We start from the raw sequence: 234307 nt of genomic DNA on the forward strand, positions 1-234307 counted from the left end.
AGTGTTCGACAACAAAATGCACTTTTGGACTCCGTTAAGGCTAAAACGTCTTTTCGGAGCATAAAAGTTGGAAATGCAACTTAAAGCAGTAAAACGTGATGAGAGCATCAGGTACTCTTAGAATATAGTACAACTTGAATGTCTGGTATTCTATGATGCACTAAATGCAGGAAATCATAGAATCTAAGTGTTCGACAACAAAATGCACTTTTAGACTCTGTTGAGTCTGAAACGTCTTTTTTGAGCATAAAAGTTGGAAATGCAACTTAAAGCAGTAAAACGTGATGAGAGCATCAGGTACTCTAATATTATAATGAAAAATGAATGTCTGATATTCTATGATGCATTAAATGCAGGAAATCATAGAATCTAAGTGTTCGACAACAAAATGCACTTTTGGACTCCGTTAAGGCTAAAACGTCTTTTCGGAGCATAAAAGTTGGAAATGCAACTTAAAGCAGTAAAACGTGATGAGAGCATCAGGTACTCTTACAATATAGTACAACTTGAATGTCTGGTATTCTATGATGCACTAAATGCAGGAAATCATAGAATCTAAGTGTTCGACAACAAAATGCACTTTTGGACTCCGTTAAGGCTGAAACGTCTTTTTTGAGCATAAAAGTTGGAAATGCAACTTAAAGCAGTAAAACGTGATGAGAGCATCAGGTACTCTAATGTTATAATGAAAAATGAATGTCTGATATTCTATGATGCATTAAATGCAGGAAATCATAGAATCTAAGTGTTCGACAACAAAATGCACTTTTGGACTCCGTTAAGGCTAAAACGTCTTTTCGGAGCATAAAAGTTGGAAATGCAACTTAAAGCAGTAAAACGTGATGAGAGCATCAGGTACTCTTACAATATAGTACAACTTGAATGTCTGGTATTCTATGATGCACTAAATGCAGGAAATCATAGAATCTAAGTGTTCGACAACAAAATGCACTTTTGGACTCCGTTAAGGCTGAAACGTCTTTTTTGAGCATAAAAGTTGGAAATGCAACTTAAAGCAGTAAAACGTGATGAGAGCATCAGGTACTCTTATATTATAATGAAAAATGAATGTCTGATATTCTATGATGCATTAAATGCAGGAAATCATAGAATCTAAGTGTTCGACAACAAAATGCACTTTTGGACTCCGTTAAGGCTAAAACGTCTTTTCGGAGCATAAAAGTTGGAAATGCAACTTAAAGCAGTAAAACGTGATGAGAGCATCAGGTACTCTTAGAATATAGTACAACTTGAATGTCTGGTATTCTATGATGCACTAAATGCAGGAAATCATAGAATCTAAGTGTTCGACAACAAAATGCACTTTTAGACTCTGTTGAGTCTGAAACGTCTTTTTTGAGCATAAAAGTTGGAAATGCAACTTAAAGCAGTAAAACGTGATGAGAGCATCAGGTACTCTAATATTATAATGAAAAATGAATGTCTGATATTCTATGATGCATTAAATGCAGGAAATCATAGAATCTAAGTGTTCGACAACAAAATGCACTTTTGGACTCCGTTAAGGCTAAAACGTCTTTTCGGAGCATAAAAGTTGGAAATGCAACTTAAAGCAGTAAAACGTGATGAGAGCATCAGGTACTCTTACAATATAGTACAACTTGAATGTCTGGTATTCTATGATGCACTAAATGCAGGAAATCATAGAATCTAAGTGTTCGACAACAAAATGCACTTTTGGACTCCGTTAAGGCTGAAACGTCTTTTTTGAGCATAAAAGTTGGAAATGCAACTTAAAGCAGTAAAACGTGATGAGAGCATCAGGTACTCTTACAATATAGTACAACTTGAATGTCTGGTATTCTATGATGCACTAAATGCAGGAAATCATAGAATCTAAGTGTTCGACAACAAAATGCACTTTTGGACTCCGTTAAGGCTAAAACGTCTTTTCGGAGCATAAAAGTTGGAAATGCAACTTAAAGCAGTAAAACGTGATGAGAGCATCAGGTACTCTTACAATATAGTACAACTTGAATGTCTGGTATTCTATGATGCACTAAATGCAGGAAATCATAGAATCTAAGTGTTCGACAACAAAATGCACTTTTGGACTCCGTTAAGGCTAAAACGTCTTTTCGGAGCATAAAAGTTGGAAATGCAACTTAAAGCAGTAAAACGTGATGAGAGCATCAGGTACTCTTACAATATAGTACAACTTGAATGTCTGGTATTCTATGATGCACTAAATGCAGGAAATCATAGAATCTAAGTGTTCGACAGCAAAATGCACTTTTAGACTCTGTTGAGGCTGAAACGTCTTTTTTGAGCATAAAAGTTGGAAATGCAACTTAAAGCAGTAAAACGTGATGAGAGCATCAGGTACTCTTATATTATAATGAAAAATGAATGTCTGATATTCTATGATGCATTAAATGCAGGAAATCATAGAATCTAAGTGTTCGACAACAAAATGCACTTTTGGACTCCGTTAAGGCTAAAACGTCTTTTCGGAGCATAAAAGTTGGAAATGCAACTTAAAGCAGTGAAACGTGATGAGAGCATCAGGTACTCTTACAATATAGTACAACTTGAATGTCTGGTATTCTATGATGCACTAAATGCACGAAAACATAGAATCTAAGTGTTCGACAACAAAATGCACTTTTGGACTCCGTTAAGGCTAAAACGTCTTTTCGAGCATAAAAGTTGGAAATGCAACTTAAAGCAGTAAAACGTGATGAGAGCATCAGGTACTCTTACAATATAGTACAACTTAAATGTCTGGTATTCTATGATGCATTAAATGCAGGAAATCATAGAATCTAAGTGTTCGACAACAAAATGCACTTTTGGACTCCGTTAAGGCTAAAACGTCTTTTCGGAGCATAAAAGTTGGAAATGCAACTTAAAGCAGTAAAACGTGATGAGAGCATCAGGTACTCTTACAATATAGTACAACTTGAATGTCTGGTATTCTATGATGCACTAAATGCAGGAAATCATAGGATCTAAGTGTTCGACAACAAAATGCACTTTTAGACTCTGTTGAGGCTGAAACGTCTTTTTTGAACATAAAAGTTGGAAATGCAACTTAAAGCAGTAAAATGTGATGAGAGTATCAGGTACTCTTACAATATAGTACAACTTAAATGTCTGGTATTCTATGATGCATTAAATGCAGGAAATCATAGAATCTAAGTGTTCGACAACAAAATGCACTTTTGGACTCCGTTAAGGCTAAAACGTCTTTTCGGAGCATAAAAGTTGGAAATGCAACTTAAAGCAGTAAAATGTGATGAGAGCATCAGGTACTCTTACAATATAGTACAACTTAAATGTCTGGTATTCTATGATGCATTAAATGCAGGAAATCATAGAATCTAAGTGTTCGACAACAAAATGCACTTTTAGACTCTGTTGAGGCTGAAACGTCTTTTTTGAGCATAAAAGTTGGAAATGCAACTTAAAGCAGTAAAACGTGATGAGAGCATCAGGTACTCTTATATTATAATGAAAAATGAATGTCTGATATTCTATGATGCATTAAATGCAGGAAATCATAGAATCTAAGTGTTCGACAACAAAATGCACTTTTGGACTCCGTTAAGGCTAAAACGTCTTTTCGGAGCATAAAAGTTGGAAATGCAACTTAAAGCAGTGAAACGTGATGAGAGCATCAGGTACTCTTACAATGTAGTACAACTTGAATGTCTGGTATTCTATGATGCACTAAATGCACGAAAACATAGAATCTAAGTGTTCGACAACAAAATGCACTTTTGGACTCCGTTAAGGCTAAAACGTCTTTTCGAGCATAAAAGTTGGAAATGCAACTTAAAGCAGTAAAACGTGATGAGAGCATCAGGTACTCTTACAATATAGTACAACTTAAATGTCTGGTATTCTATGATGCATTAAATGCAGGAAATCATAGAATCTAAGTGTTCGACAACAAAATGCACTTTTGGACTCCGTTAAGGCTAAAACGTCTTTTCGGAGCATAAAAGTTGGAAATGCAACTTAAAGCAGTAAAACGTGATGAGAGCATCAGGTACTCTTACAATATAGTACAACTTGAATGTCTGGTATTCTATGATGCACTAAATGCAGGAAATCATAGGATCTAAGTGTTCGACAACAAAATGCACTTTTAGACTCTGTTGAGGCTGAAACGTCTTTTTTGAACATAAAAGTTGGAAATGCAACTTAAAGCAGTAAAATGTGATGAGAGTATCAGGTACTCTTACAATATAGTACAACTTAAATGTCTGGTATTCTATGATGCATTAAATGCAGGAAATCATAGAATCTAAGTGTTCGACAACAAAATGCACTTTTGGACTCCGTTAAGGCTAAAACGTCTTTTCGGAGCATAAAAGTTGGAAATGCAACTTAAAGCAGTAAAATGTGATGAGAGCATCAGGTACTCTTACAATATAGTACAACTTAAATGTCTGGTATTCTATGATGCATTAAATGCAGGAAATCATAGAATCTAAGTGTTCGACAACAAAATGCACTTTTAGACTCTGTTGAGGCTGAAACGTCTTTTTTGAGCATAAAAGTTGGAAATGCAACTTAAAGCAGTAAAACGTGATGAGAGCATCAGGTACTCTTATATTATAATGAAAAATGAATGTCTGATATTCTATGATGCATTAAATGCAGGAAATCATAGAATCTAAGTGTTCGACAACAAAATGCACTTTTGGACTCCGTTAAGGCTAAAACGTCTTTTCGGAGCATAAAAGTTGGAAATGCAACTTAAAGCAGTAAAACGTGATGAGAGCATCAGGTACTCTGATATTATAATGAAAAATGAATGTCTGATATTCTATGATGCATTAAATGCAGGAAATCATAGAATCTAAGTGTTCGACAACAAAATGCACTTTTGGACTCTGTTGAGGCTGAAACGTCTTTTTTGAACATAAAAGTTGGAAATGCAACTTAAAGCAGTAAAACGTGATGAGAGCTCTCATCTATACTCTTACAATATAGTACAACAATATAGTACAACTTGAATGTCTGGTATTCTATGATGCACTAAATGCAGGAAATCATAGAATCTAAGTGTTCGACAACAAAATGCACTTTTGGACTCCGTTAATGCTAAAACGTCTTTTCGGAGCATAAAAGTTGGAAATGCAACTTAAAGCAGTAAAACGTGATGAGAGCATCAGGTACTCTTACAATATAGTACAACTTAAATGTCTGGTATTCTATGATGCACTAAATGCAGGAAATCATAGAATCTAAGTGACATGGTTGGGCCCCATTTTGAAGTGGCTACAGCGTGAAAAAGAAAGCTAAGCTCTGACATGTGAAAAAAATGACCTTCAAACTGAGCAATATCAACCCCACGACCTCATTGTAGGCCCCTTGCAGAGTGTCTGTGCAAAATCTGGAGTCTTTAGAACTAATCTGTGATGTATTATGACCATTCTTAAAATTGACTGCCGTATGGGACCATTTCTGACGATTGAGCACATTTTGAGTAAGGAATCGAGAATCCTTGTAATTCAAAAATGACAATTCGACTACATTAACATGGGCAAAATAGTTAGTCTAATTGTCACATGCGCTAATGGTTTTAGCTAGCTAGCATGCTGCTACCGGAAGTTAGCTTTCTAGAGGGTCACAAAAATCACTTTTTTGCAAAAAACTAGAGTACGGTGGACAACAGAGGACGCTCTACTAGGGCCAGTTGGTTTTAAGTAGCTAGCATGCTGCTACCGGAAGTTAGCTTTCTAGAGGGTCTAGAGACTTGTGCTTTTAGAATCATATTCAGGGCTTCCAGGACAATGGACCCATCCAGTTTCAAGCACTTTCAATCTTTCTCTGAGGAGATATGAACCTTTGAAGGAGTGAAATTGGTGTTTTTCGGGGTTCTTTAAGCCACTCCCACGCAGCGTTGCTAAGGGTTACGGAGCCACATCTGGCATGGTTGGACTCCATTTGGGAGTGGCTACAACCTCAAAAAGAAAGCTAAGCTCTAGCACGTTCAGAACAAAAAAAGCCCCGATCGGCCCAGACTCTTCAGGTGGTCTCAGGTTCGTTAAGTCCAAGACCCTCTCCAAATCCTAAATTTTATGCTGCCAATTAAGACTTTTGCTTGTTTTTAAGGGGATTTCACCCCATGATCTCATTGTAGGCCCTCTCCTGAGTGTCTGTGAGAAAAATGGGAGCTTAGATATTAATATTTAGTGGATTATGGCCATTTTTGCACTTGTCAAAAAAGATCAAAGGGCAACGTTGTTAGGGTCGGGTTCGGGCCCTTAACTTGCAGCTTTTGGCCCCAGATTTGAGATTCTGTATGTTGAGCACATCTCTAAGTGGGTTTAAAGTAATTAATTTGAATTAAAAGACTTTTTCAAGATTTTGCCATTGACAATTGGCATAATTTTGGGAGTTTGGCACCCGGCCAATTCCTTCTTGTGAATGTTTTAGAGGAGATTTCACCTCATGGCCTCATTTTAGGCACTGTCCTGAGTGTCTGTGAGAAAAATGGGAGTTTAAAAATTAATATTTAGGAAATTATTGCAATTTTTACACTTGTCAAATATAAGGGAATTGGGGTCAAATTTCACACTTTGGGCCTGTATTAGGGGGTCTTGCCTTGTAGCGTTTTGCCCCAAATTTCAGGGGATGCATGTTGAGAAGCCCCTCTTAATTTAGGAAAAGAATGCACATCTCTAAGTTCATGTAAAGTATTTTTTCTGAATTAAAAGACTGGTCTCAAGATTTCTCAACTGACAATTGGAATAAATTTGAGTAAGGACTCAAGTATCCTTATAATTCAAAAATGACAATTCGACGACATTAACATGGGAAAAATAGTTAGTCTAATTGTCACATGCTCTACTGGTTTTAGCTAGCTAGCATGCTGCTACCGGAAGTTAGCTTTCTAGAGGGTCTGCAGACTTGTGCTTTTAGTATGTCATTTAAGGCTTCCAGAGCAATGTTCCCACCAAGTTTCAAGCAGTTTGGACCTTTTTCTAAGGGAGTTTTTCACCTTTGAAAGTGTGAATTTGGGTGTTTTGGGGTTTTTTAAACCACTCCCACGCAGCGTAGCTAAGGGCTAGAGTGGTATAAAGTACATGGTTGGAACCCATTTGATAGTGGCCACACCTTTAAAAAGAAAGCTAAGCTCTGACATGCTTAGAAAAAATGACCTTCAAGCTGAACAATATTAACCCAATGACCTCATTGTAGGCACTGTCCTGAGTGTCTGTGAGAAAAATGGGAGTTTAAAAATTAATATTTAGGAAATTATTGCAATTTTTACACTTGTCAAAAAACAGAAGGAATTGGGGTCAAAGGTCACACGTTGTGACTGTTTTGGAGGCCATCCACATCTCTAAGTGGTTTTAAAGTAATTAATTTGAATTAAAAGACTGTTGAATTGTCTTTTTTACGAATTATGAAGATTACTGATTCCTTACAAAATGACAATTCGACTACATTAACATGGGCCGAATACTTAGTCTAATTGTCACTGACTGACAAAGAGACTAACTATTTTGCCCATGTTAATGTCGTCGAATTGTCATTTTTTGATTTATAAGGATCATTGACTGTGACAATTAGACTAACTATTTTGCCCATGTTAATGTAGTCGAATTGTCATTTTTTGAATTATAAGGATCATCGATTCCTTTCAAAATGACATGTAGACAACATTAACATGGGCCGAATACTTAGTCTAATTGTCAATGGCCACTGACAATTAGACTAAGTATTTGGCCCATGTTAATGTAGTCGAATTGTCATTTTTTGAATTATAAGGATCATTGATTTGAAAATTCGGTCCAAGTGTGTGTTTTTTAAATTGTTCCTGAGATATTGGGTCCAAAAGGTTCGCCATTAAACGCTGATTCGAGATATCTATGTCTCATTGTGTAGCTTTTCCAGATGTCAACTGGTCCTGGTCCCACCAAAGTGATAAGGACCCCCGTGCAGGTCCAGACCTGTACCCAGACCAAGTCCTCCTTGGCTGGGTGCAGCTGAGTCATCAGGAGCCCCTGTAGGTCCAAGACCTTTATAACGGACTTAGCAGACCTGGTCTGGGTCCCACCAAAGTGAACAGGACTCCCGTGCAGGTCTCAGACCTGTACCCAGACATAGTGCTCCTTGTCTGGGTACAGCTGAGTCATCAGGAGCCCCTGTAGGACCAAGACCTTTATGAGGTACTTGGCAGACCTGGTCCGGGGTCCCACCAAAGTGATCAGGACCCCCGTGCAGGTCCAGACCTGTACCCAGACCAAGTCCTCCTTGGCTGGGTGCAGCTGAGTCATCAGGAGCCCCTGTAGGACCAAGACCTTTATGAGGTACTTGGTAGACCTGGTCCGGGGTCCCACCAAAGTGATCAGGACCCCTGTGCAGGTCCAGACCTGTACCCAGACCAAGTCCTCCTTGGCTGGGTACAGCTGAGTCATCAGGAGCCCCTGTAAGACCAAGACCTTTATGAGGTACTTGGCAGACCTGGTCCGGGGTCCCACCAAAGTGAACAGGACTCCCATGCAGGTCTCAGACCTGTACCCAGACATAGTGCTCCTTGTCTGGGTACAGCTGAGTCATCAGGAGCCCCTGTAGGACCAAGACCTTTATGAGGTACTTGACAGACCTGGTCCGGGGTCCCACCAAAGTGATCAGGACCCCCGTGCAGGTCCAGACCTGTACCCAGACCAAGTCCTCCTTGGCTGGGTGCAGCTGAGTCATCAGGAGCCCCTGTAGGACCAAGACCTGTATAACGGACTTAGCAGACCTGGTCCTGGGTCCCACCAAAGTTCAAGGACCCCATGCAGGTCTCAGACCTGTACCCAGACAAAGTCCTCCTTGGCTGGGTGCAGCTGAGTCATCAGGAGCCCCTGTAGGACCAAGACCTTTATGAGGTACTTGGCAGACCTGGTCCGGGGTCCCACCAAAGTGAACAGGACTCCCATGCAGGTCTCAGACCTGTACCTAGACCAAGTCCTCCTTGGCTGGGTGCAGCTGAGTCATCAGGAGCCCCTGTAGGACCAGACTTAGCAGACCTGGTCTGGGTCTTAGATAACCAGGGCTCTGAGGGACTTAGATCACCAGGGCTCTGAGGGTCATAGATAACCAGGGGCCTGAGACTTAGATTACCAGGGCTCTGGGCACTTAGAAAAAAAACAGGGGCTTGGGACTTAGATCACCAGGGCTCTGAGGTTAATAGATAACCAGGGGCCTGGGACTTAGATCAGCAGGGCTCTGAGTGTCTTAGATAACCAAAAAAAGCACAAATATATGGTTATTTTCGTCACTTTTTACACATTGGACTTTCAACCCTTTAACTTGCAGCTTTTGGCCCCAGATTTGAGGGTATGTATGTTGAGAAGCCCCTCTTAATTTAGGAAAAGAATCCACATCTCTAAGTGGTTTTAAAGTAATTAATTTTAATTAAAAGACTGTTGAATTGTCATTTTTAATTATAAGGATCATTGATTCCTTACAAAATGACAATTCGACAACATTAACATGGGCCGAATACTTAGTCTAATTGTCAATGTCCACTGACAATTAGACTAACTATTTTGCCCATGTTAATGTAGTCGAATTGTCATTTTTTTAATTATAAGGATCATCGATTCCTTACAAAATGACAATCAGACAACATTAACATGGGCCGAATACTTAGTCTAATTGTCAATGGCCACTGACAATTAGACTAAGTATTCGGCCCATGTTAATGTAGTCGAATTGTCATTTTTTGAATTATAAGGATCATCGATTCCTTACAAAATAACAATCAGACAACATTAACATGGGCCGAATACTTAGTCTAATTGTCAATGGCCACTGACAATTAGACTAATTATTTTGCCCATGTTAATGTAGTCGAATTGTCATTTTTTGAATTATAAGGATCATCGATTCCTTACAAAATGACAATTCGACAACATTAACATGGGCCGAATACTTAGTCTAATTGTCAATGGCCACTGACAATTAGACTAACTATTTTGCCCATGTTAATGTAGTCGAATTGTCATTTTTTGAATTATAAGGATCATCGATTCCTTACAAAATGACAATTCGACAACATTAACATGGGCCGAATACTTAGTCTAATTGTCAATGGCCACTGACAATTAGACTAACTATTTTTCCCATGTTAATATAGTCGAATTGTCATTTTTTGAATTATAAGGATCATCGATTCCTTACAAAATTACAATTCGACTACATTAACATGGGCCAAATACTTAGTCTAATTGTCAATTGCCACTGACAATTAGACTAAGTATTCGGCCCATGTTAATGTAGTCGATTGTCATTTTTTGAATCATCAGGATCATTGATTCCGTGAAAATTCGGCCACACGTGGCAAAGTCCAAGTGTATGTTTTTTAGATGGTTCCTGAGGTTTTGGGTCCAAAATGGTCGCCATTTAACGCTGATTCGAGATATCTATGTCTCATTGTGTAACTTTTCCAGATGTCAACTACAGCTATCGGTCCCAGATTGGATGCTATCTAAGTTGAGAAGCCCCTCTTAATTTAGGAAAAGAATCCACATCTCTAAGTGGTTTTAAAGTAATTAATTTGAATTAAAATACTGTTGAATTTTTTTTCACGAATTATAAAGATTACTGATTCCTTACAAAATGACAATTCGACTACATTAACATGGGCCGAATACTTAGTCTAATTGTCAATTGCCACTGACAATTAGACTAAGTATTTTGCCCATGTTAATGTAGTCGAATTGTCATTTTTTGAATTACAAAGAGCATCGATTCCTTACAAAATGACAATTAGACTACATTAACATGGGCCGAATACTTAGTCTAATTATCACTGACTGACAATTAGACTAACTATTTTGCCCATGTTAATGTAGTCGAATTGTCATTTTTTGAATTACAAGGAGCATCGATTCCTTACAAAATGACAATTAGACAACATGAACATAGGCCGAATACTTAGTCTAATTGTCACTGACTGTGACAATTAGACTAACTATTTTGCCCATGTTAATGTGGTCGAATTGTCATTTTTTGAATTATAAGGAGCATCGATTCCTTACAAAATGACATTTAGACTAAATTAATGTGGGCCGAATTTTATTCTAATTGTCTATTACATTTTTTTTATCCATTTTTTACAATTTAACGCTGGTCCGAGATATCTACGTCTCGACGCTGTACGAGGAACGGCGGAGGAGATGCGGCGCTTTAAAATGTTTGCACGCGACCCGCCGGCCATTGCCATCGATTGTCACTTTTGTGCCCATTTGTCAGTCCCATTTGTCATTTTTGTTCCCATTTGTCACATGGCAATTGGGAACAAAACTGACAATTGAGGGCAGGCTACCCCGAATGACAGTTTTGTTCCCAATTGCCAAATCCCATTTGTCATTTTTGTTCCCATTTGTCACGTGGCAATTGGGAACAAAACTGACAATTAAGGGCAGGCTACCCCGAGTGTCATTTTTGTTGCCAACTGTCACGGCCCGAGTGTCAGTTTTGTTCCCAATTGACTTTTAGCCCCCTGGTGGCGGGGAGCGAGATTGCAATTTTCCGACCGCACTTTGAAAAATCGCCACGCGCTCTCCGTCGGTCCGATTTGCCCGGCATTTGACCGTCCCGAAGTCGAAGGGTCGAACTGGCCCTCTGCGAAACCCGCTTATTTTTAAAGGGTTCCTACACGTCCGTTAGGAAGCCCCGAAACGGGGCCGCTTTTTCCAGTCGTACGTAATGTTAATGTGTGCCAAGTGTCACGGAGGAGCCTAGGGGATGTAAAACCCTCGGAGGCAATTTACTTTTAATTTGTTTTTCTGGGCTATACAAAATGAACTGAATTGATTCAAATCATGCGTAATCCCCGTAGTCAGCCTCGTCGGTGTGCTCGCGCTAATCGAAGGCTCCTTAGCAAAGACAATTTGACCCCGCAGGACACGGGGTGTGTACAGGATGATCAAGGACAACAAGTTAGATGGTGTTCTGATATCATACAACCTATAGAGCTGTATGTTCACCAGTGTTCTGATACTTATACAAAACTGATAATATAGTTAGCTGGTGTTATCATATTCATACAAACCAAGGCTATAAGTCAGCAGATGTTTTGATAGTCATAAAAATTGAGGCCATGTAAAAGCAAGCTTGTTAGCCACAATTCTGATATTTATACAAACATCCATCTCTAAGTTAGCCAAGCTTCTGACGTTTAATACAAGCCAAGACTGTAAGTTAGCGGGTTTTCTGATATATTAGCTGGTGTTCTGATATTAACACAGACCATGGCTGTAAGTTAGAGGGTGTACTGATATCATACAACCTATAGAGCTGTATGTTCACCAGTGTTCTGATACTTATACAAAACTGATAATATAGTTAGCTGGTCTTATGATATTCATACAAACGCTGGTGTTCTGATATTGACTCAGGCCATGGTTGTAAGTTAGATGGTGTTCTGATATCATACAACCTATAGAGCTTTATGTTAGCCAATGTTCGGCTACTTATCCAAAACTGATAATATAGTTAGCTGGTGTTTTGATATTCATACAAACCAAAGCTATAAGTCAGCAGATGTTTTGATAGTCATAAAAACTGAGGCCAAGTAAAAGCAAGCTTGTTAGCAGCAATTCTGATATTTATACAAACATCCATCTCTAAGTTAGCCAAGCTTCTGATGTTTAATACAAACCAAGACTGTAAGTTAGCGGGGTTTTCTGATATTAAAACAAACCATGGCTATATGTTAGCTGGTGTTCTGATATTAACACAGGCCATAGCTATATGTTAGCTGGTGTTCTGATATTAACTCAGGCCATGGCTGTAAGTTAGATGGTGTTCTGATAGCATACAACTTATAGAGCTGTATGTTAGCCAGTGTTCTGATACTTATACAAAATTGATTATATAGTTAGATGGTGTTCTGATATTCATACAAACCAAGGCTATAAGTCAGAAGATGTTTTGATAGTCATAAAAACTGAGGCCAGGTAAAAGCAAGCGTGTTAGCCGCAATTCTGGTATTTATACAAATATCCATCTCCAAGTTAGCCAGGCTTCTGACATTTAATACAAACCAAGACTGTAAGTTAGAGGGGGTTTCTGATATTAAAACAAACCATGGCTATATGCTAGCTGGTGTCCTGATATTGACTCAGGCCATGGCTGTAAGTTAGATGGTGTTCTGATATCATACAACCTGTAGAGCTGTATGTTAGCCAATGTTCGGCTTCTTATCCAAAACTGATAATATAGTTAGCTGGTGTTTTGATATTCATACAAACCAAGGCTATAAGTCAGCAGATGTTTTTGAGTCATAAAAACTGAGGTCATGTAAAAGCAAGAGTGTAAGCCACAATTCTGATAACACAAATTTTTACCTAGAAGGAATTGCTATTCAGTTCTATATATGTTACAGGTGATGAGAATTTGTATTAAAGTCACCGTCACTTTTCCTCCAGAAACAATATCCAAAACAACAGCTCACTATATTCTCAGTTTTTATAAGTATCAGAACACTGGCTAACATACAGCTCTATAGTTTGTATGATATCAGAACACAGGCTAATTTACAGCCCTATAGTTTTTTATTTCTATTAATGTCATCCTCAGTTTTTATGAATATCTGCTTACTTGTAGCTATTTGTATGAATATCATAACACCAGCAAACCTATAGTCTCAGTTAAAGTACTGGGGAACTGTTGTATATCTTGCTGGGTTCTGTGTACTATTGCTGTCCTCTTTCAGGCCCTTTTTTCCGACTCAGAAGTCTCAAGTTGAAACACTTGGAGCTCCTTACATATACATATTTAACTATCAATTATAATAAAATAGAAAACTAATCTTGTCAATAAGCCTGTTCATGATTTGTTGATAGTTTATACATGTAAGCGACGTCGGTGTATCAGCAGGAATAAATCAGTCCAGTGTATATATACAAATATTCAAACCACCCCAATGTTATGACACACCTCTAAAATACATCAGAATCAGAATCAGAAACCGTTTATTGCCAGGAATGTTTGCGCAAATGAGGAATTTAGTTAGGCGGAAGGTGCATGCAATAGACATTAGACATTAGACGAGACAAACAACAATCAGCGACAGCAACATTGGAATGATGTCTAAATCAGATACGGATAAAGTGCTCAGACAACAGATAACATTAATATAAGTGTATGATAAAGTGACGTGTGTGTTTAAGATAAAGTTAAAATTAAGTGTATGTGGCATGAGTGTTTAAATATGAATTGTGCAGTGGAGTGACCGGTAAGAGGAGAGAAAGGAATAAAAATAAATGGTCCGAAAGAATGGTCCGAGAATAGTCCTGTCAGTCAGTGGGGAACCCGGGCTCTGTTGATGAGCCCGACTGCCAACGGGAAGAAACTGTTAGTGTGGCGTGAGGTCTTAGTACTGATGGACCTCAACCTCCTGCCAGAGGGGAGGGACACGAACAGGTTGTGTCCAGGGTGAGAGGGGTCAGCTGCGATCTTTCTTGCCCGCTTCAGTGTGCTGGAAGTGGACAAGACCTGGAGGGATGGCAAATTGCAGCCAATCACCCTCTCCGCAGAGCGGATGATGCGCTGCAGCCTGGCCTTGTCCTTGGCAGTGGCTGCAGCATGCCAGACAGTCATGGAGGAGCAGAGGATGGACTCAACGATGGCAGTGTAGAACTGCACCATCATTTTCTTTGGCAGGTTGAATTTCCTCAGCTGCCTCAGGAAGAACATCCTCTGCTGGGCACGAGGGTGTTGTGCGCATAACTATACATTATACACTACTCACCAGGTACCTGTACTCCTCCTCCACCATGTGATGAGACACCAGGCACCTGTACTCCTCCTCCATGTGATGGAGACACCAGGTACCTGTACTCCTCCACCATGTGATGGAGACACCAGGTACCTGTACTCCTCCACCATGTCCACATCCTCTCCCAGAACTCTCAGCGGTGGTGGAGCCGTCGCCTTTCTCCTAAAGTCCACCACCATCTCTCTGGTCTTGGCCACGTTCAGAAGCAGGTGATTCTCACCGGCCCACTTCACAAAGTCACTCACCACTGACCTGTACTCCTCCTCCCGTTCATCCCTAATACACCCGACCACTGCAGAGTCACCAGAGAACTTCTGCAGATGGCATGACTCTATGTTGTATTAGAAGTCAGTGGTATACAGGGTGAACAGGAAGGGAGACAGAACAGTTCCCTGTGGGGCTCCAACATCACTGACCACCGTCCCAGACAGCACACGGCCCATTCTGACAAACTGTGGTCTACCTGTGAGGTAGTCAGTGATCCAGGAGATGGTGGACAAGTCTACCCCCACCACCCGCAGCTTCTCACCCAGTAGCAGTGGTTGGATGGTGTTAAATGCACTGGAGAAGTCAAAGAAAGTGACTCTCACAGAGACACCGGTACCATCCAGGTGCGACTGAGCTCGTTGCAGCAGGTAGATGATGGCGTTGTCCACTCCCACATGAGTGATGATTTCACCTACGGTCGGAGGTGGGCCAAGACCAGCCTCTCCAGCACTTTCATCACATGGGAGGTGAGGGCAACCGGTCGGTAGTCATTGAGGCCAGATGGTGTCATGTTGAATTTTTTACGTGGAGATATTGACCGTATTATCTGGCCAGCTAATTAGGGCCCGAGTACTGACGTAGTCAGATCGAGGACCTATTGAAATGCTAAGTATTATTATTCCCGACCTATGTGCAGGGAAAAGAGGTGCTTGGGATAAACCTACATTCTTCAAACTTTGCACACCCATCAGACTCGGCGAAAATTTTAATATAATTTGGGTGTCGACCAAAAGTCTGAGAAAATGTCTCTATAGCGCCCCCTTTAGGCAGAAAGGCTACGCTTTTTGCCAACTATGGCCGATTGACTTGAAATTTTACACACATGTCCGGGTGGGACTGCTCTCCAAAAAACTCATCTGTGAAATTAAAATGCACCTAATTAGATTTTCCGCCATTTTGAATTTTGTAAAAAACACATTTTTGCCCATTCCTCCTAAACGCTGGGTCCGTTTCTTACGAAATTTTCTGTGGATCATCATTGGCTCAATGTGATCAAATGATATCTCCCACTTTGTTGATATCTCATTGCGTTCAGAAGTTATTAACCAATTAACCTCTTAGGGGCGTGGCTCAATATGTCAATACACATAACTTCCTAATTACTTGGCCTATCTTCACAAACTTTGTAGCATATGTCAACATCGTGTCCCTTAACGTACCCCTTAACTCAATTTTGGCCTTTTCCTTGTTTTCAGGCGTTGTATTCTGACGAACTCCTCCTACAGATTAGACACGATTGATTTCACATTCGGGCAATATGATGTTGAGACCTTTGCAGGGAAAAGTTATCAAAGTTTGATATTTTGAAAATCCTATGTGAGCGCAGAGCAGCGGCAAAGAGACACCATTTTCCATGAAAATGGAAGTTGCTTTAACTCGGTCGTACATAATGTAACCTGCTCCAGATTTCTCAGATGTCATGACCTCTTGACCCTGAAGACATCCATATGATCAATTTTCATCCTAGTCATAGCGCCACCTAGAGGCAACAGGAAGTTACATGTTTTCTACTTGTACACCGTGCTCCTCACAGATTATTCAGATCCCTCTCAAAATACGTCGGAAGAGACTTAAGACATTGGTAATGCATCACCTTGAAGATTTTAAGGATCCGTTGAACGGCGTAGCGTCGGTCCATCGCAGAAGTTCGATCCTTCGCCATGACCGAATAAACCGATGTAACTCGACTCCACATGATAAGATCCTTTCCAGGTTTCACATGTTTGATCAGCCTCCAGGCCTGAAGACATGTGAAGTCTAATTTTTAATTTGAGTCATAGCGCCACCAAATGGCAACATGAAGTAAATATTTCTATACTTTGGCTTGCTTCTCTTAGTCGGTCAATCAGATCAACTTCCAATTACTTCTAGACAAACATAAGACTTTCATGATGTCAGCCCCTAAAGCTTTTGATTTTTTGTGTAACGCTGTTGCCGTGGCGCCCCATCCTTCGCGGTCAACAACGAAGGTACTTTTGAGGGACTAAGCATGCTCGAAACGTAACTAAACTTGGCAAACACATTTAAAGGCAAAGATGTAGTTGCCTGATATGACTTGAATGACTCAAAACTGGAACTTCGGCTCGATAGCGCCCCCTACAAATATTCAATTAGCAGCCCCAGCGCTACGGTTGACCTACATGTATGAAACTTGCTAGGAATATGTAACACATGTAAACTTAGAAATAACTCTCTTGGGACCATGCTCTAAACCGTACAGGAAGTCAGATAGCGCCCCCTAAAAAAACGTGTTTTTTTTGACAACCTGTGAGTTGTGAAAGCCCACCGTTTTTGCCCCCTATCACCAATTGACCTGAAATTTGGCACACATGTCCGGTTGTGTCTGCTCTACAAAAAAGTACGTGGTCGCACTAAAGTCCGCCTACTTAGAATTTCCACCATTTTGAATTTTGATAAAAACAATTTTTTCCTCAAATCTTTCTAAACGCTGGCTTCGATTTTTACGAAATTCTCTGTGGATCATTAAAAGTTCAATTTCATCACAATACATCAAAAGCTTGTTTGTATCTCTTTGTGTTCAAAAGAAAAGGATCCATTAACTTCGTAGGGGTAAATTCAACTAAATTCAACAAAGCAGCCCTCGCAGTACGTTCAACATAGATATACAATATTTGATAGGCGTATGTACCACATATACACTTAACAATAACTCTCTTGGGACCATGCTCTAAACCGTACCAGAAGTCGGCCAATTTCATTTTCGTCCTTCATTTCCAGTTCAAATTGCCATAGTTTCCCAGTAGGTGGCGCTCTGACTATGAGTTCATATTGGCATGCAGAAGTCTTCCAGCCATGCCTCTCATAAAGCATGATCACGAACCATATGCAATAGTCGTCACACCACTTCCACGCCGTTCCATGAAACCTCAAGCTTTTGATCACTTTTAATACATATTTTTATCTTTTATATATATATTTACATGTACAAAATATATATACATATATTCCATTTTCCAGAGGTCAACCTTTCTGCGAAAAAGAGGAAATATGTGTCTGTCATCACATCAAATGACAGAACTCAGTCTGCGCTTTCCAGATCTTTCTGCCATTGAGAACGAATTCAAGCTGTTCTCGACTCCCTTCTTGGTGATGCAGAAGAAGTGAAGAGAGTCTGAACTAGAACTGATGGAGATGCAGTGATGAATATCTGAAGAACCAGCTTCAGTTTCTCTCCCTACCGACTTCTACTGGAGCTTGGAAAAGGTCAAATTTCCTCTGATGTGATTTATATATATATATATATATATATATATATATATATATATATATATATATATATATATATACATATATATATATATATATATATATATATATATATATATATATATACATAATTGACCTCATTTGATTCATTTGGCCATATACCTTACCTGAGTAGCCCAGACTTTCATATATTTTTCTGTTTGTGGCCCTCGGTGAAAAACGCTTTGACACCCCTGATATATATATATATATATATATATATATATATATATATGTGTGTGTATGTATATATATATATATATATATATATATATATATATATATATATATATATATATATATATATATATATATATATAATCTTCCTCTAAATTAAAGCTGCTCGCAGCTGTGACTGGGCCCTCGCTTCAAGCACGTCGGGGTCCACTGGGCTCATTGTGTAATGTTGTGTAAAGTAACAAAAACAATTAAAGCTGCTCGCAGCTGTGACTGGGCCCTCGCTTCCAGCACGTCGGAGAACTATTTACTTCATGTTGCCAATAGGTGGCGCTATGCACATGTCTTCAGGCCTGGAGTCTCATCAAACATGTGAAACCTGGAAAGGATCTTATCATGTGGAGTCGAGTTACATCGGTTTATTCGGTCATGGCGAAGGATCGAACTTCTGCGATGCTCCCACGCGATGCCGTTCAACGGATCCTTACAATCTTCAAGGTGATGCATTACCAATGTCTTAAGTCTCTTCCGACGCATTTTAAAGAGGGATCTGAATAATCTTTGAGGAGCACGGTGTACAAGCAGAAAACATGTAACTTCCTGTTGCCTTTAGGTGGCGCTATGACTAGGATTAAAAATGATCATATGGATGTCTTCAGGGTCAAGAGGTCATGGAATATGAGAAATATGGAGTAGATTCCATCATGTACGGCTGAGTTAAAACAACTTCCATTTTCATGGAAAATGGTGTCTCTTTGGCGCTGCTCTGCGCTCACATAGTTCGATATTTTGAAAATCCTGAAATAACTTTTCCCTGCAAAGGTCTCAACATCATATTGCCCGAATGTGAAATCAATCGTGTCTAATCTGTAGGAGGAGTTTGTCAGAATACAACGCCTGAAAACAAGGAAAAGGCCAAAATTGAGCGGTTCACTGCAGTGCCCTCTAGTGTTTGAATATTATGACACAATTTGGGCACATTAAGGGACACGATGTTGACATATGCTACAAAGTTTGTGAAGATAGGCCAAGCAATTTGGAAGTTATGTGTATTGACATATTGAGCCACGCCCCTAAGAGGTTAATGGGTTAATAACTTCTAAACGCAATGAGATATCAACAAAGTTGAAAATATCATTTGACCACATTGAACCAATGATGATCCACAGGAAGTTTCGTAAGAAACGGACCTATCGTTTAGGAGGAGTAGGCAAAAATGTGTTTTTTACAAAATTCAAAATGGCGGAAAATCTAATTAGGCGCATTTTAATTTCACGGATGAGTTTCTTGTAGAGCAGTCCCACCCGGACATGTGTGTAAAATTTCAAGTCAATCGGTCAAAGTTCGCAAAAACGGTAGGCTTTCACAACTAAAGGGGGCGCTATAGAGACATTTTCTCAGACTTTTGGTCGACACCCAAATTATATTAAATTTTTCGCCGAGTCGGATGGGTATACAAATTTTGAAAATTTTTGCCAATTTTGAAGAATGTAGGTTTATCCCAAGCACCTCTTTTCCCTGTGCATAGGTCGACAATAACAAACAAACATTCGAATAACAATAGGTCCTCGACTCTGACTACGTCAGTGCTCGGGCCCTAAAAATATGTCAAAAGCTTGTTTGTATCTCTTTGTGTTCAAAAGAAAAGGACACATTATAACTTCTTAGGGGTAAATTCAACTAAATTCAACAAAGCAGCCCTCGCAGTACGTTCAACATAGACATACACTATTTGGTAGGCGTATGTACCACATATAAACTTAAAAATAACTCTCTTGGGACCATGCTCTAAACCGTACCAGAAGTCGGCCAATTTCGTTTTCGTCCTTCATTTCTAGTTCAAATTGCCATAGTTTCCCAGTAGGTGGCGCTCTGACTATGAGTTAATATTGGCATGCAGAAGTCTTCAAGCCATGCCTCTCATAAAGCATGTTAACTTTGGAACAGTTTTGACAAAGTACAGTTGAGTTACCACAGCTTGCTGCATGATCACGAACCATATGCAATAGTCGTCACACCACTTCCATGCCGTTCCATGAAACCTTAAGCTTTTGATCACTTTTAATACTTATTTTTTTATCTTTTATATATATTTATATACATATTTACATGTATAAAATATATATACATATATTCCATTTTCCAGAGGTCAACCTTTCTGCGAAAAAGAGGAAATATGTGTCTGTCATCACATCAAATGACAGATCTCAGTCTGCGCTTCCCAGATCTTTCTGCCATTGAGAAAGAATTCAAGTTGTTCTCGACTCCCTTCCTGATGATGCAGAAGAAGTGAAGAGAGTCTGAACTAGAACTGATGGAGGATGCAGTGATGAATCTCTGAAGAACCAGCTTCAGTTTCTCTCCCTACCGACTTCTACTGGAGCTTGGGAAAGGCCAAATTTCCTCTGATGTGATTCTTTTATATATATATATATATATAAATAATTGACCTCATTTGATTCATTTGGCCATATACCTCACCTGAGTAGCCCAGACTTTCATATATTTTTCTGTTTGTAGCCCTCGGTGAAAAAAGCTTTGACACCCCTGACATATATGTGTATATATATATACATATATATATATGTATATATATATATATATATATATATATATATGTGTGTATATGTCTCCCTCTAAATTAAAGCTGCTCGCAGCTGTGCCCTCGCTTCAAGCACGTCGGGGTAAGCCGAAGGGTCGCCGGCTCGTCCGTCCGAAAACGTTCGCCTGCCAGGCGGATGTTCGAGGCCGGGAGAGCCGGCGACCCGCCGCCGTCTCCGACGTCCTGGAAGCGAGGGCCCAGTCACAGCTGCGAGCAGCTTTAATTTGTGTAAACATTCCGGGCAAATAAACGGTTTCTGATTCAGATTCTGAAATGTTCATCAGCTTCTGCACTTGCTGTATGAAGTGGTTTTAGAAATGTGGGTGGACCAGGGAGGACTCAGGAGTCAGAAATGTGCGCCGGAAATAGAAAGAAAAAGACTCCGGCCGTTTTGTGACTTTACAGGTAGGGGGTTTATAAGGATATGGATTGCTTTGTTAGACTCCCACAGACTCGTATGGTTACGGAGATGTGTGTTTTTGTTGAAATCCGATTTTGTAAGGGATACTTAACGTTACGATCGCCGCGGCAAGTTACGGCGTTTACGTAATTAATTCAACTTAACGGTTACTTTAAAAAAACATTTTAATAATAGGTCTCTTCTCACAAGGGTTACGGTATTGCAGTAATTTAAATGAAGTTAAACAACTCTTTGGTTGCGGAGATAGTTAAGGAAACGTTTAAAACAACTGTTGTCCCAGAATAGGTGCTTTGAGTTCTCTGCAGAGAAGGAATAGTAACTCAAACAGGTCAGATTTATACTAAAAAGGCTGTAACTTTGGAAGATGGCCGCTTGATTTGGCTAAATCAGTACCACTGATACCTACACAGAATGAGGATTGTATTTTCTCCACCACAATGGAAGCCCATATAGGAAATTATATATTCCTTGTCAGTAGGCATATGGTTAGGAGTAACTGTGAAAAATATGAATTTATTCTTTAAATGATGCTAATCAGAGGACCTAACGGTCCCAATGGTGTTACAGGAGGAGTGACGGTCGTAAATAAACCCAAACCAACAGCATGATGCTACAGTGGATTCTACAGGACACTGGCAGACTGATGGGCACTGTGTTATGAATTAGCAAAACCAGGCTAGACGGCTGCTGCCACCACAACAACCTATATTCATAGAAGAATAGAAATGATGAATTGACCCACACATTTGGCCTCACATTTGTTGACAATTTAAATCAACCAATTCACAGCTACTGTACAATAGTTCAGAAAGACAGACATCCAAACATGGTTAAACATTACATTACATTATCATTTCCTCATCTAGCATCATTAAAATGATATAGCCAAAGAAATACAAAGAAGTGAGGAGGAAGTATAGAATTTGAGCAGGGCAGTGAGCGAGTCAGACAGAGCGCATGTTCGCCCTGATCCCTGCACTCATCACGCTGTCCCCCTTGTGACGGTTTCATTATCAGAGCTGGTATGCAACACAGGAGTCATTTCCCCTAATGATCTCAGCCTTCCACACCTCAGGACAAGTGAGTGTGGCTGACATGAGTGGACAGGGGAGGGAGAGGGAGCACAAGGGAAAGATAATATAGGAAGGAAAGAACAAAACAAAAAAGCAGTTCATCTGGCATATAAAACATCATGATATGTCAAATGAACTATAGTAGAGCAAGTAAACCAGCATGTGTAAAATATTTAATTAAAAAATTATTATGAGACCAGTACAACCGACCCATGAACAAGACATTTTTAATGTTACAATTCACTTTCATAAACTGAAAAGTGTAGGGACCGTAACGCCGCCGTTGCCTATGCTGCGGACAGTGTTTAAGATGTGATGTGAGGAAGGTACCAAGGAGAACACACACTTTTATTGGATGTAATTATTGTTGGGCTGTGGATGCTGGGAGGCATGTGCAGTTGTTTCTCTCTTTCTCCCTGGGAACAAACTCATTTAAATAAATTATGTGTGGATAATTTACTCTATTTATAGAGATTGTAAATATTTGTAAAGTTTGATTGATATCTTTGGGTTGGGGAAATCATGTAAATATGTATTGTACATAAATGGTTACTTTACTTATAATGCAAAAAATATAAATGTATTTATTGAACTATATAGACTCACTGCAGGCTTTTCATAGTTTTGAGAACAACTGTTCTACTCCTGAATTGGACATGTGAAGGGGACAGGACTGACGCAGCTGACAATGTGATGACGGTTTCAGGAGCAGGAAGTGGAACGAGGGAGGAGATGAGATGTTGTGAGGAGGTGAGGCTCAAGGTGCCATACCAAGTTCATTCCATCAGATCTGACGTAGGCACCATCATCCATTAGGTCTCTTTGGTGTGTAATTATAACACATGGAAATAATATTGCTGGCTTCATATTTCTTCTCTCACTGCAACTTGTTTACAGTTATTTGTCGTCACTGCTAACAGCTTGTCTACAATTACACACAAGTGTTCTACTATTATCTTTCTAATCCAGTATAATGACCAGCTTTTCACCTCTACTCACCCATTATGCAGAACAGTTCAATTAGCCCACAGTGTAGAGGTGGAGCTCTGTTACTGGCTGGATGAGATAGAGGTAAATGACAGCAAGGTCATCCATCAGCCCAGGTGGTACGATAAGAGCCTCTTGTAAATATCATAATCTCTCATCGTGATGTTTGAGTGTTCAGGGTCAGTTACAGCAGTGCCATGGATGTGTGTTTCTGAGATGCTCACTTCTGTTGATGAGATGAATCCTTTGGTTAAAACAAAGTTTAGTTTAAAGTGACAGTACATTTCGACATTAGGATTCAGGTAGAATTTACTTTAGCATGCACTTTCCCTCCACCCAGTATAAAGACATATGCATCTCCTGCTGCCTTTTGGGATATATTACACATAACCAATAACAAATGTAATATTTAGCTGTTGTATTTATGCACTGAGAATTAGAAATAAGCCACTTGCGTTTGTATGTACCCCAAGAGCATCATTTCCACACAGAAATTCCAAATGCTGAAGGTCCACATCCATGTCAGTGCTGTAATGTTCACTGCAAAGTTAAGACATCGATAAAAGTTCAACTGTACAGTTAGTTTCTTCCCTGTTACTGAGACATCTAGGACTCATTACTTTTCTTTACACCTCTGCATTGGTTGTGTCGGAACTGGTTAACACTGATCTGCACATGAGCTCTTAGAGGCACCTGTTGGTCTCAATGGCCACTTAAGCACCTGTCCATGTATAATGAGATGCACAGGGCTGTCGTACATCATTGTCTGGGTCCACAGAGCTAATGCTTTTGAAGAAGAATGTCAACCGTGTCTTTAAACCCTTTTTTTGGTCATATTATGGTAAAACTGTACTTTGAGTCAATGTTACTGTCATGGTAGTGGTAACGACCTGGGCTTCTTGATAGCTACTCACCCTCTAAGTGAAAAAACTTCAGATATCCAATTTTGTGTGTGCATTTTCCTATCTACAAAGCACAAAAGGGTCAACAATATCAACGCTGAGACCAAACGAAGTATTAATATAAGGCTTTGTTATTTCCTGGCGTATTTACTTACCGTGTCAGACTACTGACAGCTCTCGTACTGCAAGTCAAGATTCACAGAGTGTTTCTGACTCGCTTCTTCAGCCAATTAAATTACATCTTGTCTCGCAGGCTCAAAGGCGTATTGGAAAACATGGAAATGTATTTTTAATTTTTCTGGGCGACGAACATAGTATAGATAATAATAAGAATGAGTTTTCAAATATATTGTGCAAAATATTTGTTACAATGGATTGGTGGGGACAATTGTGTCTTTCCCAAACTTTGGACCATATGCAAACCTACGTCCTTGAAACTACACATACATGTATATTTAAGATTACTCATTTCTGCCATTCAAATATATTTTCATTTTTAACCGTTTTGTTCATTTGCTTTGTGGGAGAATAATGTCCATCAATAGCACACATACAAAACAATCAGATTTCATGTTTAGTTGTCCCTTTCCAGTGTGAACACCGAGTGAACTTAGTAGTTATAGTTGCAGAGAACGCTGTAACCAACAATAATTGTCGTTATTGATTATTTTGCTGATTAATTGATCAATTAATCCATTGACAAAAAAGTTGATTATTAATCTGTCGATCAACAATTCATGCAGTGGGCCGTCTAATCAATTCCAGCAAACATCCCAGTATGATTCAATGCAACAAAAAAAGTATCAAACATGCATTAGTACTTTGCAGTTAAATATTTAACATTTATTCCAACACTTTGACATAATAAGGACATCTTATTAATACAATTCAGTATTTTAATATATATATATATATATATATATATATCATGTAGCATACAGATAAGTGGTCCTGCAATTGACTGATGATTTCAAATGTAATAATAAATTCCCAAAACCAACGTTAATAAAACGATAATTATGTTAGCTTACTCCTCGTTTGCAATAACAGCACACACATAGAGCCAACACTTACGCTAATTTCCTTAAAACATACATATGTATTACAACTTTAACTAACCTTGTGCCTCTTCGGGGGAGTGCTAATACCGTTACTGTTTCTAATTTGTATACAAAACTGACCATATTTTCCGTAGCTTTTGACATTAAATCCGCACACAATGTGACTTCCTTTTTAACTCCGCAAGACGCCTTCAAAATAAAAGCATCTCATCTTAACGAGCACGAGAGACGAGAACGCGCACGTTTGGGCCAAATGAGTGACCCCACATTGAGTCTTTTTTAGGGGGCTGATTGGACAAATTGAATGTCACTCATTTATATTTTTAAATCAGTGATTGGCTGGACTGCTTATTAGACCCGACTTTCTTGGGCCAAATGGACCTGGCCCCATGACGTGCACTAGCAGCAGAGACGTGCACTAGCAGTAGAGACGTGCACTAGCAGCAGAGACGTGCACTAGCAGCAGAGACGTGCACAGGGGCAGCTGAGAGGCGCACTAGCCGAGAGGACAAGCAGGAAAAGCATATATTTTGCACAGATATCCTATTTTACAAATATTACTGGGTATATTCCATAGCTCAAAAACACAAATATTGACAATTTGTATAATTTATTGATATTATTATAATTTGTATAATTAATAATATTATAAATATATTTATTTTTTTGGTGGCTCAAGATGGGTGGGGCCAGGCCCCATGGCCATCTATTGGCCAGCCGCCACTGAAGTCAGGTAATCATCTAATCCCTTCAGGACACACTGCATAATCAAAACCTACATGGCATTAGTATGTGCAGCCTTATCCATAGAGTTTTTTAAATAAAAAACAGACACTTATTGAGTTTGACCAAACTGAAGGAGCTTTATTTGAACAATAAAAAAGGCACAAGACAGAGGTCTGCTTTTTGTTCCATTGTTGCAGTTGTTTGCCATGTGAAGGTTCTCGCCGTCTAATACCTCCACAGAAGTCATATGGAACCGAAAGAATTTGGCAAACAGTCCCTCGGGTCTGGCTTCACAGTGGGACATGTACTGTCCACTGTTTCTCTTAATCTCATATTCTGCTCGCCACCTGCCATGCCATATGTAGTATTTAGTATGCACAACATAAAAAGACGCATTTTAAAATAACAAGTGAGCAATGCCTAGACTATAAACAATATTACCCAGGACAGCATTGGTCCATTTAGAAATGCAAGTACATTACCCAGAATCATTCACAGCACGGGCAACAAATCATAAACTTGTATAAAAAAATAATCTCTTAAATAAAACATTAAGCAGAAACAAATAAGGAATGTTTGAAGGAATGTGCCATTGTGGTCGCTAATAATCCATTGCTGCCAATCACGTGTTTAGTCCCTTTTAGGGCAACCAAACAATTGACCAGGACTAACGTGTCATATATTCGACACAATACCTTTATTACTACGGGGGCTACCGTTACATAACACAACCGTGGTCAACTTAACCAAGACTGTCACTAATCCGACTGAAGGACAGTGAAAATATTACTACTGCATGTCACAAGTGCAAAACAGTGCTAATGTATTTACGGTGGTGACTCATGATTCTGTGTGTCTGGCAGCTGAAGCGCTCGCTGAGCAAACTCTTACCAGAGTCTACTTCAGCCGCGGGCCGTGGGGGACATCGGACAGTTTCTTACACAGTAAATCAAAATGTACAGACAACAGTCAAACGTAAAAGTGCAACAGTGATAACGACAATAACGCATGAACAAAAGGTCAAAAGAAAGATTCTGTCATGAGTAGGGATGGGTATCGTTTGGGTTTTTTCCGATACCGGAGCTAAACTGATACTTTTAAAACAATACCGGTGCCTAAACGATGCCTGAACCGATCCTTTTTTATTGCCAAGGCAATTTTTTTTCTTTCTTCAAATTGAACAATATTATGAACTGTTTAAAGTATACTATAGATATAAATAAATAAGTACATACAAAACACTTGACTTCAAACCACAGCTTCAAACCTTTTAACTTCAAACTATAAACAATGTATATATATATATATATATATATATATATATATATATATATATATATATATATATATATATATATATATATATATATATATATAAATAAATAAAAGAACAGACACAAGCATCAGGTGGCCTGATTGGACCGTGTGCAACAGAACTCAGAAACCGTTGGATTCTACAAACTGCTGCTTTACTGGACTACACGTCATCATTAATATCAACTGGAGAGATTTGTTCCAGTAAGCCGAGGACGGACGTTCAAAAGCTCGTGCTCATGTCTGCAGCGATCTCTGTGTGCGCGCGCTGTGTGTGAGCGTTGGAAGCCCCGCCCCCTCGAGCGGAGCTTGCAGGCGGACAGAGAGCAGAACAGCGAGTGTGCTCTGATCCGCGCTATTTTAATAATCGTTTTTAGCGTGCGGGTACCGCGCTACCTTTTTAGTATCTATATACCGTGCAACTTTACAGAGTAGTGTAAAAAAAAAAGTATTTAAAATCGGCTCAGGCACCGGAAGGAAGCACCGAAATCTGAGTTGCTTTTCGGTCCGGTAGGTACCGGACGTGTTGGAACCGGTGCCATACTGGAACCGGTTCTCGGTACCCAACCCTAGTCATGAGGGTAGCGAGGAATGTGATGTTTCCGGCGAGTAGCACGATCAAGCTACTGGAGCTTTCGCTCAAGTTCAATGTAATTCACGCTAACATGTAGGCAGCAGGCTAGCTAGCTATACTGGGCTCTGACCTCTTTATTTCAAGCTCCGCCTGAAAGCTGATTTGTCTATTGTGTCTCCAACCAGCAGAAACAGTGGGCAATGAGCAACACTTAGCTTTACTCAATGCCTTTCCAGTTCTGTGTGGATGTTAAATGCATAAGATTCATGTAGGGAAGTGTGCTGCTGCTAGCAAGGCTATCTAGCCCAGCTGGTTTTTAAAAAGAAGAAGAAATAAATCTGTAACAATTGATAAAAACTAAATGAGTTGTGTGGGTGGAGGACTCATGCACTTTTGTTGGATTAAGACAGGAAAAAGGGTTTGAGAACCCTGAGTGACGATAACACTGAAGTGCGGAGCTGGCTAATGTTTGAAGCTTAATGCTATCATCTGGGGTTGTATCAGAGGAGAGCCCGTCCTCATAGCAAGTGCTCATGAATTATCATATGGATCGTTTTGGGATATCTGGTAAAACCTTTTCTATACAGTCAAAACAAATATGCTTCTATTAAAGTGTCCCCAGTGTATGAATCCAGTCCTGCCACTAAAGCCAGGCTGCTCAACTGTGACAATGTAAGACCTTTGTGAAATACAACAGAACAGTTTCACTTACAGGAGAACTGTGTTCCCTGTTGTACTGCAGAGAATGTGTGCAAGCTTTTACTTGGTCCAGGACCAAGATCAGGTCCTGGACCGGCTGAACAGTCTGGGTTGGAAGGGCGGCAGATTGTCCAGCTGGGTCAAATAGTGATGCTGTGCTGCCGCAGTTTGGCTGCAAGGAACTCGTGGGTTAAATTATGTCTCGTGATTATTCCAACAATCTGAAAGAAATGGCAGACAATAAAGAACCAGACACCACATTATTCACTGTATGCTGGACTGAGACATAACAATGTTCTTAATTGGGGTTTCTCGCTTGTGTCTCATGATCAAAACAAGGACTTAAAAAACGTCACCCTTTAAAATCCCGCTGGAGGAACATCAACTCTTTTGGAGGACTACTTACTTCTCCGACAGCGTTAACCACCGGGAGGTGTCGCAGCCCCATGGTCCTGAACAGGTTGAACACCTGGGAGATGTGGGTGTTGGGCGACACCGTGTAGGGACTTGGGTTTATGTATGGGGTGACATCCTGGGAACACAGGGAACATTGTTTTTTTATTGACTCATATTTCCATTTTTATTGAAATATCAAAAGAATCGGAGTATTTCGACTGGTTGTACCACTATCATGCGGGGGTTGAGCAGGGACAGGTCCAGGTCATGGATGTCAGGGTAACGTGGGTAGTCTTCAGTCATCTCTGCATAGGACAACCTGGGCTGAGTGGCGCTCTGGAGGGACATAAAAGATCTGTCAAGAAAAAGACTGTGTGTGTGTGTGTGTGTGTGTGTGTGTGTGTGTGTGTGTGTGTGTTTGCACTGCTATCAAAGTGAGGACCCGTTTTTAACCCGCGAGTGAGGACCAAAATGCAAAGTGAGGACATTTAGGCCGGCCCTCACTTTGTTTTCACTGATATGGCCTGTAGAGGTTGTTAAAATGTGTCTCTCAATGTTTCAGAAAGGACCTCAGAAACATAGTAAACTGAGAAAAGGTAGAAGTGTTTGTAGTGTGTGTACACACACACACACACACACACACACACACACACACACACACACACCTCTGCTCACTATCGCCCCTAGTGGATTTTCCTATTTATAGCCAAGAGCAACATTTAGAGAAAAGGACAGTTACTAGATTGTTACAAGGTTGTTTTATCCATCCATCCATTATCAGCCGCTTATCCGGGGTCGGGTCGCGGTGGCAGCAGGTTCAGCAGGCCGACCCAGGCTTCTCTCTCACCCGCAACACTTTCCAGCTCATTCTGGGGGATCCCGAGGCGTTCCAAGGCCAGCCGGGAGATATAATCCCTCCAGCGTGTCCTCGGTCTTCCCAGGGGTCTCCTACCAGTTGGACGTGCCTGGAAAACCTCTAATGGGAGGCGTCCAGGAGGCATCCTGACTAGATGCCCGAACCACCTCAGCTGACTCCTTTCGACACGAAGGAGCAGCGACTCGACTCCAAGCTCCCTCCTGATGTCCGAGCTCCTTACCCTATCTCTAAGGGTGAGCCCGGCCACCCTGCGGAGGAAGCTCATTTCGGCCGCTTGTATTCGAGATCTCGTTCTTTCGGTCACGACCCAGAGTTCGTGACCATAGGTGAGGGTTGGAACATAGACCGACCAGTAAATGGAGAGCTTCGCCTTCCGGCTCAGCTCCCTCTTCACCAGGACAGACCGGTACAGCGCCTGTTTTATTGCTGCAGCCGCACCGATCCGTCTGTCGATCTCCCGCTCCACCTTACCCTCACTCATGAACAAGACCGCGAGATACTTGAACTCCTTCGCTTGGGGTAGGCAGTTTGTCCCCACCTGGAGGGAGCAATCCACCGGTTTCCGGCAGAGCACCATGGCCTCAGATTTGGAGGCGCTAACTCTCATCCCTGCCGCTTCACACTCGGCTGCAAAACGCCCCAGTGAATGCTGGAGGTCACAATCCGAGGAGGCAAACAGGACCACATCATCCGCGAACAGCAGAGAGGCGATCCCGAGACTCCCGAACCGGATCCTCTCCGCCCCCTGGCTGCGCCTAGATATCCTGTCCATGAAGGTCACGAACAGGACCGGTGATAAAGGGCAGCCCTGGCGGAGGCCAACACCCACCGGGAACGTTTCTGACTTACTACCGAGGATACGAACACAGCTCCTACTGCAGGCGTACAAAGACCGGATAGCCCGTGCCAACGGGTCCGGCACCCCATACTCCCGCAGCACCCCCCACAAAAACCCCCGAGGGACCCGGTCGAAAGCCTTCTCCAAGTCCACAAAGCACATGTAGACTGGTTGGGCAAACTCCCAGGACCCCTCCAGTAGTCTTGCAAGGGTAAAGAGCTGGTCCACTGTTCCACGACGGAATCCGCACTGCTCGTCTTGAATCTGAGGTTCGACAAGCGGTCGGAGCCTCCCTTCCAGCACCCTGGCATAAGCTTTTCCCGGGAGGCTGAGCAGTGTGATGCCACGATAGTTTGAGCACACTCTCCGGTCCCCCTTCTTGAAGATGGGAACCACCACCCCGGTCTTCCAGTCCATGGGCACTGTTCCCGACCCCCATGCGACACTGAAAAGGCATGTCAACCAAGACAGCCCAACAATGTCCAGCGCTTTCAGCATCTCAGGGCGGATCTCATCCACCCCCGGCGCCTTGCCACCAAGGAGCTTTTTGACTACCTTAGCGACCTCTGCCAGGGATATGGGAGAAACCACCCCAAAGTCTTCCGGCGCTGCCCCCTCTCCGGGGGACATGTTAGCCGGGTTTAGGAGTTCCTCAAAGTGCTCTTTCCACCGCCCGACGATGTCCCCAGTCCGGGTCAGCAGTTCCCCCCCCCTGCTGAGAACAGCCTGGGGTAGGCCCTGCTTTCCCTTCCTGAGCCGTCGGATGGTTTGCCAGAACTTCCTTGAGGCCAACCGAAAGTCCTTCTCCATGGCCTCCCCGAACTCCTCCCATGCCCGAGTTTTAGCATCCGCGACCATCGCAGCTGCAGCCCTTCTGGCCTTCCGGTACCCGTCAGCTGCTTCAGGAGACCCCTGGGCCAGCCAGGCCCGAAAGGCCTCCTTCTTCAGTTTGACGGCTTCCCTCACCCCCGGTGTCCACCACCGGGTTCTCGGGTTGCCGCCACGACAGGCACCGATGACCTTCTGGCCACAGCTCCGAGCAGCCGCGTCCACAATAGAGGCTTTGAACATGGTCCACTCGGGTTCCATGTCCCCAGCCTCCCTCGGGATTTGTGAGAAGTTCTTCCGGAGGTGGGAGTTGAAGACCTCCCGGACAGGGTCCTCCGCCAGACGTTCCCAGTTCACCCTCACTACACGTTTGGGCTTGCCAGGTCTTTCTAGCCGACTCCCCCGCCATCTGATCCAACTCACCACCAGGTGGTGATCAGTTGACAGCTCTGCTCCTCTCTTCACCCGAGTGTCCAAGACATACGGCCGCAGATCAGATGATACGACTACAAAGTCGATCATTGATCTCCGGCCTAAGGTGTTCTGGTACCAGGTACACTTATGAGCCACCTTATGCTCGAACATGGTGTTCGTTATGGACAAACTGTGGCTAGCACAGAAGTCCAACAACAAACTCCTCCAATGAATCGCCACCTTAACGTGGTGGAGGAGTTTGAGTGGCTCAGTGATCCTGGGAGCTATGTTGTCCGGGGCGTCAGCCCCTGGTAGGGTCTCCCAAGGCAAACAGGTCTCGGGGGAGAGCCCAGACTAAGAGCGGTTCAAAAAAACCCTGATGATGTACGGCCCACGGAATGAAGCTACCTCGCCCGGACAAGGGAAACCGGGGCACCCTCCCGGAGCCAGACCCGGGAGGGGAGCTCGACAGCGAGCGTCTGGTGGCCGGGCTTTCACCCATGGGGCCCGGTCGGACTCAGCCCGAAAAAAGATCATGGACCAGCAACCCTGTGGACTCACCACCCGCGGGGGGAAGCATTGGGGTCGGGTGCTATGCAGACCGGGCGGCGGGCCAGGCAGGAGACCTGGGCGAGCCGATCGCCGGCAGCATAGACTAGCTTTAGGGACGTGGAATGTCACCTCGCTAGCGGGGAAAGAGCCGGAGCTGGTGCGGGAGGTGGAGCGGTACCAGCTAGATTTAGTTGGGCTCACCTCCACGCACAGCATGGGCTCTGGAACCAAGCTCCTGGAGAAGGGTTGGACTTTGTCCTTTTCTGGAGTTGCCCAGGGTGAGAGGCGCCGGGCGGGAGTGGGGATACTCACGAGCCCCCGGCTGAGCGCCGCTATGTTGGAGTTTTCCCCGGAGAACGAGAGGGTCGCCTCCCTGCGCCTACGGGTTGCAGGGAGTAAAGCTCTGACTGTTGTTTGTGCTTATGCACCGAACAGCAATTCGGAGTATCCGGCCTTCTTGGAGTCGGTGGGAGGGGTCCTGGAAAGGGTGCCGCCTGCCGACTCCATAGTTCTCCTGGGAGACTTCAACGCTCACGTGGGCAATGACAGAGAAACCTGGCGGGGCGTGATTGGGAGGAACGGCTTGCCCGATCTGAAGGTTGTTTTAGTTAAATTAAATATATTATATAACATTGTATTTTAGTAAATTAAATGTAGCTCTATTAATATATATATCTGTTTAATAATTTTTCTGTTTGACACCTAAAAATTGGTTTACATTTGAAACTATTTAAACACCTTCCTGATATCTACGTTGAGGTTGTGACTAGGTTGTTTTAGTTAAATTAAATATATTATATAACATTTTATTTTAGTCAATTAAATGTAGCTCTTTAAATTATTATTATTTTTAAATAATTTGTCTGTTTGACATGTACAAATTGGTTTACATTTGAAGCTATTTTAATACCTTCCGTTTAGAGAAAATGACAGTTACTATTGTGTGTGTGTTTGTGTTTGTGTTTGTGTGTGTGTGTGTGTGTGTGTGTGTGTGTGTGTGTGTGTGTGTGACAGACCGACTGGTTTTCAGCGTAGCAGACCCCTCTGATGAGCAGGTTGACCAGCTGGGAGCGCAGGATGAGGCCGTGGAAGGTGAGTGGTCTGAAGCGCTCCTCCATGGTCCACTCCTCACTGGGAGACTGGTCTGGGTACAGGTTGGGGTAGGGGGCATGTCTGCATGTGGACAGCAACAATACAGGGTTGTGTAAGCTCAGCTGTACTCTTCACTCTTTATACTGACAGTTGTCGTACTGAAGAATGTCTGTCTGAGGGTAGGAGCAAAGGACCAGATCAGTACATTCTAAAGTACTCTGACGACACAGTTTTAATTTCTCTCTTAAATAGTTTCAGTGACCCTGGACTGCACCAGCAGAGAGTAAATAAGGTGGTTGAATGGAGTGATAACAACGCTCTCATAATAAACACAAAAAAGACAGAAGAGATTGTTTTTGGTACACCACTGGAGATATGCAAATCTCCTATTACTATTCATAGTGAACAGATCGATCAGGTATGTTCATACACATACCTAGGAGTAGCAATAGACCATCTTCTTTCATGGAAAGATCAGATCGAATCAGTGTGTAAGAAAACAAAGCAAAGAATCTATTTCCTTCGCCGTTTAAGATCTTTTGGTGCCAGTAGAAGGATTCTTCTTTTGTTTTTCACTTCTGTCATTCTGAGTGTTCTTCAGTACTGCAGTACCACCTGGTATGGATGTCTGTCTGTAGCCCTAAAGTCACAAATGTTATAACAACTAAACATTTGTTCAAAGATTGTTGGACAACCACTTCAGGAGCTGTATGCTTCCACGTATGACAACAGCATGCTGAGGTTGGCAAAAAACATCACCTCAAACACTAATCATGTTTTGTATAGTGAATACAGGTTATTGCCCTCAGGAAGGAGATACAAGGTACCACTTTTCAAGAAGGTTAGACTAAAAAAGTCTTTTGTCCATCAATCGACTTTGATGCTAAACCGGAGATAGACAGGAAACCGGAGATAGGCGGAGTGGTGGACAATGTGTGTACACATGTATGTAAATTTGTTGTGTTTCAATGTGTCATGTCAATGTGTGTAATTCATGTTTTCTGCTTAAACATGCAACGGCTGCTGGGTCGCAAGACAAATTTCAGCACCAGCTGACGAATAAAGTTCATATCATATCATATCATACAACAATTACGGGGGGGGGCTGTCTCATTACTAAGACACTCACAGAAATGAGGGCCATATTCAGCTTGATATAGTAATAACTTTTATATTATCATATTTTATATTACCACATATTTTAATTATTCTACTTGTGTTGAAGAATGGAAGCTTCAAAATGCCTAATAAAAAGCAATCTAACTAAGAAATGAAGTGAAATACAATGCAAATGCTTTCCTTATTATGGACATATTGATGTATCATATGTTTACACCTGTCTCCCTTTAATAATTAACTGAATTAATTTGTTTTTAGAAGTCTATGCTGCTCTCTGCTGGACAACATTAAAACACTGTTTTCTGTGATTTGATTTGAATGACGCATGGAAAATAATGTTAATATGAAAAACAACCCAACCAGTTATGAAAGACAAAAGGCTAAATCATTTCCTTTTAAATAAATCATTTCATTTAATTATGACTGAATTCCTATTCAGGATGCCTCCTGGGCCTGCTGCCCCGGATAAGCGGCTGATAATGGTTGGACGGATGGATGAATTCCTAGATAAAACGCGTGTCACACATTTCCAGCATTGCATCCTGCAAGGTGGCCTACCTCCTCTCTAACATCTGCTGCAGCAGGTCCTCGCCCTCCTCCGCTGGCTCGACCACCACGTTCTGGTCGTCACACACGTTCCTCAGCTCGCTGGAGGGGTACGACTTCATGGACTGGCAGCGGCGCCGCTGCTCCCCCGCGCGGGACACAACACTGGACTTCTACATGCGCCAGTGGAGGATAAGTACACACAATCAGTGTGCACACTTCTCTTGATGTCCATTGGAACACCCACAAACACTGACTTCATCAAGATAATCTAAAGTGAACATCAGCACATTAAATGAGCCCTACATTCCAAGACAAACTTCATGGTATGAGTTATGAGAATAGCAAAAAGCTGTTTTCATAATTTACTGAAAAGGTGTATGAGCCAAACAGAAAGTATTAGTATTTTTGTCACCGATTGATTTAATTGTAAAATGTAATGGATTGTTTCAACATGTGCCGTTCCTTATTGAGGAGGCTAGTCACACGTTCAGATGCTGTTGAAACGCAGTGCTGCTCGGTGGAGGACATGCTAACGTTAATCTGAGGAGAGGACAGAGACAGCAGCGCCTTGTCTCTGAGGAAGAGAGAGAACAATAAACTGTGGTTTAATACCTGGTCCACACACCTCTGCCTCCACACACTGTTGCTAAGGTGACAGCATCATTAGAAAGAGGTTTCACATCCACAAGGTCATTGCTGCCGACCGCATGTCCTTGTGCGGGACAATCAATCTCTCTGCCCGACTCTCTGGAAATGAAGCTAAAGATGTAAAATAGCACAGGACATACCTTGAAGCGGATGTTGTTGCTGACCAGGATGTTGCCCTTCATGAAGTCCCGTTCGTTCTGCCGGTTTTCCGTGACCACAGGGAAGGCGTGGTAGACAGTGGTACGCAGGATGCTGACTAAAGACTGGACCCGGGTGTGGGGGTACACATAGGTCAAGTTGGGCTCCATGATATCGCTGGCTGTCAGCCTGGATCAGATGAGGAAACAGAAACGTTAGAATTCACCCAGTCTGGTCTGTAAAGAGGAAGCTCTGGTCCTGGAGCTGCTGAGAGCTGAAATGCCAAACCTGGAGAGGTGGGGAACTACAAAAGTAAAGACACAAACTCAGCACTGGGCCGCTCTAGCAAGGCCAACAAGGCGGGTCGGAAAGAGGACTTCACTATCGCCCCATTTCAAACATGAATACAGCAGCTCAAACCTTCTGCCCTTTCTAGACTTCAGACAGACTGGGAATCAAACTACTGCCGTAATCCTCCATCCTTCCTGTGCTACGTAAACACTAGTGCCATATCCATGCTGTCTATCATCCACACAAAAGTAAGTATGGATAACAAGCTCCATATTTACACTTTCTAAACATGATTCTACTTTCACAGCCTAAGTATTCCAGTATTGCAACAAAGAATGTAATAGTTTGGTAAACTTGGTAAAAAAGCAGATGGCATCCGGTCGTTGCCACGGTAACCTGCTGCTTTTGGATTGGCAGGATGGGGCGGTGCTGAGGGAGTCTTACTTGTCCATTTCCACCTCAGTCTCCCACTCCAGCAGCGGCACTCCTCTGAGCTGGATGTGGATGTCGTAGATGCCCTTGTTGAAGAAATCTCCAGTCCACTTGGCAACCTGATGGTCAACACAAAACCTTTACCACATGAACCCAACAGGAGGTACATGACTGCATCATACACACTTCTCAAGACTAATAGAGACAAACATGAATTCATTTCATATTGTTATTATAATAAAAACAGCAACGGTGGTTCATGGTAGAAAAAGCTGAAATACATAACACTGCAGTACCATTAGAGTGATCATGATGGGCAGCCCGTATGTGATTTCATTGGTAGATTCAATGAGGATGACAGTGAGACTGATAGTCATTCTGACCACGCCTCCGAGGAAGGCGGCCGCTCCAATGAGAGCAAAGGTCCCAGAGTAGATGTCCATTCCCAGTTCCCTAACAGAGGACAGACACACAGTCAGAAGCAGCATCGCTCTAGTGAGAGGCTGATGGGAAGAGGGTGGAATGTACAGGGAGATTATGTGTGGTGAAGACTAAACCAACCGGCTGTCTCCCAGAGGAAATGAAAATCCTCCAGTCAGCAGATTCCACCACGAGGCTAAGGACCTGTATGACCAGCAGAGAGGTTACCAGGCCCTCTGACCCATTACGGGTCTTTGTTTCGTCATTTGGGGTTTTCGTTTCCTTCATTAGGAGTGTTTGTGTCACCTGATGAACGTAAGTCACATATTCTCTCTCTACACTCTGTGTTTGGTCTCCACCAACTCTCTGTCTGCTGAATGCTCCATTGAGTTCACCGGCTATTCTCTGACCAATGACATAGGTCATTTGTGAGATCATTTGATATTTGTGATATTTCAGCCAACCCTTGGTCATTAGAACATGAGGAATACATGGTTCTTACACTTTGAGGATGTTGGCAACCAGACGTCCAAAAGCCGCCCCACAGAGCAGGGAAGGGACAAAGAGGCCGCTGGGTACAGACACACCATAGGTCCAGCAGGCCAACAGGAAGTACAGCAGGAAGAAGACGGACAGAGTCACAGGGCTGAAGGTACCTGATGGGAAGAGCAGCAGGCCGGCTGAAAGAGAGCTGCAGGAAGCCGACAGCATTCTGTTCTAATACACTCACAGACCAGGGAAGATACATGATGATTCATATTCAATTTGTTTTACAAAATAAAAAAAATACTAAAATGAAAATGAAACATATGTCTTATGTGCCAGGAAAGTCAATGGTAGCCTTTCAAAATGCTATGCTTAAACTAACAGCTGTTATACATGTGGGTTGCACTCATCGCACCATCCTGGTGGAACAGCTGGTGGATGGCCGCCTCCTGGGGGTTGAAGAACAGCGTGGCCATGTCATTGTAGGTCTGGTTGGTGCAGAAGAACTGTCGAATGGTTGAGTTGATGTCCTCACCGCTAGACAGCTGAAAACAGAACTCACAACTTAATATGAGAAACTAAACACTTTTTAAGATCAATTTTAATACCACATGGAAAAGAATTTCACAGTGAAACAGAATAGTTGAGACAAGCACAGTTTCAAGAGGGATTTAAATCAAATCCTTCAGATATGATTAGGGTTAAAAGGGCATTTTTCATTTCATCTGGACTACGGTGTGGAAACATGATGGAAAACCAGTAGGGCCACATAACCTAGACCCACATTGTTGTCAGTACTGCCCAGCAGTGTAAAACATACATAACAGAATTGCTTATGATATCATTGATTAAATTAAACCTTGACCCAGATAAGCAACAGAGAATGTATAGATGGTTTAACCAATGAAATCCTTGCCCTTGACACATGACAGCTGTGCTGAATAGTTCAATATTGATGAAGAAGAGTCACCCGAGTGCTCAGTCCTATGACGATGATACTCACTGTGGAGTTATGGGCTGTGGGGGAGGACAAGTCGCGACATTCGCCCAACAGTATGGAAGCAGAGAATATCACCACGGTGGTCACCATGGCAACCAGCAGACTCTCGAGAACTCTGTAAAAGTGCATCAGATCAACTTCCGTAATTACACGCTTGAACAAAAATGAGGGTCACGTTTCCAAATGTCTGCGGTCAAAATCACAGCTGATATTGAAGACAGTTACTATCTTTGATTGACAGGCGTGATGTTCTGGAAGCAGAAGAACCGTTTCCTGTGTGAACAGGTCACGTAGCACTCACCTGATGAACTTGGCCTTGGGGTGGATGTGCTTGATACGATACTTGGACAGGATCTTGTTCAAGCAGTTGAAGAGTGCCCCCAGTAGGCCACCCACCACCCCCATCAGGACAAAGAAGGCCAGGTCCACTGCTGTCCACAGGTGGCACTTCTTATCTCCATCTGAACACTGGAGATCAAGGAGGTTTGCAACAGGGTCAAACTAGTGCTTGTGAAGGAATTAGGTGAAATCACATTGATCACAGTTTGTGTGCATGTGTCCATCCTATCATTGCGGCAATCAGGGTAGAGTGAGTTGCAGTGACAATGGACTGAGTGGAGACCAGATGACTTGGATGTCTTCGACTTAGCAGTGGAAGGGGAGACTGTGCCATTGGAGGATGTTTCCAAGGGGAGCGTGTGAACACGTACAGGAACAAGCTGGTGTCCTTCACTTCACCTGGTTCACTTCCCCACAAGGCATCTCTACTGACGCTTTGTGTGTGTGTCTTTTTGTCTATGTATTTGTGTGTCTATGTCTATGTTTAGGGGCGGCTGTAGCTCAGGGGGATGAGTGGTCGTCCCGCAACCACAAGGTAGCCGGCTCGATCCCCAGTCCCCCCATAGCTCACACGTCGAAGTGTCCCTGAGCAAGACACCCAAACCCCAAGCGCCCCCCAGGGCTGCCCACCGCCCCCCATCCAGGGATGGGTCAAATGCAGAGAAGAATTTCCCCAAGGGGATTAATAAAGGATTCTTTCTTTCTTTCTTGATGTGTCTGTGTGTATATTTGTGTGTGTGTCTGTCTATGAATGTGTGCGTCTATGTATAGATGTGTCAATATCTGTGTGTGTTTTTGTCTATGTATTTGTGTGTACATATGTGTGTGTATGTGTCTATGTATCTGTGTATCTGTGTGTGTATGTCTATGTATAGATGTAATGGTAAATGGTCCTGTACTTGTATAGTGCTTTTTCTAGTCTTCTGACCACTCAAAGCGCTTTAACACTACATGACATTCACCCATTCACACACTGATGAGGAGCTACCATGAAGGTGCCACATCAGATTATCAACCATTCACACACCGTAGGCGCAGCTACAGGAGACATTTAGGGTTAAGTGTCTTGCTCAAGGACACAACGACATGGGCTAGCGAAGCCGGGGATCGAACAGTCGATCCTCTGATTGAAGGACGACCCTGCTCACCACTGAGCCACAGTCGCCCCGTGTCTAGGTCTGTGTGTTTTTGTCTATGTATTTGTGTGTCTATGTATAGATGTGTCTATCTATGTGTGTGTGTGTAGTTGGAGTAGCTCAGCCCGACAGAGAGAGCAGAGCAGATGTGCGCTGCAGCGTGATAATAAATGACACCAAAACATTAAAAAGTACTAATAAAAAGGCACCAGTACTGTGGGGAATTATCAATATCCCAATCGTTCCTAATTTAGCACCGGGGCCTGTCTAATACCTGGGCCTGGGTTTGGGAATGCATCCCGACCTTCAGATAACATAAAACCCAAAAGGCTCTGGGATGCTGTAGAAACACGGCGGTGCAAGACAGTGGACCGCGTGGAAGACGACCTGCTCCCTTTGTAGATATAAATGGTTCTTTCTAAGCTAAATAAAACTAAACAATCCTTAGTTTCAGATGATTATACACAGATTAAAACATGGTTGTGAATATTATATTCATATCTGCCAATAAACCCCCCTAAATGTGAAACACTGTCCATTTAATACATGACTCATTTAACAAAAAATGTACATACATGCACAGAAACACATCAAAATACACTCCCAATTCTCTACACAATTCAAATCGTAAGCTCAGTTTGTTATGTTTTACTGTTTTGTTACATCTACGCCTCTTCAAGCGCCTGTCTTATTAGTTACTTTATGTACTGTGTTGCACTGCACTAATGTGACGTTATGCAGCAGTGAGTGTGAGCATCGGAGATGGTGGGTTGTGATATAAAAGGAGACGACACGTTGCCGTATTGCAGAAAGAGAAGGTTAAAGTTAGGTTGACAATGGCTTTCTTATTAAAATATGAGTATATGTCATCAATAAAATATGAAATAGATATACAATTACTTGTATAATTAATTCAAGAATACATGAATACAAACCACACATTTAAACAATTGTTTTTTAACAGATGAAGAGATAACTGCAGCGATGAACTCTTTACCTTGAACTCTCCAAAGTTGAGCAGACCAGGCAGCTGGAAGGAGCCCCACTTGTTAAAGTTGATCCCAGAACGGAAGAAGTTGAGGGTGAAGGTGGCCGACATCGAACAGAAGAGCTGAAACAAAATGTAACAGAAGCTGAGGCAGGAAAACGTTAGGTTACTTGCGTAACCCCGGTTCTCTTAGTAGCATGAGTGAGAGAATAAAACATTGGGAACGCCTATGGCGTGACCTCATCATAAGCTCCTATTGCATTCTGCCTCATCCGTCAGGCTGGAAAAGGTCCGCTCTAGATAGATACAGGGATGTTTTCGGGTGGAGGGGAGTTGCCGCCACAGGCTTTACTGGGGGCATGTCGCAAAAGTCATGGCTCTCCATTCCTTACAGTCAAGCATGGATGCTTCTCTCTGTTAGGCTTATTGTGCCAAGAGACTTCGGGCTATCGGATGATAGCTGCGGTGCATTTGCACACGTCCTACAAGTCCAAGTCTAATGTCAGGTTTCTTCCCTTTTTTCCCTGTGAAATGGTTTTTACTATCTTTATGTGGGGGAGTTTTTCCTGATCCGATGTGAGGTCCCGAGACAGGGATGTTATGTGTACACATTGTAAAGCACTCCGAGATTTTGGGCTATATAGAATAAACTGAATTGAATTAAATTAATGTGGGGGAAGATGAGATCACTTGCCGGCACCCCATTGAGGGTTTGGGTGTTGCAATGTCAAGTTGACCCCCCACCCCCCAGCTCGGTCCAGCCTCAGCTTCAGGGGCCACCATCTCAGTTAGCTCCATCCGCTCTCTGCTGAGGTGGGAGCCATAATTGGGTCGCCGTCCTCCGAGGAATCATATGCAGCTTGGGCATGTTTTAGGCTAAGACACATCACACACAGCTGGTGAGTATCCCAGCTCGATAATGTATTCCTGCAAGGGCAATACAATACCTGCTCTCATCTGCTTTAATAAAGACATATGCGCTAGCTGTGGTGACTAGCAGGTATTATTAGCTGTAAAGCGAAAGTTACGCTAGTCTGGCGTGGCTAGGGGATAGCAGGAGCCGGCTAGGAGCGTTGCTACTTTCAGGCGGGTTATATAGCGGGAGTATTGCTACTCTGTGATGCGTTAGCACAGTGAAGCTAAGGGTAGTATGAGGAAAGGGTTTCTACTTTCGTGGGGTATTACGACCTCGAAGTGTTGCCACTTGGTTTGGCTAGCTGCTGAAACGATTGCTAATCTCCACAATTAGCAGCTCAGACTACTGGTTAAAGATTAGTATGAGCGATAACTCGCAGATCGTGAACAAAGTACGTGTTCTGTACGTGTGAACGAGTTTTCGCTCGTGACGATGGACTAGATCCCAGTCAGAAAGTTAGTTCGGAACTTCTGCTCGTAGCGAGAAGAGGTTTTTAAAGGACTGGCAGCGTAGCGTCAAGCCCTTTTATAGTCAAAATGCTAACGGAGCTTCTGATGAGGTCACACCGTAGTAGTTCCCAATGTGAGACACAAAATGAATGCTATGAAAGAGAACATTGAACCCTGGAGCTATGTAACTGTATAGTTGAGTTCAGAGAAAAACTCTGGCTGGAAAAATATCTGCTGATGGATGATCAGTTCTTGATCATCCATCAAGAACTTAGTACTTATTTAGTGACACTTGCACTGACCCATGCCACTAGTGTTACTAAAAACTAAAAGACAAAAACAACAAACAAAACGCTTAAACTTGTCTCTGGACATTCATTGGACAAGGTGACGTACAACTTTCCAAGTGAGAGCCTGGTTCCAGAAGGAGGAGCCCTCCTCCAGGCTGAAGAGCGTGCCACCTATAGGAGCACCAAAGGCAGCGGCTACTCCAGCAGCAGCACCCGCTGAAACAAAGTCTCGCTTGTCCCTGAAAAACAGTAAAGAAAACATGATGAGCTATGCCCGACAATATTTGCCCCATATTATGACTCCTGGGAAACAGTGTTTTGTTAATAATGGTGTAGCGGAGCCATCATACCGGTCACTGCGGAAGTAAGGGAAATCGAATTTGATCCTCTTGAAAGTGATGCTCTGAAACTGATAGAGGGAGAAAATATGTGATGAGCTCACTTCAGCCATAATATGAGCTATACCTGGTTATAGCAATGTGCTTTCCTACGCTGTGACATGAGTGTGTTGATGAAGAATTACATTGTTCAATATTTAATCATTTAGTTGGATGGTGACAAAAGCTGCCTCCAGGTCAGCCAATAGCAAAATGATATTGCAATAGCCATATTTAAAACAATAGAGGGCAGTTGCTATGCATATTTATAACACAATATCTAGAATCAAAATACTTTGTACTACAATCTGGTTCTGTATTTTCATATGTATTAGATCTCAGCTGAAAACAGTGGTTTGGGGTTTTAGTTATTCTTGAACAGTCATTGTTTTGACAATGAAAGTGCATTATGACGAGATTGTTGAATGGCCAGTATGAACAGGAGGAATAATCAAAATACTTCACAGCAAGTAAAACCTGTTTCAACGTTCATGTGGCCCCTGACTGTTTTAGGACAACCTAGAAAACTTGTGGATCCTTTAACATGCCAAAGTTGGACATTTTCAAATCTTGTGCATGGAAGCGTTATGTAGAAAAACTAGGTGCTCTTTTTAAATTGTATCTGAATTTAGCTGAATCCGTTGTACTCATCAGTGTTGAGGATGTGTGGCGCTGTACCTGAGGAAGGCCAGCTCCCACAATGGCTCCACTGTGTATCATCGGACCTTCTTTCCCCACAAACAGGCCTGAGAGGACACACACTGGGTCAGAGGCACTCCACCAGTACATAATGATGTCTCTGCCTCTGCATCTTTATTTCATCTGCAACATTATATCCAGATAAAAAGACACTTTGCTCCTGTGTTAGCGGACGGTGACCCTCTGTACATAATGCTTCAGTGTGTTTGAGTTTCACAAGATTGGCAGAATGTCTGCTGTCCGCCACTTCAGTCAAGTAACATTCTTCTTGTACACGTTACATATTGTACTTGTACTTTACCTCCAGCCACACTGAACAGGACTCCAGCAGCTTTGCAGAGAAAAGTTCTCAGCCGGACGATTCCTGGAATCTTCACTCCGTTCAAGTAACTTTTGATTTCTGGGATCCCCGAGCCTGCAGCTACTGGCTGGAACAGGACACAGACATAGAGAACGTTGTACCGGTTAGTGTACGACAAGATGACTCAACATATCACAACCTACCAGGTAGAAATGGGGTCAAACATTTTACATTAACACTTAGAAATAAAGTGATGACAATAAACTGCACATACTGTAGTGTATTATTGTGTTCGGCTCATATTTGTTATGTGAGGATGTTTCTCACCAGTGGCTAGTTATAATGCTAGTATTTAATTTCTAACAAAGATCAAGAAAGTCTTTTCTTTCTTTGACAGTTGTACCTGCAGATACGGGTTCGAGCTCATAACACATAACAAATATCAGCTGAACAGAACGAAAATTGGAATTTGAAAACCTTTTGTATCAGAGTTCTACCTCAATGAGGACGAGCATGCTGGCAATGAAGACGAAGGTCATGTTGAATGCCAGGAGCTCCAGCAGAGACAGGGGGAGGCAGCCTTTGTCGCTGCACTTCTCTACAGCTGGAGGCGTTCAAGCTAAGGTAGAACAAGCACTGAGGAGGATCCTGTCTCTTTAGAAATACAACTGAGACGACCTATCCATCTATTGTTGGCAGAGTTATGTTACTGTAGCAATACAACACATCATATATATATATATATATATATATATATATATATATATATAACATACAGTTCCATGTGACGCAAAAGGCGGGAGATAGTTCAAAACAGGCAAACCTGCGTGTATTTTACGCACAAGCCTTTATAAACTCATCCTAAACTCTAAAAATGCATGCTTGCATGCGTAGATTGTGAATTATTATAATATATATATATATATATATATATATATATATATATATATATATATATATATATATATATATATATATATATATCTCACACTCAAGCTTATCATGACGAGCTGCAGCTCTAACACTGTTGTAGACAGCCAGCACATCAAACAAACGATGTTTTGACAGAGGCATGTTAAAGGATACAATCACCAACAACAGTAAATTTGATCTTGCTGAAGAGGCGTACAAAGAAATCCACAAACAGGCCGACCTGAGGAGACATGAAGACATCGCTCCCTGAGCATCTGCAACATGTAGGAGCAAAGAGAGACAGCGGCATCCACCTACCAGACCCACTGTGACTCCGATAGCGAACATCATCAGCCACCGCACTGCTTCATACTTTTTGGCTTTCTATTGGCAGATGAAAAAACAAAATGTCATAAAAACATTTGACATATTATAAATCAAATTGAGAATTTTAATTGAAATGTAAAAATAGTTGTTTGTGATTTAAATCTATGGCTATTTTTTTCCTCAAACTTTTATCAAATACCTCTGCTTTTTTTTGGTCACATGACAGTATAAAGCAACAGAATACCAATATGCCCATTTTCTGGATATGTTTAATACATAAATTATTTCATATTTCTGAGGGATGCTTTTACTACTCCACAAAATCTTTCCCAATATCTATATAAACATTTTTTGTCTTTTTGCCTAAACTAAAATAATTAGTTTTTTAAAATGTAACTTAAGCTGTTATATGTAATTTAGTTAATTATTCATCTGGTTGTTACATTTTCTGTTAAAATAAATAACTATATAGAAGCCAGTTTACAAACCAAGACCATATTATGTGGCTTAAGAACAATAATAGCTCTAAAATAGACCCCTGTGGAACACCGCGTTTAATATTCAGAGAAGCTGATTTCATACATCATACACAATTAGGCATATTACAGAGCACATCTAGCCTCTGTAGCTGCTTCCAAAAAACAGATACGACTTCATTATCAGAATCCCTCAGAAGACACAACTCTAGAAACGTTGTCCACATCTGAGCACTGACTAAACAAGCACACATCTATCCCATCTCACCTTATTGTCCATCCCCTCCAGAATCTCCGCGTAGGGCTCACTGATGCAGCGGTCATAATCCAAGCTCTGTTAAGCCAAAACAAACACTGAGTCACGATACCAGACAACCATAAACTCTCATTTACTGGGACAGCATGAATCTGTCCACATTGTGTATAGATCTTTCTCTGACGTCTTTACAAGTTTCTCACCTCATAATCTTTTCTGGGAAGAATCTCATTTTCTTCATCTCGGAATTCCCCAAGGATTGTCTGAAGGAAAAAAAAGGAATATCCAAAGTAGAATATCTAGTATAGTGACACCTCCAGCAAGGACAGTTAACAGGAAAGTAAACCAACAAACTGAAGCTTTTAGCTGAATCTTTTGGGACTTCAGCTACACACATAGTGTACTGTCATATAAAGTTGATTTACTTTGCTAAACACCAAACAGAGAGTAAACTCGCCCAGCTTCAACACAGACGGTCTCCAGGTGCATTCAGCACAGCGATGAGCAGTCTCCCATGCATCACTATGGGATGGAAGATGACTAGAGGTAGTTATCATACTAAAAAGTTGAATGTGACATGCATGTAACTTTGCTTTGAAGCAGGGATTGTGATCAGCCAGAGAACGACTAATTGGTGTTGGGGAGGGTAAGGCAGCTTTACTGATAAGAAATTGAGTTTGGTCCGAGGGTTTTCTCTTGATTATCAAGAGGAAAACAGAGAACAATATCCGCATGAGACACAGTTACAGTGTAGGAGGACTAATGTCTGTTACAGCGCAGGTTGCACGCTGAATGGACTTACGGTCATTGTGCTTTGCAAAAGCTACAAACAGCAGAACCCCTCTCTGAGCAGCGGGGTAATATATGACTATAAAATAATCAACAGATCCTCGTTTTGATCAATTTTAATATATGCATTTACCAGTTCCTCAGGAGTCCGCGTCTCCCCTTCTCTGCAGCAACATTGGCAACAAAAACAGTTTCCACAACACGCCATCTTCGCTATTGTCATGCTGCGTTCATGGTGTATTGTAAAACCGCCAAGTTTGTCTAAGTTTGGAAGATCAAAATGGCTGGAAGAACCTGAAAACCCAATTTAGTGGGTCGTACATTGGACAGCTCGTTATATAACAAATACAAGGTCGCTGTGTCCGAACACTGGATTTTAAAATGCGTGTTCATAATATAGTGTCTAGGTTTAAGAGTTGTATTTTTCCCATGACATCTAAATGCATCATGAGCTCCGCGACAGTTCCATGTGACGCAAAAGGCGGAAGATTGTTCAAAAGAGTCAAACCTGCGTGTGATTTACGCACAAGCCTTTATTCTATCATAAACACATCATATACTCTTGACATGCATGCATTCTCGGTGGTGAAGTATTACCCCACTGATATTGCAAAGAAAAACATTGAATTAGTTCACGAGTTGGTTTTGTAATTGTGCATATCATATTGTAATTCCCCTAAGTACATGAATATTCTATGTTGCATTTGAGCCCGTGATGAAACCCGTTAAAACACTATTCTTTTGTAGCTTAACTAACTTTAACTTTAATGTTAAGATTCAACATTGGCAAGAATGTGTATAATTTCAATCAAACTCTCAACAAAGACGCACATACTGCGTGGGGTTTGTATCGGCCGATATCATTTTGTGAGACTCAAATGTGTTGTGTCCCCGATTGGGTCTTAGAGCCAGGTCCGTTTCATCAACTGATTTTCTTCCGGTAGTGCTCGAGAAGACGCGGCGCACGTGAACGCAGCACGCGCTCGTTGACGCCCACCACACGGCGCACTGCTTCAGGTTCTAGGGAGCTGTGTTTTGGGGGGTTCCCACACGGCTAATGCTCAGTCCAGGGAGAAAGACTGTCTTCATAGGTTGCATACTTTGACACAACACCGGCAACACACAGACAACCGGCAGGTGGAGGTGGGAGATGTTTCCTTTTCCCCTGCATGAACAGAACTTACCCGGGGTTAGCTCCGGGTCGGGCCGGGACCACGACTTACTTCTGCATGTCTCTTTGGCCATTGGGGTGACACCGCTCGTGGGGCACGTAGCTAACGTTAGCTGTACTCAGCCAAGGAGCTAGCAGGCTCCAAATAAGTTTACTACCATACTTGTAATGTGCATGTGATCGCGCATGTAGGATATAGGGCCGCGCACTAATACTGTTTAGGTTCATAACAGAGGAGCAGTGTTACATGGGGTTCAGGGTGTGTGATGCGTCGGGGAACGTACGTTGGCTGCTTGTATGTTCAACTCGAGCACGTAATAAACATGGACTACTGGAAGTAATCTCATTCGCATTATTCCAATCGCAAACGGTCATCACAAACTATTACAGCGCACGTGCGCTACACACGGGTATAAAAGGAGCGGCTCGTGGCACTTTGTGGGGCCTAAAGTTACCCTGACATCTCTCCCAGAGACCCGCGTGTACAGCTAATGCTGGCGGTAAAGGGACTGTGAGGTCTCCAGATGGTAGCATGTAGCTAGTTCACTTCATTTGCCCCTTATCTGTCAAGTATTACGAATTTATATGTAGAACTTTGTTTATCCCGTTGTAAGATTGTACTTTGTCAACAATATAGGACACGTGTTAAATATGAGGTCACCTGTAAAAACAACAGACCAAAGCGGTTCCTCATGTCCAATGACTGTGTGTGTGTGTGTGTGTGTGTGTGTGTGTGTGTGTGTGTCTGTGTGTGTCTGTGTGTGTCTGTCTTCTTGGCAGTATAAGGTGCCGTCATGGTGAACCAGGTTCCGCGAGGGGACGGAACTTTGCTGTCCGGCAAGAGCGACTCCAGCGCGGGCAGCAACAGCGGGGAGAGCTCCAAGGAGAGCTCCCGCTGCTCCACGCCGGTGCTGGACACGGACCGCTCCGACCGGCTGCGGGACAAGATGCGCAGGAGGACGGAGTCCGGGGACCGCTGGTTCTCGCTGGAGTTCTTCCCTCCCCGCACAGCCAGCGGAGCCGTCAACCTCATCTCAAGGCATGTGAAATAACTCTTTACTTGCGAAATCTACTCCTATCTCTTATGATGCAAATGATAAGCAACAGGAATTCTGATAAAGTACACTGTTTGTGTTTGTTTTGTTCGACATGTGTTTGTTGTGTTATGATGGGCTGTGTGTGCCTGTGTGGCACAATGACAATAAATGACCCATAACTCTTTGAAGTCCATTTGTACTTTCTCCAATACAAATAGTTTGATCTATCAGCGGTTCCCAAAGGGAATTGTCATGTTTGATCTTTATTTAAGTAACCTGATTGGGCCGGTGTGGCTTTTACTTCAAGCAGGCAATCCTCGTTGTTGAGCCCTGACTTGTTGAGCCCTGACTTGAATGGAAAATGTTTCTCCACTGAACACGTGGACGTTAGATTCAGCAAAACTCATACAAAGGCTGGACATGGTTAAAGAGTTTTGTGAAAAGTTGTCAGGCTATTTAAAAAATGACGTGGTATTGGTCCAAAGTCTGAGTACTCTGGTGGTCTAGTTCAACACTTGTAGACCAGTAGCTCCAAGAGGATTTTTGTAATTCTTGCAGCAACATTTTAGAGAGCTTAGTTTGCTTGTATGTTACAGTAGCCCATGGGTCTTTTAAATAAGCATTTAAAATCACCAGGTAAATTGTGTTGAGATTTTAAAATAATTCTCCCCCCACCCCCCCAAGAGATACACTGTTTTACACAAAACAAACATACAGTATCAATAAGACAATTACAATCATCAATCTCGTAGTTCATCAACATCGCATTAACTCTTACCACTCAAGAATTGTCTACAAGACATCTGGACTATTTTGTTTTGTCATTTTTTCTTCTTCAGATTCGACCGTATGGGCACCGGGGGACCCCTGTTCATTGACATCACCTGGCATCCAGCAGGAGACCCGGGCTCAGACAAGGAAACCTCCTCTATGATGATTGCCAGCACAGCAGTCAATTATTGTGGCCTGGAGAGCATCCTCCACTTGACCTGCAGCAACCAGACCAAAGAGAAGATCACTGGCTACCTGGCAAAAGCAAAGCACCTGGGCCTCAAGAACATCATGGCACTAAGGGGAGGTAGGAGCCATGGCGTGTGTTTGCATTCAGATTTAAAGGAGGACTTGTGCTATGAAGAAGGAATTGTTTGCTCCATGGTTTCTTCCAGTTGGCTCCCTTGCTTCTGCCTGCCATTGTCAGTGAAGAGGAGTTTAAACGAAGCGATGTGCTTCCAGTGTTTTAGCAGAGGTCAATAGGCTGTTTTTCACAGCTGGCATAGCCAAACAAAGTACTCGACATGGATTTGCCTGTATATTTCCCTGTCCTGCTGATGCGTTAGAGAGATGATGTCTTGGGCATCCTCCTAACATGTGGTTTTCTGAACTCTCCACAGACCCAGTGGGAGCAGACTGGGAGGAAGAGGAGGAAGGCTTCAACTACGCCACCGACCTTGTTAAACATATCCGATCAGAGTTCGAGGACTACTTTGATATCTGTGTTGCTGGTATGTTTTCAGCCTGCAGCTCAGTGGAGGGCAGTTTAAGTGGAACCCCGAAGCATCCGTCAATGATTTTGATCCGTCTGTACGTCCAGGCTACCCCACAGGCCACCCAGAGGCCGAGAGCTACGAGGAGGATCTCCGACACCTGAAGGAGAAGGTGGATGCTGGGGCAGACTTCATCATCACCCAGCTGTTCTTCAGGGCAGACACTTTCCTCAAGTTCGTGGACGACTGCAGGGCGATTGGTATCACTTGTCCCATCTTACCTGGAATCTTCCCCATCCAGGTCAGTCACTGCTGCTTCCAGGAACAGCAATACTGTGCTCATTGCTGATGATCATAATAGGACTGTGCGGTATACCGGTTCAACCGGTATACCGCACCGGTTCAACCGGTATACCGCACCGGTTCAACCGGTATACCGGTTTCAGTTTTCCATACAGTATGAATTTTTCACATACCGTCATACCAGTCTCCGCTGTTTGGCAGGCAACAACATTTAATGTTCACAGCTTGAAGCTGAAGGAGCAGCGGACCGAGCTACTTACGTCTCATGTTAACTCACTTGACTCATAGTGTGCAAGAAATGGCATCGCCAAAAGGCATGCTGGGTAAATGACACCGCTCACACAGGAAGACTTTTCTTGTGCAGGAAGAAGTCTTTTCCTGTGCAGCAAAGTGGGCGGGCTTTACCCATCATGCATTTTGGCGATGTCATTTCTTGCACAACATGAGTCAACTTCTATCCGTGAGACATAAGTAGCTCAGACCGCTGTACATGTATCTGTGACTGTAAACATTAAATGTTGCTGCCTGCTGAAGAATGACAATAGTCGTTACGGCCGTGCATGCGCCACTAGTATCAAGGGATTCCCCTGGGTCCTAAATCCCTCCCTGTTTAGCTCCCTATGTACCAATCAAAACAGCTGCTGGCCAGTTGCGTTGTTGTTTTGGTTGACACGCCTTTGCTTGTACAAGCAGAGTTTAGCTAATTATACTACATTTAAATTTGTGATGACACTGGTTAAACTTTTTTCTCATAACTCAAATTTCCTTTTAGTTATGTCTCACGCGTGCACACACACACACACACACATTTGTGTACTGTAAGGACATTGCTCAGCTTCAGTAATTAGGTGAAATAATAAAAATATATTGTGGTAGATGAACATTGGCAGACTAAATCTAGAAGATTGCACAGTTGCTCATACATTGTGTATCAGTTGGGTAAATAAGAAAAGGTAGATACATTTAAGCAGCTTTTCATGTGAACATGTTGTGATTGAGGACGGGCTGAACAGGGCTTTGTTTGAAAGAATGCAGGGGAACATTGTTAAAGTGTTGCCCATAGCCTCATTTTAAGGAGTTCCCTGTGCTGCCGCTGCTGTACAACTTAGTTTACAGTGGCTTGCAAAAGTATTCATACCCCTTGAATGTTTCCACATTTTGTCACATTACACGCCACAAACATAAATATGTTTTATTGGAATTTTATGTGAAAGACCAACACAAAGTGTCACACAATTGTGAAGCACAAAGAAAATTATACATGTTTTAAAAAAAAATTCACAAATAAAAAACTGAAAAGTGCAGTGTGCAAAATTATACAGCCCCCCTGAGTCAATATTTTGTGGAACCGCCTTTTGCTGCAATTACAGCTGCAAGTCTTTTGGGGTATGTCTCTACCAGCTTTGCACATCTAGAGACGGAGATCTTTGCCCATTCTTCTTTGCAAAACAGCTCAAGGTCAGTCAGATTAGATGGAGAGCGCTTGTGAACGGCGGTTTTCAGATCTTGCCACAGATTCTCGATGGGATTTAGGTCTGGACTTTGACTGGGCCGTTCTAACACATGAATATGTTTTGTTTTAAACCATTCCATTGTAGCCCTGGCTTTATATTTATGGTCGTTGTCCTGCTGGAAGGTGAACCTCCGCCCCAGTCTCAAGTCTTTTGCAGACTCCAACAGGTTTTCTTCCAAGTATTTGGCTCCATCCATCGTCCCATCAACTCTGACCAACTTGTAAGATTAGATTACACACAGGTGGACTCTATTTAGTCATTAGGTCAATATTCAATCATTCAGCAGTCATTAGGCAACTTCTGAAGGCAATTGGTTGCACTCAGAGAAAAGGGGGCTGATAATAATTTTGCACACTGCACTTTTCAGTTTTTTATTTGTGAATTTTTTTTTAAATCATGTATAATTGTCTTTGTACTTCACAATTGTGTGACACTTTGTGTTGGTCTTTCACATAAAATTCCAATAAAATATGTGGAAACGTTGAAAGGTATGAATTAGGGCTGCCACAACGAATCGATAAAAATCGATTATCAAAAGAGTTGGCCACGAATTTCATCATCGATTCGTTGTTCATTACGCCATTCAATAAGTCGCAGAGAAGTAAAAAAAAAAAGAGCGGAGCTTAGCTACTGGCCGGCCAGCGTTTCTGAGATTGGAGTGAGACACGGAAAAAAGCTGAGGTTGTGATCTTCAATAGAACATCTTTGATGTGTCGAGTCTTGGCCAATCAGCGTTAAGATGTCGACAGCGTCTTCATTTCCCTCAAACTTGTTTTTAATGGAAGCTAGTCAGCTTGCTATCACGTTAGCTAACGTGTTTGGGTTGTGTATTGTTCGTTTATTTATCGTTAAAGTTACTTTATGTTCCGTTACAGTTCAGTCTTGCTTGTAAAAAAACGTAACGTGGTGAAACATGCCGTAACCCCCGGATCTGATTCAGTTCATGCTGTCACTCGTTAACGTTAAACCGGCGGATCTGGCTAAAGGTTTTATTTTTTTATTTTTTACTCAAAGTAGAATGAACCAAATCACGTTGTTGGGCTTAGCCAACAACGTGCCATCGTGGTCATAAGAGGCCCAGATATTGATAAGATGATGTGAATGAAACAGATGTGAGAGGAGCAGTACAGCTTCCCACTGTCCCAGTGTTTCATACATATTGATAAAGCAGGGTATGTAAATGCAGCCTCTGCTCCAAGGAGATCAATTACAGTAAAAAGGGCTCACATTTGGCAGATGTAAAGCATATATGTGTATATTTTAGTGTTAGTCCATTTTACTTTTTTTTATTAACAGCTCAGGGACGTTCAAGGAGCAACCTGTTTGTGCACTTTCTTAACATGTTTTGCACTGTCAGTTCTGTTTTTGAATAAAGGGTTGGAAATTAATGCTTTTTTGCTTTTTTTTTATCCGATTCATCGATTAATCGAAAAAAATAATCAACCGATTAATCTATTATTAAATACTTTTGCAAGCCACTGTAGTTGCCCTCTACTTTGCCGTTCTGTTATTAGACTTGCCAGGGTTTGATTCGGAGTGGTCACCTGGGGAATTTGCTGGGTTGATATGAGCTTATCTCAAACACATTGTAATGTGAAGGTTTTACCCCAGAAGGCGGTGTCATGACTAGGGTTGGGTACCGAGAACCGGTGCCAGTATGGCTTGAGGGGGCGGGGCTTCCAGCGCTCACACACACACACAGCGCACGCACACAGAGATCACTGGAGACACGAGCACGAGCTTTTGAACGTCCGTGCTCAGCTTGATGGAACAAATCTCTCCAGTTGATATTAATGATGACGTGTAGTCCAGTAAAGCAGCAGTTTTAAGATCCAACAGAGTCTGAGTTCTGTTGCACACGGTCCCATCAGGCCACCTGATGCTTGTGTCTGTTCTTTTTTAAATATATATTGTTTATAGTTTGAAGTTAAAAGGTTTGAAGCTGTAGTTTGAAGTGTGTTTTGTATGTACTTATTTATTTATATCTATAGTACACTTTAAACAGTTAATAATATTGTTCAATTTGAAGAAAAGAAAATTGCCTTGGCAATAAAAAAGTATGGGTTCAGGCACCGTTTAGGCACCGGTATCGTTTTAAAAGTATCGGTTTAGCACCGGTATCGGAAAAAACCCAAACGATACCCATCCCTAGTCATGACCTCTGCCTCACCCCCAACTGTCAAAACAGGCCTCCTCGGTCATGAGAAGTACGGGAATGGACACATTTAGTACAATGAAGTAAACGACTAAAAGAAGTGCTCACCACTGTGTGTGTGTGTGTGTGTGTGTGTGTGTGTGTGTGTGTGTGTGTGTGTGTGTGTGTGTGTGTGTGTGTGTGTGTGTGTGTGTGTGTGAGAGACTTGTCAACTTTTTCTAAATGGTCACAAAAGCACTGGACTGGACTCGCACAACTCTGACACTCCAGTAAAAGCCATGAGAAGATCCTTTTTATTTCGGCTGGTTATTTTTTGCTTCTTGTGTGAACTGAACAAAACTGAACTGAACTAGAAAGAATATGATTTTGTGTAAACAAAATCATATCCTTTCTAGTTTTGGGGATTGTGTGAAAAGCTCACCATGTGTATTTTTTTGCCTGCACGTGAATTGTTAATACAACTGCATTTACATTTAGCAATATCTGTTGTGGTGTTTAATTGTTTGGTGGCAAATACTAAATGGTTTGCTTTTGGGAATGTACCTTGGAGTATTCAAGATATGAGTAGTGTGTTGGTGTTTATTGTACTCTATACTTGAGCCCTGTGTGCGGTTGACCAACATGAAAAACCTTGTTAGGCGCAGACCTAACTGGCCCCAAGCCACCAGTCTTACGTTACATGTGTACCCTTAAATAAACGCGTGGTTACTCTCCGTTACCAAATCATTACAAACAGACCTTCCCCTGGGATGAAGCCGGGCTCTAACCTGTTCCTCTGCAGGGTTACCAGTCTCTGCGGCAGCTTGTCAAGCTGTCAAAGCTGGAGATACCCGAGGAGATCACCAGAGTCATCGAGCCCATCAAAGACAACGACGCTGCTATCCGTAACTACGGAGTCCAGCAGGCGGTCGAGATGTGCCGTGTGCTGCTGGACAGCGGCAAGGTGCCGGGCCTCCACTTCTACACCCTGAATCGAGAGGTTGCCATCATGGAGGTTCTCCGACAGCTCGGCCTGTGGATAGAGGACCCCAGGTCAGTCGTCCTGCTTACATCACACTGGTGCTTTGAGCTAAAGTCAGAAGTAGTCATGGAGTTTTAAGAAGAAAGAAAGGCACAGAATCCCTTCCTATCAGCTGTTAACAGGTACAAAGCAGAAAAGGTGATCTGTTGCACTGGAGATGCAGTCATTGTTTACGGTTATGTCAGTGTTATATACTCTGGTTGTAAAACATGAGATCTACAGCAGCTGGATAATTAACACATTTTATAGTAGCCTCTGTATGCCAACAGTGTTAATCTTAAAGTCCAGATGAAATGAAAAGAAACGTTTTAACCCTTTTTAGATCACTGGTCATATTGTGCACATGTCTAACAATATTTGTGGGGGAAAAAAAAAAACTAAATATTTGTGTATATTCTCTTCCTGTAAAACACTATGAAGTGGCCTTATGTAAAATAGCACCACTTATTGTGTGTGTGTGTGTGTGTGTGTGTGTGTGTGTGTGTGTGTGTGTGTGTGTGTGTGTGTGTGTGTGTTGAGACACGGTACACTGTAACCCTGCTTATAGTGGTCTACTTCCATGCCACTGGGACTTTTATTATTATTAGTTGGAATGCTTCAGCAGTCCAACTATTGTTATCGTCTTCTTTATTCAACTTATTAATTAGTTGGAATGCTTCAGCAGTCCAACTATTGTTTTTGTCTTCTTTATTAGTTGGAATGCTTCAGCAGTCCAACTATTGTTATCGTCTTCTTTATTCAACTTATTAATTAGTTGGAATGCTTCAGCAGTCCAACTATTGTTATCGTCTTCTTTATTCTACTTATTAATTAGTTGGAATGCTTCAGCAGTCCAACTATTGTTTTTGTCTTCTTTATTAGTTGGAATGCTTCAGCAGTCCAACTATTGTTATCGTCTTCTTTATTCAACTTATTAATTAGTTGGAATGCTTCAGCAGTCCAACTATTGTTATCGTCTTCTTTATTCTACTTATTAATTAGTTGGAATGCTTCAGCAGTCCAACTATTGTTATCGTCTTCTTTATTCTACTTATTAATTAGTTGGAATGCTTCAGCAGTCCAACTATTGTTATTGTCTTCTTTATTCAACTTCTTTTTTTTATTAGTTGGAAGGCTTCAGCAGTCCAGCTATTGTTATTGTCTTCTTTATTCAACTTATTATTATTATTATTCTATTTCTTCCGTACGTATTTCAAACCTCATCTCCTCCTTCATATATACAGCTACAGAAACCGTTCAAACATTAAAATATTCAGCTACTTAAGGACACTCCTGATATGACCTTTCATATTTCTGACTTTTCAAATCTTTGAATTAAGCTTTTTATGAAAATTAAAATGAATAGGAGCGGATGGGGAAAATCTTCAAATCCTCTTCAACTTCAAACGCTGACAGGTTCTGCATACGTTCAGCTAAAGACACCATTTAAACTTGTAAAATGTTGACAGAACCTTCAGCTATTATTCTATATAATCAGATTTCTGATATCTGTTATAGTTTTTTAACTGTCAGCGTTTTCATTTCATGCTTTTTTCCGACCATTTCTGCCTTTTAACATGGATGTGTATTGCGCCGCTTAGAGCGCGTGATGTCACAGCTTGAGTGTAGTTCCCCTGGAGGATTAGTTAGATTTTATTTTTACTTTTTGCCATCTCCTCCACAATACTAAGTCTTTGGGCATAATTTATACATCAAAACGTAGGAAATCTTGTCTTACTTTGTAAACTTGGGTCGATTTGAATCCAACAGATTCAGACGTGTTGAAATCAGACGATATGTGAGAGGTGGTCTCCTTCTTCTTCCATTCCCTCCCATGTTAAATCTGCCTCAAAAATGTCTTTCTCTGACGACCGTACCTGATTTATAAATTGCGATTAGAGACACATCGTGTAGCCTAGAGACCCACAAACAACAACGCGTTCGCAAGAGTCTTATTTCTCAGAAAATATTATTATTTTGGCGTCTTGCCTTTGAAGTTCTTGAGATATGAAGCTTTTTATAAAAAAAAAAATGCACTGGAGTCTATGGAGATCATACAACTCAGTCTCTCCCTCATCACAGGTGTTTTCACTTTGAACTAATCACAGCTTCAGACTCATTGTTGTTTTAACGTCATTGTGGGGACACACACACAGAGCAGGCTGTTGCAGGAGAGTGAATTTGATCACTAGCATGAAGTTTGCTATGCTCACTGACTGTGTGTACGTGCGCGAACGTGAACCTCAGTGAAGCTGTTGCTCCCACATCTATTTAAACTCCAGAAAAATATCAAGGATATCAGTGTGATCGTCTCCTCCTCTCCTCTCTGTTGAATGTACTAATATGCACACAATCTGCACACACATTGGAGTGTGTGACTTGGAGATATTCATGCAGATATTCAGTCAAAGGCATTGTAAAGCCTCCTGTCTGTCTGTCTGTCTTCCCTTTCAAAATAAAAGCCCTATGAATTAACTTTATCATAACATGAAGCTCAAATGAGGATTTTTGTATTAAATACTTAATGCGCAGACTAATACTTTGACTACTGCTGCTAATATTTGGACTATTACTACTACTGCTACTCCTGCTACTAATACTACTACTGATATAACTATTACTAATTACTACTACAGATATTAATATGACTACTACTACTGCTACTACTATGAATACTACTACTACTACTACTACTTCTACTCATACTACTGTTATTTCAACTACTACTTCTACTACTGTTACTTCAACTACTACTTCTACTCATACTACTGTTATTTCAACTACTACTTCTACTGTTACTTCAACTACTTCTACTACTACTACTACTGTTACTTCAACTACTACTACTTCTACTCATACTACTGTTATTTCAACTACTACTTCTACTGTTACTTCAACTACTTCTACTACTACTACTACTGTTACTTCAACTACTACTACTTCTACTCATACTACTGTTATTTCAACTACTTCTACTACTACTACTGTTATTTCAACTACTACTACTACAACTACTACTGTTATTTCAACTACTTCTACTACTACTACTGTTACTTCAACTACTACTACTTCTACTCATACTAGTGTTATTTCAACTACTTCTACTCATACTACTGTTATTTCAACTACTACTACTGTTACTTCAACTACTACTACTCATACTACCGTTATTTTAACTACTACTACTGTAATTTCAAATACTACTACAACTTCTACTCATACTACTGTTATTTATACTACTATAACTACTACTTCTGCGACTACAACTACTGCTTTCACTCATGCTACTGTTATTTATACTAATACAACTACTACTTTTAATTTATCTCTTGGATTATTTAGATGTTGCAGTTTTGCTTCCAACTTTTCCATTTAAACATTAAGGATGTTCAGCAGTTCAGTTCAACGCTTTTGGGCTTCAACACTTTTCAGCTATTTTCAGCTATTTCCGCTATATTCAGCTATATTTTCAAATATTTAAGCTTTAAGCTTCAGCTTTTTGCATTCCAACGTATTTTCAGCAGGAAATGCAATTTCTAGTTTATTTTAATATTGTGTCTCGAAGAGAGAACACAAATATTAGTAACGTTACTTTTTCATTCAAGGCTAATTCATATATTTTCCGTTTTTTGTAACGTATAGCTTTTATTATTGTTTCATATTTCATCAGTTTGTATTTCTGTTTCTTTATATTGCCTTAAGTTCTTGGAACTTTTAACTGCTGCAGTAAATGAACTTGAAATCAATAATTCCCTCAGACATGCTGCTCTCTGTATCCTGAAGCCGCCTCTCATAGTTAGATTGGACAGTCATCCAGGATCAGCAGTGTTAGGATGATATCTCCTTGTTTGCCCTGATGCCATTCAGAATGGTCCAGTGTTTCAGAGCTTGTGTTCTCTGCCAGGCGGCCTCTTCCCTGGGCAGTGAGTGCTCATCCCAAACGGAAGGTAGAGGATGTCCGACCCATCTTCTGGGCATCCAGGCCCAAGAGCTACATCTACAGGACCCAGGACTGGGACGAGTTCCCCAACGGCAGATGGTACGAATACACATGAACTCAAAATATTGTAATGTACTTCAATGTCTATCTCCTTAATGTGGTTGATGTGCTAGTGAAGAATGATGAAGGCTACTGTCAAACGACTAAAAGGTGTCCTGTCGTTGATGTCTTCAGGGGAAACTCCTCGTCTCCAGCTTTTGGCGAGTTAAATGACTACTACCTGTTCTACTTAAAGAGCAAGTCATCCAAAGATGCTCTGCTGCAGATGTGGGGCGCTGAGCTGATGAACGAACAGAGCGTCTATGAGGTCTTCACCTGCTACATCACGGCCCAACCAAACCTCAATGGACACAAGGTAGCCCAGCTTTCTCTGCCCATGACTGATAACATTTCTCAGAGGGAACATGGATAACATGTGTTTTCCTGTGTCCTTGTAAGTTGGTCTAAGTTAGTCTGAAGGGGATTTTAGTGAGAGCTGAAGAGGAAGGAGAGCTTGTTGCGTGGAATGATAATAGAGATTGAGACATTGATATCCTGTTAATTCTCAGCCAACTAACTCTAACTCTACTAGCACAGCTTAAAGCATTAGAGGTGCTAAACCGAAAAAGTTCATCTGAGTGAAAGTATTCACCCTCTTTGGTATTTTTTTCCAATGTTCTTGCAATCTGGAATTAAACTAGATTTTTATGGAAAAAAGTCAATGGAAAAATGGACCTTCACCAAATAATCCAAATCGGTGTAAAAAGTTAATAAAAAAATCTTGTTTTATAAAATTCAAAATATTTAAAAACTAAAAAGAGGTGCATGCATTTGAACTCACCCCCTTTGTTGTGTCAGATGATCTAACAGAGCACCATTTCATTTATTATTATAAAAGCTGCCAAGACAGGACCACCCAGGCAGGCAAGAAGCAACAAAGAGACCAACGATAACCCTGAAGAGCTGCAAAGCTCCACTGTACCCGTCTACTCCACAGAGCTGGGCTTTGTGGTAGACTGCTGAAAGACAAAAAAAAAAACATGTTTAGAGGTCAAGTGGGAGTCTTGTTGGTCTTTTATCACAGGCTCAGCAGGTTTTAGCTTCTGTCTCTTAAGATGAACCAGACAGGGATCAGAGGACCAGAGCATTGGACATCCTAATGTTCTGTGGCACTGGTCCAGTGTGTTATCTGAGCTGAGTGAAGGGACCGGGATGTGCTCACCGAGCCACGTCTCGGTGAAGCACAGCTCATCCATCTTGTCAGATCTATTGACCAGAGTGCAGTTCCAAATCTCCCTCTGTTGCAGTTTAATGAGAACGTTTCCTTCGTCTGTCTCCTGCTGAACCCTGAAAGAGCCGCTCCTCCTCCAGCTTTCCGACTCAATGAAAAACGTTGAAAAGGTTTGACACGTTACTACATGTCTGATGTTCAAAAGTTCCTCCCTGATGAGAAGAGGAGCAGTAAAGTGATTAAAAACACTTTCTCGCAACACCTCTGAAACAACAATCTATGATTTTCGGGGCAGTTACATGCTGGAACTATTCCAGTGAACAGCAACTTATCCCTCCATTTGTGTTCAGTGTCTCCAGCGACGGCCCATGTAGCCGGTAGCAGTCTGTGGTTACCTGACGTCAGGAATCTGCTCACAGTCTCTGCACCAACTGCTGTTCACCTAGAAATAGTTTAGGCTCATAACTCCCTCCTATAACTACAAAAGCTGTTTACATTTCTGTCTGTTTACAGATGAAACCCACCGGTACAACATGTTAACCGGTGGGCTTTAAATGTGTTGGAAGGTGTTTATTCGGGGGGCAGACAAAGGCTCGCCGTTTCTCCCAGCTTCCAGACTGTAGACTACATGCTAATCTAAGCTAACCATGTCCTGACCCCAGATCTGTACTTAACACATCAGACGGATTTGCTGCTGAACATCTCACTCGCAAAAAGAGAGCAATGTTTTCCATAATGTCCTCCCATAGTTGTCTATGTCCAGACAGGACTTCATCACAGGCTACGGTTTGCTCTGCTGCTAGGTGATGTGTTTGCCATGGAACGATGAGCCTCTGGCCCCAGAGACCAACCTGCTAAAGGACGAGCTGGAGAAGGTGAACAAACGAGGAGTCCTCACCATCAACTCCCAGCCCAACATCAACGGCAAACCCTCTGCAGACCCCATGGCAGGCTGGGGACCTGCAGGAGGCTACGTCTTCCAGAAGGTAGGAGCACCTTTGGTCTTGTTTGTGCGTTCTGGATGGAGGAGGGTGAGGAGTTGTTGTTTGTTGATATGTTGTCTTATTTGTGCCTTCTGGATGGAGGAGGGGGAGGAGTTGTTGTATGTTGATATGCTGTCATGGTTGAAATCCAACAGGCCTATCTGGAGTTCTTCACCTCCAGTGAAAATGTGACCGCTCTACTCAAAGTACTTAAGAAGTATGAGCCCCGTGTCAACTACCACATTGTCAATGTGCACGTAAGTGTGACCAGAATGCGTGCAAGTGTGTGTGCGTGCATGTGCGTGCATGTGTGTGGTTGGTGTTATTGATATTTCCCAATGAATGTTTCGTGTGCAGGGACGAAACCTGACCAACGCACCCGACATGCAGCCCAACGCTGTGACGTGGGGGATCTTCCCCGGCAGGGAGATAGTTCAGCCGACTGTTGTGGACCCAGACAGCTTCATGTATTGGAAGGTAAGCAAAATAATGTCCTGCTGATGTGCAGGATTCAGGAATGTTCTGCAGCCTTTTCAGGAGAAAACATAGCTCCGAAAACAGACTGGTGGTGATTGTTTTCTCTACTGTTGATGGAAGTACCATCATCCATCAAGTGTTATGTGTCCTTCCTAATGAAGGTGTGCATTTTTTGTAATGAGTGGAACCACTTTGACTTGAAGGAAATAGTTGAACATTGTGAACTTCTTCAGGCACACTTGCAAGGATCTAGTTTAAATGGCTTATTTAGCTAAGTTATACACTCATATTTTAGTCTGTTAGTTTATCTAGTTAAAAAGTACCGCAGGAGAACGGCGACCGGTTTCGACCCACGCTGGGTCTTCCTCAGAGCGTGGCTGGAAAGAGTTGTACTCTCTCTGATATGCCCTGAACCTAGGGGGGGGGCAAATTACACAGATCATTTTAAATAATAATCTAGAATATGGCCTCAGCATTGCACATCATAGTTAAAACACTAGATGTCAACAACATTTAGTGAAATGATCTCTGTCCTAACCTCTTGACACATAAAAACATATTTTTTTTACCATTTCTGATGGTTATATCTTGGTTATATATCTTGGGTATGTCTTAATACTAGACAGATTTGCATTTTACAAGTACATTTGCATCGTAATCTTTTAGGACTATGAACAGAAACCAATATTTGGCAATTTCTGGCTGTTTTTACAGTTTAACTTATTTACAGATCTACACATGCTGTAACATCTCGTATTTCAGGAGTACTTTTTGTAAAATGTGGGCACATCGATAAACTACTGTAATGTCAAACTGCTGATGGAGGTGTGACCTCATCAGAAGCTCTTATGCCGTGTTCACACCGGACGCGGCACGAATTTGCGGCGCGACCAGATTACATGCAAAGTTAATCCACAGACAGATAGACGTGTTTGAGGCGGCGCGAACAGAATGTTTGACCCTGGGCGAACAAAGCGAAGGACGTGAAATTCAGGAAATCCCCAGGAATCAAAGATGAACAGAGACAGGTCGATGAAGTGTTCCACGTCTATTTATTCACAAACAGCAAGTTTATGAACAAACGGTTGGTTACGGCTGGCAACAGACAAAAAGGAGGTATAGGTCCCCCCCGTTCTGCAATGCCCCAACTGACTCGTGCTTTCAAAATCACGTAGTCATACTCACTCAATTGTGCGTCATCCGTCCCTCCTTGACCCTTGTGCCAGAACCAACTCCCTCCCTCCTAACAACCTAACTAATGCCTGATTACTTACTATCATTACTAACTAACGTTGTCGGCAACGTGAACCGCGGCCCCCATCGTCTACCCCTTTGTTTTATCGGAACCCGTTGTTATTGCGACCCCTTAACCTCTCATCCTGTTAATGACTATCTGCCGCCACTCAACTCTCAGATGCTAGTGCCTGACGTCATCGGAGGCCTGCATTCCTCCCCTCTTGGTTCCTTAACGGGAGCTAGACAGAGCCAGGTCACAGTGACTAGATAGGCTTAACTCCTGCCAAAACCCTGTTCTGTGTACAGAGGCAAACATAATGCTTACGTAAGTGGGCCTGAGTGTCATTACAGCTGTGGCTGTGGCTTCTCTGATTTTTAACCTTTCTTCTACACCCCTGTGGATAAAGCTGTGAATAATGGATCTTCCTATAATTAATGTATAGCTCTTTGATTACATAAACAATTTCCTCCAACATTCCCCTCTTTGAGTAATGAACAATAACTCAACACAACCACCACACGCGCTTCTCTTCGTCCGTTCTTCGGGGCTTTGATCACTTTTTGCGTGAGTAGACCCGCCCCTCCGTCGTGCGTTTGCTGGAGGCATGTTTGTGCTTTGTGAGGCCGGGACTACTAACATCTTGTCGAGCCCTATATTGCCCTTATTATAATTTATATTAATTTACAAGAATGGCAAGCATGATTACACACATGGATATATTCTTCGTTTATCCCTAATATCGAGCTTTACTATACTTTCCCTGATAAACTACTTCTCCCCTCTCATCCGGTGCCTTCATGCGCCAGCCCGTGGATCAGGTCCAAAGGTGTTGGCGATGGCCTCTGATGGCGTCTGTATCACGTGGGTCATGTTGGCTGTCAGATCCCCAGCCAGGGTATAGCACATCCCAGTCTCGTTGGCGTGCAGTGCGGCACATAGCCCTTCCTGCTTGGCAAGCAGAAAGTCCAGGGCTGCCGCATGCTGAAGCAGAGCCAGTCGGTGACTCTGGACAGCATCTGACAGATACTGGAACCCTTGAATGGTCTCATTTGCGAACTCCTGGAGCGTGTACATGATATTGTCAATGTGATCCGGTGCACCACAGGGGAAAGTGGGCTCTAGTACACGCCCTCGCTCCTCCATGGGATTAGTGCTGCTGAGCAAGTCACGGTGACTCACCATGTGAGAGCCATGAAGACGTGGGTTTAGCCTGAGGGAAGCCACCCAACGCTGCATTCACTTCATGTGCAAACGTCCCATCGGAACCACCACCAGGGCTGAGGCCATCAGCCCCAACAACCTTTGGCAAAGCCTGAGAGACAAATTGTCCCCTGTGAAAAAGAGCTAAACAGTCCCTGAGAGCCTTTAACCTTCAGCCTCACTCTAGCCTGAGCTGAGCGTATAAATAGGCCTACAAAGGAGATGGTCTGACAAGGAATAAGAACACTCTTTTCTTGTTTTATTTTGAAGCTTGGATTCACCAAATGGTTCCATGTGTAACTTTGTGTGTCCTGCTGCACCCTCGCGGGAGGATGGCGCAATAAGCCAGTGTTCGACGTACGTGGCTACTCAAACACCCCGCCTCCTGAGCGGTCTCACCGCTGCCTCGTGCATTTCACAAACACTCTTGGGCTCAGTGAGAGACCAAAGGGGAGGACTTACACTTTACTTGTCCCCCGGCGAATCTGAGATGCTTCCTGTGTGGTAGGTATATTGGGATTTGAAAATAAGCGTCCTTGAGGTTCATTGAAGTGAACCAATTCACCCGGGCGCAGAAAACATCGGAGAGACGCTTCGCTTCAGTTTTGTCTAACAGTGTGAGGTGCTTAACGTAGGACTGGCGATGGACTGGAGGGGACGGCCTCTTTGGCAGACAGAGCTTAAGTGCTTCACCCGCTCTCTTTCTTTCCTCGCTCTTCTTCTGCATCGATGTGACCGGCGTGCCGAAGTGACCCTGTGGTGTTATTGGGGTGTCGAGGAGGTCCTCCTTCTCTTTGGTTGTCAGGGTGGTGAGATTCAGCCAGCAGGCGCTCGCGCAAAACCATCAACCCCATGGCCTTGCGACTGGATCCCTACCTTGTGCAGGTGAAGCGGTGGTTGGTCCCCGAGCGGTCCCCGAGCAGGCCCCGGGGACGACAGGGATGTTTTCGGGTGGAGGTGAGACGCCACCACCACAGGCTCTCAAATATTAGATTTGACCTGTTGTAATTCAGTTTATATGTCCTGAGAGTGTGCAAATACATGTTTTAGTCAATTTTCATGGAGAACTCTTGAGTCATTCACAATATCAGAGGCTCCAAGAGTGATCACTCTATTTATTTATTCATTACTGCAGAAAGTTGTACGGTTGCAACGACCTTAACCTGTTAACGTTCATATTGATCCATAACATTCCAACAACAACGGCGTTGTTACATCGGAAAGGTCCAATAAAAAGAAATCCCATAAAAAATTTAGTCAAACACGTGATTACATCCATAAATATCCACCAACTGGCGTTGCATCATTTCATATCAGCTGGAAGATATGAACGAAAGCAGTTTTGTTTTTAGCAGAAAGTCAAGTTTGCATGAGAGCACAGCTACAAACCGAAATCTAAGCTTTCTATTGGATCCCCACTTGAACCAATAGGAGCTTCATGTCCTGACTGACAGGCTACATTACCCAACCAGAAGCTACGTTCAGGCTCAGGCTCTATTTTCTTACGTGGCTCAAGCCTGTCACGTCGTACAGCTCAGATGACAGGCGTTTCGGACAGCCAATGAAATTGCCTAAAAAACGGGACTAATCAAGAGTGGGTGGAGATGATCCCAACAGGCTTCAGCTTCACCAGACAGACTTCTGGTCATAGATCCTCAGTCTGTCATTAAAATAGCATAAAAATGCATTTATACTTAAAATGTAAAATATTCATCTCTGAGCTGTGAGCGCTGATGGGATGGTTTCCTAGGTTAAGACAGTAGATCATGTTTTACTCTGACTTGAGATACTCTGAAGCTCACACTGGTAAATATTGGCCCTGATCAGGAAATTAATACTTAACTAAATGTTCTCAGAAGCTCGATGTGTTTTAGGACTAGTCGTGTCCTCTGACCAGAGGTCCCCTTTGTCAAACCTGTTCCCATGTTTTCCTCAGGACGAGGCCTTCGCCTTGTGGATCGAGCAGTGGGCCAAGCTCTATGAAGATGAGTCTCCTTCAAGGATGATCATCAAGTACATCCACGACAACTACTTCCTGGTCAACCTGGTGGACAATGACTTCCCTCTGGAGAGCTGTCTGTGGCAGGTCATCGATGACATGTTCAAGATGCTCGACGCGCCTCCAGAGCCTGAAGATGGAGCGGTGTCTGAATAACATCTGTTTTTAGGGACAGAAAGAACACTATGGAATTGTTGATAATCTATGCATTAAAACAAAAAAAGCTGCTACTTACAATACAGAGCATAGCATAGAGTAAGAAGTGTACCTTGTGGTATTTTTTTAAGAGTTTTTATAAAGGTAACCTTGAGTGACTAGAAAATGAAAAGCGTACTGTCTCACTTAACCAAAATATGAAACCTTGAATGTCTCTGATCTCCTGATCAGACGCTTCATCCTGCAGCACTCCCCGCTAAACCACACCTGTGCTCAGTCTGGGTTGACCCAGTCCCTTAACTTTCCTTATGGACAGATATCGCTGAAGGACAACCAATTAGACGAAACAAAATGTGAACACAAAAGAGTTTTTCACTAAATGTTTTTATTTTCCTAATTTAAATGCTGTATTTGAGTAAGTTTTTGAATAATGTGGACTGTTTTGGTATAAACCTAGTGTAGAGGCACACTGGAGACATGATGAAATGAAAGTAAGAGTTACACCATCAGATGTGAGCTGTTGATGAATATTGTACCACGGATATAGTTACTTCTCTGCCCTCTGCCTTAACATGTTTTATATGTAAGACATATTTATTTGTTCTGCCTGCTCTAAAGCATTAAATCATTTTTCAATACTGTACAACTGTGTGTGTGTGTGAGTGAGTGAGAGAGACGTATCCCTGTATTTCATACAGATCCCATTTCATACAGATTATCCTATTTAGGGTCGCACATCCCAGCTGACATTGGGTGATGGTGAAGTCTATTTCCTTAACCAAAATAATAATACATGATTAGAAATGATGCTATTAGCTATCATCAATTATATACATTTCATATTGTATACAAGGCAATATTAGTTATGTCACGATGAGGCAGCTAAGGCTGATGGGAAAGTAGTTCTGCAGGTATTTGGTCACAAAGTATAGAACAAATGATGATTTTGACATGATGATGGCGCTAGAAGAAAAGTCAGAGAATAATTCAAGTGTAATGAATTCATCAGGGAAAAATAATAATTCAACAATCAATGCAAAAGGCCTTTTTCCAGGCTGGTTATGGAAGAAACAGCACGGCGTTATTAGCAAGAGCACAACATGTTTGTTCATGTCCGAGTGAGCATGCCACAGGCACTGAAACCAGCAGTTGAAGGAATGTCAAAAGTCATAGGGATCGCCAAAGTGATCGGAATAAATATGGAGCCCATACATTTCTGTATAAAGGTTCCCATCGACTAGGCTTTGAGATGTGCTCTCCCCATCTGGACTGTTCTTCAGGTGTCAGACAGAAATACCTGCAGTAAACTGCTGTTCACATTAATAACTCTGCTCCTTTTCTGGAGTCTTTCTACTTTCTCTCCTCACAGGTTTACATGGATCGGGGTTTTATCTGGACCCGGGTCCTGCCCGACACCGTCTGCTATTACTATTGTTATCATTATTAATATACTAAGGAGTTGTTCCTGTTCTGATGTAAGGATGAAAGGTCAGAGAATGTTGTACAGATTGTAAAGATAATTTGTGATTTTGGGCTATACAAAATAATTTGAATTCCATTGAATTTAATTATTGCTCCCATTAGAGGTTTTCCAGGCACGTCCAACTGGTAGGAGACCCCGGGGAAGACCCAGGACATGCTGGAGGGATTACATCTCCCGGCTGGCCTTGGAACGCCTCGGGGTCCCCCAGAATGAGCTGGAAAGTGTTGCGGGTGAGAGAGAAGCCTGGGTCGGCCTGCTGAAACTGCTGCCACCGCAACCCGACCCGGATAAGGGGCTGATGATGGATGGATTGTTGCAGCAGTCCTGAATAGAGTATCCTTAAACACATGTAGATGACATGTTATTAGTGTAGTAGCTTCATGTACTGTCTGTACTTAGCTGTGCGCTCCCTCTAGTGTCCATTCTGCAGTATGTCAGGATGCAGCACAGCTGCTGCTGGTTACCTAGTGTCTCATCACATGGTGGAGGAGGAATACAGGTACCTGGTGTCTCCATCACATGGTGGAGGAGTACAGGTACCTGGTGTCTCCATCACATGGTGGAGGAGGAGTACAGGTACCTGGTGTTTCCATCACATGGTGGAGGAGGAGTACAGGTACCTGGTGTCTCCATCACATGGTGGAGGAGGAGTACAGGTACCTGGTGTTTCCATCACATGGTGGAGGAGTACAAGTACCTGGTGTCTCATCACATGGTGGAGGAGTACAGGTACCTGGTGTCTCCTGGTGTAATTGATCATGACATCACAACTGATGAGCTTTACCCAATCCTTAAACTGCATTTTAAATCTTTATCCAACCCCCCTCACCCTCCAGTGTTCACTGAAATATTATAGGAGGTGGTTTCATCATTAGTGGAAAAAATATACAATGGAATTCATATTTGATACTTCCTTTATTTTCTAAAACACTGTTCAGAGTATCTGTAGAACATAAACATTTCATCACAGCACAGTTCATTCATTCAGTAAAAAAAAAGTCCTCCTGCTGTAATGTTACATTACAATTCATGTATATGAATGTACCATTCTTCCTATGGATTGCTATATGTTTATGATCTGTGAGAATAAATCATTGTATTGTGGCAGCAAACCTTTTGAACCCAGCTCAGGAAAATAGAATGTACACAGCATGACAGTGGTTTAATATACATTTGTTGAATGAATGAGATGTTACATAGAAATACAGTAAATATATAAATGTAACTGTGAAAATATGATGTAAATGAAAGAGGGATACTGAACTATACAGAACATATACAAAGGCTAAACTCTACTGTATGAAGTCATTTACTACAGAAAATGTTATCACTGATCATATTGAAAATAATAATGATAAAACAAAAACAATTGACATAGTAAAGTAAATAATTAAATTATAACTTTCTTTAGGTTTGTTGAGCTGAAGCAAAAGCAAGTGACAAAGAACCAAGTGATGCAACGATGTGTCAGCAGGAGGCTCCGCCCACCGGGCTGGTTCTGCTGCAGTACTCTGAGTACTACTCTCTCACTCCAGGTACTCTCTTTATTCATGTACTCTCACTTCAGGTACTCTCTCACTTCAGGTACTCTCTCCCTTCAGGTACTCTCACTTCAGGTACTCTCTCACTTCAGGTACTCTCTCACTTCCGGTACTCTCACTTCAGGTACTCTCTCACTTCAGGTACTCTCTCACTTCAGGTACTCTCACTTCTGGTACTCTCTCACACCAGGTACTCTCACTTCAGGTACTCTCTCACACCATGTACTCTCTATTCAGGTACTCTCTCCCTTCAGGTACTCTCACTTCAGGTACTCTCTCACTTCAGGTACTCTCACTTCTGGTACTCTCTCTATTCAGGTACTCTCTCACTTCAGGTACTTTCTCACTTCAGGTACTCTCTCACACCAGGTACTCTCACTTCAGGTACTCTCTCACTTCATGTGCTCTCTCACTTCATGTGCTCTCTCACTTCATGTACTCTCTCACTTCAGGTACTCTCCCTTCAGGTACTCTCTCACTTCAGGTACTCTCCCTTCAGGTACTCTCTCTATCCAGGTACTCTCTCTCTCTTCAGGTACTCTCTCACTTCAGGTACTCTCACTTCAGGTACTCTCTCACTTCAGGTACTCTCTCTATTCAGGTACTCTCTCACTTCAGGTACTCTCTCCCTTCGGGTACTCTCTCACTTCAGGTACTCTCTCACTTCATGTACTCTCTCACTTCAGGTGCTCTCTCACTTCAGGTACTCTCACTTCATGTACTCTCACTTCATGTACTCTCTCACTTCAGGTGCTCTCTCACTTCATGTACTCTCTCACTTCATGTACTCTCTCACTTCATGTACTTTCTCACTTCAGGTACTCTCTCACTTCATGTACTCTCTCACTTCATGTACTTTCTCACTTCAGGTACTCTCTCACTTCATGTACTCTCTCACTTCAAGTACTCTCTCACTTCAGGTACTCTCTCACTTCATGTACTCTCTCACTTCATGTACTTTCTCACTTCATGTACTTTCTCACTTCATGTACTCTCTCACTTCAAGTACTCTCTCACTTCAAGTACTCTCTCACTTCAGGTACTCTCTCAGGGGGCGAGCTGTAGCTCAGGGGGATGAGTGGTCGTCCCGCAACCACAAGGCAGCCGGCTCGATCCCCAGTTCCCTCATAGCTCACATGTCGAAGCGTCCCTGAGCAAGACACCCAACCCCCAGCTGCTCCCCGGGCACCCCCCAGGGCCGCCCACCGCCCCCCATCCAGGGATGGGCCAAATGCAGAGAAGAATCTCCCCAAGGGGATTAATAAAGGATACTTTCTTTCTTCTTCTTCTCTCACTTCAGGTACTCTCACTTCAGGTACTCTCTCACTTCATGTGCTCTCTCACTTCAGGTACTCTCTCCCTTCAGGTACTCTCCCTTCAGGTACTCTCTCTCTCTTCAGGTACTCTCTCACTTCAGGTACTCTCCCTTCAGGTACTCTCTCCCTTCAGGTACTCTCACTTCAGGTACTCTCTCCCTTCGGGTACTCTCTCACTTCAGGTACTCTCTCACTTCATGTACTCTCTCACTTCAGGTACTCTCACTTCATGTACTCTCTCACTTCATGTACTTTCTCACTTCAGGTACTCTCTCACTTTATGTACTCTCTCACTTCAGGTGCTCTCTCACTTCAGGTACTCTCTCACTTCATATACTCTCTCACTTCATGTACTTTCTCACTTCAGGTACTCTCTCACTTCATGTACTCTCTCACTTCATGTACTTTCTCACTTCAGGTACTCTCTCACTTCATGTACTCTCTCACTTCAAGTACTCTCTCACTTCAGGTACTCTCTCAGGGGGCGAGCTGTAGCTCAGGGGGATGAGTGGTCGTCCCGCAACCACAAGGCAGCCGGCTCGATCCCCAGTTCCCTCATAGCTCACATGTCGAAGCGTCCCTGAGCAAGACACCCAACCCCCAGCTGCTCCCCGGGCACCCCCCAGGGCCGCCCACCGCCCCCCATCCAGGGATGGGCCAAATGCAGAGAAGAATCTCCCCAAGGGGATTAATAAAGGATACTTTCTTTCTTCTTCTTCTCTCACTTCAGGTACTCTCTCCCTTTGGGTACTCTCTCATGTCAGGTACTCTCTCACTTCAGGTACTCTCTCTATTCATGTACTCTCTCACTTCATGTACTCTCTCACTTCAGGTACTCTCTCACTCCAGGTACTCTATTAATTTGAAATGGAGGCCATTCCTGTCAGCATGGCAAGTGTGTAATAATAATAATAATGTATTACCGTCGGTATGAAGACTAAAGCTCTAGTGTATGACCCTAACACTAGTGATGAGATATTGTAAACACGGTAGCGGTGTCCTAGTGTGCCTAAGTGTAACAATTAGCGCAGTGTGTGAGTGACCAGCAGCGCTCAGAGGTCGGGGTCCCCCCCCCTGAGGGTGTTGAACTCTTCAGGGGCCGAGTACTTGTCAGCACCCTGACCAGCTGACTGGCGGAATCCCGCCGCAATCTCATCGAAGCTCAGGCCTTTAGTCTCTGGAACCTTGAAGTAGGTGAAGATGAAGAAGCCGAGCAGCAGGACGGTGAAGATGATGAAGACGTACGGGCCGCAGACTTGCTGCGGGACATCAAAAGCAAACATAATTTCTTTTAAATTATGGGCACAAGCTCTATTTATGGACTGAAGATGAATGAAATATGGCAATATCACTTGAATAGAAGCTGTCTTACCTCAACATACGGGAAGCCCATCCCCACCAAGAAGTTGGCCGTCCAATTGGAGAAGCCAGCCACGGCAAAGGCAGCAGGCCGGGGCCCCTGGCTGAAGAGCTCAGCCACGATGAACCAGGGGATGGGGCCGGGGCCAATCTCAAAAAAGGCTACAAAACTGAAGATGGCCACAATGCTGATGTAGGACATCCATTTGAGCTGGTCCTGAGGAACACAGGACACCTCACAGTCTACCATTCACTTCCTTTTAAAAGCCTAATGGATTAAGTCAAGATGATGTCAAACACTTACCAACAGCGCCATGGCAACAGTTAGAAAAGCTGCTGAAACAGCCATTCCCATCAAACCAGTGAGCTGGAGGGGTCTCCTGCCCACACGCTCCACCACAAACAACTGCACATAAGGAAGGAATGTGACTTACTACTGAATGAAAGCATAAGGTTCTGGAGGTGAACACGTGAGGCTGTGTTGGTTCGGGGTTCATCACTTACAGAAACCCCAGTGAAGGCAGTGTTGACCACTCCTGCTCCAATGGTGGCATAGACAGGCTGGGACACACCGGCCCGCTCAAAGATCCCAGTGGAGTAGTAGAAGACCTGCACATGAGGACATTGCACAGCAACAGTTACTCTACATTTGCTACACAACCCTTCTCCCGATGCTCCTCAGCCGTTTCTTGCCTACTGTTTAACAGCTGCTCTACAATGAAGGAGCAGTAGTTCTACTCTGAGCTCCTCTCCTGACCCAGACGCCTACAAAGAAAACGCATTTTGGCCTTTTTATGCACCATCTCTTCATTCACCTTCAGCCTCAGCTCATGTTCAGGCCTTCATATTAAACCCATTAACATGTTGGACAAAATGGTTAAAATGTTAAAGTGATGGATTTCTGACATAATGCCACGCAGAGCCTCACCAAAGTAAAACAACTAATAATGATAAAATAAAATAAATATTTCTCTACTGATCTTTACTATAAATGTAATTTCCGTATGATTCCAATCATTCCAAGCATTTTTATAAACAAAATTGCAGAATTTGTGCATATCCTGTTCAAACAGAGAGGAGGCAGCGAGGAGCTGTGCCTCAGTACAGGTAGTATGTATCTGGTGGAGGGGCAGTGAAGCCCTGGGTTAAGTCTTCCTCCAGAGGAAGAAATGACTCTACATGACCCCTAAAACATATTCTTCTGTGTGATGTATACAGTCACTAACTGTTCCCGCATTAGATTGTAGCATTTGTGACTCACAGCGTTGATTCCAGACAGCTGCTGTGAGAGCTGCATCATGATGGCCACAAAGATAGGCTGGCGGTACATAGGGGAGCGGAACAGCTCCAGGATGGTCACGGTCTTCTCTCTCATCATCTTCTGGCTCTCCTCCTTCATCTCCTGCATGTCCTCAGTCACATCGTCAGTGCCCCGCAGCTTCACTAAGACTGGAAGACAACAGCTCAAGTTACAGTAAGTCAGCCTGAGAGGGATTCATGAAGCTGCCACACACATGCTGCAGGACGGGGTATCACCAAGTGTGTGTGTGTGTGTGTGCGTCTCACTGCTGCGGGCCTTGCTCTCCTCGTTGCAGTTGATGAGCAGGTACCGGGGGCTCTCGGGGCAGAGCGGCAGCAGGACACACTGCACCACGGCCGGCAGCAGAGTGAAGGCCAGCAGGAGAGGCCATAGGGAGGCATTCCCCAGGATGGATTCAATCCCGAAGATCTGCAAAGAAGTATTTCATCATTTATATTTGAATGACATTGTGTTACAATAAGCGCAAACATATGTATCATATATAGATGTGTTAAAAATTCCACATACAAAGAATAATGTTCACACGTGTGTGTATGATGTACACACAAATATTTATTGTTTTAAACCCACAAATATATGAAGTATTTGTAGTTTTCTTCAAAAGCACATTTGGATGAACCTGCATTTACAAAATGCTTTACATGTGTGAAGCTAAAGGGAATCAGAGATATGACTTAATGTGATCTCATCTGCCCTGGCTGGATTAGAACAGGAGAAGAGAAGGAGCGCTCCGAGGTTAACCTCAACCTGCCGTCTGGTCTCAGCTCTAAGAGGAGCAGAGAGGTGGGACTCACATGTGGAGATTAATGGATTAATGTGTTTACTCTGACTATCAGCATCATCACATTGGCACGATGACAATGTGGTGGCTCGGCCCTACTGACATTTATACCTTAATCCCATTATGGCTGGATTATTGTGTGTATGTCAACATCTAGTCAACATCCCTAAATTGACCAAGATGCTACTTCCTGTATTGTCGGGACCAGAGAAGCAGGTATTCATGTCTCCAACAGATTTAGATTAGAGACTCAAACTCAAAATGTCCTCCATTTCAATTGTGGATCAACTCTGTGTAATGCACCGTTCCCCAGAACTAACTGTAGCGAGTCAAAGTCCCCATTGTGCTGAAAACAATCTCTCTCTTTCTTTCACACTGGTGGTTCATGACTGTGATATGTACATTATACAGAAGATCATTCTTCTGCCCCTGCTGGTTTGTATTTGTCATGCTCCCAGTGTGTAGAGGCCTTAAACCTGCTGGAGGTGGGACATAAAGAGGCCAATCATAGTTCATGAGTTGCAGGAAGGATCTCACCTGTGCCATGAGAATACCGATCACTACACCCAGTTGATGCAGAGTTCCTAATGCTCCACGGAGAGATGTGGGGGATATTTCCTCAACATACATGGGCACAAAGCCGGTGCTGAGGCCGGAGTAGACACCCACTATGAAACGTCCAATGATGAGCATCTCAAAGGATGCGGCCAGCTTGGACAAGCCCATAAACGCAGCAGCAATAAAGGCGAGCACGTTGGCCATGAGCATGGAGTTCTTCCTTTAGAGATAATAAGAGTTGTTTGTTATTTCAAGGGCCAGGTGATATTGACAAAGTTGTACGGTCATAGGAGGAGTCGTACCTGCCGAAGCGGTTGACGAAGAGGCCGACAGAGAAGGAGCCGCACATTCCTCCCACAGAGAAGATGGCCACAGAGAGCGACCACAGACCTGTTAACGTGCTCTGAGAGATCGGCTCTGAGAACCTGCTGCTCCACGTCTCATTGTAGAAGCTCTCAATGATCTAAAACATAAAACAACACCCAATGAGTCAGATGAATAATACACCTGCTTGTCTCACCTTTTGTTAAATGGCTCTCAACAATGTGGATCAGTCACTTGGTCCATCACGTTAATATCTTTTGCTCAGATTGAAATGTCTCACGAACTATGGGATGGATTGCTGCGACATTTGGTACAGACATGGTCCCCAGAGGATGAACCCTTCTAACTTTGTAAATCCTTATACTTTTCCTCTAGCCCCACCTACAGGTCAGATTTATAACAGTCTCACAAGTTTGTTCAAGTAAAAGACTAAATACTTTCATAGCGCTAATTTGCAACTGCTTTCCAAACTAAGATGGTTAACATTATACCTGCTAAAAACTCCCATGTAAACATTGTCATTGTGAGCAAGTTAGCATAGCATTTAGCTCACTGTGCCAAAGCCTCACAGAGCCACTCATATCAGCTGTAGACTATTAGTCTTGTTCCTTGTCCAGATGGAGCACATACACATACAGATTGCGTGTGATTACATTATACTGTATGCTGTCATCCCTAACTTCACTAAACTCTCACATCACCCGATGCAACCATGCACTACTGAATCACATGGGGCCAACCACTTCCTGACCCATTAGCTAAACCCATTCCCCCCTTTAATGGTTAGGTCTTACTATAATACTGATGCTTTGTTCAGGGCAACTGTCCTAAGTCAATGTGCATCGTAGCGTAGATTAATAACAATAACATAAAGGCAGCATACATATTATTAAAAATAAAATGTACGAGTAAGAAAATAGGAAATTCGGTGGAGGAACATCAACCCACTATGCATCATTATACATTATTTGTTTCACAATGTTGTCATAATAACCTCTAGGGGTCACATGAGTTTAGATAGTCCACCTGCAAGCACGAGATAACCTGGTGCTTGCAGGTGGACTACCTAACCTTGAGCTCCTTAATCCTTCATGCTGCCAACAAACGTATACTTTATCTCATTAACCTGTTCCTTGTCTTTTCCGATATCTGTCAAACCACCTTCAGACAACAAGAACCACAAGTTCACCCTGTTTTCCTCTGTGTGTGAACTGGGCGACATAAAGTGTGCATTTCTCTTGCCTCAGTGGCACCACACAAAATAATAAAAAGTTAGAGATGGATCTTTTCAGTCAAGGTGAACTAAATGGAGACGGTCTACATAAGCATGTAATGCAAAGCTAAGCAATTTAACTCCCGTTTTGACAAAATCATGAACATGTAACCCTAAGCTAACTAAATGCTAAGTGCTCCATAAGTAATTTATACCAACTCCATCTTAAGAAAGCTAGATAGCTTCTGGCAAGCAAATCCATTGATGCTAATAAAGTAATATCATCCTCACATACAACATAACCATTGCCCAGTGTCATTACACATGAATACAGCTAATCCTCCTTTGTAGTCCTTATGATTAAGTACGGTACATGATCTCCTGACAAATGAGACAATAATTAGCATTAGCTAGCTAGCACACCCCGTCGCTGGCAGACTACTTCACCGGAGCTCCCGGCTAAGTAGTGTACAAGCGTTGGGAGTGAACAGTACGTGATAACTAACAGCCAGAACCCGCTGCGCATTGAGAAAGTAGAGAAGAAGTACGAGTTGCCGTTTCTTTTAGCCAATCAAAGCAGCCACGGCTGCAATCCAACTCTACTGGACCAAATGAGTTCTCTAAAAAAATGTGGAGATGGGGAAGGCAGTGAAGGTACCACATGAATTCTGCTTTTACCAAAACACCTGAGTATCATGAGTGCAGATGTTATTGTTTACACTGCACATTTCTTTATATTATTTTTATATTCTCATACATTCTTTATATATATTTCTATACTTTCTTTATATTTCTTGTCTAGTTTCCCTCCTATCTGACTCATCCCTCACACGACTACAGTAAATATGACTACAGTAAATACGACTACAGTAAATATGAGTACAGTAAATACGACTACAGTAAATATGAGTACAGTAAATATGACTACAGTAAATACAACTACAGTAAATATGACTACAGTAAATACTCACATTCTGAGGAGCGTTGATGACACCAGTGTTGTAGCCAAACTGGAGGGAGCCAATCACAGCTGTCCCCACAGCCATCATCAGCTGGGGTGTCACCTGTTGTTGTGACACAAAGACACAGGTAAAAGTCTGTGTTTCACAAGACAACTTGCACATGTACCACATGTCGTACATGTGGTACATGTGGTACATTTCTCCAAGTTTCAATGCTTCGGTTTAAACAAGACTGTTTCACTTTCTTACAGCACGGCCTGCAGAAGCAGAGGCTTGAGATCCCAGAAGAACTGCCCTGAGTGAAAGGCTGATATACTGGACTGTAAGAACACAGAGCATATATAAATAATTAGTATAACCTAAAAGTTGATTTTGAATTGTGTATTATGATTTAATAACCAAAAATCCAACGTGATTTAACAGGCTTGCTCTGAAAAATGTTAAATGTGATAAAGCCACACTATTTCTGTTCTACGTACTGTTCAATATGAAGATAGCAGAGAGCATAACATATATGTTATTAAGATGTGTTCCATTCATGCTCACATTAGGTTTTAGAAGTGTGTGAATTGGGAGGGGGGGCAATCTAATTATGTTTGAAAATGTAAATATGTTTGACTCTCTAGCTCTAAGTACATCTTCTGTGTATGATATCTGTGAAGAGGAGTGCCGGTGTAGAACAGGGAGATTTGAAAAGGAGTTTGAAAGCCTCTATTAATCTTCAGCAGGAACAACATACTGAAGTTAAGGTTTGTGATGAATCTGCAAAAAATCACTACGAAACTACCAGCACATTGTGGCCCTTCCCATGCATACAGTTCATTACATTACATTACATGCATACAGTTCATTACAATACATTACATTACATGCATACATGTAATGTAAAGACAGCGCTCAGAGTAGTTTACCACCAGCAGTAAATCTACAACTAAACTCAAATGATCAATTAGACCCATGCTGAGTGGATTGAGAGAGAGGTGAAAGCAGGTGAATGCCACACAGTTAGCTGTGTCGCATTACTGAAAACATGCACACAGATACTGTCTCCCAAATCTATCTATCTATCAAGTACACTACTCCACCGTAATGAACTACCAGTGTTACATTCTGATATCTCAGAAGAAGTAATGCAACCATACAACACTGACGGCTGCCATTGATCGCTTATCAAATTTGAAATCCAGAGCATTAATGTAGCAGCAGACATGCAAATACATAGAGTAGTACTACCTGAGCAGAGAATGAAGTAACTCTGTGTGTGTGTGTGTGTGTGTGTGTGTGTGTGTGTGTGTGTGTGTGTGTGTGTGTGTGTGTGTGTGTGTGTGTGTGTTTTCAGAGCTACCTGATTCCCTCACTATGACTTTATATATACTATATTGGTTACCTGCCACACACAACCTAAGAAAGTGGAGGACCTCCATTGTTAGCACTATTCATGCCTCTCTACACAACTAGTCAGTTTACAACACCAATGTAGCCCACTGATGACGCTGCAGTTACCTGGCCGCTGCACTCCATCCCGGCTGCTTGGATCACTCACAAAGCACTTAGAAATATCCGGATCGATAATCCGTCAGGTCAGTATATTCTATTTTCTACTAAAACAAGTCATCATGATGCTGTCTGCAAAATCATTTAGTCCAACATCGATGTAAACAAATCTTTGTCAGTTCTGCCTCCATTCACCTGCCGCCTTAAGTAGCTTAATGACGTCATCACTAAGTGGATTTTAATGAGCTGCCGTGCCTCCGGTGAACCACGGCTCTGATTGGCTGAGAGGAAATCACAGTAATAATATTAACAGATTCGTAATCCTAGTGTAAAAGAGAAAATTGAATTCAAAGTGTGCACAGTAGTATTTTAGTTTAGGTGTAAGAATATTTCAGCACGGCACTGCAGCAGGAGAGATTAGCTTTCTCAGTCAATATATCATATTCATATAAATAATTATATGTCATAATTATATTTCATATAATATATATATATATAGAGAGAGAGAAACAGACATACAGAGAGACAGAGAGATCAATAGATAGATAGATAGATAGATAGATAGATAGATAGATAGATAGATAGATAGATAGATAGATAGATAGACATGAACATAAATTCAGCCATTGTCTTACAGTATGTTCTACAAACTATAGTTTAACCCATAGTTCGTGTTGAAGTGTCCTTGAGCAAGACACTGAACCCTCAATTGCTCCTTAATTACTAAGGAAGGTTAGAGTGCAGAGAAATGTAAATTGTGGGACTAATAAAGGATTTTAAAAAAGAAACATCAAATGGATTACACTAGGTGAGTAGAGTCGCTCTGGGTGGTTTTATGCAAGTGGACACAAGCTCTTCCGCTGCTTACAGTGTCCCTAGCTAGTCTCTGAAAACCTAAACAATGGAGGAAAGAAGCTAAACATCTCTGTAGAGCTATGGGGAACCGCAGAGTCACGATAACAGACCCGTTTCACACATATCCATAAAATGCAAACCTTTTTTGTGTATTGTGTATTGGGTATCCTTAACAATTCTGCAATTGTATTCTTTTTGGTTTGTATTCTCCAAAAAGTGCAATTTTCAGATAGGAGGTTTTGCTCTTCGGCCATCAATAGTCATTTGATTAAGTAATACAATGTTGTGCTTGCTCTGATAAAAACAAACCTGCAACCTTGGAACAGAGAGGACCGATTAGTAATCAGAATCCATCATCTTCTTGAATGTAAACATTTAGAGAACATCATTCAGATATACAGGATATTTCATTTAGTTGTTTTCTTCAAGAAGAATGGAGTGTATTTGGCTTTGTTAGCAGAGGAAAATTAGGAGTGGAGGAATTTCAACAAGAGTCATTCAGGATTTGGGGCCTGTGTTTTTTTAAACAGTTAACATAGTGTGGTTATACTAGAGAATATTAAACGTTGCTGAAATATTTCATATTTTACCATGATTTATTCATTCCAGTGGTCACTCCGTGTGTGTGTGTGTGTGTGTGTGTGTGTGTGTGTGTGCGTGCGCGTGCATGAGTCCCTCATGCTGCACCAGGTGAGAGGCTAATCCTCTGAGCACGGTAGCTATAAATAGCTCCACTCAGTGGAGTCAGTGGAGACGGTCTCACTGATGCCAACATGCTTGACATTTGACCTAATGTTGTGCCACTTATGAACACAAGTTATGCAGCATGGTGTCTTTATCCTAAATATACTGGACCTTATAAAATAGTTTTTTTTACAATTGAATAATTACATTTGCATGTGAATCTGTTTGTTTCTGTGCCTGAAATATAACTAACGAGGTAAATAGAATGGAATATGTTATGACCCCTGCAGTACCTGCATGGACCATCAGAGGTCCACAGCCACCAGGTTGAGAAGCATGGCTGTAACCATAGAGAGACGCTGCATGTCAGCCAATGAAAGATATGCCACTTTAGTTGGTGATATCTCTTCCTTCCTTAGCCAGGTTATAGCTGCATGGATCCATGGCAATATTGGTCAGTTGGTCTACTACTCTGGTCAAGACGGAATATCTCAATAACTATGAGACATTCCTTTTCGACAGACATTCATGGTTCCCAGAGGAGGAATCCTTTTGGCTCTGACGAGCCCCTCACATTTCCTTTAACACCACCATGCGGTGACATTTGTGGCTTTAAGAGAACTATTGAATGGATTGCCAGAGGAGCTAAAACATTAGAAAAGTCTTCAGTACCGTTCTTGGTTCTTCTTTCAATGAAGACATACTTTTGTCTCCACTTCTGACGACAAACCAGCAAAACGTCTCAGCTCAATTCAGCAGCATGAGTTGAACCACAGGATGTCCTTATTAATCTCTTAATGTATGTCTGTCCATCAATCGGGAGAGGGATCCCTCCTCGCTTGCTTTTCCATTCTTTCTCTGTTCAAAGTGTTTTGGGGGGGACTTGAGGCTCTAAGATTGTTAGAGCAGCCAGAGCTCTACACACACACACACACACACACACACACACACACACACACACACACACAGACACAGACACACACACACACACACACACACACACACACACACACACAGACACACACACACACACACACACACACACACACACACACACACACACACACACACACACACACACACACACTCAGCCAAAAGTGTGTTCCTGTGTGGAAACAGTACCCCAAAATAACCACAGGAATGTGTGTGTCCTGGACCATGTGTTGTTAGAAGCAGCTCCGCTCACCTTGGACCCTTCATGGGAAGCAGCTTTATATATTCACCGTCATATATTGATCAAATAGAGCCTGCAGAGCGGGCCACCAGCAGCCAGGCTCTTATGTAACCCTGTGCTGATCACCTCACCATATGTCCACTGTTCCCACCACGCAGAGGCAGGGACTGGGAAGAGAGTTGGAACATGGAAACTATTCAATAGGCCCAGTGTGTATGAGACGGCCATATAGAAGCCAGGCGAACTCCCCGCAGAGCAATCCATCACCAGAGTAGAGGCCTAGTGCGAAAAGTCACAGTTAACTTGTTTTCTTTTTATGGAGAGTAAGAGGAGTGTCTCTGCATGTGACATCACACGAAACTTGAAACCGTCATTTTTAGCAGCCCTCCTACTCCCTGCCTGCTCCCACATTTGCTCCCCTCTCTCTAACCTCTCCCCGAGACACTCTTCTCTGTGGGGCTCCATAAACAGGTCAGTGTGACTATCCTCTCAGCCCAAACTACACCTCTCATCCCAGGATTCACCACACAAGCTCCCCCTCTGCTTCAGAGTCCCCCGGTCTGCTTCTGGAGGAACCGGTAAGTCCCTCACTCCATTCTTAGGTGGAGCTTCTCTGCTGCCACGTGGGTTGGCTGCTTGAGGCGGATCTGCTCAGGAACAGTGAGGACCCGAAGCAGAGGGGCAGAGCTCCGTTAAGCAGTGCTCAGAGGCTTTGCTTGTAAAAGTAGTTGTATACTCTGGTTCAACAGCTGTGCTCCAGATGAGGAACAATTCCAGTGAGATCATGGTAACCCTACTGAAAGAAATGAGCTTGAGAATGATTAAGAATGTTCTAATCTATTAACAATTTCAGTTTTAAGTAATATTCTCCAAATGAATTATTAATGTACCTCTGGTAACGAAGTCAGAGAGGGACTGCAGTATTAGCATACTTTGCGTTTCATGCCATTTAATGTTCTGACATTTTTGTTCAAGACTTTTAGTTATAAATGGTAAATGCCAGTTTCCATGAATAAATCCTTTTCAGATATTTGAAGAGTAAGATTTAAGTGAAGAAAACAAATGTGTATGTAAACTACACATAAATGTAAAAAAACAAAAACAAAACAGTACAACTCAGGAGAAACACCCGAACATGAGCCTCAGCTGATGCTTGATGTCATACTGTAGAACTCCAATAGAGCACATGTTTTAAATGGACACATGAAAAAGGTGACAGTATTATATAAGATACAGATCTACACAGCCCATGCTTGGAAAACAGGGCCGGGCTTAACTCTGGCACACACTGTACACTTTCTGGTCCCTCTCAGCTCGCTGTGAGGCAGACTCTATACGTCCCGTGAAACTATGTCTGTGCTGTGTTGATGAAGGCTTCATTCTGTTTCTGCATTGTTCCAAAGATTCCCAAAAATTGTCTTACATTTTTTTTATTTTATCAGAAAAGTGTGTTGAACAGAGAGAACCAAACATGTTCCTTAAAGGACTTCAGCATTTGAGGAAACACAAGCATTTACTTTCTCTCCAGATCTGTGATGTCCAGATGGATATCACACTCACGAACACAAATGACATTAAAACAATACATTTCTGGTTGTGTGCAGATTACACAAAGCTTTAAGCCAATGTATGAGTCATTTTTACTTTGGACAGAGCCAGGCTATGAAGTCCATTCTGAACATCTGACCCTCAAAAAGAAAGCAAGGGTACTTTAAAAATGTAAAACTATTTGTTTATGCTTACTCAACCTTTAGAATCTATTCAGCTCAGTGTAATCATGTTAGCTTGAATGTTGCGTGTGTTATAGCAGCTGGTTTCATGCTGGCTACATTGGGCTAAACCCTCGTGTGGACGGTGTTTAAGTTGTAAAGTTAGAATCCTACAAGGTTTGGCCTGTTTCTTTGTGGCATGAGTACGGTTGAACATTTAGTTCCCAATGACCCACTGAAAGCACATGCAACACCACCAAGTCTAAAACATAATTTTTTTTTGTTTACAACTGTAACTCTTTAATGTGATTGGTGCACAAGGTGGGTGTACCTGCATCACAATGAGGTGGATAGAATCAGGTCACTTATCTGCTTTACTGTTTACAAATTACCTTTAAGATGGGATGTTTCCCTACTATTAAACTGATTGACATCTTATAAAAAGCAGGTTTAAACAACTTTTTGATCATGTGTGAAATTTGCTGAGCTACAAAAATGCATCATTCATCCAAGTTCATGATGTTGTGATGTGGTCGCAGTTCAAAAGCAGTTCGATCAGTGTCTTTTCAACATGCTGGAACACATAGTGCAAAGTTTGAGATTACTGCTATTTTACAGTGTCAAATGTAAATCTTGAAAGTGATGCTTTTGAGCACACAAACCTCATTCCAGAGTGAAGGTATCTAGAGGAAGGTGTGTTCTGATTGCCTTGCCACCTAAACTGTGAAACAACAGCATAATAAGTGCAAGCATATGTCTTTGATATCTTTCTGTGAAACATGAATACAAACATAGTAATGCCAATAAAGTGCATGAAAATGTGTAGTGACAGAATTTACAAATAGAGTCCATATGTGACGACTACTGAACAAAATGTCAACGTCTGAGGAACCACCTCTGCAGTGTTTGAACAGGGAGGTCATTCTCAGCTGTTATCAGTGTGTCTGTCGTTCATTAGGCCGACAGGGACCAGATATCACAACTGGAACGTTCAGACTTGGCTTCACCCAGGACACTTATCTTTAGAGACACGTTGCTTTTCACTGGGTAAAGGAAATATTGTAGATTATTGTTATAGATTAATTTATAATGTTGACTTTATGTTTATATGACTTTTGTAAAATAATTGCAAAATCTATCACTGAATAGAAACCGCATTTTTATAATGCAGTTTCCAGAAGTAGATTCCATACCAACTTTAGATTGAATAAAATCTTGTCAAACGCCAGGGCCGGATTCATCCACATGGTGGATACACCACTGACACCACTAAAAGATTCAGGAACAGGAAACAGCAGCTGCCGGCCAAAACCCACATACATCAATCCATTACGATGGCATTCAGAGACTAGCTGGTGAAAATAGTGGAGCATTTAGCAGCTAGAGACAGATATTTCCTCAGGAATTGGTGGAGACCAAAATCAGAGCTAAACTAGAGAGATTATTGGATTTACATTCATCAGGTGACACAAACACAAATCCTAATGAATCATGGTGTAGCTTCATAATTGCCTTATGATGGCATTGAGACTATAAACATCATCAGCACTACCTACAGCTTTGTATGTAAGGGGGCACAACAACAATGCTTAAAAAAACAAACTAATAATAGTTCTACATTTGCTGGTCGAACAATAGACTGGTTTGGACCCCGAAGGAGAAGTGGATAACTTGCCCCGTACTCCGCCAACTTTAACCTGCAGAAGGAAGATTCACGGAACTCGCGGATTCTTCAGAGGAAGAGAGGTATAACGGCTACGCCCTGCGCTCCTATTCAAGTCGACAAGTTCTGCTGCCATACGGAAGATTTAAAAATAAAGAAATAAAGATAGAAATTCAAAGAAACACTCTGCCTGGGCCACCCCTCTTCAACAGGTTTCTAAAAAGCCTCGATCGCCAAGCTCTCCAAAAAGAGAAAAGTGGACAGCGAGACCAGAACCTTTAACGAAGAATATCTATTCTGTTTTATGTAACTCTTCACAAAGACAGTTTAAAACCAGTATGTCTCAAATGTATAGAGACCCGGGCAAATCCCAGTCTGGGTAGGCCAGGATGGGTGGAGTCTTTAGCATGTCAACAAGGCGCAACACCACAACACTGTGTTCTGGTCTCCACTGGACAGGTACTTTAAATGAAAGCTGACCACTATTTGTGGCCCTTGCCATGTCCTTGTTGGATTTAGCTGGGTTGGTTCTCTGGCTAGACTCTCTAGGAGTCTCTATTAGCTGAAACAGTGGCCTGGCTATCCTAGAAAAGTCCTGTATGAAGGTTCTATAATAACCGAGACACCCTAAGGGAGCTCTGACCTCTCCCACATTCGTTGGCTCGCTATCCTTTTGGTGCTGAATGGCCTTGAGGTCTTAAGGGTATATCTGGAGGCCTTCCCTGGTCATTAAGAAACCTGACCTGACTTTTTGGTGGCTAAGAACCCTCCTCTGGTCGTCAAAATGGTCATAAAAGGTCTTGGCAAAGCAGAGCATGTCATCGAAATATGGAGAGCCAAATGGAAGACAAATCCACTCATACAGCCCCTAACGCGTGCTGAAGGTAGTCAGGTGTCTGGAGCTCTCATCGACAGATGATGTTGGATGCATGGAAGGGGGTGGTGGTCAAGGACAGTTTTGTGGTTCAAGCCTCGAAATTCAACACACAGACTGGAGACGAGTAGGGTGACATGGATTTTCTCATCCAACCACAGCTGAACCACAGGTTCTGGACATATTCCCTGACTCTACATCTCACCTCACAAATCTGCCCTGCAGGACTAGTTGCTTCTCTCTTTCCTGTCCTCACACTGCACTCGGTCTCAGGAGCAGTTTCATCGGGGGTCAAAATCTGGAGAGTAGAAACAAGGGCTTTACTGACACTTAAAGCTTATTTAGCTCTCCTCTCTGTTCTTTGTTAGTTTTGATTATCTCACCTATGACATTACTGCCTAAAAGAGGAGAGTTCAGACAATTCTGGCTGATTAATACTGGCACTTGTATGGCGACATGGCCATAATTATCACAACAGACCTGATGTTCAAAATCTGGCCATCCATCAAAGGGAACATCTGTACCATTAGCTGCCGAAATCTCCACAGGCCGGTCGAAAAGGAGGGATTGGAGTTGCTGAATTGGAGTGCTTTTTCCATCCATGCTCTCCCTACCATAGAGATCCCCTGAGTCAAGCAACACTCCGTTGATAGCACAAAGACCATACATCGCGTTGTAGGAGTTGTACTGCTTTCCTGGTGTCGCCCAGCTTTAACCCTCTGGGCCAGATGTTTGGTCAGTGAGGAATCATGTGCAGTCAGTTCTTTAGTACCAGCACGATTAGCCTGTAACTCAGTGTCAATTGAGTGACTACTGTCAAGCTGAACTGTGTCACTGGTCGGGATTTAGCTACTGTGTCAGCCAAGGCGTCTTAGCTTTCTGCCTCCTCACTTAGTGATTTGATCTAAGAGAAAGTCGTCACTAACCTGCAGGTCTGTACGGAGGGCTTTGAGGTCATGTCGAACCTGGTTGTTTTTCTCATTTAACCCTTGGTAAAGCATGTGAAGAAAAGTACCTTGAACTTGCCTTTTGTCATAGCTACACTCTGCACCAGGCTGTTATGACTCAAATAACTTTAATCTCATGATTTCTTTTACAAAAACAGCTATGGGCTCTCTTTGGCTTGCTGTTTAGCATTATTTAACTCTTTAAAGTTCTATGCTATTGCTCACTTCTGATGTAGTCAACGATCAGCTCTATACTATTGTAAGATCCTAACGAGCTGATCGATCAGGTCCTACAGTTCTGGTTCACTCAGGTTATCAATGTTATAGTTGCACCGCCGTCATCAATTGAACTCGCAACTCTCAAGAGTTAATTTGCACTCAAATTGGACAATCTCTTCTGGATCTGGAAGACCGACATCCACCGCGGGGGGAGAGTGGCCATTATAACATTACACTGGAGGACTCCCTTCTCGGGATGACGCACTGGATTGCAGCCTTCTCGGAAGCTTTGGACACAGCGACACTAGATCATCCCGGACAAGCCCCCAATTGCTACCGGCACCAGACCATGGGGAGATCTGGACTGGTAGCAAAGGTTACTCAGGCTCGGACACACTGTGTAGCCAATAGATATAAGTTTGAATTGATAGAGAGAGGACCAACTTCATTGCCATGCGAAGGCCAGAACTGAGCCTGTAGCTACGCTCTCCATAATGGATCCATACCAGTACAAAGCCTCATCTACTGACGTCATAGTATATTACCTTGATATAAACTCTGTGAAAAGTGTTAGAATAGTTAAATTATTGACAAAAAATAAGGTGGGTGTCGGTTTTAATACAAACTGAACATGTAGCATTTCCAACTTCATTTATAGTCTGGCTATTGGTCCCTGATCTCAGGGATTATTATTAATATATGATAATAATCTTATTGATGTTTATACTTTTGTGCAAGGTGCCACCTGCCCATCTGGTCAATTGACTCATTGAGCAATCGTTTCAGCTCTAATTATATTTTCCTTAACATTTTGGGTCATTTTTAACTTTTGTTATATTATTCTATATCCAGATCTACAGGATAGATGGTGTAATATATTCTACAGATTGTAAAGACCATTTCTTTGATTTCAGGTTACATGAATAAAGTTGTCTTGACTTGAAATGGAAGCGTCAGCATACATTATAGTCAATAACTCATTGGGTGTCCAATGCTAGGTCTAGGTCTGGTTATACAAACACTAATATTATTTTTTCACTGTGGACCAAAACCAAAGTGGCTAAAAATACACAGTAGCAGTCCCCACCCAGTAATGTATCACAAGGTTTTCAACTGTAGTGGCTATACACGCACTAAATGTATTTTAGTTCCAGCTAAAGCAGTCGTTGAGCAGTTTACATGTTGATGAGGTCAGTGTTCTGCAGTCAATATTACACGATAAATGTGCAAACATTCTGCATGAGCTGCTTAATAAGACGCTTGCGTTTTGTTTCTTCTTTTGCAGATTTCCTCTTTCAATCCCCTTTCCTTCTTTAAAAACATGCCATCTATCTGACGGACTCAGTCCACCTCTATGTTCGTGTCATAAGTATGGAGCTGCAGAAGCTAACGAATGGAAATCACCATGACGCTGCTGGGCCTGTGGAGGGAGGGTATGCTTACTGACTCGCTGTAAATTCTTGCTCACTCAACTATGTTCATCATCTCAAGTTGTTTTTTGGTTTGTGATGGATATTATAGAATTGCTCCAGAGGAAGAAAAGTTCCTGCAGCAGGGTGATGGATCAAAGACGCCTCAGTTCACAGACGTGAGTATGAGACCGAGGCAGAGGCCGTGTTACAGCGCCATGTCTACTGCCGCTTCGTGTCTATGTTTGTGTTTCTTACCTGGAACGCATCCCTACCTTCAGAAAACATAACATGTGAAAGGCTCTCGCTAGAGCCAGTGTCCGTTCTGGGCTGCTGTAGATATAAATGGCTCTTTCCAAGCTAAGATAACGATTCTTAGTTTCACGTGATTATACTCTAATTAAAACATAGTTATGACTATTATACTCCATTTCTGCCAATTAATCAACCTAAATGTTACACAATGTTCCTTTAAGGGTAGTTATCTTTTTCAATGAATTCAACTTTATTCAACCTCGCTCATATTGCATGTGTTGTGTCATCAACATGTCAATTAGTACATTTTGTAGTATTCTATGATCACCATCTTTACCTAATATTGTGTGTTTAATTGTTAACATTGTGTGTTAAGTGTTTTTTTGTTTTTTTTACCATTCACATATTGCAGCAATAACTAACCTAAACTGTTGTTTACATAGTAATAATACAAATAATACAGACAGCACTGATTATTCCCCAAAATAGAACAATAATATACAAGATGTCGAAGAATGTTGTAGAGCAGAGATTTTTTAATTATAAAATTTCCCTTTGTAAGATTTAAATTTAAAAATAAAATCGTACAATTTAATAAATAGATGCACTTCCGGTCCGGTCGCCAGACTGTCTTTTACTACACACTAGCTAGCCTAGCTTGTGCACCTAACGTCATTTCATTCATTCAGCAACATCCATGAAAATATGTTAAACTGGCTGAAATCGGGGAAGCTGTCAGGTGGGACATCTGAAGCTATCAGTAATAAAAGAGGAGAGGGACAGAGAGAGAGGGAGGAACCGGAGGCGAGAGAAACGGAGAGGTGCGTTGGGGAGAGACCGGGAGAAGAAACCGACCGGGAGTCGGAGAAAGAGGAGACGAGAGTGAGCATCAGACTGGGAAAAAAAAAAGGAAATATGATGACAATTATCTGGGTCTGGGCTTCACTTGGATTGGCAATGCAGATTGCCCGAAGCCACAGTGCGTGTTGTGCAGTGAGTTTCTGGCTAACTGCTGTCTGAAGACTCTTATTTGCGCCGCCACCTGAACACCAAGCATGCCAGTGCAAGTCAGAAGCCCCTTACATTTTTTAGATCAAAATTGGAAGAGTTACAAAACAGTCAAAAACAATTGCAGTCTCATTCATGTGAGTCTCTCAAAGTGAGAGACTCACGTCTCTCACTTTCTCCCTCTCTATCTCTCTTGCTGCAGGCTGAGCCACCTGCGCTGCATGTGAAAATCTTCATATGGACTCCTCCTTTTTTATTTATATCTGTTTCTGAGCCTATGCATGTGCCACTCTTTGTTCTTTACGTGGCTTACTGTGTTTAAGTAAATACATGTGAAATGCAATCTGCCTCTGAGCCTGTGCGTGTGTCCTCGCCATCCTTATTGCTCTTTAAAACTGAAATGTATACAGCGGACTAAATCTTGTAACGAACGCCACGCGCGAGCAAACAGTTCTCGCATTGGCCTGATTTTATGCGGCTATAAATAGGCTATGTTGCGTTTTTTTTTAAGGTGTGGGGGATTGGGGGTGCGTGAACCCGGTCGGAATGTAGAAAGGGGTGCGTGGCCTAAAAAGTTTGGGAACCGCTGTTGTAGAGGACATAGTAGCAGGATTTATGAGTTGGCACTACACACTATACATGAATTGTGTTGTCATGTCACAAATTGCCTCGTTATTGTTTCTTAGAAGTCTTGCATGTTTTCCAGTTTGAGGGTAAAACCTCCATTGGGATGTCCGTCTTCAACTTGAGCAATGCCATCATGGGCAGCGGCATTCTGGGTCTGTCGTACGCCATGTCCAACACCGGCATCGTCCTTTTCCTGTAAGTACCGCAAAAATACACACTTTGGGACAGAGAGTTCAACTGAACATGGTGTGCACACCCACACACGGTATGTACCTCAGTGGTTCCCTGAAAACGTCTGTCAGTAGACAACCAGACACAAAAGGTGACATGGTCAATATTACATAACTGTCGTGGACATAAACCGAGAGCTCATAAAACCTAAATGTATATGACACAATCTGAACTAATAAACTTCTTTCAATAACTGCTCTCTCAACCTATCGGTCACTTCACTAACAAAGACCACGCTAATAGCGATGTGGGTTACAAATGGTTTATTGCGAGATAGAAGAAGAGGGTTGGATTTAAGAAGCAGAAAGGGGTTGAGGGATGAAGGGATGAAGGATGTAGGGGAGCAGGAACGAGAAGGGTGGAAAGAAGGTTGAAGGGGTGCAATGAGAGACCGCTGGCATCCGGCGGCTGGAGGGAACGACGGGGGCGGAGACTCGTGGGTGGGGGCCGTCTCTTCAGAAGCTCTGGTGGTGGTGTTTCTAAAAGACTACAAATATGATTGATAACTTTGAATCCTGCACGCCAGATCTCTCCCTCGTGGATCTGTCGATCTGTCTCTTCTCCGGCCTTGTGTTTCTGACCTGTCGACATGTGTCATCCCGTTTATTCCAGGAACTATTAAGAGCACTCTACTTTAGAGACTCTAAAAGAAAAGACTCTGAGATTAAAGACCGAGGACAAGGCCAAAAACATTTCAGTCACGTAATAAAATAGTCTTAAATAGAAATATCTTAGACCTAAGAATGTAAATTAAATTTAAATTAAAACGACTATAAATGTGCTTCACAATCTTCCCTGTGGCTTCTCAAACTCTCAGCTGCTGAATGGTGAATAAATGTGTTGAGCTAAATTTAATGTAAGCGTCAATCGGAGAATTGAATGAATCAGTTAATGATGCAAGTCATTGATTCTACCTGGTCACATGTAGTCCTTTTCATTTAGTTGTAGTTCATGTTATTCCTTGTATTTTTCTTCCTTTTCGTTATTCATTCATTCCTTTCATTTAGTTTATTTGATCATTTATTCATTTATTTTCTGTTTAGTAGTGAAGTAAATGTGTTATTAAAAAATAACTTGATCATTTGATTTGTGTGGATTTGAAATAATAGTCAACAGGAGAGATTTAAGAGACTTACCAGAGCAGCTTGAATATAAGGAGCTACAGTAATCCAGTCTAGAAGTAACAAATGAGTGAATCAACTTTCCTGAATCACTTTGAGACACGGTGTGCCTGATTTTTTAAATGTTACGTAGGTGAAAAAAGGCAGTCCTTGAGTTTAGTTTTACGTGGGAGTTAAAGGACAAGTCCTGATCAAAGATAACTCCGAAGCAAGGTCATCCAGGTTTTGATGAGACAGTTTAGCGACCTGGTTGGTTTCATCTGGCTTGATCGATAGATATAATTGAGTATCATCTGCATAACAAAGTTATGGAGTGTTTTCTGATAATATTGCCTAAAGGAAGTATACATAAGGTAAATAAAATTGTTCCAAGCACAGAACCTTGTGGAACTCCGTGACTTTGTTGGTCATCGAGGCCTCATCGTTTACAAATACAAACTGAGATCGATCTGATAAATACGACTTAAACCAGCTTTGTGCTGTACCTTTAATACCAATCGACTGGTCTAGTCTCTGTAATAGGATGTCATGGTCAATGGTGTCGAATGCAGCACTACGGTCTATCAGAAACTGCCTCACAGATATAAGGATCTGGATTCAAGCCAATTTCCTCAAACTCAACAGTGACAAATCAGAAATCCTCATCATCGGCCCCAAATCACTAAACAAATCGCATCACAACTTCTCCCTCTGCATCAATTGCACCACTGTTCCTGCCTCCACACACATCTGTAAACTTAGTGTCATCTTTGATCCAACCCTTTCCTTTGAATGTCAAGCACATCACAAGAACCGTCTTCTTTCATCTTAAAAACATCGCCCGTCACGCAGACGCCAGCCTTCTTGCCGATGTATTGTTATGAAGTTTAAAGTTATTGGAATGCTTATACAAGATTAGTTGTGGACAGACACATAATTGCATATTATCTCCTGGCAGAGATAACAAGCATGCGGCTGATTTCCAATGTTTGCTCCAGTTGAAATGGCACTATGTTGATGATTCAGGGCCGGTTCAGTCTTTGACTCGTAATGATGCAGCCTTCCAATTTGAGTGCAGAAAGAGAGAAACTAATGTATGAACTGTATTTGTGTTGGTTGGACTGCTGGAATGCCCTTTTCCCTTGGCTTCCTAAAAAAAGACATACCTCGAGTAAAAGCCCGACTGTAACATCAGTCTGCATCTTTTAGAATGTATTGCCAAGGCTTCAAAGAAGAATATGCTTTTTTTGTAAATTATAGCCCCAAAGCTGTGCAATACACAAAATACTGAAGTCAATCAACATGGAGGAATGAAATGAATGACTGTTTATGTTTTACAGGATCCTGCTGACATGTATCGCCTGTCTGTCCTGTTATTCCGTCCATCTGCTGCTACGCAGTGCTGGAGTTGTGGGTGAGGCTTCATAAATGTGGAAAATATTGTCAGAAATCTTAATTTTTTTGTCTCTTCACTTCCCCTCTCTTGCATCAGAGGCCAATTCTCCCTAGCAGTGCTGTACATAAGTCAGAATGTCCGCAGCCAGTCAGTTAACAGGGTTCCCCTGTTGCTCCCTTCAGGTATTCGTGCCTATGAGCAGCTTGGCCTGAGAGCTTTTGGTCATCCAGGGAAGATCATAGCAGCTGTCATTATCACGCTACATAACATTGGAGGTAAGACTCCTGTATATAGGTAGGTAACTGTCCTGTGAGTAGCTGGGGATCATATATCATAAGGGAAGTAGATGTAGTTTTATGGAGCATGTAAAGACATGTGGCCATGTACACTGATAAACACTCTTTCTTCAGGCTGTCTATGTTTTCCTCCCCTGCAGCCATGTCCAGCTACCTGTTCATAGTCAAGTCTGAGTTACCGCTGGTCATCCAAGCTTTTCTTGGCCAGACGTCCAGCTCTGGGTGAGTACAACTCAATTCTTTGAAATCAACAAATTAAATGACATTCAATATCAGCTTCATCTGCATGCGTCCATTCCAGAGATCGGTCCAAGAGAAAAGATGAAAGAGAAAAAACAACAATGTGTCCGTCTCTCTGTATGTTTTGACGACCATACTCACTCCCTCACACCTCACAAATATATAGTTTATAAAGTAAATTATGCATTTGTGGGGGACTATCTTTAGCAGCGGATCTCTCCACATTTGGTTGTATAATGATAAGTTCAGTCAGCCAACTCACATTTAATCATAGACTGTATATAAGAAGTATACGGAGTCAACGCTACATCACCCATTGGTTTGTGGACTATGGTTTGGAAGCCTTGAGTTTTGCCTTTTGGCTTTCACCATCTTTTTTTGCAACCAGAAGTGACAAAAGTACAACCAAACGCTGATTAAGAGATTTTTAGGCGACCAAAATGTTACAATAAACTTTCATCGAGTGAAAACACACAAAGAAAGGGTTAAAGATCTAAAAAACCCTCACTTCCTGCAGCAGGACGGTGTATGAAGGACTGAGTAGCATCTACATGCCCTTATGGTAGACTTGGCTCCTGTCACATGTATTTGGGGTGTACTCTGGAGCTATCATTCTGATATCTGTTAACTATTCTTCTTACCTGACTACAGACAAACATGTCTATTTCCCCAAACTTCCTTCCAAACAGCTCTGAAATAGATGTTTTTTCTTCAGCTTGCACTGTCCACTGTGCATTATATTGTCCTTCAGTGTTACAATATACAATATTACACTACCAGACTACCAGCCTCACTCTCATTGTTGACAGTTTGTGACTGCTCTGCTCAGTTTGAATGATTAGAACTGACCCGGGATCTGACTCTAGGGGACATTTTGCTGAACAGAAAGCTAATATGAACATTTTTACATGCTGATATACTTGCTTGTAGCTCACCTTGTTGGTATCTCAGAAACGTATCACAACATCACATGGCTGTACTTGACGTCCTGCCCCAGAGAGAAGTAAACACATTGTCATTTTACAAAGAACTGACCTCTAAATGCAGTTTGAGTCTTTTTCACATGTTTGTTTTTCTGTGTGTATGTGTGTGTGTGTGTGTGTGTGTGTGTGTGTCATCTTGTCTCCTGCCAGCGACTGGTTCATGAATGGAAACTACCTGATCATCATCGTCACTGTCTGCGTGATCCTCCCGCTGGCCTTGATGAAACATCTGGGTATGATCATACTCAATAACTCCTCTGTCCTCTGATGTAACCTGAACTTAATACATCCTTCACAACTGTGTCTTTGTATGAATGTGGGTTCTGTCTGTCGCTTTGTGACATGTTGCTGTGGCGTCTGGTGAACGAGACCCCGTGTACACGTGGGACCATACGAAAATCCATTATCCTAAAAGTTGTAATTCACGTTATTATCCCGATAACCGTCACAGTTTTTTTTTTGTAGTGAACATTATTTTAGTTACAAACAAATAAACAATCATAAATAAGGAAATCATAAATCATAGGGACCCCATTCATGAATTAACGCTACATAATATATCTATGCAAGTTTTCTTTCATACATGATCATTTCTGTATTTTTAGATCATGCTCAATTTTATACTTCTCTAGCATTGGCGCTGTCAAGATTATCACTGCACAATGATCGTGGCCAAAATCATTTAAAATCACACAGCACATACTTCAAATCTGTTTTTTTGTAACAGAGTGCCTATTCAATTCAATTCAATTTATTTAGTATAGCCCAAATTCACAAATTTGCCTCAGAGGGCCAAAAAAGGCCCTCAGAAAACCCTTTAACAGGGAGAAAAAGGGAAGAACCCTTCAGGAGAGCAACAGAGGAGGATCCTCTATCAGGATGGACAGAAGCAATATATGTCATGTGACCAGTGTGTGTATGTCTCGTGTGTGTGTCTGAGGTTGTCTTCTTGCGTCCTGCAGGGTATCTTGGTTATACCAGCGGCTTCTCTCTGTCCTGTATGGTCTTCTTCCTCTCTGCGGTGAGTCTATTACTTACTTTATGGCTGTTGTCACGGCACAGGTGGTTCTAGAGAAATGTTCCGGGACCACGGCATATACTGTGTGCTTGTTGCAACCATCGCCGTGACACTATACCATGTCTAACACTATATTTATCTTGTTATAGTTATACTTCAATTCAATTCAGAACATTTTATATAGCCCAAAATCACGAATTACAAATGATCCTCGGAGGGCTTTACAATCTGTACACATAACATCCACTAGGACATCCCAGGACCTCACATCGGACCAGGAACAACTCCCCAAATAAAGATAGAAAAAACCTTTCACAGGGAAAAAAGGAAGAACCCTTCAGGAGAGCAACAGAGGAGGATCCCTCTCAGGATGGACAGAAGAATAGATGTCATGTGACCAGAATGAACAACGTAACAGAGTTACAGCACATTACATGAATATGACAGAAATTATTATCTACAAGGAGTAGTAGGGGGGCAGAAGAATATGTTGGGGGAAAAAAGTTAAAACAAAATGATTAATTAATATATTATTATTAATTATTATTACTAAATTTAAGAACGTTTAAATGTGATTCTGTGTATTATAACAATATTCACAAGTAGCATTCTACCTGCTCAGCAGCCAACAGCAGACAGTTAACTGCTTTTAGTAGCTAAAGAAACTAATATTTCCCTCATGAGTTGGTCATCCGAATGAATTGTAATTGTGTGAGCTGAATGCATAAAAAGCCAATTGTTTGCTACAAAACAACAACTTCATGAAGGGAATAATATTTAAAACAGCTACTCAAATGCCTATATACCTGATGTCTCCTGAGGTCCTTATCCAGAAAATTCACAATCGATCATGCAAGTGATTCTGTTGGAATACATTGTGGTGTCAGCTGATTCTCCTGGTGGCTCCAGCTGATGGAGCGCTGCTGCAGTGGTGCCTTTAGGAAGGCAAACAGTAGCTGCTGGAGATAGACACAGAGACAATGCAGATAACTAAAGTAACTAAAGCAACATGTGTTTTGGGAAGATTCCAAATAGTACCAAAATAGATCTTGTTTCCTTCAGGAAGAGGTTTAACAAGCTTCAGGCTCTGGTGCTCCAGAACAGTGTCTGGTTTTGTTATGGAAGGAAGGAGAGGGAGCATTTGTTTTCCCTCCTCAAGCTCTCTTCCTCTGTTCCATCAGGTCATCTACAAGAAATTCAACATTGCTTGCCCTCTGGAGGTGTTTGGGAACTACTCTGTGAACACAGCCGTCTCAGAGGACACGTGCACTACCAAATTGTTCACCATCAACCAAGAGGTCAGAGATGAACTCCCTGAAGGCACACAAATTACCGTTTGCATTTAAAATGTTCATTTACGACGGTGTGCTCTGAACCAGGAACTCTTTCTGGGCGCATCATATTACTCATACACACCTAGTGAATTTACTCTGACTTGATTTGCAGACGGCGTACACCATCCCCATCCTGGCATTTGCTTTCGTATGTCATCCTGAAGTGCTTCCCATCTACACTGAACTGAGCAAGTAAGACGCACACATTGATGCATTCTACATTCTTCACAGACAGCACGCACTTCACAGCACTTTCTTGACTATAACATAAAGACAGAATGGAATTTTGGTGCGTACCCATGCTCGCTTTTATAGTTGCACTCAAATCCTTCAAATATTCCCCAAACTTGCCGCTAATGTAAATCACAGTTCACAGTTTAAGGATGATTGTGCTTTACTACAACTTGGGTCACTGGACATCACTTCAGTCGTATAATGAAAATATAATGAAATCTGGGGAAATGGCAACATTGCTAACAAGAAGTCAGATGGGTCCAGAAACACGAGCAGCAGTTCATCTAAACCAGTGAGAGCACCTCAAATGTCTAACTTGGGTGTTCTGTACCCTTTCTGCAGCAATAGCCCTGCTTCTCTCTCTTAAACGTGTGTACTGTATTGCTACAAACATCTGCCATCTTGTTCCCCAAAAGCCCAACAAAGAGAAGAATGCAGAATATTGGCAACGTGTCCATCCTGGGCATGTTCATCATGTACTCCTTCACCGCCACGTTTGGCTATCTGACCTTCTACGGTGAGAGAACGTCTGTAAGTCAGCTGTACGATAAAGCTCAGTCTAATGACAGTGAGGTCTCACAGGTTCTGTGTGTGTGTGTGTGTGTGTGTGTGTGTGTGTGTGTGTGTGTGTGTGTGTGTGTGTGTGTGTGTGTGTGTGTGTGTGTGCGCAGAGAACACTGAAGCAGAGCTCCTCCATACCTACAGTAAGGTGGACCCTCTGGACTCTCTGATCCTGTCTGTGCGTCTGGCCGTCCTGGTGGCCGTCACCCTGACTGTTCCCGTGGTCATGTTTCCTGTAAGCACACATCCAGCTGACTCTCTGACACCCATCTGAAAAGCCTGCGCCTTTTTGTTTTAAATTACATACAGAAGTAAAGTGTAATTCGCACTTCTCAAACATGTAAAGGCCAGACTCTAAGGGAGGCCATCATTTGGGGAATTCTATGGAAGCCCATTGCATTCAAACGTGCATTATCTTTACTAACCACCAGGGGGCGACTCCTCTGGTTGTATAGAAGTATATGCTTCATGTGTTAAAGCTGCATTCTCTCTCCTGACCACCAGGGGGTGACTCCTCTGGTTGTATAGAAATCTATATAAATGACTCTACTTCTCTCTTTATTTATTCCCTCAGTAAACATTGTAAACATGAGTTTATGTAATTTAGAGTCAAACAGACCATAAAGCAGGGGACGCTTTAGGGCGGGGCTACAAGGTGATTGACAGGTCCCTACCATACCAGAGTGTGCACGGTGTCTCTGTCACGCGTTTGACGCGGGGCGACTTCGCGCGAGTTGACATTTTCCAACTCTGGCGAAAAATTTGCGTTGAGAAGCTCCGCCCGTCATCACCGCCATCTTGCCGGTGCTGAATCCAACTGCTGTTGGTCCTGAAGTAGCGCTTGTAGCGGCTTCATTCAGACGCTGTTGTGGGACTATGGATAATATTATGAACCCAGACACCATGGAGTTTGATGTTCCAACGTATGTGGAAATTTCCACAACAAGTATAAAGCAGAACTAGTGGTTATTTCCATGGTAGATGGCGGAAACGGTAACTGTTTTTACAGAGATAAGCCACGGAGATAAGCGAAGGCGCGAGTAACATTCACAACGCTTTTGGTGTGAACGCAGCATTATTGTTAAGCGAGTAAACTGACGCGAGTAAACTGACGCGAGTAACGCGGCGCAAGTAACGCGGCGCAAGTAACGCGGCGCAAGTAACGCGGCGCGAATATTCGCAACGCTTTTGGTGTGAACACAGCATAATCCAAGATGGTGGCGGCCAAAACGCTAAACTCCAGCCTTCAAAACGGCATTCCACAAACCCATGGGTCACCATGACTACGTCCACTTCTTATATAGCCTATGTTTTTTACATGTTATAGTAGGAAAAGAACAGGTGTATTTAATAACATTAATGACAGCGGCATTCTACTTGGGCAGGTCCTGGTTTGTGCATGCTTGGTCACTGGGATAATTTACATATATATATATATATATATATATATATATATATATATATATATATATATATCCATCCATCCATCCATTATCAGCCGCTTATCCGGGGTCGGGTCGCGGTGGCAGCAGGTTCAGCAGGCCGACCCAGGCTTCCCTCTCACCCGCAACACTTTCCAGCTCATTCTGGGGGATCCCGAGGTGTTCCAAGGCCAGCCGGGAGATATAATCCCTCCAGCGTGTCCTCGGTCTTCCCCGGGGTCTCCTACCAGTTGGACGTGCCTGGAAAACCTCTAATGGGAGGCGTCCAGGAGGCATCCTGACTAGATGCCGAACCACCTCAGCTGACTCCTTTCGACACGAAGGAGCAGCGACTCGACTCCAAGCTCCCTCCTGATGTCCGAGCTCCTTACCCTATCTCTAAGGGTGAGCCCGGCCACCCTGCGGAGGAAGCTCATTTCAGCCGCTTGTATTCGAGATCTCGTTCTTTCGGTCACGACCCAGAGTTCGTGACCATAGGTGAGGGTTGGAACATAGACCGACCAGTAAATGGAGAGCTTCGCCTTCCGGCTCAGCTCCCTCTTCACCAGGACGGACCGGTACAGCGCCTGTTTTATTGCTGCAGCCGCACCGATCCGTCTGTCGATCTCCCGCTCCACCTTACCCTCACTCGTGAACAAGACCCCGAGATACTTGAACTCCTTCGCTTGGGGTAGGCAGTTTGTCCCCACCTGGAGGGAGCAATCCACCGGTTTCCGGCAGAGCACCATGGCCTCAGATTTGGAGGCGCTAACTCTCATCCCTGCCGCTTCACACTCGGCTGCAAAACGCCCCAGTGAATGCTGGAGGTCACAATCCGAGGAGGCAAACAGGACCACATCATCCGCGAACAGCAGAGAGGCGATCCCGAGACTCCCGAACCGGATCCTCTCCGCCCCCTGGCTGCGCCTAGATATCCTGTCCATGAAAGTCACGAACAGGACCGGTGATAAAGGGCAGCCCTGGCGGAGGCCAACACCCACCGGGAACGTGTCTGACTTACTACCGAGGATACGAACACAGCTCCTACTGCAGGCGTACAAAGACCGGATAGCCCGTGCCAACGGGTCCGGCACCCCATACTCCCGCAGCACCCCCCACAAAAACCCCCGAGGGACCCGGTCGAAAGCCTTCTCCAAGTCCACAAAGCACATGTAGACTGGTTGGGCAAACTCCCAGGACCCCTCCAGTAGTCTTGCAAGGGTAAAGAGCTGGTCCACTGTTCCACGACCGGGACAGAATCCGCACTGCTCGTCTTGAATCTGAGGTTCGACAAGCGGTCGGAGCCTCCCTTCCAGCACCCTGGCATAAGCTTTTCCCGGGAGGCTGAGCAGTGTGATGCCACGATAGTTTGAGCACACTCTCCGGTCCCCCTTCTTGTAGATGGGAACCACCACCCCGGTCTGCCAGTCCATGGGCACTGTTCCCGACCCCCATGCGACACTGAAAAGGCGTGTCAACCAAGACAGCCCAACAATGTCCAGCGCTTTCAGCATCTCAGGGCGGATCTCATCCACCCCTGGCGCCTATATATATATATATATATATATATATATATATATATATATATATATATATATATATATATATATATAGTTTACACTTATATATATAACTGAGACATCGTTAATATTCATTTCCACTGTGCTTTTAAGATGAGGTCTGTTGCTCGAAAATAGGGCATGCATTAAAGAAATATAAAATCATTTGCACTGAAATATAAGATTTAAAAAATCTTTTAAAATCTTTTGTTGAGATTTGCCATGATGAGATAAGTCATAATTATGAGATTTGGAAGTCATAATTCCAACACCCATATTTATTTATTTGGTGAATGCTATGCACTGGATTCTACTGGTTGTATACCAGCAGCATGTCTAATAATCCTGATGAATCATCATCGTGATATGAGATATCCCCTGGCTGCTCTGTTATGTGACACTCTGCTTGGTGCGTTCCCTTCAGATCCGGCGGGCCCTCCTGCAGCTGCTGTTTCCAGGGAGGCCCTTCCACTGGCTCCGTCACATCGCCATCGCCGTGTGTCTGCTCTTCATCGTCAACCTGCTCGTCATCCTCGTTCCAAACATTCGAGACATCTTCGGCATCACTGGTGGGGTCTTAGACTTTGAGGTCTTACGAGAGCCTGATCAGAAAGGGGCATTTGTAAAAAGAGACATAGCTCTTGTGAAGTCACATCACATTTAAAAATAATGAGGTGACTTGTTTTTCACCCATTAATCCATAATGCGCATATATTTCTCTTTTGGCCATTATGGAGTTCCATATGAATTGAGAGCAAGTGTACAGCAGCAGTATGTGCAGTATAGAGAGTTTTATTGAGAGTTGTTATTGTTATATGTTCTATATCCAGAAGGTATTCAGTTATTGTATGGCTTCTTTGGTTTGTAAATAACCATCTGCTACAGAGTTAACTTTAAAGTGAGGATACATAACTTTTGCTGATAGGCATAAATAATTCAGTAACATCAGCCACACAGCAATAACTATCTCAAACCTGCAAACAGCAGACATTAGCCTCCACAAGCTACTGTTCAGAACTGATCAAGTAAGACTAAAGTCTTACTTGATCAGTTCTGACCAGCAGAGTGTGTTTTATTTAATGTAAGCAGAGAATTGTGTTATTTCTTTTTTCAAAAGGGATATAGTATCACTGTAAGTTAAAAGCCCAAAAGGCCAACCCAAGAACAGATCCTTCCACGGTGGGCCAAAGCACAGATTCACTGTGGCTCACTCATTACAGTCAACAGCTTTCTCTGAGATGAATTCTGTTTTACAAGGAAAGGATGTACTGTGCTCCTCTGTGTCTAGGGGCAACCACTGCTCCCAGTCTGATCTTCATCCTTCCTGGACTCTTCTACATTCGCATCATCCCCACTGACCAGGAGCCCATGAACTCAAGACCGAAGATTCAGGTAGGTGTATCCTGTCCCTGAGGGGGAGGCGGGACCAGCAACAGTTAAGACAAAGGTTCTGGTTCCTGCTGAATTAGAGATGGTCATACATGCTTTTATATCTTCTCGTATTTATTACTGTTATGCACTTTTCTCCTCGCTCAGTAAGTCTGCGATTAACCGTAATCCAGAATGCTGACGAGGACAAATAGACGTCTCACATGACCCCATACTCAGGTCTCTTATAGACTGTCTCACATGACCCCCATACTCAGGTCTCTTATAGACTGTCTCACATGACCCCATACTCAGGGCTCTTATAGACGTCTCACATGACCCCCATACTCAGGTCTCTTATAAGACGTCTCACATGACCCCATACTCAGGTCTCTTAAAGACTGTCTCACATGACCCCATACTCAGGTCTCTTATAGACTGTCTCACATGACCCCATACTCAGGTCTCTTATAGACTGTCTCACATGACCCCCATACTCAGGTCTCTTATAGACTGTCTCACATGACCCCATACTCAGGTCTCTTATAGACTGTCTCACATGACCCCATACTCAGGTCTCCTATAGACTGTCTCACATGACCCCCATATTCAGGTCTCCTATAGACTGTCTCACATGACCCCATACTCAGGTCTCTTATAGACTGTGTCACATGACCCCCATACTCAGGTCTCCTATAGACTGTCTCACATGACCCCATACTCAGGTCTCTTATAGACTGTCTTACATGACCCCCATACTCAGGTCTCTTATAGACTGTCTCACATGACCCCCATACTCAGGTCTCTTATAGACGTCTCACATGACCCCATACTCAGGTCTCTTTTAGACGTCTCACATGACCCCATACTCAGGTCTCTTATAGACGTCTCACATGACCCCCATACTCAGGTCTCTTATAGACTGTCTCACATGACCCCATACTCAGGTCTCTTATAGACGTCTCACATGACCCCATACTCAGGTCTCTTATAGACGTCTCACATGACCCCATACTCAGGTCTCTTATAGACTGTCTCACATGACCCCATACTCAGGTCTCCTATAGACTGTGTCACATGACCCCCATACTCAGGTCTCCTATAGACTGTCTCACATGACCCCATACTCAGGTCTCTTATAGACTGTCTCACATGACCCCCATACTCAGGTCTCTTATAGACTGTCTCACATGACCCCCATACTCAGGTCTCTTATATACGTCTCACATGACCCCATACTCAGGTCTCCTATAGACTGTGTCACATGACCCCCATACTCAGGTCTCCTATAGACTGTCTCACATGACCCCATACTCAGGTCTCTTATAGACTGTCTCACATGACCCCCATACTCAGGTCTCTTATAGACTGTCTCACATGACCCCCATACTCAGGTCTCTTATATACGTCTCACATGACCCCATACTCAGGTCTCCCATAGACTGTCTCACATGACCCCCATACTCAGGTCTCTTATAGACGGTCTCACATGACCCCATACTCAGGTCTCCTATAGACTGTCTCACATCACCCCCATACTCAGGTCTCTTATAGACGTCTCACATGACCCCATACTCAGGTCTCATATAGACGGTCTCACATCACGCCATACTCAGGTCTCCTATAGACTGTCTCACATGACCCCCATACTTAGGTCTCTTATATATGTCTCACATGACCCCATACTCAGGTCTCCTATAGACTGTCTCACATGATCCCCATACTCAGGTCTCTTATAGACTGTCTCACATGACCCCCATACTCAGGTATCCTATAGACTGTCTCACATGACCCCATACTCAGGTCTCCTATAGACTGTCTCACATGACCCCCATACTCAGGTCTCTTATAGACTGTCTCACATGACCCCCATACTCAGGTATCCTATAGACTGTCTCACATGACCCCATACTCAGGTCTCCTATAGACTGTCTCACATGACTCCCATACTCAGGTCTCTTATAGACTGTCTCACATGACCCCCATACTCAGGTCTCTTATAGACTGTCTCACATGACCCCCATACTCAGGTCTCATAAACGGTCTCACATGACCCCATACTCAGGTCTCTTATAGACTGTCTCACATGACCCCCATACTCAGGTCTCATAAACGGTCTCACATGACCCCCATACTCAGGTCTCATAAACGGTCTCACATCACCCCATACTCAGGTCTCTTATAGACGTCTCACATGACCCCATACTCACGTCTCCTATAGACTGTCTCACATGACCCACATACTCAGGTCTCTTATAGACTGTCTCACATGACCCCCATACTCAGGTCTCTTATAGACTGTCTCACATGACCCCATACTCAGGTCTCTTATAGACGTCTCACATGACCCCATAGACTGTCTCACATGACCCCATACTCAGGTCTCTTATAGACGTCTCACATGACCCCATAATCAGGTCTCTTATAGACATCTCACATGACCCCATACTCAGGTCTCTTATAGACGTCTCACATGACCCCCATACTCAGGTCTCTTATAGACGTCTCACATGACCCCATAGACTGTCTCACATGACCCCCATACTCAGGTCTCTTATAGACATCTCACATGACCCCATACTCAGGTCTCTTATAGACGTCTCACATCACCCCATACTCAGGTCTCTTATAGACGTCTCACATCACCCCATACTCAGGTCTCTTATAGATGATGTTTGCTTTTAATCTGTTTGTATGCTGTATTTCACTATGCCTTTTTAACTACGTCTCTTGTGTTAAAAGCTTCTTATAATATTCATATTGTGTTATTTTTGTTTTTCTACTCCTGTCCAGCACTTTGTGACTTCTGTCTGTAAAAAGTTTGATATGAATACATTTCACTTGCTTCCTTAAGGAAAAGAAAGAAAGAAAGTGGGCCCACTTGATGATTCTATGTTGACGAATCTTCTTTGGGTTTTCAGGCTGCGTGTTTCACAGCGCTGGGTTTCATATTCATGACCATGAGCATGACGTTCATCGGACTTGACTGGATGAGTGGAGAAAAGCGAAATCTCGGCAGCCACTAAAGTGCACCCCAAACCCCAGCAGCCCGATGCTGCATCCCTTCTCCGGGTTCTTTGGCTGGGAGGCAATACCCAACCTCCTGCCAGAAGGCTCAGGGCTTCTGTTGGACTGCTTTTATACTTTATAAGGACCAGCCAGTCCTCCAGATTGACGAGAGGAGCCTGTCTCCGCCTATGACCTACCTGCAGCTTGACATGCACAGCATCCGTCACAGGTGGGGTTCTGCTGTTCTACATGAAGAGCTGACAACAATGTTAATCATGGAAGCCCTTTAATCATTAAAAGCTATCTACCATAACAGAGGCTAAATGTGGTTTGGAATAACACAAATATTAAAAACATATTGAATTTCAAATGAGAACATTTATTTGGTATGTGCTTGAGGAAATTGCTATTCTAAAATAGATCGTGCTAGATAGATCAGATAGTGTTATCATTGTAGTCCAATTATTTCTGCTCATCTCAGTATGAGTATGAGGTTATTAAACAAATGCACTTCAATTGATGCATTGTGAACTGTGATTCTGCAGAGCAGTATTTGGAAAATTGGTAAAATTATTTTGGTTTCCATTAGCCAGAGTCAGACATGATGTGTATGCAACTGTGAACCAATTCATTTTGTGATGAATTTGTGAATTTATTCTGGATAGCATATGTGGATATTGTTTAATAAAAATTCCCAAAGGATTTATTGTCTCATACTGTATATAGCTCCAATATCAGTATATTGTATTATATTGTTTGAACTGTGTGATGGTTTTGAATATACATGGAAAAAAAATACATTTTGTTTCACATGCGTTCAAATTTAGACTTTCATTTTGATCAGGTAGTGGGAAACACAATGCCATGTCCCAACTCTGCTGCATGTATCAGGGGGATATAAGATAAGATAATCCTGTATTAGTATGTATGAGGGAGCTACGTACATGGATCCTCAGGAGCCCTGCATGTGTGCCCTGATGGCGAGTGTGTTTGCAGAGGACTGATTTCACTTGTGTATGTCATTTCGGTGCGAGTTGCAGTGCAGTATTCAGTTGCATTGCCCATATAATGTGTACTTTCTGTGTGGGGCTGTCTAGATTGTTAAGTGCCTACAGCTGTTTTGGGCCCATGTGGGTGGACCTGAAGGGGAGGACAGGCTTTCTAAATGCTCACATCAGAGACCAGGTTTATTATAGTATCAATATATGCTTTTGGAGCGTGATAGCTCTGAATCATAGAAAACTATGTTCTTCAATACATTACAATCTAAATATTTGCCGACACCTGCCTACGTAATTGGCGTTAAAAGTGCAACTGAGCATTGCGGTGTAGATGATGTCAGTAGGAGTTGGTCCACTCACCATGACCAGCGTCTCAAGGCGGACAAGAGCTGCTCTTCAAGTTTGTAAGGCATCTTTATTCAAGCTGGTACCATATACACAACAATACTTTGCTGATGTGGCTGGACAACATTATTAATGGACTACATTCAAATGGCATTCACTCAACATATTCAGTTTAAATAGAATCATGACAACAAAGGAACTGCTAATGTATGAAAATGGTGGAATAATTGCCATATTAAAAATTCCTGAACAAAGATTTCAGTTTAATCAAGATATCTTATGAAAACATCTCAAACATCATATGAATGAATTTACATGAGAACAGAGTTCTGACAGCGCCCCCTTGTGGCCACTGAGGGGTTTCATTTGGGCGCAGAGCATCAGGCTAGTGCATAGACCCTCAGAGAGCAAGTCCAGCCGTAGAAATCAGTTTGAAATGAAACACTAGTTGTCATCTTCATCCGTTCATACAGGTTGTGCATTAAAATGCCAGGTTAGTTCCATGGTTCCAACATCAGCTGGCCTTTCTTCAGAAAAGCAGGTCTCCAATGGCAACAGAGGGCGGTGTTTATGAACAGCGGTCTCTTCAGTGTGAAAACTGAAGTGCTGTTTCCAAACCATTCAGGGCCGTAGGGATCCAGGTTCTTACCTACACCTTGCCTCAGCCTCTTCAGCCTTCTCTGACTTTGGCAGCGAGGGCTGAGTTCTCCTGTCGAATGGCCTTGTAGTCATCCAGGATCCTCTCCAGGTTAGCCACCGTTTTACTACCGTTTTCTGTCTCGATCTGTGCAACATTCAAGATGCCAATGAGAAACATACTTCCTTGTACAATAAATATCTGAATGTGCTGCTGCATAAATACAAACATTATTTGGGGAAATACACATAAATTCCATCTCTGCGTCCAGTCGAGAGACACGGCAAAAGATGTTCAACACATGTTTGGTCGAGCTTAGAACGAAGAACTTTGGTATGCAGTGGTTAAGAAATAGAATATGAAGAGGAAGGTGAAAGTTCACTGTTGAATGGCTGATGGTTCCAAATCCAGATCCTTAATCACTTGTTAAAACTATGAGCATGTGGGACTCTAACTGACAGGAGGGAAATCAAAGGGTTTAACCAAGACTTTTCTTTAGATATCTGCAAATCAGAGAATATTTTGGAAAAAGAGATGAAACCAGATTTCCCGCAGTGATTGTGTTAGTAGAGTCATTTCAGTGTTTATCTAATGTCCTTGAAATAAAGTCAGATTCTTCCTTACTGCTGATTTTCCTCCAAACAGGTATAGTGAGGCTAGAGTTTATGATGATGATGATGTATTGAAAAGTTAAAAGACATGTGTTGTGCTGACATAGGTGTAACCTGACATGAGACATTACACAATAGGACAGATATCTTCTTTAGCTCTTTTTTTGGCTTTTACATTTGGCTTTTACAGTTTTTAAAATTTTGTCTGTTAATAAATGGCATTAATGTTGGAAAGGGAGTTAGATTTATTTGATGTAGTGCATGAAAACAAATGTTAATACTAATCATTAGAATAACCCAGAATATACAACAAAATGTAGTAAATAATTAAACATTTGTGTTTTTTTATAACATGCATTGTGTAAACAAACAAGCATGTAAAGGGATAAGAATCTGGAAAATAATAAATATGTGGGAGTTATGGTCAAAAGATTTAATTCCATGAAAATGTTTTTTTTAGTTTTTAGCACAGACATCTTTGTCCTCCGAGGACATCATAGCAACTTGTTTTAGGAGGAAAAGGTTACGATCTCTTAGCAGCAGCAGAGATGAAAGCTACTCTCAGCCACTGGCTGGACGTTGTTGAAGAGAGATGTGCTATGGAACGACTCATGTGTTCATGAGTTGTATGAAAAGACACTCCCAACATCTTCATAACAAGACTGAGATACTGTGGTACGCTGGCGCTTACTTTGGTGTTTCTACTGCAACAACACGCAATTCATTTGTCTTTCTATATTCGTTCAATACACATGATATATGTCAACACGATGGCATTTGAAGGGCTGCTCCCAGTCTTTATGCTAAGCTAGGCTAACCACACGCTACTCTCATTACAGTGTACAGAGTGATGAACTGGAAATCCTACCTGCTCCTCTAGATCTCGGATCTCCCTCAAGATTGTCCCGGTGTCCTCGATGGTTTGGATCAACTGATTACAGTTCTATCGAAGAAGGGAAGACGGAGAGATGACATGTCACACATTCTGATAGGAGCGGCGGATAAGAAGAAATCTAAGAGTCAGACAAACATGATGACATACTTCATGCAGGGCAGCCAGGTACTTGTAAGATTTGCGGACGGATTCATCTTTTTTGGCGTCCTTCCAATGTCAAAAAAAGGAATGAATTAAAACAGGAACATTTCAAGAATCCTTAGGATTAAAGAGCTCAGATATTGGTTCTTTTGTAATGAAGGAAAATTGACTCTGCTACCTTGAAGACCAGCTCATCAGTGACAGCAAAGGTTCTGTCCAGTTTTCCTGTGAGGCTGTTGATCTCCTTCTGAAGCTCCTTCGTGTCTGACAAAATCTGCAAAGAAAGTGAGCACAGTGGTAAAGAGGGGCTGAACAGCTGATACTCAGCACACAGCCTCTCCCCATCCCACGCAGACCACGACAATAAACATGACATGTATGGTGCCCCAGCATTCAAGAAATCCTCATCTTTGCAAAGAAAACATTGATTTTCATTTTTCAAAGAGGAGCCTAAACACACACTGTTGAAAGTCTCAATAACCGCTGAAAGTTAGGTCTTGCAGCCTTTCAATGGCGAAGGTGACAGGATACACCTTACTCTACGAGTGGTTGTCCTAGCCGATGTTAGCACGGAGCTAGCGGCTTCAGAAAAGGGACAAGCTTTTACTTACAAACCTAGTTTTTTCCCGACAAAAGTCGTCAATCAATTTCACTTTTCATGTGTGGTTTTTTTCTGATGATTCATTCTGGTGTGTCTGTGTCTAAAAATGACTTTGCCAAACATGATATTGTTTTCAATATTGCACAAGGTTATCATCTGGCTCAGCGTTGTGCTCACTGACAGTAATGTCTTGAAGCAGGAGACGTCCCCTGGAAACGTGGATTTGCTCCGTTTTTGTTTGACTGCATTTCATTAGTAACAGTTAGCGACACGTCAGACTTGTCAATCCCTTCATTTGAGACAGGTGCTCACTGATAGTGTAGTTACAGCCCTATACTGTCCTTCACCTGTACAGATACAGACAGGTATTTATACTGAAAGATACTTTTTTATTTTAGGCGGAGAAAAATCTTCAAGGCGCACTGATCTGCTTCTGACACTTTCACAATAAACCTGAGGGGTCTTCTTTCTGGCAAGACCTCATCGATGCAAATAGTCACAGTGGTTCAGAAGATACAGACATTTTAATTTGGGTACGCCATTTTTGCTCCAAACAGGAAGGCTCTGTGGTCCAAACCAAGACAATAAACTCCTTTCAACCATGGACAGACAGGATCCACTCCTTCTGTTCTTACCTTTCACAATAAAAGCCCCAGACATGTACAATGTAACTATTTACCAGAGGGAACTAAAAACACTTCACATAGAAACTTAGTAATCTTACAGTAGTTGTGTGTGCGCTTTAGGCTAGGGCTGCAACTAACGATTATTTTAATAATCGTTAGTTGCAGCCCTAGTTTAGGCTCTACGACAGATTACCTCAGAAGACTGACAGACGCTTCTCTGGGTCAGTAGGATCCATGTAGTTTTTTTTGTTGCATGCATGAATCTATTCAAACCTTTTTTGAAAAGTGTTGCAACTGTTGCAAATTTGCATTGCGGCCAGTATAAATGGTTTTGATGTGAAACACAGAGTATTTTGTATATTTTAATGTTGATTATCCGCCACTCTCCCGGTGGAGAAGTCTTTATATCGCTGTGAAGAGGATTTGTGATTTTTTTCACTGACTGCATGCTTACAAAGAGGATCTATCCAAACCAACTAGCATTTGCTTGCTTACTTTATGCATTAGTTATTTCCAGTCTTGTAATTTGTTTATACCTTGGTAATTTCCTCCTTCTGCTTCTTGATGTTGAGGACGATCTCGAGGATCCTCTGAGTGTATGCTGACCGAGACGCATCCCGAGGAAGATTTTCTAACTCCGTTACCTACGTTGGAAGAGAACAGAAACGATACAAACGGTCACATTCAGCACACGACTGATAAATGCATGAATTAACGTTCAAACAAGCCTGTGTCAAAAATGGAAGAAATATACCTGTGCTCAAAAGATAAACTAAAAGTTCTTGGTTACCTTTCAAATGCATGTAAATTCAGTTCATTACCAGTTGTTTGTAGATTTCTTCCTTCTTCTTGGCCTCCTCTGTAGACACACGAATCTTATCATGCAGAGACTTGATTTCAGAGAGCTTTCTGGATGACTCCAGCTGAGGAAAAGGGAGACGAATGATCAGAAACAAAAAGGTGTTTTAACTGGAGCAAATGAAGACACACATCTGTTGAAAGGCACCACTTACATCATGGTTGCTGCAGATTTCTTTGAGTCTGCGGTGCTCGTCGATGAGTGGAGCGCGGTGCTTCTCCCACTGAGAGGCCAGGTTCACCACCCGCTTGGCACTGGTCTCCACCAGTGCCTGGAGGAAGAAACATACAGGTTTCCACTCCATCCGAGTACCCTGCTGGGTTTGATAACTGGTCTCCAGTCAGCAGATTTCAGAGGTCTCACTCAGCCCTCTTACCTGAAACTTCAGCAGGTTGTTGTCTGCGTCTGGCAGTAGGTCGATTGTTTTCTTCTTCACCTGCATCTTGTCCTCGTTTTCAGAGTTCCCTAGATCTCTCTGCTTCAGCTCATCTAACACCTGGACATCACACATATGAAACAATAATCAAATCAGTGCAAACTCCTTTCCCTTAAAAAAGGGACAGTGCACCCCAAAAATTGAAAATACACATGTCCCTCTTATCTGTAGTGCAATTTATCAATCTAGCTTGTTTTGGTGCGAGCAGCAGAGTGTTGCACATATGGGTCGTACAGAGGTCTGCCTTCTCTCCACTATAATGGAACTAGATGACACTCTTCTGGTGCTCAAAGCACCCAAAACCACAGCAAAGTCTCTCAGGAAATCCTGACCTGGTTACTCCAGATAACCCATAGACCTTGTTGGAGCAGTTTCACGGAGGAACTAGTTTCATGAATCAGAGTTTCTAGATGAAACAGTTTCAACCAATTTCTGACTGTGTGTTCAAGTGAATGCTCAGATTCACAGTTGGAAGCCAGAATCTGATCAAGACGTAAAACAAATAGCAGCATATCTAACATTTGCTGGGCCACATCACGTCTAGACTACGTCATTGGCTCTCTGTGTACATTACCTGTGCATTGGTGACACTCGTGTGCTTCAAGTCTGCTGCTAGCTGTTCAACGTCACTGCAGAGCTGCTGGAAGTGCTCCTGGAGGGAAAGCTGCTCCTCCTGCTGACGGAGCTGGATATCACTCTCTGACTGATGGCCGGCGGGGATGGAAGGGCTGGTTGCTGTTGCCGCCGCCTGCTGCTGCTGGACGGACGGACATTTTGACAATCAACACTGGAAATGATGAAGGCACTTGCAAATGACAAGGTAGTACAAAGTACAAACACACACACACACACCTGTGTGAAGGTGAACTTCTGTGTGTGAGTGAAGTGGGTGCCCTTGGTCAGGATGTGGTCAGAGGGGGCGGAGCCTCTGAAGGCCTGCAGTATCTCAGACAGGTCCGAGGTGGATCGAGGACCCCCAAAGGCACTTTCAGCGGGGGGCAGTGCAGCAGAACGCAGCTGCTCCTCGATGCGTTTACGCAGCCGGGTCAGTTTCCTGGAGCGATACTCCTGTTCAACAATAAGACAAACTAATTTAATGAGGTCTATAATAAACATGTTCATCAGCACTACAGCTTCTGCTAGTAGAGGATCCAACATGCCAACAACATGTGGCAAAAAAAGGCAAGGTTTTTTTCAGAGCGTCAGAAGCACAGCAGTAACAGACAGAACTGTGTGAAGTGTAAATGAGGATGTACCTGTGGTGTGAGACGAGACAAAAGTCCCTGACTGTTCCACTCGTTGTCCCACTCCTGAGCAGCAGTCAGCTCAGCCGTGTGCTGCTCCAGTATGGACGCTACCACAGAAGCATAATGGGAAGGCTGGGCGGTCACAGGGGAAAGAAAGTCTCGCTGGTAGTCATTCGCCTCTGAAAGCACACAAGCACTCATTAGTTTGTGGATGCCAGTTTGAAAGCCTCTAGTTTGGCATTTTGTCTGTCACATCTTGGCTTTTTTTTTACAAACAGTGAACAGAAGTGACCATATTTGAACAAAGGAAGAGTACCGCCCTGTACAGGGTAGCAACTTGTCAATCACCTTGTATCCCCGCCCTAAAGCATCCCCTGCTTTATGGTCTGTTTGACTCTAAAATGGAGCATACTTTACTTAATGAACATTAAGTACCCTGGTGGTCAAGAGAAATAATGCGGCTTTAACACATTAAGCATAGAACCAGAGGAGTCGCCCCCTGATTCTGATTCGACTCCTCTGGTTGATTGATCTGGCTGATGATTGATCTGGTTGATGATTGATCTGGCTGATGATTGATCTAGTTGATGATTGATCTAGTTGATGAGTTTAACATGGGACCTATGGGGATTGATTTGCTTTTGAAGCTAGTCTCAAGTGGCCATTTTAGAAACTGCAGTTTTTGGCACTTCCACCTTTGTTTCAATTTTCAACACCAGAGGTTGGTGCTTGGGTGAAACAGGGAACTTAACAGGTCAACTGGAATCAAGCAGCATGTGCTGATATGCAGTAGGAGGCCTACCTTTCAGCTGATTCTTCTCTGGACCTTCAGTGCGGTGTGGCAAACTGAGAGGCTGGACGTGGAAGCTGTGCAATGCTCTTGGACTCTAAACAAGAAAACAATCAATACCATGTCAGAAAGCAACAGACTCTCTCTGGTCAGGTTACACGTTATGATAAACAAGTTAATATCATGCATCCAGAGGCCGAGACGAAAGTCAAAATCAAGACACAATCATGGAACTATCAATAGGAACGTCCCGACCTCAACTCAAGACATTTCCTACTGATTATGTTCTGATAAGTTAAATCCAATGTTTAGTTTTACTTTATTTCTTACAGAGTTCGACTGCATTAAGCCTACAATCACCCAACATAAATAAGAGTAAAATGTAGAAAAGATATATATCGTGCTTCACAGCTTTCAATGGTTTGGTAACATATGTGTACTATAGAGTTAATAAATATAATAAATATGCAAAGTATTTTAACCGCTATAAATTTCCATAAAAAAACGTCAGGATAATTCTGTTACAGCGGAATTAGATTATAAAATGCCAGTTTGTATTTCAATAACATTTCTGAGAAATCTAATTTTTTCCATCAGTTTGGTATGGCAGATGACTATTATTACTACAATACTCCATGAACCTCGGCCCCTCTCTCAGTCCTGTTGCTGATAGACTTGACACATCCCTGTGTTTTATGTAATTGTTTGTGTTTTTATGCATGTAAAGCACTTTTCAGACATCAAAATGCAACTTTAAAGAGTTTACTTGTGTTTCACCGTGCAGTGGCAGTCTGCAGTTAGGAGGCAGCCAGGGAACGACCAACTGGGCTTTGATTGCAGTAGCGATGGCTCTCTGGAGGACCGCAGATTTACCTACAGGAAGAGACCACAGCCTTGGATGACTCTTCAGTAAGTGGCAAGTCGTGACAAAATGCTTCGTCATGCCAACATCTGTAGAGCGGACAACATTTCCTCATTTCTGAAGGACTCTGTTACTAATTCTTACTCTTTTCCTTCATGCGACAATGTTTTCTGTCAAACCTCCCAATATCAAACTGTGCTGCTGTGGATTTCGATGAATGATGTATTATATGATACTGACTGGTCGCACTCAAATCAACATATACATTACGTTCCTTCTTATCCGTTATAACATACTTACACAGGAACCCATATATAGATCAAGACGCCGTCTGGCAATATCTTGGTCCATGTCAACCATGTTTTGTTGACCCACCCAAAAAAGTGGTAGCTCAATTGTCTAGCCGCCATCTTTGTTTTGGTAAAGAGGGATGAAATTCTACTTGAGGCTTATGACTTATAGTCTAGTTGTTAAACAACTTACTGAAACAACCATTGAGCTTACGTGCAGTTATTCTTGATAAAGGGTGTTTTTTTCTGTGAATCAAATGTAATCATTAGTGAAAAAGTGTTATATTACATTGCTACAAACCAGGATTATAGTATGTATCTTAGGTTATGGCACAAATCACACCGCATGTAACAATACAGTAGTATATTTCTGTCTCTCTAAAGACAGGTGACGTGAAACTGTGTAGAGGACATAGACTGGTGCTCCCCGTACCTGTCGGCTGGTCTGAGGCCTCTGCACTTTCTCTGGGCAGCTTCTCCACCAGGAACATAAGCAGGGAGCGGATCTCTGGCTCGTTGCTGTATAGAAACGTCTGGTAGCCTATCTCTCCTTTATAACCAATGTCCTGCAAACCAATGGTTTGACGTATTAATAATACTGCTGAGGAACTACAGGCAGGGATTTGGTGATTCTATTGAGCTGATACTCATACAGACATATCTGAACTTTGCCCACAACCTGTATTTCTATTTAAGCGTCCTAAGGTGTCCTGGAAAGTGCTCACAAATCAAATGTATCATAAACGTTCCGGTCGATTAGTAGTCTCTCACTACAATGGACCGCATGGAAACAGTGCTGATAATGTCCACTTATGTTCTTGTTAAAGTGGATTCAAACAGCCAAAGCGAACCATGAAAAGGTTTTCATTGAACATACTTTTGAGGGGTACAGTTGTCATTTACAACTGAAAAAATTCCATCTAATGACAAAGACCATGAGATGTGGCTGAAAGCTACAGAACAACCTAGTAAGTGGACTTTGAGTTTTAAACTACAGTTTCCGAGGTCAGGAACCAACAAACATGCTTGCCTTAAGTGGCAGTCTTTCTTATTACAATCCCTCCTCAGGGCAATGAAAGACATCATGTCAGTCTACTTGCAAAGAACTATTTGTGTACACTGAAGCTTCTTATATCTGTTCACCACATATTGTACATTAAACTTCCAAGTGTTGGTATTGATTGTTATCTATTAATATGCCACGCTTACTAAAGGGTCCAATTAAGTCCTTTCATCCGGAATACATTTGGGCCATAACTCAGAGGGGTCTTACCTGACAGGCCTGTGCCAGGCTCATGCCCACCCGGAAGCGGGAAGACATGCCTGGAGGGAGGGATGTGGGCAGCGGGCTGCCCAGGCCTGGATCGATCACCCGGATACATCTGACCACAGCCTGCACGATAAGCTCACTGCTGAACTGTTTGACACTGTGCGTCTCCTCGGACACCTCTCTGTGGGTCACATGTTCAACATGAAGGCAGCATGAGCTCCGTTCCCCTCAGAGAGTCAGTCTCTCACCCTCTGCCTCCAACAGCCCGGTGTTACGGATTAACAGGCGACCAGATAACTGGCGACTTTCGGCCGAAAGCGTCTACTGTTGTCGTTGTTACAGCAGATGTTGAGAATAGCAAGAGAACACGTAGCTGTCCTCGTGAATGCCGCATTGTTTAATTCTGCAGTTCAATGTCTAACCTTCTCGTCTAAAGTCTCTGGCCAAAACATATCGGACTAGACGTTGTTAAATCTTTTCAGGGAAATAATCCACGTGTGTGGAAACATCGATTGTTGTTTATGTGTTGAAACAGGAAGTCAGCAAATTGCCTTTCCTTTGAAATAAAGTTGTTACAAATAACACATAATGACTGTGGAGTCTGTTTTGTGCAAATATCTGTCACGTAAATTAACTCTATAGTACACGAAAAAAGAAGAGACAAAAGATATTTAGAAAAAAAAAAATTAAAAGAAAAAAGAAAATTAAATTAAAGAAATTTAATTAACGGGATTCGAACTCATATCGTTGGGTGGAAAAAGATCAGAAGTCAGTGGCATTACCACTACACCAGGATAGACATAGTAGAGTTTCTTGTGGATTTACAATCAAATCATCTACAACACAGTCAGCAGTCACATTTAAACGGCAGAGAGCCACCAGATCAACTTACGACCAACTGCGACTCCATGGAGCATGTTGACGTGACCTGGAGCGCTTTACAATATCGCTGCTTTCTCAAACTAATAGACAGCTGTTTAATATCAGACCATTCAAAACGTCTTTGTAGAACTACAAATTAAATGAGGCAGATCTTTGTGGTGGTGTTATGAGGTGAAAATACACAATGTGGACAATAACGCAAAGGAGGGAACAAGAAAAGCAAAGCCATAAAATTAAGAATTCAACCAGCCAAGAACACAGATGTGAAACAGTTGAGTTCACTTGAATTTAATAAGGGAAATACATTATCACAACACAATATGTAAACATGGTGCACACTCAAGGTGAACGAATAATATTTGATACAAAGAGTTATTTTTTTTTTTCATTCTTGTTAGTTGTAAGGCTGTGATTTATACCTCTTAATATGTGAATATGACAAACTTAATATGGCCAATGCCCATCTTTGAACAGATGGTAAACGATCACATATGGGTGTAATGTTTGGGTATTCATACACCTATGACCATATATAATTTATGATACACATCATAATGTGTTTGACCACATTGACTTTGTCATATATTCACATGGTTTAGGTGTCCCTTATTAAATTCAACTGAACTCAACTCTTTTGTAGTTCTACAAAGACGTTTTGAATGGTCTGATATTAAACAGCTGTCTATTAGTTTGAGAAAGCAGCGATATTGTAAAGCGCTCCAGGTCACGTCAACATGCTCCATGGAGTCGCAGTTGGTCGCAAATTGATCTGGTGGCTCTCTGCCGTTTAAATGTGACTGCTGACTGTGTTGTAGATGATTTCATTGTAAATCCACAAAAAAAATCCACTATATTTATCCTGGTGTAGTGGTAATGCCACTGACCTGTGATCTTTTTCCACCCAATGATATAAGTTCGAATCCCGTTAATTAAACGTATATCTTTTTTCTCTTCTTTTTTCGTGTACTATAGAGTTCATTTACGTGACAGATATTTGCACAAAACAGACTCCACAGTCTTTATGTGTTATTTGTAACAACTGTATTTCAAAGGAAAGGCAATTTGCTGACTTCCTGTTTCAACACATAAACAACAAGCGACGCTTCCACTCGCGTGGATTATTTCCCTGAAAAGATTTAACAACGTCTAGTCCGGTATGTTTTGACCAGAGACTTTAGACGAGAAGGTTAGACATTGAACTGCAGAATTAAACAATGCGGCATTCACGAGGACAGCTATGTGTTCTCTTGCTATTCTCAACATCTGCTGCAACGACGACAACAGTAGTCGCCAGTTAACATGGTCGCCTGTTAACCGTAACACTGGTCATGTGACGGCTGTGTGACAGCGGGCTGTGACCAACACACTCAACAACACGGCAGTTCAACTATTCACGTTCAGGTGGCATTGTGCACAATTCATAAGACGCTGCTGATACTTACGTGCCGACTTGTTTGAGGGCATGAATCAAAATTGTGTCAACTTCTTCCATCGCTGAAGTTGTTATTTAGAGAGAGATATATCTATATCTATATGTATGTAGAAAGAAATATATATATACATACATATATATATGAATATATATATATATATACATATATATCCTATCTAGCAGACTGGATGACGGCAGAGCCTCGCAGGCTGTGCATTAAAGTCAAGTGAGCTAGTATTAGTGAGGGACTCCCATGGCTAGAAAACTAGCTTCCATCTTCTGTTAGCGAACTTAGCAACAAGCTGCTAGTTGTGCGCCAGGCTGCCACTCCTAACGGCCCTCACGGCGCATAGTAATGACGTAATTAACGGTTGTTTCGCGAGCCATACTAACCGACCCTGGCCGTGCCGAGATGCTACACACCTAACATATCTGACACTTGTGTAGCTTGTTCATTGTGGAAATGAAGTAATAAGGGAACTGAGCAGGGGGGTTCTGGGAAATAGAGTTCCATCTAGACAAGATCAAGTGGTTACGAGCCATCTAGAAATCCACTTCCCAGCATGCTCCAACAGAGGCAATCTCATGACCGGAAATGTGCTGCATAGCGGATGGATGCTGGGTTGCCAGGTTGGGATCAGGATGGCCTGTCAAACGTTTACGTCATCTTACTTTCTTCTATCGAAACACGGCTTTAAGTCACTACTATCACACCTATTGTATATTCTTTTTCCAATTTCTATTTTTCGTAATTAAAACTAGTTTATTGTCAACACTTGATGACATTTGTCTGAATTTGTAAGATTAATATCCTGTCATTTTGAATATGAAAGTTTAAACTATTTGTGACGTAGAGGGTTCATCCTCTGAAGTGAATTAGTATGTATTCATTCAAACAAACCATCTTTAAAGTGGTGTGTGTATGTGTGCGTGCGTGTGTGTGTGTGTGTGTGTGTGTGTGTGTGTGTGTGTGTGTGTGTGTGTGTGGTGTGTGTTATAAGAAAGTGACTAAATAGGCTACATTTACTCAAGTACTGTACTTAGCACCATTTTTAGGTACTTGAAATTTGAATATTTCCATTTTTATGCTACTAAACATTTACTCACACTTCAGAAAGAAATATTGTACGTTTCACTCCATTACATGATTTAGGAGATTTAGTTACTAGCTAGGCCACTTTTCAGATTGAGATTTCATATAGAAAACACATAATCCGGTTGGCTTTGATTAAACTACACAAGTATAGAAATTAGTCACAATTAGCAGAATCTTGACAAGCTTTAATTGAAAAAGTGTCCTAATATGCCTGCATATAAACAACACTTACAGGGGCCATTTTACTGCATTATTAAAACGTTTACTTTTTATTTTATTTAGGTAGTTATTCTGTACTTTATTTGAAATTTTTTGAATGCAGGACTTTAGATCGAAGTACTTCTCTTTGCATGGCTGTCTGCAGAGAGTTGTGATGATGTGAGGGTACTATTACAACCTTTCTGCACTAATATCCCAAATGCATTGTCCATTCATATGCTCATATATATTATTCGATATGTATTGTACATACTAGTTAAATGTTAATGTTGATGCTTAGTTTCTGTGTTCTTTAATGTCTTTTTTATATATTGCTCTTGTTTATTTGTATATAATATGTATATATGTACGACGAGAGCAATGTGTAACCGGCGTCAAATTCCATGTATGTGTACGTACACACACGGCCAATAAAGCTGATTGTGATTGTGAAATGTCCAACAGGGGGCGGTAATGCAGTAGTAAACCGTCTGTCAAATCAAAGCAGAAGAAGATCACGAAATAACAGCAACTCGGCTCGTGCTACCCGCTGCCCCCATCATGTTATTGATCACCATGTCGGCGTAGAAGGAAAACAACACCTACGACAACCACCCTGTCCCGAAACGGAGGCTTTAAGATGGCAGGCGAGGAGGAGAGGGGGGTGGTCCGTGTAAAAGTGAAGGTAGGAGGATTCAGTCTTAAGAACAAATACTCTGACACCGTCCGCTAGTTAGCTAGCAGCCCCTCGCGAGGCTGTTTATTGAATAGTCTGTCCAGTATTTGCTAACACACGTCGAAGTGCTAACCGTCGACATGAAGACAGCCAGGTGTGCAGAGCCGTGTGTGTGTGAGGACCCGCGCATGAATACATGTTGTTTACCGCCAGCATTTGTTGTCGCTCCATGCTGTGTATCACAGCTGGAATTGCGAATCTTTCTACTGAACACAACATCTATTTGTACCGTAATGTGACCCCAGCGGCTAGTTACAACTGACAATTATTTATTTAAACACCGCATCAAGAGCCAAGCTAAGGCTAGACCCAGTGAACCCATACAGATTTGGGCTGACGTCACCTGCCTGCTCAGCAAATACGTGCGTGTATGCGCGCGACAGCACTCCGTGACGTCACATGTTACCTGCAGAAGCAGCAGCATTGTGTTGCCTCTAATTCAGTAGACTCTTACTTGTTGTTTAATTGATTTACTGCATGTTGCAAAATGGTGAAGAATGATGTGAAATAAGATGAGGATTGTTATTGATTTCGTCAAAATTATATTGTGATTATATCTACATATCATTTAATCATCTACACATTTATATGGTCTAAATGAACAATTAAAGCCAAGCCAGTAATTCTAAACCAACAAAATGAGTGATGGTAGTTTTTGTGAAGGCTGTGTAATCAATGTGAAAGATCAATGTGAATGATTAATTAGATTGTGATGAGCAGCCTCTGTATCTATGTCAATGGATCATTGTTGTCATGTACTGTAAAGCTTTGAGTTGTCTGAAGACTAGAAAGGTGCTATATCAATGCAAGTCCATATACATTTCCTGTATATTGATATCTGAAAATATATTTGTATCATCATAATGTTTATTTCATCCACATCACCCAGCCCTACTATACACAGCCAGCATGTGTTAATAACATATACTTCAAATCTCAGCATGCGGATTAAAACGGCTCTATTTTGTTGGACACTGATGTCCAGTGCAGTACATCAATTATTCTCTTCTCACCACCAAAATAGAATATTTTGTTGCCACCTCCCAACAGTTTCTTCCACAGAATCATGATTTTTTTTTTGGGTGGGGCGGGGGGGATATTCTGCTTCTCAGAAATGTGATGGGGTGCTTCCTGTGGAGTTCCGCTCCTTTGCTGTGGATCCTCTGATAACATCCCTGGAGGTCCTGCAGCACATTCTCATTAGAGCCTTTGATTTGAACGGGTAAGAATCATCACCTTTAGTTACAAAATGTGTCTTTGCAACAGTTTGTGTCAGCATTTTCTTCTTCTTTGTCTTTCAAACTAGGAAGCGGAATTTTGGGATCAGCTACTTGTCTCGAGATCGGAGTGGTGCTGAAATGTTTCTGTCTCTGCTGTCCGACGGGGATTTGGAGGTTGCATTTGTCAGTGCTGCCAAACCATATCTGCAGCTCAAGATGGACCTAAAACCTTCAGAAGACAGTAAGAGCGCCAGTCTATCCTTGAAGCAAACTTAAAGGAAAATATGCCAAACTTTATTATATTTTACCAAATACAAATCAAAGACTTATGCTTTCTCTTCTTCTAAGGACATAACTTCTGCATTTTCTGATGGATATTTGAAGAGAATGACTATAACCCTTTTACTTTTATGAAAGCATATGTTACATTAAATTCATTTTGTATTGCCCAAAAGGGACAACTCTAGAGGGGTAATATGGTACTATGAGTTTTCCAGTGGGGTAATATGGTACTATGAGCTCTCTAGTGGGGTAATATGGTACTATGAGCTCTCTAGTGGGGTAATATGGTACTATGAGCTCTCTAGTGAGGTATTATGGTACTATGAGCTCTAGTGTATGGTACTATAATTTGTGCAATTCAGGTTCCCTCGTCTCAAAGTTAATGTGTTTATTGAATGTGTTTCCGTTAGATGCTTGAAATATGGTCTGTGGTTAACACAAGCTGAAGAGGTTTTAACATTTTGTTCTATAATATAAAATAGGTCAGTAAATACCCCTCTGGTGACCCCAGAAGCTTTGACATATTCTTAAAAAGGTGGTCGCTAACAAGTGTCTAAATGAGCCTACTAAATATCATCACACACACTAGTTTGCTTTCATAGCCTTGTTGTGTTTAGTTGCGCTCATGCTAGCTTTTTACTTCTGCAAATTGTATTCACCCTTCAAAAATCAAAAGTGGTGTTCATTTATGAAGATTATCTTGCTGAACAATATAAGTATCATAAGCATTTGTTTGCCAAAGAGTTTATTTTCTGTAATAACCCCAAATTCAATGGAAAAATCTCATTGGCTGTTTGAGGAGGGAACCAGTGTGATGCCAACTTCCTGTTGGACTACAAAAAGACATAATTCCTGCAGCTCTCTATAGCACTGGAGACCGGCTAACATCATTTCAAAACCAAGACATATGATTGGTTGAAGCTTCACCGTGTTCAGACCAGCTGAAGTTTGATTCATTGCGCGTCGCTCCTCTCACACAGCGACTAGTCAGTTAGTAGCAGCATGTCACCAGCCTCCATTGAAGTGACTGTGTGACTGGTAGTGTGAACACAGCATACGGCTGCAGCAGTCTGAGTCAATCATTACTCTACAGAAATAACAGACCAGGGAAACACAAAGCTGGATTTCATACTACACTTGGTGTAACTTTGGCAAATAGCCACTTAATTCTACTAGCTGACACTGCGGACGCCTCTTATAATACACAGATACACTTTGGATTACTTTTTTCCACAGAACAAGGACCATGGATTTCATCCTCTGTTATGTCAAATTGTCTTGAGAAATGTTGAACCTATCCTTTAATTAGAAATATACGATAGAGGTAGACCTGAATTAGAAGAATGAAGTCTGGTGTTTTTTCTTCAACTGCAGGTCCTGTTATGGAGGACTGGGACATCATAAGCCCCAAAGACGTGATTGGCTCGGAGCAGCTTCTTGCAGAGAGGACTCGGTCTTTGGCAAATGCAGCTCTTCCCTTCACCCAGTCTCTACTTTCCCAGGTTCCCTCAAATTCTTCAACCATCATTACACCATCTCTTTTACCTTCTATTCTCTGTTAGTCAGCCTTAGCTTACTGGCTTGTTTCACTTATTCAGGTGGGCCGCACCCTGTCCAAAGTCCAGCAAGCCTTCAGCTGGTCTTATGGGGAAGAGATCAAGCCATTCAAGCCCCCTCTGAGCGACGCAGAGTTTCACCATTACCTCAACGGACAAGGCCAGCTGACGCGCCCTGAGGAACTCAGACTGCGCATCTACCATGGTGGTGTGGATCCTTCACTACGCAAGGTAGAGTACCTGTGTTGTATCAGCCTACAAAGTACCAATCCCATGTTCTGCAGAGCCCATATACACAGGGTTGGCTGTTCAATTTAATTGATTGCCATTTTGATTCTGCTCATCAATTCTGGTTCTTATTGAATCCTAGTTGTGATTCCTAGCATAGCACTTCAGTAAGAAGAGAACCAAAATGTGTTGTAAGCAGAGAGCCCCTTAATTTTCAGTCGACTTCGCCTGCTATTAATATTGTTTGTCATAAATGATGATATAACCTGGAATTATTATTGACAGGGTTTTACCCTCTATACATCAAAGAAAGATAAGTGCCCTATTCTCCAACTGTGTTCATGCACACACTAAATGTGCCAATTGAACTTATATTTAAAAATCATACATTTATATATATATATATATATATATATATATATATATATATATATATATATATATATATATATATATATATATATATATATATATATATATATATATATATATATATATAACATTGCATAATGTGTATTTTACCCCCTGTTGTTGTGGTAGGTTGTTTGGCGGTACCTCCTGAACGTCTACCCTGACGGACTGACTGGACAGGAAAGAATGGACTACATGAAGAGGAAGACGAGGGAGTACGACCAACTGAAGAGAGAGTGGACGGCCCGGGTCAGCCGTGAGGATCTTGAATTTATTCGTGGCAATGTTCTTAAAGACGTCCTGAGGACAGACCGGGCTCATCCATACTATGCCGGGTCAGAAGACAGTCCACATTTGACCGCCCTCACAGACCTGCTCACCACTTTTGCCATCACACATCCACAGGTGTGTAGAGATGTTTTAGAGATTTTTTTTATTTGTTTTAGTTAATCTGAATCTGCTTATTAAATCGTCCATGTGTATCCTTAATGTAAAGGTTTTAAAAGAGGCACCTCACTAAGGGGAGGGGGACAGTTTGCATACAGAGGTTCTAAAAACATACGCATATTTTGAGATTCACTGTGGCTTACATTTTTTTCTGGATATAGGATGTTCATTGGAAATAAACTTCCATAAAACAGATTAAAAATCACAACAAAAGAGGCTCTTTATAAAGTAATCCATACGTACTAACAGGAACTACTAACAGCTAATTCAGCGTACCTTCAAAGGTACCATATAGCAGACAATTCAACAAATAAATAACAAATGTCAGCTAAAACGTCTGTGCTGTAGTTGTTGCCAATAGAGTGACTCACTGGCAACACTATGCTTCCTGATTACATCCCACAAAGCATTATGGATGCTGTAGTTAATTCATATACGGATATTTACTTCATATTGAAATCCTGTAAACATACCTAGAAAGACCACGACTGATCCATATCGTCTGATTCTGGCCTCCCTCCAGCTGACCACAGGAACCTCTATGCATTATGGGAGACCTATACTTATAGTACATTTATGCTTATTGTTGTGTTCTATTTTGGATTTTCATTGGTAAAAGTTACACCACAGACCACTAATTGGGCCAAGAGAATCTGCACGAGACATCCTGCACAGACCCGCCATCTTTAAGTGCCCAAGCTACTGACCAAGGACACTGCTCTGTTTGGTTGTGTACTAAGGATTCAGCGAGAGAACACTGTTTGTGTCACGCTGAAGGTGATGTCATGGCAGCTTCTCGTGGTGTTGCTATGACAATCGGCTAAGAATCCTGCAACATTAAGGGGGTACTATCTGCAGTGTAAAACGTAAAAAAAGTAGCAGGTACCGAAGGAGTGGAGTCGAGCACAGCCATACCATGCAGTGGAAGTTCTGCAAAAGAAGTTGATAAAAATATCACAAGAATACAAGTGCATATGAAATACAATTATTTGATATTATCATAACAAAAACACACCCACAAATATGGATACAGACAAAAGCATGCCGGAGATTAATGGCATTATTAATGACGAAAGACATGATTACCTTGTTTCCCAAATAAAAACAGAAACATAGGTTTTCAGGAGCAATAGTTCATCTGTCCATCTATTATGATTGACAGCTGATTGTACCTGTATGTTAACTCTTGGGTCAGATGGGTTTGTTGATCCTCATGTGCAAATGTGTGCACATTCCAAAGCAGAAGATGAGATTGATAAATCACATACTTTGCATAGAAATGAGCGTATGCATGATATATGATGTTTTTCTTTGTAAACTGTAGACTAATGTAACTGTGGACATGTTGTTTTTCAGATATCATACTGTCAAGGCATGAGTGATATTGCCTCCCCTATACTTGCAGTAATGGACAATGAGGCACATGCTTTCATTTGCTTCTGTGGCATCATGAAACGCCTGGAGGGGAACTTCCGGCCCGATGGCCAGCTCATGTCTGTTAAGTTCCAGCATCTGAAGCTGCTCCTGCAGTACTCGGATCCCGAATTCTACTCCTACCTGTTGTCCCGAGGAGCTGACGACCTCTTCTTCTGTTACCGCTGGCTGCTTCTGGAGCTCAAGCGGGAGTTTGCGTTTGACGATGCTCTGAGGATGCTCGAGGTAACTTGGAGCTCTCTGCCGCCGGACCCTCCTGAAACCGCAGTGGAGCTTCAGGGACCACCAGTCGAAACTGATGAAACCACGTCCCGCGGAGACGACGACAAGACAGTTGAGAATTGCCTCGGAGATGATAAGGAACAAAAAGAGAAGCAGCGTAGACGACATATGCTGAGGCCTTCAAAAGACGAACCAGATATGAACAGCAATGCTGTCCTTGAAGGAAAAGACAGAAGAAATGTAGGCGCTGAAAATGGGAGCGAGAGAGGTGAATATGCTAATCCTCAGGTGAGCAGGGAAAAGGCAGATATGCAGGCTCCTCCTTTTGAGAGGAAAACTAGTTTTGGGGAATTTAAATACTATACTGCCCGAAATGAAGACAGCTTTCATATGGAGGACGCTGAGCAGCCACAGGCTTTGATGTCTTCAAAGTCCGTAACAAGCAACCCACGGCGCCAGTCCACCGTTGAAAGTGAGGAGGACACAGAAGAGAGAACACCTCTCATAAAAAACTGTGACAGTGGTTTCTCTCCAATGTCATCGCCTCCTTTCTCTTCTAGTGGCCTACCAATCTGGAAAGCTGACCCCTCTGTGTCCCCTACATCTCCAGCTTCATCCTCCAGCTGGCCAGAAGCCTCTCCGGACTCTCCTCCAAAATCCACATGCCTGTCCACAACAAGAACTGTCCCAAAGGTATTTCCCACCTCTTCTGCCCAAATGCTCAGCAGCATAGGCATTAACTCGCCCACGACCCCCACTGTAAAAACATCAGTTGCGTCTCCAACCCACAATCAGTCCCTGCTCTCTTCGCCCATTTTGTCCTTCGGAAGAGGCCCGTCGCTGTCCGGCAGCAGGTCGACCCCCAGCACCACGGCTAACACTCCCAGTTCTTTGAAAGCTGAGACCACCAGCATCAAACCGTGTTCTCTGCCGCCTCCTCAAGAGTTCGGAAAAGGCAATCCCTTCATGCTGTTCCTGTGCCTGTCCATCCTGCTCGAGCACAGAGACCACATCATCAAGAACAGCTTGGACTACAATGAGCTGGCCATGCACTTTGATCGCCTCGTGCGGCGCCACAACCTGAGCAGGGTGCTGCAGCGAGCCAAGGCTTTATTTGCAGACTACTTGCAGAGTGAAGTGTGGGACTCAGAAGAAGGGGACGAGGTTAGCTCGGACTCCCCTACAACAGCTACCGCCGGTCAACACTCCCCGTCTTCAGCCATCTCTAGCAGGCCCGTGTACAGCCCCTTAGCATCGCCTCCACCATCGTCTCCCAACTCCACCTATAACCTGGCCACCACCATCCCCTCCCCAACAGCTCACATTCTCCTTTCTCCCACTTCCTGATTGCATCATACGTCATTGGTTTCCCATCCTCAGTAGACTGTGGCCCGTTGGAGGTGTAGACCTTTTATAGACCGCCCTCCACATTGAATTAGGCTGTTAAGGATCTTCTCATTCTGTGTATGCTTGAATACAAATGTATGTTCCTTATGTCTGTAATCCTAGTTATATTTCCTTTTTTTCATCGACCTTTCACGTTTAGCCATTTAGTTGTCTGTCCTCGAAGAGCTTAATTTCTCATCATATCTTGCTGATGCATGAAATGTTAGGCCCTGTGACAGTTTGACTGATTTGCCAGAACCGACAAATGTTTAGCCGCTTGGTGCATTTAGCCTTTTTTGTCCTTTTGATGAACTTTGTTTATAAGTTCCTGTTCTGTCCAATAAGCCACACACGTGTCTTAATTTAAGCACTCAAGTTACGTTAGTTCTATACATATGGTAATATCCAGATGTATTGTCAGTCTGTCACAAGGTAAACTGAAGACAAGGCCAGCACACACAGTGTACTAACCTTCCTGACCAGCCTGTCACCATGGACCTTAAGGCTGAACCAACACTACGTTCACATCGTGAGACATACATAGAGAGCTGAGGGCCTCTGCACACCTCTGCAGTGCGACCTGATAGCGGTATAGCTGTTGTACTGTCTAAAAGCTTCACAGGGATGAGGCAAGAGACCTGGTCAAATGAGGAACTCTATTGACATGATGCTCACTTACCAACTGCATTAAGGAAAACACCAAATATTTAAAGGGGAAGTCTACTGATGTCACACAGGAAGTCCTACCCACCTTTTGAAAAAAGAGTTTTGTCTAGTCGAAGGCATGCTTTCAGAGTCATCAGAAATTAGCCTTGAGCTGCATTAATTGTCTCAAGGACGATGTTTGAAACATTCTCACTGATCCCAGGGCTTATGAATCTACTTCATAGACGAGCAGGAAAACACTGAAAAAGCTGGACTTCCTGGGTTCAGCCAGAGACTCATTCCCACAGATGTGATCCATGCGTCCGTTGCTAGCTTACGTTTATGTTTCTAAATTGGCTGTTTGGCCCAGCACTCAAACTCCTTTGAAGGACACAAGGCAAAACAGGTGCTTCATTTTCTATCTGCACACATTGAGACAATAACCCTGATGATGCAAGGGTGTCGGTCTCTGAGTTCTCTCTTTTTGGATATAGACACAGATGTCTGAGGCCGCCCTTGTTACAATCTGGGGTTACACAGTTTACCATGCAGGGAGGGTTGAGTTATGGGAATTGGTGGATTCAATGTTGTTTTTTTTAGCTTAACCCAGTTACTAAACGTCTCTACTGTCTGCCTCTGCTGCTTCCATTTTAACAGTTCTTTTAAAATATGTCTCTCGCATGTCCCCTTATTTTATGGAAGTGCAATATAGATCTCATTCTACATGCATTGCCTCAAGCTGTTTGGAAACCGGGTGTCAGTTTGATTTTTCTTTTTACTCTACTGAATCTGGACTTGGTGGCATAATACCCAGACATATGGGTCAAAACAGAACAATGTTGCCGTGGCGCCTTTATTCCACCACTTCTACATTCATACTGTTTATGTGTTATGCTGGAGATGAGCCAAAATGAATCAATGTTTATCTTTACCCTACCATTGTGTTGCTATGAGCTTGATATTCTTGAATTTCTGCTATCGCCAAAACTCACCTTCTAAAGGTTTAATGTTGCTTGAATGCTTTTACTGCTTCGGTACAGAAGTGGTTCCTTGATTTCACGTGTTTTTCCTTAAGAGCACCATATTTAAGGAGAGGTAGAGAGGACATTATGGACGGGTCCTAAGCTAAGTTCACATCATCAGAGATTTGGGGTTAGTTTTCTAACTTTGAATGAGACTCGGCCAATCACAACTGAGAACTGCCAACATCTGTTTTGTGTAGCCGACCCAGGCTGTTGATGAAGGAAAGAAGCTGACATGTTACACTGAGAGGATGAGTGGATCTCCACTGTACACGGACCTTTCTGGTAGGATAGCGTATGTGCTGGACTCATACATTCAAACTACAGCAGTAGTAAAGTAAGTACTGTACAGTATTTAATGCTTTGTTGTGTCATTATTCAGAGATGTATCATCTTAGCACGTTGGTGGTTGCGGTTTTTCCAAAGACTCTTTTTGTTCTGTTTTCTGTGTCGTGACTCAAAGACTTCATGGACGTGTTTCTCTCAATGAGGCTGATGGTTTCACTAACTGGTGCTCTTTTTACTAGCTTTGCGTGGTTGCTGATGAGAAGGGAGTGTATAATTCATATCTTTACCAGCATTTTTTTGTGTGATGGAAATTATAAAGAGGAATATGATGTGATGCCACTTGGGGGGGAAAACATGCAACGTTTTGGCAGAAAAGTGCCTCACTTTAAAGCCTTGTTTCTGTTTCCGTTGGTGCTCATACCTCCGTCTGCATCTCGTCACCGTGGCTCACAGCCAGTTATCGGACTGACAGAAGTTACAGGTCAATGATTGGTCGACGGGCTGTGGCTTGGCTCCGGCTGGCGGGCTGTGGCTAACCTCTGGAGTTCAACAGGAGTGCGACTGGATTGTTTCACTGATTGTATGCTTGGTGTCCACTACAAAGGAAAGGCTATTTTTAACCAGCAGGAAATATCACTGCATACAATACTACATGAATCAACGTATTTGAAAAGCCGATGATTTTCTGCTAGCTGTGACAAAGTGGGCGTGTCTTCTTTTAAAAAAAAAAAAACTTTTCAATGTAAAAACACTTCAAAAGTATGATATACAAAGTCTAAAATAATTAAATGGATTGAGACCAAATTATGAGATACTAAATCTAAACGTTGACACAAATGTTAAGTGATGAACTAAATAGCTGAATTTGGAAATGAGTTTTGCTTTTATTGTTCTCTAGCATCTATAATGTGTGTCAACACCGGTGGATCTTTCATTTATTCCAAACAAAGCAGACGTCCATCCTGGCTTCTATCAAGATGTCATTTAATGTTCCACTGTTGTGGACATCATGCATCTGACGGGTTGATCCTGTGTTTCCATTTTGTCCAAAATAAACCAACGGGAACAATGATTTAACTTTTCATTTGTGTAATTGAAAGAGCTGAAGAGTTGTCTTCAAATGTAAAACATGCATACTAATTAAACTTGTAACACAAGAAAGTCGGCAAGTTGAACAATAATATTAGTTTTTGTTTGTTTGTCTGTTTCTTTTCAAGGTATGGAAACGTTGACAATGCTCAGCCAAGGGTGTAGTGTCGCAGAGAGGATGGAAACGCATTCATAATTATGAATTTTGTGTTAATACAGCTTGAATGCAGCTCCTGGTTTAGTGCTAGTCCCTGGATCTCCCAGCTCATTGTAACATGGTGCACCAGAACAAAGTTAGGGAATGTATGTTAATATTGTCAAATTGTATTATCTGCTTTCACAGCCTTGTTGACCTGTGAAGACTGTATTCATGGTTTTAAGCAGGAAGCGTGACGCTCCTCAAACTGGAAAACCCTCTGACAAGTGCTTCTGTTTGAAGCAGGAACTAAAGTACTAGTCATGTCTCTGGAAAGACCTGTATGATTATTGTGGTTATTACTCTTTCTTTTGGTTTGGCCTCCTTTTGTATATCAGTATTTAATAGCATATTTAACAAGAACTAAAGTATCTGGAATATATGCTAGCAACATGTGCATTTACAATACAATTTTTTTTTTTTTAAGATTTGTTTATCTCAAATGATATGTGCACAGAAGTTAAACTTTTTAATTATACAACACACAACAATGTTATGGATTGTATATTGGACACAAATAAATAATCAATGCAAGCCATTGGGTGAAGGATGATTGTGTTTTTCAATTGACTGAAAAATGCTATGAAATGCTGACTGGTGTATCATTTGGAGATCAGAGATGTGAGCTTCAGTCATTGGGACTTGGGAGTCCCTGTTTTGCAACTTGACATAAAATAAATGACTTGAGACATGATGACTTGTCTGTGTTCATTTCATGTTTTCAGTTTAAATATTAAATATAAAACATGCTGGGATTGGCGTCATCATGATTGGATAACTACCCTGTCAGTCAAGCTCCGCAGCGCCCCCTGCTGGTCTGGATCAGATCAGACTATAACGTAGAGGAGGAAGTCACCATCAATACAGCACTCTCATGGTGGCTAATGTCAGTGAAGATAGATAGTACTGCATAACTGATATTACGGAGTCAGTTCACAGTCTCTACGACTCTTCAGTACTTGTTCTACTGCTTCAGTTGGTTTTGACATTTCCCATAAGCTACTTCCAACTGTCCTCATCCAAGCCCCTCACAGCTTCCTAGAGGCAGCAATGTGCATTACTTCCTGCTGAACTCAACTCTGTCAAGGGGACATGTTGTCCTGACAGAACCATGTATAGTGTTATATATACTTGTACTGCAATTAGCCAGTTATTGGGCAGACCTGAGCAAGAGCATGCAACAGAAGTCAGTCTTCTGCCAAGCATAATGGATGCTACTGACTAAGGAGCAGTAGCCTTAGGAGCAGTAGCCTTTCATTATGTGTTTAGTATACTATGTTGACTCTGTTTCACCACACTACAACAAAATGGAATTGGCTTATCACATCTACATCAGATTCCTGAGGGTACATTACCGTCGACCACCGCATGGCGGCAGTAATACTCCCTTTAACTTTGAGTAAATTAAGAAGAAGAAGAAGAAGAAGAAGAAGAGGAGTTGAACTCCTGTTTCCGGTTCCGGGTCAGGACTATCCTTCACAAACAGGTGAAATGTTGACCCGACTTTCGCGGTTCGGGCCCGCTCTGCCCAGGTTACTTTCAAACCCACCGGCCCGGTTCGTCTCCCAGTCCAAACCGACCGGTGCCGCCGGTTCCGCTGCAGTGACGGAGCTGCACCCCGCCGCGGAGCCCGCTTCGCACAGCGAGGTCAGCCCGTATGTCAAGGTGAGTTCCTCTGCGGCACTATGGAGCCTCACTAAGCCTTTACTAACCGAGTCAGGTTTAGGTTTAGGTCATGTCATGTAGGACATGTATGTCATGGGACATGTAACGTTATGTCATGTCATGTACGTGTTCAGTAGTGTACAGTAGTGTACATCAGTGTACATCAGTGTTCAGTAGTGTACAGTAGTGTACAGTAGTGTACATCAGTGTTCAGTAGTGTACATCAGTGTTCAGTAGTGTACATCAGTGTTCAGTAGTGTACAGTAGTGTACAGTAGTGTACATCAGTGTACATCAGTGTACAGTAGTGTACAGTAGTGTTCAGTAGTGTACATCAGTGTTCAGTAGTGTACAGTAGTGTACATCAGTGTACAGTAGTGTACATCAGTGTACATCAGTGTACAGTAGTGTACAGTAGTGTACAGTAGTGTACATCAGTGTACATCAGTGTTCAGTAGTGTACATCAGTGTACATCAGTGTTCAGTAGTGTACATCAGTGTTCAGTAGTGTACATCAGTGTTCAGTAGTGTACAGTAGTGTACAGTAGTGTACATCAGTGTTCAGTAGTGTACATCAGTGTTCAGTAGTGTACAGTAGTGTACAGTAGTGTACATCAGTGTACATCAGTGTACAGTAGTGTACAGTAGTGTTCAGTAGTGTACATCAGTGTTCAGTAGTGTACATCAGTGTACATCAGTGTACAGTAGTGTACATCAGTGTACATCAGTGTTCAGTAGTGTACAGTAGTGTACATCAGTGTACAGTAGTGTACATCAGTGTTCAGTAGTGTACATCAGTGTACAGTAGTGTACAGTAGTGTACATCAGTGTACAGTAGTGTACATCAGTGTACAGTAGTGTACAGTAGTGTACATCAGTGTTCAGTAGTGTACATCAGTGTACATCAGTGTACAGTAGTGTACATCAGTGTACATCAGTGTACAGTAGTGTACATCAGTGTTCAGTAGTGTACATCAGTGTACATCAGTGTACAGTAGTGTACAGTAGTGTACATCAGTGTTCAGTAGTGTACAGTAGTGTACATCAGTGTTCAGTAGTGTACATCAGTGTTCAGTAGTGTACATCAGTGTTCAGTAGTGTACATCAGTGTACAGTAGTGTACATCAGTAACGGGCAGCAGAGTGCTGCTCCGGCTACGGACGCCGTCATTGTTGGTTGCTTGAGGCTTCAGTTGCTCTACGACCACCATAGTGGTTGTTTCTGTGCTTTTTGACACGTAAAAGAGTCGTACACATAATTACTAATTCATCTAGATTAAAGCCGACTATTCTTTATTTGTCCAGGTACTGAGCCAAACAAGCTGAGCCCAGTTTGTGATGCGTTTTATTGTGAACACATGAACCATGAAGCACACACACTAAATTAATTTAAAACACAACATGACTGCCCATATGTAGTGCAGCAGAACACAAAGAGAGACATGAACATGTTTGGTAAATGTATATATGACTGTTATGTGTTCATTATCAAGCCGCACAACATCTACACACATTTACATTGGAGATTTAATGACAGTTATGGTATTTGGACTCTTAAGATTATTGATCACAATGATGTGCAATGGATTATGTGTAATGTTCCTCATTGAACACGGCACTCAGTGTGCTTGAGCTGTCTGGAATGGACTCGTTTGAGCCAGAGTCTGTCCCTGCAGGCGGCGTCAGGCTTTCTCCTGAAGCCTTATGCTCACACACTGCATGCACCAGGCAGATCATCTTCAGAGGTATAGGGATTTTCCATGGATTTATGATTGACTTTCGTTAGTCTGTCAATATTCAGCCCCTTGGAAATGTTCTTGCCTCCTTCTCTAATAGTACTTGTCAATAACTTGTTTAGAATATTCCTTTGATGCTGTAATGACTTTTTGTCAGGAGGTTGACTAAGTATCAGTAGGGTCTTCTAGATACAGCCACGTTCAACCAAAAGCCACTTGTCCCACTTTGATAACACTCAAATCACCATCATGCAACTTATTAATAAGGCTCTTCTGGGAACAAGTGGCTGATTTTTTTCTTTGTTGGTGCATCAGAGTTGAAGAAGTGAAACACTTATGCAATCATTTATTATGAAGGTCTGTACTGTATCTGGGGACCCGGTTTTGAAAAATGACCAACCATTGAAACCCAATTCACAACAGGCCTTATTTATGAATCAGGGAAAAGGATTTGTGCATAAATGATTATTACTCATCACCTCATATTATCTAAATAAATCACAACTTTGTTTCAGCATGTGTTATTGAACATATATACACAAGTTAAATACTTTATAAATGAGACCAAATGAATGCATTAGGTAGAGTTTATTCCCTCTCACCAGTTCAACAAACAGAATGTACTTTAGTCTTTTGCATTTGATTCTAACTCTAGGAACGTTCATGCTCCCTCATGTGGCTGAAAGGTGTACTGCAGATAGCAATGTTGAATACAAGACCCAGTGTTTGATAGTGACTGCTGAAGCTGATGCCCCTCCTGTAATTGTCAGAATCCAGATTACCATGGCTTCTCCAGTGACCCCGTGGTGGATGAGTGGAATATGAGGGTGGGCTTCTTCTTCGGCATCTCAGTGGCTCTCGTTATTGGAGGAACATTTATCCACTATTTACCGGACCACGGGTGAGCTCTCAGTTCTTCTCCCATCTGCTATCATTATTGCTGTCAAATATGAGAAGCTGTCTCGGTTCTGCTGAGCCATGGTTTTCTGTTCAAGGACAGGGGGAAGTGTCATGCTCTTCTTTTTGATGTTTGTTTTGCTTTTCCTTGATACAGAAAATACTTGACCACATCCCCTGACTACATTTTTCAAAAGTGGACTCGGCACTAATCACATGTTCTTGATGAAGCAGATTACCTGTGTTTTTTTTTTTAACATTTTTAATCCATAGTAAATGTTTCTTTACATTTTTTTATTGTTGCTTATTTATGCATGCTTTTCAGCTTTTTGGGGTCTTCAGCCCCAAGTGGCCCCCCACCCACCAGTGAGGTTTATTATTATTGAGGTTTAGTATTCAAGGCTTCTCTCTCCGTCTGTGTCTTCTTGTGCTCGTGTTCCTTCCAGCATGCGGCAGTGGGCCAGAAGGGAGGCGGAGCGTGTGATCCAGCTGAAGGAGAAGGAGGGTCTTCCTCTCATCGACGAGAACTACTACGACCCAAACAAGATGGTTTTGACCACAGCTGGAGAGGAGTAGGATGTCCAACATATATGCACCTGCTCTATTTCATGATTAATGTATTTCACTCTGACAGAATAAATGATGTACTTGTGTAATTACTCTGTGTGGACAGTGACTTCTTTAAACAGCAGTTTGATTGTATCTGAATCTTTTCAGTGTGAACTAGATCCACGACTCCAGTCCATATGAAGGTGGGGTTAAAGAATGTTTTCACTTTCATTCATGTGTTCACACACATTTCCAAGTAACATTTGAACAGAAACAGAAGACTCATCTGGTCAACATCTTTATGAAATTAAATAAATAATTATGAAATGGATACATTATTGTTGGAAAATATTAAAAACCTTAGCAGACGCATCATAAACACCTTAAAGTAGGAGGTGAAGTAGAACCATTGTAGTTGTTCCTGCAGTGTTAGACCAGCTGACCTCAAATAATTAACGGGTTCCTAGCACAGGAAGTGTACTGTGTCTGTTTCTACCCCGTTATACTCCCAGTCACAGGTCGACCTCCAGCGGGTTGGAAAGCCTTCTGGGAGTCTACTTCAGCCTTCTCGGAGTCGGCCTATAGATGTGTCTGTATGTGCTTCTGAGTATTTGCTAATGGGGCTTTTTAGTTATTGGTGTTTTAATGTTTAAAAAACGAGTGGATAGATGTCGTAAACGATAGGATAACCTTTTCTTTTGTATTCACCTCTGGGACAAGTGGGTGAGATACATAAACCCTGTACGAACAGATTGTGTGTGTATAATGAATGAATGACCATCTTGCCCTAGCTGAGTGAGCCATATTGACCTCAACTACACTCAAGTCCCCCTCCCCGTCTGATGTGTTTTGTGTTTGTTTTTTACCTAAGTTACTGTCCAAAATAATAAAAACAGGCTAACGCACAAGTCTTTTTTTAAATATATGAAAATATGCATCGGATGTGTCGTAAATGTCATCTTAATCTTACAAGTCGCATACCGCCAGGCCTGCCGCGCGGCCGGCGGCAACACAGTGCTCATTATTCTGTGAGCATTTGAACGCAGCAGAGGTACGTAGTTAAAACGCGCATGAGCAGAACGGGACTGAACTCAGTAAGCTGGCGCCAAACTCAGGCATGTCCAGAGAGCCGAGCAGCACCGCGTCTCCTCTCCGAGTGTGTCCTCACGAAGGCCGTCTGCAGCGGATTTAAACTGGGCCGCTCGCGATGCCTTCACTCACCCTGAACGGAGTCACGGTGAACTTCCCCTTTCCTCCATATGACTGCCAGAAGGACTACATGGCCAAAGTGCTGGAGTGTCTTCAGAAGGTACCGTGGGGTTCGGGTTGGTCTGTGCTGCACGTGGACTCGGAGCTCCGTCTTCATTACAGGTGTAAGCCATTGTATTGAGCACTTAAACGGCTCTCTAGGAAGCAGTGTTCTGGTTTATGTTTATGGGGCTTTTATTGTGAAGGGGGGAAACGGAACAAAGTTCAATTGTGGCTACCGTTAGCTAACTAACTAAATAGCTCGCTTCGGCGAACTGCTTTCTATCTAGATTGTAGGTTCTCTTAGGGCGGAACATTATCCAACCAATGTAGCCGAGGGTTTATCTTGCGCCTATACTGTACAATAATAATAAAACGACACGATGCTCCGTTAGTTTGCACAAGACTGTAACGACTTTTATTCTCACTCTTCACTCGAACAGTTCCTCCTCTCCTTCCGTTTTCCCCTTCACAATAAAAGCCCCCAGAAACGTACACCAGAACACTGCTTCCTATAGAGCTGTTTAAGTACACAATGCAATAGCTTACACAGTCCTCTGAGTGATTGATGCCTTTTCCAATCAACACATGATCACTAGGGATCTGATCTGTGAGCTGTTGCTCCTCGTCCTGTCAGAGTTGACATCAGCTGATGAGCAGGAGCACATCCGAGTTTGGCAGAGCCTCTCTCCAAAGATGAACCTTCCTGTGTGCCTGTTTGTTTCAGAAGGCCAATGGGGTTCTGGAGAGTCCCACCGGTACTGGTAAGACTCTGTGCCTGCTGTGTGCCACCCTGGCCTGGAGAGAGCACTTCAAGGACACCATATCTGCCCGCAAGATATCCGAGAAGTTGAATGGGGAGGAGATGTTCCCGAACACAGCTGTGTCCTCCTGGGGCTCGGCTGCTACAGACGGTGCCACGCCAAGTATGTTCCCGTCATGCCACAGCTCAGTGCAGTCATACGTGTGTCTGAAGACTGATCCTCAGGACCCAGTGCTGGGTTATACACATGGAAACCACGTGCATCACCACTGCTGTCGTACTTGAATGAATGACTAGGACTCGCACATAGCTGAACCCTGGTTACACACCAATGGGCTGTAAGGTGTCCTAAAACATGCTGCGCTCAAACTCCAAAACAAGCAGCGACGTATGCAAGCAATACAACATGTCATACCATGTTACCAAGAACAGAATGAGACCGTGAACCTGGGTGCATCCTCTGTAATGTAGAACCACACAGAACCTCTGCTTCATATATGCCTTTTTATTGGGCATCAACCTCACATCTATGCACATCTTGACAAAAAATAGACTCGGCCTAAATAAAGGCTTTAGGTCGTGGTTACGGCCGTGAGACTGAGCGTAGGCACGCCTGCACAGAGCCAGGGAGGACATCTGTACAGATGTAATATGTAGTGCATCTGATGTCTAAGAAACAGTAGTTCATGGGTCTTCTTATTTTTGGTATTAGACAACATGCACAAATACTATCAACTACTTTTAGTGTGTACTTTTTTGAGTATTCTAATGGTCTGTACTGTATAGATCTTGTCTAGTCTTCTGACCACTCAAAGCTCTTTAACATGTCATCATTCACCCATTCATACACTGATGGGAGGAGCTACCATGAAGGTACCACCTGTCCATCAGGACTAACTAACATTCACACTGGTGGAGGAGCTACCATGAAGGTACCACCTGTCCATCAGGACTAACTAACATTCACACTGGTGGAGGAGCTACCATGAAGGCACCACCTGTCCATCAGGACTAACTAACATTCACACTGATGGGAGGAGCTACCATGAAGGTACCACCTGTCCATCAGGACTAACTAACATTCACACTGATGGGAGGAGCTACCATGAAGGTACCACCTGACCATCAGGACTAACTAACATTCACACTGGTGGAGGAGCTACCATTCTCAATGTGTACAGAAGTTCAGTTTTCAGAGATGTCCTGATCACAAATCAAATATATTTCATCCAATTTATTTTCTGGTGACCAGACTGCGGACAGCCAGGTGCATGCTGGGTAGTGAAGTAGCCTCAGGTCCTAGCTGGGTTACCTTAGCCTATTTTAGCAGTTTAGTGGCGTTCCGTTGTGGTGGTCTGTTGCACTTGATCCCCACGCTTCCTTTTCAGATGAGTGTATTCTGTATCCCATATGTGCTCCAGTAATAAACAATACTCTATATGGGGTTAGGGTTATCTATCCAATTAGACCTAATTTTATCTCCATATATCTATTTAATATATATTATATTAAATAGTGACATGTATCCCTACGCTAACATTTCCATTGCTAGTACCCTATGTATCTTTTAGGGAAACTCCAGAAGTAATAGGAAAAATTGGGGGGTGTTTACAGAATGGTTTGTAAAATATTAGTGAATTCATGAAAATACGTTTGTTTCCCAGCCTACTACACGGATATTCCCAAGATCATATACGCTTCCAGGACTCACTCTCAGCTGGCACAGGTCATCAGTGAGCTAAAGAACACCTCATACAGGTAAACCATGCCACTTCACCTCATGCAAGAGAAGCCTTTCGTTCAGTCACTACCTCTTTCTGATTTACAGCACAAATGAGCCCAGTTTGCTAATGTCTCTCTCTGCTGGTCCAGTCCAAAGGTGTGTGTGCTGGGGTCAAGAGAGCAGCTGTGTATCAACCCAGAAGTGATGCGACAGGAGAGCAACCAGGCCAAGGTGAGCCCTGGTTTGTTCACTGAGATGACGTGCAGAGAGCCATGTTTTCAGACTTAAAGAATCCTCCACATTTCTCCCAGCTCATTTTCTGTGTTTTCAAACTCGAGTGTTGTTCAGATTCCAAGCACGGTGAGCTGTGAGAATATTCTGGGACCTTGTGGGGTCTCTGAGAAGACATGAACGGTTGTGGTTCTGGCGTTGGACATAGACGGGGGTATTGAACCCATGTGTACAGATTGTAATATCTTGTTGTGATTCCATGCCATCACCTCTTTTTCAGGTCCATATGTGCAGAGGAAAGGTTTCCGCCAGGTCATGTAGCTTCTACAATAACGTGGAAGGTAATGTTATTACACTTTTAACCCGTTTGAACTACATACAGTCGCTATCAGAGCAACACTAAAGGGGTATCATTGTAACATTATCACAGTAATAGAAGTACACAACAGCTAGGGGTTTGTAAAAAGCTACTTGTATACAAGTCTTATTTTCCCTCTTTCCTCCTCAGAGAAGAGCACTGACAGAGAGCTGGTGAAGTCCATCCTCGACGTCGAAGACTTGGTCAAATTCGGCAACAAACAGAGGTGGTGTTATTTATATCTTCATGTTCTCCTACTAGTCTGTTTCACTAGAGCAACAAACATGTGTTCTTTATGTCTTCTACCCCGGTATACAATATCGTATACATACATACGTGCACGTGTATTTATGTATACGAAGCAGTGTATATTTATAATATCACTGCTTCATCTAGAGCACGATAGATCTGACTATAATTGCGTGTGTGTATTATATTAACTTTATGTCATATTCTTTCATCTGTAACCCTGGCGCTGTGAAACAGACTTGAGAGCAAATAAAAGAAAATGTGTGTCTGTCTGTCTGTCTGTCTGTGTTGGAGTCGAGTCTTACAGTTACAGACTGGATGAAGCGTTACTTTGTTCCAGTTCTAAGTTATGGAAGGAAACTTCTTACAATAAATTGTGTTTTTGTATTTATTATTTTATTAGCTGAAAGCTGGTTTTCTCTTCATTTGTAAAATATGCCTCTCTGCTGACGTTTGTTATTGGGCATTCACAGCCGGGTGGATTTACCCATTGATAACCAGCTGTTGGACTTAGTTCAGGTAGTCCAGGCCTCTGAGTGACATCAGAGGCCTGTGGCTCAGTGGTGTGCAGGGTTGATCGGTGGTTTGATCCCCGGCTCCGCTAGCCAATGTCGATGTGTCCATGAGCAAGACACTTAACCCTACATGTCCCCTGTAGCTGCGCTTACGGTGTATGACTGGTTGATAATCTGATGTGGCACCTTCATGGTAGCTCCTCTCATCAGGGTATGAATGGGTGAATGATGTCATGTAGCTTTAAAGCACTTTGAGTGGTCGGAAGACTAGAAAGGCGCTATACAAGTACGGGTCCATCAGCTGATCGGTTAATATGGTTTTTGTGCAAATTCTTTCCTTCTGATTTCTCTGTTCATTCTGTTTGAAATTGCCTCAATGTTAAGTCTTTATTTATTTCGACGTGACATTAGTTGGTTGTCAGGGTGACATTAATGATCTTATAGGCGATGGAGACTATGCTGTTGTAAATAGGCTGTGGCTGCTCTAGAAGCTTCTTTTAGTTGGTATGTCTTTGTGCTGCAGCTCATTCAGTAAGAAGACTGCTAGCTCTCCTAGCTTTGCACTTGGTACATTTCATCTGAAACTGATGTTCTCCTGCAGGGTCTGTCCTTACTACCTCTCCCGGACCTTGAAGCAGCAAGCAGACGTCATCTTCATGCCTTACAACTACCTGCTGGATCCAAAGGTGAGCCGAGGCTGTGAACGGAGAGCATCTCCTGGTAGTAATGACACATTCCTGAGCCGACACTGGATTTCAGTTTCTCCGCCTGTGTTGTAGGAATTGATTTGTAGTTCTTGTAGAAGTCCTGGTGGCTGTAGCAGGACCAGCACAACACTAAAGACCTCCTTATGCTTTCTTACCCAAAGTCTGGCCTTTCATTCCCTTGGTGGTTGATGGTGGAGGATTATCTGGTCTCACTACTGACGAGGCCCCACTTCCAGTGGTAAATTAGTTAGTTATTGCTATTTCATGTTTGTTTTTTTCCTCAATGGAAAGTTTAGTGCATAATTATTTAATTTCAGGAGGGCAGAGAAGTTAGTGTCCGTTAGATTAGCAGCAGCATTAGTGTTGTGAATATTCACTACGTCACCAAGCCTCCACCTTCCTCGTGGGGAGACTTGAAGCTTCACTTAAGTGTCCCGGGCTAGACTTTATCTATGAGCAGCTTTTACAAGTGTAGAAGGCATCATAACGTATATTAATACCAAGTGGCCTTCACACAACTTCCAAAGTGTTCAGATCTCTGTACTGTTCTTGCTGTCTTCTAATCGGGATCCCTGAGGTTGTTATGGTTCCACTCTTTGTGAATGCTGGTGTTTTGTTGTTTCCCTTTGTTCCACAGAGCCGCAGAGCTCACAATATCGAGCTGAACGGAGCCGTGGTCATCTTTGATGAAGCTCACAATGTGGTAAGAAGACTCTGTCCTGGACATGGTTGATCTGAATGGCCACACTGGGAGGTACACATGGATGTTGTTGAATGAAGCCTAATTTATGGTTCTCCGTCAGGACGCAGACCCCTACGCCGTAGCCTGACTCGCACCTCCAAAAAATCCTAACTACGCGTCGCGTTGACACGCGCTGTGATTGGTCCGCTCGGAATGTCATTTCCGGCAGTTGCTTTTTCCGGTCTGTCTTCCTACACCACCTCCGCAAATGTCTTCTCTGTCGCCTGCGCTTCAACATTTGCAATATAAGCATTTGCTCTTCAATATTGATGAGCTCCAACTCCAAATGCAGCCGCTCCAACTTGGTTGCCATTGTTTACTGTGACCGGAAGAAAAGGCAAGGATTCGGCTATAGCCCCTGAAACCACACAGACACACCCCCCTGGCGGTTAATTGCAGAGCAACGCGGTCCCTCGACGCAGAACTTCGAATGCTCAACGACGGCGTCACGTCGACGCCGTAGGTACGCCGTCGACGTGACGGAGAACCATAAACTAGGCTTTAGTCTCTCATAAAATCAAAGCCCAGAGGGAGCAGAAAAGCTCCTTGTGAGGAAGCATTTCTGGAGCCGCTCAGTTTCCTATGGTGTCAAGTGGACCTTTTAGGCTTGGGAGGTAGGAACGGAGTAGCTGTCGTAGAGTACAGTAGCTGATGTCTCCTCTCCAGCAGCGCACCAATGGTAATGACCACCATATACATGTGAAAATATAAGTCGCACACCCACAACAATAATGGCATATGCAACCTGGAGCTCCTGAGCCTGTATGGGAATAATAATAATAATAATAATAATAATAATAATAATAATAATAATAATAATAATAATAATAATGGTTGTCAAAGAGAGGCGAATATCCCACCAGATGTTTCTGTTGTTGCAGGAGAAGACTTGTGAAGAAGCCACATCCTTTGACCTCACTCCCTACGACGTGGCCTCAGCCATTAGCGCTGTGGACCGGCTGCTGGTGGAGCAGGCTAAAGACGCCTCCGTCACGGAGGACTTTAATGTCGAGGGCCTCAGCTCAGGTTGGCATGCTTATGAGGTTGCACAATGGATTTGTATTCTTACAGTATATTATATATGTATGTTAAAGCAGGTCATGTTTTTTTGTTTCAGGTTTAAAAGTAAATATAGAAACCATTGCTAAGGTCAAGCGTAAGTATTCTTGAAGCTATAAAGAAGCTTGATTTCAGCACTTGCATGATCATCTCATGAGCTGGATGAGTCATCGCTCTGGGCTTGTTTTCTGTGCGTTGACAGAGATACTGCTGGATCTGGAGGCTGTCGTTGATTCCTATGACGTGCCAAGTGAAAAAGGCATCACAAAACCTGGAATGTATGTGAGAGTGGTAGTAGATGGAGCAGAATGCTGCGCGCTCCATTAACGACTTCATGTGTCACTGGATCGTCCTTCTGTCGAACCAGTCTTTAAAAACGCATGTTAAGTCAAACACTGCTTCTTTGTACTCGGCAATTAAGAGACTCAGGGATTATGATGTAAAAGAAGTAAGACGGGCTCTATTTCACGTTTCTTGACTTGTATTGTAATTATATCTGTGTTTTTATCAACACTTTCATGGCGTCTGCCAGCTCATTCCATCTGCGGGATGTTGGACATTATTTTACACAATTTGTAGGAGACCTCTGCTTCTAAAACGAGCTCCTTAGAATCAACCCGAGTCAGACTCCAGTGGACATTTCCCTTGGGACTTGCCACACAAAGAGTTTCTGAAGACGTGTCTTCTGTCTGTCTCAGCTTTATCTACGAGCTGCTGGAGAGAGTCCACCTGACCTTCAACAGCAAGACAGCCGTCTGTGAAGCTCTGGACCAGATGATTGGACACCTAACAGGACGTCAGTATGGCTTCTTATTTGTCTTTATACAACATGTCACATGGTTCAGGCTTCTGCTGTCATAGCACACATACGTAGGAATGTAATCAGCAGACCCTGATATGTGTGGTAGTTTGTATGATGTGTGATGTGTTGCTCCTCAGAGCCAGGAATATTCCTGAACACGAGTGGACTGCAGAAGCTGTCTGACATCATACAGGTACGCTACAAGTTAAAGGAATAGTTTTTAGATGACACGTTCTCCACTCTTTATTACTGAGTCAGGCTCATGGATGTATAAGTACATTCAGGACCTGGTTAGCCTAGCGTAGCATAAAGACTGGAGGAAACTAGCCTGGTTCTGTGCCGATACGGATCAGCATCTCCAAAGCTCATGAACATGTTTGTTTAATGTTTACACAAAGAGGAATGTAACAATCTTGGTTTTAGGGGACATGCGGGGTGGACATTATGTTTAGGTGATCCTGCACCACAGCCAGAGACATTAGATTCATATTGATCTTCTCATTTCACTCTTTCTTTGCTGCTGGACTTTGCACCTGACACATTTGATCAAAATGGTAGAAGACACAGATCCATTCAGTTCACTGCAGCAGCAACACGTGTTCCTTTCCTTCCTTTCCTTGCAGCTGGTGTTCTGTGGTGAACCGCCAGAGAAGGAGAGTCAGCAGTGGATGCAGTCCAACACGGCTCAGTTTAAGGTGCATGTTGGTTAAAGTGTGAAGGTCCTTGTGCGTCTCTACACACTTGTGTTCAACAGTGACCTTATCTGTCTGTCTGGCTCAGGTTCATATCCATCGAGACAAAAACTATCACAAGAAACCACAGAGCACTGATGTGTGGGCTTCATCTTCCTCTTCGTCAAAGAAACAAGGTGATGAATCCCAGCCTGTCAGGAGTCCCACAGGGACGGCGCTTACTCTTCATCAAGTTAGATTTCAGAACGGATCGTTCCAATGTATCCCAAAACTAAACCCTAAACATTGAAGCCTCTATTTGACCTCCATGTTTTCAACTCTTTGACTTGTTTGAATGAATGAACCTGGTTAACGGGACCATATGTGTGTCTTTGCTCCTTGTAGGGAACGTGCTGAGTTACTGGTGCTTCTCCCCTGGCTTCAGCATGCAGGATCTGGTGGCTCAAGGTGTTCGCTGCATCATCCTGACCAGTGGGACCCTCTCTCCCCTCTCCTCATTTACCTGTGAGATGAGGATGTAAGTCACCTGTCGCTGCTCAAAGCTCGTTGGCCCTCCAGAGGTGCACTGTTGGATTTCCTCACCCCGGACTTTAGTGGTCTGAGTGGTGGAACACTACAGATGAACTGCTGCTGCTACTGTCGGCCGAACAGGAGTTCATCTGTTCATAAATCAGGTGGAGGTGGTATCTAGAAGAATTACACACAACTCCTCAGTGTTTTTATACGTCTTGATGTGTGGCCCAGAGCGGCATGAAGAGACCCACTAATAGAAGTAATAGTACAAGTGAATATAATGCAATGACAATAGCAGTAATAACAGACATACTACTACTACCAGCAATGGGTATAATAGCGGTAATCATAATGTAAATGATGTTTGCTGTTCTCCTGTCTGTGGGAAAGTAGGGTCATTTGAATGAGGCAGCACAGAGTGAGTTGTTGGTATTCTGGTGGACAATAGTTTAAGTGCATAGTCTTAAACTATGCACTTTAGTGATTCTATCAGCAAACTAAATACTTGGATAAAGTGTGCATACATAACAGAATATTGCTGAAGATGTAAATAAATAACAGCATTAACCAGAAGGTGTTAAAATCTGCATGTAGAAACAGCACTTTGTGTTGGAGCAGTAAATCAGCTGATTGATCTATGAATGAGTTTGAGTGACTCACAGCTGCTTTCCACCTCATGAAGTTTCTCCTTCGGTTCATTAAAGTCCTGCAGCCTCTGAAGGTGTCTGTAAGGCGTGCTGCCACATCACAGGAGCCACCTCTAGACGTCACAAGTTGTTGTTCTGCCTGTTTATGCTGCAGATGTTGCCTCCTCCAACTTTCATTTTGGCAAAGTGTGTGTTTCATGTTTATTGGTGAAATGCGTAACTCCGTGACACATTCAACGGCATGAAGTGACCATTTATGATGCAAGATACAGATGCAGCACCTGGGTCCTGACCCTCATGACCCAGGTGCCCCAGCAACACCTGGAGGGGATTTCTTTACAAACGTCCAGCTGGACTCAAAGATGAACTAACCAGTCAAAGGTTGAAGGACTTCACAATTGGACAATAAGGCTGGGTGATGTAGAGAAAATCAAATATCCCCTTTTCTTTTTTTCAATTACCTTATCAATATTGTAGAGTTGACCATTGGTGCTTTTACAAAACAGTTTCACAATGACAATTGTTATACCTAATGATTAGTAATGTTAATATAATGATGAAGTCAAATAATAGAAACAGTGTGGTTGGTTCAGAAAAGGACTTCACTTTACTGTAATGCAGCCTTCAAAAGCAGCATGCTCAGACTCACTGTGCCATATTCACATATCCAAGATCTCATATCAATATATTATTGATATAGGGCCCAGCCCTGCTACTTATTTCACACAAATATCTCGTAGGAGGATGACATTTTGTGCAATGAACCAATTGTATTAATATGTGTGTCAGTTATATTTATTTATACCCAAATGCAATTCCTTCTGGAGTCTTTATTGATTACAAAGAATCTTCACAACAGAGACAAGTTCCTCTCAGCTGAAGAGCTTCATTTACACAACCTTTCATCAAAGGAAATATCTCATTTCAGACTTTGTGAACTAGTCATGTTGTTGTTGTTGTTGTTGACCACAGGCAAGCCTTGATTGTGTACCAATGTGTTTCTCTGTCTGCTGCAGCCCGTTCTCAGTGAGTCTGGAGAACAGCCATGTGATTGAGCGGGACCAGATCTTTGTTGGCATCATAGAACGCGGCCCAGATGGCGTGCACTTGAGTTCAGCGTTTGATAGACGGTTGGTATTCCTTCTGCAGTACATCCTCTACAAACGAGGCACACGCACCGAGTTCAGTACATCGCGTCGGCTCAAACACAAGGGAAGTCACATGACTCCCGCGTGGCTAATTTATCAGGCAGTTACTTTCTTTTTGTATTCTGTCCTCTACTCTGAGCATGCAAAATAAATATGTATTATCCTCTTTTAATTTGTGTTGTGAACTTGGATTCCTGTCTTTCACATAGAACAATATCCATCTCAATCCAGTTCATCAGACTTTAGTAATAAACAACTGCTCTACATGCTTTACCGTCTTGAGACTATGTAATATAATAATGTGATCATCTTTCCCTCTGACAGGTTTCTTCCTGAAAACATGGCATCTTTAGGCAACACTGTTGGTAAGGTCAAACAACACAGACGTGTTTCTGAAGAGATGAACACTATACCCATAAACAGTACTTCTTATTTCACCTATTTCTGCCATTGTTTTGAATTGTGCCTCAGCCAACCTGAGCCGTGTGGTTCCTGATGGTCTTCTAGTGTTTTTCCCCTCCTTCCCTTTAATGGAAAAAACCCTGGACTTCTGGAGAGTAAGTGGAAAGTCTGCAGAATCGCATCTAGGAAACGGTCTGCAGAATCACATCTAGGAAACGTTATTCTCATATTATATCTTATATATATATATATATATATATATATATGTGTGTGTGTGTGTGTGTGTCCGTCCGTCCAGACTAACGGACAGGCAGCCCGCATTGACAGCGTAAAGCCCATATTTGTTGAACCCAAAGGAAAAGGCACCTTTAATGAAGTGAGTTTATTTAATATCTAGATGAATGACTTTGAAAACCTCTCATAGGAACATTTCTAGGTTTCTTTAAAGAAGCTGGAATAAGGAACCCCACTGGTGACATTTGCTTCAATAGATCTGGTCCCTCTGTCTGTTCTTAGGTTATTGACGGATATTACAACAAAGTCAAGGATCCAACCTCCAAGGGGGCGTCGTTCTGTGCTGTGTGTCGAGGCAAGGTGAGCTTTTGGGTGCCCTTCGAGATGGAATAGTCCTAAAACTGTTTTATCCAAAAGCTCAGATGGATAAATCATTTTAGATAAATAGACTAATTGCCATTAAATGCTTTATGGATAATTATGACAGTCTTTAGTAGCCCCATCATGCTAAAAAAATGTTTTTGCTTCATTGCTGGAAGAAGTTGTCTTCATGTTTACTCTCCATCCAACAATTGTAAATGAAGTAAGTAAATGAAGTATCTGAGTCGTGGAAATTTGTTTTTGGCTTCACCAAAAAGCATTAAAGGGTAAGTTTGGATGTTTAAAGTGTGGATGTATGAGCTTCTTCTCCATTCTCCGTGTGTTACTCAATAGTTGGAGTCTCCTGTAGTACACTGCGTATGGGATGAAGCTGTAAGGCTACTGGCGCTCACTTCTCTGGAGCTTTACTAATTCATAGTTCTCACTTGGTTGCGCTTGGAGCCGTCTTATCATTTAATCAGCCATATTTGTTTTGTTTGTATTTAAATGTATTAAATATAGAATATGTTTTAAACATTTGCAAGCTTGTCCTGTGTGTAGTTCTTTGTCTACGTCCATCTTATTGCCAGCATTGTAGTGTTATTAGTGTCCATCTCCTCTTCCCACAGTTCTAACTGTAGTGATCACTGTGGCAGTCACAGAGAACAATGTGATGAGTTTACACAGATGCCTTGTGTGTCTTCCTGTGCCAGGCTAGCGAGGGTCTGGATTTTGCAGACACCTTTGGTCGGGGCGTCATCATCACCGGCCTTCCGTTCCCTCCAAAGATGGACCCTCGAGTCATCCTGAAGATGCAGTTCTTGGATGAGATGAGTCGGAAGAAAGCTCCTGGGGTGAAGGTGAGTGGGAATCACTGGAAAGGCTGCTGTGCTTTAAGTGGCTCAATCTCTCTGTGTGTGTGTGTGTGTGTGTGTGTGCGTGTGCGTGCGCAGTACCTGTCTGGACAGGAGTGGTACAAGCAGCAGGCTTTCAGAGCGGTGAACCAGGCCATCGGCAGAGTCATTCGCCACAAGGAGGACTATGGAGCCATCTTGCTGTGTGACCAGAGGTCAGATATGGAGTTCATGATTACTGAAGTTAACTCTACAAGACGTTTAAGTTTACACAAGGAAATCACTTTAATCGTTAACTCATAATGTTTTCTTTAAAAAGGGCGTGGCAGAAAATGTAACTGAATGCTCACTTTAGACCAGGGTCTTCCTGCATTCAGAGGATCGGCGGTTCGATCCCCGGCTCCACTAGTCCATGTCCATGTGTCCTTGGCCAAGACACTTAACCCCAAGTTGCTCCCGTAGCTGTTGTGTGACATCATCTGGATGTTGATCATGAAGGAAAGAGGTGGTCTAATAACGAGTGTTCCCGCAGGTTCAAGGGGTCAGGGGCCACGGCTCAGCTCCCATCCTGGGTCCGGCCTTACGTGCGTCTGTATGAAAGCTTTGGGAACGTGATCCGGGACGTCGCTCAGTTCTTCAGGGTGGCACAGAAGATGGTAGGTTCTAGTCTGGTTGAGCTTGATGTGGTGAGTCTGGTGGATGTTTGCTGTAACACCAGCGCACTGTACTCAGGAGGTCACGTTGGGTTTTTGGTTATGAAAGCGTGAAAATTCATATTTTATAACATGTTTGGAAAGAATCAACGGCAACATCTTTTAGCAGAAAGTTGATGGACTGTCTTATCACCGTACACACTACTGCATGTCCAACGCAGGTCTCCAGTCCTTGTCTCAGGTCTACAGCACAACCTCAAGTCAAGGTTTAAGTCAGGTTTCTCATGCCGTTGCTATGGCTACCACAGTGTCAAAGCATGAACCCCATTGTTGGAGAGCAGAACAAATGTCCTTCTGAAGAATTAGAGACCACTGCAACAGGAAGGGTCTGTCCTACAGAAAAGTCTTACACTTAAACATGTATAGTACTTTCACTAAGTTAAATTCCACATAAGAAAACTTGTATTAATCGTGACAGTGTTCATTTTAGTATTAAACTATGACACAGACAACTCAAATGGCAACACCATAATGACATGTGAAGTGACTATCCAGCCCGTGTATCTGTGGCACACTGTTTGGAAATGCTTTGTGGAAGTTGATCCTGACTGTTTGTGCCAGAGGCCTGTGGTGGAGAAGAAGGCAGCAGCACAGAGCTGTGGGACCGTGTGCTCACCAGACACTCAGTCCTTCCCTTCCTGCTCATCCTCCCAAAGCGCCCACACACAGAAGGCCAAAAAGCTGGACGCCCACCTTCCCAGCCTGAAGAGGAGGAGGCTCGGTGAGTAGAAGGACCGAGGCAGGGTCTCCACGCCTCCCTTGAATCCACAGGGGAACGGTTATGCTGCGTTAGTCCTTCATTGACTGGTTTCCTGTTGTCTGGTCTTTGTGATCAGATGACCACTCTGGAGCCAATGGGATGGCCAGGATCTGCATTGAGTACGAGTGTGAGGTGCAGCAGAGCCAGAAGAGACCAGCCAACCTGCTGGATGCTCTGGAGCGAGGGGACCACTGTGAGGAAGAGGAGGATGACGCCGTCATGGGAGAAGAGAAGGTAGCTTGTTTCCTGTGAGAGACCGGGGTCGGTCCCACTAGTCTGTAGACGTGTGCTGGGTCATGCGTGTGGACGTGTGCTGGGTCATGCGTGTGGACGTGTGCTGTGTCATACATGTGCAAAAGAGCAGGCCTGTGTATACAACAACCAGTTTCCTGTGGTAACCGTATTGTACTGTATCTTCGGTGAGACTCCTCCTGTGTGTAATAATGTTTGTAGCACAGGTCCACTCTTATGACGTGTGTAATGCCATGAAGTCATTTCCAGAGGACTGTGCTTTAATCATTCAATTCGTTGTTCAATTTTTCTTTTGAAGGCCAACCAGTTGTCCACGCTCTCGCTTCAATGTGACAAGAGGATGGATGATGAAATGCGGGGAGGAAAACGTAAAATCAAATTGGTCCAAGAACAGGTACATGTCGCATTTATATACAGCAGCAGTTTTGAAATATGGTAGATTTCAAGGCAAAAATGCACTAGAAGAAGAGTCTGGATCTGTTGCAGTGAACTTGGAGCTCCACACCAACACAGTCACGTACATTGTGAGTGAAGTAGCTGGTACAGACGGGTGCGAGTAAAATGGAAACGTGTTTACCAAGTTAAAATGGCATCCTTCTAGGCAAGGGTGGAAGGATGTTGACCTGCGTCTTACTGACAATCAAGGCATCTCAACAACTATTAGACCATTTTTCTATCAGCAGGCCAACATCTGTCTTCATACAGAAGAAACCTTTAATTCTGAGTACATTCATACATGCTTTTTTTTTTTTTACATTTCCAGACATGTCAAAATACAAAGTTATTACAGTAATGATTTTGTAAGTTTGCCCACTGACAAATAAATGAACAGTCTATAATTCTAATGGTAGGTTTATTTGAACAGTTAGACAGAATGTAAAAAATCAAATGCAAAGACATTTGACTTTTTTTTTTTTTTGTGAGAAATAAGTATTTGATCCCCTCGCTTGACATGACTCGGTACTTGGTGGAGACACCATTGCTGGCAGCACAGACGTCAGAGGTCAGACGTTTCTTGTAGTTGCTCACCGGGTTCTCCGGAGGGATTATCGTCCACTCCTCTTCCAGATCCTTTCCAAAGCCTGACGGTTTCGAGACTGTCGCTTGGCAACTCGAGGCTTCAGCGCCCTCCACATTTGTTCTATGGGATTCAGGTCTGGAGACTGGCTCTGCCACTCCAGGACCTCCGTGTGCTTCTTCTGGAGCCACTCCAGGACCTCCGTGTGCTTCTTCTGGAGCCCCTTCTTTGTGGCCTTGGCCGTATGTTTTGGGTCATTGTCGTAATGGAAGACTCATCCACGACCCATCCCCAGTGTCCTGGCTGAGGAAAAGGGGTTGTCGGCCATGATTTCCTGGTCTATGACCTCGTCCATCCCCCCTCGATGCGGTGAAGTCGTCCTGTCCCCTCAGCAGAGAAACACCCCACAGCATAATGTCTCCTCCTCCATGCTTGGCGGTGGGGACGGGTTCTTGGGGTTATACTCAGCATTCCTCTTCCTCCAAACACGACGAGTCGAGTTGATGCCAAAGAGCTGGAGTTTGGTCTCATCTGACCACGCCCCCTTCTCCCAAGCCGTCAGGTGTTCACTGGCAGACTTCAGACGGGTGTACGTGGACCTTCTTGACCAGGGGGGCCTTGATGGAGCTGCAGGATTTGAATCCAAGACGGCGTAGTGTGTTACCAATGGTTTTCTTGGGGACTGTGGTCCTAGCTGTCTTGAGATCATTAACAAGTTCCTTCCGTGTAGTTCTGGGCTGACCCCTCATCTTTCTCATGATCATCGATACCCTACGAGGTGAGATCCTGTTTGTAGACAGGGTCATTTTGTGTTTCTTCCATTTCCTCCAAAAAAAAAAATATATATATATATATATATATATTAATTAATTAATTAATTAATTAATTAATTAATTAATTAATTAGTACTTGAGCGTATTCATATTGCACCAGCTGTGTACAAATGAAGTGATAGTGGTTTACTGAGAGCTCAGTGTGTTGTGCAGACTGACGGCAGCGGGGAGAAAGGACTTTCGGTTCCTCTCCCTCAGACACCGGGGATGAATCAGCCGGTGACTGAAGGAGCTGTGCAGCGCTGCAGAGTGTCCTGCATGGAGTGGGAGGCGTGGTTTAACATGGACGAGATCTTAGTCATCATCCTCCTGTCCCCCACCACCTCCACGGTATCCAGAGGATACGGTATAGTCGTCTCCTTCTCACTGAGCTGCTTGCCGATGGTCTTGTGGTCCATAACGGCCATGTGCAGGTCTACATCTGGTCCATAACAGCCTTAGACAGCTCTTTGGTCTTGCACATGGTCCATGATGGAGAGGTCGGAATCTGCTTGATTGATTCTGTTGATGCTGTGGACAGGTGTCTTTTCTACAGGTAACAGTTGAGACTTTGAGCACTTTCTTAAAGTGAGAGGATTAATCTAACCGGTCTGTAGGAGCCAGAGTTCTTGCTGGTTGCGAGAGGATCATATACTTATTTCACACACTCAAATGCAAAGAAATTTATAATTGTAATGGCTTTCATATGATCTGATTTTTCTGGATATATAATTTATTTCTCATTCTGTCTATCACTCTTCAAATAAACCTACCATTACAATTATAGACATGCATTTATTTGTCAGTGGGCAAACTTACAAAATCGGCAAGCGATCAACACGTATTTCCTCCACTGTACCTCCAGCTGGCACACTTCCTTTATAGGATAGAGAGAGGACTTAATGAAAGCATCACAGTATGGTGATTTTGGATTATACAAACTAAATTGAAATGACCAGAGTAATTATGAAGTTATACTATTTATTAGATTTTACATCTAATTTAATATATTCAATTATATCATAAAATTTTAATATTTGATGTAAAGCACAATCAAAAACCATTAACTATTGCGTCATCACCCAGCCACACACACAGGTAAAGGGAGGCCACACACACTACACAGGAACCAGTTGTGCTTGTTTTCATTGCGTTCTAAATAAATACATTTATATATTACATTTAGACGTTTGTTTCAGTGTCTTTAGTCTTTGCAGATGATTATTATATCAATGAAATTTGAAATCATATTTCTGGTGTTTCAGATATCAGATTGTTTTTTGTTTTTTTTCTATCAAGTTGTATTAATTTATTTTTAAATCATTGCAAATATCAGCAGTGTATTTTTCTCCCTCTTTGTTGAAGAAGTCCTGCAGGTCTGAGGATGTCTCTGGGGCCGGTTCCCCCAGCAGCAGGGCCAAGAGTTTCCTGGCAGAGATGAAGTCACTGAGCCGGATTAACTTTACCCGCATCATGCAGGCTCTGCAGAACTACAAGAAGGACGACCAGCTGGACGTCCTACTCACGGAGGCGGCTGTCCTTACGGAGGACGCCAACACCCACGGTCTGCTCCGAGGTGAGCCAGAGGTCACTCTTCATTCTGCTCAGGGAGCTTAACCCGGGGATGAGGAACCGGCTGCTAAGAGGTGACGCTCAGCAGGGACCCGTCTCCTGTAAGACTCTCGTGAGAGTTTGTGTTCACGATCTTTGGTTGGCTTGCCACACACTCGCAGCCCTGCAGACTGCAGTGTGTAATTAGATTAAGGTTCTAGTAATGTCATGAATAGTAAGTCATGAATCATGGTCAATGTTGAGTTTTGTTGTTGTTATCTTAAGGTATTAACAAGGAACTTTTCATTTTGTGTTGATTTTGGTGGTCCCTGCGGACAAAAGTGTAATTGTCTCTGAGCTGGTTTTGGTTCTCCAGTGCCTCACTTCCCTCCAGCGGGCCCAGCAGCATGCCCGAGCCTCCAAAGTTTCGCTCTGACTACATCGAGAACATGAAGTCATACTGTGTCTTTTATTCTATGCACCAAAGAATGGAAGTCTATTCCATAATGTAATTAAATGGAATGCAACAGACCTGCTATATTTACAACATGCACTATATTTTGAGACACTACTGTAGTTGGTTGTGTGTTGCTTCTATTATATAGTGGGGTTTGAGTCTAATATTTTGTCCATGTCATTCATACAAATGGAGGAGCAAACATATTAATAACTGTATAGAGTTTCAGCAGCAGAAACTACAATCAACCACCTGTTGCAGCGTTCAGCAGCACGGCTCCAGGGAACAACCATTGGATGGATTGTCATGAAATTTGGTTTAAACATTCATGTTCCTCTCAGGATGAATTGCGATTACTTTGAAGTTCTGACTATTCATATAGCACCCCTTATGGTCTCAATGGGAGTGGTTTATGACCAAATACCTTCTATAGACTCCTGGACTTGTTCTGATGGGACAGTTGTCTTGGATTTATTTCAGTGTGTAAGATGTTCTGTGTGTTATGGAACCCATGAGCAGAGGAGGATTACCCCATCCCGGGCGGTCCTTCTGTGTGGAGTTTGCACGTTCTCCCCGTGGCAGCGTGGGTTCCCTCCATGTTCTCCCCGTAGCAGCGTGTGTGCCCTCTCTAAATGCTCGTAGGTGTGGATGGTTCTCTTCTCTATGAGCCCTGAGATCAACTGTTCACCTGTACAGGTGAACAGTGTCAGCTGAGATCGGCTCCAGCGCCCCGACCCTGAACATGATGAGCGGTTGGATAATAGTGATGCATATCCCTAACTACAGGTGTGCCTAATGCCATGGCAGGTAGTGATGTCCTCCTGCCCGCTGAACCAGCTGCTGATTTCCTGTGGATTTAACTGAATGATTGCAAACACCAAGAGTGCAGGCCTGAACTGATCCCAGATGAGTTCATGTTTAGGCAGATCCAGCTGTAAATCCGCTTGGTCTCAGCTCCATGAGCCTGACTCCTTTGAGTCCTTTATTGGTTTACTCCGTTTGTCTCTGTAGTCTCAGAAACATCCAATCTGTGTCATAGGCCTCTACCACTTTCTTCGCCCGCATCACAAGAAGAGGTTTGATGAGAAGTGCCAGCAGCTGACTGGGCAAGGCTGTGGATACGAGCCCAGCCACTCACTGTCTGTGGACGAGAAGAAGGCCCTGGTGCTGCAGAGCGGTATGAAACCCCACACCGCACTTCATATGCTGGACATGTGACCACAATATTGTCCAGCTCAAAGATACAAAATGTTCACAGGTTTTAGAAAATAGACATTACTCCATCATCAGGTCTCTTCTGTCTGTCTGGCCAACCGTCCAAAACCTTGAAAGGGTTTTCATATGTTGGAAATGTGGCTCTCATTCTCAGCCAGCACACGTCCTTACAATGGTATTGGACCTTCTCTGGACAAAAGAACAGCACTGAGCAGAGGGACATTTGTCTGTGTTCAAGTCTTCCTGTTGACGAGTTAGCTAACCGGAAGTCAACATCTGTAACGGTTCTGTTTCTGTCCTTAAAGCTCCAGCCAGTCAGCCTGCTGTGGGTCTGACCTCCTCTAGCTGCAGTCAGCTGAACACACAGCAGCTGAACAAAGGAGGACCCCACCTGAACCAGCAGGGACTAAGAGAACCTCGGACTGGTAGGACATCACATCCTTCTACCTTTTTCTACAACACACATAGTAATGTTATAACTTCAGCCTTTTGAACATAACATGAATTAAAAAAAGGTTGGGAATGAAGCGAACAAATAGTCCGGTGTGTAAAGTGTGTTGTGAACGCAGCATTGAGGAGTGTGTGAATATTCAAGTCAATTCAGGTTATTTTATATAGCCCAAAATCACAAATTAAAATGTGCAATCTGTACACATAACATCCTGTCCCGGGGTCTCACATCAGATCAGGAAAAACTCCCCAAATAAAGATAGTAAAAACCATTTCACAGGGGAAAAAGGGGAAGAAACCTGAGGGAGAGCAACAGAGGAGGATCCCTCTCCCCGGATGGACAGAAGAATAGATGTCATGTAACCAGAATGAACAACGTAACAGAGTTACAGCACATTACATCAATATGACAGGAATTGAATGAACGGCACTTTGCCGCATTAAAAAATCCCTTCAAAATAAATGCACAGGATTTGATTTTTTTGCCTGTGACCGACTGAAAACGGCTCCACGATTTCATGGCTTTCAAGCCGTCGCGGGCCACATAAAATGAGGTTGCGGGCTGGATTCGGCCCGCGGGCCTTGAGTTTGACACCAGTGCTCTAGGTCTTTATCTCCTGAGTTTTAGTGCTCGCTTGATGTCTACTTGTGGGCGACTGCGGCTCAGTGATGAGCAGGGTCGTCCTTCAATCAGAGGATCGGCGCTTCGATCCCCGGCTCCGCTAGCCCATGTCGATGTGTCCTTGAGCGAGACACTTAACCCTAAATTGCTCCCGTGAATGGTTAATAATCTGATGTGGTACCTTCATGGTAGCTCCTCATCAGTGTGTGAATGGGTGAATGATGTCATGTAGTGTTAAAGCGCTTTGAGTGGTCAGAAGACTAGAAAGGCGCTATACAAGTACGGGTCCATTTACCATTACTTGTATGACCCACAGACTTAATGTAGCAATCTTACTGGTGGGGTACCAGCAGAATGGAAGTCGTCTCTGGCCATCCCTCTGATAACATGAACGGAGGTCCACTATCTAATGATATCACGCTGCTTAATAAGTCCATACAAATGGATATGAACGAGCAGGTTTGAGTGTATTTTTGGTTGAAGAACAATGTGGCCTGGTTGAATGAATGAATGCTTATTCAGTGTGAAATAAATGTCACTGTTCTTTCTCGTGTTGATCAGGTTCTGCTTCAAAGACTGACCTCCTTTCAGCCTTTCTGGCTGATGTGAAGAAAGCCATCGGAGCGGAGAAATCCGCTCTGCTCTTTCAGGCCATTAAGAGCTACAAGAAGACAGACGGCTATGATGAGCTGGTGACCACAGTGGTGAGCTTATTCACGGAGAGAGATGAGGACTTCAAGCTTCTAATCAGTAAGTTCTTTCAAATCACTACAAATATTTACACCGTTGAAGTGGAGGTTGTCTCTCTTCTCTCACTTTGGACCTTCTTCTCTCAGGATTTGGCCTGTTTATCCCCACTCGCCATAAGAAGCAGTACAAAGAGATGTTGGATGGTTTGATAGGTCAGTCCGTCCCTGCTGCTGAAGTTCCTGCTGGGAGTGAAGAACAGGAAAGACAAGGTGAAGAACAACTCAATGTAATATAGTATAATAGAAACGTGTTTATTTCTTTTATCCTCCTCTAGTGCTAGAGAAGAGCTCAGGGGATCTGAAACCAACCTGTTGGCAGTCTAGCTTCTATGTGGTTCAATGGTTGATCGCTGTGGGTAGTTGCACTGCACCACTGTTGGGACTGTTGAAGAGAAAATGGTTAAAGAATCTCTTCCCAAGACTTACAGTGGATATACAAAGTATACACACCCCTGTTAAAATGGCAGGTTTTTGTGATGTAAAAAAATGTGACAAAGATAAATGATGTCCCAGTTTGTCCCCCCTTTTAATAGGACCTATAACGTGAACCATTCACTTGAAAACACGACATGGACCACACACACACACACACACACACACACACACACACACACACACACACACACACACACACACACACACACACACACCAACCTGAACAAACAAAGCAACCAAAGTCTCAACCGCCTCAAAGCCCTCGACACAAATGTCACCTGAAATCATCCTGAAGGTTCACCAAACAAACATCACATGCATCTAGGAACGCGCAGCCTGGAGTGCAGCCTCACACCACAAAGTCCACAGAACATCAGCGTCCATTGCATCCTCCGTATGTTTGACTCCAGACCATCGTCCCCCTCGTAGAAGGATCCAGACACAGCCATTCAGAACCCAGCAGCACTAAGCCCCCCCATCCGTAATCCTCCAACAAACCACCACAACTGTCAGAATCCCAACAGTAAACCAAGAGCAGCCCCTGGATCACATTTGACATCAAGAATTTCTACCATTTACATTCTACACACCGCAAACATTTAATACTTTTCTATTCATTGTTCTTGTGTACTTTTATCCTGCTTTACTTTTGCACAAGAAGAAAATATAGAATATTGCCAGACTTACTGTATCCTTTAGGATAGAAGATTAAAATGAATAATAAGAAAAATATTGGTGGTGTGGAGCAGTGTGTCAGCCCATTGCTCTGTGTTTTGGCCAGATATGTGGGGCGATGTATCAGCCCTCATTTATTTCTGCCACTGCGTCTTCTTTCATATATTAGGCTCATTCGTTAGAGCTGCTTCTCGCCTGTAATCCAGATGAGAGCTGCGGCCGCAGCAGGAGGCGTTGACAAAAAACATCACAGAAAAATTGACTTCCTGTTAGTTCCAAACTTTTGGCTACTTTAGTTTACAGATCACATTTATATTTATTCATATGTGTTCATAAATATATATTTATGTAGAAATATGTGTGTGTAGCTGCATTCTTTGTTCTTTTTATATCTGCCTGTGCAATACATTTGATGTGTGTTGTATCAATAAGATTGTGTAATAACAACCACACAGATATGTTTTTAGATTAAACCTGAGACTAATAGTCAACAATCCAGCGTATACAACTAGTATTACAACTACACTTAAAATAAGGATGTTCTTCAACACGTGGTGTTTGCTGTCAGATCTAAGAGCCAATCAGCTCTCTGATGTGGTGACAGCCAGGCGTTTCCCATCATGCACTGGGCCACGCAGTCGGTGGAGAGCTACTGCGGCGCATAGCTCTAAAATCGACGGCCGCCTTGCTCTCGTGAGAATATCGTTGACCACGTGTGCATGACGTCAGAGCAAGTCGGGACCAAGTCAGACACAAATCTAACCGGCATGCATTGTCCTTGTTATGACTTATTTTACTTGTTTTTTCCCCAGTGTCGTCATCACTGCCTTTCAAGACACAAAGCAAGATTTCCAGCCAAAAAAAGTAGAATCTGAGTTCAGGAACATTGTGTATGTATTTCAAAAGCTGCCAACGGTTCCAGCTGAAGACCATGAAGGAGCTGCTCTTTGTAAAGTAACTGTACAACAGCCTGCTCACTATTTCAATTTTTTTTTTTTTTTTTTTTATAAATGAATGTCTTGAAAATGTAATATGCAAAAATATTATGTTAATGTTTTTATATTTATTTTCAGCTAATTAAATTCATGAAAGTACAGATGTGTCCCTGACTCCATAGTGTAGGATTGTTTGTCTGTCACGAGTGTTGGTGCACGTCCCTGTAGAACCGGTTCTGTTGACCCAATAACATGACCAGAAGCAGCTCTTATGGACGTGAGGCGGACCCGCCACACTGCACCCAGGTGGCTGTGCTGCGAGGAATGTAACGCAGATCCCGTCCTCTCACGTCACAGCGGTCTGTGGACACCACGTGGTGTCCCTGTAGGTATCGCGATACTGGCAGCTGCACAGTACTTCCATCATGGCAGGCAGTAAGTTGGTGCTAGAAGGTAGAGTAAGTATACAGACATTTATGTTAGGGCTCAGTGTGCTCGTAATCCCATTGATCAGAACGTGGTTTGGACATTTCGACTGGGTCTTTGATTATCTGACGGAAACTTCTGGGAAAATAGTGATTTGTCTCCACATTGCGGTGATCAACGGCCTCCTGCTCCTCGTCTACAAGGGACCTCTGTACAAGGTAAGCTGCTGGCTTCCTGCCGCTGCTCTGGGCTCTCCTGGGGAGACGCGCGCCTCCGCTCGGTACCGCGTCCACCACGCTAATGCTACTGCTAATGCTAGCTAACGCGACTAATCGCCTTAGCTGCAGAGCACCCGGCCAGCTGACGAGCCTCCGGAGCCTCGGGAGCCGCCTGACAGCTCACGTCCCGCGGACATACTGACCCGACCCCTCCGGGCTTCTTCTCCGGTTCGACCACACGACTTCCGGCTGCTGCTGCTAGTTCACTGACTGCCTCAAGGCGACCTCAACTTTTAGAGTTCTGTGGGGAAGAAGTCTGTGGGGAAAACAACCGAATTTCAGTGTACTCTGGTAAACATATCTTCATAATAGTCAAGTATGTGGTTTATTAACATAATTAGACGTCTATATGTTACGCATGAGCGTTGAGGCCTGATGGGGATTGTTCACCCAGAAGAACCCGAACCAGTTCTCCTCTCAGGAACGTCACAGCGGAGAGGAGCCCGACTACACGATGAGAACATGTTCTAACTGCTCTGGAGCCATGTTCCCATATGTAACTCCTTGGATGATCCTCAGTGCATCCTGAACACCATCGTTCATCCTGATCCATTCTGCAACCAATAATGGAATTACTTTGAAATGGGACCAACATAGGATAGTTACATTGTATCTTATCTTGTGTTTACTGAAGTACAAACATTCTTTCAGAATACATTTTACTAATGTAATGCATTTTACATTATTTTGGGTTCACTTTTTTAAAAATGTTTGAGTTCAACAACAGATCATATTGTGATAAATAATTTCATCGGCTAAATCAATTAAGCAGCTCATTACTATTTTTCTTGTGAAATACGTCATACGTCACACTTTTAGACCTTTTATAAGTTTAAAAGCCTGATGTGACATGTCACAATATTTGCATAACTTTTTATATCTGAATTAGTTTGAGAAATATGGTTGGAACAGTTTAGATATAATGTAGGACATGTTATGAAAGCATTCCAATTATTAGGTGTGTCTTTCCTTTATCAACAAAAACAAGCATTCTGAAATGAGCTAGTTCTGTCCCATGTAAGGACCAGCCAGGCAGCCATTTTGGAAGTGATGTCATGATGTTACACAAATTAACTCACTGTCACATGACCTCGCCAGGATGTTCTGTATGACACTTAGAAACTTTAAGTTAGAATCAAGGATAAAGCTGTATGAGGAACTTTGCAGGATATTTAAAGTGTCTGTGACAGCTGTGTCCCCATGGGTTCTAAAGGTTTAGGTCTGATAACCAGTGTCCCCATGGGTTCTAAAGGTTTAGGTCTGATAACCAGTGTCCCCATGGGTTCTAAAGGTTTAGGTCTGATAACCAGTGTCCCCATGGGTTCTAAAGGTTTAGGTCTGATAACCAGTGTCCCCATGGGTTCTAAAGGTTTAGGTCTGATAACCAGTGTCCCCATGGGTTCTAAAGGTTTAGGTCTGATAACCAGTGTCCCCATGGGTTCTAAAGGTTTAGGTCTGATAACCAGTGTCCCCATGGGTTCTAAAGGTTTAGGTCTGATAACCAGTGTCCCCATGGGTTCTAAAGGTTTAGGTCTGATAACCACTGTGTCCCCATGGGTTCTAAAGGTTTAGGTCTGATAACCAATGTGTCCCCATGGGTTCTAAAGGTTTAGGTCTGATAACCACTGTGTCCCCATGGGTTCTAAAGGTTTAGGTCTGATAACCACTGTGTCCCCATGGGTTCTAAAGGTTTAGGTCTGATAACCAATGTGTCCCCATGGGTTCTAAAGGTTTAGGTCTGATAACCAATGTGTCCCCATGGGTTCTAAAGGTTTAGGTCTGATAACCAATGTGTCCCCATGGGTTCTAAAGGTTTAGGTCTGATAACCAATGTGTCCCCATGGGTTCTAAAGGTTTAGGTCTGATAACCACTGTGTCCCCATGGGTTCTAAAGGTTTAGGTCTGATCGGATAATCACGCGTCCTCCCTCTTCCAGGTCGCTGTGAGAGCCTGCTTCCTGGGAGTTACTTTTGGCTGTGGCTTAATTATAAGCTTCTCTGAAACCACTTGGACACATTTTGGCTGGTATGTATTTAGTATAATCAGTTTATTATCTTACTTAACATGATGCTGCTTTGTATAAATGCATTGTATTATTGTTATTTTTTTATTAAATTGATATTAAGTCTCTCTTTGGTTTTGTTTAACCTTGTATTTCCAATCCAAATGTATAAACACATTTATAAAAGTTGGGCAGAGTGTTCTAGAATGGGGAAAATAACAATAACATCTAATGGCATAGTGAATTAAAAGCCAGAGAATACAAATTGTGTTTTAAAAGGAGATTAAAAAACAGGCAGTATAGGGCCAGCCTCGTATGCAGAGTAAAGTCGCTCCAGAGTTTGGGGGGGTTCATCGGTTAAGGCCCGGTCTCCACTGGGACAGCGGTCAGCTGACCTGAGTGACCTTGATGGGATGTATGGTCTACCTCCTTCTGCTTAATGGGTCGTGGCTATCTGGATCATGGACCATGCCTACTACTCATTATATGAATCATTTCTGTCACATTCATGTAATGTGCTGTAGCTCTGTTACGTTATTCATTCTGGCCACATGACATCTATTGCTTCTGTCCATCTGGGGAGAGGGATCCTCCTCTGTTGCTCTTCCTCAGGTTTCTTCCCCTTTTTTTCCCTGTGAAAGGGTTTTTACTATCTTTTTGGGGGAGTTTTTCCTGATCCGATGTAAGGTCCCGGGACAGGGATGTCATGTGTACAGATTGTAAAGCCCTCCGAGGCAAACTTGTGATGTTGGGCTATACAAAATAAACTGAATTGAATTGAATTGGTCAGAGATTAAGCTGACCCATTTAAGAATGTGTAGTAAACAACCAAGTAACGCCAACATAAAGGGAAGAACACTAGTCAAGTATGGTCAAGATAAAAGCATGTTGAATTCTCTCTAAATGAACAAAAGGAGTTGACCTGAAATACTCATTTGGAAAAAGTTAGATTTAAAGAAAAGAAACATGCACTTTATTTACTTTTCCCCTGGGGAAATTCTTCTCTGCATTTGACCCATCCCTGGTTGGGGGGCAGTGGGCAGCCCTTTGGGGCGCCCAGGGAGCAGATGGGGGTTGGGTGTCTTGCTCAGGGACACTTCAACACGTGAGCTATTGGGGGACTGGGGATCAAACCGGGTACCTTGCAGTTTCGGGACGACCACTTATCCCCCTGAGCTACAGTCGCCCCATCACATGTATCTGCGAGGCCAACTTGATAGCCCTTTTATCACACCCATAACTTTAACAGTAGATCAGGCATGTGGTTCCAGTGAGCACAGATCCATATGAGGGGCATCATAAGCAGTTAAAATATCAAAACTTCAGTTTTACTGACTTATTTATACTCTCCCCATAATATCCCCAGACTTTTTTATGATTGCATTTTCTGTTTTTCTTATTACTTTTACGCAATTGAATCCAAGTGTATTACATTTGACTGAAAACCATACTATTGTTAGTTCCTTGGATAATCATCGATCTTATAGTGATACAGTGAACCAGGACATGGAAGCGTTTCACACATTTGAATTGCAAGGAATTGTTCTACGTCTGTGTCTCAGTGGTAGAGCAGGGTCGTCCTTCAATCAGAAGATCGGCAGTTCGATCCCCGGCTCCACGAGTCCATGTCCATGTGTCCTTTGGCGAGACACTTAACCCAAAATTGCTCCCGTAGTTGTTCCATCAGTGTATGAATGTTAGTTAGTCCTGATGGACAGGTGGTACCTTCATGGTAGCTCCTCCATCAGTGTGTGAATGATGACGTGTAGTGTTAAAGCGCTTTGAGTGGTCAGAAAACTGAAAAGAGAAATACAAGTAGAGTGTATTGACCAGTACCACATTTAGACAGCAGGATGAGTATTCTGTCAACCAGCCACAGTGAACATGTACCCCGTCTCTCTGCAGGTACATGTGCTCCTTGTCCTTCTTCCATTACTCTGAGTACTTGGTAACGGCCATCATCAACCCTCACAGCCTGTCGCTGGACTCGTTCCTGCTCAACCACAGTGTGGAGTACACGCTGGCTGCTGTCTCGTCATGGGTGGAGTTCACTATAGAGAAGCTGACCGTTCCAGGTGGGTGTGGCTTCAGCCCCGTCGTCAGAACGTTGTGTGTGTGTTTGTGTAGCGCACAAAAGGTTTACCTGGAAATATTTCTGTATATCAGTAAAAATTGATATGTTATATCCGTAAAGGATATTCTGCTATATTGGTATAAAATATTACGGTATATCGGGATAAAATATTGCGGCCTATCAGTGTAACATATTCTAGCTCAAGCTTGTTTTGGCCACAACTCAATATTTTCAGTTTACTTTCAGTCATAATGGAGTAAAAATAAAATATTCACACCTAACCTTTTAAGCCCTGCGGCGCCCATTATCGGACAAGAACAGAGAAGAATAAGTCAAGTGACGTTACCTAAAAGATCTCCTGAACCACAACGTTGATTAACTTCATTTAAATTGCTGAAATACAGTAAAGCCTTGTGGGAAGAGTTCTATCGGCTCAGAAAAATATAAACTTACCGTTAAGTTTTTGTAATTACATAAACCCCGTAACCTCGCCGTCACTTCCGGGCCCCGGCCGTAACGTTTCACTAGATCGTTAATAAGTACACTTTACAAAGTCAGATTTCAATAAAAGACACCTCTTCGTAACCCTACGAGCTTGTAGGAGTCTAATAAAGCATTAATAATCCTTGTGTGTAGTATATTAATACCTGAAAAATCCAAATGCGGCCGTTTAAAATACGAAATAGTTGGCTATTAATGATAAATTATCAATTTGATGTTAATAGTTAACATCAAATTCGAATAATTGTTGCAACTATGCAGAATAACTAGTATTCAAAACCTGTTGATGTGACCGAAATGAGATGCGCAAGAGAAGATAAGAAACATGAGTTAAATATGTATATAGCTAGAGCCTTATGACTTTCTTGACTTGGAAGATTCTTTTGATATCGACGCGACTCAATCAGCTGATGGTTGTTTTGCTCTGTTCAGTGATGTCAGCAGACGCTACTTCAAGACTTCCTTGGCCGTGGCTTTGCATTGTAAAATGTTTTGAGGGCTCAACACGCACCAGTCAGAATGTAGACAGTCAATGTGAGTCATATAATAGAAGGGTAGCGTTTCCAAGGTGATTGACAGGTTGTTAGCCGGGCTGGAAGATGCCTGTTTCCATCTTAGATCTTTAACCCTTTCACTGTAGCTTTTAACTTCATTGTAAAAGCGGTCGCCTAAAAATGCCTTAAACACTTCGCTCCATCCTGTTGTGTCATTCCTGGTTGCAGAAAACAAAAAGTCCACAAACCAACGGGTGACGACGTCCGTTTCTACAGTCCATGGTGCATCACTTGCTTTGCTACAGCAAAAGTATAAAAGCTCATCTTTTTCACTGGGAAGTTAACAATAAGTTACTTCTGTTTACAAACCAAATCATGAAGTGAATAATATTCCTGCCTGTAAAGATGCCACAGAAATGGGAATGTTCAAATGTATCTTCAGTCTTTAATAAAGACATTTCGAACCAAAGTTATAATTTTAACATGAGCAAGGAATAAAACAAATAAAACCATCTTTAACTTAAAGCTGAGACTAAACATTAGTCTGCTAACATCTGGTGAATGAGGAAGTTGTTGCATAAGGAGCTGTTGTTACTTATTCTTGATGTGTGTGTGTGTGTGTGTGTGTGTGTGTGTGTGTGTGTGTGTGTGTGTGTGTGTGTGTGTGTGTGTGTGTGTGTGTGTGTGTGTGTGTGTGTGTGTGTTTTTATATATATAGTCCTGGACTAAACATGAGACATACATGCAGAGAGGAGTGAAAAGAGTGTTCCTGACCTTGGAACCGGTTCTTGAAACTGAAATGAATTTGATTCAAGTTGACCAGAATCATCAGTCCTTCAGTGTGCGTTAGAAGGATCCCTGACTGCATCAGTCCTTCAGTGTGCGTTGGAAGGATCCCTGACTGCATCAGTCCTTCAGTGTGCGTTAGAAGGATCCCTGACTGCATCAGTCCTTCAGTGTGCGTTAGAAGGATCCCTGACTGCATCAGCCCTCCATCAGTCCTTCATTAGTCCGTCCTCTCCCTCAGAGCTGAAGCAGCTGACCTGGCTGAGCGTCGTGGGCCTGCTCCTGGTGATGTTTGGCGACTGCCTGCGTAAGGCGGCAATGTTGACGGCCGGGTCCAACTTCAACCACATTGTCCAGAATGAGAAGGCCCACAGCCACGTGCTGGTCACCAGCGGGGTCTACTCCTACTTCAGACACCCCTCCTACGTGGGCTGGTTCTACTGGAGCACAGGGACTCAGGTGAGATCAACTCATTCATGACCAATAAAACAATTCTGATAAATTGATCTTCACCTCATCTGTGACCAGTCTGTTCGAGGAAATCAACAACCACATTCTCCATGTCTAATGTTCCTCTCTCATAGCGCTGGCACCTTTTCAGACGCTCGGTGTTCATAATGATATTCATGAATTTTAAACAAATGTAGGTTTGGTCTACTTTTGTCTCCTCCCCATTAATGTACAGTAGTCAAGTTTGGTATGACTAAAGCAATGTTGGTGCCATTTGAATGTAATGTGAGATAACGGGGGTAATATGTTTCAATGCTTCCTGTAGCCTGAGACCTGCTTTACAACATTTATTGATTTAGCTGCTTCAAAATAAAAGCTTTTAAATGACAAAATAAAGAGGGCTTTAAAGATAATTAAATGGATTAGCGGAGTTTTGTTAGCAGCCATTCTTGATTACATGAAAAAGAAACGGCAGACTTTTATTGTGGAGAGTCTTTAGGAAATGAAATGTATTTATTCACCGTTTTAGAGACGCTCCTTTGACCACGAAATATATCCGATTGAAGTATGGACACGTCTGCTCTGGCTCAGCCGATGGGAATGGAAAAGACGGAACCACAGCCTCGGATGATTTGGGCCACAAAAGCATCTAAAAATGTGTATAATCCAACACTGTTGCTGCTGCTGGGGCCTTTAGTAATCAATGAAATGGTAATAGTAATGTTTTGTTCTGTTTAGTTAACTGTGGCCTGTTGCCTGTTGCCTGTTGCAGATCATGCTGTGTAACCCGGTGTGTATATTGGGCTACACGATAGCCAGCTGGCGGTTCTTCCGGGAGAGAATCGAGGAGGAGGAGCTCTTCCTCATCCATTTCTTTGCAGAGGACTATGTGGAATACAAGAAGAGGGTTTCCACCGGGCTGCCCTTCATCTCAGGCATCCGTGTCAACTAGTCCCCGCAGCTGGAAGCAGGACGTGACAGACCTAAAGCACTGAGGCAGGTCAGGCCTGGTGGGTGTTTGCCGTCTGCCGCGGCGGCGGCGGCGGCCCTCCAGAGGGAAACCCGGCAGCTGGTTGCCTGTAGCTCACAGACAGAGATCCTGACAGCTGGGATGGCGGCAGGCAGCTGGGCTGCTGTTTTTCTACCAACTTCCAGACCACACAACCTCCACTGTACTTCATGTAGTCCAATAACACCGCTCCGTCTGTTTCTGTTTGCATGCTTTCACCATGCTTAGTGTTTCCACTGATGACCTGTTGTCTGTCACTTATGATAATCAATATTATCAAGAATTGGCCACCACTGTATGTCCCAATGTGTTTGTATCCTCTGGGCCATTTTGGAACTCGTTTAGTTTTTGTAATGACCTCGGAGAGAATCTAGGCCCCCGACATTGTGCTGGAGGCCCTTGAAATGAAACCAATCAGCAAATGGCTCCATTAAATTAAAGCAGAGTTTCAAACAGTAGAGCAGTCGCGATGCGCATATACAACAATATGTAGAATTAAAATACTTTGCACTAGAATATCATGGACCAGCACGACTAAGTACACGTATACATTGGTTTTCATCTGGAAGAAGTGGTTTGCCGGTTTAGTTGCTCCTTAACCTCGTCAGGCCTGTGGAGTGCAGACCTCTTCCCTGTCGTCTTTGGAGGCCGGACTCCTTTAGAGGGGGGGTGGGGAGGAGCAGCTGTAGTCATCATGGAGTCCCAATAGTTACCCAGAAGAAATGAGCCAAATATCCGTAGAAACTTACAGAATAATCCACTGCTCCTAGTTCCTCGTCACCGGGGCTGAATGCACTTCTTCATGCATTGCCACAAGTTATGGCTTTAGGGTTGCAACCGTTGAACATACAATTCCAAATATTTTCAGTAGTGTGTCTTATTTATATGTATTTTTTTAAGGCGGGGAAGGCTCGCCTATAGAATAGACCATGGACCTAAAACTGTCCGGTGTATCCAAACAGTGGTGATGGGAACAATAGTTTTTTTTTTTTTTAAGAATTTATTGTCCAAAGCAGTATTTAATAATAATAATAGAAAGATGGGTTTCTATCAGGTTTTAGGGACTGTTTAAATGTAGGAAGCTCCATCATTTACAGATGACTAGATGTAAGGCCAGTTATGTCCTCAGGCTAAAACACAAATCAGTTTGAATGAAACTTTGTCGGGTTGTTCATCAAAGAGTTATTTATGAAGCTGCAGAAAGTTATGTCTGTTATTTAGTTGAGACGTGTTTTTGTACACCGGGACATGTGGCATGATAGATTGGATTATCGGGTTGTTTCCTCTGAGAAGAGTTGGGCTCACCTTCTGATCTGTAAGGCAGTGGTGACATGTTCCTTTGTCGTAGCTGCTCGTTTCTTTTTTGTTAGTATATCAATTATTGTTTTAATTTTTTGTGACAAGTCTGCATCCTGAACAGTATTTATTACTATCATTTCATCACTGTCATGCTCACTTTGTGTTAGAAACCAACCAATTGACTGAGTTGTATGGTGTCTGAATATCTTCACAGTGCTGCTATCTGCTCTCCAAACCCTGATCTCATTGTGTGTTTGGGAAATTGGTAAAAAAAGAAATTGAAAAAGTCATCAAAGATTTTCGGGAGCTAAGATGCTCTGTAGGTAAAGCAATTTAAAAAAAGAGAGTTTTTGACTATTCGTGGCGCTGAAGTGCCACGTTTGAATGATTTATGTTTTGCTTCACTAGGCAACGTTCAAGAAAATAAATCATCCTATTCCAAATGTTTAGTTATACGTCATGTTTTTGGAAGACTGTCCTATTGCTTAACATCAACATTACAGTCATTCTTATCCAGGGTAGAACAGAACTGTATAATCAGTGGTATATGATATTATTCCCATAGAGAAATAAATGGTCGGATGGTGGATAACCAAGTGTCTGAGCTATGTTACGATGGTTTAAAATATTCTTCCTCATCTGGAGCGTCTTAAATATTTGTGCCAACATTATGAATTTGATTTGACGATTTCCCTTACCCTCCTTGATCAAACAGGCCAGAGACTTCCCACCTTGGAGACCTGCTGCAGATATGGTTACGTCTTCCTTGCATGTGTCTTCCTTTATCACTCGTCAATACTCCACTGCCCTCTGACGAATAGTGGCAGTCCATCATGCCAAACAGTGCCAATCTCCAGCTCAGAGTCAAATCCGCTCTGTTTTAGGGCGCGTAGACCAGTGCTTAAGCACAATATGTGAAATAGCAGTTACCCCGATGTTACTCCAGTACTATGACTGTGTGTAGCCCTCTAATGGCTTAATTTTTTGGTTAACCCTCTCGAGGCTCCACCTCAGCACCTGAGTAAAAATACATGCACGTACGGTACCACCCAATCTGAGGGTAACGTACTCGCGGCACCCACCCCCTATAATAGTTAGAGGTACTACTCACATAAGAACTAGAGTTACATCCAGCTAACTATTATTTCTACTTCCTATGTGCTCAGCTGTCTAAAGTGGTTGGGTTAGGTTAAAACCTAAGCTGAAGGCCGTAGGGATGAGATGTACTCCCAGCTGGGCCCGAACCAACACTGGTCCCAACCTAACCGTAAATAACAGACATCAGTCCGAGCACTGCCTTTGTGATAGTCTCGCACCAAGCCATTAACACAGCTGTCCAAGTAGACACAGGAGTCGGACATGGTGACGATCTCTACGAGCCACTGAGCCAAGTGGCTCTAGCGCAGGGGTGGGCAAACTTTTTGGCTCAGGGGCCACATTGAATAAAAAAATTTGACAGACGGGCCGGGCCAGTATCAGATGGATGGAGAGTGTTTGTGTGAACCTGTCACGGGAGGACAATGTTTAGGACCCAAATGCAGACCACATGAAAGTATGAGTATGTGGTAAAACAGATTACTGGAGCCAAAGGGAAGGTGGGGAGCCTGTGGTCCGCCACAGGGGGTGCTGGGCGGTGGGAGACCCGTGGCTCTACACTGGAGGCCGGCGAGGCCGGCAGGGGGCGGTGTGAGAATATAACGTAAATGACTCAGCTTTTTTGTTAAACTCGCTGGTTAAATCTTCATCAATTTGTTCTACACGCCGAGTCACTGTTCTGCGTGATAAACTCAATTTTTCAAATTTGTTTTTGCTCTCTGGACATAAGAGACCTGCTGTTTCTACCATACAATCTTTCAAAAACTTTCCTTCAGAGAAAGGCTTGCTGGCTTTTGCTAATTTGAATGCTAGCAAAAAACTTGCCTTGGTGCTTGATTCTTGTATAGCAGTTTGGCGGAGACATTTTTTTTGCTGACTCTTTAAATTGGCTGCCAACCTCTTAGCAGTAGCCGCCCGTTCTGTTGTTGACTGTTGGCTAGCATAGTTAGCATGCTTGGCGGAAAAGTGGCGGCTAATATTGGGATCAGTGGGGGAGGGGTGGAATGGACCAGCGCAGCACAGCAAGTGTTGTGTGTCGCTCTAGTCCAGCAGAACTCGGCAGGCAGCGGTCCGCACGGCGCTACAGACTGCTGTAACGCCTCTCTGTTCCCGACTTGATTTTCCCAAAGCACGATGACCACAACAGACCAGCGTTGATGTTTCTTCATGCTTATTTATTGCACAGCGCTTTTTTAGGCTTTTGGTGTGTGTGTTCTTCTGCAGCAGAGCCGTGTGCGCAGCAGAAGGCATTACAGCGGTCTTTCTGCTGCAGAAGAACACACACACAAAAAGCCTGAAAGAGGCTGTGCAATAAATAATCATGAAGAAACATCAACGCTGGTCTGTTGTGGTCATCGTGCTTCGGGAAACTGAACTTGGGAACGGAGAAGCGCTACAGCGGTCTTTACTATAACTTTTTTTTTTTTTTTAATGTTATAATAATTATAATACTCGGCGGGCCGGATTAAAATGCCCGTAGTTCGCCCACCTCTGCTCTAGCGTCTAGCTAACCAGTCTGAATGAATACCTTGATCTCCTGATGAAGGACTCACTGAGGCATACTGTGGGGTTCCTGCTGGTGAAGAGGAGCCCGAGGAAGAGCAGGCATCACGCACCCTCTTCCCCTCACTCACTTTACCCTCCGACCCAGGTAGAAACACTCTTGGATGCCATGTCAAAGGTGGTTTTGATGATGGCTGCTGATTGCTGCCATGTGTGTGCCCCGCCTGAGCAACATACATGGCGCGTCCACCATTAATCACACAGGCCTGCAACATGCGGAGAAGACCGGCGGACGTCGTCTGGACCTCCGCAATCTCAGACTCGGTCAACTCGGTTCTCCGGTGGGTGAGGAGATCCAAGGATCCCAACAGGGCCATGGTGTTTGCGATGCCACTCCCCAGGCAGCGCCGGGGTAGCAGCGGTAAAGAAAAGCCGTCAAAAGAAGTATAGACATTTCTTTTTCTTCCCCTCAGAGCTGCACGTTGTCGTGCTGTAAACCCCCTAAATGTTAGACACTGTTCCTTTAGCATTAGCGCTCAGACGTAGAGTGTCTCCTCTCATACTGCTCTGGCCGTTGATTGTCTAAAATGTGTGATTTCTTTAGTGATGGACAATACAGTAAACGTGACATTCATTTAACAACACACATTGTGATTAGTACCCCATAGTAACACTAAACTTGGCAGACCGTAAATATGGAGTGATGTTATACAGCTAACGTAAAGCTGTGTTGACTGACGGCATGTAACCCTGATGCATCTCCTCTGCTATTGGCTGTGATGTTCTGTAATGAAGCAGCCAAAGACATTGTACATACGATCTCTACGAGCCACTGAGTCTATAGATCAATCAATGTTATTGAAAATAATAAGTTAACAAATTAAACAAATATTTTCAAAGACCTAAAAACAAGTAAATACATTTGGAAATTAGACTTCCACATTGGGATGCTAGCAGCAACACAGGGTAGCCATGATTCTACTAAATAATGTCCTTATTGTCAATCTTTCAGGGCGACCAGCTGAGCGTGCTGCAGTAGTCTGTTGGTTTTGCTCCATCGGAAGACCTGGATCTTTAGCATAGGTTTAGGGAGGTAGTCCTCCATCAGAAGACCAGGTAGCTGGATCTGTATCATAGGCACAGGTAAGCAGTACTCCATCAGGAGACCAGGTAGCTGGATCTTCCTGATAGGTGGAGGGATGTAGTCCTCCATCAGGAGACCAGGTAGCTGGATCTTCCTAATGGGTGGAGGGAGGTAGTCCTCCATCAGGAGACCAGGTAGCTGGATCTGCATCATAGGCACAGGTAAGCAATCCTCCATCAGGAGACCAGGTAGCTGGATCTTCCTAATGGGTGGAGGGAGGTAGTCCTTTTACCAGGAGACCGGGTAGCTGGATCTTCATGATGGGTGGAGGGAGGTAGTCCTTTACCAGGAGGTCGGGTAGCTGGATCTTCATGATGGGTGGAGGGAGGTAGTCCTTTACCAGGAGGTCGGGTAGCTGGATCTTCATGATGGGTGGAGGGAGGTAGTCCTTCATCAGAAGACCAGTCAGTCCAATCTGCTGCAGAGGTGTTCACCCTGTCTGCTGAGGCCTCCATTGGGCAGACACTAATCCTGAGGTGTTCAGACTGGATGATGTACAACAATCAGTGAAACAGTCAGTAAATAAAACGTTCAGCATCCAACTTCATGTGTTATCTGGGTAAGCTGACACAGACACTTACTGGGCTCTGCTGTCCGAGTGCTCAGTCAGGGTGGACTTTGTGATGAACAAGTTCTGCAGAGCTCGTGGAGAGATTCTCTGATCCCCGTCAAGATGCAGAAGCTGTTTGATGAGGTTGACGAAAGCCTTCCTGTCCTTAAATTCAGCAGCCTACCCTGTTGGATCTGGATTTGGAAACAGGTTCAGGTCAGTTGATCCAGCCTCCAGAATCATTTTAAGAGTTCAAAGAAAATGATTTCACCAACTCAATCAAAGAAGGACATTGTTACTCTACCATCAGCCTCCATGTTGGACGATCAGCAGCCTCTTTCTCAATGAAAAAACACTGTGTATGTGGTGGCCCTCAGGCTGACCCAGAACCTCAACCATGCTCTTCATCTGCAGGCAAAATATACAGAATCACATCAGCTGACATTCTACAAAGTTTCCCCTTGGTTCTGGACATTTGTCTGAGGGAGCTGACTTACCATCTGATCATCACAGCTGACGGGGAAGATATTGTCAGCCAGATAGAGGAAGGCCAGGATGCAGCCGACTCCCCATACATCTATAGCCTCGGTGAAGGGGAGGCCGAGGGCAACTTCTGGAGCTCTGAGGAAGCAAGACAAGTACAAAAGACCAGAACTCTCTTGGCAAGAGTTGAGGACCTAGAGCACAACATGGATGCTGAGAAAAAGGAAGGATGAACCCACCTGTCCCCAATCGGCTGAAGCGTCATTCCTGGCTGGACTTTAGAGGTGGGAATGGCTTCGCCAAAGTCTATTATCTTGTGTATTAGTCTTGTCTATTTAATCTTAAGGGGCTGATCCTGCATATTAACAAACATATTGGTATGCAGGATACCGAGACCCTTCAGGGCATCCAAGGCCACCAAAAGCTGCAGGAAAAAAGTTAGACATTGAGTTTTCCATGTGCTATTGAATTAGTTTTTTTTATTTGACTAGTAATTAATATATAGAAGGATACACAATTGGTTCCATACAACAATAATACATACCTACTTTGCGATTGGGCGGATCTCGTTCTCCGACCAGGTCCTTAAGACTCATGTCCAGAATCTCGAATGCCAGACAAGTCTGTCCCATATGTTCAAACTGCTCAAAGTTAGTGTGATCTGGATTCAGGACACTGATGACCTCTAACATGGACACCTGGGGAACAAAGAGGTTCCTAGTAGGTCGTCTGATAGAGCAGACACAATGTAACAAGGCAATAACTGTATGCCATGAGAAGAAGTCCAGAAATCTACCTCTTTCAGTGTCCTGGGTGAATTCATCGTCCTGGTTGAGGATCTTTACAGCCACCGACTCTTTTGTTGTCAGATTTTGGCACTTGGCCACTTTCCCATAGCAGCCTTAACCAATAAACTCCAGAACAGAGTAACCAGAGGAGCTGCCAAACAGAGTTTGACCTGCCTGAACCTCAGGTGCTGTCAGTGTGACTACGGGAGAGAATATGGCATCAAATCAGGGCAACACATCAACGTTGACAGTGTGATTTCAAAGCAGATACATTCAGCATCATGTCAAATGTATTGTGAGCGTGTTGAGTCAGTCTTACCTGACACACCAGAGGCATCTAAGCTCCACGATGACATGTTTTTTGACAAGTAAAATCTTCTCAGTTTAGTATTTCCAAGGTTGAGGTGAACCTTCAAGCTTGAATCTTTTCACAATCCGAACGTATCAGTCTTTCTACAAATGATGTTTGTCTCAAAAGTGTGTGTGTCTCTCTCTCAATGCTGAAGAAGAAATGACCAAATTCCACCACTACTGCAGAGTTTCAGCCCTAATGACATCACAGCATTTAGAACTCACTGCATTCTGTTCTTTTTAAAACTCTCTAAACAGCTTAGAATACAGCAAACTACATGCTAAAAAACATGGTTTTATTCATCCAATCTCCTAAATATATGAGTTCAGGTCCTGATATGGGGAATAACAACATTTTCCTGCACTTTGTTAGATTTTACAGGTTATTTAGAGAATATCCATACATTTAAAAGAGCACCTGGGGAACGTTAAGGTCCCTATTCCCTATTATTTGATCATGTCCAGCCCATATCATATCCCATTAACATTCCATGGGACAACTGGTGTGTTACAGGAGCACGAGAACTACTCTTGGGACGCCGTGCATGGTTTTGGTCTGTCTCTCGTTTTCCTTCACTTTATTTCTTTTAATGTATTTACTCACTTTTTCGCATCGTCAGTGTAAACACGCGATCAATACTGGTTGGAAAGGTGTGCTAATCTGGTCAAGAGGGGATCCAGTGCTGACTGGTCTGAGAATCAGAGACGTCTTTTCACAGCTCCATGTGCTGTCAGACAGGCCGTGATCTCCCTGCAGGTGGAGTCAGGCGCCATCAGCTGGAAGTACTGCAACAGAGTGCCAAGACAACACAGTTCTGAGGACAAGCCCTTATATTTGGTTGATAGTTGTCTGCAGCCATCACAAGGTCAAGAACAAAGGACACACTGTCAAATCTTTCTTTCTCCATTATAGTGTAGACTATAATTATAAGAAATAATAGTTATATTAAAATAGAAACTACAGTATTACTCAGCAACATCATAGTGCAGTGTATTCTGAAGCCCAACAGAGGGCACTCCATCCCAGGCTTTTAGCATAACTTAAGAATTCATCACAGCAATTTTACACAGATGTCTAATACAGTATGAAATCAAGTGATGACATCTTGGACCAACTGCAACATGACTTGTTGGCGGTGGCATACACCCATCGAGTATTTCTAGTTTATTAAATGTTTTTATGATTACTACTCATTATATGAATAATTTAATAATAATACAAAATAAAAATAATTGAATTGAAAAATGCAAAACGGGGATACCTGTGTGTATGCACAGCAGAGACATCGCAGCTCTTTAGATGTATACTATATAGCAGAGACCAGATTTTTAAAAAAAGAAGGTAAAAGTGTGAACATGATTCAGTTGTTAATCAATCCCAGATGCATGGATTCAATCCATAGTTTGGCGTTTGATTATTATATTTTACGCATGCGCACAGCCTCTTCTTCCTTTCTGCTAGCTTCTCCGCCATGGCGCCTATTGTAAGTAGAGTCGCGTGTTAACAAATCCACTAGAATAGATAGAATAGATGTAGATTTCCGTTGTTATAGCCAGAGAAAACAAGCGGGGTGAGACGACAGTTGGGGGGAACACGTGGTCCGCACGCGGGTCGGGTTTTATGAACACACGAGTCTGGTTGTCTGCGGCCTCCAGCTGCCTCCTGCTCGCGGTAGCCGCACAGGGTGGGTCGGTCCCGGACCGTCCGCCTCCACGGTGGTCGTCCGCTAGCTTGATGGCTACATGACAGCAGTTTAGTCGAACAAGTTGCACAAAGGTTATGGCTGACACCTGACGTCATTGAGACGATGATACGGTTAGCTCCGTCAGGTGAAGCCGTGCGGAGCTCTTGACTTGTATTCAAGTCAGATCAGAATCAGACTCAGAAACCGTTTATTGCCAGGAATGTTTGCACAAACGAGGAATTTAGTTAGGCGGAAGGTGCATACATAAGACATTAGATGAGACAAACAACAATCAACGACAGCAACAGTGCAATGATGTCTAAATCAGATAAGGATAAAGTGCTCAGACAACAGATAACATTAATATAAGTGTATGTTAAAGTGACGTGTGTGTTAAAGTTAAGTGTATGTGGCATGAGTGTTTAAATATTAATTGTGCAGTGGAGTGACCGGTAAGAGGAGAGAAAGGAATAAAAATAAATGGTCCGAGAATAGTCCTGTGATGGTAGAGTCAGTCAGTGGGGAACCCGGCTCTGTGGATGAGCCCGACTGCCGACGGGAAGAAACTGTTAGTGTGGCGTGAGGTCTTAGTCCTGATGGACCTCAGCCTCCTGCCAGAGGGGAGGGACACGAACAGGTTGTGTCCAGGGTGAGAGGGGTCAGCTGCGATCTTTCTTGCCCGTTTCAGCGTCCTGGAAGTGGACAAGACCTGGAGGGACGGCAGATTACAGCCAATCACCCTCTCCGCAGAGCGGATGATGCGCTGCAGCCTGGCCTTGTCCTTGGCAGTGGTTGCAGCGTGCCAGACGGTGATGGAGGAGCAGAGGATGGACTCAACGATGGCAGTGTAGAACTGCACCATCATTTTCTTTGGCAGGTTGAATTTCCTCAGCTGCCTCAGGAAGAACATCCTCTGCTGGGCCTTCTTTGTGATGGAGCTGATGTTCAGCCAGATGTTCAGATCCAACTTGTGTTCGCTTTCATCATGAAGTCAACGCACCCAGAGCTCGGGACTCCTAACGAATACCTTGGTTTATTATTATGGAAGTTCTTCATTAGGACTGTTGACTTCCTGTAACGTCACAGCGTGTCCTCAAACCCTGAAAACACGCTGTTGTCTTCAGAGACGAAGCAGCTCTAAGGCGCCATGTTGTTTATAGCTGGCCCTTGTATAGTAAATGTGTTATTATAGCTGACCCCTGTATAGTAAATGTGTTATTATAGCTGACCCTTGTATAGTAAATTTGTTATTATAGCTGACCCTTGTATAGTAAATTTGTTATTATAGCAGACCCCTGTATAGTAACTGTGTTATTATAGCTGACCCTTGTATAGTAAATGTGTTATTATAGCAGACCCCTGTATAGTACATGTGTTTTAGCTGACCCTTGTATAGTAAATGTGTTGTTTCATTAGCAGAAGAAGCAGAACACCAGCAAAGGTGGTAAGAAGAAGAAGCAGGTCCTGAAGTTCACACTGGACTGCACCCATCCTGTGGAAGATGGCATCATGGACGCTGCCAACTTCGTAAGTCCACTTACCAGAGCTCCTCAGTGAGCAGCTGGTTTGGTCGGTTTATGAGATGAAAATACAATAATTATTGCTGATTTCCGCACAGAAATGAATGATGCTGCAATCCATCCTATTTAGACTCAACTGTTGCTTGTATGAAGTGGTCATCACAGTAAATATGTGACATTGTGGTTTTAGAATAGAGTATATTTTATATTAGAGTACAAATGGCTGTTAGTGGTGTGTGTTTTTACTATCTTTATGGTTTTTACTATCTTTATTTGGGAGAGTTTTTTCTGATCTGATGTGAGGTCCCGGGACAGGGATGTTATGTGTACAGATTGTAAAGCCCTCAGGCAAATTTGTATTTGTGATTTTGGATTGAATTGAATTGTGTAATGTTTCCATAAACATGTCGTTTCCAGGAGCAGTTTCTTCAGGAGCGCATCAAGGTGAACGGGAAAGCCGGCAACCTGGGTAACGGTGTGGTCTCCATCGAGAGGAGCAAGAGCAAGATCACCGTCTCCTCTGAGGTGCCCTTCTCCAAAAGGTCAGTCACACACTTTATCACCTGCTTATGTGGTTTACTGGGCCATAGACCTCTTTAAACTGAACTCGGCTTTCCTAGTCTGAGACATGCAGCCTTCAGAGTTTCTAGAAGAAGTACTTTATCCATCCCTCATTGGAGCATTCTGCACTCTATTATTTATTGCTCACATGCACACACAGCGATCTGTGCAGAGATGTCAGAGTGATGTGGCTGCCGTAAAGTAAAGCTTAGTTTATGCTTTAGCCTCCACAGATGGCATGCAAGCTTCCAGCATGAATATGCTAATCACGCTGTTCATTGCATTATTGTCCAAAGAGCCAGACAGTGTATCAACAAAATGTACTGTGAAGAGTCATAAAGAGGACGAGTGTAACCAGCAGACCTCATAAACCAACCTCCTCAATACCGAGGAGGGCATCTAATTATCTGTAAGCTCATATTCGTGGTCTCCTTCATTCACTTTGTAGATCTGCAAAGAAATAAGTTAACTATTAGATGCATTATAAAGAAACAAAGGTAGCAAATTATTTACTCAAATGCCAAGGAAAAGCCGCACCCCCTTTCCGCCGCAAAAAGGCGAATGATGCGAATTTACCACATAAAGTCGAGCGAGTAAATTTGGGCGAAAAAGCGTTCGCTTTTGGCGCGAACGCAGCATAAGCGCCGCGACCACTTGGAGCCTCCGTGCAGGTCTTGATTACGTCCTTTTCTGGTGCCGGCTTCACTATTTAGACCACAAACTAGGCTTAGGGGTTCAGGGCCTTTCCATAAGGCTTCATTTACACTCAGATGTTGCTGCAATATAGCGCAGGGTTGTGCACAGGTGTGTGTCACTTAATATTCCATTTACACCAAGCCTCTGCACAACTATTGTTAACTTTATTAGCATAACACCGAGACTGTGACTGACAGGTTTGTACAACTCCAAGTGCGGACTGAGCACGCCCCCCTCTGATAGCACATGCACCTGATCACTCTGTATGTCAATAAAATAGTACCATTACATGACAACTCTGTGTCTGGACTGAGTCAACAGCCTGCTGCTTCTCTGACTATCACTGGAGACTTTAACCTCACTGGAGAAAGCTCTGCCAACTTTTCAACAATATGTCAACTGCCCCACAAGGAACAATAACACTCTGAACTACTGTATGCAAACGCTAAGGATGCTTACAGGTCTGATCACGACCTGGTCCTGCTGACACCCACATTTCCTCCTGGGGATTAAGAAAGTATATATTCATTCATTCATTCAGGTATGTTCCTCTGGTGCAGAGGCTGCCTGGGACCACCAGGACTGTTAGGAGGTGGTCTCATTTATTGGCCTTATGCAACACCGAGATGCACAACGAGATGCAGTGGGAGCCCATTTGTAAAAGCACACACGACCAACGACCAAACCAAAACAGTAGGATGTTTCTGTAGTGCACTTTTTAAATTTGCGTCATATGGAATGTTAACAGCAGCAACAAAAACAATTCTCTGGCCAGATAATACGGTCAATATCTTCACATAAAAAATTCAACATGACACCAAGCATTGCGATGTAAACACAGTCCTCCTCTCGGCCCTTGGTGCAGCTTGATCCTGGACCACGGTGGATCCAGGTCTCTGTGAAGATGTAGGCAGTCAGAGACCTCCTGCTGCTTTCATCCAGCTTATATTCCTGTGACCGAACATCAGACAGCCAGCTGCATGCTGGGTAGTGGAGTAGCCTGAGGTCCTAGCTGTGTTAGCATATAGATTCCATCTGGGCTCTTCTCCCCCTCCTCTCTGGGATAGCTTGGTGGCATTTAGTGGGCTTGGACTTTATTTTAAAAGCTCCCAGCTGTTCTTTTTCATTTAGTAGTTCATTTGATGCTGTTAATGTAAACAAACAGGCTCTAATTTTACAACGTTGTTCTCAATCCTTTTAGAGATAACTGTAACTGATGATAATAATAATAATAATAACGATGCCACGTTGTGATTTTCTGAGATGGTTACTGCAGGTATCAACGTTAATGCTTTTTTGTGTAACTTCCCCAGTTCAGGCAGTGACTTGCTAGCTTTAGTAGCCTGATGTGGCATTTGACTTGCCCTAACTGCAGTGTATATAATATTCAAATACAAAACTGCAAACTGCTGTCATGAGGCTATGGGCATGAGCAGTGTTAAGAATAAGGCAGAGATGTGAGCTACTCCACTTAAGCATACAGTACAATATGCACTATACGTGCAGTAGGCACTTCCTCATATACTCACCAGCTTCAGGCTGAGCTGTGGGAGAAGTCAATGAGTGATGAACCAGCATGTTTAATGTGTTGCTACTCGGACTGATCCAGAGCTCACGTCCACACAGACACAAACGGATTGCTCATTAGTGAGCGCCTGCTAGCTTCCAACATGTTCCCCAAACTATTCTTTTGAAATAAGTCTCCGTTCATTAAATCCAGCTGAGGGCATGAAACATCGTTTGAGTCACTCATAATTAAGCCAATCCAAAAGTCCAGTCTGCCTGAGCTCTGTAGTGCCACTGTCAACTAGAAACTAGATGTTTAGGTTTTAGAACGTTATCGGGCAAAACCTATGATGACATTCTATCGACTAAATGATTCTTTGACTTATGGTCCAATGAGGAGAAGAATGGGGTCATCAGAGGACCGTCCCACTCTGATTGCTCTGCTGCTTCATGGTCGATCCACTGAGCTGTTAGAGGTGTAATTCACCAAGGACCAACGATAAAACTACTTGGTGAACCTTCTAGTTGTCTTGGCTGTGACTGTTTTCATCTGCTGTTTTACAGATATCTGAAGTATCTGACCAAGAAGTACCTGAAGAAGAACAACCTCCGTGACTGGCTGCGCGTGGTGGCCAACACCAAGGAGAGCTACGAGCTCCGCTACTTCCAGATCAACCAGGATGAAGAGGAGGAGGAAGATGAAGATTAAATCCACAATTCATCAGATTTTGTACATTTAAATAAATGTTGTTTTACAGTACAGAAGGGGTGTCCCGGTAGTTTTTCTGTCCGGGTGACGGGACAGACCTAGCTCCAGGACTGTCACAAACCAACGAGGTTCACATGAGAACCCAACCTTCACACTTTTGTGTTGAGGTTTCATCGTGAGCATGTTTAAGATGGCCGTAAGGAAAATGTTGCAGACTGTTCAGTCTGTACAATAATACAACGGGACGAGTAGATACCGTCCCACTCATGTCAACTGAAGTCCAGTATGAGAAATGTGAATGTTCTGTCTCGGGTGCTAAAAGGACTTCAAGACGTCTGAATTCATTAAAAGGTGAACGTGTAACTGAGGCCACAGCTGCAGATGGCAAGAGCCAAACAATTCAGACATGAATGATGAGCCGGGTCCTGCTCCTCTAGAGCGGACCACCAGAGTAAGAGGCTGCGTGGAACAGCAATTAAATGTTGTAGGTCTGCTAATGAAGACAATGCAATGTGGGTGAAAGCTCTGGGCCTTTGAGTTGCGTCTTGTGTTGCACAATTCTTCCTCAATTGAAGCATGGTAGAATTAATTGGGCCTGTGATAGTCCGGAGACCCCCCCACCGCTACGGATGATGTCACAGCTACAGGACACAGACTGCTCAGCGATTGTAGTTTGAGGTAAAGAATAAAGCACTAGCAGCTGTGACCCGACACGGGACACGGATTATGACTTCTTGTTGGGGCTCTAGTCCATGTGTCTTTGGGTAAGACACTTACTTCCCGTAGCTGTTCCTCCAGTGTGAATGTTACCACCATGCACGGTAACTATCAAGTGGTGAAAGAGCTTTGAGTGAAATACAAGAAGTTTATTTGCAGCTTATGAAGTTAAGACTAGGGCGGAAGCACATGTAGAGAAGTGAGGACAAAACAAAATCAAGTCACATGAATCTTTATTTAACCATTTAAATGAAAAAAAAAAGTAACCCAGAGAAATTTCACCATAAAAAAGAAAGCAGTACAGGTAGGAGGAAAACACCTCTGCTGTTTTTAAAACAAGAACACGCCTTCATTTCCAGCACACCTTGATATATTTCGAGTGCATATATCGGCTCTAAAGCTTCTGACTTGCTTGTTAAACCGCTTTGAGCGTTGGAATAGTTATTAGCAAAGACGCGCTCTAGCAGACCCTGTGGTCTTGGAAGGACTGATGTGTGCATACTGGATGCAAACACTGAAGATAAAAGGAATGTAACCGCCGAGTGGCGTGCACCAACTCAGAATATCACGTTCAAATCCTGATTGTAATCCGTGGCAGCAGCACACAGCTGCTTAGACTGCTCATGAAGCGTCAGCTGACCCTCTGAGCGACACACACTTCCATATCCTGAACATACACGTAGAAAAAGGCACAGATATGGAGCATTGGTCTTTGAAAATCCCTCAGTAGGAAAAGACTGAGGGTCCTGTCATAGCACCCGTAAATGTGACAAACGTTATTTTATATACTGCAACAAAGAAAAACAGAACAAGACATGAATGTTTGGCTGTATTGTAAAATGGAGCTGGGGTTTTGGGAAGCACGCCTCTACTAGGTGTGAAGTGCTCGGAGCAAACTGTTGCAGGTTCACTCGAGGTGGGAAGTGGAGATATCTTGACCATTCATTGTGAGAGCTGGACCATCCAGAGAATCTGTCGTCTCCAGTCCCATTTTCTCTGATTACACTGTCCAAATTGTTAGAGCCTGTTTGCTGGTTGTTGAGATGTGTGGAAATCTGTGGGCCCTGAACGCAACCATCCCACTGGGACACCAGCAGCGACTGAACGGGCCAGGTGTTCCTGATGAGCGTCGCTGGTCTCCGCTCCGGTGAAAAGGGTTGAGGCGTTGCTGTCGGAGGCCCGATCAGATTGTTCGGGGGTTGTACTCGGGCAGCTTTTTCAGTCTCTCTTGTTCCTGCTCAGTGTCCTGTCTAGCAATCACCAGAGAGTGACAGTAGCCCATCACCACCTGCAAAGACACCAAGGTCACTCAATCTTTCCCCACAGGCCACAGCATCTCAAACAAGCGCAGAGCAGACAGACAGCATTCCATTGGACAAGGACACAGACAGTAAACCAATGTCTTCACTCATCACTACTCAAGTCCCAACCAAACTCAAAGTGAAGTTCAGATGTGTGACAGCAAAGAGATAGTGTGAAAGTCCTCTAAGTGGTGTATGATGTATTGATCTTTTCCTCTATTAGGCGCTGATCAGAACTTTTAAAGTGATGTCCATTTACCTGCTCAACGTAGACACCATCCAAGGTCTTGACCTCCTGGGCAGTGGTGGAGGATTTGGGTTTGTTGTCTCCATATCCCTGAAGGAGACAGACAGAGCTCAGCATCTATAAACTGTGTTCCATCATTTTCTATGAACAGCGCATCATGTAATGGCCCTCAGGTCTTACCAGCTCTCCAAATGTGGGCGAGGGGCCCCAGCTGATCGTACTCTCATCTGCAGCAACAATGATGCTGCTCTTACTGTTGAACACAAACACACTCAGTCAAACTCCACACAGACTAAAACCACAGCACACCAATGTAGAGCCAGGGAGGAGACATGAAATATCAGATTGTCCAACAGTGTACCGAGGGCTTCAGAGGCACTCTGAAGTATCGCTTTAGGGCCAAACCAGAACATGTCTCCACACACGAGCACTCGGAGGGAGGACCGAAGGGTCCGACAGCACTCACCCACATGACAGACTGCGGACCTTCCAACCACACAGGTCCTGCACCGCTTTGGGGTACATGGTTGACTCTCTGGAAGTGTTTGTCACCCCCCAGAAGAACAGCCCCCCTGCAAACACAACACTGGTCAGACACCTACAGTCCAGCAGCACATCACCTGCTACTTGATCACTTTCACTTCACATGGGTACTCAGCCTCTAGAGCCTTATCCTGAAAGTTACCTGTTCATTTTGTAACGGTAAACTGTGTAACGAAGCCTATTGCAGTGGGACTGCTCTCCTTTCTTACCCATCTCACTGACAGCGAAGGAACACTGGTAGCCTGAACAGATCTGACTGGCGCCACGTCCAGGGAAGTCAAACAGTTTGACCAGTCGAGGAACCATCTCGTCCTTCTGCTCCGTGTGACCCAGGCGGCCGTAACCCCCAAAACCCCAGCTGAACACTCGCTTCTGAGAGTCCAGCACCAGCTGAAAGTGTGAAGGACAATGGCATTAGTTTGTTAACTACAGAAAGACCACCGTTTAATACGATTGGGTTCAGATGAACGTAATAGGTGTAGCTTTTCACCGTGTGGTTGGACCCGCAGGCCACATCCCGGACCACCACATTGGGGACGGGCATGACCTGGCCATCCTTTGACTTCTCAATGAAGATGGCGACACGGCGAGCGATGAGTTCACAATCAAACTCGATGCGCTGGGCGCGAGCTATGAACTTGCCGTCACTGTTGTGACCTGGAATGGGAGAGCAATTCAATTATACAGAATCAACCATCAAATACTATTATTCATTTTTAAAAAAGGCAGATGTTAAGGTCGCCAAGGAGTTTTAAAATATAGGTAAATACTAACATTAACACCTCCCTAAAACTACAGTGTGAACATGTACAAGTGACAGTGACAGAGGGTCTGCACGGCGTGAGCGTACCCAGCTGTCCGTACTCCGGGCAGCCGAAGGAGTACAGGTTTCCTTTGCAGTCCACCACCATGCAGAACTCAGCTCCACAAGCCACCTTCACCAGGGGCTGGCCGTTGTAGGAGATCTAGGAGCGAGAGAGGACAATAAAGGAGGGACACCAACATGCTTCCTATGAATTACTATGGTCTACTTTTGTGTTAACTCAAAATCTATTTTTGCATTCTCTCTGATCCGTAATAGGGATGTAATGGTTTGTGTATCGATGCCAAAACCGATGGAGTTCAACAGTGGTTGTGAATTGATGATAAAAAAAAAATTCATACGCTGGCTTTCCACTTGAAAGCATCTAGCTCCAGGCCGTTAGCAACAGATGCTGAGGTGGGCTCAAATAGCTGATTGCAGGGTTCATACACATTGTGACCAATGGGTTTCCATGACTTTCATGATTTCTATGACCAAACATTTTGTGAAATCTTGGTGTAAACATGAAAAAGTGAGAGAATGTAGTATTTAAACTAACAATAAGAATACAAAGCATACAGTAAACCTTAAATGACAAATGAATGAAACAATAGTTTGATTAAAAGAATAAACATTTATATAGATGCCTGCTTATATTTTGAGTGTCTTTCTTTTAAAAGCATATTCATTATTTCAAACTCAGCGTAAATGAACGTCATGAACACATGAATACAACACATTTTACTAAATTTTACTTTTACTAAACTTTTGGAATTTAATTTTTTTTTCAAGGACTTTAAGGCCTGGACATAACCATTTTAAAATGCCATGACTGTTCCAGGTTTCCCATGACCGTAAGAACCCTGTGATTGGCGTATTTGGCACAAACTATGGACACCGGAGCTGACGGCAGGTTCCCAGTCAACTACAGAGGGGAGAGAGGTGTGCAAGACGAGGACGGGAATGTTAACGGAAACACATCCAACATGCCATCATCCAGATGTGTTGATCACCAGGAGGATAACGGTCTAAATATAGCTTACTGGATCATCTTCCTAACGGAGCATAACATTACATGTATTTGGGTATTGTTCATACAAGAGATATTTAAAAAAAAATTTTTTTAGTGGAATATAGAATGATCCTTATTTTATAAAAGAAATAGTTAACCAAAATTGTAGATGAGCAAAATGCTGCCTCAATCCACTGTCCGCACTAAATAAATGAAAAGTAACATTTGGGGTTTTCTCCGGTTGTACCAAACTGTACCATTACGCCACCAATCCATGTGTTCTTTACACGGATTAAAAACTGTGATTGGGTTGGAGCTATTGTTATGGGTTAGGCTGTGACACATGCAGTTTGTGAATGACATGGCAGTATTGACTCAAGTATTGTTGAGAAGCCATTCCTGAACTCCTGAGGCGTTTAATAACTCATCTGGTCATCACATTAAAGTTGATCTTACGAAACCTTCTATGCCACAGAGACTTTGAGGCCCTGTCCAGAGTAGCCGCAGCTTTACAAAAACCAGAGCTGTAGCCACAGTTTAAGAGTCTTTCACTAACAGGCGCTCGCCCCAAAGTTGATGACAACGTAGGTCGACTCACTTAAGGTGGACCGACCTTTAAGGTGGAACAGCGCTATTCTCATTTTAGTGCCTTTGAATAAAACGGAGCTCTACTACATCAGCAAAAGGCGTCATGGTGTGTAGTGCTGATAAGTATATGATGTGTTCTTACACATGGATCAGACTGAAGGTTAGTTCTCAAACTCTGATGCACTCAGTCTGCATTCATTTCCTGTCATATAATGTATAGATTGTGTCACACCGAGCTGAAAGAGGCAGCAGAAGTCTGGATCACACATCTGTATGAGCCCATACGCTCCCGGTCTCTAAGTGTGTAGCCAGTGTGACAGTGAGCGCTTACCGGTGCTGGGCTGAGGACTGCATCAGTCTGGTTGCCTTGGCCCAGCTGGCCCAGCTTGTTCTCACCAAAGGAGTATGCAGTGCCATCCTCTGAGGAGGAACAATGATGTCAGCAAACACAGCCGCAGATAGCAACTCACATTCACTCTGTTTTGATCCAAAACATTCTCAGTACAATCATGCTAATTATGTGTTTAATTACCACAAACGCTGTTTTTTATTCCAACCAAAATACAACAGATAACCACTGAGCACCAACTAAACAGGAATTAAAAGAATAAACAATGTAGAAGCCCTTGAAGAGAACACGCATCACGGGTCCGCCTACCTGTGAGGGCCATGGTGTGATTGCGTCCACAGGCTGCAGCAACAATCACATGATCTGCGAGGGCCTCGATCAACTTGGGGGCCTCCAGGCGCTTGGTGTCTCCGTGACCCAGCTGACCTTTGTCATTACGACCTGCGGAGCCAGAAATCAAGAGCTCAGTGATGGAGAACTGCTGTGGACTCAAAACCCCGGCACACAGGCCACGGCCTCACTGTCTGGATCCTCAGCGGTATTTACTCAAACTTTGTTGGTGTGGCTGACAATACTTTGAGCAGGAAGATTATTTGCAGCATGCTACTTACCCCAGCTCCACAGCTTGCCCTCGGCGGTCATGAGGAGACTGTGTGCAGCACAGGGCCCAGCCACCACGCAGCTGACCTGCACATCATTCAGACAGCCATAGCGATGAGGACCCCACAGATTCTGGCCCAGGTTGCGGAAAGCAACTGGAAAGACACAAGACCAAAACTTTATACTATCCACACACAGTATATCTGTCCCATGTTATTTTATTTCTCCTAGTTCCTCTGTATGAGGAGATAACACTACATGAACCCCTTATAATATAAAGCATCTTCATAAATGAAGTCTGGCCTCATAATCACCACTAAGGTTGTGACTTATCCCTTAGACTAAGGGTTTATATAAGAACATTTCACTTATCAACTCTCTGCTCTCTTCCTTTCAGCAGTACAATGTCATTGGGAAGTTAAAAAAGGAAAACAATTAAATTAAAATCACAAGACAGTTTCCATGTATTTTTGATGGAGGCGGTTCAAGTCGAGACAAACTGCTGCTTCACTTCCACAAGGAGTGCTAAAAATACCCAACGAAACCTTTTGATATCCCAGTGCACTACAAAAGAAGGATTTGAATGGGGTTTGGTGGTGTGGTGCGCAGCCTCTCGCCCATCTAGAGATGCTCTTTGTCTATGCAGCTGCTCCCCCAACCCCCTTTTCAGTCTCAACAAAGCAGATTTATCAGTGTGTACCAGAGTAGAGAGGCAAGGATGGAACCAGGCAGAGTACCGCCGGCCCCAGGCCTCAGTGGGCTGCTGCAGGGGGGCAGCTCAGAACATGCATACACATGAATAGACATTACTGTCACAATCAATTAATGGAATCTCACTGGCTTTTAATCCGTATGCGGCTTGTGAATCCCAAACAAAGAAACACATGTACACCGAACATGTGGTCCTCATTTCATTCTCTACTGTGAGAACTCGATCAATTCGTTATTGATGCCGTCTGGCTGTACAACCTCCTACACATCATGAGGGGTCAGGTACCATACGGCACACAGAAACCCTCACAGCCAATGTGTCCGAGAACATAATACAGGTATTACCAAACATTACCAACATCGGGACCATACAGGGGCTGATACACGTGTTGATTCTAACAAGGCAACATGGCCATTGACTGGTCAGTGACTCATCCTGCTCCAGGTTTCATTAACGCTAAGAGATGGACATCAACATAGCCATTTGTGTTTTAAGCAAAGAGCTGGAGGCAGGACATGGTTAGCTTAGCATAAAGACTGGAAGCAAAGGGAAACTGCCAACTTGGATCTGTCCACAGTTCAAAAATACACACACTCTAAAAGTTCACTACTTAACACATGTTGTGTTTGTTGAATGTATAAATCAATGACAATTTGTAAGTTTAGATACTATCTGATTGTCCATCCTCTAAGCCCGTCAATAAACAGCTCCATAATAAGTCCTGTAAAGCGTGTGAACACCAGCAAACAGGACCGCTGCACTCACTTTAGTAAAGGTTCAAAAGTATCAAGTATGCATTTCTTTCACTGAATGGACTTCTTTTCTTGCATTTAAAAAAGACAATATCAAAAAGGACAAATGCCTTTTATACAATAGGTATTGATCATTGCTATTGGTTTATGGCATACACATGTCCTGCTGTAGACCTGATCCAGCTATTTTAAATTCTAAAAAGATAAAAAGATATTCTACCTTGTTGTTTGGGCACCTCCTTTCTTCCAATCAAATCCCAGTTGGTTGCTCCAAAGATGAGCAGTTGACCTTTAACCTTTGAGCACTCAAGTTTCTGTAGAAAGTACACAAAAAGGTTAATGACAAAAAGTAACGTTGTCGCTTGGACTCAGAAAGAAAATGAGTTCACCAACTATAGCTGATCACAGCATCTGTGACTCGACATGCTGGAATTTGAGAAACAATAGTTTGATTAACCTGATTATAAAGTTTGGCCCTTTTGGTTTATTTTCCTCAACTTTAAACCAATAACTGATGAACTGTACAATTAGTTTTTTTTGCAAGTTACTATTTTTCTGTAATCTTATATAAAGAATCCATACTTGTAGACACCGTGGACATAAATAAGCTTTTTGTAGACACCGAGTGCATGAGAAAACTTTTCTGAAGATGATATGTCCTTTTATCAGAGAGCAGATAAAAGATGTTGAAGAAAACCAGATTCCATGACTGTCGTACACAAAGGTTACTACTACTAAAACACCAATACATCTGCGGATTGTTATGTTTTACTAATTCAATATTCTGACTTCTTGTGAGAATGTAATGTTTGTTAAAACAGAAAATTCCCAGCAGCTTATTTTCCTGGCAGGAATGACCACAGACAGGCAAACAGATTAGTGAAAGAACCGTTTAAACCTACAAATATACTTCTTGGAAGAGCCACTACTACAGTGCATCAAACCCAAACCCACTATTTTCTCCTTGACGTCGTCGGCCACGGTGACCGGCTGCAGCCCAGACTTGGCAGCCGGCTTGCCGGGTTTCTTGTTGTTCTCCTGTTCGTAGTCAAACTCGTCATCGCTGCTGAAGTCCCTCTCTTTCCTTTTGCCGCTGGCCCTCTTCTTTTTCACTCCTCCATTCCCTGAGACATCAGTCACCTTCTTGCGTGGCATTTTCAAATCCTAAGCTGTTCATGGGAAAGAGGCCGTAGTCAGTTTACAGACAGGAACACCATGTGTAGTTCAGGCTGGACCTATTGGACACAGCCAGGAACATATTAGCATCAAGGAAAACAAATGATGACTCAGAAGTTGAATAACGCTGAAGACAATGAACTGTGAAATATTTTAAAATACTACGAACCCTCAACTAGTGAGGAAGATGTGACGGACGGCTGTTATTAAAGAAGCATCTTTACACTTCTGCTTACCGTTAAATTAACTTTACGAACTTTAAGAGAACAATCCAGACTGTACCACACACACACACACACACACACACACACACACACACACACACACACACACACACTATTTAAATGGACCGCCGTGACCGGGGCGCTAAAGTAACGTTAAGTGCCCCTCTCTCCACCATTGACCCAGAACATGTGGCCGGTTGGCTCCAGTTGCCTCCTACCACAGCCGCCGGACCCATAACCAGGGAAACGAGCCGGGCACCGGCCGCCAGCAGCGTCGGGTACCCGCGTTAGCTGCTAGCTCGCTCGGCTAGCCGCTCTTTGTTCACATGACGGTAACAAGCTAGTCGACGTGTAACGGACAACATGAGAGCTGGTGAGCCGCCACACGACCGAGGAGGCACATTTAGTACGTTACTGGACCAACGACTCCTCCGGACCCCGGACCCCAGTGGACCGGGCTCAGATTAGCAGAATAGCTGGTGGGTTCATTAAGCTAACGCTCCTGGAAGCTAGCAGGCACTCGGAATAAAGACATGGAAACTAACGCGACATGAAAGGATGCTACGAACAAAACTTTTCCCATATTTTCTGCACTGGACACCTTCTAACTTTAGCGAACGTACAATATCTGTGATTTAAAAAACATGTTATTTGTAATTTCATCAAGCGAAGGAACAAAACTGTACCGGTGATTTCCTGATTCAGCAGCTCTCTGCCCGTCTCCGGTTTGATTGATTTGAACAAAAGAAGCTGCAGTCTGCTTTCACACCACGTGGTTGACATTAAGTATTCATACAGGAAACCGAGCACTCACCAGATCCACACAGCTGCCGGGACATGAGGCCGTGACGCCCAGCAGGGCGACGCGCAGCCTGGCGCGTCTACTGGCCGAGCATGAGCTCTCTGGAGCGGGCACGAAGAAGGACCGACACCTGGAACAAAGGACGGGTCACAGACTAACCTGATTGACTATACACGTGCATCAAAACGTGGAATAAAGAATACATGTATGCAAATACATTTAATAAATGTAACCAAATACAGTGTAACTTTAGCAACAAAAGTGTGGTTTTATGTATATGTTAGGGTTTGGGTTAATGGTATTACTCATGACAAAGTTTTTACTCAATCTTCTGATTTTCTATAATGAGGCTAACCATGAAGCAGAACATATTCTAATCATGCCTCAAATTATCCTGCGTTCATCCCAAAAAAGGACAAAGATAGAAAGAAAGTTACAAACATTTGTAATTGTAATCTTCTTCATCCTGCTAGATGGTACTTTCTCACCATTTTTGTATTTTCTTAAATCTGAGCTGTTTATCCAAAAAGTAAATAACCATTAGTGGAAGTACAAACACACACATACAGCTAATATAATAGCCAATGATAAAAAATAAAATAAAAATCACAAATGCTTTGTCAGACATTATTGACCACATTACTCTAACCAAAAGTAAAATATAAAGGCACCCTGTAGAATCAGTGAAAATGTGAGGATGTGAGGTCAGACAACATATCTGTCACAAAGGTATCCAAACGTCTTTTTCAGGTTGATTAGTCATTAATGTGTGTAAACATTTTGTTTATTTAAATATATTTAAAAAGAGTCCTGCACACTGTCCATCCCTTGGGCTCACTTTATTAACGTGACGTTTCATAGAGACAAATAACACCATAAAACAGCACTATTCATAGAAAAGATTGGCTTTCACCCGGGAAAAGCTCTGCATGGAAATTAAGGTCAATGCATAATTAACTTTATTTATACCCCCTTTTATGCACAGAATGCAGCATGTGCTCTTTAATTCAGCAACACAAATTAGTTTAAAAAAAACATGCAGTTACAAAAGGAGGAAGGGAGAAAATTAGAATTTCTATTATCTGAAAATTACAAAATAAATTCTGAAAATCGTAAAAGATTCAAAAACAGACAGCGACTAGTCATAGACATACTAAACGAGACCTGTTTTTAGTGTTCGGTTGGTCTCATGAGTCCCGGCCTGGTGGCCCAGCGGGTCAGGGTGGGCTGACCCACCACTGTGCCGTGACAGATCGTCAGGTGTGCCGTGGGAAAATGTCCAATTTCACTTAATTAGTCCCAAAAAATATTATTTAGTTGCCGCAAATCATTTTCCATTGTTGACTGTCTGAGCCTGCAATATAGTGGCTGGCAGAGTGATTTCCTATATAACAGGTCTGCACCTTGTTCTGCTATTAAAAAACTAAACGGACGTATGTTATTGATCGCATCTACAGACAGCTTGTCATTCTGTCTCCACATGGTCGCGTTACAACTCTTCTCGGTGTCGCGCACGGCGGAGTTCCGCTGCACACAGGTGAGACACAGCGGACAGAGAGAGACAGAGAGCGGCGAAAAATATGTCGCGTGCTGCTTTAAGCTATCACTATTTTAAGATATGAGCTATCACTTTTAAAGTCTAACAGTTCATGTATTTGCAGGTCAAGACAAACAGCCTGCGGAGCTCCATCAATGACGTTTCTGACTTCACATATCGAGAGGCTCTGGAAAAATTCCTCCAAAAGCCTGAAAAACACACTGCAGTGACAAAGCCTGCTCACTTTGTGGTCGTCATTCAAATAAATGAACACCATGTTTCCTTTAAGTCCGTATGTATTAAACTGGGGCAGTATTCATTACAGGTGGGGCGCAAGAGGAAATGCTGACTTTAAATGTTTACTGTCCGCCGTTAATAGGTCATGCTTGCGCATGTGCGACTCTCCGATTCTTGTCATTTCGCCAAAAGCCGATCTATATGAGATCTCTGTGAGGTGTTTTTTTCTGCTGTTGCGTCTCTCAACATTGAGCATGAATTGAGAGCCGTATCAAATCTACAACCTCAGGGATCCATCGTGGTCCAGGATCAAGCTGCACGTGGCGGCTGGACAGCAGGACTCCAGGGGCCGAGAGGAGGAGGGCTGTGTTTACATTGTGATGCTTGGTGCTGGTTAGGGTCAGGCTGTAGTGGTGGACATGTTTCATGTAGAATTTGTAATGCTGAGACTTCAACCATATTACACATATTGTTTACGATGCACATTTTTAAAAATGCTAATTCTTTTAAACTTTTGTTTTGTTTGTCATGTTTTTCTTGTGTTACATAATGGCAATACATGATGATTGAACCCTTGAATTGTAAAATAGAATATTGGAAACATCATTGTGTACAATGATGTTTCCAATATTCTACAACAAACGTTCACATCACACAATAGGCTCTAGTCCAAAAGAATGTAGCCGATAGAGGTAAGGTCAAAACAAAAGTGCTATGATTTGGGAGAGCAGAGCGTACTGCTGCATCATTTCAAAGAGATAATCATCCTCAAAGTGCTTTTTTTTTATAGGCGGACCAGAAACTTCTATTTTTGCTGTGTTTCAATCTTTATTTACTCTTAACCAGTAACATATATACTAATATTTACACATATGAACAAAAGTTCACATGGGTTGCCTTTATTATAACACCAAAAGTATTCAAATAACCCTAGTGGTTGCAGAGATACACCCTTTTTAGTTTGGGTGTGTTATTTCAAGCAGAATCCTAAAAAATACCTCAGTTTATGTCATGGGGCTTAAAGGGTTAAAGTTTAGGTTATGATTAGGATGCTAGGGTTATGGTTTCAGTAAATTAATGTAGGTCCATGTAATGTCCCCAAGTCATGAACACACAAGTGTGTGTGTGTGGGTGGGTGTGTTGTGTTAAACCTGCAATCACTAATTTTGGAGGGTTTAGTCGTTTAATGTCTTTGAGCTCTTCTCAGGCTCCTCCTCTCACCAACATCCCTGATGACCAGCAGATGTACCGGTAGATGTACCAGGAGATGTACCAGGAGATGTACCAGTAGATGTACCAGGAGATGTACCAGTAGATGTACCAGGAGATGTACCAGTAGATATACCAGTAGATGTACCAGGAGATGTACCAGTAGATGTACCAGTAGATGTACCATTAAATGTATCAGGAGATGTACCAGGAGATGTACCAGTAGATGTACCAGGAGATGTACCAGGAGATGTACCAGTATATGTACCAGGAGATGTACCAGTAGATGTACCATTAAATGTACCAGGAGATGTACCAGTAGATGTACCATTAAATGTACCAGGAGATGTACCAGTAGATGTACCATTAAATGTACCAGGAGATGTACCAGAAGATGTACCAGTAGATGTACCAGTAGATATACCAGGAGATGTACCAGGAGATGTACCAGGAGATGTACCAGGAGATGTACCAGTAGATGTACCAGGAGATGTACCAGTAGATGTACCATTAAATGTACCAGTAGATGTACCAGGAGATGTACCAGTAGATGTACCATTAAATGTACCAGGAGATGTACCAGGAGATGTACCAGTAGATGTACCATTAAATGTACCAGGAGATGTACCAGAAGATGTACCAGTAGATGTACCAGTAGATATACCAGTAGATGTACCAGGAGATGTACCAGTAGATGTACCAGGAGATGTACCAGTAGATGTACCATTAAATGTACCAGGAGATGTACCAGTAGATGTATCATTAAATGTACCAGGATATGTACCAGTAGATGTACCAGGAGATGTACCAGTAGATGTACCATTAAATGTACCAGGAGATGTACCAGTAGATGTATCATTAAATGTACCAGGAGATGTACCAGGAGATGTACCAGTAGATGTACCATTAAATGTACCAGGAGATGTACCAGAAGATGTACCAGTAGATGTACCAGTAGATATACCAGTAGATGTACCAGGAGATGTACCAGGAGATGTACCAGTAGATGTACCAGGAGATGTACCAGTAGATGTACCATTAAATGTACCAGGAGATGTACCAGTAAATGTACCAGTAGATGTACCAGTAGATGTACCAGGAGATGTACCAGGAGATGTACCAGTAGATGTACCAGGAGATGTACCAGGAGATGTACCAGTAGATGTACCATTAAATGTACCAGGAGATGTACCAGGAGATGTACCAGTAGATGTACCATTAAATGTACCAGGAGATGTACCAGTAGATGTACCAGTAGATGTACCAGGAGATGTACCAGGAGTTGTACCAGGAGATGTACCAGGAGATGTACCAGGAGATGTACCAGGAGTTGTACCAGTAGATGTACCAGTAGATGTACCAGCAGATGTACCAGTAGATGTACCAGGAGATGTACCAGTAGATGTACCAGGAGATGTACCAGGAGATGTACCAGGAGTTGTACCAGTAGATGTACCAGTAGATGTACCAGGAGATGTACCAGGAGATGTACCAGGAGTTGTACCAGTAGATGTACCAGGAGATGTACCAGGAGATGTACCAGTAGATGTACCAGGAGATGTACCAGTAGATGTACCAGGAGTTGTACCAGTAGATGTACCAGTAGATGTACCAGGAGATGTACCAGGAGATGTACCAATAGATGTACCAGGAGATGTACCAGGAGATGTACCAGTAGATGTACCAGGAGTTGTACCAGTAGATGTACCAGGAGATGTACCAGGAGATGTACCAGGAGATGTACCAGTAGATGTACCATTAAATGTACCAGGAGATGTACCAGTAAATGTACCAGTAGATGTACCAGTAGATGTACCGGGAGTTGTACCAGTAGATGTACCAGGAGATGTACCAGGAGATGTACCAGGAGATGTACCAGTAGATGTACCAGGAGTTGTACCAGGAGATGTACCAGGAGATGTACCAGTAGATGTACCAGGAGATGTACCAGGAGATGTACCAGGAGTTGTACCAGTAGATGTACCAGTAGATGTACCAGTAGATGTACCAGGAGATGTACCAGTAGATGTACCAGGAGATGTACCAGGAGATGTACCAGGAGATGTACCAGTAGATGTACCATTAAATGTACCAGGAGATGTACCAGTAAATGTACCAGTAGATGTACCAGTAGATGTACCAGGAGATGTACCAGTAGATGTACCAGGAGATGTACCAGGAGATGTACCAGTAGATGTACCATTAAATGTACCAGGAGATGTACCAGGAGATGTACCAGTAGATGTACCATTAAATGTACCAGGAGATGTACCAGTTGATGTACCAGTAGATGTACCAGGAGATGTACCAGGAGTTGTACCAGGAGATGTACCAGGAGATGTACCAGTAGATGTACCAGGAGATGTACCAGGAGATGTACCAGGAGTTGTACCAGTAGATGTACCAGTAGATGTACCAGGAGATGTACCAGGAGTTGTACCAGGAGATGTACCAGGAGATGTACCAGGAGATGTACCAGGAGTTGTACCAGTAGATGTACCAGTAGATGTACCAGGAGATGTACCAGGAGATGTACCAGGAGTTGTACCAGTAGATGTACCAGTAGATGTACCAGGAGATGTACCAGGAGATGTACCAGTAGATGTACCAGGAGATGTACCAGTAGATGTACCAGGAGTTGTACCAGTAGATGTACCAGTAGATGTACCAGGAGATGTACCAGGAGATGTACCAGTAGATGTACCAGGAGATGTACCAGTAGATGTACCAGGAGTTGTACCAGTAGATGTACCAGTAGATGTACCAGGAGATGTACCAGAAGATATACCAGGAGATGTACCAGGAGATGTACCAGGAGTTGTACCAGTAGATGTACCAGTAGATGTACCAGGAGATGTACCAGGAGATGTACCAGTAGATGTACCAGGAGTTGTACCAGGAGATGTACCAGGAGATGTACCAGTAGATGTACCAGGAGATGTACCAGGAGATGTACCAGGAGATGTACCAGGAGTTGTACCAGTAGATGTACCAGGAGATGTACCAGGAGATGTACCAGGAGATGTACCAGTAGATGTACCAGGAGATGTACCAGTAGATGTACCAGTAGATGTACCAGGAGATGTACCAGTAGATGTACCAGGAGATGTACCAGGAGATGTACCAGGAGATGTACCAGTAGATGTACCAGGAGATGTACCAGGAGCTGTAGCAGTGATGCTCTGGCTGGTTTTGATCCCTGCTGTAGAGCCTCCTGTCCTGGACGGGAACATCCCATGTCAGGTTTCATGTTTCAGTCAGGCGCTGTTGCTCCTCGGTCAAAGTTAGGAAGAACTTGACATGGGAAGTTTGCCACATTGTTTTTCAAGTTTGGTTTCATACATTGTTAAAAAAAATATAGATACCAGCTGCTTGAGGTAAAAGTCTCGTCTATAGCAATACGTACAAATAAGTGCAACATCCTACAAAAGTCACACTTTCATCAAGTAAGAATAATGTATTTATACTTCACATTTAGGACACAGTTCTTCACAATGACTAAAAAGAAACAGAACACACACAAATAGGCAACCAACTATATACAAACATAAATACATACATACCTAAAATCACTACTCCAAAAAAGTTAAGCTATTATATCAGCAATTAATCAGGTGAATTATCTTGAAAACCAACTAATAGAGTTTTTACAACTCAAATTTTAAAAAATTCAAGAAGCAAAAGGTGAAAAGTAATCACATTATTCTGTTGTTATTACACTACCTACTACACACTGTCTCAGTCGTTCTCCCTTGTTAATGGATGTTCCCGTGGTAACTGCAGTCCTGAGCTGGCTCCCAGTGGTGCTTGGAGCCCGGCAGCAGCTGGGGTTTGCTGCTCCTCTGCTGGCGGGGTACAGGGCTCTCATTGCTGCTCCTCTGCTGGCGGGGTACAGGGCTCTCATTGCTGCTCCTCTGCTGGCGGGGTACAGGGCTCTCATTGCTGCTCCTCTGCTGGCGGGGTACAGGGCTCTCATTGCTGCTCCTCTGCTGGCGGGGTACAGGGCTCTCATTGCTGCTCCTCCGCTGGCGGGGTACAGGGCTCTCATTGCTGCTCCTCCGCTGGCGGGGTGCAGGGCTCTCATCCCCCACCTGCAGCCCCCCGATCATGGAGCCTAGGGTCCCGTAGCTGCCGCCGCAAGGTTCCATCTGAGCTGCCACGCTCAGGCCAGGCTTGTCTGTCCCGGGCCGAGGGGGGGTGTGGTTCAGCACTGAGGAGGGAAGGGAGACGGGGGTGGTGGCGTTCTCACTGAGGCTCTGCACGGTCACGGATGACTGGCACAGAGGTACCTATATAAGGGTCACTCATGACATATACACACAGTGCCCTCCAGAATCATTAAGGGCGCCTTCGTAAATATGAGCAAAACAGGCTGTGGAAAAAGGTCTTTGCTGTTTATCCTCTTGGTCTTTCACTCAAGATATTGACAACAATCTTATCTTTTCATTGAAGTAAAATTATTGAAAGAAACATTTTTCTTTAACAATAAATACATATTTTTCTCCTAAACATGTGTGCCACAATTCTCATGATTAAAATCTAACTGAAGTATAATTAGTCATACTTTACATTTTTAAGTTAACTCAATCAACAACAAACTAAAGCTCCTACAGTTTGCTAAACGTTGCTGGGACTTTCAATGGGACCGGGTCATATGGTCAGATGAGACCAAAACAGAGCTTTTTGGCAACAAACATCAAAAGTGTGTTTGGCGTCGACAGAAAGAGCATCCAGAGCAGTGCCTCATACCCTCTGTGAAGTGTGGTGGTGTTTGATGTTGTGGGGCTGTTTTTCTTCCAAAGGCCCTGAATATCTTATGAGGATACATGGTATTATGGACTCCATCAAATACCAGCAGATATTAAAAAAAACCTACGAAGCTTAAAATGGGCCGTGGTTGGACCTTCCAGCAGGACAATGATCCGAAGCACACCTCAACATCTACACAGAAATGGTTCACTGACCACAGAATAAAGGTGTTGCCATGGCCACCACAGTCCCAAGGCCTAAACCCCAGAACATCTGTGGGAGGAGCTGAGGAGGAGAGACCACAAGCGTCGACCTCGGATCTGAAGGATCTGGAGAGATTCTGCATGAAGGAATGGAATTTTTCTTTCATGATAATAATTTTATGTTTCTTTCAATTACGTTACTTCAGTTAAAAGATAGATTTTTGTGAATATTTTTGAATGAAAGATCATGATCATGAAAGATCTCGTTTTGCTCATTTTTACTAAGGGGTGTCAATAATTCTGAAGGGCTCTTTATGTAGATAACATTCAGAATGAGAGTTGCTTTACAGGTTAGATTGAAGGGTGACGTAGAGACTCCGTCAATGGCAAAAGATTATTTTATCAATGACAATGATGAAATAGATGACTCATTTATGTAACTCATCTTAAATGACGTTCCATTCTAAATAGTATTCCAAATCAATAATGAAAATGTGACTGGGGGAGCTTTGCTGTGGAGCTTTTGCTGTGGAACAGATTGTTTCGTCTATATTTCGTATATATATAGGAAAAAAAGTCCATTAAAGTCAGTAAAACCATCTAAAATCCCTAATGGTGCAGAGAGTATTTAGTATTTAGTATTTAGCTCACAAGCTGCTCTGTGCTGCCCATCAGCCTCTTGACTCTACAGGGCTTTGTAGTGGAGGTCCACATGAGCTGGTATGACATGTGAGGGCTCACTTTGGAGTGTAACTATGCACGGGATGTCTGTGAACAGTATCTGGCTGAACACAACTTGTAAGTATCAGAAAGTTTGTTTGCCACAGAGTTTATTTTTTAATAATAATCCAAAAATGGATCGTGTCACGACACTGGACAACTTAAAACAGTTGTATGACGGCCATGTTGGTTTGCCTTCTGGCACTTAAAGTCGGATAAGAAAAGGTTCCAGTTCAACTTGAATTGAACACTTACTGGGCAGAAACCAGTTGGAACATTAGCAGCCTTATGTTAGTACCCATACCAAACACGTCAAGAACACGGAACATATAGATGAATCTTACAAAAATTGAGAATTTACAGAATTACGTAGATATATGGATATCTCAAATAAAATAGAGAAGAGAAAGTGGGCCAATGCATTCACAAAAAATGAATATGCAATGTAAGGGAATAACCAAAATAGGTGGAGAGTGGGCAATTTGAAGCACACAAAGGGAAGAGGATGAAGGGAATGAAGAGGGAATGAAGAAAATGAAGGGGATGAAGATAATGAAGAAAATGAAGGGGATGAAGGGAAACAGCTACAAGACAGGGACTAACATCCTGACAGGAAACAGCACCTCTAATGGTCGTCTCCAGAATACTCAACAGTTGAACTCACATTGCCCACAGAGACGTCACTGCCGGCCACCATCTTCTTCTTTCTGGCCATGTTGGGATTCCAGTGGCAAACCAGACTGTCATTCTGCACACTATAGTTCTTATGGCCAATCAGCCAGTATGTGTTCATCTTGCCTTTACCCTGGCGGGAGAAGGAGGACACAGAGAGGAACAGGGACACTGGGCTGTGAGTGTGAATGTTTATCTAAATTACAAAACCTACCAAAAACACGATAGGCAAGCCATCCAAATAGTTTAGCTTTTATATGCCCATCCCAATACTAAACCTCACAACCTGGTCAAATACAAAAGTTATATGCAAATGTAGACAGTACTTGGACTGTGTGGGAAGGTATATATATACACATATTACATTTAGCTGACGCTATTATCCAAAGCGACTTACATGTTTGCTCTATACACACAGCAACCGGGAGCAGTTAGGGGTTAAGTATCTCAAGGACACATCGACATGGACTAGCGGAGCCGGGGCTCGAACCACCGATCCTTTAATTGAAAGACGGGCATGCTAACCACTAACCACTGAGCTACAGTCGCCCCGATGATTGATTTTCCTTTTGGGCTAAATCATGTTTTGTTGTCACTTTTTCCACACAGTAGATGATGATTTTGTGTGAACTGACCCTTTAATTTATTAAACTTTGTAAATATAAATTGACTGTCTGGGACATGACATGACAACTGTGTGAGAACATGAGACTTAGTGATCTAACATTCACAGAATGAGACGAGCTTTTAGTCTTGTTATTGAATATCTTTCAACTGTTGAACCAGGTTCATATGAATCTTTAAATGACATCAACAGCAGCATCCTGCCACTGACGGCCTCATACCACCCAGAACACGAGTCTGTTACCTTAACCTCAATCTCTCCGCGGAGCTGCAGCTCGTAGGCGTTGTCTTTGATCAGAGCCGAGTAGGTTTCAGAGCTGGTGTGGATTTTCTGAGCTGACACACAAACAATAATACATGCTGTAAAACACGACTGGGCTTTAGCCAAAGTCAAGCAAAACATATTCTAAGCACCACGGAATTAAATGGGACACATTGGATACAACAAAAGTCTATCTATTAAAGCGTTTCTGTTTAGAACTTGTAGAAATGCACTGCTGTCTGCCCAAAGACCCTTTTTGGTGGGGGATCTGTGTGTGTGTGTGTGTGTGTGTGTGTGTGGGTGGGTTTGTGTGTGTGTGTGTGTGGGTGGGGCGTGTAACTATGCATGCACACAAATTTGTGTGTGTGTGTGTGTATGTGTGTGTGTGAGGCATGTAACTATGCATGCACACAAATTAGTGTATGTGTGTGCGTGTTTGCGTGTGTGTGTGAGGCATGTAACTATGCATGTGCACAAATGAGTGTGTGTGTGTGTGTGTGAGGCACGTGACCATGCATGCACACAAATTTGTGCGTGTGTGCGTGTGTTTGCGCATGTGTGTGGGCGTGTGTGTGTGCGTGCGTGCGTGTGTGCGTGTGTGTGTGTGTGTGCGTGCGTGCGTGTGTGCGTGTGTGTGTGTGTGTGTCCAGCTCCACATACGCAGGCTGGTTGACTCCATTCTGGAAGCTGTGTTGACCGTGTCTCCAAACAGACAGTATCGTGGCATCTTGTAGCCGACTATTCCCGCCACACATGGACCTAAAGAACCAGGAGAAACACAACTGTGTTCATAGAGATAGAATGAGAGAAGAACAGGCATCACATTCATGGGAACACACAGCAGGTCAGAGGGTGTGTGTGTGTGTGTGTGTGTGTGTGTGTGTGTGGTTTACATCTAAACAAGTCCGACGACCAGGACCAACAGTGTCCATTTTACTTTCATATTTCTATAGCTGTGCTTCACTCTGCTGGAAGAAGCTTGAATCATCCCACAATGCAACAGGGCTGGAGAAAAAGAACATCATAGATTATAGTTACATTTTTAAAGCCTTACCAGGGCAAGGGTTTCCAGTAAAAATTATAATTTGAATAAAAAGACCAAAGGTCTACAGCAACGCAGCTCTGTGAGGTTGTACGCTAGCACAGCAGTAGCTTTAGCTAAACATGCTAATGTTTAGTATTTTTACAATGTGTAGCATGCTAGCATGCTAACATTCACTTATTTGCAGGAAATACAAAGCACAACTGAGGCTGTCATGTCATGATGTAATTTGGTCATAAAACAAACTTGCTGAATAACATGTTCAACTGATGATGGTGCGGGATTCAAAGTTAAAATTTTGTGGCCACAAAAATCAAGACTTAGTTTATCCATCCATCCATTATCAGCCGCTTATCCGGGGTCGGGTCGCGGTGGCAGCAGGTCCAGCAGGCCGACCCAGGCTTCCCTCTCACCCGCAACACTTTCCAGCTCATTCTGGGGGATCCCGAGGCGTTCCAAGGCGTGTCCTCGGTCTTCCCCGGGGTCTCCTACCAGTTGGACGTGCCTGGAAAACCTCTAATGGGAGGCGTCCAGGAGGCATCCTGACTAGATGCCCAAACCACCTCAGCTGACTCCTATCGACACGAAGGAGCAGCGGCTCGACTCCAAGCTCCCCCCTGATGTCCGAGCTCCTTACCCTATCTCTAAGGCTGAACCCGGCCACCCTACGGAGGAAGCTCATTTCGGCCGCTTGTATCCAAGATCTCATTCTTTCGGTCACGACCCAGAGTTCGTGACCACAGGTGAGGGTTGGAACATAGACCGACCAGTAAATGGAGAGCTTCGCCTTCCGGCTCAGCTCCCTCTTCACCAAGACGGACCGGTACAGCGCCTGTTTTACTGCTGCAGCCGCACCGATCCGTCTGATCTCCCGCTCCACCTTACCCTCACTCGTGAACAAGACCCCGAGATACTTGAACTCCTTCGCTTGGGGTAGGCAGTTTGTCCCCACCTTGAGGGAGCAATCCACCGGTTTCCGGCAGAGCACCATGGCCTCAGATTTGGAGGTGCTGACTCTCATCCCTGCCGCTTCACACTCGGCTGCAAAACGCCCCAGTGAATGCTGGAGGTCACGGTCCGAGGAGGCAAACAGGACCACATCATCCGCGAACAGCAGAGGCTCCCGAACCGGATCCTCTCCGCCCCCTGGCTACGCCTAGATATCCTGTCCATGAAAGTCACGAACAGGACCAGTGACAAAGGGCAGCCCTGGCGGAGGCCAACACCCACCGGGAACGTGTCTGACTTACTACCGAGGATACGAACAGGCGTACAGAGACCGGATGGCCCGTGCCAACGGGTCCGGCACCCCATACTCTTGCAGCACCCCCCACAAAAACCCCCGAGGGACCCGGTCGAAAGCCTTCTCCAAGTCTACAAAGCACATGTAGACTGGTTGGGCGAACTCCCAGGACCCCTCCAGTAGTCTTGCGAGGGTAAAGAGCTGGTCCACTGTTCCACGGCCGGGATGGAATCCGCACTGTTCGTCTTGAATCTGAGGTTTGACAAGCGGTCGGAGCCTCCCTTCCAGCACCCTGGCATAAGCTTTTCCCGGGAGGCTGAGCAGTGTGATACCCTGATAGTTCGAGCACACTCTCCGGTCCCCCTTCTTGAAGCTGGGAACCACCACCCCGGGAACCACCACCCCGCCATCTGATCCAACTCACCACCGGGTGGTGATCAGTTGACAGCTCTGCTCCTCTCTTCACCTGAGTGTCCAAGACATACGGCCACAGATCAGATGATACGACTACAAAGTCGATCATTGATCTCCGGCCTAAGCCACCTTATGTTCGAACATGGTGTTCGTTATGGACAAACTGTGGCTAGCACAGAAGTCCAACAACAAAACACCGTTCGGGTTCAGATCGGGCAAGCCGTTCCTCCCAATCACCCCCCGCCAGATTTCTCTATCATTGCCCACGTGAGCGTTGAAGTCTCCCAGGAGAACTATGGAGTCGGCAGGTGGCGTCCTTTCCAGGACCCCTCCCACCGACTCCAAAAAGGCTGGATACTCTGAAATGCTGTTCGGTGCATAAGCACAAACAACAGTCAGAGCCTTACTCCACGCAACCCGTAGGCGCAGGGAGGCGACCCTCTCGTTCTCCGGGGAAAACTCCAACACAGTGGCGCTCAGCCGGGGGCTCGTGAGTATCCCCACTCCCGCCCGGCGCCTCTCACCCTGGGCAACTCCAGAAAAGGACAAAGTCCAACCCTTCTCCAGGAGCTTGGTTCCAGAGCCCGTGCTGTGCGTGGAGGTGAGCCCAACTATATCTAGCTGGTACCGCTCCACCTCCTGCACCAGCACCGGCTCTTTCCCCTCTAGCGAGGTGACGTTCCACGTCCCTAGAGCTAGTCTATGCTGCCGGCGATCGGCTCGCTCAGGTCTCTTGCCTGGCCCGCCGCCCGGTCTACATAGCACCCGACCCCGATAATTCTCCCTGCGAGTGGTGGGTCCACAGGATGACTGCTGCTCCATGATCTTTCTTCGGGCTGAGCCCGACCGGGCCCCATGGGTAAAAGCCCGGCCAGCAGATGCTCGCCGATGAGCTCCCCTCTGGCTCCGGTTTCCCTTGTCCGGGCGAGGTAGCTTTAGACCGTGGGCTGCTATTCATAAAGGTTTTTTTGAACCGCTCTTAGTCTGGGCTCTCCCCCGAGACCTGTTTGCCTTGGGAGACCCTACCAGGGGCTGATGCCCCGGACAACATAGCTCCCAGGATCACTGAGCCACTCAAAACTCCTCCACCTCTATTAGTAAAGTAGATCGTCATTCTGCTCACTGTAGTTCTTATGGCCAATCAACCAGTCCGTGTTCCTCTTGCCTTTACCCGGGCCGAAGAAGGAAGGACACCAGAGAGCAACACTTTGGTGTGACTACCAACCCGCCAGAGAGATGACCCCTTGAAGGGTCTGGTCACCCAAACTACACAACCTACTAAAGGCAGCAGGTTTGTGGTGCTGTGTGTTCCCTTTGTGCTGCTGCAGCATCCAGTCGGATCTCCTGAGAAGCGTCTTTACTTTTGTCCAGCGGTTGTCGACATGGCTCACTGTGATTGGCTCAGCTTTATCAGAGACAGGAGACCAGTGATGTGATTGGCTGAAAGTGTATTTATGAACATGTGATTAGGTTCATAAATACACAGGGTCAGTGGACCTACGTGTCAGGGACGGTCAGCTTCTGTTACAAGAATAGTGTCTTTTCAAAATAAACTTCCAACGTAGGTTTATAGTTTTTAGGTTTCTGTGCTTTAGTTTAGGGAAGAGCAGATATAGGCTTCCTTAGGCTTCCTTAGGCTTAACAAAAGATTGGGCTTTGGGTGAAATGAGTACATTTGTTTCTTTAAATAAGAGTGCTTGTAACGTATCTTACGTACGCAGCATTAGTTAACTTAAGTTATGCAACAAAAGTAAAGTAAAATGTTGACTTAGTTTCACAAAAGACACAAACAACGTCATGCTGGGTGAAAGTCTGTGTTCATTTGACCCTACCTTCTCCCTAGACTATACTATTATGTTATTTAGACATCTATGTTTGTGCTCTGACTGTCTAATACTGATGCAGATGGGTTTACATTGGAGTTAATTGAAAGCTGTCGGATTTGACGAGTTGAGTAATAACGGGTTGAGAGGAAAGGTCAAGAGGTCATCTCAATCACGCAGAATCATCCTATCAGCAACCAGAATAACCATATGTCTTTTTGATGGTAATCTTTTACATTACATTCATTTAGCTGACGCTTTTATCCAAAACGACTTACAATAAGTGCATTCATCCATGAGTACAAACTCAGAACAACAACAATCAAGAAAGTACAATTTCTTCAACAAAGTCAAACTACAAAGTGCAATCAGTAAGTAACAAGTGGTACTAAACTGCTACTACGGCGCTACCATCCTTATTCAAGTAGTAGTAGTCGGAAAAGATGTGTTTTTAGTTTGCAACGGAAGATGTAGAGACTTTCTGCTGTCCTGATGCCAATGGGGAGCTCATTCCACCATTGAGGAGCCAGAACAGCAATATTCTTCAAGGTTTCTGGAATAAAGTATTGAATGGCACCCACAGATAGCACCTGACTCCCTGCACCCATCAACCTCCCTATCAATCCCTGTACATATGATCATTTTGAGTTGTACAGACCCGAGCTGCGTCTTGTGGTTACCTGTGTGGATACCGGCTCGGAGCTGCAGCCTGTGGTTGGGCATGTGAGGGATGGAGACCTGTCTGACGGCGGCTACCAGATCCAGCGCCATCTTGGCGATCTCATCAGCATGTCTATCCCCGTTCCTCTCAGGCAGACCGCTCACCACCATGTACGCATCCCCGATCGTCTCCACCTGATAAGATTTTGGCCAAACAAAATTGAAAACTGTAACCAACTTCTGACAACTGAGTCGTCGCGAGATGGTAGACATAGCAAAGGGTTTGACTTTCATAGTGGCATGACCCATACAAATATATTAAACATGTTTGTTCAGTTTTACATTTTGAAGCAGAGAACAAACCAGAACAAACACAGCAGAGTGAGTCAGTGTTCTGCTGCACATACGTCTCAAGCCGATTCCTCCGGGGCGTTTCCTCAGACCACATTATGGTAAGATTCCTTTTTCATGATGAAAGTGTTTGTGCATAGCTCACTTTCCCAGGATGGTGTTTCTGTTCTCTTGTACACTGTTTGTGCTTCAGTGTGTCACAATGTAGGCATGTGCGTCTGAATAAAAAGGGAAACTAAATTGCCTTAGTGCCAACAATTTCTTGGAAAAATGTTATTGCTTTTCTTTTTGATTAGATATATTTTGAAGGGGAAAAACATCTACCTGATTTCTACAAAAAAGATGGCCAAATAAAACAATAATGGAAATACACTCAACAGCTTCTAGAAGAACGTCCATAGATACTTTAGATTGTGGATTGCCAAGTAGTCAGGAAACCAAAGCCATTACCATTTGAAAGAATTAGATGAATTTCACTGCACCAGAAATATGGCAGCATAAGCTGTAATACATTGAAAACAACACGTGCATTTCTTTAAAAACCTGTAAAGACATGCCACTCATGCCCATATATTCAGTTTTGCAGCAACATGGAGTGAAAGAAGTACAACCATGGATACCACCAGGTGTCAGTGTAGGGGTGTGTATTTACAGAGTCCAATCTGATTGGTCCAGTCCAGATCATCAACTGACTGATGAATTATGTTTTCTCTTTAGCTCATCAACCAATTAAGCTTTTTAATATTCATGAAAATAACAAATATTGGCCCAGCTGTTGTTTTAGAATAATGTAAATGAGACTCTGTCCAAAGATAAAACTTCCATAACCCCGAAAAGCTCTCTCTCTCTCTCTCTCTCTCTCTCTCTCTCTCTCTATATATATATATATATATATATATATATATATATATACATACATATATATATATATGTATGTATATATATATATATATATATATATATATATATATATATACATATATGTATATATATGTATATATATATATATATATATATATATATATATATATATATATTCCCTTTCACATCAACTCACACATAAGAACATTACCCAGTTGCTGTCCAAGAAAACATATCTTGAAGAAAATTCGTATGCATACAAACTAGAGAATAAATAAAAAGGCAACTTTAAGTCGCAAAACAACATGTTCAACGAAGAACCTGGTGCTTCTCCACAGGTGTCACTGTTAATCAACTTTAGCTATGATAGTCCAATAACTTATATTCAGGGTTTTAAGGAGTGAGTTGTGATTGTGCTACCTGTGAGTCTCTATGCCAGTAAGATATTATTTCTTTCCAATTGTTTACCGGAATGACCCCTGTCAGATCTTTTTTCCAACAGATTTTTTTCTGTATAGAGTAATTATGAATCGCGGCCATATTATTAGGTTTAGATTGGATGCTTGCCCTTATACAATGTAATAATCTCTAAGATGTTCCACATTTGTTTATCCTGAAGATTAAAGTTGTTTTTCAGTTCCCCAAAAGACACCCAGAACATGAATTCCGGATTTCACTTTTTTATAAATGGCTTTTTATCTATTTTCTAAACCATATAGAGGCTTTAAGAGGGTCAGGTTTTGTATAACAACACAGGACTTGTAAATGGCTTCTTGTGTCAAAAAGGTTTCTGGAGAAGATGGCGACACCAATTCTTCTTCAATTCATGGCTCCTTTCTTTAAGACAATTGGAATAATGAGAATGGCTAATGATACCAGTCCAGCTTGGTAGAGTACATCCTTGTTCTCTTTGGCTGAATGGGGCCTTTTCCTGTCCAAAGAAAAGTCATCATTATGTTGTGTGCAGGGAGAGGTATGGGTAACATATAGATAAAGTATTGCAATTTAGGAGCAATTATCATTTTTTACTGAATGCAAGTAGGGAGAAATTAGTTTAAAATAAATTATGAAGTCCATTTTTCTACGTTATCATGAGTAGGAGAGGGTCAATTCTATCTCTCTGTATCCCTTTATCACCCATTAACCCACCCATGGTATGGATGATGTGCCGAAGCCAAACTGTTTCAGACTGTAGAAGAGGAATGCAAATTCAACCTTATCAAATGCCGTCTGGCTAAGCATCATTCCTAACTTCTCACATAATATACAACAATCAGCGAAGATGATCAGATGGGTTTCTGCCTTTCAGTAGTCATGTAGTCTCTTCTGTAGTAAAAGGGTGTGTGGGGGAAAGAAGAATGTATATAAGATTTGTCCACACATGCATCTCTTACTTGATCTAAGAATTATTACTCCTCACCTTCTGGATGAGAATGTACTGTAATATATTTACCCCACCCAATCTCTTTTCAGTTTGTCAGAGTCTGTATTGTTCAGTCTTATGGCAGAATCCTATTCCTTTTATGTATCTTATGGCTTGTATAGGTGTACCTTAAGTGGCAACAGAGGCTGAGAAATGGAGCCAACACAAAGTTCCAAAAACTGCAGCTCTTCAAATGTGAAAATGGCCAAACTTTATGTGAGATAGATTTATGTTTAATTTGTGGAAATAATATAAATTTATCAAAATAGGCTGAACACTGTTGCATACCCATTGTTTTTGCTTAGATTTAATAAGTAACTGGTTTTATTTGGTAATGTGTGTAAATATCTAAACCTGCCAGTTGGTGTCGCCATCTCACCACTAGTGGCTGTCTGCACATTGTATTCAAGCTACTTTGTCAAGTTTCTCAGAAGAAGAACATAATGGAAGACAAAAGAAGAGTGTAAGCAGTGAACACACTACAATGTTATGTAAGGTGTCTGCTGCCATTATACACGGACGGAGGGCAACATGTAGAGCATACATAAACATGTTTACAGCCTAATACAAAAATACAACACCATAGCTTTCCTTTTCATGACCACTGTAGGGGGAGGGATTGTTTTATGTTAACTCACCCGTTTAAATTTGATTAAGACTTCAATTTATGCATAATTGAGGGCATGGCCGCTTTGAGTGACAGGAGTGTCTCGGGGGGAAGACCACATACAGCAGGATCCCCTCCTCTTCGGGTCTGTCTGAGTCCTGCAGCGAGGACCTCTCAATAGAAGTCTGGTAGCTGGGCTGACAACATGCAATAGGTAGCAGGCAGCTCGGCATGAGGACGGTGAGGTGTGGACATTTTCAGAGGTTGAACTGACCTTTGGAGTTGTGCCGGTGTGCCGCTTCTGCTGTGTCAGTTGGCCACGACTTTGTGGCCAACTGACCAAATCTCCCTGTAGAGTCCAAATGCCAAATACTCTGAGACTTTATCATCACATATCATCTGTTAATAATAAACAATTCTCCCTTCTTTATCGGACCGGTCTCTCCTGATTGAACTGTATTCTCCTAACATTCTGCATCTGACACTCCATTGTTACCTTGTAGACATTGTAGGAGTCTATGCGTGTGTCAAAGCACATATAGAGGTTGTTGAGCATCTCCACCACTTGAAGAGGAGCACAGGATGCAGAGATAGAGGTGAAGCCCACAATGTCGGAGAAAAAAATGGTCACCTGGAAGAAAATGGAGAGAGGTGACTTCATCATGTGCAAACATACAGTTTGTTCTTACACAGTTAACCTAGCAATCCTACAAGAAATCCTACCTTCATGAATGATATCATTCAGTGTTTTTGTCCACCCTTTATATCAATGAGGGCTAGTCTAAGTATACAAGTATTATATTGCCCATTTATACTGCCATCTAAGCCTAATTAAATAAAACAGACAATTGTTGTGGGAAACTGATCTTGAAACTGATTGTTCAATCTGACAATGTGTCCACAAAGAAGAGGCTAACTAAAAGCATCAGAGACAAAAGTGTGAATAGAACAAGTGAAAAAATGTTCAGGACATGTAAGCGAAACATGATTGATATTTACCATCTTTAATTTTTGATTCATCCCAATTAACCAAACAGAATAAATGGAGGTCTAGCCTCAAGTATTGCTCATCACTTTGTCTCTACCATATAGTTCTTCAAAACATGTTTTACAGAACAGATTTTCTTTTCAGACCTGTTTGAAAATAAGTCCATGCCCCCCCCCACCCCCAACCCCCCCCACACACACACACACACACACTGGCGGAGTGCTTTTGGTACAGCTGCTTCCAGCCTCTTCAATAAGCCAGATGCAATTTTCACTCAAATAACTTGTTTTATCTGCTGATGAATATGGAACAGGGCAATTATAGGTAATTACGCCAACAATAGCAACAAAGGCAGCAAACACACACATTCATTCATCGTGGTTGCAGATCTTGCAGTGGTAGATGCTCTTTGCAGCAGCACCCCACAACCCTCACAACATTATTAGCTCTGTATTGGTTTGGTTAGAAGTGAAGGAGAGAAGCATGGAGGGGAAGGTTACTGTTCTATCTGTCTCCAACAGGGTTGTCTGTTTCTATTTGCCTATAAGGTTTACATATGTATTGCAGTTCTTTTGATCTTCCTTGTTGCAGGATGAGTTTCCCTCATGGACATTAAAAGTAGCACATTCTTATATTATCGACAGCTGTTGTAGTCTTTTTTTAACAATCACTTCAACACAACAGTTCCATTAACACTTTAACACCTTGGGGTTTCCAACTCCTTTTTATTCACGGAAGAACGAAAGAGGCAGCACAGGGAAAAGTTGCTTTCCAAGTCACAAGTAAGTTTCAAGTCTTGGCTAGGAAATCCAGATTAAAGTACCAAGTCAGAGCCGATAAGTCCCAAGTCAAGAGCAACAGGTCCATGTCAAGTCCCAAGGTCAACACCAACAAGTCCAAAACCAATTCACAAGTCCCAACCAACGAGTCCCAGGTCGATTCCCAAAATACAAACCAACAAGTCCCAGGTTAAGTCCTAACTCCAGACCAAGAAGTCCCGAGTCGACTCCCAAAGTCAACACCAAATAGTCCCGATCACTGTGGTGCACGCTCAACAAGCTGAGGGGAAGAAGCTGTTTATGAGGTAAGGAGTAGAGTACCAGGGAGGCACTGGCCGGTTTTCACCACCCTCTGCAGTGCTTTCCGGTACCAGGCTGAGATGGTATGCTGGAGAGCCATCATGTTGAAGTGTTGAGGGACAAAGAGAGGTCCTGGTGGATATGGACACCCAGAAAGCTAAAGCTAGCGACATGTTAAACATCCGTCCAATTTACACAGATAGTGGTGTTACTGCGACTTTTGGTGTTCCAGAAGTCCACAATAGAGTGCTGCAGGGATGGACTGGGAGGAGGTCGCTAACTAACTGAAACTCCAGGCGGTGGGGAGGCAACAGACTGTCCTCCTAGCTTACGGATGACATGAAGACAAATGGCAATACTCCTTTCACCTCCCAGCCAAGATGTCCCCGGCACCTTTAAGGATCAAACTAATGACCTTGCCTTCCCAAGTGTTTCCAAGCAGTATTGAGCTTCACCTTCAATCCAAGCTTTGCCCACCTTAGGCTGCTTACCTGACCTCTGCTCAAAGTCCTGCCATTTAAATCTGTTCCCAATCAACTTGGGGAAACTTTGCTCATGCTCTGTTATTTTTGCTGATCCGCGCTATATTTAAAAGGCATTGTTACCCCAAGCGATTACATTTTACCAGCTCAGTCCTTCCAACAAGGTTTTAGTCTGGAAGTCAGCTCCTGAGCAACAGGAAGTTGACTAACTCGAAAACCCCCGCTGCTGTCTTTTGAAGAACTATTAAAATTAGAAATTAAAGATAAACAACAAAACATGATTCTTCAACTACATTACCAGTTTGTCATCTCAAATTTATTTTGAACTGGTTTTGGTAAATAGTTAGAGAAAAGTGATGTTTCCAATTAGCTGCCTTATTTGCAATAATGTGAGTAGCACTTAACCCTAAGGTGTAGAAAGAGTTTTAGCAGTGTCAACCATCTGGTTTATATCCTGTAATTGAGCCATATAAAATACAATAAATAAATTCACTCTTTGCGATTGCACCAACCTTTTCATAGCTCTCTGCCTCAACATGTTGACGCTGGCGGAGCTGTTTGGCGACTGACTTGGGTAGCATCTGGTGCAGCAGATCCTCAGCCAACTGCCTTTGGCGCTTCAGGTCCTCCGTCTTCTCCTTCAAGCTCTGGGCGTAGTTCTGTATCCACTCGGTCATCTGCTTAAATGAGACCATCACTACCGGGTAGATGAGGCAGGCTATAGACAGCAGGCAAACCCTCATACTGAGGCCCGAAGACATGGATCGAGACGCCAATCTGAGAGCCGGCACCGCACGATCAAACAAGCACTTCTGAGTGTATGTCAAGGCCTGGATTCCAGTGTGAGACCCAGACAGAAGCTCTGTCCCTGCTCCAGCGATCAGCCAAAGACTTGGGTCAAAAACATTAGAATGTTTTACATGCTGGCTTGAGTTTAACTTGAGGTCTATGTTCTCTACCCAGCAGTCATTCAGTGGTTCCGTCATAACTCTGGCAAAGCCAAGGTAGCTTGATACATAAGTCCACTTGTACTGGAAGTCGCGGTGAGTTGCTATGTGGGGGAAGTCCATCAACTGATGGTTGAGCTCTATGAATTCTATCAGGACTCTTGCAGACAGTACATCTCTCCAGTTCGAATTATGTTTGACTTTGATTAAAGTATCTTCGACTGTACCCCAGATGTCAAGAAGTCTTCCGATGGCGAGGGAGAAAGCAGAGGTACCATTTTCACTCGTGCCATTTGTATCCATAGAAGTATTTTGAAATCCTTGAACGCTCCACCTCAACTCTTGGCAAAATCCAGACAACTCACCAGTACAAGGGATCCCATGGCCATTGCCGTGAGCCGCCATTTCACCACAGAGATGAGCGAACAAAGGAAACGCCATCTCTGAAAAACGTTCATCCAATGTCTCATTGCCCATGTCTTTGGCTAATAAATGTCTCATCTTTTGAAGCTTACTGATGAGTTGCAGGATAGCTATCGTCCTGCATGAAGTGAGCTCATCGTAAGCGGCCTCTGTTGTGTGCAGCAGGTCAAAGCTGGAGCTGAGGTCTATGGATACAGAGCCGAGCAGGGCCAGGAAAGAGAGGATGCAGGCGGTCAAAATCCGACGAACAGAGCGACTACTGCCAGACAGGGAAAATATGGAGCACCTGGAAAAACAGGAATATAATGAATGAACTACTTGAAGGAGGCTTAAGAGTTCAGTGAGCTTCAAACAAGTGTCGTCCAAACATGTAGAAAGACAAAACTGCATAAAAACTACTGCATGGAGTGGGTTGCTTTGTTGGTTTAAAAAAGGAAGAAGACAGATGCATATCCGCAATGCCAACGTGGAAAATGTGTGTGTTATGAACATACTAAAATAGTTTTGAAGCGATGCGACGGACTACAAACATTGGAGCATAAACGGACGACGGATGTGCAGGTGATTCTAAATGCGTTCACACCTGTCCACATATGGACAGATAATATGTTGTGCTTTAGAGAGAGCAACTTTGTAACTAATGGTTGGACAATGATCGCCTTCTTTTTGCAAAAGCACACATAAGGAATGACAAGAGCTTGCTATCTTTAAATAATTGTTCTTCTTTTAATTGTCATAGATGAAGTAAAAGTGTGAATTCATGTTTTTTAAAGAATCATGATGATCTCTTAATCATCTTCTTCTCTTATTTACGAGGCTGTAATGATTAATCGATTAATCAAACAACAGAAAATTAATTGACAGCAAACCTGATAATGGATTCAATATCGTATTAATAAAAAGTAAAAGTAAAGTGTGAATTCTGCTTTAGTTTCATCTTCGCAAATATAAGGACTTTCTGCTCTGACAACCTGTGATCGGCATCTTTCACTTTTCTTACTTTTATGTGACTAAACCGTAAATAAAACCTATTTTAAAACATTTGTAATAAAAAATAACCAGTAGTTACAGCCCTCAATGATACATTTGTTTAATCTGAAATACACAACATTTTAACATTAATATGTATATTAATATATTGTTCTTTTAAAAGACAATTCCTGTATATCATTTGGACAATTGCATCTCCTGAATAATAATAATAAATTTATAAACCTTTAAAAACAAAGTTCACAAAGTGATGTACATAGAAGCAAAGAAGACATAACTTAAATATCGGTAAACACAAAGGACCATACGCAATGCATACTACAATAATCAAAACAGACAAATAAATACAATATACAAACAAATCCAGGGGAACAAAAGAACAGCATTATATATCATAAAAGGACATAAAAGGACGACATCACTCAAAAGCAATTCTATAAAAATGGGTTTTAAGAAGTGATTTAAAAGAAGTTATTGATTCTGAATGTGACGTAAAGCCATCAGAAGGGCCCTGACATGAGAATGTCTGTATGAACCATCAAAGCGCGTTTAGTCAAATCAAAGCTCAGCCAGCAGCTGGACCAGTGGATCAGGTTTATTCCAGTGAATTGAAACTTTCTGGCACAGATGTGTGTCTTACCTGCACAGCTGACATTCGCTGTCCGCATCCCGCTGCGCCCACGGAGCGACCCTCCTCTTCTTCAGGACCCTTCTCTGGAGAGAGGCCGAGGACCGGGTCCCAGAAGCCGCGCACTCTTTTGTCATCAAGTCCAGCGATGACATGAGCCTCGCGCTGCGGTCCGCCTGCTGTCTGGCGGTGGCCTCACCGGACAGTCAGGACGAGGTCTCCCGTCTTTAGATGTCAGTGCTGGTTCCAAGTCCGCAGCAGCGTCTTCTCCACTTCCGGTTGCATACTTCAAAATACACGTTTGAAAAGTAATCATAGGAACAGCGTTCATTCATCAACATGGCTGTAAACGTGCCAGATGGTAGTTTTAAAGTGTACACTTTAATCTTATTTAATATTCAGATGTTGACACTGTGTCAAAGGTGTGTTTATTCATCTTTAAATTGCATTTCAATAGTGAGTGTTTTGAACATACAGTGAAAAAAATACATTTATTTGCATAAAAAAATGTAAATAGGCTACAATACAGAATTATTTATAGAGTGAACACTATGAATATGGGTTTCATGATATATATAGTTCACATTTGACAGCTACATCTCAGGGTTGTCCAGTGTGACTAATTGAGGTATTATTTTGCCTCTCGTTTAGCAGGTGGTCCTCTCACTTAACGCCTCTCTCATGTCCCGGTAGACCCGATGGCTTTACTTCACCTTCAGGCTTTACGTCATTGTCCAAATGATATACGGGAATTGTCTTTTAAAAGAACAATATGTTAATACACACATTAACGTTAAAATGTTGTGTATTTCAGATTAAACAAATGTATCTTTGAGGGCTGTAACTACTGATTATTTTGTATTACAAATATCTAAAACAGGTTTTATTTACGGTTTAGTCACATAAAAGTAGGAAAAGTGAAAGATGCCCATCACAGGTTGTCAGAGCAGAAAGTCCTTATATTTGAGAAGATGAAACTAAAGCAGAATTCACACTTTTACTTTTAATTAATACAATATCAAATCCATTATCAGATTTGCTGTCAATTAATTTTCTGTTTGAGTAATCACTTAATCATTACAGCCTCGTGACTGCTACTATAGTTTAGTATAAATAGCTTTGCTAATGGAGTTAGTCAGAGTCCGTTGCCGCGATAAGACCAGACCACAACCTTCACAATAAAGGTATGTCAACCCGATGCCTTCACAATAAAGGTATGACAACCCGATGCCTTCACAATAAAGGTATGACCACCCGATGCCTTCACAATAAAGGTATGTCAACCCGATGCCTTCACAATAAAGGTATGACAACCCGATGCCTTCACAATAAAGGTATGACCACCCGATGCCTTCACAATAAAGGTATGACACTGGACGGGAAACTAAAACCAGGTCCGTCTTAAAGTCTCCAGAGCCACTTACTGCCTTTTATATCTGAAGCTTTCAGTCACATGACAACTCCCAATTCTGTCCAGTTCAATCTTTTACGTGAGCATTGTTTCAAACTAAGTTCAAGAATAACCTTCATGGTGCACCATGAAGGTTATTCTTGAACTTAGTTTGAAACAATACTTTTAAAACATTTTTTATTCTTGAACTTAAGTTAGGTTATTCTTAAGTTAGGTTATTCTTAAATTAGGTTATTCTTAAGTTAGGTTATACTTGAAACTAAGTTATTCTTGAAACTAAGTTCAAGAATGACCTTCATGGTGCACCATGAAGGTCATTCTTGAACTTAGTTTGATGCCAGAAAGAAACACATATCGTTCTCGATATGTGTTTCGTGGCTTTTACTCTGAAGGTTGTTGCCGGAAATCCTTCCAGAGAAGCACACGCGCACGCGACGAGAGCGTTGTTGTGTCTGCTGCTCGAATAAGCAGAAAGCCGAAACTCTGCGGACATGAATCCGCACTAACTCTGCAGGTCCTCGTGCAAGTTGCCCCGCGCGCGGCTCGGTGAGCTCTCGCGCCCCGGCAGCGGGACCCGCGGCGGCCGGCTCCTCGTGCGGCGCGGAGGGAGAGAACGCGCATGAACGCGTTGCTGGAGCCATTAAACAAAGAGGCTCTTCCCTCTAACGTGACCATTGTTACCGAGCGGACCCACGGGAGGCGGCCCGTCTGGAAAAGTAAGCAAATGACTCTGAAGTTGTTCTTTTTGTAATTTTTTTTACAAAGAGGCACGAAGGCGTGCACTCTAGTGCTGTGTAGTGGGTCAGTTTAATTATTCTCACATTCAACCAGCGACTCCCGATACGCACGGGGCCACCGTGACGTGATGCACTGCGGTCAGGTCCCGCAGTGCCGCTGGCAGTTAACCCGCGCGCCGCTCCTCCTCTCGGGGTGTGGACGGCACCGTGGAAGCAGCCTTTCCTCCTTCAATAGTCACAAGCGTGAACAACACGTCCAGGGATCCGGTCTGAGAGTCCGCTTCACCGGGAAGGACCCGCCAGACTGCGTCCTTCACTCAGAGGGAGACTCCTCTGTCTGCTCGCATCGGAACCGGTACCAGAGTCCCCATGGCGGAGTGCAAGAAGACCACTTGTTGCAAGGGACAAGTCAGCAAAAAGACATTTAACCACTTTTAGCAAATATAAAAATGGTAAAATAACACCTGTTATATGTCAAGCAAATTGATACTAACACTAGCACATTGGCCAAAGCACAACCGTGTCCGCATTGCATTCTTTGTGTGTTTGACCAGTAGCGAGTGGGAGCCTGGTCCCAGGTCTCTGGCTTGACCAGTTTGGTGCTGTTTGTGTTGACAGGTCATGACCTCTGGGAATGGGAACACTAACAGCAACAGCAGCCAACACAATGGAGAGAGCAAACCGGCCCAGGCCCTAGTCCAGTCCCCCGTCCTCACCCATCTGATAGAAGGCTTCGTTATCCAGGAGGGGGCTGAGCCTTTCCCTGTGAGTACCAGAGCCCTGCACCTGTCCGTCATGTCCCAACTACACAGACACAGCATAGGATCATTAAAGACAGACCGGGACCACACTGACCCGTAGACCTGGATGGAGACCCATCATGCAGAGGAGACATGCCGAGGTGGAGCAGCAGACTGAAAAAGGATCTGCATTAAATGTATGGTTCTTTATGTATTTAGGCACTGGTAGGACAGCGTATCGAAACAATCAGAAAATAAACTTTAGTTTCTCTCATGAAAGTCTTTCAGTGAGAACTGTTCAGCGCTGCAGTCTCTGCCCCGATGGTTCCGGGGTCATCAATGAGGTTCCCCATTCACAAACCATCCAGGCTGTGTGCAGAAAACACGCTGCTACGATGCCATGATCACACCTTCATGATGGAACTTAAGCAGCGTACCATTCAACATACCGTTTAAAGTTAGTATGAAGCAGTTTTTCAAAACGTTTTACCAGAAACTTTACGGTGAGAGACAGCAGCTCATTAAATGATGCCAACCTACAAGTACTGTGTCCCAAAACATAACATAAACAATACAGGATTCAGTAAGTATTATTTATCTGCACACCTGTTGGATTGCTTTTCCCCTGAAAAGGTAAAGGCATGAGACGTGGTGAGACCATCAGTCCAGACAGCTGGCACCAGGTCACTCACTGAAGCTCTGAACACATCAAACTGATCCCCGAGGCGTCGCTCACAATCTAACAAACCTTTAGCACTCATTGCTTTTGTGTTTTTTGTGCAGTTAAAGACACAAGATCAACTTCTACTGGCAATCTATCCGTGAGCTTTCGGTCATTTTGGTTTGTTTCTACCTCCACCTTGGAAACCCGTCTATAACCCTGTCTACCAAATGTCTCCAGAAGCTTTGGAACCAAAGGAACTGAACTTGGGACCCAAACGGAATTTAAAGTTTGAGTTGCACATCCCTAATAGTGTTTCCAGCTGAAATGAAGATGAGGAAGATCAGTTGTGATGCTTTGTCTTGACTGTGGTGAACTGTGGAGCGGATGGAAGGAATGGACGACTCCAAAGATCAGTGTTTAGTGGTCGTTCAAAGTTTTGCTTCCAAACTTCACCGTGGTGAAACATTCAGCAAATTAACATTTAATCTCATGAAACATCACAATAAATGGTCAGCTCTCCTCCTGCTATTCACTCTACTGTCACATTGTGCTTTTACTGTATGAATGAAGCAGAGCCCAAGTTGCATCAATGTTTGTGTTGGACCAATCAGAGAGCTCCATCCAGACGCCTTTAGACTCTGGCTCCTGCAGTCCAAAGGCCGGCTTCTGAGCTGGAATCAGACACGCATTAACAAAACCGCAAACGGCTGTAGAGTTTCTGGCCCACCTATACAAGGAGCATTCATTGACAACATCTTTGTGCGCCTTCAGCCACATGCCTCCTGCCTTCTATACTGTCATCTATCAAACATAGAAATACATAATTATCTTACCATCCGTAGTCAGTTACCCCATTCAAGCAAGAACACAAATCATAATTATACATAGTGTTCTTATTGTGTGCTGGGATTAATTTAAGTCTTGTGCATCAGTGTTATAATGAAGTATGTTCTGTCTGTCTGCAGGTGGAACGTCCATCTTTCTCCATCGAGAGCCTGAGGAGACCCACTGCAGACTCAAAGATGGACGGCCTCTCAGCAAAAGGTAAAGTTGTATATCCAGAGTAAAGTTCAGACCAGCGGCACAGCTTCTCTGCTTCTTTCTCAGCGTATGGTCACACTGGGGGCTGACATCTGTCTTCTCCATGTACAAATGTGATACAATATTTTTAGAAAAATGTACCCGACCCCTGGTGGTAAAATCCTTGATCAGGACATTCTTTGCAAAGAGGAGCAGAGAGACAGATCAACACAACATGGTATTTGAATTGCGTATCCTGCACTGCTCTGTGAACGAGTGAGTTGTAACCTCTTAAATACATTAATCACACAATCACAGAGGCCCTTATGACGTCTTGGTCTTATCCCACATGACGCCTCTGCATAGATTGCTCTGCACCCATGGTCACAAGCAGTGGCGGGCCGTGGATTTGGTATCTACGTCTGCTGTTTAGTTTAACAGCTGACCGCGGCTATATATAAACAGATTAAAAGTTTCATATGTAGGTTTAACAAGTTCAATGAGAAGTCACAAGCCTTTACACAGTATATGATTAATAAACTGAACATATGATTATTAATATAACAGTGAAACGGTCACTGACAAAGAGTAAATACGTTTTTTTTCTTCCAACAAATATAAAACATTATGTTGTCACAGAGGGTCACTTCTCCCAGTATCAATACATCGCGTTGGTTCTGCGCCTTCATGGGTGTTGATGATTTCTTCATGTGGAATTTTTTTATGTGAAAATGTCGACCACATTATCTGCCCAGATGATTGTTTTGGTTGCTGCTGTTTACATTCCTTATGATGTAAATTACATTTTGTGTTTGTTGTGTTAAAAATGGGCTAGAACTGTGTTGCATAATGACAATCAAAATGATCCTTCATTCAGGAGTGACAGAATTAGTCTAATTAGTCGTGTGAACAACGGGGAAAAGAGCAAAGAGAGAGGGACAAACCCCGCTCTCTACCTGCTGTTAGACGATTGGACTTCGCACTCATTTTGGCATCTCACATAAGCGATCTCATTCTTCTTGAGATCATGAGTACAGATGCATGCTGGGATGGAAAACTAAGAGCTCTGCTTTCAGGCTCAGCTCTGTCTTCTCCATGACAGTCCTGTACAATGCCTGCACCCCCCGATGAGAGGCTACTGTGCTGTGTCCTGCACCACTTGGTCCTTATCTCTCCGAGGTAGGAGGGACCGGTGATGGTACCTGTGCCTCTGGTGTTGGTCTGAGTGTGGTCTGGCTGTGTTCCCTCAGAGCTAAAGGCCCAGAAAGAGCCCATGCTGACCTGTGAGCTGTGTGGGAAGGTGGACTTTGCCTACGTCTTCAAAAGGTCCAAGAGGTTCTGTTCGACCGTGTGCGCCAAACGGTAAGGCAAGGCAGTGGGTTCCCCAGTTCACCATGTGGGGAAACTGTGTCCCCAGTCTGTCCCCAATCCTGACCCTAGTCCTTTAATATTGGATATCTGCAGATACTGAGTCCAAAGGGATGCTTCTATTTCCCTAAATGTCGATGATATATACCCAGAGATATTTTATGTTACAGGCTACTTGATCGAAATACTGAAGGGCCTGGTTTAAAATGACTAAATTTATCTAAATTGAGTTATTGATATGATCTGAATAAAAGTTGAGGAGGATGCGACTCCTGAAAAGGATGTAACGTGACAATCCAGCGAGAGGACGTCTCACTCTGTTGGAGTTGTTGGGACTACAAAACAGTCCACTCTCCATTGTTCAGCAGTCTTACTTTAAGTCGACTTCCGTTTATAAAAAAGAGCACATCACCCAGGTCATCTCTGCACACTTCACGAGTTAAAACACATGCACGAGGCTTCACATGTAAAGACACACACACACACACACACACACACACACGCGACAGAGCTTTACACATGCAAGGAATAACGTTGATATAGCAACAACAGAATAACTTCTCTCATCAGAACCCTGTCACAAATGACCTCTAAAAAGCTATTACAAGATTGATGTTTCCATCATTGAGAAGAAAGCGTAATTAGTGATTACTTCCTTCATTCACAAGTGCTTCCAGAGTTACTGAGATGAAGTGAGATGGCAAACAGAGACCCTGGCAGGGCTCCAGCTAAGGTCACTGAGGTCGCCGTTTGTGTCAGCACTAAGAAGAATATAGGGCCAACATGGTGATCAATGAAGGCCAGCATGGAGAAAAGCAAGGTTCTCTCCTAAAATACATGTGTAATCATGTTCAGCGCAATGCTGCAGTGAAGAACCCGACTGGGAAAGGAGAGCAGCGCTGGAACCCCAGCAGGCCTGGTATTGGTGCTGCAAAAGAAAAGGGTCATGAAGTATGAAATGAGTCTGGACACTACAGGGCTTTATGCTGAGTGAGATTAAAAGCTTTCAACACATTCTGATGGAAGAAGCTGCTGTAAATGAGTTAATTTACAGTAAGGCTCAACATTACATTTTAAAAGCGACTGCCAGGAATCAGCTTTTGGTTGCCAAAACTGGAAATATGGTTGCCCTTTTTTGTCACCTTCAATTTTGACTAATTCAAATACTCTGCATGTATGTCACCTTAATAATGAGTATGTGACATGTACACAGGTCAATTGTATGTTGTACATGCTTAGCCATGATCATTTTTAGTCCAACGCATAGATTCCTTTTTGTTTTTCCTCCAGGTTCACCTGGTTCTTTGTCAGTGATATCAATTTGTACATTTGTTTGTGACGTTGATGAATTAGTTAAATTTTTCACAGACAGTCAAAGAACATCATTTCCTTCACCATTGTCTTCTAAAATGAACAATCAGCTCGGCTTGGTTTTACTGCCGTTGAGCAGCAGGTTGATTTCCTCTATATATGAAGTCTCATTGTTGTTTGTGATCCGCTCTGTGACTTGGTGTCATCTGTAAACTTCACAACAGCAGTGGAGAGCATCCTCTGCTGAGCTGTTAGCTCTGTATGTAAACTGCTGAGGGTCCAGGCTGGCTGGGATGTTGTTTTTTAATGTGCTGGAGAACCAGTTTCTCAAAGCACTTCATCAGGATGGGGGTGAGTGCGACAGAGCAGTTGTCACGTAGACTGGACACAGCACACATTCTGGGTCCAGGTACGCTGGTGGCTGTCTGGAAGCAGGTGGGAACATTTGACTGTGGACCTGTGGTTGGGTACTGACAGAGGTACAGACCTTTACATAATGTAAATGTGTTCCAACTGCTCGTGAAAATAGCAATCATAAAAATAACCCAGTTTAGTTTAATTCTCAGGCTGAGGTCCAGCTTACCGTGTTAACTTTTGTTTTACAGCTACAATGTGGGGTGCACAAAGAGAATGGGTCTCTTCCCAAACCGCCAAACCACCCTGGAGAACATGAAGAAACAAAGGGCACAGAATGGAAACCACAAAAACGGCAGTTTAGAGTGTAAAAAGGTGAGACAAGAGTGAGCTTTTTACTTTGTTTGTCATGTTATTTAGTGAAGTTCCTGACAGCAAAAGAGAACTGCCCTCTGTGTTTACCTTTCTGTATCTATATTCTAGCTCTTATCGCTACATCATGACGGAGATGTAATGACACATGTCTGACTCCCTCTGTTAGAAGCCTGCTGCTGCTCTGTCCACTGGTCACTCGGTCTACCCTGCACAGGGAGAGTCCAGCCAATGTTCCGACTTGTCCGGCTACGAAAGACCCCCGTCCCCCCAGTCGGCCTCCCGGCCCCACAGCTTCCTGCCCAGCGACCCTGGCCAGTGGAACATCGAGGACGTCTACGAGTTCATCTCCTCTCTGCCAGGTGGGCGATGCCTCAAATCTCTTAGGGTTCTTTGTTACATCCAAATGTTGTGCCCAATGTACAGGTGGTGGAGGAGGGGGGGGGGCAACAACAAAGGTCCAGGACCGGACTCAAACCTGGGACGCTGCTATCGCATCGTACATTGTCTTTTAAGGCCCTGAAAACCCATTTCCACTTTGTTACTGTCAGCAATGAATACATTTCTTTGCCAAAGTTTAAGCCGTTTTGCTTATTTCACACAAGTGATTTCTGGATGAGTGTTTTGTCTGAGCTTCTCTCTGATTAGTTTGGATTTACTTTCATGCACCAATCCAAATCTGAAGCCAGTTGTTGGGTTTAAACTCTAAGTTTGATCATTGATTATATTCAGTCATGAAAGGAAATACTTTGAAATCAAGTTTTCAAGTTTGCGCCAGCCTTCATCACGATTCCCTGAGACGGTAATCCAACATTTTCACCTTTTTAACCAGCATTAATCAAGTTGTAACCAGCATTAATAACTTTTTAACAAGCATTAATTACGTTGTAACCAGCATTAAATACTTTTTAACCAGCATTAATTACTTTTTAACCAGCATTAAATACTTTTTAACCAGCATTAATTACTTTTTAACCAGCATTAAATACTTTTTAACCAGCATTAATTACTTTTTAACCAGCATTAATTAAGTTGTAACCAGCATTAATTACTTTGTAACCAGCATTAAATATTTTTTAACCAGCATTAAATATTTTTTAACCAGCATTAAATATTTTTTAACCAGCATTAATTACTTTGTAACCAGCATTAATTACTTTTTAAGCAGCATCAATTACTTTTTAAGCAGCATTAATTAAGTTGTAACCAACATTAATTAAGTTGTAACCAGCATTAAATACTTTGTAACCAGCATTAATTACTTTGTAACCAGCATTAAATACTTTTTAACCCGCATTAATTAAGTTGTAACCAACATTAATTAAGTTGTAACCAGCATTAAATACTTTTTAACCAGCATTAATTACTTTGTAACCAGCATTAAATACTTTTTAACCAGCATTAATTACTTTGTAACCAGCATTAAATACTTTTTAACCAGCATTAATTAAGTTGTAACCAGCATTAATTAAGTTGTAACCAGCATTAATTAAGTTGTAACCAGCATTAAATACTTTTTAACCAGCATTAATTACTTTGTAACCAGCATTAAATACTTTTTAACCAGCATTAATTAAGTTGTAACCAGCATTAATTATATTCAGTCATGAAAGGAAATACTTTGAAATCAAGTTTTCAAGTTTGCGCCAGCCTTCATCACGATTCCCTGAGACGGTAATCCAACATTTTCACCTTTTTAACCAGCATTAATAACTTTGTAACCAGCATTAATTACGTTGTAGCCAGCATTAAATACTTTTTAACCAGCATTAATTACTTTTTAACCAGCATTAAATACTTTTTAACCAGCATTAATTAAGTTGTAACCAGCATTAAATACTTTTTAACCAGCATTAATTACTTTGTAACCAGCATTAAATATTTTTTAACCAGCATTAAATATTTTTTAACCAGCATCAATTACTTTTTAACCAGCATTAATTACTTTGTAACTAGCATTAATTACTTTTTAACCAGCATTAATTAAGTTGTAACCAGCATTAATTACTTTTTAACCAGCATTAAATACTTTTTAACCAGCATTAATTACTTTTTAACCAGCATTAAATACTTTTTAACCAGCATTAAATACTTTTTAACCAGCATTAATTACTTTGTAACCAGCATTAAATACTTTTTAACCAGCATTAAATATTTTTTAACCATCATTAAATATTTTTTAACCAGCATTAATTACTTTGTAACCAGCATCAATTACTTTTTAAGCAGCATTAATTAAGTTGTAACCAGCATTAATTAAGTTGTAACCAGCATTAATTACTTTTTAACCCGCATTAATTACTTTTTAACCCGCATTAATTAAGTTGTAACCAGCATTAAATACTTTTTAACCAGCATTAATTAAGTTGTAACCAGCATTAAATACTTTGTAACCAGCATTAAATACTTTTTAACCACCATTAATTACTTTTTAACCAGCATTAAATACTTTTTAACCAGCATTAATTAAGTTGTAACCAGCATTAAATATTTTTTAACCAGCATTAATTATATTCAGTCATGAAAGGAAATACTTTGAAATCAAGTTTTCAAGTTTGCGCCAGCCTTCATCACGATTGCCTGAGACGGTAACATTTTCACCTTTTTAACCAGCATTAATTAAGTTTTAACCAGCATTAATAACTTTTTAACAAGCATTAATTACGTTGTAGCCAGCATTAAATACTTTTTAACCAGCATTAATTAAGTTGTAACCAGCATTAATAACTTTTTAACAAGCATTAATTACGTTGTAACCAGCATTAAATATTTTTTAACCAGCATTAAATATTTTTTAACCAGCATTAATTACTTTTTAACCAGCATTAATTACTTTTTAACCAGCATTAAATATTTTTTAACCAGCATTAAATACTTTTTAACCAGCATTAATTACTTTGTAACCAGCATTAAATATTTTTTAACCAGCATTAAATATTTTTTAACCAGCATCAATTACTTTTTAACCAGCATTAATTACTTTGTAACCAGCATCAATTACTTTTTAAGCAGCATTAATTAAGTTGTAACCAACATTAATTAAGTTGTAACAGCATTAATTAAGTTGTAACCAGCATTAATTACTTTTTAACCAGCATTAATTACTTTTTAACCCGCATTAATTAAGTTGTAACCAGCATTAAATACTTTTTAACCAGCATTAATTACTTTGTAACCAGCATTAAATACTTTTTAACCAGCATTAAATACTTTTTAACCAGCATTAATTACTTTTTAACCAGCATTAACTACTTTTTAACCAGCATTAATTACTTTTTAACCAGCATCAATTAGTTTTTAACCAGCATTAATTAAGTTGTAACCAGCATTAATTAAGTTGTAACCAGCATTGGTCATGGCGGCCCTGGAGGGGCTCACCCTTAGAGCTCCTTACCCTATCTCTAAGGGTGAGCCCGGCCAACCTGCGGAGGAAGCTCATTTCGGCCGCTTGTATTCGAGATCTCGTTCTTTCGGTCACGACCCAGAGTTCGTGACCATAGGTGAGGGTTGGAACATAGACCGACCAGTAAATGGAGAGCTTCGCCTTCCGGCTCAGCTCCCTCTTCACCAGGACAGACCGGTACAGCGCCTGTTTTATTGCTGCAGCCGCACCGATCCGTCTGTCGATCTCCCGCTCCACCTTACCCTCACTCGTGAACAAGACCCCGAGATACTTGAACTCCTTCGCTTGGGGTAGGCAGTTTGTCCCCACCTGGAGGGAGCAATTCACCGGTTTCCGGCAGAGCACCATGGCCTCAGATTTGGAGGCGCTAACTCTCATCCCTGCCGCTTCACACTCGGCTGCAAAACGCCCCAGTGAATGCTGGAGGTCACAATCCGAGGAGGCAAACAGGACCACATCATCCGCGAACAGCAGAGAGGCGATCCCGAGACTCCCGAACCGGATCCTCTCCGCCCCCTGGCTGCGCCTAGATATCCTGTCCATGAAGGTCACGAACAGGACCGGTGATAAAGGGCAGCCCTGGCGGAGGCCAACACCCACCGGGAACGTTTCTGACTTACTACCGAGGATACGAACACTGCTCCTACTGCAGGCGTACAAAGACCGGATAGCCCGTGCCAACGGGTCCGGCACCCCATACTCCCGCAGCACCCCCCACAAAAACCCCCGAGGGACCCGGTCGAAAGCCTTCTCCAAGTCCACAAAGCACATGTAGACTGGTTGGGCAAACTCCCAGGACCCCTCCAGTAGTCTTGCAAGGGTAAAGAGCTGGTCCACTGTTCCACGACCGGGACGGAATCCGCACTGCTCGTCTTGAATCTGAGGTTCGACAAGCGGTCGTAGCCTCCCTTCCAGCACCCTGGCATAAGCTTTTCCTGGGAGGCTGAGCAGTGTGATGCCACGATAGTTTGAGCACACTCTCCGGTCCCCCTTCTTGAAGATGGGAACCACCACCCCGGTCTGCCAGTCCATGGGCACTGTTCCCGACCCCCATGCGACACTGAAAAGGCATGTCAACGAAGACAGCCCAACAATGTCCAGCGCTTTCAGCATCTCAGGGCGGATCTCATCCACCCCCGGCGCCTTGCCACCAAGGAGCTTTTTGACTACCTTAGCGACCTCTGCCAGGGATATGGGAGAAACCACCCCAAAGTCTTCCGGCGCTGCCCCCTCTCCGGGGGACATGTTAGCCGGGTTTAGGAGTTCCTCAAAGTGCTCTTTCCACCGCCCGACGATGTCCCCAGTCCGGGTCAGCAGTTCCCCCCCCCCTGCTGAGAACAGCCTGGGGTAGGCCCTGCTTTCCCTTCCTGAGCCGTCGGATGGTTTGCCAGAACTTCCTTGAGGCCAACCGAAAGTCCTTCTCCATGGCCTCCTCGAACTCCTCCCATGCCCGAGTTTTAGCATCCGCGACCATCGCAGCTGCAGCCCTTCTGGCCTGCCGGTACCCGTCAGCTGCTTCAGGAGACCCCTGGGCCAGCCAGGCCCGAAAGGCCTCCTTCTTCAGTTTGACGGCTTCCCTCACCCCCGGTGTCCACCACCGGGTTCTCGGGTTGCCGCCACGACAGGCACCGATGACCTTCTGGCCACATCTCCGAGCAGCCGCGTCCACAATAGAGGTTTTGAACATGGTCCACTCGGGTTCCATGTCCCCAGCCTCCCTCGGGATTTGTGAGAAGTTCTTCCGGAGGTGGGAGTTGAAGACCTCCCGGACAGGGTCCTCCGCCAGACGTTCCCAGTTCACCCTCACTACACGTTTGGGCTTGCCAGGTCTTTCTAGCCGACTCCCCCGCCATCTGATCCAACTCACCACCAGGTGGTGATCAGTTGACAGCTCTGCTCCTCTCTTCACCCGAGTGTCCAAGACATACGGCCGCAGATCAGATGATACGACTACAAAGTCGATCATTGATCTCCGGCCTAAGGTGTTCTGGTACCAGGTACACTTATGAGCCACCTTATGCTCGAACATGGTGTTCGTTATGGACAAACTGTGGCTAGCACAGAAGTCCAACAACAAAACACCGTTCGGGTTCAGATCGGGCAAGCCGTTCCTCCCAATCACGCCCCGCCAGGTTTCTCTGTCATTGCCCACGTGAGCGTTGAAGTCTCCCAGGAGAACTATGGAGTCGGCAGGCGGCGCCCTTTCCAGGACCCCTCCCACCGACTCCAAGAAGGCCGGATACTCCGAACTGCTGTTCGGTGCATAAGCACAAACAACAGTCAGAGCTTTACTCCCTGCAACCCGTAGGCGCAGGGAGGCGACCTTCTCGTTCTCCGGGGAAAACTCCAACATAGCGGCGCTCAGCCGGGGGCTCGTGAGTATCCCCACTCCCGCCCGGCGCCTCTCACCCTGGGCAACTCCAGAAAAGGACAAAGTCCAACCCTTCTCCAGGAGCTTGGTTCCAGAGCCCATGCTGTGCGTGGAGGTGAGCCCAACTAAATCTAGCTGGTACCGCTCCACCTCCTGCACCAGCACCGGCTCTTTCCCTGCTAGCGAGGTGACGTTCCACGTCCCTAGAGCTAGTCTATGCTGCCGGCGATCGGCTCGCCCAGGTCTCCTGCCTGGCCCGCCGCCCGGTCTGCATAGCACCCGACCCCGATGCTTCCCCCCGCGGGTGGTGAGTCCACAGGGTTGCTGGTCCATGATCTTTTATCGGGCTGAGCCCGACCGGGCCCCATGGGTGAAAGCCCGGCCACCAGACGCTCGCCGTCGAGCTCCCCTCCCGGGTCTGGCTCCGGGAGGGTGCCCCGGTTTCCCTTGTCCGGGCGAGGTAGCTTCATTCCGTGGGCCGTACATCATACTAAAAAAATACTTATTAAATAAATACTTTTTAACCAGCATTAATTAAGTTGTAACCAGCATTAAATACTTTTTAACCAGCATTAATTACTTTGTAACCAGCATTAATTACTTTGTAACCAGCATTAAATACTTTGTAACCAGCAATAAATACTTTGTAACCAGCATTAAATACTTTTTAACCAGCATTAAATACTTTTTAACCAGCATTAATTAAGTTGTAACCAGCATTAATTACTTTTTAACCAGCATCAATTAGTTTTTAACCAGCATTAATTAAGTTGTAACCAGCATTAATTAAGTTGTAACCAGCATTAAATACTTTTTAACCAGCATTAATTAAGTTGTAACCAGCATTTATTACTTTGTAACCAGCATTAATTAAGTTGTAACCAGCATTAATTAAGTTGTAACCAGCATTACATATTTTTTAACCAGCATTAAACATGCTGGCATCAATTACTTTTTAACCAGTATTAATTAAGTTGTAACCAGCATTAAATATTTTTTAACCAGCATTAATTCCTTTTTACCAGCATCAATTACTTTTTAACCAGCATTAATTAAGTTGTAACCAGCATTAATTAAGTTGTAACCAGCATTAATTACTTTGTAACCAGCATTAATTACTTTTTAACCAGCATTAATTGAGTTGTAACCAGCATTAAATACTTTTTAACCAGCATTAATTACTTTGTAACCAGCATTAAATACTTTTTAACCAGCATTAATTACTTTGTAACCAGCATTAAATACTTTGTAACCAGCATTAATTAAGTTGTAACCAGCATTAATTACTTTGTAACCAGCATTAATTACTTTTTAACCAGCATCAATTAGTTTTTAACCAGCATTAATTAAGTTGTAACCAGCATTAATTAAGTTGTAACCAGCATTAATTAAGTTGTAGCCAGCATTAAATACTTTTTAACCAGCATTAATTAAGTTGTAACCAGCATTAAATACTTTGTAACCAGCATTAAATACTTTTTAACCAGCATTAAATACTTTTTAACCAGCATTAATTAAGTTGTAACCAGCATTAATTACTTTTTAACCAGCATCAATTAGTTTTTAACCAGCATTAATTAAGTTGTAACCAGCATTAATTAAGTTGTAACCAGCATTAAATACTTTTTAACCAGCATTAATTAAGTTGTAACCAGCATTAAATACTTTTTAACCAGCATTAATTAAGTTGTAACCAGCATTTATTACTTTGTAACCAGCATTAAATATGTTTTAACCAGCATTAAACATGCTGGCATCAATTACTTTTTAACCAGTATTAATTAAGTTGTAACCAGCATTACTTTGTAACCAGCATTAAATATTTTTTAACCAGCATTAATTCCTTTTTACCAGCATCAATTACTTTTTAACCAGCATTAATTAAGTTGTAACCAGCATTAATTACTTTGTAACCAGCATGAATTACTTTGTAACCAGCATTAATTACTTTTTAACCCGCATTAATTGAGTTGTAACCAGCATTAATTACTTTTTAATCAGCATTAATTACCTTTTAACCAGCATTAATTAGCTTTTAACGAGCATTCATTTAAAAAGCCTGGAGGGTGTCAACTAAAAAACTAAAGGGAAAAAAGAAAAAAAAAGTGTGTGTGTGTGCACTTCATTTTATACTGTGCTCTCAAATTATTCATTCAGTATTTATTCATTTTATGTGGATCACAGCAGTTGGGGATGAGTATAGTGATTTACACATTATATACATCTGACAGTTCTTGATAGAAGAATTCTCATCACAGAATCAAGAGCCTTTATTAATTATTAATATGATAAGAGCCTTTTTAACATCTGGTAATATAACATCTCGTAATATAACAGCCTTTTTAACATCTGGTTATTAATATGATCAATACGGTGTGGGGGCTTTATCTATGACCTCAGTTGAATTTTCTGTGAAACACATTGGGGTTTCTACTTTCAATTCAGTTGATTTTGTATCGCCCAAAATCACAAATACAAATGCAGCTTTTGGACCTGCTTCATACATTTCTGGGAATTTAGTTGATTTCCTGCATAACAGTATATTTGCAACCAGGCTGATGGATCGATTGATCTTAGTGGAACTACAAATATCTGTTCCAGAACCTCAAGTTGATCTTGCAGATCAAGTAGTTTTTAGCTTTGAACTTTTCTGAGCTGTGATTTGTCCTCTAAGGAAGCGTTGCGTTCGTCCCACAACAGAACCAGAGGACTTCTCCATTATTGTTGTGCTCTAGATAAACCTGGAGTCCCTCTGCGCTAAATGTAGCACTCTTAGAGAAATCGTAGTTCCAGGTTTCCTTTGGAACACAATCTGGGCGTCTTTAAGTGTAGCCCAGGGTGCTCTGACAGCCCTCTGGCCAATCCTATGGAGATCATTATTAATCACTAATCAACTACAGGAGCAGTTCTGATATATCTCCAAATACTTTTATGAACTCAAAAACATGTTGGTGCTTTGTGGCTGCAGGTTGTCTGGAGATTGCTGAGGAGTTCCGTTGTCAGGAGATCGATGGACAGGCCCTGCTTCTGCTGAAGGAGGACCATCTCATGGGGACCATGAACATCAAACTGGGCCCTGCACTCAAGATCTTTGCCCAGATCAGCACGCTCAAATACTCATAGTCCATCTCACTCACACACACACACACACACACACACACACACACACACACACACACACACACACACACACACACACACACACACACACACACACTCTCTCTCTCTCTCATGTCAAAGGCTGTGACTGGACAAACCCGATGTGATCCCACGTGGACTGACGTGGGTTGAGTTCAGGTACCAGGCCTCATCATTGTCATGGCCTGCTGAACACGAGGTCTCAGCTCTTCCACTGATGGCCTCACTCTGGCACTACTTCAGGAGAACAGGACTGTTGTTAGGTAGGCGTGTCATTGAGAACATATTGTTTTCATAATGTACTACTGTCCCCTGGGTTCCTGCAGGGGATCTGTTTTTGTATTCCTCTCGGCAGCATGAATGAATATTTCAGATCTGTTTCAGCCCAACCTTTTGAAAAGCACCTGCTTCATACGATGAGAACATGCTGCTTCCTGTGCAGAGGCACATCTCTTACAGGCGGCTGCGTCCTGGAGCTCTGGAGAGAGCACTGAGCCTGTAGCCTTAGAGGGAGGATTATGGTAAATAAACTTGGACAGCACTTTTCTAGTCTTCGATGACGCAAAGCGCATCTTTCACACCCTGATGGAGGAGCTACCATGAAGGTACCACCTGTCCATCAGGACTCTAACCAGTCATACACCACCTGCACAGGACCAGCTTGGGGTTATGTGTCTTACCCAAGGACATATGTACTAGCGGAGCCAGGGATCGAACCGCCGATCCTCTGATTGAAGGGACGACCCTGATCTACCACTGAGCCACAGTCGTCCTCTAAACTACAAACTCAGTGGTTCATAGCAATCTTTTTTGGCAACGCAAAAGTTGTAAAATATGACATGAGGCAGGTGAACGATGACTAAAGGAGCTTTTCCAAGGCCTCTTTCATTAAAGTCCATACAAAGCATGTGAAACAAGAGGAAGAACAGAGGAGGAGGAGGAGGGAAGGCAGTCCAACGAGAGCGACTGCGACCCGAGAAACCGAGGAACAGGTTAGATATCGGAGCTGGCAGATATCTTTTCTTTCTTCCCGAAATAAAGTCTACGGTTGAGAGGTCAGCAAATGAAGCAGGAAAGCTACTGTGAGGGATTTATGGTGCTGGAAATCCTGTTATCTGTTTTAGCTTAGTCAGTGAGGCTTACTGCTGACCGTTGAGTCAGCATCGGTGCATCCTAGTGATGTCATCGTTGTTTGTTTAGTACTTGTTTGGTCCTGGATCAGGTAGAATGAGTGTTTAGACTGGAACTGGAGGCAGTGGGAAACCACTAGCAGTTGGGAGCAAAGCTGACTCTGGGAACACAGAAGCTTAGTGAATGCTTTAAATATCACACTTGTCATTATTCTATCACATACATTTTATTAATTGTAGTAATTTCAGAACCATTGGGCTGAAATCAGAAGGTGATGGTTTTAATAGCACTGTGACTCCATACAGTTGTTGTTTCCAGGGTGGGTCAGTGTCTCATGGCCCCATGAACAACATGGAAGGTGACCCACCGGGAGCATTTTGATTCTGCTCCTCAGTCCCGTTTGAAGGGTTTGTTGGCTTTGGACGTTCCAGTATTCCCAAACGACAACGTGACGCGAGCTTGGAAAGCTATGGATTGATTGCGACACGTCTGCTATTTGTTATTTGTGAGCCTCGTGATGTCAAAGTGCCTCCCCTCCCTCAGCAGCAAGGAGACATCGGGGTGCAGTACCTTGCCCGGACTGGAGGGGGCGATCAAGCAGCTCTGAGCCACAGACACATGTTCTTAAATGTTTGAAAGGTTG

At 43.0% G+C, this 234307-nt stretch overlaps 12 protein-coding genes across 14 annotated transcripts; 8 read left to right on the forward strand and 4 right to left on the reverse strand.

The window, feature by feature from the left end:
* Positions 1–28971: 28971 nt before the first annotated feature.
* Positions 28972–47374, reverse strand: clcn6 (chloride channel 6; the record flags this gene model as incomplete). Of its 2 annotated transcripts, XM_079226643.1 has the most annotated exons (23): positions 28972–29052; positions 29238–29363; positions 29456–29563; positions 33753–33909; positions 35506–35666; positions 36285–36471; positions 37018–37124; positions 37302–37458; positions 37928–38081; positions 38327–38465; positions 38915–39026; positions 39213–39379; positions 41384–41497; positions 43136–43268; positions 43380–43438; positions 44085–44152; positions 44407–44533; positions 44904–45010; positions 45493–45559; positions 45637–45702; positions 46390–46455; positions 46581–46640; positions 47300–47374. In XM_079226643.1, 23 exons carry the CDS (start codon positions 47372–47374, stop codon positions 28972–28974), a joined length of 2598 nt encoding a protein of 865 aa, XP_079082769.1. The 2 variants fall into 2 exon arrangements, with proteins under 2 accessions (XP_079082769.1, XP_079082770.1); XM_079226644.1 differs by lacking the exon at positions 46390–46455.
* Positions 47375–48195: 821 nt separating this feature from the next.
* mthfr (methylenetetrahydrofolate reductase (NAD(P)H)) lies at positions 48196–67732 on the forward strand. The gene is made up of 12 exons (XM_079226246.1): positions 48196–48309; positions 49118–49376; positions 50214–50452; positions 50766–50876; positions 50966–51159; positions 55612–55862; positions 59735–59869; positions 60005–60185; positions 61844–62026; positions 62179–62280; positions 62381–62500; positions 66874–67732. Exons 2-12 carry the CDS (start codon positions 49132–49134, stop codon positions 67090–67092), a joined length of 1980 nt encoding a protein of 659 aa, XP_079082372.1. The 5' UTR covers positions 48196–48309; positions 49118–49131; the 3' UTR covers positions 67093–67732.
* A 4752-nt stretch (positions 67733–72484) lies between these two features.
* LOC306744056 (solute carrier family 2, facilitated glucose transporter member 1-like) lies at positions 72485–79471 on the reverse strand (the record flags this gene model as incomplete). The annotated part of the gene is made up of 10 exons (XM_079226627.1): positions 72485–72691; positions 72805–73008; positions 73096–73197; positions 73296–73400; positions 74053–74240; positions 74358–74520; positions 75431–75671; positions 75754–75914; positions 77960–78052; positions 79454–79471. 10 exons carry the CDS (start codon positions 79469–79471, stop codon positions 72485–72487), a joined length of 1482 nt encoding a protein of 493 aa, XP_079082753.1.
* A 3145-nt stretch (positions 79472–82616) lies between these two features.
* Positions 82617–106308, forward strand: LOC306743079 (sodium-coupled neutral amino acid transporter 3-like). Its single transcript, XM_079225560.1, has 16 exons — positions 82617–82735; positions 88855–89002; positions 89091–89157; positions 90948–91063; positions 93540–93613; positions 93778–93870; positions 94032–94113; positions 95265–95347; positions 96077–96135; positions 97314–97430; positions 97579–97658; positions 98117–98217; positions 98372–98496; positions 101666–101810; positions 102530–102633; positions 105531–106308. The coding sequence occupies exons 2-16, from the start codon at positions 88941–88943 to the stop codon at positions 105633–105635; spliced, it is 1413 nt and encodes a 470-aa protein (XP_079081686.1). The 5' UTR covers positions 82617–82735; positions 88855–88940; the 3' UTR covers positions 105636–106308.
* Positions 106309–107034: 726 nt separating this feature from the next.
* On the reverse strand, positions 107035–118603 carry ccdc22 (CCC complex scaffolding subunit CCDC22; the record flags this gene model as incomplete). Its single annotated transcript, XM_079226744.1, has 16 exons — positions 107035–107748; positions 109081–109155; positions 109255–109314; positions 109427–109522; positions 111012–111119; positions 111297–111398; positions 111489–111605; positions 111711–111830; positions 112345–112527; positions 112623–112838; positions 113027–113196; positions 113820–113904; positions 114574–114680; positions 115393–115525; positions 116233–116410; positions 118554–118603. 16 exons carry the CDS (start codon positions 118601–118603, stop codon positions 107635–107637), a joined length of 1914 nt encoding a protein of 637 aa, XP_079082870.1. The 3' UTR covers positions 107035–107634.
* A 1874-nt stretch (positions 118604–120477) lies between these two features.
* tbc1d25 (TBC1 domain family, member 25) lies at positions 120478–128275 on the forward strand (the record flags this gene model as incomplete). Its single annotated transcript, XM_079225712.1, has 7 exons — positions 120478–120522; positions 121686–121795; positions 121880–122034; positions 123450–123577; positions 123674–123862; positions 124400–124675; positions 126074–128275. The coding sequence occupies 7 exons, from the start codon at positions 120478–120480 to the stop codon at positions 127718–127720; spliced, it is 2550 nt and encodes an 849-aa protein (XP_079081838.1). The 3' UTR covers positions 127721–128275.
* A 4185-nt stretch (positions 128276–132460) lies between these two features.
* Positions 132461–135951, forward strand: ndufb11 (NADH:ubiquinone oxidoreductase subunit B11). The gene is made up of 3 exons (XM_079226278.1): positions 132461–132664; positions 135169–135299; positions 135742–135951. Exons 1-3 carry the CDS (start codon positions 132491–132493, stop codon positions 135869–135871), a joined length of 435 nt encoding a protein of 144 aa, XP_079082404.1. The 5' UTR covers positions 132461–132490; the 3' UTR covers positions 135872–135951.
* Positions 135952–137051: 1100 nt separating this feature from the next.
* Positions 137052–159814, forward strand: rtel1 (regulator of telomere elongation helicase 1; the record flags this gene model as incomplete). The annotated part of the gene is made up of 33 exons (XM_079226316.1): positions 137052–137153; positions 137820–138018; positions 139520–139613; positions 139728–139809; positions 140090–140150; positions 140318–140393; positions 141533–141617; positions 142276–142341; positions 143262–143406; positions 143498–143536; positions 143642–143717; positions 144138–144235; positions 144379–144434; positions 144865–144936; positions 145022–145109; positions 145318–145450; positions 147110–147223; positions 147566–147606; positions 147713–147798; positions 147942–148019; positions 148160–148237; positions 148951–149097; positions 149191–149306; positions 149624–149747; positions 150366–150525; positions 150641–150798; positions 151115–151210; positions 154012–154222; positions 155694–155831; positions 156175–156294; positions 157503–157691; positions 157778–157900; positions 159613–159814. 33 exons carry the CDS (start codon positions 137052–137054, stop codon positions 159666–159668), a joined length of 3507 nt encoding a protein of 1168 aa, XP_079082442.1. The 3' UTR covers positions 159669–159814.
* A 346-nt stretch (positions 159815–160160) lies between these two features.
* icmt (isoprenylcysteine carboxyl methyltransferase) lies at positions 160161–167698 on the forward strand (the record flags this gene model as incomplete). Its single annotated transcript, XM_079226163.1, has 5 exons — positions 160161–160379; positions 162376–162464; positions 164347–164516; positions 166538–166755; positions 167519–167698. The coding sequence occupies 5 exons, from the start codon at positions 160161–160163 to the stop codon at positions 167696–167698; spliced, it is 876 nt and encodes a 291-aa protein (XP_079082289.1).
* An 8715-nt stretch (positions 167699–176413) lies between these two features.
* On the forward strand, positions 176414–181701 carry LOC306743608 (large ribosomal subunit protein eL22). Of its 2 annotated transcripts, none has more exons than XM_079226139.1 (4): positions 176414–176452; positions 178073–178180; positions 178591–178715; positions 181501–181701. In XM_079226139.1, the coding sequence occupies exons 1-4, from the start codon at positions 176441–176443 to the stop codon at positions 181643–181645; spliced, it is 390 nt and encodes a 129-aa protein (XP_079082265.1). In that variant the 5' UTR covers positions 176414–176440; the 3' UTR covers positions 181646–181701. The 2 variants fall into 2 exon arrangements, with proteins under 2 accessions (XP_079082265.1, XP_079082264.1); XM_079226138.1 differs by having other exon boundaries at positions 176415–176452; positions 178070–178180.
* An 877-nt stretch (positions 181702–182578) lies between these two features.
* On the reverse strand, positions 182579–191388 carry rcc2 (regulator of chromosome condensation 2). Its single transcript, XM_079226383.1, has 13 exons — positions 191355–191388; positions 190223–190437; positions 189489–189582; positions 187816–187959; positions 187514–187645; positions 187187–187275; positions 185304–185418; positions 184944–185110; positions 184663–184843; positions 184377–184482; positions 184091–184163; positions 183923–184000; positions 182579–183650 (listed from the first exon to the last, which is right to left on the reverse strand). The coding sequence occupies exons 2-13, from the start codon at positions 190421–190423 to the stop codon at positions 183546–183548; spliced, it is 1485 nt and encodes a 494-aa protein (XP_079082509.1). The 5' UTR covers positions 190424–190437; positions 191355–191388; the 3' UTR covers positions 182579–183545.
* Positions 191389–217754: 26366 nt separating this feature from the next.
* On the forward strand, positions 217755–232518 carry phc2a (polyhomeotic homolog 2a; the record flags this gene model as incomplete). The annotated part of the gene is made up of 7 exons (XM_079225898.1): positions 217755–217771; positions 218411–218557; positions 220162–220240; positions 221467–221578; positions 223501–223624; positions 223791–223983; positions 232364–232518. The coding sequence occupies exons 2-7, from the start codon at positions 218414–218416 to the stop codon at positions 232516–232518; spliced, it is 807 nt and encodes a 268-aa protein (XP_079082024.1). The 5' UTR covers positions 217755–217771; positions 218411–218413.
* Positions 232519–234307: the final 1789 nt, after the last annotated feature.

This window comes from Taurulus bubalis (genome assembly GCF_910589615.1).
Source record: "Taurulus bubalis genome assembly, chromosome: 11".
Lineage (NCBI taxonomy): Eukaryota > Metazoa > Chordata > Actinopteri > Perciformes > Cottidae > Taurulus > Taurulus bubalis.

What these genes read in the sequence shown, in the direction of transcription:
- mthfr (XM_079226246.1), top strand. Translation starts at nt 49,132, where the DNA reads ATGGTGAACCAGGTTCCGCGAGGGGACGGAACTTTGCTGTCCGGCAAG. An exon ending in CAAACCTCAATGGACACAAG is followed by an intron (nt 60,186 to 61,843) that starts GTAGCCCAGCTT and finishes CTCTGCTGCTAG; the next exon opens with GTGATGTGTTTGCCATGGAA. An exon ending in ACAGCTTCATGTATTGGAAG is followed by an intron (nt 62,501 to 66,873) that starts GTAAGCAAAATA and finishes TGTTTTCCTCAG; the next exon opens with GACGAGGCCTTCGCCTTGTG.
- LOC306743079 (XM_079225560.1), top strand. Translation starts at nt 88,941, where the DNA reads ATGGAGCTGCAGAAGCTAACGAATGGAAATCACCATGACGCTGCTGGG. An exon ending in CACGCTACATAACATTGGAG is followed by an intron (nt 93,871 to 94,031) that starts GTAAGACTCCTG and finishes CCTCCCCTGCAG; the next exon opens with CCATGTCCAGCTACCTGTTC. An exon ending in ATCTACACTGAACTGAGCAA is followed by an intron (nt 97,659 to 98,116) that starts GTAAGACGCACA and finishes GTTCCCCAAAAG; the next exon opens with CCCAACAAAGAGAAGAATGC.
- ndufb11 (XM_079226278.1), top strand. Translation starts at nt 132,491, where the DNA reads ATGTTGACCCGACTTTCGCGGTTCGGGCCCGCTCTGCCCAGGTTACTT. An exon ending in AGGTCAGCCCGTATGTCAAG is followed by an intron (nt 132,665 to 135,168) that starts GTGAGTTCCTCT and finishes TGTAATTGTCAG; the next exon opens with AATCCAGATTACCATGGCTT. An exon ending in CACTATTTACCGGACCACGG is followed by an intron (nt 135,300 to 135,741) that starts GTGAGCTCTCAG and finishes TGTTCCTTCCAG; the next exon opens with CATGCGGCAGTGGGCCAGAA.
- LOC306743608 (XM_079226138.1), top strand. An exon ending in TCATGGACGCTGCCAACTTC is followed by an intron (nt 178,181 to 178,590) that starts GTAAGTCCACTT and finishes TGTCGTTTCCAG; the next exon opens with GAGCAGTTTCTTCAGGAGCG. An exon ending in GAGGTGCCCTTCTCCAAAAG is followed by an intron (nt 178,716 to 181,500) that starts GTCAGTCACACA and finishes GCTGTTTTACAG; the next exon opens with ATATCTGAAGTATCTGACCA.
- rcc2 (XM_079226383.1), bottom strand. Translation starts at nt 190,423, where the DNA reads ATGCCACGCAAGAAGGTGACTGATGTCTCAGGGAATGGAGGAGTGAAA. An exon ending in ACGACGTCAAGGAGAAAATA is followed by an intron (nt 189,583 to 190,222) that starts GTGGGTTTGGGT and finishes TACTTTCTACAG; the next exon opens with AAACTTGAGTGCTCAAAGGT. An exon ending in GGGCAAGCTGTGGAGCTGGG is followed by an intron (nt 187,646 to 187,815) that starts GTAAGTAGCATG and finishes CTGGCTCCGCAG; the next exon opens with GTCGTAATGACAAAGGTCAG.